A 288,358-nucleotide genomic window follows, 5' to 3' on the forward strand; every position below is an offset into this window, starting at 1 on the left:
TTCCCCTGCTCGAGATCGAGTATTTAATTAAGAAAAGACAGTGAAGATGTTAAGATTGGGTACACAAAAGACAGGGGATAGTGTGCCCTGAGCTTGCCCCAACCTCTGTCCCTTCCTATAGCCCCCCCACGCTAAACCGTGGGTCGACTATTTGAAGACTCGAAATACACTGGGTAAGTGTGGGAAGGGAAATACAAACAGACTGACAAACATAAAAGACAAAAGAATCGTAAACAAGCCGGAGTCACAACGGGAGGGTACGTCAATAGCAGAATCAGAAAGCAAAAAGTCAAAGTCAAAAACTAGCCGAGGTAACAACAATACAGATAAAGAAACTGAGCAATACAAAATAGCAGCAGCGAGTGGAGAAAGGGATTTTCAAACACTGGCACAGGTGACTAGTGAAGCTGCAATTTATGCAGCCAGAACTCCCCCTCCAGAACCTGATAGGAGCTGGACAGCTTCTGGGAATTAACCCCTCATGGTGCAGAACAACCAGGCACCAAGCAGAGCTTCAAAGTCCCAGCCACTCCTAGACAGCGCAAGATCTTAGCAGCCGCTGCCCAGGACGAGAGGTGGAGTTTGCGCGGATACGCGCCGGGGTACGGAGAACGCTGCTGGCACCACCAGAAGAACCAGAAGTCCCAGCTATCTCCCTAGCGAACCTGACAGTACCCCCCCCCCCTGACGGGGGGCCTTCGGACCCCTAGATCTTAAAGATGGCTTCTGAGGGTTGGCCTGATGGAATAACCTGAGTAACCGTGGAGCATGAACATCTCTAGCCGGAACCCAAGACCTATCCTCAGGACCAAAACCTTTTCAATGGACCAGGTACTGCAGGGAGTTACCTACCCATCTGGAATTCACCACTTTTTCCACCTCAAATTCCAGATTCCCCTCCACAATAGATGGAGAAGGAGGGTCAGAAAGAGGCAAAACAGGCTCAACATAGCGCTTCAGAAGACTCTTATGGAAGGTGTTATGGACCCGCCACCCTGCTGGAAGTGTAATCTTGAAGGAAACCGGGTTAACAATATGAGTAACAACAAACGGACCCACAAACCTGGGCGCAAACTTCAAAGAGGGGACCTTCAATTTAAGGTTTTTCGTGGATAACCGCACTTTATCCCCCACCCCAAACGTATCGGAGTTAGTGCGCCTTCTTTCAGTTTGTTGGACCATAGAATTTTGTGCCCTCTGAATATTCTCCCGAACTTGTGACCAGAGCGAGCGCAACTTGGATGTAATAGCTTCCGCTCGAGGAATATTAGAGACAGGCACAGATGAAAAAGAGAAACGAGGATGAAAACCATAATTGCAGAAAAACGGAGATACCTGTGTGGACGAACTACAGTGGTTATTAATAGCAAATTCTGCCAACGGAAGGAATTTCACCCACTGGTCCTGACTGTCCGAGACAAAGAGTCGCAGATATTAAATCATCTCCTTATTCATTCTCTCGGACTGACCATTAGACTCAGGGTGAAACGCCGATGAGAACGACAGATTAACTTCCAGTCTAGAACAAAATGCTCGCCAAAATTTGGAAACAAATTGTACGCCCCTATCTGACACAATATCATCTGGTATACCATGGAGACGTACAATATTCTGTATAAACAATTCAGCTAATTCTTCAGCTGAAGGTAACTTTTTTAATGGAACAAAGTGTCCCATTTTAGAGAAGCGGTCCACTACCACCCAAACCACTGAACAGCCTTGAGATGCTGGCAGATCAGTGACAAAATCCATAGACACTTTAGACCACGGCCTGGTGGGAGCTGGAAGCGGAAGAAGAGGCCCCTCAGGACGTCTCCTGGGAGTCTTTCCTCGCGCACAGACCTGACAGGCTTGGACAAATGCGTGCACATCCTTAGTCATGTGAGGCCACCAGTAACTTCTCTTTAAGAGAACCAATGTACTCCGCATACCCGGATGACCTGCCAATACCGAGCAATGTGTCTCCTCCAACACTCTCAAACGACAAGAAAGAGGAACAAATAATTTGCCTTCCGGAAGGTCTTTAGGTGCAGATCTTTGTCCTGCTAAAATTTGAGAGGAGAGGTGGGAGGAGACAGCTGCCAGCACAACCCCTGGAGACAAAATATTACTGTCAGTAGCCTCTGGAAGCTCAGGAGTCCCGAAGCTATGGGACAAGGCATCAGCCTTCACATTTTTTGACCCAGGTCGGTAGGTGACCACAAAATTGAAGCGAGAGAAAAACAAGGCCCACCTAGCCTGACGTGAGTTCAAGCGTTTAGCAGTATCCAAATATACTAAGTTCTTATGATCTGTGAGCACAGTTATCGGATGAAGAGCTCCCTCCAAAAAGTGTCGCCAGACTTCAAATGCCCACTTAATGGCAAGGAGCTCTCGATTACCAATATCATAATTCCTCTCACAGGAGGAAAACTTTCTAGAGAAATATGCACAGTCTGGTGAAAGTGGAAGACCCCTGAGACAACACTGCACCTACTCCTACCTCGGAGGCATCAACCTCCACAACAAACGGTAGAGAGAGGTCAGGTTGAACCAAAACTGGGGCTGACGAGAATGCCGCGTTTAAAGTTTCAAACGCTGAGCAAGCGGCAGGGGACCAATTGTTCGGATCAGCACCCTTACGGGTTAGATCCGTGAGGGGTTTTGGCGATCACGGAAAAGTTCTTTATAAAGTTCCGATAATAGTTAGCGAAACCTAAAAAACGTTGTAGGGCCTTAAGATTGGTAGGCCGAACCCAGTCCGTGAGCGCCTGAACCTTACTCGGATCCATCTGTACATCAGAGGGAGTCACAACATAACCTAAGAAGGAAACCTTCTGGACGCAAAAAACACACTTTTCCAGCTTAGCGAAGAGGTGGTTTTTGCGCAACCTGGTAAGTACTTGGCGGAGATGTTGCTGGTGAGAAACCATATTAGGAGAGAAAATCAAAATATCGTCTAGATACACCACCATAAACACACCGATGTAATCATGAAAGATGGAGTTCATAAACCCTTGAAAAACCGCTGGGGCATTACTCAAACCAAAGGGCATAACCAGGTATTCAAAGTGCCCCAAAGGTGTATTAAATGCGGTTTTCCACTCATCCCCTTCTCGGACCCGAATCAGGTTATAAGCCCCTCTGAGATCTAATTTAGAGAAAACTTGGGCCCCAGAAACCTGATTTAAGAGATCCGGGATCAAGGGGAGAGGACCTGAGTTTTTTACCGTTATCTTATTTAATTCTCGATAATCAATACACGGCCGTAAACCACCATCTTTTTTCTCAACAAAAAAGAACCCGGCCCCAGTGGGCGACTCAGAGGGACGGATATGTCCGATTGCCAAACTCTCATCAATATAACTCTTCAGTGCCTCCCGTTCTGGTACTGACAGGTTATATATACAACCCTTTGGCAATCTAGCATCAGGAAGAAGGTCAATTTTACAATCAAACTCCCTGTGAGGAGGAAGGACTTGGGACAAGGGTTTTAAAAACACATCTGAGTAATCAGAGAGAAAACCTGGAAGACTCTGATCTTCCGCCACCACTGTACATAATGAAACTCTGGTCAGGTGATCCTTACAGTGAGGACCCCAATGAACCAGCTCCAGAGTTTCCCAATTAATTACCGGATTATGGATCCGGAGCCAGGGTAGACCAAGAATGACATTTTCAGACAAGTTTTCCATAACTAGGAAAGAACACCATTCTTCATGCATTGCTCCTACCATAAGCTTTATCTGCGGGGTTCGGAATTTAATCAACCCTGCCTGTAGAGGGGTCAAATCCGCACCCGACATCTGGATAGGAGTGGACAATGGAATCAATGACATGCAAAACTGAGAGACAAAATTATAATCGATTAAATTAGTCGCAGCACCTGAATCCAAAAAGGCGCGACCAGTGCAGGAAACAGACTGAAACTTAACCGTACAAGGTAAATACATTCTAGACACAATAGGGAGTACCTGAGCTCCTAAGCAGTCCCCCCGACTACTGCTTAGGAGCGGAAGTTTTTCCTGCTGCTGCTTCTTGGAACAGGTGTTGACCTGATGATTAGGACTTCCACAGTTGAAACAAAGATGACGTCTCAGTCGATGTTGCTTCCGCTGTGCAGGAGAGATGCTATCCAGCTCCATGGATTCCAATTCTGGACTACCTGGAGACAGACTGGCCGCTGGCTGACACCCGAGGTGATCCCCTGGATCTTAGGCGACGATCAACTCGGATGACCAGAGTCATAGCATCATCTAATGTCTGAGGCTCGGCATAAGCTAAGACTAAGTTCTGTACTCGGTCTGACAGTCCGGACATAAATTGGTCTTTTAGGGCGCAGTCATTCCATTGCGAGTCAGTCACATACTGTCTGAACTGGGCACAATAATCTTCTGCTGTCCGTTTTCCCTGACACATAGACCTAAGGTGGGAAACTGCAAGTGCTCGGCGATCAGGTTTGTCATAAATCTGGCCTAAAGCAAAAAAAAAAGCGTCAAGAGAAGAGCGGGATGGAGAGTCAGGTGGGAGAGAAAAGGCCCAATTTTGCGGATCCCCACGCAACAGGGAAATTACCACGCCCACCCTTTGAATCTCTGTGCCCGATGAACGAGGACGTAAAGAAAAATAAAGTTTACAGCCCTCCCGAAATGAAAAAAATTTCTTACGGTCACCAAAAAACACGTCAGGGAGAGGAACCTTAGGTTCAGGCGTGGGTGGCAGTGGATCCTGCGGTGATGTCTGCCGTGGAACCTGCACAGATTCCTGAATTTGGAGACGGGAGGCTAGATCCTGAACAAAGTGAGTTAGGGTCTGGACCTGAGTGACCACAGCTGACAAAGGCTCCATGGGAGGAGAGAATGTCGCAGGTCGGATACAGGATGCAGACCTATGTGTGGCCAGTGTTTCTGTTAAGATTGGGTACACAAAAGACAGGGGATAGTGTGCCCTGAGCTTGCCCCAACCTCTGTCCCTTCCTATAGCCCCCCCACGCTAAACCGTGGGGCGACTACTTGAAGACTCGAAATACACTGGGTAAGTGTGGGAAGGGAAATACAAACAGACTGACAAACATAAAAAACAAAAGAATCGTAAACAAGCCGGAGTCACAACGGGAGGGTACGTCAATAGCAGAATCAGAAAGCAAAGAGTCAAAGTCAAAAACTAGCCGAGGTAACAACAATACAGATAAAGAAACTGAGCAATACAAACTAGCAGCAGCGAGTGGTGAAATGGATTTTCAAACACTGGCACAGGTGACTAGTGAAGCTGTAATTTATGCAGCCAGAACTCCACCTCCAGAACCTGATAGGAGCTGGACAGCTTCTGGGAATTAACCCCTCATGGTGCAGAACAACCAGGCATCAAGCAGAGGTTCAAAGTCCCAGCCACTCCTAGACAGCGCGAGATCTTAGCAGCCGCTGCCCAGGACGAGAGGTGGAGTGAAATAGGCATGGAGGATTGGAGCGGGCATGGAGGAACGGGCATCACGGAGCGGAGCAGGGCTGAAGCAGGCATGGAGGATCGGAGCGGGTATGGAGGAGCGGGCATGGAGGAGCGGAGAGGGGCTGGAGCGGGCATGGAGGATCGGAGCGGGCATGGAGGAGTAGAGCGGGCATGGAGGAGCGGGCATCACAGAGCAGAGCAGGGCAAGGAGGAAAAGGCATCGCGGAGCGGGCATGAAGGATCGGAGCGGGGCTGGAGCAGGCATGGAGGAGCGGGCATCACAGAGCGGAGCGGGGCTGGAGCTGGCATGGAGGATCGGAGCGGGCATGCAGGAGTGGGCATGCAGGAGCGGGGTTGGAGCGGGCATGGAGGAGCGGGCATCATGGAGCAGAGCAGGCGGAGTGGGGCTTCAGCGGGCATGGAGGATTGGAGAGGGGGCTGAAGTGGAGGCCAGACCGGGGCTGGAGCAGGACCAACAGCACAGAAAGAACACAGTTTGCAGATTGCAGATTTTCCGAACATCTGCTAACTTATCGGAAGACACGCGTGCCAAGGGTGTTCTTCACAATAGTATATGAAGAACAATATGTGTGAAGAACACATTGCAGATGTATGGAAACATCTGCAATGTGTTCTTCACACATATTGGGGGTCATTTACTAAGGGCCCGATTCGCGGTTTCCCGACGTGTTACCCGAATATTTCCGATTTGTGACGATTTTCCCTGAATTGCCCCAGGATTTTGGCGCACGCGATCGGATTTTGGTGCATTGGCGCCGGCATGCACAGAGTAGAAATCGGGGGGCGTGGCTGAACGAAACCCTGACTGATTCGGAAAAACTGCCGTATTTAAAACAAAAAATGTGTTGCGAAAATTACACTTACCTTCACTAGGTATTGGCGGGTGAATTTCAGGGCATTCCAGCGCGCCTCCTGGGAACTTCAGCGCAGCAGCGCCACCTGGTGGACGGCGGAGGAACTACCTTAGTGAATCCCGGCCGGACCCGAAGACACCGCAGAGAACGCGCCGCTGGATCGCGAACGGACCGGGTAAGTAAATCTGCCCCATTATTCTTCATATACTATTGTTAAGAACATCGTTCTGCATGCCTATCTTCCGATCAGTTAGCAGATGTACGGAACATCTGCAATGTGTTCTCCACTGTGTTCTTTCAATGTGTTCTTTCAGTGAAAACATCTGCAAATATCTGCAATGTGTTCTTCTTTAGTGTTCTTTCAGTGAAAAATGCTCGAGCATTGGGAAAAGTTTGTCTCGAATAACGAGCACTCGAGCATTTTAGTGCTCGCTCATCTCTACTTGTCATCAAAAATTGATGTAGACTAATACTCAGAGACCATATGTATCCTCGCTGGATATCCTTTGTCTATGGAAATGTGAAAATGTTATTCCTATAGGGTGTTTTTCACAAAATCTAATGGATTAAGAGTTTTAAGTAAAACATTTACAAAGTCAAATGAACATGAAGTAAGCAGAATTCAGAAATCAAAAAGTAACATAAATAAGTCAATATTTAACAAACGCTCAAAGAATATAAAATACATGGACTTGCATAATACTGAAAGGGATTGTAATTTGTAACGTAACAAAATAATAATATTGGAAAAAAATAATATTGATTTTATTTGTTTTAAATTTATCATCAGAGATTCACATTTGAAATGTAAAGTCAAATTTTGTTGTTGAGATGTCTCCACTACAACCTCATCGACAAATACTCTATATAAGTCCATAACATGTTTTTCTTAAAACCAAATAATCCTTTTAATATACTTTGCAGTGGGGCTTTTCAATTAGAATATAACTTGTTTTATTAAATATTAACCCCTTAAGGACGCAGGGTTTTTCCGCTCATTTCTCGCTCTCCAACTTCAAAAATCCATAACTTTTTCATTTTTACGTGTACAGACCTGTGTGAGGGCTTAGTTTGTGCGTAACAAATTTTACTTTCCCGTAATGCTATTTATTTTAACATGCTGTGTACTGCGAAGCTAAAAAAAAATTCCAAATGTAGAAAAATTGAAAAAACGTTCTTGTGCCCTCAGTTTTTTCGACTTTGACTGTGCACTCAAAATAACACCTCAGCTTTATTCTTTGGTTCGGTGCAATCACGGTGATACCAAATTTATATAGGTTTTATTGTGTTTTAATACATTTTCAAAAATTAAACGAATGTGTACAAAAAAGAAAAAAACATTTTTGCCATCTTCTGACGCCAATAACTTTTTCATACTTTAGTGCACGGAGATGTGTGAGGGGTCATTTTTTGAGAAATAAGGCGCTGCTTTCATTGCTACCATTTTGAGGTCTGTGCGACATTTTGATCATTTTTTATTTCATTTTTTATGTGATGTAAAAAGGTGTAAAAGTCGCATTTCGGATATTTGGGCGCCATTTCCTGGCTCGGAGGTCACCGCCGGCTGTAATTGTTTTCATATTTTGATAGATCGGGCATTTTGGGACGCGGCGATACCTAATATGTTTGTGATTTTTACTGTTTACTATGTTTTATATCCATTCTAAGGAAAGGGGGGTGATTTGAATTTTTAATATTTTATTATTATTTTTTTATTTTTTAAACTTTTTTTTCCCCACTATTTTTTAGACCATCTAGGGTACATTAACCCTAGATGGTCAGATCGCTCCTACCATATACTGAAATACTTCTGTATTGCAATATATGGCATTTTTGCAGCACATTCATTACAATGGGGCATATTTACTACGGCGCAGAGGTATAGGGAGTGTGTGAAGAGGGCTCAAGGGCTGAGTCCTCTTCCTACAAGGGTGGAAGTTGTTGCATATTGCAGCAAACCCCCACCACTAATAACCGTAGTCGGTGCTTAAACCGATCGCGGCTATCAACCCTTTCATTGCCGCCGGCAAAGTCGCCGGCGGCATTTAAAAGACAGTGGTGTGTGGGCGCCGCCATCTTTATTATGATCGCCGCGCCCCCGAACGTCATTGGGGGGCGGCGATCGGTTGCCATGGTAGCCTCGGGTCTTCGTTTGACCCGAGGCTATCTGGCTTCTGCAGATTTGTTACAATGAGCCAGTGGCTCATTATAATGAATGAGCTGCAAAAATGCCATATATTGCAATACAGAAGTTAGTACGTGCGTTTTTTAAAAAAAAATTTCCACATTTGGAATTTTTTTTCAGCTTCGCAGTACACGGCCTGTTAAAATAAATAACAATACAGGAAAGTAAAATGTGTTACACACAAAATAAGCCCTCACACAGGTCTGTACACATAAAAATGAAAAAGTTATGGATTTTTGAAGGTGGAAAGCGAGAAATGAGCGGAAAAACCCTGCGTCCTTAAGGGGTTAAAAATATTACCGTAGGAAATAAAAGTGCACATTAAGGGAATAAAAGTCAACATCACAGTCTCTGCACTATTTACCATGATAAACATTTTTGAGGTTGTACATGGGATCTGTGTTAGTGACTTGGCATCACAGAAGAACTGGTGGATGATGTTGGAGTGACAGGAGGACATGTGAAAGACTAAGGTTTCAAACAATAAAGAATTTAAAATTGTGACCACCCAAATCACAAAAGTTATCAAGCTGCAATTTCTATAATTCAAAATCTAATGATAATGTAAGGGATTACAGATTTCGACATCAATCAGTAATTTCCTCGGTTTAAGTAACTGAACTTCCAGACATATGACTGTGATAATGGAGGATTTAATAAGAACTCCGACCACATATATCAGGAAGAAGAAAGCGCTTTAATTATTTTAGAAAAAAATGAAAATTAGGACCATTATAATGTCGGATTTCTGAAATGTGACCCAGATGTCAATAACTTTATTACAAAATAAAGAAACTTTAACATTTAAAATGTGTATTCTTAACAGATTTAACCCCCTTACTTATTCATTCTCTACTGGACTGAAGACATGACTTTGTGCTCAAAAGCCAGCAATTGGGTTATTAAAAAAAGACCCTTCTCATTCACATCAAACAATGAAGAATTGAATTATATTATATATCTGACTTATCCTTTCAATTACATTAATACAATGTGACCTCACAAGTAAAATAAATATAAAATAGATACAAGAAATATCAGTTTTTGCTTTTTAAGAGAAAGGTTTAAATCTATATCCTCTGACTATCTCGTGGTATCTGGGCTGGTGTCTATTTTTCTTTTCTTTTGGGATATTTTTAGATCATCATTTTTCCAGTGTTACTGTTAAAGACTGATTTTCCCAGCATCACTCCTATCTAGAGATGAGCGAGTATACTCGTCCGAGCTTGATGCTCGAGTATTAACCCCTTAACGCTCTGCGCCGTAGCTCTACGGCGCAGAGGTATAAGGGATGTATGAAGAGGGCTCACGGGCTGAGTCCTCTTCATACAGAGGTGGGGGTTTTTGCATTTTGCACAAAACCCCCACCGCTAATAACCGCGGTCGGTGCTTGCACCGATCGCGGCTATTAACCCCCTAAACGCCGCCGGCAAAGTCGCCGGCGGCGTTTAAAAGACGGCGGCGCGCGGGCGCCGCCATCTTTTTTTCGATCGCCACGCCCCCGAACGTCATCGGGGGGCGGCGATCGGTTGCCATGGTAGCCTCGTGTCTTCTTTTGACACGAGGCTATCTGGCAGCTGCAGATTCGTTACAATGAGCCAGTGGCTCATTGTAATGAATGTGCTGCAAAAATGCCATATATTGCAATACAGAAGTATTGCAGTATATGGTAGCAGCGATCTGACCATCTAGGGTTAATGTACCCTAGATGGTCTAAAAGATAGTGAAAAAAAAAAGAAAAAAAAAAGTTTAAAAAATAAAAAAAATTAATAAAATATTAAAAGTTCAAATCACCCCCCTTTCCCTAGAACGGATATAAAACATAACAAACAGTAAAAATCACAGACATATTAGGTATCGCCACGTCCCAAAATGCCCGATCTATCAAAATATAAAAACGGTTACGGCCGACGGTGACCTCCGAGGCGGGAAATGGCGCCCAAATGTCCGAAATGCGACTTTTACACCTTTTTACATAACATAAAAAATGAAATAAAAAATGATCAAAATGTCGCACAGACCTCAAAATGGTAGCAATGAAAACGTCGCCTCATTTCGCAAAAAATGACTCCTCACACATCTCCGTGCGCCAAAGTATGAAAAAGTTATTAGCGTCAGAAGATGGCAAAAAATTTTTTTTCTTTTTTGTACACATTCGTTTAATTTTTGAAAATGTATTAAAACACAATAAAACCTATATAAATTTGGTATCACCGTGATCGCACCGAACCAAAGAATAAAGTAGGCGTGTTATTTGGAGCGAAGAGTGAAAGTCGTAAGAACTGAGCCCACAAGAACGTGACGCACGTGCGGTTTTTTTTCAATTTTTCCACATTTGGAATTTTTTTTCAGCTTCGCAGTACACGGCATGTTAAAATAAATAACATTACGGGAAAGTAAAATTTGTTACGCACAAAATAAGCCCTCACACAGGTCTGTACACGGAAAAATGAAAAAGTTATGGATTTTTGAAGTTGGAGAGCGAGAAATGAGGCAAAAAACCCTCCGTCCTTAAGGGGTTAAGGTACTCGAAATGGCTCGTTGCTCGGACGAGTGTTTCCCCTGCTCGAGATCGAGCATTTAATTAAAAAAACACAGTGAAGAACAATGAAGAATAGAATAAAAATAGTGAACACAGTGAACACAGGATCATTTAAGTGAAAAACACAGTGAAGAATAGATTACAGATGTTCGGCACATCTACTTACTTGTCGGAAGATACGCGCAAAACGGTGCAAACAAAATAGTATGTGAAGAACAATATATATGTGTGAAGAACACATTGAAGAACACGGTGAGCAGGACAGAGACACCAGGGAGCAGGACAGAGACATCAGGGAGCAGCGCAGAGACATCGGGGAGCAGCGCAGAGACATCGGGGAGCAGCGCAGAGACATCGGGGAGCAGCACAGAGACATCGGGGAGCAGCGCAGAGGCATCGGGGAGCAGCGCAGAGACATCGGGGAGCAGCGCAGAGGCATCGGGGAGCAGCGCAGAGGCATCGGGGAGCAGCGCAGAGACATCGGAGAGCAGCACAGAGAGATCGGGGAGACTTCAGTGGAAGAAGAGGAGCAGATCCCGGGACAGCGTATCTACCGACAAGTAAGCAGATGTGCCGAACATCTACAATATGTCCTTCACTGCGTTTTTCACTTAATTGATCCTGTGTTCACTGTTTTTATTCTATTCTTCACTGTTCTTCACATCTGCTCACTTGTCGGGAGATAATATACGCGCGGAACAGTGAAGAATAGATTGCAGATGTTTGCATACATCTGATCACTTATCAGAAGACATGCTTTTTCAATTAAATAACACATTTTATTCCCGAACCATGGTCCCTTTGAAAAATGCTCGAGTCTTCCATTGACTTCAATGGGGCTCGTTATTCGAGACGAGCACTCGAGCATCTGGAAAAGTTTGCCTCAAATAACGAGCACTCGAGCATTTTAGTGCTCGCTCATCTCTATTCCTATCCATTGTACAGATTTTATTACGCCTAGCTTTTAGCTTAACCATTCAATCCTATAGAGAAGATGCTCCGGAGAGACTGCGATGTATAAGTGGGATTTTACATTAGAAATAATTATTAGAAAAATAATAACCTGAATAACACGGCAATAAACATAGAATGTGCTTAACCCTCTAATATAAATATTTATAGAATTTTTTTATTTCGGTAGTATACATTTCCTAACCTATAGATCTAACCAGCCTTAAGTTTTATCAAATAACAGGGATTTAACACAAAGCAAAGCAATTGAAATCAATTGAAAAATCGGTTGACATTGACATCAAGCTTCATTCATAAAAAATCATTCACAAAAATCCCCTTCAGTGTCTTGTTTTCTTACCAGTGTAGTCTCACACGGCTTGTCCTAAGGCTAATGTCTTCTGGAAGGAGCAGGAGCTGTGTAGGGGGTTTATATTGTGTTGTGGATTGTTTTGGCCCCATGATCAGAAACAGAAAATTACCCATGAGGAAGGAAGATGTGAGCGTCTCCTGGGTCTTGACATATTGGGGGTCATTTACTAAGGGCCCGATTCGCGTTTTCCCGACGTGTTACCCGAATATTTCCGTTTTGCGCCGATTGTACCTGAATTGCCCCGGGTTTTTGGCGCACGCGACCGGAATTTGGCGCATCGGCGCCGGCATGCGCGCGACGGAAATCGGGGGGCGTGGCCGAACGAAAACCCGACGTATTCGGAAAAACCGCCGCATTTAAAAAAAAAATTGTGTCGCGAAAATTTCACTCACCTTCATCCTGGGTAGGCCGGTGTATTTCGAGGCATTCCAGCGGACTTCAGCGCAGCAGCGCCACCTGGTGGACGGCGGAGGAACTGCATTGATGAATCCCGGCCGGACCCGAATCCAGCGCAGAGAACGCGCCGCTGGATCGCGAACGGACCAGGTAAGTAAATGTGCCCCATTGTTTTAGTATGATCTGTATTCTAACATTTTCTTTTACCTTCCTTAAAAATTTTTTTTAACTCAACTATTTAATGTGGTGATTTAGCGGTGCGTGGACCATGTTTATTCAAAGTGCCACAAATCCACCCTGAAATAGGATCATGTTCTAGCTGCAATTTGTGGGGCTAGATCACAGCCCAAAATACAATTTTGTGAATGTTTACGAAGAGCAGACTGTATCCTGTCATAGTCATATATTTTAGGCACTAGGGAAAAGAGGAGAACATATTGTTGTAGTCAAATAGGTTCGAACCATGGTTAATCAAGAAGTGTGTTACAAATAGAGGTAAAGAAGGATGACAAAAGATACTGTTTTCGGCACATAGAAGATTGCTTTAAAAGTTTTGTTAATTTTAGCTATTTTTTGGGGGATAAGACCATTTTACATTCATAGTGGTGTCATGGTTGAGATCACCTAATACAAGAGTTTATAGAGCCAAAGATTCTGAACCAAATATTATAAGATCTACTGAACTCTAGGCATGGTCTACACACTCATCCACCTACAGGAGAGATGGTACATGGACTTACATTATTTAACACAAAAACATTGTCCTTAATTCACCAACCAGAAGATTGGTATATACCAAGATTCTTCAGTGATTGCTTGTGCTTACTTTTGGAAATTGTACAGTACATGCCATGTAAAACTTTCTTGTGTGGTATTTAAAACAATATATAATTATTACGGCTACAGATGTTTGTATGAGATATATTTTGGTTATCAAAAGTTGTCCAAAATTGGGGATTTACCCAGGACCATGTGACCAAGACAATCTATAGCTGTCATGGTCTTCTAAAGTTTACTTTTATTTTTTGAGTTTCTTGGTAATTTTAACAGCAAAACCCTTTTTTGTTTTTGCGTTTCCATTTTTCTTTCCCCACCTTCAAAAGTCTATAACTTTTTTGATTTTTCCATGTAGAGAGGGCTTGGTTTCTGGGTAACAATCTGCACCTCATAATGACGGTATTTAAAATCCCATGCTGTGTACTAGGAAATGCAGTGAAATTGGTGAAAAAAAACTATTAACTTTTTTATACCTCAGTGTAACGAGCTCATACCTCAGTTCTGGGGAAAGGGGGGGATTGTAATTTTTTGGGTTTTTTGCATTTATTAATATTTTCAACATTTTTTTATTTTACTTTTGAAACTATTTTTCAGACCTTTTAGCCTTAAGAGTTAAACTCTCCACAAAAGAGACATCTAGTCTGGAAGTAAATAAAAAGTGTGATTTGGCATTCTTACAAGAAACTCATTTATTGGACAAAGATAAAACTAGATCAGCCAATCCACAGTTCCCAAATATATACTATGGCTGTAACCCTATAAAAAAGGGAGGTGTCATGATAACTATCAAAAACTCCCTGAAACGTTGTGTCTAGTGATAGACAATAAGGGTGGCTATGTCATTTTACAGTGTGTAATACAAGATGAAGCATTCTCTATTGTACACATTTATGTGCCAAATGAAGGCCAAAAGAATTTTTTGAATAAAATATTAGAACGGGTTAGGAATATATCTTTATGGAAATTGATTATTCCTGGAGACTTAAATGCACTGATGAACATTACTAGAGATGAGCGAGTATACTCGTCCGAGCTTGATGCTCGTTCGAGTATTAAGGTACTCGAAACGGCTCGTTGCTCGGACGAGTATTTCCCCTGCTCGAGATCGAGCATTTAATTAAAAAAACACAGTGAAGAACAATGAAGAATAGAATAAAAACAGTGAACACAGTGACCACAGGATCATTTAAGTGAAAAACACAGTGAAGAATAGATTGCAGATGTTCGGCACATCTGCTTACTTGTCGGAAGATACGCGCGAAACGGTGCGAACAAAATAGTATGTGAAGAACAATATATATGTGTGAAGAACACATTGAAGAACACGGTGAGCAGGACAGAGACACCGGGGAACAGGACAGAGACACCGGGGAGCAGGACAGAGACATCGGGGAGCAGCGCAGAGACATCGGGGAGCAGCGCAGAGGCATCGGGGAGCAGCGCAAAGGCATCGGGGAGCAGCACAGAGAGATCGGGGAGACTTCAGTGGAAGAAGAGGAGCGGATCCCGGGACAGCGTATCTACCGACAAGTAAGCAGATGTGCCGAACATCTACAATCTATTCTTCACTGTGTTTTTCACTGTGTTTTTCACTTAAATGATCCTGTGTTCACTGTGTTCACTGTTTTTATTCTATTCTTCACTGTTCTTCACATCTGATAACTTGTCGGGAGATAATATAAGCGCGGAACAGTGAAGAATAGATTGCAGATGTTTGCATACATCTGATCACTTATCAGAAGACATTCTTTTTCAATTAAATAACACATTTTATTCCTGAACCATGGTCCCTTTGAAAAATGCTCGAGTCTCCCATTGACTTCAATGGGGCTCGTTATTCGAGACGAGCACTCGAGCATCAGGAAAAGTTTGCCTCAAATAACAAGCATGCGAGCATTTTAGTGCTCGCTCATCTCTATTCCTATCCATTGTACAGATTTTATTACGCCTAGCTTTTAGCTTAACCATTCAATCCTATAGAGAAGATGCTCCGGAGAGACTGTGATGTATAAGTGGGATTTTACATTAGAAATAATTATTAGAAAAATAATAACCTGAATAACACGGCAATAAACATAGAATGTGCTTAACCCTCTAATATAAATATTTATAGAATTTTTTTATTTCGGTAGTATACATTTCCTAACCTATAGATCTAACCAGCCTTAAGTTTTATCAAATAACAGGGATTTAACACAAAGCAAAGCAATTGAAATCAATTGAAAAATCGGTTGACATTGGCATCAAGCTTCATTCATAAAAAATCATTCACAAAAATCCCCTTCAGTGTCTTGTTTTCTTACCAGTGTAGTCTCACACGGCTTGTCCTAAGGCTAATGTCTTCTGGAAGGAGCGGAAGCTGTGTAGAGGGTTTATATTGTGTTGTGGATTGTTTTGGCCCCATGATCAGAGACAGAAAATTACCCATGAGGAAGGAAGATGTGAGCGTCTCCTGGGTCTTGACATATTGTTTTAGTATGATCTGTATTCTAACATTTTCTTTTACCTTCCTTAAAAAAATTTTTTAACTCAACTATTTAATGTGGTGATTTAGCGGTGCGTGGACCATGTTTATTCAAAGTGCCACAAATCCACCCTGAAATAGGATCATGTTCTAGCTGCAATTTGTGGGGCTAGATCACAGCCCAAAATACAATTTTGTGAATATTTTACGAAGAGCAGACTGTATCCTGTCATAGTCATATATTTTAGGCACTAGGGAAAAGAGGAGTCGAGAACATATTGCTGTAGTCAAATAGGTTTGAACCATGGTTAATCAAGAAGTGTGTTACAAATAGAGGTAAAGAAGGATGACAAAAGATACTGTTTTCGGCACATAGAAGATTGCTTTTGTTAATTTTAGCTATTTTTGGGGGGATAAGACCATTTTACATTCATAGTGGTGTCATGGTTGAGCTCACCTAATACAAGAGTTTATAGAGCCAAAGATTCTGAACCAAATATTATAAGATCTACTGAACTCTAGGCGTGGTCTACACACTCATCCACCTACAGGAGAGATGGTACATGGACTTACATTATTTAACACAAAAACATTGTCCTTAATTCACCAACCAGAAGATTGGTATATACCAAGATTCTTCAGTGATTGCTTGTGCTTACTTTTGGAAATTGTACAGTACATGCCATGTAAAACTTTCTTGTGTGGTATTTAAAACAATATATAATTATTACGGCTACAGATGTTTGTATGAGATATATTTTGGTTATCAAAAGTTGTCCAAAATTGGGGATTTACCCAGGACCAGGTGACCAAGACAATCTATAGCTGTCATGGTCTTCTGGAGTTTACTTTTATTTTTTGAGTTTCTTGGTAATTTTAACAGCAAAACCCTTTTTTGTTTTTGCGTTTCCATTTTTCTTTCCCCACCTTCAAAAGTCTATAACTTTTTTGATTTTTCCATGTAGAGAGGGCTTGGTTTCTGGGTAACAATCTGCACCTCATAATGACTGTATTTAAAATCCCATGCTGTGTACTAGGAAATGCAGTGAAATTGGTGAAAAAAAACTATTAACTTTTTTATACCTCAGTGTACAGAGCTCATCCCTCAGTTCTGGGGAAAGGGGGGGATTGTAATTTTTTGGGTTTTTTGCATTTATTAATATTTTCAACATTTTTTTATTTTACTTTTGAAACTATTTTTCAGACCTTTTAGCCTTAAGAGTTAAACTCTCCACAAAAGAGACATCTAGTCTGGAAGTAAATAAAAAGTGTGATTTGGCATTCTTACAAGAAACTCATTTATTGGACAAAGATAAAACTAGATCAGCCAATCCACAGTTCCCAAATATATACTATGGCTGTAACCCTATAAAAAAGGGAGGAGTCATGATAACTATCAAAAACTCCCTGAAACTTTGTGTCTAGTGATAGACAATAAGGGTGGCTATGTCATTTTACAGTGTGTAATACAAGATGAAGCATTCTCTATTGTACACATTTATGTGCCAAATGAAGGCCAAAAGAATTTTTTGAATAAAATATTAGAACGGGTTAGGAATATATCTTTATGGAAATTGATTATTCCTGGAGACTTAAATGCACTGATGAACATTACTAGAGATGAGCGAGTATACTCGTCCGAGCTTGATGCTCGTTCGAGTATTAAGGTACTCGAAACGGCTCGTTGCTCGGACGAGTATTTCCCCTGCTCGAGATTGAGCATTTAATTAAAAAAACACAGTGAAGAACAATGAAGAATAGAATAAAAATAGTGAACACAGTGAACACAGGATCATTTAAGTGAAAAACACAGTGAAGAATAGATTACAGATGTTCGGCACATCTGCTTACTTGTCGGAAGATACGCGCGGAACGGTGCGAACAAAATAGTATGTGAAGAACAATATATATGTGTGAAGAACACATTGAAGAACACGGTGAGCAGGACAGAGACACCGGGGAGCAGCACAGAGACACGGGGAGCAGCACGGAGACACCAGGGAGCAGCACAGCATGGAGACATGGGGCAGCGGCATCACAGAGACATGGGGCAGCGGCATCACGGAGACATGGGGCAGCACAGAGACATGGGGCAGCACGGAGACATGGGGCAGCACGGAGACATGAGACAGCACAGAGACATGGGGCAGCGGCAGCACGGAGACATGGGGCAGCACGAAGACATGGGGCAGCGGCAGCACGGAGACATGGGGCAGCACGGAGACATGGGGCAGCGGCAGCACGGAGTCATGGGGCAGCACAGAGACATAGGGCAGCACGGATACATGGGGCAGCGGCAGCACGGAGACATGGGGCAGCGGCAGCATGGAGACATGGGGCAGCGGCAGCACGGAGACATAGGGCAGCACGGATACATGGGGCAGCGGCAGCACGGAGACATGGGGCAGCGGCAGCACGAAGACATGGGGCAGCACGGAGACATGGGGCAGCACGGAGACATGGGGCAGCGGCAGCACGGAGACATGGGGCAGCACGGAGACATGGGGCAGCGGCAGCACGGAGACATGGGGCAGCACGGAGACATGGGGCAGCGGCAGCACGGAGACATAGGGCAGCACGGAGACATGGGGGAAGCACGGAGACATGGGGCAGCATGGAGACATGGGGCAGCTGCAGTAAGGAGACATGGGGCAGCACGGAGACATGGGGCAGCACGGAGACATAGGGCAGTAGGGAGACATGGGGCAGCACGGAGACATCGGGCAGCACGGAGACATGGGGCAGCAGGGAGACATGGGGCAGCACGGAGAGATCGGGGAGACTTCAGTGGAAGAAGAGGAGCGGATCCCGGGACAGCGTATCTCTCGACAAGTAAGCAGATGTGCCGAACATCTGCAATCTATTCTTCACTGTGTTTTTCACTTAAATGATCCTGTGTTCACTGTTTTTATTCTATTCTTCACTGTTCTTCACATCTGATAACTTGTCGGGAGATAATATACACGCGGAACAGTGAAGAATAGATTGCAGATGATTGCATACATCTGATAACTTATCAGAAGACATTCTTTTTCAATTAATTAACACATTTTATTCCCGAACCATGGTCCCTTTGAAAAATGCTCGGGTCTCCCATTGACTTTAATGGGGCTCGTTATTCGAGACGAGCACTCGAGCATCTGGAAAAGTTTGTCTCGATTAACGAGCACTCGAGCATTTTAGTGCTCGCTCAACTCAAACATTACCCATTATCGTTCAGCTACTAGTTCTACATGGTGCCTCAAGTTAAAAAAAAAAAGCGTAACCAGAGATGTGACCGTCATGATATATGGAATTATGCTCAGGGCAGTGATTGGAATTATACTTACTTCTCAAATGTTTACTAATTATGTTCAAGGATTTTTTTTTTCTTACAAAGGATCAATTGAGTAGGCTAAGATTCTTCAGGTCACCTGATATGACCATAAACCGATTAGTGTGGTGATCTTACTGTTTTCCACCAATCCAAATAAGTCTTTTTGCAGAATAAACTATCATTTGGTTAAAAAAATCTAAAAAACTATTTATAGATATTTTAAAGGAATATGTTTACTGTTTATACTTGAGTATAGGTCGACCTGAGTATAAGCCAAGGCCCCTAATTATACCACAAATAACTGGGAAAACTTAAACAAAGATTAAACAAAGGTAAAGTGCCCGGGCAAGATGGATTTATGAAAGAATGAATATTATATAGAAATACAAAAAATGTTGGCTCCTTTTCTCATCAAATTTTCAATGTATGAATAGAGAGAAAGATACCTGTTGAAATGTTGGAGGCGAAAATAGTGAGCATATCCAAAAACAATAAGGATTTAGATAAGGTAGAAAATTATCAAACTACCTCTTTGTTGAATAGGGATTTAAAAGTCTATTCATTTCTACTGGCCATAAGGTTTCTCTTGGCCAGGTTGGGTTTGTACCAAAAATGCAGACGTGAGATGCTACCAGGAGGATTCCAGAATTTATACAGTTGGTGAAGCTTCAGGGGACCCTGTGTGCAGTTTTGTGAATAGATGCTGAAAGAGCATTTAACAGGGTGCACTGGGGCTTCCTGGAGCTTACCGTATATACTCGTGTATAAGCTGAGTTTTTCAGCACAAAAAATGTTCTGAAAAACCTCACCTCGGCTTAAACATGAGTCAATAAAAAAAATAAATGGAAAAGAAGCCGTGCTGAGCATTGGGGAGCCGCACCAAGACCACCCAAAATTGAGTATTTGAGTTTTTTAGTTTCTTAAGTGCTGGGCAAACTGGGGCTGGCTGTATACTAAAGGGGGAAGGCTGGCTATTTAGGGGGTGGCTGGCTACTAAAGGGTGCTAGCTGGCTGTATATTACAGGAAGATGGCTGTATACTAAAGGGGGCTGTCTGGCTATATACTAAAGGGGGCTGGCTGGCTGTATAATACAAGGGGCTGGCTGGCTATATACTAAAAGGGGATGGCTGTATACTACTGGGGGCTACTGGTTATTTACTGGGGTCATGAGTTGGCAGGCTATATACTGGGAGGCTGTGACTAATGAATTTCTCACCCTCGGCCTAAACTCGAGTCAATAGGTTTTCCCAGGTTTAAAATTAGGGGCCTTGGCTTATACTAAGGTTGGCTAATACTCAAGAATATACAATATATCCAAATCTATCCAAATCTGGATAGTTTTGGGGTACCAAACAATGATCCTGTCATCATATCATATCCCTGAGGCTTATGTGACTGGTATGGGTTTTGACTCGAAAAAAAGTTTAATATTAAATGGGTAAAGGTAAAATTTATCACCCTTAATTTTAACCCCTTCTGGTCCAAGCCATTTTAGGGCCCTAGGACCAAGCAAGATTTTTTAAAATTTGCCTTGTTTCATTATAGGAGGTTACACATTCGGAACGCTTGGAAATATCCTATGTCCTAACATATCCTATCCTAACATATAATAACTTCAAAGTAATAGAAAAAAAATAATAATATCTTTTGTGTTTAGTTTAGAAAGAATAGAAATTTGGTAAAAATTTCTAAAACTTATTCATTGTCAAAGTTCTAAATTTCCAGCCTTTCAGGCAGATAGGGTTTTTATTAGAGATGAGCGAACATGCTCGTCCGAGCTTGATGCTTGGTCGAGCATTAGGGTACTCGAAACTGCTCGTTACTCGGACGAATACTTCGCCCGCTCGAGAAAATGGCAGCTCCCGCCGTTTTGCTTTTTGGCGGCCAGAAACAGAGCCAATCACAAGCCAGGAGACTCTGCACTCCACCCAGCATGACGTGGTACCCTTACACGTCGATAGCAGTGGTTGGCTGGCCAGATCAGGTGACCCTGGGATAGACTAGCCGCTGGCCGCGCTGCTCGGATCATTCTGTCTCTGGATGCCGCTAGGGAGAGAGCTGCTGCTGGTCAGGGAAAGCGTTAGGGTGTTCTATTAGCTTACTGTTAGGCAGGAGTGATTCTCAAAGAACCCAACAGCCCTTCTTAGGGCTACAATAACGTTCTACTTTTTTTATTTTAATTTGCATCTATTACCATTTTGTGAGGAATTAGCAGGGGGACTTGCTACCGTTGTGTTTAGCTCTTAGTGGCACACATATCCATAGCAAAGACCGAAGTGGGAAAATTCAGTAGGGGTTGGATTTCTATTAGGCAATAACTCAGTGTCATCTCATCTGGCATAGTAGTGTGCTTCCTTTGATACTTGGCTAGAAAATAGCCATAGGAGAATACAAACAGCTTCTTGAAGCCTACAGTAGCGTTCTATATATTTGATTTCTGGTTGATCTGCTGGTGGCTGTAGTTTCTGCAGTGCATGTACTTGCCAATTCTGAGCAATTTGTAGTGAGACTTGCGACCGCTGTGTTCTGCGCTTAGTGGCGCACATATCCATAGCAAAGGCCGAAGTGGCAAAATTCAGTAGGGGTTGGATTTCTATTAGGCAATAACTCAGTGTCATCTCATCTGGCATAGTAGTGTGCTTCCTTTGATACTTGGCTAGAAAATAGCCATAGGAGAATACAAACAGCTTCTTGAAGCCTACAGTAGCGTTCTATATATTTGATTTCTGGTTGATCTGCTGGTGGCTGTAGTTTCTGCAGTGCATGTACTTGCCAATTCTGAGCAATTTGTAGTGAGACTTGCGACCGCTGTGTTCTGCGCTTAGTGGCGCACATATCCATAGCAAAGGCCGAAGTGGCAAAATTCAGTAGGGGTTGGATTTCTATTAGGCAATAACTCAGTGTCATCTCATCTGGCATAGTAGTGTGCTTCCTTTGATACTTGGCTAGAAAATAGCCATAGGAGAATACAAACAGCTTCTTGAAGCCTACAGTAGCGTTCTATATATTTGATTTCTGGTTGATCTGCTGGTGGCTGTAGTTTCTGCAGTGCATGTACTTGCCAATTCTGAGCAATTTGTAGTGAGACTTGCGACCGCTGTGTTCTGCGCTTAGTGGCGCACATATCCATAGCAAAGGCCGAAGTGGCAAAATTCAGTAGGGGTTGGATTTCTATTAGGCAATAACTCAGTGTCATCTCATCTGGCATAGTAGTGTGCTTCCTTTGATACTTGGCTAGAAAATAGCCATAGGAGAATACAAACAGCTTCTTGAAGCCTACAGTAGCGTTCTATATATTTGATTTCTGGTTGATCTGCTGGTGGCTGTAGTTTCTGCAGTGCATGTACTTGCCAATTCTGAGCAATTTGTAGTGAGACTTGCGACCGCTGTGTTCTGCGCTTAGTGGCGCACATATCCATAGCAAAGGCCGAAGTGGCAAAATTCAGTAGGGGTTGGATTTCTATTAGGCAATAACTCAGTGTCATCTCATCTGGCATAGTAGTGTGCTTCCTTTGATACTTGGCTAGAAAATAGCCATAGGAGAATACAAACAGCTTCTTGAAGCCTACAGTAGCGTTCTATATATTTGATTTCTGGTTGATCTGCTGGTGGCTGTAGTTTCTGCAGTGCATGTACTTGCCAATTCTGAGCAATTTGTAGTGAGACTTGCGACCGCTGTGTTCTGCGCTTAGTGGCGCACATATCCATAGCAAAGGCCGAAGTGGCAAAATTCAGTAGGGGTTGGATTTCTATTAGGCAATAACTCAGTGTCATCTCATCTGGCATAGTAGTGTGCTTCCTTTGATACTTGGCTAGAAAATAGCCATAGGAGAATACAAACAGCTTCTTGAAGCCTACAGTAGCGTTCTATATATTTGATTTCTGGTTGATCTGCTGGTGGCTGTAGTTTCTGCAGTGCATGTACTTGCCAATTCTGAGCAATTTGTAGTGAGACTTGCGACCGCTGTGTTCTGCGCTTAGTGGCGCACATATCCATAGCAAAGGCCGAAGTGGCAAAATTCAGTAGGGGTTGGATTTCTATTAGGCAATAACTCAGTGTCATCTCATCTGGCATAGTAGTGTGCTTCCTTTGATACTTGGCTAGAAAATAGCCATAGGAGAATACAAACAGCTTCTTGAAGCCTACAGTAGCGTTCTATATATTTGATTTCTGGTTGATCTGCTGGTGGCTGTAGTTTCTGCAGTGCATGTACTTGCCAATTCTGAGCAATTTGTAGTGAGACTTGCGACCGCTGTGTTCTGCGCTTAGTGGCGCACATATCCATAGCAAAGGCCGAAGTGGCAAAATTCAGTAGGGGTTGGATTTCTATTAGGCAATAACTCAGTGTCATCTCATCTGGCATAGTAGTGTGCTTCCTTTGATACTTGGCTAGAAAATAGCCATAGCAATAGGATAGGATTGTTTGGTTTTAAAAACTCAAAAAAAAACAAAAAACACAAAAAAAAAAAAAAACACAAAAAAACACAAAAAAAAACAAAAAGAAGTAAAAAAAAAAAAAAAGTTATAACTCTCATTTTAAAAATGTTTAACCCGAGGGCTAGGGGTAGAGGACGAGGGCAGGGACGTGGGCGTCCAACTACTGCAGGGGTCAGAGGCCGTGGTCCTGGGCGGGGTGAGACACCACCTGCTGATGAGGGAGCAGGGGAACGCCGCAGAGCTACACTCCCTAGGTTCATGTCTGAAGTTACTGGGACTCGTGGTAGAGCACTGTTGAGGCCAGAACAGTGCGAACAGGTGATGTCGTGGATTGCTGACAATGCTTCGAGCAATTTGTCCACCACCAGTCAGTCTTCCACGCAGTCCACCCATGTCACCGAAATCCCCACTCCTCCAGCTCCTGCACCTCAGCCTCCTCCCCCCCAGTCTGCCCCCTCCCAGGAAAATTTGCCATTTGAACCGGCATACTCTGAGGAACTGTTTTCTGGACCCTTCCCACAGTCACAAACCACTTGTCCTGTTGCTGCTGAGCAATTTTCCGATGCCCAGGTTTTCCACCAGTCACAGTCTGTGGGTGATGATGACCTTCTTGACGTAGTGGAAGTGTGTAAAGAGGTGTCCGACGATGAGGAGACACGGTTGTCAGACAGTGGGGAAGTTGTTGTCAGGGCAGGAAGTCCGAGGGGGGAGCAGACTGAGGGATCGGAGGATGATGAGGTGACAGACCCAAGCTGGGTTGAGAGGCCGGGTGAACACAGTGCTTCTGAGACGGAGGAGAGTCCTCGACCTGAACAGGTTGGAAGAGGCAGTGGTGGGGCCAGACGGAGAGGCAGGGCCAGAGCTGGTGCATCAGCGCCACTGTCAACTAGTGAAGCTCCCGTGGTGAGGGCTCTTGCGGCGAGGGCTAGATCTTCAGAAGTGTGGAGGTTCTTTAAGGAAACACCGGATGACCGACGGACTGTGGTGTGCAACATTTGCCAAACCAGGCTCAGCAGGGGTTCCACCACTACTAGCTTAACTACCACCAGTATGCGCAGGCATATGAATGCTAAGCACCCCACTCAGTGGCAACAAGCCCGTTCACCTCCGGCCGTGCACACCACTGCTCCTTCTCCTGTGTCAGCTGCTAGTCAGCCCCCTGCCCAGGACCCTGGCACAAAAACCCCATCGTCGCCTCCACGATCCTCCACAGCATCCACCAGCGTTCAGCTCTCCATACCCCAGACGCTGGAGCGGAAACGCAAATATAGTGCAACCCACCCGCACGCCCAAGCCCTTAATGTGCACATCTCCAGATTGCTTAGCCTGGAGATGCTGCCCTATAGGCTAGTAGAGACCGAGGCCTTTCGCAACCTCATGGCGGCGGCCGCCCCTCGGTATTCGGTCCCCAGCCGCCACTACTTTTCCCGATGTGCCGTCCCAGCCCTGCACCAGCACGTGTCAGACAACATCATCCGTGCCCTGACCAACGCCGTTTCTGACAAGGTCCACCTGACCACAGACACGTGGACGAGTGCTGCCGGGCAGGGCCACTATATATCGCTGACGGCACATTGGGTTAACTTGGTGGAGGCTGGGACCGAGTCTGACCCTGGGGCTGCTCATATACTGCCGACGCCGAGGATTGCGGGGCCTACCTCGGTCCAGGTGTTTCAGGCCTACTATGCCTCCTCCTCCTCCCACCCCTCCTCCACCTCCTCCTCCGAACTACCATCCGTGGGCACGGCGCCATCAGTCGGTAGCTCTAGGCACAGCAGCAGTGCCGTCGCTAAGCGACAGCAGGCGGTGCTCAAACTGCTGAGCCTAGGCGACAAAAGGCACACCGCCCAAGAGCTATTACAGGGCATCACGGCGCAGACTGATCTGTGGCTGGCACCGCTGAACCTCAAGCCGGGAATGGTTGTGTGTGACAACGGCCGTAACCTGGTGGCGGCTCTGCAACTCGGCAGACTGACACATGTGCCATGCCTGGCCCATGTGTTAAATCTGATAGTGCAGCGTTTCCTCAAGACATACCCCAATCTGTCTGATTTGCTCACGAAGGTGCGCCGCATCTGTGCGCATTTCAGGAAGTCCAGCCCAGATGCTGCCACTCTCAGGGCAGCGCAGCGCCGCCTCCAACTGCCCGCTCACCGACTGTTGTGCGACGTGCCCACGAGGTGGAATTCAACACTGACAATGTTATCCAGAGTTTACCAGCAGCGCAGAGCGATTGTAGACTGCCAGATGTCAACTTCCACCAGAACTGGTAGTCAGGTCAGTCAGCTTCCTCAAGTCTACAATGAGGAGTGGACGTGGATGTCTGATATCTGTCAGGTGCTGAGTAACTTTGAGGAGTCAACACAGATGGTCAGTGGCGATGCCGCCATCATCAGCCTCACCATCCCGCTGCTTGGCCTGTTGAAAAACTCTCTGATCAGCATGAAGTCGGAAGCTTTGCGCTCGTCACAAGAGACGGGGGAAGAAGATTCCCTTGTTGATAGCCAAAGCACCCTTAGGTCTGTTTCTCAGCGCATATCGGAGGAGGTGGAGGTGGAGGAGGATGAGGAGGAAGAGGAGGAGAATGTTGGCGAGACACAAGAGGGGACCATTGTTGAGTCCTTCACTGTTCAGCGTGTATGGGCAGAAGAAGAGGAGTTGGAGGAGTTGGAGGAGGAGGAAATGGACAGTCAGGCCAGTGAGGGGAGTGAATTCTTACGCGTTGGTACTCTGGCGCATATGGCAGATTTCATGCTAGGCTGCCTATCCCGTGACCCTCGCGTTCAAAGAATTTATTCCAGCACCGATTACTGGGTGTTCACTCTCCTGGACCCACGGTACAAGCAAAATCTTCCCACTCTCATCCCTGCAGAGGAAAGGAGTGTGAGAATGCATGAATACCAGCAGGCCCTGGTGCACAAGCTGAAACAGTATTTCCCTTCTGACAGCGCTAGCGGCAGAGTGCGTAGTTCTGCGGGACAAGTAGCGAGGGAGAGTAGGCGAGCAGGCAGCTTGTCCAGCACTGGCAAGGGTACGCTTTACAAGGCTTTTGCCAGCTTTATGTCACCCCAGCAAGACACTGTCACCTGTCCCCAGTCTCGGCAGAGTAGGGCTGATCTTTACAGAAAGATGGTGAGGGAGTACGTAGCTGACCATACCATCGTCCTAAATGATCACACAGCTCCCTACAACTACTGGGTTTCAAAGCTGGACATGTGGCACGAACTGGCGCTGTACGCCTTGGAGGTTCTTGCCTGCCCTGCCGCTAGCGTCTTGTCCGAGCGGGTTTTCAGTGCAGCTGGTGGCATCATCACCGATAAGCGTACACGCCTGTCGACTGACAGCGCTGACAGGCTGACGCTTATTAAAATGAATAAAGGCTGGATTTCTCAGAATTTCCAATCTCCACCAGGTGAAGGAAGCTCAACCTGAATAATTGATCCACTCCTCCTCCTCCTCCTCATTTTCCTCCTTCTCCTCCTCTTTGTACAGTAAAGCAGAGGAAAATGGCTATTTTTTGACAGGGCCCACTGGCTCTTGCTATAGTACTTCATGCATTTAATTTTTCTGGAGGGCCACCTACCCGGTCCTCTGTTTGAAACAATTTTTGTGAGTGCCACATACAGGCACTCAATCTATTCCATTTTTCTGGAGGGCCACCTACCCGGTCCTCTGTTTTAAAAAATTTTTGGGACTGCCACATACAGGCACTCAATCTATTCCATTTTACTGGAGGGCCACCTACCTGCTCCTCTGGTTTGAAACATTTTTGGGACTGCCACATACAGGCACTCAATCTATTCCATTTTACTGCAGGGCCACCTACCTGCTCCTCTGGTTTGAAGAATTTTTGGGACTGCCACATACAGGCACTCAATCTATTCCATTTTACTGGAGGGCCACCTACCTGCTCCTCTGGTTTGAAGAATTTTTGGGACTGCCACATACAGGCACTCAATCTATTCCATTTTACTGGAGGGCCACCTACCTGCTCCTCTGGTTTGAAACATTTTTGGGACTGCCACATACAGGCACTCAATCTATTCCATTTTACTGGAGGGCCACCTACCTGCTCCTCTGGTTTGAAAAATGTTTGGGACTGCCACATACAGGCACTATCCAAATTAAATTGTCTCCATAGCAGCCTCCACACGTTGTCTCCATTGCTACCTCCAAAAGTCGTCCATATAGCTGCCTCCATACATCGTCCCTTTATCAAACGAGGTGTGTCAGGCAGAAATTTGGGTTGTTTTCATGGATTCCACATCAAAGTTGTTAACTTTGTCGCCACCCTGCTGTGTTATCCACAAAATATACTGGCAAACTTTTACCATTTAGGGATATTATTTCAGCGCTTCTTGCGCATCTGTTTACATTCCCCTCACCCGGCATATCCTAAACTTATAAGAACGCTACTACACTTGATCTTATACAAAAGGTTCTTAGAAGTGCTGTTTGGGGAGTAGCCTAGAGACAGGGGCTTGGATTGGCGAAAGCTCGCCTGGCAGCGGAGCGCCAGCTCCATGCGCATCATGCGCTTCTTGCGCATCTGTTTACATTCCCCTCACCCGCCATATCCCAAACTTATAAGAACGCTACTACACTTAACTTGGTGCAGGCTGGGACCGAGTCTGACCCTGGGGCTGCTCATATACTGGCGACGCAGAGAATTGCGGGGCCTACCTCGGTCCAGGTCTCAAAGGCCTACTATACCTCCTCCCACCCCTCCTCCACCTCCTCCTCCTCCGAATTACCATCCGTGGGCATGGCGCCATCAGTCGGTAGCTCTAGGCACAGCAGCAGTGCCGTCGCTAAGCGACAGCAGGCGGTGCTGAAACTGCTGAGCCTAGGCGATAAAAGGCACACCGCCCAAGAGCTATTACAGGGCATTCCACATCAAAGTTGTTAACTTTGTCGCCACCCTGCTGTGTAATCCACAAAATATACTGGCAAACTTTTACCATTTAGGGATATTATTTCAGCGCTTCTTGCGCATCTGTTTACATTCCCCTCACCCGGCATATCCTAAACTTATAAGAACGCTACTACACTTGATCTTATACAAAAGGTTCTTAGAAGTGCTGTTTGGGGAGTAGCCTAGAAACAGGGGCTTGGATTGGCGAAAGCTCGCCTGGCTGCAGAGCGCCAGCTCCATCACAAGATCCAACTAACATAGTTGCAGCACCTTTAATCTACTACTAGTTCACTGCCTCCATAATAATAATAATCTTTATTTATATAGCGTCATCATATTCTGCAGCGCTTTACAAATCATAGGAAACAAATACAAATGTAATGTAACAGAGCACAACATTTGTATGGAACAACAGGAGTGAGGTCCCTGCTCGCCAGAGCTTACGGTTTATGAAGATGATGGGGTAACACGAGGTAAAAGAATATTTAATGGTCAAGCCATTCTTCTTAGGGAATAGAAAAAAATATATTAAATGGAATTGCTGTCGCTTGAAACACTCAGCCGTCATCTTATATACCAGGTCCAGGGTGAATGGGACTGCAGAGAAGTCTGGTGCCTGTTGGTTGCTGGATAACAGATGGGAGGACGACACAGGACGGGTTAGTAGAAGAGTTAAAACTTCATGCAGTTAATGAGTGTTATAGGCTTGCCTAAAGAAATGGGTTTTAAGAGCACGTTTGAAACTTTGGAGGTTAGGTATTAGTCTGATAGTCCGGGGCAGAGCATTCCATAGAATTGGTGCAGCTCTAGAGAAGTCTTGGAGACGCGAGTGGGAGGTCCGCACTAGGGTAGAGGTTAATCTAAGATCACTGGCGGATCTAAGAGCACGGGTTGGGCGATAGACTGAGATAAGAGAGGAGAGGTAGGGGGGTGCAGCATTATACAGAGCTTTATGGATGAGGGTTATTATTATTTTAAACTATTCGAAAGGAGACTGGCAGCAAGTGCAGCGACTGGCATGAACTGTAAGCATACATGGTCCCCTTATCAAACGAGCTGTGTCAGGCAGAATTTGGGGTTGTTTTCATGGCTTCCATGTTAACTTTGTCGCCACCCTGCTGTGTAATCCACAAAATATACTGGCAAACTTTTATCATGTAGCGATATTATTTGAGCGCTTCTTGCTCACCTCCTTTGGTTCCTCTCTGCCACCCATTGGTTTGAAGCCTGAGTCCATTTAGGGTATGTCGCCATGCCACTCTCTAGCCTGCCGCTGCTGCCGCTGCCTCTGCATGCCGTCCCCTATAGTGTCAGGGTCAATTATTGGATGTTTTAGATGCTATCTAGCTTCATTCTGTCACTCTGTCATGGCCATGCTGTTGCCCATAATTTTGGCATAATGGTGCGATTAGGCAGCCTCAGAGGCATCCATGCATGCTGCCCCTGCTGTTTCCTGTCCATTTCCGTGGTGTTTCCATCCTTTTCTGAGGTTCCCAGGTGTTTGGCCAAGCTTCCCTGTGCGGAGCCTTGGTCCCCTTGGAAAATGCTCGAGTCTCCCATTGACTTCAATGGGGTTCGTTATTCGAGACGAGCACTCGAGCATCGGGAAAAGTTCGTCTCGAATAACGAGTACCCGAGCATTTTAGTGTTCGCTCATCTCTAGTTTTTATGCATCCACTCTTTTTTTAGGTTGTTAAGAATTTTGGGTACAATTTTATCATTTTTGTGAAAACCGCCAAAACCCTTTTTTAGAGGCACCTGCAGGGGTTCACAAAATGGAGGTGTAATTTACAAGTTGTAATTTTTTTTTTGACAATATGTAAATTGTGGCAGAAAATTAAACAGTCAAAAAGTATTAAATGATAAATAACTCCACAAAGTTTGATACCCAATTTCTCCCGAGTATGAGGATGCCACACGGCTCCGGCATAGAACAGAAGGAGCACCATTTTACAGCCGATCTGCATTTACAGGCTATAAAATGTTTACTTTTTTTTGTAATTTGGACATATGGGGGATTATTTTATTTGTAAATTTTTTTTGCTGATGAGATGTTCTTTTCAGGGACATCATTTACAGGTTCAATAGCTAACAATCAGATTTTATTAACTCGTTCTTGGTGGTGGTTGTTAAAAAAATCATTCATTTTTGTTTATGGCTTTTAGCATTTTTTGCTCCCGGAAGTTCACCGTACCATAAACATAATGGGGCTAATTTATTAAAGGTCCGAAGGCCGCATTTTCGTCGTTTCCCAAATATTTCCATTTTGCGCCGAATTGCCCCAGGGTTTTGGTGCACACGATCGGACTTTGGCGCATTGGAGTCAGCTTGCACGCGACAGAAAACGGGGGGCAGGCTGTCGGACAACCCTACGGATTCGCACAAACCGTGGAATTTAAAAAAGGAATTGTGTCGCAAGATCAAGCACTCACATGTACCAGGAAGAAGCAGGTGAACTCCGGTGGACCTCGGCGCAGCAGCGACACCTGCAGGAACTCCAAAGCCGGCGCGATTGTGCTGAAATCTGATCTTGTGCAACACAATGCCCATTTAAGTCCCTGTCCCCGGGGCACATTCCCCGAAAAGTTGGAAAACCCGATGGAAAAAGCGCCTGCGGGACCCCTAGTAAATAAGCCCCATTGTGTCTTTGTCTGTCATAACCATATGTTTTAGGTACAAATAAATAAAAGCATTTATAGTACATAAAAGTAAGGACACTGGTATTGGAATTGTCAAACAGGTTCCCACTATTGTTAATAGAGAAGCGTGTTGCAAACATGGGTAAAAAAGGATGACATTGCAAAACCTGCCCTACATAATCTACATATAATCTGCAGAAGATTGCTAGCAAAGTCCAGGGAATTTTAGGTATGTTTTAGCAATAGGACCATTTTACATACCTAGTAGTGTCATGGTTGACCCAACCTGATATAAGGGTTTATAGAGCCACAGATTCTATACCAAATGTTATCAGATGTCATTAACTCTAGCCAAGGTCTGCAAGCTCATCCAACTCCATCAAAGGTGTTCCATGGACTTAAGAAAGTTAGCATATAATCATTATAGAAAACTCACTGACCAAAAGAATGTTTACCAAGTTTCTTCTGTGATCTCTTGTGATTACTCTTGGACACTGTGCAGTACATGCCATGCAGAAATTTTTGTGTGGTAAAAACAACATAGTAGAAACTATTATGGCTACTATTATGGAGATCATGTTGGATTTATATCTGTTTTCAAAGTAGGCCAAGGACCTACTTCAGAAAATTTCAGAAAATTTAAAGGGCCAGTGCACCACGGATTGATGCTGGCCCCATCAGGAAATGGTTAAAAGCGGGTGTCCCTGCCGGATCTTCGTGCTCTATGCCTTCGAGAAAGCTTACTCCTTTGTCTCGTACCTGTGATTGGATTCCCTGTTGTGATCCCTGACCTGTTCCCATTTACCCTCTTCCGCTGCCCTGACCTTCTGCTCTGCCTCTGACCCTGAACCTCTGCTGCCCGTCTTAACCTCATGCCTGTCCCTGACCACGAACTTGCCTACTGACTCTGTACCTCGTCTTGGCAGCCACTGCAAACAAAATCGCATCTGTAGACTGGCCTGGTGGTACCACACAGCAGCAAGTCCAACCTGCTTTTTGGCGGGCTCTGGTAAAGACCGGGTGTCACTTAGACTCTGGTCCCAGGTGTTGGCTTGTCTCATTGTCTGCGGTGGTCTTTTGGGTCCACTGACCCTGAAGCCTGACAGTAAGACCCGTCCATGGACCCTGCCAAGGTCCGCCACTGTCGAAACTGGCTGATCTTACCACCATTGTCATCCAGTCCCAGAAGATTGCCATACAGGGAGAACTGATTGGTCAAGTCACTGCCATGTTGCAGTAACTGATGGCAAACTTATCAACAATGGCACATATTGGGGCTTATTTACTAAGGGTCCGCGGATCATATTTCCGTGTGACTGTTTTTTGTTTTTGGGGATTTGGGCTGCTGGGACAGGGATTTAGAAGTGGATTGTGTTGCACGCAATCGGATATTGGTGAAGCAGTGCAGGCTTTAATGTGACAGAAATTGGGGGGCGGGCTGTCGGACGATCCGACTGATTTGGACTGAGTGCAGGATTTAATATTCAAATTGTGTCGCAACCAATGCACTTACATACATTGGGAAGAAGATGGTGAACTCCGGCGGACCGGTAAGTAAATGTGCCCCAGTGTTGGAATTCTTTCAATATCAATAGCAAATAAAGGATGTAGGCCTACAATGGCTTCAGCAGCACTCCTCTGAGATTGGGGGTTGACTATTGATGCCATCATCAGTGACTTGCTGCAATGGGATGTCATCAATCTCGCCCATCAGCAAACACCAATGATAGGCAGCTGTGACTAGTAGAGATGAATACAAATGTTTCTATTAGATGCTTACTTGAAGCAATAAACTGAAAGAGGCTAAGTTTTTCCTAAAACAAGTAAATCTTGTATTTTAAATATGACGGGGCGAGGGTCTAATGTATAACTGGGATAAAACTGCTTGGAATCCATTTATAGAGAGAAGCACTAACTGCTATTTTGCAAAAAAACTATTACCTAAACATTTTAGGGACCATTTGCCTCCCATTTTGTGCTTTAAATTCTTCACCAAACTTGAATTTTCACATGGATATGGGCCTAAAGACTTTTTCAAAGATGAATATTCCCCTAACAAGCCTCAGCAATGCAGATTGTATGTTGGAATTCTGGAGACTGTATATGATCGGGTTTATCATGGGGATGATATTTGTATATATTGTATTGAAGATGATATCCAGAACTTCAGAGTAAAGTGGGATCAAATACCCCATTACACCTGCTACATAGTAAATAGTGATGATGGTGATGTGGGAGGAGCAGGTGGAGAAGGACTTTTTCCTGCTTTCTTTGGTCTTCATCTTGAAGATGACAGAGAATATTTGAAAATAAGAAATAAAAGTGCACATCAATGGAACAAAGGCGAACATCAGAAATTCAACTAAATTTACTACAATAAACAGTTGTGATGTTTTACAGATCGTCTTTGTTAGTGACTTGGCATCACAGAAGAACTGGTGGATGATGTTGGAGTGACAGGAGGACATGTTTAAAACTGAGATGATAAACAAAACAGAATTTAAAATTGGCACCATCCAAATCCCGATAGTTATCAGGGAGCAATTTCTATAGCTCAGGATACGATGATAATGTAAGGGGAGGCAGATAGCGACGTATCGGTCATAACCCATAATAAAGAGAAGGATGTCCTCTGTAGCCGCAACTGATGAAAAGAAGAATAACTGCGCATAACATTGTGCGGAGGAAACAATCTGATTCCCGGATAATAACATGTGCAGTAATTTTGGAACCGTGACGGATATATAAAATATATCTACAATGGATAAATTACAGATAAAGAGATACATTGGTTTATGTAACTGAACCTCCAGACATATGACTGTGATAATGGAGGAATTAATAAGAACTCCGACCACATATATCAGGAAGAAGAAAGCCGTGATGAAGGGTTTACTCCTCGTCTCTCCAGAAAATGGCAGAATGTAGAAATATGTTATGGAAGTCTCATTCTTCATTTTTCTAGAAACATATAGAACATTTAGAACATAGAATATAATAATATAAATATCACAGACTGTAGAATTAATACCATCACAATGAAGAAACCTTAATTCTTGGAGTTTTATTGGTTGCTAGATCCCATTACCATTAACATTCTATACTTTTCATGTGACTGTTCCTCCTCTGGTTTGATCATTTTACTTGTCATCAAAAATATTTTTACATTGATGTAGACTAATACTCGGAGACCATATGTATCCTCTCTGGATATCCTTTGTCTATGGAAATTTGAAAATGTTATTCCTGTAGGGTGTTTTTCACAAAATATAATGGACTAAGAGTTTTAAGGAAAACCTTTAGAAAGTCAATTGGACATGAACTAAGCAGAAACATCTGGATAGGGCTTTGAATGACCATCTCATCAGTGATCAAGAACATAGCTTTTTACTCCCGAAGTTTCCCACCACGGCAACATTCTATGGTCTTCCCAAAGTCCATAAAGGCTTCCCCCCCCTCAAAGGACGACCTATCGTCTCGGGGGTGAATAGTCTTACACAAAATATCAGTATCTATGTGGACCGTATCCTGAGACCCTTTGTTACGAGCTTGCCCTCATACGTTCGAGACACCACGGACGTCCTCAAACATCTTGAAGGGTTAGTCTTGGAGGAAAATACATACCTCGCCAGTTTGGACGTAGAGGCTCTCTACTCCTCAATCCCCCATAATAAGGGTTTAGAGGCGGTGGAGGCTTTTTTGAGTATGAGGGGTACCCAATGTTCCAACCACAACCGCTTTGTGGTGGAACTTCTCAGATTTACATTGGAAAAGAACTTTTTCCTGTTTGGGGATGAACTCTTCCACCAGCTGAGGGAGACCGCTATGGGGAGCCCAATGGCCCCCAGCTACGCGAATCTCTACCTCGGCTGGTGGGAGGATCGGGTGGTCTTCTCGGAGGAATATGCCAGATGGACATCCCATCTGTCCATCTGGCTTAGGTATATAGATGATATACTGATCCTCTGGTCATCTACCCCCAATGACTTTCATGATTTTGTTCAGGCACTTAATGTGAATGACCTGGGCTTAAAATTCACGAGTGAGATCAATGAGAGATCAATAGCATTCCTTGATCTACACATATCCAAAACTCCTGAGGGACAACTACAGACAAGAGTACATAGAAAGGAGACAGCTACAAACAGCTTGTTGCGGTGGGAGAGCTGTCACCCTATCCCCCTTAAGAGAGGTATACCTAAGGGACAGTTTCTCAGGCTCCGCCGTAACTGCAGCCATATGGAGGATTTTCTAATGCAAGCCAATGATTTGAGCGATAGATTTGCACAACGAGGTTTCCCGAAAAGAACGGTAACGAAGGCCTTTCAGCATGCATTGACTTCAAAAAGAGATGATCTCTTAAGTCCCAAAACTAGGAAAAATGAAGACATCATACGGCTGATCGGTACCTTCGATATGGAGGCTGGTGCAATTAGGCATATCCTCAGTAAATATTGGCGAATCCTGAGACAGGACCACGATCTGGAGAACTGCTTAGCACAATCTCCATCAGTCACTTTTCGTAGAGGGAAAAACCTCTGTGACAGACTTGTGCATAGCCATCTTGAACCTATTCGTTCCTCTCAAACTTGGCTACCAGCCGGAACCGGCACGTTCAAGTGCGGAAAGTGCAGTGTATGCCCACTGGTTCTTTTGGGGAGTAATTTCCAGGGAGCCAGTACTGGGGTGACATACTCCATCAGAGACTACAATAACTGTAGGACAGAGGGAGTGGTCTACATGTTGTCCTGTCCCTGCCCTAAGAACTATGTGGGCAAAACACTCCGCCAAATTAAGATACGGGTGCAAGAACACGTAGGTGACATTAGGAACCAAAGGGATACCACTGTGGCCAGACATTTTGCCACACATCATAACAGTAATCCCAATCTTCTACACTTCCAAATGATCGAAAAGGTGAGACCCCCTAAGCGAGGGGGAAATTGGGATAGACTTATCCAACAAAAGGAGGCAAGATGGATTTATACTCTGAACACAGTGGAACCGAGTGGTCTAAATGACAAGCTTTCTTTTGTGAGTTTCCTTTAAGGTTCTATAAGAGGTCCGTGTGCACCCTGTCTATCACCATCTAGCTAGCTTTATGTCTTTACATTCTTAGTGCAGTATATACACTGCACACATGATCGACCTCATCTTTTATCTTACCTATTTGATGCGAGTGTACCACTCACTAACCTGCCACGGATGTTATGTGACGAACATCCGTTTGTTCCCCTTTCTTTATTATCTTGTGTGAGATTTGGTACCCCTCACCTGGCTATCCTTGTATAGCAGGAGTGGCCCTTTATCTTTGTTTATCAACATCACCTCGTAGCGGTCCTATAGCCATGGCCTATCCGTGATCAAGGCGGTCCTGAGTGACGCGCCGATCACGTGACCAGGGGACTCCTCCCCCGGATCTGCTCTATGGCCGGGACAACTGATGACGTACCGGGGCGTGTCCAATGGAGAGGCTCGAGTGCTTTGGCCCATCCGATTGGACAGGACCACTCCATCTGCTTCCAGGTGGGAGGGGCCAAACCTTTATATACTCAGCGTTTTTCCCGCGGCCGCTGCCGCTTACATCAATGCGGGAATCCGCTGTATGAATGTGTGTTACATCAGTATGACCTACTACTTTACACTTATATACAGAATACCTGATCCCTGATGAACTATATAGGGAAACGCGTCGGATCTTAGATTTATGGAGTGCTAGTTTAGGAGTAGGGTGGTAGTGGCTATAGCAAAAGAGCCACTATTAATAGCCCATCTAGGCTGTAGTGCGGCTCATGAGCCCTCCCCTTCCCTGCATCTTAGTACGTTTAGCCTCCACTCTCTGTTAGTCAGACCTCGGTGCATGCTATTATCTAGGCTAATTGCCCGAGTTCAGATTTAGTATAATAGGCTTAGTATCCTAATTAATGGGGCTGGCTTCCTTGATCTAGCATCATACAGCACATTAACGGTGCTCACATTATCATTATCTAGCCAGTATATATCCCCTCTACTAGGACTGATTCCCATATAGACTGGTTACTATATACCAGCTTGGGTGATCAGACCTCAGTGTGTATCCACACTTTGCATTGGTGTTAGGTTTTATCCACTTCACCACATTCTTTGCTATTTTAACAAGTATTTTGAATAAAAGTTATATTTTAGTTTTGATACTCTCTACCCCCTCTTTCCTAAGCAGAATTCAGAAGTAAAAAGTAAAAGTAAAAATAAATAATTCAATATTTTACAAAAACTCAGGATATAAAATACATGGACTTGCATAGTACTGAAAGGGATTGTAATTTGTAAGATAACAAAATAATAATATTGTAAAAAAATAATATTGATTTTATTTGTTTTAAATTTATCATCAGAGATTCACATTTGAAATGTAAAGCCACATTTTGTTGTTGGGATGTCTCCATTACAGCCTTATCGACAGACACTCTATATTAGTCCATAACATGTTTTTCTTAAAACCAAATAATCCTTTTAATATACTTTGCAGTGGGGCTTTTCAATTAGAATATAACTTGTTTTATTAAATATTAAGGACCAGTAAAGCTACGGTGTGAATGTTCCAATTCTTCATACATTTTATTTCTGTGCTCCAACGCCTTGTATGTGTCTGGAGTCGTTGTTCTATGAAACACATTGCCCTTAATACATTGGAATTCTGTAGAATGTCTATTATAGGATTTGTCATGGGGAATATAGTTGTTTATACTATACCAAAAACAGTATCCAGAACCTTGGAGTTCGGTGGGATCAACTAAGCTTATCCCATATTAAAAAGTGATGATGGTGACATGGGAGGAGCAGGTGGAAAAGACTTTTTTCCCACTTTCTTTTGACTTCATCTTGAAGATGCCATTAAAAATATTACCGTAGGAAATAAAAGTGCACATTAAGGGAATAAAAGTCAACATCACAGTCTCCGCACTATTTACTATGATAAACTTTTTTTGAGGTTGTACATGGAATCTGTGTTAGTGACTTGGTGTCACAGTAGAACTGGTGGATGATGTTGGAGTGACAGGAGGACATGTGTAAGACTAAGGTTACAAACAATAAAAAATTTAAAATTGTGACCACCCAAATCGCAAAAGTTATCAAGCTGCAATTTCTATAATTCAAAATCTAACGATAATGTAAGGGATTACAGATTTCGACATTGATCAGTAATTTCCTCGGTTTAAGTAACTGAACTTCCAGACATATGACTGTAATAATGGAGGATTTAATAAGAACTCCGACCACATATATCAGGAAGAAGAAAGCGCTTTAATTATTTTAGAAAAAAAATGAAAATTAGGACCATTATAATGTCGGATTTCTGAAATGTGACCCAGATGGCAATAACTTTATTAAAAAATAAAGAAACTTTAACATTTAAAATGTGTATTCTTAACAGATTTAACCCGCTTACTTATACATTTTCTACTGGACTGAAGACATGACTTTGTGCTCAAAAACCAGCAATTGGGTTATTGAAAAAAAGACCCTTCTCATTCACATCAAACAATGAAGAATTGAATTATATTATATATCTGACTTATCCTTCCAATTACATTAATACAATGTGATCTCATTAGTAAAATAAATATAAAATAGATACAAGAAATATCAGTTTTTGCTTTTTAAGAGAAATGTTTAAATCTATATTCTCTGACTATCTTGTGGTATCTAGGCTTGTGTCTATTTTTCTTTTCTTTTGGGATATTTTTAGATCATAATTTTTCCAGTGTTACTGTTAAAGACTGATTTTCCCAACATCATTACTTTCCATTATACAGATTTTATTACGCCTAGCTTTCGGCTTAACCATTCAATCCCCTAGAGAATATGCTCCGGAGAGGCTGCGAAGTATAAGTGGGATTTTACATAATATTCCAACTAAATATTAAAAGAATAATAACCTGAATAACACGGCAGTAAACAAAGATTGTGCTTAACCCTCTTTAATATAAATATTTATAGAATTTTTTGATTTTGGTAATATACGTTTCTTAACTTATAGATCTAACCAGCCTTAAGTTTTATCAAATAACAGGGATTTAACACAAAACAAACTATTGAAATCAATTGAAAAATAGGCTGAAGTTGGCATCAAGCGTAGAGATGAGCGAGCACTAAAATGATCGGGTGCTCGTTATTCGAGACGAACTTTACCGATGCTCAAGTGCTCGTCTCGAATAACGAGCCCCATTGAAGTCAATGGGAGACTCGGGCATTTTTCAAGGGGACCAAGGCTCTGCACAGGGAAGCTTGGCCAAACACCTGGAAACCTCAGAAAATTATGGAAACAAAACGGAAATGGACAGGAAACAGCAGGGGCAACATGCATGGATGCCTCTGAGGCTGCTTAAATGCACCATTATGCCAAAATTCTGGGCAACAGCATGGCCATGACAGAGTGACAGAATGAGGCTAGATAGCATCTAAAACATGCAATAATTGACCCTGACACTATAAAGGACGGCATGCAGAGGCAGCGGCAGCAGTGGCAGGCTCGCGAGTGGCATGGTGACATACCCTAAATGGACTCAGGCTTCAAACCAATGTGTGGCAGAGAGGAACCAAAGGAGGTGAGCAAGAAGCGCTGAAATGATTTCCTCTGTGAACAAAAGGTTGACGGTATATTTAGTCGATAACACAGCATGGTGGCGACATAGTGACCAAGTTCCATAACGTATCTGGTGAAACACCCGAAAAATGCGCCTGACACAGCTTGTTTGATAAGGGGACGACATGTGGAGGCAGCCATGGAGACGACTTCCATGATTAAGAGTGACTACTGGGGCATCCATATTGCTTCTATGATTGAAACTTCAGGTCTCCAGCATGGCGGCGACAGATGGTTCGATTCCATTATGTATCTGGTGAAATACCTGAAAATCCTGCCTGACACAGCTCGTTTGATAAGGGGATGATGTGCTGCATATCCTCTCGTGTTCCAGCGTCTGGGGTACAGACAGTTGAAAGTTGCACATGGAGACATTGGTGGATGCTGTGGAGGATCGTGAAGGCGAAATGGACAGGAAACAGCAGGGGCAGCATGCATGGATGCCTCTGAGGCTGCCTAATCTTGGGATGGAGCTGGCGGTCCGCTGCCAGGCGAGCTTTCACCTGTCCAAGCCCCTGTCTCTCGGCTCCTCCCCACCCAAAATGGGCCTGGGGGCCAGAAGCGTTTACTTTGAAAAAATTATCATTTTCAAAGCAGGCGGGGTCGTTTGAATATTTCACCTAGGAATAATGGAATAGCATAGTGGTTCTATTTTTAATTGTTTTTCGGAAATGGTTCCATGATTAAGAGCGACAGTATGGGGCATCCATATTGTACTGCTATGATTGCAACTTCAGATCTACAGCATGGCGGCGACAGATGGGCCGAGTTCCATTATGTATCTGGGGAAACACCCGAAAATTCTGCCTGACACAGCTCGTTTGATAAGGGGACAATGTATGGAGGCAGTAAGATAGTAGTAGTAGATTAAAGGTGCTGCAGTTAAAACCATGTTAGTTGGATCTTGGGATTGAGCTGGTGGTCCGCTGCCAGGCGAGCTTTCGCCTGTCCAAACCCCTGTCTCTCGGCTCCTCCCCAAACAGCACCTTTAAGAACCTTTTGTATAAGATGAAGTTTAGTAGTGTTCTTATAAGTTTGGGTTATGGCGGGTGAGGGGAATGTAAACCGATGCGAAAGTAGCGCTGAAATAATATCGGTAAATGATAAAAATTTGGCAGTATATTTTGTGGATTACACAGCAGGGTGGCGACAAAGTTAACAAATTTGATGTGGAAGCCATGAAAACAACCCAAAATTCTGCCTGACACAGCTCGTTTGATAAGGGGACCATGTATGGAGGCAGTGAACTAGTAGTAGATTAAAGGTGCTGCAGTTAAAACTATGTTAGTTGGATCTTGGGATGGAGCTGGCGCTCCGCTGCCAGGTGAGCTTTCGCCTGTCCAAGCCCCTGTCTCTCGGCTCCTCCCCAAACAGCACTTCTAAGAAGCTTTTGTATAAGATCAAGTGTAGTAGTGTTCTTATAAGTTTGGGTTATGGCGGGTGAGGGGAATGTAAACAGATGCGCAAGAAGCGCTGAAATAATATCGGTAAATCATAAAAGTTTGCCAGTATATTTTGTGGATAACACAGCAGGGTGGCGACAAAGTTAACAAGTTTGATGTGGAAGCCTTGAAAACAACCCAAAATTCTGCCTGACACAGCTCGTTTGATAAGGGGACGATGTATGGAGGCAGCTATATGGACAACTTGTGGAGGCAGCTAAAAAGACAACGTGTAGAGGCTGCTATGGAGACAATTTTATTTGGATAGTGCCTGTATGTGGCAGTCCAAAAAAGTTTTCAAACCAGAGGAGCAGGTAGGTGGTCCTCCAGAAAAATTAAATAGATTGAGTGCCTGTATGTGGCAGTCCAAAAAAGTTTTCAAACCAGAGGAGCAGGTAGGTGGTCCTCCAGAAAAATTAAATAGATTGAGTGCCTGTATGTGGCAGTCCAAAAAACTTTTCAAACCAGAGGAGCAGGTAGGTGGTCCTCCAGAAAAATTAAATAGATTGAGTGCCTGTATGTGGCACTCCCAAAAATTGTTTAAAACAGAGGACTGGGTAGGTGGCCCTCCAGAAAAATTAAATACATAGAGTACTATAGCTAAAGCCAGTTGGCCCTGGCAAAAAATAGCCAGTTTCCTCTGCTTTAGTGTACAAAGAGGAGGAGAAGGAGGAAAATGAGGAGGAGTGCATAAATTATTAAGGTTGAGCTTCCTTCACCTGGTGGAGAATGGAAATCCTGAGAAATCCAGGCTTTATTCATCTTGATAAGCGTCAGCCTGTCAGCTCTGTCAGTTGACAGGCGTGTACGCTTATCGGTGATGATGCCACCAGCTGCACTGAAAACCCGCTCGAACAACACGCTAGCGGCAGGGCAGGCAAGAACCTCCAAGGCGTACAGCGCCAGTTCGTGCCACATGTCCAGCTTTGAAACCCAGTAGTTGTAGGGAGCTGTGTGATCATTTAGGACGATGGTATGGTCAGCTACGTACTCCCTCACCATCTTTCTGTAAAGATCAGCCCTACTCTGCCAAGACTGGGGACAGGTGACAGTGTCTTGCTGGGGTGACATAAAACTGGCAAAGGCCTTGTAAAGCGTACCCCTGCCAGTGCTGGACAAGCTGCCTGCTCGCCTACTCTCCCTCGCTACTTGTCCCGCACAAGTACGCCCTCTGCCGCTAGTGCTGTCAGAAGGGAAATACTGTTTCAGCTTGTGCACCAGGGCCTGCTGGTATTCATGCATTCTGACAATCCTTTCCTCTCCAGGGATGAGAGTGGAAAGATTTTGCTTGTACCGTGGGTCCAGGAGAGTGAGTACCCAGTAATCGGTGCTGGAATAAATTCTTTGAACATGAGGGTCACGGCATAGGCAGCCTAGCATGAAATCTGCCATATGCGCCAGAGTACCAACGCGCAAGAATTCACTCCCCTCACTGGCCAGACTCTCCATTTCCTCCTCCTCCTCCAATTCCTCTTCTTCTGCCCATACACGCTGAACAGTGAAGGACTGAACAATGGTCCCCTCTTCTGTCTCGCCAACATTCTCCTCCTCTTTCTCCTCCACCTCCTCCGATATGCGCTGAGAAACAGACCTGAGGTTGCTTTGGCTATCAACAAGGGAATCTTCTTCCCCCGTTTCTTATGACGAGCGCAAAGCTTCCGACTTCATGCTGACCAGAGAGTTTTTCAACAAGCCAAGCAGCGGGATGTTGAGGCTGATGATGGCGGCATCGCCACTGACCTTCTGTGTTGACTCCTCAAAGTTACTCAGCACCTGACAGATATCAGACATCCACGTCCACTCCTCAATGTAGACTTGAGGAAGCTGACTGACCTGACTACCAGTTCTGGTGGAAGTTGACATCTGGCAGTCTACAATCGCTCTGCGCTGCTGGTAAACTCTGGATAACATGGTTAATGTTGAATTCCACCTCGTGGGCACGTCGCACAACAGTCGGTGAGCGGGCAGTTGGAAGCGGCGCTGCGCTGCCCTGAGAGTGGCAGCATCTGTGCTGGATTTCCTGAAATGCGCACAGATGCGGCGCACCTTCGTGAGCAAATCAGACAGATTGGGGTATGTCTTGAGGAACCGCTGAACTATCAGATTTAACACATGGGCCAGGCATGGCACATGTGTCAGTCTGCCAAGTTGCAGAGCTGCCACCAGGTTACGACCGTTGTCACACACAACCATGCCTGGCTTCAGGTTCAGCGGTGCCAGCCACAGATCAGTCTGCGCCGTGATGCCCTGTAATAGCTCTTGGGCGGTGTGCCTTTTATCGCCTAGGCTCAGCAGTTTGAGCACCGCCTGCTGTCGCTTAGCGACGGCAATGCTGCTGTGCCTAGAGCTACCGACTGATGGCGCCATGCCCACGGATGGTAATTCGGAGGAGGAGGTGTAGGAGGGGTGGGAGGAGGAGGAGGCATAGTAGGCCTGAGAGACCTGGACCGAGGTAGGCCCCGCAATCCTCGGCGTCGGCAGTATTTGACCAGCGCTAGGGTCAGACTCGGTCCCAGCCTCCACCAAGTTAACCCAATGTGCCGATACATAGTGGCCCTGCCCGGCAGCACTCGTCCACGTGTCCGTGGTCAGGTGGACCTTTTCAGAAACGGCGTTGCTCAGGGCACGGATGATGTTGTCTGACACGTGCTGGTGCAGGGCTGGGACGGCACATCGGGAAAAGTAGTGGTGGCTGGGGACCGAATACCGAGGGGTGGCCGCCCGATGTTTCGAAAGGGCTCGGTCTCTACCAGCCTATAGTGCAGCATCTCCAGGCTAAGCAGTTTGGAGATGTGGACGTTGAGGGCTTGGGCGTGTGGGTGGGTTGCACTATACTTCGTATTGCGCTCCAGCGTCTGGGGTATGGAGAGCTGAACGCTGGTGGGTGCTGTGGAGGATCGTGGAGGCGAAGATGGGGTTTTCGCACGGGAGGTGTTTGGGCCGGGGTCCTGGGCAGGGGGCTGACTAGCAGATAACACAGGGGAAGGAGCAGTGGTGTGCCCGGCCGGAGGTGAACGGGCTTGGTGCCATTGAGTGGGGTGTTTAACATTCATATGCCTGCACATACTGGTGGTAGTTAAGCTGGTAGTGGTGGAACCCCTGCTGATCCTGTTTTGGCAGAGGTTGCACACCACAGTCCGTTGGTCATCCCGTGTTTCTTTAAAGAACCTCCAGACTCCAGAAAATCTAGCCCTCGCCACGGGAGCTTCACTACGTGAAACATTTGGCGCTGATGCTCCAGCTCTGGCCCTGCCTCTCCATCTGGCCCCACCACTGCCTCTTCCAACCTGTTCTGGTATAGGACTCACCTCTGTCTCAAAAGCACTGTGTTCACCCAGCTTGAGTCTGTCACCTCATCATCCTCCGATCCCTCAATCTGCTCCTCCCTCGGACTTCCTGCCCTGACAACAACTTCACCACTGTCTGACAACCGTGTCTCCTCATCGTCCGACACCTCTTTACAAACTTCTTCCACTACGTCAACAATGTCATCATCACCCACAATCTGCGACCTTAAACCTGGGCATCGGAAAAGAGCTCAGCAGCAACCGGACAAGTGGTTTGTGACTCTGGGAAGGGTCAAGAAAACAGTTTCTCAGAGTATGCCGGTTCAAATGCCAAATTTTCCTGGGAGGGGGCAGACTGGGGAGAAGGAGGCTGAGGTGGAGGAGCTGGAGGAGTGCCGATTTCGGTGACATGGGTGGACTGCGTGGAAGACTGACTGGTGGACAAATGGCTAGAAGCATTGTCCGCAATCCACGACATCACCTGTTCGCACTGTTCTGGCCTCAACAGTGCTCTACCACGAGTCCCAGTAACTTGAGACATGAACCTAGAGAGTGTAGCTCTGCGGCGTTCCCCTGCTCCCTCATCAGCAGGTGGTGTCTCACCCCGTCCAGGACCACGGCCTCTGACCCCTGCAGTAGTTGGACGCCCACGCCCTTGTCCTCTACCCCTAGCCCTCGGGTTAAACATTGTCAAAATTAAAGTTTAAACTGTACATTTTTTTGTTTTTGTTTATTTGTGCTTTTTGTGTTTTTTTTATTTTTAAAAAAAAATGATGCTATCCTATTGCTATGGCTATTTTCTAGCCTACACTGAAAGCACACTGCTATGCCAGCTGACGTTGAGTTATAAAAAAATAAATCAGCAGACTCTGCCTAATTCAAATCAAACCCCTAATAAATTGTCCTACTTCGGTCTTTGAGATGGATATGTGTGTCACTAAGAGCTAAACACAACGGTCGCAAGTCTCCCTGCAAATTCCTCACAATATGGTAATAGCTGCAGTACTAGTGCCAGCAAGGCCAGCCACAATCAAATCAAGCAAAAATAAAATATATAACGCTATTGTAGGCCTAAGTAAGCCGTTTGGATTCTCCTATGGCTATTTTCTAGCCTACAATGAAAGCACACTGCTATGCCAGATGACTTTCAGTTTTAAAAAAATAAATCAGCAGACTCTGCCTAATTCAAATCAAACCCCTAATAAATTTTCCCACTTCGGTGTTTGAGGTGGATATGTGTGTCACTAAGACCTAAACACAAGGGTCACAAGTCTCCCTGCAAATTCCTCACAATATGGTAATAGCTGCACTACTAATGCCAGCAAGCCCAGCCACAAGCAAACAAAAATAAATAAAATATAACGCTATTCTAGCCCTAACAAGGGCTGTTGGGTTCTTGTAGACTCACTCCTGCCTAACAGTAAGCTAATAGAACACCCTAACGCTTTCCCTGACCAGCAGCAGCTCTCTCCCTAGCGGCATTCAGACAGAGAGTGACGCGAGCAGCGCGGGCAGGGGCTAGTCTATTCCAGGGTCACCTGATCAGGCCAGCCAACCACTGCTATCGATGTGTAAGGGTACCACGTCATGCTGGGTGGAGTGCAGAGTCTCCTGGCTTGTGGTTGGCTCTGTTTCTGGCCACCAAAAAGCAAAACGGTGAGAGATTCCATTTTCTCGAGCTGGCGAAATACTCGTCCGAGCAACGAGCAGTTTCGAGTACGCTAATGCTCGAACGAGCATCAAGCTCGGACGAGTGTGTTCGCTCATCTCTAATCAAGCTTTATTTATAAAAAAACATTCACAAATATCCCCTTCAGTGTCTTGTTTTCTTACCAGTGTAGTCTCACACGGCTTGTCCGAGGGTTAATGTCCTCTGGATGGAGCGGTAGCTGTGTAGAGGGTTTATATTGTGTTGTGGATTGTCTTGGCTCTGTGATCAGAGATCGAAAATTACCCATGAGGCAGGTAGATGTGAGCGTCTCCTGGGTCTTCACATAATGATTTAGTATGATCTATATTCTTACATTTTCTTTTACCTTCCATAAAAAAATTTTTAATTCAACTATTTAATTTGGTGATTTGGAGGTGAGTACACCATGTCTATTCAAAGTTTTGCAAATCCACCCAGTAATAGGACCTGCTCTATATTTTGTTGCATGACATGTAAATTGTGACTATGCGTAATAGAAGTTAATGGGGACCATGTTCTAGCTGCAATTTGTGTGGCTAGATCCCAGCCTAAAATACAATTGTGTGCATGTGGACTAAGAGCAGACTGTATCCTTGTCTGTCATAGTCATATATTTTAGGCACAAGGAAAAAGAGCGGTTGAGGGTATGTAAAAGCAACAGCACTGGGATTGTAGTAGTCAAATAGGTTCCCACCATGGTTAATCGAGAAGTGTGTTACAAACAGGGGTAAAGAAGGATGAAAAAAGATACCGTAATCTGCACATAGACGGTTTCTTCAAAAGTTTAGGTTTAGTCTCACTGCTCGTACAGTAAAGAACCTTTGTCTATGTTGATGGTAGAATCGCCTCTCCTCCAGGCGCAGAGGATGCCCCCTTGTCCTGGTCACAGGCCGAGGTATAAAAAGATCTTTGGAGAGATCCTTGTACTGTCCGTTCAGGTATTTGTACATTGTAATGAGGTCTCCCCTCAGTCGTCTTTTTTCTAAACTGAATAATCCCAAATTTTAGAATCTGTCAGAGTATTCTAATCCCCCCATTCCCCTAATAATCCTGGTTGCTCTCCTCTGCACCCGTTCCAGCTCTACTATATCCTTTTTATACACTGTTGCCCAAAACTGTACACAATATTCCATGTGTGGTCTGACCAGGGATTTCTATAAGGGCAAAACTATGTCTTTATCATGAGAATCTATTCCTCTCTTGATACATCCCATAATTTTATTTGCTTCAGCAGCAGCCGCCTGGCTCTGGTCACTAAAATTAAGTTTAACATCCACCAATACCCCCAAGTCCTTTTCAGCTCCAGTTTTACCAAGTAATTGACTGTTTAGAACATAATTATACTTTTTGTTTCCCCGGCCCAAGTGCATAACTTTACATTTATCTACATTAAAACTCATCAACCATTTCTCTGCCGACTCCTCAAGCTTCCACAAATCCCTCTGTAATGCTAAACTATCTACCTCAGTATTTATTACTTTACACAGCTTAGTATCATCTGCAAATATTGAAACTTGACTGTGTAAACCCACTACAAGGTCATTAATAAAAATATTAAAAAGAAGTGGCCCCAATACTGACCCCTGTGGCACTCCACTGGTAACGTCAACCCAACCTGAGAATGTGCCATTAATGTTTTCTATCACTAAGCCAATTACTTACCCAAATACACAGATTTTCCCCTATTCCCAGAAGTCTCATTTTATATACCAACCTTTTTTGTGGCACGGTGTCAAATGCCTTTGAAAAGTCCAGATATACAACATCCACAGCGTCCCCCAGATCCAGTCTTGAACTTACCTCCTCGTAGAAACCAATCAGATTAGTCTAACAGGACCGATCTCTCATAAACCCATGCTGACGCTGGGTTATAAGGTTGTGCTCAATGAGATACTCCAGGATAGCATCCCTAACAAACCCCTCAAATATTTTCCCCACCACAGAAGTTAGACTCACGAGTCTGTAGTTTCCAGGATCGCTTTTTGATCCTTTTTTGTATATTGGTACCACATTTGCTATGCGCCAGTCCTGTGGAACATAACCAGTCCTCAGTGAATCTTCAAATATTAAAAATAACGGTCTGTCTATCACGGTACACCATAACCCCCAAGTTATTTCTAAGGGGACCCACACTCTTTGTTTTTAGTTTCTTATCATTTATATACTTGAAAAATAATTTTGGATTATTTTTACTCTCTCTGGCAATATTTCTCTCAGTCTCTATTTTTGCGGCCTTTATCTGCTTTTTACAGGATATATTTTTCTCTCTATAATCCTGTAATGCCTCATCACTACCTTCACGTTTTAGCAGCTTAAACGCCTTATCTTTCTCCCTTATTGCTTTCCTTACAAGACTAGTTAGCCACATTGGCTTTTTCTTGTTCCTCTTATGCTTTTTCCCATAAGGTATGTGTTTCTCACAGGACTTTTTCGGAATATATGAGATGCCTTTAAGGTCCTCCCTTAGTTGCTGAAAATTTGCCCTCCTGAAGTTTAGAGTGTTGGTTGCCCCTTCCCTAACGTTCTTAGTAAAGCGTAATACAAAATCAATGATATTATGATCACTATTCCCCAGGTTCCCCCCAACCTGTAGTTTTGATACCCTATCAGATCTGTTGGTAAGGATAAGGTCCAGCAGTGCCCCCCCCTCTTGTTGGCTCCAGGACTAGTTGCGACAGGTAATTGTCTTTTGTTGTTGACAAGAACCTGCTACCTTTGAAGGACCTGCAGGTTTCTGCCCCCCAGTCAATATCTGGGTAATTGAAGTCCCCCATGATAAGTACTTCACCTTGCTCTGAAGCCGCATCCATTTCACTTATCAGCATTTCCTCTGCTGCCTCCATTATATTTGGTGCCTTATAACAAACCCCTAGTAATATTTTATTATTCTTTTTCCCTCCTCTTATCTCCACCCATAGGGACTCCACATTTGCATTACTGATGTCATCTCGCAAGACAGGCTTGAGGCAAGAATTCACATATAAACAAATCCCTCCCCTTTTTTATTTATACGATCCTTTCTAAAAAGACTATAACCATCTATAGTAACAGCCCAGTCATAGCTACTGTCCAGCCATGTCTCACTGATACCCACTATATCATATTTCCGCTCCAACATCAAGAGTTCCAGTTCCTCCATTGTGTTTGTGAGGCTTCTGGCATTTGTGTACATACACTTTATATGGTTTTCCCTATCCCTGTCATTTTGTTCTTATTCCCCAATCTCATTCCAGCCCCCCTTCCTCCCCCATGGACTATGACTCTTCCCTGCTCTCTAACTACACTGTCTATTTGCACAAGTGTAGTTGCCCTCCCCCCAGGTCTCTAGTTTAAACACTCCTCCAACCTTCTATCCATTTTTTCCCCCAAAACAGCTACACCCTCCCCATTGAGATGCAGCTCATCACTACTGTAGAGCCTGTAGCCGACAGAAAGTCAGCCCAGTTCTCCATGAACCCAAAACCCTCCTTCCTACACAAACTTTTAAGGCGCTTATTTACCTCCTTGATCTCCCGCTGCCTTTCTGGTATGGCACGTGGTACAGGCAGTATTTCGGAGAAAATTACCTTTGAGGTCCTTGCCCTGAGCTTATGGCCTAAATCCCTGAAATCATTTTTAAGGACCTTCCACCTACCTCTTACTTTGTCATTAGTGCCAATGTGGACCATGACCGCTAGTTCCTCACCAGCCCCTCCAAGTAATCTGTCCACCCGATCCGCAACATGCCGAACCCGAGCACCCGGCAAACAACACACTGTTCGGTATGCACTGTCTTTGTGACAGATTGCCCTGTATGTTCCCCTAATAATCGAATCTCCCACTACCAGCACCTGTCTGACCTTGCCTGTGCTCCCATTACCCTTCTTACTGGAGCAGACAGTCCCCTGGTTGCTAGAGGCCACGTCTTGCTGCAGCATTGCTACCCCAGAGCTGATATCCCCCTCATCCGCCAGCCTGGCAAACTTATTGGGGTGCACCAGATCAGGACTAGACTCCCTACAACTCTTCCCTCTACCCCGCCTTCTACATGTTACCCAACTAGCTGCCCTCTCACTCTGCACCTCCATACTTCCCTCCCCACATCCATCTTCCCCAGAGAGTTTGTGCTCCAGGAGCAGCAAACTTCGCTCCATATTGTCAATTGTCCGCAGCCTTGAAACTTGCTCATTTAGATCCAGAATCTGGGCTTCCAGATGAGCAATTTTCACACATCCCACACAGCAGTATTCCCCCTCGAACGGCTGTTCAAGGAAAGCATACATGGCACAGGATGTACACTGTGTAGCAATGCCACTTATGGAGTCCATTGTTCTAATGGAGATTACAATAGAAATATGCACAAAAGAAGAATTTACAGTCAAAGTAACACAAAATACAGCAGTTACCTGCTAAAATCCCTCAAACTTAAGTCCCTTAAACATAAGTCCCACTTAGGACACTGCACACACTTCGGATCAATGCACACTCGCCACCAAGCTCCCACACTTGCTTTTCTGATGCTTTTTAAAAGGTTATGTGCCACAGAAATCTGCTGAGCTCACTGCAACAAAATCTGGCTCCTTACTCACAGACCAGAAGATTCTTCAGTGATTGCTTGTGCTTACTTTTGGAAATTGTACAGTACAAGCCATGTAAAACTTTCTTGTGTGGTATTTAAAAACAATATGGAGCCTGTTGCAATTATTACGGCTACAGATGTTTGTATTGGATATGTTTTGGTTATCAAAAGTTGTCCAAAATTGGGGATTTACCCAGGACCAGGTGACCAAGACAATCTATAGCTGTCATGGTCTTCTGAAGTTGAGTTACCACGATCAAGGGGAAGAAAAGTAACTAGAGATGAGCGAGCCCTAAAATGCTCGAGTGCTCGTTATTCGAGACAAACTTTTCCTGATGCTCGAATAACGAGTCCCATTGAAGTCAATGGGAGACCCGAGCATTTTTCAAAGGGACCATGGTTCGGGAATAAAATGTGTTATTTAATTGAAAAAGAATGTCTTCTGATAAGTGATCAGATGTATGCAAACATCTGCAATCTATTCTTCACTGTTCCGCGCGTATATTATCTCCCGACAAGTTAGCAGATGTGAAGAACAGCGAAGAATAGAATAAAAACAGTGAACACAGTGAACACAGGATCATTTAAGTGAAAAACACAGTGAAAAACACTGAAGAATAGATTGCAGATGTTCGGCACATCTGCTTACTTGTCGGGAGATACGCTGTCCCAGGATCCGCGCCTCTTCTTCCACTGAAGTCTCCGTGCTCCCCCGATGTCTCCGTGCTGCCCTGATGTCTCCATGCTGCCCCGATGTCTCCGTGCTTCCCCAATGTCTCTGTGCTGCTGCCGCTGCCCCGATGTCTCCGTGCTGCTGCCGCTGCCCCGATGTCTCCGTGCTGCTGCCGCTGCCCCGATGTTTCCGTGCTGCTGCCGCTGCCCCGATGTCTCCGTGCTGCTGCCGCTGCCCCGATGTCTCCGAGCTGCTGCCGCTGCCCCGATGTCTCCGTGCTGCTGCCGCTGCCCCGATGTCTCAGTGCTGCTGCCCTGGTGTAATCTATTCTTCACTGTGTTTTTCACTGTGTTTTTCACTTAAATGATCCTGTGTCCACTGTGTTCACTGTTTTTATTCTATTCTTCATTGTTCTTCACTGTGTTTTTTTAATTAAATGCTCGATCTCGAATAGGGGAAATATTCGTCCGAGCAACGAGTCGTTTCGGGTACCTTAATACTCGAACGAGCATCAAGCTCAGACGAGTATACTCGCTCATCTCTAATAGTAACACATGTAGTATTTTTCAGTATTAAATAAAATGGTTTTTTATGGTCATATGGGGAGGGTGTATGTAGAAAAAGTATTTTTTAACCTTTATTTTTAATCTTTACGTGTAATTTTTTTTAGTATTTTTTGAGTTTCTTGGTAATTTTAACAGCAAAACCTTTTTCATTTTTGCGTTTCCACTTTTCTCTCCCTGCCTTCAAAATTCTATAACTTTTTGGATTTTTCCATGTAGAGAGCTGTGTGAGGGCTTGTTTTCTGTGTAACAAATCGCACCTCATAATGACTGTATTTAAAATCCCATGCTGTGTACTGGGAAATGCAGTAAAATTGGTAAAAAAAACTATTAACTTTTTTATACCTCAGTGTAACGATCTCATACCTCAGTTCTGGGGAATGGGGGGGGGATTTTAATTTTTTGGGTTTTTAAAATGTATTTATTTATATTTTAAACACTTTTTTAATTTAATTTTTGAAACTGTTTTTCAGACCCTTTATCCTTAAGAGTTAAACTCTCCACAAAAGAGACATCTAGTCTGGAAGTAAATAAAAATTATGATTTTGCATTCTTACAGGAAACTCATTTATTAGGTCAGCCAATCCATAGTTCCCAAATATATATTATGCCTGTAACCCTATAAAAAAGGGTGTGGTCATGATAAGGGTCGCAATGTCATTTTACAGTGTGTAATACAAGATGAAGCATTCTCTATTGTACACATTTATGTGCCAAATGAAGACCAAAAGAAATTTGAGTAAAATATTAGAACGGGTTAGGAATATATCTTTATGGAAATTGATTATTCCTGGAGACTTAAACGCACTGATGAACACTACCTGTGATCGTTCAGCTACTAGTTCTACATGGCGGCTAAAGTTAAAAAAAAAACATATCCAGAGATGTGACCTCCATGATATATGGCATTATGCTCAGGGCAGTGATCAGAATTATACTTGCTTATCAAATGTTTACTAATTATGTTCAAGGATTTTTTTTTCTCACAAAGGATCTATTCAGTAGGCTCTGGGAATCTAAGATTCTTCCGGTCACCTGATATGACCATACTCCGATTAGTGTGGTGATCTCACTGTTTTCCACCGATCCAAATAAGTCTTTTTGCATAATTATCTATAATTTGGTTAAAAAATATAAAAACCAATTTATAGATAATCTAAAGGAACATGTTTACTGTATATACTTGAGTATAAGTCGACCTGCGTATAAGCCGAGGCCCCTAATTATACCACAAATAACTGGGTAAAGTTATTGACTCAAGTATAAGCCTAGGGTGGGAAATACATTGGTCACAACCTCCCCAAGTAATGTAATGTCCAGCAGCCACCATCAGAAATTCCGGTCTAAAAGCTCAAAAAGTTTTGTCTCAAAGACTTCAGAAACAACAGATTGATAAGGAAATCATTCATTTTAAAAGTTAGGAAATGTATGACCCACAGAAAATCTTGGATCATTTCAGTTATTACTATTACAAACTTTATCATCTCGAAGTAAGCGGTAACTAAACCTAATATTAGTTCAATTACATGTCTTGAATGATGCTCAAAGATGTAGACTAGATGCAGAGATCTCCGAGGCTGAAGTTAAATCAGTGATTGACATATGGATTTATGAATGAATATTATATAGAAATCAAATAAATTTTGGCTCCTTTTCTCACCAAATTATTCAATGTAAGAATAGAGAGAAAGATACCTTTTGAAAATGTTGGAGGCGAAAATAGTGAGCATATACAAAACCAATAAGGATCCAAATAAGGTAGAAAATTATCGACCTACCTCTTTGTTGAATAGGGATTTAAAACTCTATTCATTTCTATTGGCCTTAAGGTTAGTAACGGTTGCTCTTGACCAGGTTGGGTTTGCACCAAAAATGCAGACGTGAGAGGATTCTATAATTTATACAGTTGGTGAAGCAATTAAGCAGGGTGCACTGAGGCTCCCTGGAGCTTATCGTATATACTCGTTTATAAGATGAGTTTTTCAGTACAAAAAATGTGCTGGGGGCTGCTGGCTATATACTGGGGTCATGAGCTGGCAGGCTATGTACTGGAAGGCTGTGACCAATGAATTTCTCACCCTTGGCCTCTACTCAAGTCAATAGGTTTTCCCAGTTTTCGTTAGTAAAATTAGGGGCCTCGGCTTATACTTAGCTTGGCTTATACTCAGGAATATACAATATATCCAAATCTATCCAATTCTGGATAGTTTTAGGGTACCAAATAATGATCCTGTCATCATATCATATCCCTGTGGCTTATGTGACTGGTATGGGTTTTGACTCGAAAAAAAGTTTAATATTAAATGGGTTAAGGTAAAATTTATCACCCTTAATTTTAACCCCTTCTGGTCCAAGCCATTTTAGGGCCCTAGGACCAAGCCAGATTTTTTTTAAATTTGCCTTGTTTCATTATAGGAGGTTACACCTTCGGAACGCTTGAAAATATCCTATGTCCTAACATATCCTATCCTAACATATAATAACTTCAAAGTAATAGAAAAAAATTAATAATATCTTTTGTGTTTAGTTTAGAAAGAATAGAAATTTGGTAAAAATTTCAAAAAATTATTCATTGTCAAAGTTCTAAATTTCCTGCTTTTCATAGCACTAAAGTTAAGATATAATTAACATTTCCCAAATGTCTGCTTTATATTGGCATAGGGTTTTTATGCATCCACTCTTTTTTTAGGTTGTTAAGAATTTTGGGTGCAATTTTTCTCATTTTTGTGAAAATCGCCAAAACCCTTTTTTAAAGGCACCTGCTCAGGTTTAAGTGACTTTCAGAGGCAAAAATAGCATTAAAACCCCATAAATGATGCCATTTTAGAAACCGCACACTTCAATATGTGAAAAATGAACTAAACCTTTAGATGTTTTACAGGGGTTCACAAAATGGAGGTGTAATTTACAAGCTGTAATTTTTTTTGACAATACGTAAATTGTGGCAGAAAATTAAACCATCAAAAAGTATTAAATGATAAATAACTCCACAAAGTTTGATACCCAATTTCTCCCGAGTATGAGGATGCCACACGGCTCCGCATAGAACAGAAGGAGCGCCATTCACAGCCGATCTGCATTTACAGGCTATAAAATGTTTATTTTTTTTGTAATTTGGACATATGGGGGATTATTTTATTTGTAAATTTCTTTTGCTGATGAGATCTTCTTTTCAGGGACATCATTTACAGGTTCAATAGCTAACAATCAGATTTTATTAACTCGTTCTTGGTGGTGGTTTTTAAAAAAATCATTAATTTTTGTTTATGGCTTTTAGCATTTTTTGTTCCCGGAAGTTCACCGTACCATAAACATAATGGGGCTCATTTACTAAAGGTCCGAAAGCCGCACTTTTGTCGCTTCCCAAATATTTTAGTTTTGCGCCGAATTGTCCCAGGATTTTGGTGCACACGATCGGACTTTGATGCATTGGCGTCAGCTTGCACGCGACAGAAAACGGGGGGCAGGCTGTCGGACAACCCTACGGATTCGGACAAAACGTGGAATTTAAAAAAGGAATTGTGTCGCAAGATCAAGCACTCACATGTACCAGAAAGAAGCAGGTGAACTCCGGCGGACCTCGGCGCAGCAGCGAAACCTGCAGGAACTCCAAAGCCGGCGCGATTGTGCTGAAATCTGATCTTGTGCGACACAATGCCCATTTAAATTCCTCTCCCCGGGGCACATTCCCCGAAAAGTTGGAAAACCCGACGGAAATGCGCCCGCGTGACCCCTAGTAAATAAGCCCCATTGTGTCTTCATCTGTCATAACCATGTGTTTTAGGTACAAATAAAGAAAAGCATTTATAGTACATAAAAGTAAGGACACTGGTATTGGAATTGTCAAACAGGTTCCCACTATTGTTAATAGAGAAACATGTTGCAAACATGGGTAAAAAAGGATGACATTGCAAAACCTGCCCTACATAATCTATATATAATCTGCAGAAGATTGCTAGCAAAGTCCAGGGAATTTTAGGTATGTTTTAGCAATAGGACCGTTTTACATACCTAGTAGTGTCATGGTTGACCCAACCTGATATAAGGGTTTATAGAGCCACAGATTCTATACCAAATGTTATCAGATGTCATTAACTCTAGGCAAGGTCTGGAAACTCATCCAACTCCATCAAAGGTGTTCCATGGACTTAAGATAGTTAGCATATAATCATTATAGAAAACTCACTGACCAAAAGAATGTTTACCAAGTTTCTTCTGTGATCTCTTGTGATTACTCTTGGACACTGTGCAGTACATGACATGCAGAAATTTTTGTGTGGTAAAAACAACATAGTAGAAACTATTATGGCTACTATTATGGAGATCATGTTGGATTTATATCTGTTTTCAAAGTAGGCCAAGGACCTTGAGTCACCCTGGACGGGGTGATGCTCAGTTAGCCAAAGACAATCTACAGCTGTGAGCTGTCTACATGTACTTTCGAAGTTGTCTTACCCGGATACAAGGAAAGTATAATAATATTTTAAGCATTTTTAGTTTTTAATTAAATGGTTTATATGGGGAAGGGTGTCATTTTTTATTTCATATTTACTTGTTTTTTATGACTTGTCCTGCCTCCATCACCCAAGTTTCATCCCCCTGTCATTATGTCAGGAGACAAGGTGACATTAAATGTGAGTACAGTGTCGGTGACGTATATGTGTCATATGTCCCAGGTTCACCTAAGATCCTCCATGTGCCCTTGCATTCTGCCGCATGATCTTACCTCTGCCCGTTCCTGACTCCCGTCCGGTGGCCGTGCGTGCATCCCTGTCTCCTAGGGCGCGTGCTCGCCGGCTTCAGAAAATTTAAAGGGCCAGCGCACCACTGATGCTGGCCCTAACAGGAAATGATTAAAAGCTTACTCCTTTGCCTTGTACCTGTGATTGGATTCCCTGTGATTGGATTCCCTGTTGTGATGCCTGACCTGTTCCCGTTTACGCTCCTCCACTGCCAGCTTTGACCTTTTGCGCTACCTCTGACCCTGAACCTCTGCCGCTTTTCTTAACCTCATGCCTGTCCCCGACCACGAACTTGCCTACTGACTCTGTTGCCACCACGGACAAAATCTCATTTGTAGACTTGCCTGGTGGTACCACACAGCAACAAGTCCAACCCACTTTTTGGCGGGCTCTGGTGAAGACCGGGTGCCACTTAGACTCTGGTCCCAGGTATTGGCTTGTGTCATCACCTGCAGTGGTCTTTTGGGTCCACTACCCCTGAAGCCTGACAGTAAAACCAGCTATAGACCCTGCCAAGGTCCTCCGCTGTCTAAACTGGCTGAACTTACCACCGTTGTCATCCAGCAGTCCCAGAAGATTGTTGTACAGGGAGAAAAGCTTGGTCAAGTCACCGCCTTGTTGCAGCAACTGATGGCAAACTTATCAACAATGGCACATATTGGGGCTTATTTGCTAAGGATCCGCAAATCGTATTTCCGTAACTGTTCACGTTTTTTGGGATTTGCGCTGCTGGGAAAGGGATTTAGAAGTGGATTGTGTTGCACGTGATCGGATTTTAGTGAAGCGGCACAGGCTTTGATGTGGCAGAAATCAGGGGCGGGCTGTCGGACGATCCGACTGAGTGCAGGATTTAATATTCAAATTGTGTCGCAACCAATGCACTTACATACATTGAGAAGAAGATGGTGAATTCCAGTGGACCTTGGCGGGGAAGCGACACATGCAGGATATCGGGCGCACAATGTTAGCGAATCGCGACACAGTTTATTATCGTCGCACTTTGGGTGAACTCCGTCGGCCGGTAAGTTAATGGTATTAATTGGTATTCTTTCAATAGCAAATTAAGGCCTATAATGGCTTCAGCAGCACTCCTCTGAGATCGGAGCTTGACTATTGATGCCATCATCAGTGACTTGCTGCAATGTGATGTCATCAATCTCACCCATAAGCAAACACCAATTATAGGCAGCTGTGACTAGTACAGAGGAATACAAATGCTTCTATTAGATGCTTATTTGAAGCAATAAACTGAAAGTTTAAGTTTTTCCTAAAATAAGTAAATCTTGTATTTTAAAAATCTTATATGATGGGACGAGGGTCTACAGTATAACTGGGATGAAACTGCTTGGAAGCCATTTATAGAGAGGAGCACTAACTGCTATTTTGCAAAAAACTATTACCTTAACATTTTAGGGACCATTTGTCTCCCATTTTGTGCTTTACATTCTTCACTAGAGATGAGCGAACATGCTCGTCCGAGCTTGATGCTCGGTCGAGCATTAGGGTACTCGAAACTGCTCGTTGCTCGGACGAATACTTCGCCCGCTCGAGAAAATGGCAGCTCCCGCCGTTTTGCTTTTTGGCGGCCAGAAACAGAGCCAATCACAAGCCAGGAGACTCTGCACTCCACCCAGCATGACGTGGTACCCTTACACGTCGATAGCAGTGGTTGGCTGGCCAGATCAGGTGACCCTGGGATAGACTAGCCGCTGCCCGCGCTGCTCGGATCATTCTGTGTCTGGATGCCGCTAGGGAGAGAGCTGCTGCTGGTCAGGGAAAGCGTTAGGCTGTTCTATTAGCTTACTGTTAGGCAGGAGTGATTCTCAAAGAACCCAACAGCCCTTCTTAGGGCTACAATAACGTTCTACTTTTTTTATTTTAATTTGCATCTAGTACCATTTTGTGAGGAATTAGCAGGGGGACTTGCTACCGTTGTGTTTAGCTCTTAGTGGCACACATATCCATAGCAAAGACCGAAGTGGGAAAATTTAGTAGGGGTTGGATTTCAATTAGGCACTAACTCAGTGTCATCTCATCTGGCATAGTAGTGTGCTTTGATACTTGGCTAGAAAATAGCCAGAGGAGAATACAAAGAGCTTACTTACGCCTACAGTAGCGTTCTATATATTTGATTTCTGGTTGATCTGCTGGTGGCTGTACTTTCTGCAGTGCATGTACTAGCCAATTCTGAGCAATTTGTAGTGAGACTTGCGACCGCTGTGTTCTGCGCTTAGTGACGCACATATCCATAGCAAAGACCGAAGTTGGAAAATTTAGTAGGGGTTGGATTTCAATTAGGCACTAACTCAGTGTCATCTCATCTGGCATAGTAGTGTGCTTTGATACTTGGCTAGAAAATAGCCATAGGAGAATACAAAGAGCTTACTTACGCCTACAGTAGCGTTCTATATATTTGATTTCTGGTTGATCTGCTGGTGGCTGTACTTTCTGCAGTGCATGTACTAGCCAATTCTGAGCAATTTGTAGTGAGACTTGCGACCGCTGTGTTCTGCGCTTAGTGACGCACATATCCATAGCAAAGACCGAAGTGGGAAAATTTAGTAGGGGTTGGATTTCAATTAGGCACTAACTCAGTGTCATCTCATCTGGCATAGTAGTGTGCTTTGATACTTGGCTAGAAAATAGCCATAGGAGAATACAAAGAGCTTACTTACGCCTACAGTAGCGTTCTATATATTTGATTTCTGGTTGATCTGCTGGTGGCTGTACTTTCTGCAGTGCATGTACTAGCCAATTCTGAGCAATTTGTAGTGAGACTTGCGACCGCTGTGTTCTGCGCTTAGTGACGCACATATCCATAGCAAAGACCGAAGTGGGAAAATTTAGTAGGGGTTGGATTTCAATTAGTCACTAACTCAGTGTCATCTCATCTGGCATAGTAGTGTGCTTTGATACTTGGCTAGAAAATAGCCATAGGAGAATACAAAGAGCTTACTTACGCCTACAGTAGCATTCTATATATTTGATTTCTGGTTGATCTGCTGGTGGCTGTACTTTCTGCAGTGCATGTACTAGCCAATTCTGAGCAATTTGTAGTGAGACTTGCGACCGCTGTGTTCTACGCTTAGTGACGCACATATCCATAGCAAAGACCGAAGTGGGAAAATTTAGTAGGGGTTGGATTTCAATTAGGCACTAACTCAGTGTCATCTCATCTGGCATAGTAGTGTGCTTTGATACTTGGCTAGAAAATAGCCATAGCAATAGGATAGCATTGTTTGGTTTTAAAAACTCAAAAAAAAACAAAAAACACAAAAAAAAACAAAAAACCCAAAAAAAACCCAAAAAAAGTTAAAAAAAAAAAAAAGTTATAACTCTCATTTTAAAAATGTTTAACCCGAGGGCTAGGGGTAGAGGACGAGGGCGGGGACGTGGGCGTCCAACTACTGCAGGGGTCAGAGGCCGTGGTCCTGGGCGGGGTGAGACACCACCTGCTGATGAGGGAGCAGGGGAACGCCGCAGAGCTACACTCCCTAGGTTCATGTCTGAAGTTACTGGGACTCGTGGTAGAGCACTGTTGAGGCCAGAACAGTGCGAACAGGTGATGTCGTGGATTGCTGACAATGCTTCGAGCAATTTGTCCACCACCAGTCAGTCTTCCACGGAGTCCACCCATGTCACCGAAATCGCCACTCCTCCAGCTCCTGCACCTCAGCCTCCTCCCCCCCAGTCTGCCCCCTCCCAGGAAAATTTGGCATTTGAACCGGCATACTCTGAGGAACTGTTTTCTGGACCCTTCCCACAGTCACAAACCACTTGTCCGGTTGCTGCTGAGCAATTTTCCGATGCCCAGGTTTTCCACCAGTCACAGTCTGTGGGTGATGATGACCTTCTTGACGTAGTGGAAGTGTGTAAAGAGGTGTCCGACGATGAGGAGACACGGTTGTCAGACAGTGGGGAAGTTGTTGTCAGGGCAGGAAGTCCGAGGGGGGAGCAGACTGAGGGCTCGGAGGATGATGAGGTGACAGACCCAAGCTGGGTTGAGAGGCCGGGTGAACACAGTGCTTCTGAGACGGAGGAGAGTCCTCGACCAGAACAGGTTGGAAGAGGCAGTGGTGGGGCCAGACGGAGAGGCAGGGCCAGAGCTGGTGCATCAGCGCCAAATGTGTCAACTAGTGAAGCTCCCGTGGCGAGGGCTCTTGCGGCGAGGGCTAGATCTTCAGAAGTCTGGAGGTTCTTTAAGGAAACACCGGATGACCGACGGACTGTGGTGTGCAACATTTGCCAAACCAGGCTCAGCAGGGGTTCCACCACTACTAGCTTAACTACCACCAGTATGCGCAGGCATATGAATGCTAAACACCCCACTCAGTGGCAACAAGCCCGTTCACCTCCGGCCGTGCACACCACTGCTCCTTCCCCTGTGTCAGCTGCTAGTCAGCCCCCTGCCCAGGACCCTGCCACAAAAACCCCATCATCGCCTCCACGATCCTCCACAGCATCCACCAGCGTTCAGCTCTCCATACCCCAGACGCTGGAGCGGAAACGCAAATATAGTGCAACCCACCCGCACGCCCAAGCCCTTAATGTGCACATCTCCAGATTGCTTAGCCTGGAGATGCTGCCCTATAGGCTAGTAGAGACCGAGGCCTTTCGCAACCTCATGGCGGCGGCCGCCCCTCGGTATTCGGTCCCCAGCCGCCACTACTTTTCCCGATGTGCCGTCCCAGCCCTGCACCAGCACGTGTCAGACAACATCATCCGTGCCCTGACCAACGCCGTTTCTGACAAGGTCCACCTGACCACGGACACGTGGACGAGTGCTGCCGGGCAGGGCCACTATATATCGCTGACGGCACATTGGGTTAACTTGGTGGAGGCTGGGACCGAGTCTGACCCTGGGGCTGCTCATATACTGCCGACGCCGAGGATTGCGGGGCCTACCTCGGTCCAGGTGTTTCAGGCCTACTATGCCTCCTCCTCCTCCCACCCCTCCTCCACCTCCTCCTCCGAACTACCATCCGTGGGCACGGCGCCATCAGTCGGTAGCTCTAGGCACAGCAGCAGTGCCGTCGCTAAGCGACAGCAGGCGGTGCTCAAACTGCTGAGCCTAGGCGACAAAAGGCACACCGCCCAAGAGCTATTACAGGGCATCACGGCGCAGACTGATCTGTGGCTGGCACCGCTGAACCTCAAGCCGGGAATGGTTGTGTGTGACAACGGCCGTAACCTGGTTGCGGCTCTGCAACTCGGCAGACTGACACATGTGCCATGCCTGGCCCATGTGTTAAATCTGATAGTTCAGCGTTTCCTCAAGACATACCCCAATCTGTCTGATTTGCTCACGAAGGTGCGCCGCATCTGTGCGCATTTCAGGAAGTCCAGCCCAGATGCTGCCACTCTCAGGGCAGCGCAGCGCCGCCTCCAACTGCCCGCTCACCGACTGTTGTGCGACGTGCCCACGAGGTGGAATTCAACACTGACCATGTTATCCAGAGTTTACCAGCAGCGCAGAGCGATTGTAGACTGCCAGATGTCAACTTCCACCAGAACTGGTAGTCAGGTCAGTCAGCTTCCTCAAGTCTACAATGAGGAGTGGACGTGGATGTCTGATATCTGTCAGGTGCTGAGTAACTTTGAGGAGTCAACACAGATGGTCAGTGGCGATGCCGCCATCATCAGCCTCACCATCCCGCTGCTTGGCCTGTTGAAAAACTCTCTGGTCAGCATGAAGTCGGAAGCTTTGCGCTCGTCACAAGAGACAGGGGAAGAATATTCCCTTGTTGATAGCCAAAGCACCCTCAGGTCTGTTTCTCAGCGCATATCGGAGGAGGTGGAGGTGGAGGAGGATGAGGAGGAAGAGGAGGAGAATGTTGGCGAGACACAAGAGGGGACCATTGTTGAGTCCTTCACTGTTCAGCGTGTATGGGCAGAAGAAGAGGAGTTGGAGGAGTTGGAGGAGGAGGAAATGGACAGTCAGGCCAGTGAGGGGAGTGAATTCTTACGCGTTGGTACTCTGGCGCATATGGCAGATTTCATGCTAGGCTGCCTATCCCGTGACCCTCGCGTTCAAAGAATTTATTCCAGCACCGATTACTGGGTGTTCACTCTCCTGGACCCACGGTACAAGCAAAATCTTCCCACTCTCATCCCTGCAGAGGAAAGGAGTGTGAGAATGCATGAATACCAGCAGGCCCTGGTGCACAAGCTGAAACAGTATTTCCCTTCTGACAGCGCTAGCGGCAGAGTGCGTAGTTCTGCGGGACAAGTAGCGAGGGAGAGTAGGCGAGCAGGCAGCTTGTCCAGCACTGGCAAGGGTACGCTTTACAAGGCTTTTGCCAGCTTTATGTCACCCCAGCAAGACACTGTCACCTGTCCCCAGTCTCGGCAGAGTAGGGCTGATCTTTACAGAAAGATGGTGAGGGAGTACGTAGCTGACCATACCATCGTCCTAAATGATCACACAGCTCCCTACAACTACTGGGTTTCAAAGCTGGACATGTGGCACGAACTGGCGCTGTACGCCTTGGAGGTTCTTGCCTGCCCTGCCGCTAGCGTCTTGTCCGAGCGGGTTGTCAGTGCAGCTGGTGGCATCATCACCGATAAGCGTACACGCCTGTCGACTGACAGCGCTGACAGGCTGACGCTTATTAAAATGAATAAAGGCTGGATTTCTCAGAATTTCCAATCTCCACCAGGTGAAGGAAGCTCAACCTGAATAATTGATCCACTCCTCCTCCTCCTCATTTTCCTCCTTCTCCTCCTCTTTGTACAGTAAAGCAGAGGAAAATGGCTATTTTTTGACAGGGCCCACTGGCTCTTGCTATAGTACTTCATGCATTTAATTTTTCTGGAGGGCCACCTACCCGGTCCTCTGTTTGAAACAATTTTTGTGAGTGCCACATACAGGCACTCAATCTATTCCATTTTTCTGGAGGGCCACCTACCCGGTCCTCTGTTTTAAAAAATTTTTGGGACTGCCACATACAGGCACTCAATCTATTCCATTTTACTGCAGGGCCACCTACCTGCTCCTCTGGTTTGAAACATTTTTGGGACTGCCACATACAGGCACTCAATCTATTCCATTTTACTGGAGGGCCACCTACCTGCTCCTCTGGTTTGAAACATTTTTGGGACTGCCACATACAGGCACTCAATCTATTCCATTTTACTGGAGGGCCACCTACCTGCTCCTCTGGTTTGAAAAATGTTTGGGACTGCCACATACAGGCACTCAATCTATTCCATTTTACTGCAGGGCCACCTACCTGCTCCTCTGGTTTGAAACATTTTTGGGACTGCCACATACAGGCACTCAATCTATTCCATTTTACTGGAGGGCCACCTACCTGCTCCTCTGGTTTGAAAAATGTTTGGGACTGCCACATACAGGCACTCAATCTATTCCATTTTACTGCAGGGCCACCTACCTGCTCCTCTGGTTTGAAACATTTTTGGGACTGCCACATACAGGCACTCAATCTATTCCATTTTACTGGAGGGCCACCTACCTTCTCCTCTGGTTTGAAAAATGTTTGGGACTGCCACATACAGGCACTCAATCTATTCCATTTTACTGCAGGGCCACCTACCTGCTCCTCTGGTTTGAAACATTTTTGGGACTGCCACATACAGGCACTCAATCTATTCCATTTTACTGGAGGGCCACCTACCTTCTCCTCTGGTTTGAAAAATGTTTGGGACTGCCACATACAGGCACTCAATCTATTCCATTTTACTGCAGGGCCACCTACCTGCTCCTCTGGTTTGAAACATTTTTGGGACTGCCACATACAGGCACTCAATCTATTCCATTTTACTGGAGGGCCACCTACCTTCTCCTCTGGTTTGAAAAATGTTTGGGACTGCCACATACAGGCACTCAATCTATTCCATTTTACTGGAGGGCCACCTACCTGCTCCTCTGGTTTGAAAAATTTTTGGGACTGCCACATACAGGCACTCAATCTATTCCATTTTACTGCAGGGCCACCTACCTGCTCCTCTGGTTTGAAACATTTTTGGGACTGCCACATACAGGCACTCAATCTATTCCATTTTACTGGAGGGCCACCTACCTGCTCCTCTGGTTTGAAAAATGTTTGGGACTGCCACATACAGGCACTATCCAAATTAAATTGTCTCCATAGCAGCCTCCACACGTTGTCTCCATTGCTACCTCCAAAAGTCGTCCATATAGCTGCCTCCATACATCGTCCCTTTATCAAACGAGGTGTGTCAGGCAGAAATTTGGGTTGTTTTCATGGATTCCACATCAAAGTTGTTAACTTTGTCGCCACCCTGCTGTGTTATCCACAAAATATACTGGCAAACTTTTACCATTTAGGGATATTATTTCAGCGCTTCTTGCGCATCTGTTTACATTCCCCTCACCCGGCATATCCTAAACTTATAAGAACGCTACTACACTTGATCTTATACAAAAGGTTCTTAGAAGTGCTGTTTGGGGAGTAGCCTAGAGACAGGGGCTTGGATTGGCGAAAGCTCGCCTGGCAGCGGAGCGCCAGCTCCATGCGCATCATGCGCTTCTTGCGCATCTGTTTACATTCCCCTCACCCGGCATATCCTAAACTTATAAGAACGCTACTACACTTGATCTTATACAAAAGGTTCTTAGAAGTGCTGTTTGGGGAGTAGCCTAGAGACAGGGGCTTGGATTGGCGAAAGCTCGCCTGGCAGCGGAGCGCCAGCTCCATGCGCATCATGCGCTTCTTGCGCATCTGATTACATTCCCCTCACCCGCCATATCCTAAACTTATAAGAACGCTACTACACTTGATCTTATACAAAAGGTTCTTAGAAGTGCTGTTTGGGGAGTAGCCTAGAGACAGGGGCTTGGATTGGCGAAAGCTCGCCTGGCAGCGGAGCGCCAGCTCTATGCGCATCATGCGCTTCTTGCGCATCTGTTTACATTCCCCTCACCCGGCATATCCTAAACTTATAAGATTGCTACTACACTTGATCTTATACAAAAGGTTCTTAGAAGTGCTGTTTGGGGAGTAGCCTAGAGACAGGGGCTTGGATTGGCGAAAGCTCGCCTGGCAGTGGAGCGCCAGCTCCATGCGCATCATGCGCTTCTTGCGCATCTGTTTACATTCCCCTCACCCGGCATATCCTAAACTTATAAGAACGCTACTACACTTGATCTTATACAAAAGGTTCTTAGAAGTGCTGTTTGGGGAGTAGCCTAGAGACAGGGGCTTGGATTGGCGAAAGCTCGCCTGGCAGCGGAGCGCCAGCTCCATGCGCATCATGCGCTTCTTGCGCATCTGTTTACATTCCCCTCACCCGCCATATCCTAAACTTATAAGAACGCTACTACACTTGATCTTATACAAAAGGTTCTTAGAAGTGCTGTTTGGGGAGTAGCCTAGAGACAGGGGCTTGGATTGGCGAAAGCTCGCCTGGCAGCGGAGCGCCAGCTCCATGCGCATCATGCGCTTCTTGCGCATCTGTTTACATTCCCCTCACCCGCCATATCCTAAACTTATAAGAACGCTACTACACTTGATCTTATACAAAAGGTTCTTAGAAGTGCTGTTTGGGGAGTAGCCTAGAGACAGGGGCTTGGATTGGCGAAAGCTCGCCTGGCAGTGGAGCGCCAGCTCCATGCGCATCATGCGCTTCTTGCGCATCTGTTTACATTCCCCTCACCCGCCATATCCTAAACTTATAAGAACGCTACTACACTTGATCTTATACAAAAGGTTCTTAGAAGTGCTGTTTGGGGAGTAGCCTAGAGACAGGGGCTTGGATTGGCGAAAGCTCGCCTGGCTGCAGAGCGCCAGCTCCATCCCAAGATCCAACTAACATAGTTGCAGCACCTTTAATCTACTACTAGTTCACTGCCTCCATAATAATAATAATAATAATCTTTATTTATATAGCGTCATCATATTCTGTAGCGCTTTACAAATCATAGGAAACAAATACAAATGTAATGTAACAGAGCACAACATTTGTATGGAACAACAGGAGTGAGGTCCCTGCTCGCCAGAGCTTACGGTTTATGAAGATGATGGGGTAACACGAGGTAAAAGAATATTTAATGGTCAAGCCATTCTTTTTAGGGAATAGAAAAAAATATAATAAATGGAATTGCTGTCGCTTGAACCACTCAGCCGTCATCTTATATACCAGGTCCAGGGTGAATGGGACTGCAGAGAAGTCTGGTGCCTGTTGGTTGCTGGATAACAGATGGGAGGACGACACAGGACGGGTTAGTAGAAGAGTTAAAACTTCATGCAGTTAATGAGTGTTATAGGCTTGCCTAAAGAAATGGGTTTTAAGAGCACGTTTGAAACTTTGGAGGTTAGGTATTAGTCTGATAGTCCGGGGCAGAGCATTCCATAGAATTGGTGCAGCTCTAGAGAAGTCTTGGAGACGCGAGTGGGAGGTCCGCACTAGGGTAGAGGTTAATCTAAGATCACTGGCGGATCTAAGAGCACGGGTTGGGCGATAGACTGAGATAAGAGAGGAGAGGTAGGGGGTGCAGCATTATACAGAGCTTTATGGATGAGGGTTATTATTATTTTAAACTGTATTCGAAAGGAGACTGGCAGCCAGTGCAGCGACTGGCATGAACTGTAAGCATACATAGTCCCCTTATCAAACGAGCTGTGTCAGGCAGAATTTTGGGTTGTTTTCATGGCTTCCATGTTAACTTTGTCGCCACCCTGCTGTGTAATCCACAAAATATACTGGCAAACTTTTATCATGTACCGATATTATTTGAGCGCTTCTTGCTCACCTCCTTTGGTTCCTCTCTGACACCCATTGGTTTGAAGCCTGAGTCCAATTAGGGTATGTCGCCATGCCACTCTCTAGCCTGCTGCCGCTGCCTCTGCATGCCGTCCCCTATAGTGTCAGGGTCAATTATTGGATGTTTTAGATGCTATCTAGCTTCATTCTGTCACTCTGTCATGGCCATGCTGTTGCCCATAATTTTGGCATAATGGTGCGATTAGGCAGCCTCAGAGGCATCCATGCATGCTGCCCCTGCTGTTTCCTGTCCATTTCCGTGGTGTTTCCATCCTTTTCTGAGGTTCCCAGGTGTTTGGCCAAGCTTCCCTGTGCAGAGCCTTGGTCCCCTTGAAAAATGCTCGAGTCTCCCATTGACTTCAATGGGGTTCGTTATTCGAGACGAGCACTCGAGCATCGGGAAAAGTTCGTCTCGAATAACGAGTACCCGAGCATTTTAGTGTTCGCTCATCTCTATTCTTCACCAAACTTGAATTTTCACATGGATATGGGCCTAAAGACTTTTTCAAAGATGAATATTCCCCTAACTACTCTCAGTAATGCAGATTGTATATTGGAATTCTGGAGACTGTATATGATCGGGTTTATCATGGGGATGATATTTGAATATATTGTATTGAAGATGATATCCAGAACTTCAGAGTATGGTGGGATCAAATACCCTATTACCCCTGCTCCATAGTAAATAGCGATGATGGTGATGTGGGAGGAGCAGGTGGAGAAGGACTTTTTCCTGCTTTCTTTGGTCTTCATCTTGGAGATAACAGAGAAGATTTGAAAATAAGAAATAAAAGTGCACATCAATGGAACAAAGGCCAACATCAGAATTTCAATAAAAGTTACTACAATAAACAGTTGTGAGGTTGTACAGGTCGTCTTTGTTAGTGACTTGATATCACAGAAGAACTGGTGGATGACGTTGGAGTGACAGGAGGACATGTTCAAAACTGAGGTTACAAATATTACAGAATTTAAAAATGCCACCGTCCAAATCCCGATAGTTATCAGGGAGCAATTTCTATAACTCAGTATACGATGATAATGTAAGGGGAGGCAGATAGCGACATATCGGTCATAAGCCATAATGAAGAGGAGAATTTCTTCTGCAGCCCCAACTGTGACAAAGAAGTAAAACTGCGTATAACATTGTGCGGAGGAAACAATATGATTCCCGGATAATAACATGTGCAGTAATTTAGGAACCGTGACGGATGTAAATAATATATCTACAATGGATAAATTACAGATAAAGAGATACATTGGTTTATGTAACTGAACCTCCAGACATATGACTGTGATAATGGAGGAATTAATAAGAACTCCGACCACATATATCAGGAAGAAGAAAGCCGTGATGAAGGGTTTACTCCTCGTCTCTCCAGAAAATGGCAGAAGATAAAAATTTATTATAGACGTCTCATTCTTCATTAGGATTTCACTGATTTGTTACAAATAATTGTGTCAGAATATCGGACTGATTTCAAAACTTCAGACTTATTTATGGTATTTAAAAAAAAATTGCTAAAATTATTGCAGTCCCATCGTTTTGCAGGTGTGTCATAAAAAAGTAACACTACTACTGCCATCTAAAAGCTGAGCCAAATTACCCAAACTGTTTGTTAGTTTGGCAAATGTCTAAAACTGAAAATCCATGTTCAAAATTATTCAAAATAATAACATTGAAACATGGCTCCAGTTGACAGTTAATAAATGTGGAGCAAAGGATGAACCAGTTTTTGTATACACTGTGCTTCAAATCAATTGCATTACGCCTGGTGACTCTACTTTACTTCTCCGAGCTGTGGTGCCATTTTATGTTATTAATAGAGATGAGCGAGCACTGAAATGCTCGGGTGCTCGTTATTCGAGACAAACTTTTCTTGATGCCCGAGTGCTCGTCTCGAATAACGAGCCCCATTGAAGTCAATGGGAGATCCGAGCATTTTTTTGCTAAAACAGAACAGTGAAAGATCAGTGCTTAATTAAATATTCCAGATGTTTCCTGATGTTTTTGTTTGTTAGAACACATTGAAATAACACTATTCTTCACTTTGCAGGTGTTCCGAACATCTCCGAACCGGAAGACACGCACGAAGACACGCAACGTGAAGAATAGAATTAAAACATTAAAAACAGTGAATACAGGACCATTTAAGTGCAGAACACATTGAAAGAACAATATTCTTCACACTGCAGATGTTCCGAACATCTCCGAACCTATCCGGAGACACACGCGCACACCTGCAAAGTGAAGAATAGTGTTATTTCAATGTGTTCTTACAAGGAAAACATCAGGAAACATCTGGAATATTTTATTAAACAATAAAAACACTGTTCTTCACTTAATTTAATGCTCGATCGCGAGCAGGGGAAATACTCGTCCAAGTAACGGGCCGGTCCGAGTATGCTAATAGTCGACCGACTAGTACACTCGGACGAGTATACTCGCTCATCTCTAGTTATTAACTATTTTCTCTCAAACAGTAAAAAAAATAAGATTTAGAATGTTTTATATTTAAACTGTTCCATTTAATAAACTATTGCTGTACTCTTAAAGTAAGGTATTATGGGTGTTGAAAAATAACTCTGGTATCTATGAAACCTTTTGTTACTGAAAGTCAAGAGGAAATGTAAGGTGGAAATGACCTTCCTCTCCATACAGTCAAGAGGTCATTAAACAAGTTTACTCCAACTGCGCATACGAGAGAGCAATAGCATTGTAAAAATTTATGTCCCACTGGAGCTGCTGGACAGATACTTCAAAAAATAGATATAAAAAAATAAATTTAAGGCCTAAATGAATGCTTTTAGTTTTAGAACAGTTGGTAAACAGTTGGCAGTTATGTATTTGTGTTTGTTATTCTTTACGTGTGAATAATATGACATCTAAATGCTTACCCATTGAGTAGGCAAACTCCAGTACTTACCCTGGGGATAATTGTTAAAACAAAGACTCTTATACAAAGTACCAAACTAAACACCTTGAAGATGGGTAAGACGACTTTGTGAAGCTACTTAAGATAAAGCTCATAGCAGATATATACCAATGTTAACTGTGAGGAGACATGTCACAGAATGGTGGACATGCCTCCCTTTACTGTGACGTATATTATTCTTGGTTTGTTCAATAAAAAATTTAAAAATTAAAAAAAGAGGAATTGTAAGGAATGAAATATGGGTACCATACACTGGATAATAAGAATAGACTAAGACAGTCTCAGTTAAAGTTCTTCTGTATTTTTAAAGGGGTTTTCCAAAAACTGATGACAGCTCCCCATGACCGGTTGATGGGGGAGGCGATGATAGTACATGGAGCACATTTATTTTCAGACCTTTAGTAGCAGATGTTCCCAGTACGGCAGTTGAGTGGCCTGAGCTGCTCTGTGCTATAACAAAGGGAACATCAACCCTATGGTTTGGTTGGTGATGGGTTGAATAATATTTTTTTTCAGCTCATTTTCAAAATGACCAAAAACAAAGAAATATTAACATGTTATAAAAGATAACAGAAGCACAAAATCCACTTTGTATGTTTTACATCCTGAACTTATCCGACCCCCACAATAAAAGTTGCATTCCTATTAAAAGAGTAAAATTCAAATCTGAATGTGATATCAATACTGTCTCTTTCAACGTAGCTGATATTCATTTCTCCTTTCATTTGGGAAATTTTCAGATTGTAATTTTTGTACAGTTACCAGAGGGAGACCGGTTTCACATACAATATGGCAGTCAATGAAATATGTCAGAATAGAATTAATTTAAAAATTTGGAATAATGACCCCCTTGTGCCATAAAGACATTGGAGGTCATTTACTAAGGGCCCGATTCGCGTTTTCCCGACATGTTACCCGAATATTTCCGATCAGCGCCGATTTTACCTAAATTGCCCCGGGATTTTGGCGCACGCGATCGGATTGTGGCACATCAGCGCTGGCATGCACGCGACGAAAATCGTGGGGGCGTGGCCGAACGAAAACCTGACGGATTCAGAAAAACCGCCACATTTAAAAAAGAAAAATGTGTCGCGGAGCTTGCACTTACCTTCATCCAGGATAGGCCGGTGTACTTGAGTGCGTTCTGATGCTCTTCAGCACAGCAGCACCACCTGGTGGACGTCGGAGGAACTGCCTTAATAAATCCCGGCTGGACCCAAATCCACCGCAGAGAACGCGCCGCTGGATCGCGAACGGACCGGGTAAGTAAATATGCCCCATTGATCCAGACATGAGAGGTCATTCTGCTTATTATTATAAATACATGAAAGAAAACTAGTAAATTTCTACAACATTCTAAAATTTCAGACTTCAATATGTGCTAAGAGATGAAAGAATGGCACTCACCAAAATGCAGGTTATTGTTGTTGTCACTTTTTATTCCTTGTTTCTATAGAAATTCAGGGTAAGGGAGTGATGCAGCGGTGCTCTGTGATACAAGCGACGGCCGTTTCTCAGGTGTAGTGTTTCTTCCGGGTTGTTGATCAAGAAAACAACAACCTGCGTTTTGGTGAGTGCCTTTCTTTCATCTCCTTGTACATATCGAAGTTGGAACTTTCTATTGAATAGAGCACCTCCATAGCGGTCCGGACACGTGCTGTTCCTCTGTACAGCACTTGGGAGGCTTTCCCCATTTGGCGCTAATAATTTTTGGAATTCGTAGCAGAAGAAGCCATCTTATTAATATATTCTAACATTTTTGTGTTTCCCGAATCCTCAATAAGTAAATATATACATAAATAATTTGTAATATCTATCAGACGATTTTATAATAATTCACTAAATATTATTTACAATAGAAAATATCCACCATGTCTTGTTGACTTACATGTATAGTCAGGCCGGAATAAAGCTGAAATTTCCTTCCAGAAAGAGAGGGATCTTTGCAGAGGGTTTATATTGTGTTGGGATAGTCCTGGCTTGATGATCATTGGAAGAAAGTTACTCATAGGGAGAGAAGATATGAATAATTACCCCACTGAATTCATGTCCCGTGAGCGTTGATGTAATGTTTTACTAAGTTCTATCTTAAGATTTACTTTTCATTTACAGCAATGATAAAGAATTACTTTTTTAAGTGCAGAAATTTCTATAAGCAACTTCTAATATTGACAGCCACATCCCAGTCTTTTGTTGTCTGCTGTTGTCTGGGTTCATGGCAATACTAAAAATGGTGCTGGAAAAAAACGAAAAACTTTGAACTTTATTTTCTTGAAAACAAATTAGAGACAACTTGCTTGTCTTATATCAATATAGCTAAGGAAGTGAGACCTTTGTGAATAAGCCTTGTGCAATTTTTGTTTTCAGTTTCGCAGAATATTAAAGCTACCGATAGGACAAAACAGCAATTTTAACATAACATGACATTGTTTTAGGGGGAGTTGGTGAGAAATGTCAATCAATTGTGAAAACTTTCAACTTACAAAAATGTATATCTAAGATATTGGGGTGTCACCAATCAATACCCTTAATAAGAGATTTATGACACCAGGTTTTTTAGACTGAATTAAGCCACTTTCAAACACTTTAACAAACTCTGAAACACTTCAGCCGTGGGGATCTATACATGGACATGTCATTTTAATGGAGTTTCGAAAAAGGAATTGGATTTTAATTAAGCCCTTGAAATCCCGGGAAACTTTATAAAACTTTAAAAAGCTACAGTAAAAATAAATTTTTACTGTAGCTTTTTAAAGTTTTATAAAGTTTATGGAGATATCTCCGGGGAGGAGCATGGGCATGCTGTGTCGGAGGTGTGGCGTTGCAAGGAGAGGAGTCTTGTGCTTCCTTGAGAATGTCTGCCTGGGGGTGCCCTTGCTTCATGCTCCTCGCTTGTTTGTTTGAGCTGGCATTTGGATGCTTTAGCTGGAGATGGTGACTGAGTTCTCCATGAGACACTGGCAAGACGAGTCTGCTGCCCGATTCCTGGTCGTGGATAGTGAGCTGATGTCTGGATCCCGGTGAGCACACTAATACACAGTGGTGAAGCACAAGACAAGAAACACGAACAACTGGAGAGGACAGCGCCTCGCGTATAATTGACGGGGAAACAAAAGAGAAAAACAGGAAGATATTTTAACTGCTCATCTGGTATCCACTTGACACAAAGCAGATCAAACCCAGTCAGGGGTACGGTGGACTGAAGTGCTAGAGAGGTTTCTTCTTCAGGGTGAGAAAATGTTATATCTCTAGGTTTATTAAAAAACTCTAACAACTGGGTACCCACTGGGGGTCCGGAAACGCCATAAACCTGTCAATTCGGAGTATCTACACCAGAATAGCTGATTAGCTGATTCAACTCCGTCATAGAAAACACATCGGGGGTCATTTACTAAGGGCCCTATTCGCGGTTTCCCGACGTGTTACCCGAATATTTCCGATCTGCGCCGATTTTACCTGAATTGCCCCGGGATTTTGGCGCACGCGATCGGATTGTGGCGCATCGGCGCTGGCATGCAAGCGACGGAAATCGGGGGGCCGCACAAAAACCCGACGGATTCGGAAAAACCGCCGCATTTAAAAAAGAAAAAAGTGTTGCGGAGCTTGCACTTACCTTCATCCAGGATAGGCTGGTGTACTTGAATGCGTTCCGATGCTCTTCAGCGCAGCAGCGCCACCTGGTGGACGTCGGAGGGACTGCCTTGATGAATCCTGGCTGGACCCGAATCCACTGCAGAGAACACGCCGCTGGATCGCGAGCGGACCGGTTAAGTAAATCTGCCCCATGAAATTTATAATTACTAGTGTATAGTGATGGTAGGAGGCATATCCATCAATCAATACAAGCTATAAAAGCTGTAAAACATAAAAATGTACATATAAATATATAAAAAAAGAAATTATATTACAGGGTAGTCGGGAGTTTCGGGAGTCTCCCCATCATCAGACCAATTCATAGGTCAAACAAAAAGAAAGCGAAAATTTACTGTGACCGGAGCACCAAAAATCCATTGGCGGACATGTGAGACTGGCGTCCTGCTTGTACTTAGATATGTGCATTTTTACAAATATTTTGTGAGTATACTTTTAAATAAAATTTTAAATATTAAGAACATACTACATTATCCAAACACGTATTTCTTCTAGTGAAATTGTCTTAAAGAAAGATGGTAATGAAGGAGGATTAGAAAAGGCGATGGAGTTGGTCTTAATGGTGACCTATTCTCGTCTGTGGATACATACAAAATTCATTGGTTTATACACCAAGCATCGCATTTTCCTGGATGGTAAAAAACTTATAGAGGATTTTTGGAGCTCTGGTCAGAGCAAATTTTCTCTTTCTTTTTGTTTTATCTGTGGGACTTCTTGTGGACCGGTCCTGTGCCACAAAGTGTGCAACACATTAAGCTTTTTATACAATTCATAGGTCCTATGTGTCCTATTAATTGGTCCTTAAATTTGCATCATGAAATAAATTATTTATAGCGAGGGATTTGTCCTGTAACAAATGGCAATGCTTGAGTCTTGGTTTTAACATTGATTAGAGGTGTTTTTACTGGGTACTTTGTGTAGTAACTATCTCTGCCTTAGTGTTCATTTGATGTATTTGTAAAATTGTCGTTTATTTAACAAGGGTCGCCATATACCCATTGGTTGCCGCTTATCCAACAATGCTAATCATGTTTGTATGGTATTGTAGTAAAATTGATGTGTGCTGAGCTCTTATTCCAGACATACCGGCAATATGATTACTGGGCATGCTTCAATGTTTGCAGATAGAATGCGTCATCTAGAACATGATTAAAAACCAGTGTTTGATATTTAGATTTTTTGTTTTCCTGTTCTCGATAACATATCAGCGGATTATAATACGTTGTGTATAACATACTACTAGAAATGAGCGAGCACTAAAATGCTCGGGTATTCGTTATTCGAGACAAACTTTTCCCGATGCTCGAGTACTCGTCTCGAATAACGAGACCCATTGAAGTCAATGGGAGACTCGAGCATTTTTCAAGGGGACCAAGGCTCTGCACAGGGAAGCTTGGCCAAACACCTGGGAACCTCAGAAAAGGATGGAAACACCACGGAAATGGACAGGAAACAGCAGGGGCAGCATGCATGGATGCCTCTGAGGCTGCTTAATCGCACTATTATGCCAAAATTATGGGCAACAGCATGGCCATGACAGAGTGACCGAATGAGGCTAGATAGCATCTAAAACATGCAATAATTGAGCATGCAGAGGCAGCGGCAGCAATGGCAGGCTAGAGAGTGTGATGGCGACATACCCTAAATGGACTCAGGTTTCTCCAAAGGTGGTGAGCAAGAAGCACTGAAATGATTTCCTATGTGAACAAAAGGTTGACGGTATATTTAGTCGATAACACAGCATGGTGGTGACATAGTGACCAAGTTCCATAACGTATCTGGTGAAACATCCGAAAAATTAGCCTGACACAGCTCGTTTGATAAAGGGACGACATGTGGAGGCAGCCATGGAGGCGACTTCCATGATTAAGAGTGACTACTGGGGCATCCATATTGCTTCTATGATTGAAACTTCAGGTCTCCAGCATGGTGACAGATGGGCCGAGTTCCACTATGTATCTGGTGAAACACCTGAAAATTCTGCCTGACACAGCTCGTTTGATAAGGGGATGATGTGCTGCATATCCTCTCGTGCTCCAGCGTCTGGGGTATAGAGAGTTGAAAGTTGCGCATGGAGACCTTGGTGGACGCTGTGGAGGATCGTGGAGGCGAAATGGACAGGAAACAGCAGGGGCAGCATGCTCTGCATTAGGCTCTGAGGCTGCCTAATCTTGGGATGGAGCTGGCGGTCCGCTGCCAGGCGAGCTTTCGCATTTCCAAGCCCCTGTCTCTCGGCTCCTCCCCAGCCAAAATGGGCCTGGGGGCCAGAAGCGTTTACTTTGAAAAAATTATAATTTTCAAAGCAGGCCGCGTCGTTTGAATATTTCATCTAGGAATCCTCCACCACACAGATTCCCCAGGCCTCGCGCGCTCACGCCAGGCAGCCCATCCACACTGGATCAAGCAGCCAGCATACTCTGGACCAACTTACCCCTGTTGGACCACTAATTATCCCATCAGCTTCTCCTAACAACTTTACCCTACAGTAAATCTTACGGACCTGATGAAGGGGGTAGACCACCCCCGAAAAGCGTAGTCCTATTTTATAAACCGAATAAAAACCTCATCAAAACCAAGCAGTTGATATCGGATACTTTCTAATTTTGTGAAGCGCGTCTTACAACAAACCGGCACTTTCGCCACCCTACCTTTATACACTGTACCATCCGGCACCACCCAGTACCGGAACCCGGTTAGACGCTGCATACCCACCCTACCATATCTCCAACCTCTGCTCCAACGCACTAGACACAAGGTGTCACCAGGTGAGCAGATTTCACAAACTTCAATTATTCCTCTCTAAGTATCATATTGCACTAGGGGCGCCGCCCGTGTCTCTTTCTTTCTATTTTCCAAAAAAGTTTTCAAACCAGAGGAGCAGGTAGGTGGTCCTCCAGAAAAATTAAATAGATTGAGTGCCTGTATGTGGCACTCCCAAAAATTGTTTAAAATAGAGGAACGGGAAGGTGGTCCTCCAGAAAAATTAAATACATAGAGTACTATAGCTAGAGCCAGTTGGCCCTAGCAAAAAATAGCCAGTTTCCTCTGCTTTAGTGTAAAAAGAGGAGGAGAAGGAGGAAAATGAGGAGGAGGAGTGCATAAATTATTCAGGTTGAGCTTCCTTCACCTGGTGGAGAATGGAAATCATAAGAAATCCAGGCTTTATTCATCTTGATAAGCGTCAGCCTGTCAGCGCTGTCAGTCGACAGGCGTGTACGCTTATCGGTGATGATGCCACCAGCTGCACTGAAAACCCACTCGGACAACACGCTAGCGGCAGGGCAGGCAAGAACCTCCAAGGCGTACAGCACCAGTTCGTGCCACATATCCAGCTTTGAAACCCAGTAGTTGTAGGGAGCTGTGTGATCATTTAGGACGATGGTATGGTCAGCTACGTACTCCCTCACCATCTTTCTGTAAAGATCAGCTCTACTCTGCTGAGACTGGGGCAGGTGACAGTGTCTTGCTGGGGTTACATAAAACTGGCAAAGGCCTTGTAAAGCGTACCCCTGCCAGTGCTGGACAAGCTGCCTGCTCGCCTACTCTCCCTTGCTACTTGTCCCGCAGAACTACGCACTCTGCCGCTAGCGCTGTCAGAAGGGAAATACTGTTTCAGCTTGTGCACCAGGGCCTGCTGGTATTCATGCATTCTCACACTCCTTTCCTCTCCAGGGATGAGAGTGGAAAGATTTTGCTTGTACCGTGGGTCCAGGAGAGTGAATACCCAGTAATCGGTGCTGGAATAAATTCTTTGAACGCGAGGGTCACGGGATAGGCAGCCTAGCATGAAATCTGATATATGCGCCAGAATACCAACGCGCAAGAATTCACTCCCCTCACTGGCCTGGCTCTCCATTTCCTCCTCCTCCAACTCCTCCAACTCCTCTTCTTCTGCCCATACACGCTGAACGGTGAAGGACTGAACAATGGTCCCCTCTTTTGTCTCGCTAACATTCTCCTCCTCTTCCTCAGCATCCTCCTCCACCTCCTCCGATATTCGCTGAAACAGACCTGAGGGTGCTTTGGCTATCAACAAGGGAATCTTCTTCCCCCGTCTCTTGTGACGAGCGCAAAGCTTCCGACTTCATGCTGACCAGAGAGTTTTTCAACGGGCCAAGCAGCGGGATGGTGAGGCTGATGATGGCGGCATCGCCACTGACCATCTGTGTTGACTCCTCAAAGTTACTCAGCACCTGACAGATATCAGACATCCACGTCCACTCCTCATTGTAGACTTGAGGAAGCTGACTGACCTGACTACCAGTTCTGGTGGAAGTTGACATCTGGCAGTCTACAATCGCTCTGCGCTGCTGGTAAACTCTGGATAACATGGTTAATGTTGAATTTCACTTCGTGGGCACATCACACAACAGTCGGTGAGCGGGCAGTTGGAGACGGCGCTGTGCTGCCCTGAGAGTGGCAGCATCTGTGCTGGACTTCCTGAAATGCGCACAGATGCGGTGCACCTTCGTGATCAAATCAGACAGATTGGGGTATGTCTAGAGGAATTGCTGAACTATGAGATTTAACACATGGGCCAGGCATGGCACATGTGTCAGTCTGCCGAGTTGCAGAGCCGCCACCAGGTTACGGCCGTTGTCACACACAAACATGCCTGGCTTCAGGTTCAGCGCTGCCAGCCACAGATCAGTCTGCGCCATGATGCCCTGTAATAGCTCTTGGGCGGTGTGCCTTTTATCACCTTGGCTCAGCAGTTTGAGCACCGCCTGCTGTCGCTTAGTGACGGCACTGCTGCTGTGCCTAGCGCTACCGACTGATGGCGCAATGCCCACGGATGGTAATTCGGAGGAGGAGGTGGAGGAGGGGTGGGAGGAGGAGGAGGCATAGAAGGCCTTTGAGACCTGGACCGAGGTAGGCCCCGCAATCCTCGGCGTCGGCAGTATATGACCAGCCCCGGTGTCAGACTCGGTCCCAGCCTCCACCATGTTAACCCAATGTGCCGTCAGCGATATATAGTGGTCCTGCCCGGCAGAACTTGTCCACGTGTCCATGGTCAGGTGGACCTTGTCAGAAACGGCGTTGGTCAGGGCACGGATGATGTTGTCTGACACGTGCTTGTGCAGGGCTGTGACAGTACATCGGGAAAAGTAGTGGCGGCCGGGGACCGAATACCGAGGGGCGGCCGCCGGCATGAGGTTTCGAAAGGCCTTGGTCTCTACCAGCCTATAGGGCAGCATCTCCAGGCTAAGCAGTTTGCAGATGTGGACGTTGAGGGCTTGGGCGTGTAGGTGGGTTGCACTATACTTCCTTTTGCGCTCCAGCGTCTGGGGTATGGAGAGCTGAACGCTGGTGGATGCTGTGGAGGATCGTGGAGGCGAAGATGGGGTTTTCGCACGGGAGCTGTTTGGGCCAGGGTCCTGGGCAGGGGGCTGACTAGCAGATGACACAGGGGAAGGAGCAGTGTTGTGCCCGGCCGGAGGTGAAGAGGCTTGGTGCCATTGAGTGGGGTGTTTAGCATTCATATGCCTGCGCATACTGGTGGTAGTTAAGCTAGTAGTGGTGGAACCCCTGCTGATCCTGGTTTGGCATAGGTTGCACACCACAGTCCATCGGTCTTCCGGTGTTTCTTTAAAGAACCTCCAGACTTCTGAAAATCTAGCCCTCGCCACGTGAGCTTGACTATGGGAAACATTTGGCGCTGATGCACCAGCTCTGGCCCTGCCTCTCCGTCTGGCCCCACCACTGCCTTTTCCAACCTGTTCTGCTATAGGACTCGCCTCCATCTCAGAAGCACTGTGTTCACCCGGCCTATCAACCCAGCTTGGGTCTGTCACCTCATCATCCTCCGATCCCTCAATCTGCTCCCCCCTCGGACTTCCTGCCCTGACAACAACTTCACCACTGTCTGACAACCGTGTCTCCTCATCGTCCGACACCTCTTTACACACTTCTTCCACTACGTCAAGAAGGTCATCATCACCCACAGACTGCGACCGGTGTAAAACCTGGGCATCGGAAAAGAGCTCAGCAGCAACCGGACAAGTGGTTTGTGACTCTGGGAAGGGTCCAGAAAACAGTTCCTCAGAGTATGCTGGTTCAAATGCCAAATTTTTCTGGGAGGGGGCAGACTGGGGGGAAGGAGGCTGAGGTGCAGGAGCTGGAGGAGTGCCGATTTCGGTGACATGGGTGGACTGCGTGGAAGACTGACTGGTGGACAAATGGCTAGAAGCATTGTCCGCAATCCACGACATCACCTCTTCGCACTGTTCTGGCCTCAACAGTGCTCTACCACGAGTCCCAGTAACTTGAGACATGATGAACCTAGGGAGTGTAGCTCTGCGGCGTTCCCCTGCTCCCTCATCAGCAGGTGGTGTCTCACCCCGCCCAGGACCACGGCCTCTGACCCCTGCAGTAGTTGGACGCCCAACTTTAACTTTAATTTTTTTTTTTTTTTTTAAACAAAATGATGCTATCCTATTGCTATGGCTAGTTTCTAACCTACACTGACAGCACACAACTGGATTTTGTGCTGTGCCTGATGACTTTGAGTTCTAAAAAGAAATAAATGTAAAAAAAAATAAATCAGCAGACTCTGCCTAATTCAAATCAAACCCCTAATAAATTGTCCCACTTCGGTGTTTGAGGTGGATATGTGTGTCACTAAGAGCTAAACACAACGGTCGCAAGTCTCCCTGCAAATTACTCACAATATGGTACTAGCTGCACTACTAATTCCAGCGCGCCCAGCCAAAAGCAAACCAAAAAAAAAAGGAAAATGTAACGCTTTTGTAGGCCTAAATAAGCCATTGGGGATCTCCTATGGCTATTTTCTAGCCTACACTCAAAGCACACTGCTTTGCCAGATAACTTTGAGTTCTAAAAAGAAATAAACGTAAAAAAAAATAAATCAGCAGACTCTGCCTAATTCAAATCAAACCCCTAATAAATTGTCCCACTTAGGTGTTTGAGGTGGATATGTGTGTCACTAAGAGCTAAACACAACGGTTTAGTCTCCCTGCAAATTCCTCACAATATGGTACTAGCTGCACTACTAGTGGCAGCAAGCCCAGTCACAAGTAAACAAAAAAAATTAAATATATAACGCTATTGTAGCCCTAAGAAGGGCTGTTGGGTTCTTGTAGACTCACTCCTGCCTAACAGTAAGCTAATAGAACACCCTAACGCTATCCCTGCAGCAGCAGCAACTCTCTCCCTAACGGCATCCAGACATAGAATGATCCGAGCAGCGCGGGCAGGGGCTAGTCTATTCCAGGGTCACCTGATCTGGCCAGCCAACCACTGCTATCGACGTGTAAGGGTACCACGTCATGCTGGGTATAGTGCAGAGTCTCCTTGCTTGTAATTGGCTCTGTTTCTGGCCGCCAAAAAGCAAAACGGCGGGAGATGCCATTTTCTCGAGCTGGCGAAATACTCGTCCGAGCAACGAGCAGTTTTGAGTACGCTAATGCTCGAACGAGCATCAAGCTCGGACGAGTATGTTCGCTTATCTCTACATACTAGTGATATTCCATCTGATCAGGATGCACTAACGCACCAGTGGATCACGGTGTGTTAGTCGCGTCACTTCCTCACTGTCCATGGTGGAGACTGTTCTAGGTTGTGGCTTTGGAGAGAGTGATGCGGATGCATAAGTGGAAGAGACCATAATAGAAAACTTTTAAATCAGGAAAAAATTATGGATTTTTAAGCTGCGGACTAGCATTCCAGGTGGTCTTAACAAAAGGCAGGACATAAAATGTCAGTACTCACTCAAGAAATGTTTATGTGCCCTACTTGCTTTATATTAACCTCATACAGTGGGGGTCATTTACTAAGGGTCCGATTCGTGTTTTCCCAACGTGTTACCCGAATATTTCCGATTTGCGACTGTGGGAAGGGTCCAGAAAACAGTTCCTCAGAGTATGCCAGTTCAAATGCCAAATTTTGCTGGGAGGGGGCAGACTGGGGGGATGGAGGCTGAGGTGCAGGAGCTGGAGGAGTGCCGATTATGGTGACATGGGTGGACTGCATGGTCTCCAAGATTCGTGTTTTCCCGACGTGTTACCCGAATATTTCCGATTTGCGCCGATTTTCCCTGTATTGCCCCGGGTTTTTGGCGTACGCGATCGGATTGTGGCGCATCGGCGACGGAAATCAGGGTGCATGGCCGAACGGAAACCAGATGGATTCGGAAAAACCACCGCATTTTTTAAAAAAAATTGTCGCTCGGCACGCGCTTACCTTCACTCAGCCCGGCTCGGTGTACTCCAGTGCGTTCCGATGCTCTTCAGCACAGCAGCGACATCTGGTGGACGGCGGAGGAACTACCTTAGTGAATCATCGGAAGACCCGAATCCACCGCAGAGAAGGCGCCGCTGGATCGCGATTGGGCTGGGTAAGTAAATCTGCCCCACTATATTATAATACTTGGATATTGTTTTAGGCGAAAATAAGATGTCGAAATCAACATCCAACATCGTTTGATCAATCACATGACCTGTAGTGGGCGGGCTTATAAGCCTCTCACAAACAATTCACATTTATAAAGAAAGAGATTTCCGAAAAGTGTAGGCTTTCTCTAGACTACGCTATACATACTACATAATTGTTATAGATGTTTCAATAAAATTTAGCATTTTTTTATCTTCACGTGGATTTCGTTTGAAGCTGGATTTTTCTTTTCTTTAGTGGATCATAATGTGTTATCTAAATATGCCAGTGATTCGCCGTCTGATCATTGTATGCTATTTATAACATACCAGTGGTTTGTAGTCTAGCTATGTACTTATTCATAGTTGTCAGACTTGTTGTATTGTGACAAATCATTCGTCTGGCCATACCGCGGTGGGTGAGGAATACATCGTTTTTGTTTATTCACATATTAAAGGGTTAAAGAGAGGTAAACCAGGAGTAGATCGGAGGAGATTGCTGAGATTGCCTTCTCCCATGATGACATGTCGTGATGAGGCTAAGATGGGCGGAGTAGTCGCCTCTGTAAACCAATCATTAGATTACACATCACTGACGACATATGAGGATGTAAGAACCTCCTCTGTTTCCAAACACTGAGGAAATGTTTAAACTCCATGCTATGTGGCTGCACCGGCGGTAAACAGAAAAGACACAGCATATAAGAATAGGACCCCTGAGAAAGCCAGGCCGACCGACGTTATGTGTGGGACAGGGTGTAGTTTGTGGGATCTGCTCTTATCTCTTGGACCTTGTGTATTGGTATATGAGTATATTGTATATGTATTGCATATGTATGTTTAATGACTGTGTTCCTATAATTTTTCTATGATACTCCGGGACTGGTAGTCCTTGTTTTGTGATATATAACTGCATCTTGTTGTTTATGCATTGTATCTATATAACTGATGTATTATCCTGTATGCAGTTGACCCTTGATATATTACTATGTGAAGAGGAACCCCTATATGGCAGATAAGTCTTATCATGGACCATGGCAAGAACCTTTTTAATTGCATATTTGAATTTTAATGTGTTTGTGTGTGGCTATAAACCAATGAATGTAATTCAAGTCTATTGGTTGTGCAGAGTGGTGCTGTGTCCTTGTTCTTGTTGTTTATCTTAAAATGAAAAACATGTTTATTAGATTGTTAATTGAAGCAATTAACTCCAATGGCCAAGTTTTTCCAAAAAAGGGTTAATCTTTTATTTTTATGAACTCATATGATGGGACGAGGGTCTTCTACTGGTGTGAAACAGTTTGGAAAGCCATTTATAGTGAGAAGCACAAATACTTCATCTGATACATATTTTAGAGTTCATTTGTCTCTAATCTGGTACTTTCATTGTCCACCAAACTTGAAATTTCACTTGGATCCAGGTGTAGAGACTTTCTCTAAGAAACACATCTCCCTAATTAACCTCATCAATGCAGATTGTATGTTGGAATTCTGTAGACTGTATATGATAGGATTTATCATGGGGATGATATTTGAATATACTGTATCGAAGATGATATCCAGAACTTCAGAGTAAGGTGGGATCAAATACCCTATTACCCCTGCTCCATAGTAAATAGTGATGATGGTGATGTGGGAGGAGCAAGTGGAGAAGGACTTTTTCCTGCTTTCTTTGGTCTTCATCTTGGAAATGACAGAGAAGATTTGAAAATAAGAAATAAAAGTGCACACAAACGGAATGAAGGCCAAAATCAGAATTTCGAAAAAAGTTACTGCAATAAACAGTTGTGAGGTTCTGCAAGTCGTCTTTGTTAGTGACTTGGGATCACAGAAGAACTGGTGAATGACGTTGGAGTGACAGGAGGACATGTTCAAAATTGAGGTTACATACACTACAGAATTTAAAAATGCCACCGTCCAAATCCCGATAGTTATCAGGGAGCAATTTCTATAACTCAGGATACGATGATAATGTAAGGGATTACAGATAGCGACATATCGGTCATAAGCCATAACAAAGAGAAGAATTTCCTCTACCATTGTCGATGCCGAAAAGAAGTACAACTGCGTATAACATTGTGCGGAGGAAACAATATGATTCCCGGATAATAACATGTGCAGTAATTTAGGAACCGTGACCGATGTATAAAATATATCTACAATGGATAAATTACAGATAAAGAGATACATTGGTTTATGTAACTGAACCTCCAGACATATGACTGTGATAATGGAGGAATTAATAAGAACTCCCACCACATATATCAGGAAGAAGAAAGCCGTGATGAAGGGTTTACTCCTCGTCTCTCCAGAAAATGGCAGAAGGTAAAAATATTTTATAGAAGTCTCATTCTTCATTAGGAATTTTATTTTTTTTCCAGAAATAACTGTGTTATAATTTTAGAAAATAATATATACATTTCACTGAATAAATACCAGCACAATAAAGATAGATGAAGAGAAAGACAAACAATATGATAAAATCTAATCTTAACCTTCCTTGGTAATGTAAAGGTTATTCTGAGTGATCTGGGGATCTTGTGTGATTCCTTGAAGATTTATTGGTTACTGGATTCTATGCATTAACTGGTTAAGGACACAGTCTGTGACCGGGTGTTACATACAGTTTGCTGCGTCTACCCGGTAAGGAGATCTCTACTTGTTGGCAGTTGACCCTTTAACTATCTCTATAAAGCATGATCGGGCAGCTAGGGAGAGAGCAGAGCAAACAGTATTCCCTCTGTCACTCCCCAGGTCCACCCCAATGTGATCACAGGGTTCCAGGGGGCTTCCATGGCATCCAGAGGTTTGATGAAGACCTCAGTGTCTGCCATGTAAGGTGGTCTATTAGGCCCAGTCCAAAACTAGGTTTAATATGCAAACTCTCAGTAAAACAATGACAGATCCTATACATTACAGTACAGAAGTGTTGTGTTAAAAATCTAAAATAAAACTCCCCCCCCCCCCCCCCCCGCACACTAAGCTAGTTTACCGACTTGGTCAAAACAGATATAACATTATTGTTACAGGTATAAAAAAGAAAAATAAAATTAAAAAAATAGCAATTTAAGTGCTTCCTACCTCCCAAAAATATACAATAGAAAGTGATCGAAAAGTCATTTGTACCCTATAATAGAACCAATCTAACCCTTTCTCATTCCCACAATAAACAAGAAATAAAAATGTTACAGCGAATACAGAATATGGCGATACATAGGCAAAAGTGGTTTCCTTAAAAATGTTTTATGTGCTAAAGTCAAAAATTCTAAAATGAAATATTTCCATATTTGCCGTCTTAATCTTACAAACCTATGGCATCATTTTATCAGGTTTTTTATGCTCTATAGTGAACTTCATAAAAGTTTAATTAAAAAACAAGTGGCAAAACAGCAGTTTTATTCTATTTTGCTGCAAGAAAGAGTTAATGAATTTGAATCCTTCGAAAATACAAATCTTACCTCAAAAAACAAGCCCAATTTGGATAAAAAAAAGTGCTGTGGTTTGGAATTTGAGGAGGGAAAAACAAAATAAATGCTGTGTCCTGAAGGTTTTTTTTTAGCCTTGACCTTAGGGTATTAACATTCCATGGGCCACATTTATCACTTTTGTGCGCCTAAGTGTAGTATTTGCACCTAAATTCTTGCGCACTGTTTTGCCAGAATTATCACAAGCTACAACCATCTGAGATAAGGTAATTTCCTGCCTCTTATTAATCACTTTACTTTAACACAGTTTAGGCGCAATTTTGGCGCAGTTTAGGCGTAATGTTAGATTCAGGCACTTACATGTCATCCTGCTACAAGCTCCTTCTCCCACAGCCCAGAATGAAGATAACACTCACAGCAGCACCCAGGTGTGTGACACCCAGCACCCAGTGACCTCCTCAGCAGGGGCTTCTCCTGGAAGGGATCCCCCAGTGCTGGTCTCCTGCTGTACCCCTGTAATTCTGCACAGTATCCCCCTCAGACACCAGTGTAATCATCCTGCTACACGGGGGACACATGTCTCCACTATTTGCAACATTCTGCAAAGTTCTCTTCTCTCTTGCTCTGAGCTCAGGATTCTGCAGAATGTTTTGTAAATAGAAGGTGATGAACTGTAAATAGAGTCTGCAGCTCCTGTCTGTAATGTATCTAATGTCTGTATTATCTGTTCTAGTGTCTGCAGAGTAATGTCTGTATGATCTGTACTAGTGTCTGCAGTGTATGTAATGTCTGTATTATCTGTACTAGTGTCTGCAGAGTAATGTCTGTATTATCTGTACTAGTGTCTGCAGTGTATGTAATGTCTGTATTATCTGTACTAGTGTCTGCAGTGTATGTAATGTCTGTATTAGGGTACATTCACACAGCGGTATGCCCGCCGTGCGGACATACCGCCGTGTGCTGGAGAGGAGGAGGAGGTGACCCCTCCTCCCTCCATAGAGAATAGCGGCGCACGGCCGCACACACGCCAAAAGATAGAGCATGCTCTATCTTTTTGCGGTGTGCGGCCGGATCCCCACCATGCCGCTATTGCCGTCTATGGGGACGTACATGCGGCCGCAAATTTGCGGCCGCATGTACGTCCCCGCAGACGGCCGTGTGAATGAGCCCTTATCTGTACTAGTGTCTGCAGTGTATGTAGTGTGTCTATTATCTGTTCTAGTGTCTGCAGTGTATGCTATGTCTGTATTATCTGTACTAGTGTCTGCAGTGTATGTAATGTCTGTATTATCTGTACTAGTGTCTGCAGTGTATGTAATGTCTGTATTATCTGTACTAGTGTCTGCAGAGCATCTAATGTCTGTATTATATGTTCTAGTGTCTGCAGTGTATGTAGTGTCTGTATTATCTGTACTAGTGTCTGTAGTGTATGTAATGTCTGTATTATCTGTACTAATGTCTGCAGTGTATGTAGTGTGTCTGTATTATCTGTTCTAGTGTCTGCAGTGTATGTAATGTCTGTATTATCTGTACTAGTGTCTGCAGTGTATGTAATATCTGTATTATCTGTACTAGTTTCTGCAGTGTATGTAGTGTCTGCATTATGTGTACTAGTGTCTGCAGTGTATGTAATGTCTGTATTATCTGTACTAGTGTCTGCAGTGTATGTAATGTCTGTATGATCTGTTCTAGTGTCTGCAGTGTATGTAGTGTCTGTATTATGTGTTCTAGTATATGCAGTGTATGTAGTGTGTCTATGATCTGTTCTAGTGTCTGGCTGAGCTTTGCTGTTAGAAATGAGCTGTTCTGCAAAGGGGCTCAGTGTCACTTCTCAGTTTACGCCACCTTCGGGCTGGAGTGTTTTTGCGCCCGTTTTTGTGCCTAAATGAACAACTTGCTAATGATGAATATCATTAGGCGCAGCAAAACATCTGGATTGCTAGGATAAATGAGGGAAAGGTGGTTATGTTAGCTGCGCTGCTAGTTTGGCGTTTAATCGAAAAATGGCGCAAAAACAGTGTGCCAGTATAAAAAGGTGCAAAGGCAACAGAAAAAAAGAGTGATACATGTGGTCCCATGTTTTTTATGTGACTGTTTCTCCTCTGAGTATCCTGTTTTTCATTGATTTCACTTGACTTCTAATCAAAAATATATTTATGCTTATACTGTCTCAAATATCCAGGCTGGATATTATTTTTCTATAGGTATTTGAAAATATAAGCAATCCCCTACTTACGAATACCCAATTTACAGACGACCCCTAGTTACAAACGGACCCCTGGATGTTGGTAATTTACTGTACTTTAGCCCTAGGCTACAATATTCAGCTTTAACAGTTATCACAGGCGTCTGTAATTAAGATTTATTGTTTATCCTGGTTCTTATGACAATCCAACATTTTTAAAATCCAATTGTCACATAGACAAAACAAATGGGGCTCAGTTTACAATTATAAAATATACAGTTCAACTTATGAACAAGCCTACAGGACCTATCTTGAACGTAACTTGGGGACTGCCTGTATGTGTTTTTCCCCAAATCTAATAGATTAGGATTTTTACGGGTTTTTTTACTTTGCAAAAAGTCAGATGAATATAAATTTAGAAGAATTCAGAAATAGAAGGTAACATAAATAAACATAAAGTCAGTTTATTACCAACACTCAAAGACAACAAAACATATGGGGGGTCATTTGGTAATTTATCAATCTCACTTTTTCCTTGTGTTAAATGGTGAATCTTTTTTGAGACATTTGTTACAAATGTCGCAAAAATGTCACACATATGTCTCAAGTCAGTTTTTTCCATTTTCTAAATTTTCCTTATTATGGTTTAGTCTGGAGTTTTTTGCGCCAAAAAATGTCCCCAATATTAGACAATTTGAAATGCTAAATATCATTTACGACATTTAGCACATCTGGAATAGAAGATAAATAACTGACAAATAACAAATGTCCGGCGACATTTCAAAATGTCCCCAAAAAATTGCAATGCGCCAAAAAGTGTCTCAAAAAAGAAAGAAAAAGCTGGAAGGAAAATAAAGATAAATGACTTGCATAATACTTAGGGGAATGTAATTTGTAATATAATAAATATAGACACTAGTTAAATAATATTTATTTGTCTTTCTTTAATCATCAGAGGTCCACTGGTTTCCTTTGGAAATTTAAATTAAGCCGTAACACATTTGTAAAAAATTCAGGTTCAGGATTCAGGTTATAACTCACTGCAGAAAACAAGACAATGGTGAACTATAAAGGGAGACAGTTTTAGGCGCAAAAAAGTCGTAAATAAACACAACCATGAAAAGTCTCAAAAACTAAATAAAAAGGACAAGCCAAAATTTTCATACAAAGCAGTTGCATTAAAACTAGTGACTCTACTCCACTTCTCCGAGCTGTGGTGCTATTTTATGTTTTAAACTTCCTTCTCTCAAATAGTAAAAAAAAAATATTTTGTAATTTTTAATTTTTAAACTATTCCATTCATTTTCTCTTAGCTTGAGTTAATCTGAGATGAGATTTCTTTGAAACCTTTTGTTTCTGTTTCAAGAGTCAAGAGGAAATGGAAGGAATAAAATATTGGTACAAAACACTGGACTCAGCTAAGAAAGTCTCTATTAAAGCTGTTTAGTATTTTTCAAGGGGTTTTCCAATATTGAAAAACTGATGACAGCAGCACAAGATCGGCTAATGGCAGAGGCTACGATATTACATTGACCACATTTATTTTGAGACCATTGGTGGCAGATGTTCCCGGTACGGTAGCTGCTCTGAGCTATAATGAATGGAACAGCGACTGAATAAACTGGATGTTGAAGAACTGAATATTGTTTTTTGTTTTTGAACCTCTATGCCCTTTTATTCAATATCAAATTTATTAAAAACAAAAAATGTTGACATGTTATAAAAAATTACAGAAACACAAAATTAACTTTGTATGAAGCATAAGAAAAGTGTTTTGTATCATGAACTTATCCGACCCCCATAACAAAAGTAAACAGTGACCTTTTAGTATTTAAAAGGTCTGCTATTTTTGGATTTCTACTAAAAGAGTAAAGATCAAATCTAAATGTGATATCAATGCCACCTCCTCCATCTCGGCTAATATTCATTTCTCTATGCATTTGGGAACTTTTCAGATTATAATTTTGGCAAAGTTATTGAACGGAGACAAGCTTTACAAACATGAATACAGGCAGTCCCCTACTTTAGAACACCTGACTTACAGAAAACCTCTAGTTACAAATGGTCCTCTGGATGTTGGTTATTTACTGAACTTTAGACAGAGGTGTCTGTGATTAAGCTTTATTGTTCATTCTGGTTTTTATGACAATCCAACATTTTTAAAATCCAATTAATACAGAGACCAAAACAGATTTTGGCTGGGGTTACAATGATAGAATATACAGTTCCGACTTACATACAAATTCAACTTAAAAACAAACATACGGAACTTATCATATACTTAACACGGGGACTGCCTATACAGTCAATTGAATATCTTGGAATGACCCTGTACCATAAAGAAATTCATCCGAACATGAGAGGTTGTTCTGTTTACATAAGGATTTCTTTGATGGGCCAAAAATTGTCAATTATAAATACATGGAAGAAAGAGTAAATTTCTACAACATTTTAAGATTTCTGACTTCAATATGTGAAAGGAGTTGAAAGAATGGCACTCACCAAAATGCAGGTTGTTGTTGCCACTTTTTATTCCATGATTCTATAGAATTTCAGGGTAAGGGAGTGATGCAGCGGTGCTCTGTGATACAAGCGACGGCCGTTTCTCGGGTGGAGCGTTTCCTCTGGGTTGTTGATCAAGAAAACAACAACCTGCATTTTGGTGAGTGCCTTTCTTTCATCTCCTTGTACATATCGAAGTTGGAACTTTCTATTGAATAGAGCACCTCCATAGCGGTCCGGACATGTGATGTTCCTCTGTACAGCACTTGGAAGGCTTTCCCCATTTGGCGATAATAATTTTTGGGATTCATAGCAGAGGAAGCCATCTTATTAATATATTATAACATTTTTGTGTTTTGTTTTATAGTTTACTGAATCCTCAATAAGTAAATAAATAAATAATTTGTAATTTGTATTCCATTAAAAAAGGAATATCTATCAAAGGATTTTATAATAATTCACTAAATATTATTTACAATAAAATATATCCATGTCTTGTTGACTTACATGTATAGTCAGGCCGGAATAAAGCTGAAATTTCCTTCCAGAAAGAGAGGGATCTTTGCAGAGGGTTTATATTGTGTTGGGATAGTCCTGGCTTGATGATCATTGGAAGAAAGTTACTCATAGGGAGAGAAGATATGAATAATTACCCCACTGAATTCATGCCTCGTGAGCGTTGATGTAATGTTTGACTAAGTTCTATCTTAAGATTTACTTCTTATTTACAACAATGATAAAGAATTACTTTTTTAAGTGCAGAAATTTCTATAAGCAGCTTCCGACAGTAAAAATGGTGCTTAAAAAAACGATTTGCATATTTCCCTTAAAAAAAACCCTAGAGGTGCATGGCTATAAGTCTCCACACGCCTACAAGGCAGTTTTAATTAGTAGTGTACAGGCAGTCCCCGGGTTACATACAAGATAGGGTCTGTAGGTTTGTTCTTAAGTTGAAGTTGTATGTAAGTCGAAACTGTATACATTATCATTGTAACCCCCAGCCAATTTTTTTTTGGTCTCTGTGACAATTGGATTTTAAAAATGTTGGATTGTCATAAGAACCAGGATTAACACTAAAGCTTCATTGCAGACACCAGTGATAACTGTTATAGCTGTTTATTGTAGCCTAGGGCTAAAGTACAGTAAATTGCCAACATCCAGAGGTCTGTTTGTAACTAGGGGTCGTATATAAGTCAGGTGTTCTTAAGTAGGGGACTGCCTGTATTTGTAAGGAAAACTTAATTCCTGAACCTAGTCAATAACCTCTCACTATACTGAAGAGACGCAACCACATCAAAACAGTGCTATCTACAGTTGGAAATCTATTCTGTCTAGAGAGAATTTTTGCTAGAGGGGGCATCCTCTACTCCTAGAAGAGAGGCGGTTCTAACATCACCATAGACAGGGAGAATCCTCTATGCCTAGAGCAGAGGAGGTTCTACTATCCCCATAGACAGCGGGCTTCCTCTACACCTAGAGAAGAGGAGGTTCTACCATCACCATAGACAGCGGGGATCCTCTACACCTAGAGTAGAGGAGGTTCTACCATCACCATAGACAGGGGGCATCCTCTACACCTAGAGGAGAGGAGGTTCTACCATCACCATAGACAGGGGGCATCCTCTACACCTAGAGGAGAGGAGGTTCTACCGTCACCATAGACAGGGGACATCCTCTACACCTAGAGGAGAGGAGGTTCTGCAATCACCATAGACAGGGGGTTTCCTCTACACCTAGAGGAGAGGAGGTTCTACCATGACCATAGACAAGGGCCATCTTCTACACCTGGAGGGGAGGAGGTTCTACCATCACCATGGACAGCAGGCTTCCTCTACACCTAGAGAAGAGGAGGTTCTACCATCACCATAGACAGGAGGCATCCTCTACACCTAGAGGAGAGGAGGTTCTACCATCACCATAGACAGGAGGCATCCTCTACACCTAGAGGAGAGGAGGTTCTACCATCACCATAGACTGGGGGCAACCTCTACACCTAGAGGAGAGGAGGTTCTACCATGACCATAGAGAGGGGACATCCTCAACACCTAGAGGAGTGGCGATTCTACCATCACCATAGACAGGGGGCATCCTCTACACCTAGAGGAGAGAAGGTTCTACCATCACCATAGACAGGGGACATCCTCTACACATAGAGGAGAGGAGGTTCTACTATCCCCATAGACAGCGGGCTTCCTCTACACCTAGAGAAGAGGAGGTTTTACCATCACCATAGACAGCGGGGATCCTCTACACCTAGAGTAGAGGAGGTTCTACCATCACCATAGACAGGGGGCATCCTCTACACCTAGAGGAGAGGAGGTTCTACCATCACCATAGACAGGGGGCATCCTCTACACCTAGAGGAGAGGAGGTTCTACCATCACCATAGACTGGGGGCAACCTCTACACCTAGAGGAGAGGAGGTTCTACCATGACCATAGAGAGGGGACATCCTCAACACCTAGAGGAGTGGCGATTCTACCATCACCATAGACAGGGGGCATCCTCTACACCTAGAGGAGAGAAGGTTCTACCATCACCATAGACAGGGGGCATCCTCTACACATAGAGGAGAGGAGGTTCTACTATCCCCATAGACAGCGGGCTTACTCTACACCTAGAGAAGAGGAGGTTCTACCATCACCATAGACAGCGGGGATCCTCTACACCTAGAGTAGAGGAGGTTCTACCATCACCATAGACAGGGGGCATCCTCTACACCTAGAGGAGAGGAGGTTCTACCATCACCATAGACAGGGGGCATCCTCTACACCTAGAGGAGAGGAGGTTCTACCGTCACCATAGACAGGGGACATCCTCTACACCTAGAGGAGAGGAGGTTCTGCAATCACCATAGACAGGGGGTATCCTCTACACCTAGAGGAGAGGAGGTTCTACCATGACCATAGACAAGGGCCATCTTTTACACCTGGAGGGGAGGAGGTTCTACCATCACCATGGACAGCAGGCTTCCTCTACACCTAGAGAAGAGGAGGTTCTACCATCACCATAGACAGGAGGCATCCTCTACACCTAGAGGAGAGGAGGTTCTACCATCACCATAGACAGGAGGCATCCTCTACACCTAGAGGAGAGGAGGTTCTACCATCACCATAGACTGGGGGCAACCTCTACACCTAGAGGAGAGGAGGTTCTACCATGACCATAGAGAGGGGACATCCTCAACACCTAGAGGAGTGGCGATTCTACCATCACCATAGACAGGGGGCATCCTCTACACCTAGAGGAGAGAAGGTTCTACCATCACCATAGACAGGGGACATCCTCTACACCTAGAGGAGAGGAGGTTCTACCATCACCATAGACAGGGGACTTCCTTTACACCTTGAGAAGAGGAGGGACTACCATCGCCATAGAGAAAGGTTCTTTACTGTAAGAGCAGGGAGACTATGGCCTCAGGAGGTTGTTATGGTGGACTCTATGTACATGTTCAAGAGAGGCCTGGATGACTTTCTGGAGAGAAAAAAATATCACGTGTTATGGGGAAAAAACATTTGTTGGGCTAGCATCTTTTCCAGCCTTATATACTATGATACTCTGATACTAGAATAGATTTACTGGTTTGACTTTAATTCCACATCATGTTATTAGGCTTCTTGAAAGTCATTTAAATAAATCTAGAGTAAACTAGCTTTTCTAACTTTTTCTTTTCAATTTTATTGGTCTTCCAAGCAATTTTCACATGTTATCTTTTCAGAAGAATGTTCTTTATAGATTGTTCAGTTTTCCTTTCTAATGAAAATGCAACAACACTTTTGTTTGCTTTCTCCTGTCCTTGGAATATCTTGAAACTATATGCCACAAGTTCATCTCATTGCTTCTTTAGTTTGCCAAGTTCTACCCTTTCCAAGCTTCTTATAGAAACAAAGAGACTGAAAATGAGTCAGACTTCCTCCCAACATCATATCATCACAGATCCATCAGCAATGGGCTCAAGGTGTACATGTGTACTTCATGTATGTGCTAAATTTTGGTTGATATGTTTTGCATTGTTTTATATAAAAAAGGTAAACTTTGCAAAAATTCTCTGAAATTTGCAATTTTCTAATTCTCCTAATAACTAACATTTCCCATATGTCAGCTTTTTGTTTTCATCATTTTTAAATGACTTAAAAATAAAACATCGTTTTTTCTGTGTTTTCAGAATGGACTTTTTACTGATCATTTTTGTTTTTAATGAGCTTTGAAATATATATAATATTAAAAATAAAAATATTAAAAACCTCATTTTCAAATCTGCAACCCTTAAACTAATAAAGACAGCTCTTACAAAGCTTGTCAACCCTTCACAGTAACCAAAATAGAAATGGCAGTAGAATCTAGAAAAATCCATTTTTCTCAGTAATACATTCATTTAGCGCTACAATTTACACATTTACAAAAGTTAAAAGGAGAAAACCCATGTTAAAACTTTTTATGCAATTTCTCCCGAGTACGGAGACCCCCCACATGTGGATCTTTGCTGTTTGTTGTATGAGCACACAGCATCGCACAGAAGGGAAGGTGGGCCATGCAGTAGCCACCTTTTCCCTGTAGGATGTAAAAATATTTAGTAGGCTATAAAATATTTATGGCCGTTTGAGGGCTTATTTTTTGCAGGATGACCTGATGCTGTCCTGTTAAAAAATGCATCTCTTGATGCCCTATTGTTAAAAAATTATTAACTTTCTTGTGGATAGCTCGTAGAAAAATCTGAATTCTGTAATGACATTTTGGCTATTTTTTTTGGTGTTCAACGTACACCTTAATAAACCTGTTACCTTTATTCTATGGGTCAGTTTGATTACAGTAATTTCATATCTCTATATTTTTTTTACATTCTACAAAGACATGCTGTACTTTACTCTAGTACCATTCTGGAGTGGATATGTTATTTCATTGCTTTTTTATTGCATTTTTTTGTTCGATGAGATGGGTAAAAATCTTTTTTTTTTTTTTTACGGTGTTAATTATGTGTGTTCAAAAACGATAATGTTTTATTGTGTGGGGTTGTGTGATGATTTTTCAAATTTTTCACATTATACGTAACTTTGGTATGTTATAGGGATTTGGCACATCTCTATTCATTTATTAATTTATTTTATTTAAAATTTTATTTTTACTTTTTTAAAACTTTTTACTCCCACTACACAAACAAGCAATCATCCAATTGCATTATAATACCCTGCAAAACATGGGGTGGAGAATCCCCCGGATGGCATGGGAGCTCATTGTAACTGGGGTGTTAGCTGTTAGTTAAAGCTGACACTCAATGCTTCTTGATGCCAACTCAGCTCCGATAGATTTATCTGTTGCTGAGAGTGAATAGTTTTAAGCACAATTATCTATTTATGTCAGTCAGATTGACTTATGGTTAGTGATGAGCAGATCTGAACCGCAATGTTGGGGTTTGTGCTATATTTTGTGGGTTTGATTTTATATTTTCAGACAAAGTTATTTCATGCAGGGTACCTAATGTATCATTTAGAAAAAGTTGATCATTTGACGTTTTCTTTATAATTTATTATGTATTATAACATTTTCAAAAAATTTATATTCCCTTTTAAGCTCCCGATAAGGTACTTAGATTCTATAGGCGTTTGAAAGTTTATAAAATATACTGCAAAACTATTGTACATGCAGCCGTTCTGTGCCATCCTGCCAATGGCCTTGAGTAATAGAAGATATGTACTGGTGTCACGGGTGGTCCCGCGACCCACATCGCGGGTCGCGGGCTCACCCGTGCCGCCCCCCTGCCCCCGCCAGCGCGCTGCCAGCGCAACTCACCCGTCCCGGCTCCTAGCTCGCTCCCCTCCGCTGTGCGCGCGCGTCCCCGACTGCTAGGGCGCGTGCGCGGCACCTTCTCCAAATTTAAAGGGCCAGCGCGCCATTAATTGGCGCTGGCCATATTGCCCAATTCTTCATAAGCCTGCCTCTTCCTGTTACCCTTGCCGGATCTTTGTGCCTCATAGCCTTAGAGAAAGCTTACAAGTGATTATTCCTGCGTTCCTGTGTATTCCTGCGTTCCCGTGTATTCCTGTGTGTTCCCGCTCCTGTGTCCTGTGTTACCTGAGTTCCTCCGTGTTGCTGTGTTCCGTGTGCCTGTGTTCCCGTTCCCACCTGCCTGGACCTCCTGTTGCTGACCCCGGACTTGGACCTGACGTTGCATCTCTGCCGCCTGCCCTGACCCTGTGCCTGGACCTGTCTACGAGATTGTTATCCGCTAAGGTACCTCGACCTCGGCTGCCACCGTGGGCCAGTCACACCTGGGAACAACCTAGTGGTATCCTGCCGCAGCAAGTCCAACCCGCTTTGCGGCGGGCTCTGGTGAATACCAGGTGCCGCTGGGCTCCGGTTCCGGGTGTTGGCTAGTTACATCTCCCGCGGTGGTCCAGAGGATCCACTGATCCTAACAGTAAGATCCGGCCATGGATCCCGCCGAGGCTCCTTCTCCCAGTCAGCCTGATCTCGCCACCATCGTGATCCACCAGTCCCGGCAGATTGCTGCACAATGGAATCAACTGGAGCAAGTCACCGCCATGCTGCAACAGCTGCTAGCTACCCAGCATCAGCAACAGTCTCCTGAGGTGGCCGCTGCGACTCCTGCTACCCCGGCTTATCTTCCTGCTGCTGAACCCAGGCTACGTCTCTCTTTGCCCGGCAAGTATGACGGGGATCCCAAGATGTGCAGGGGCTTCATCACCCAGTGCTCCCTGCACATAGAACTTATGCCGTCGCAATTTTCCACAGAGCGGTCCAAGGTGGCATTTGTCCTCAGCCTCCTTTCCGGGAAGGCCCTGGCCTGGGCTACTCCTCTTTGGGACAGGGATGACCCGGTTGTCGCTACCCTCTCGGAATTTCTGGCAGAGTTCCGGTCAGTCTTCGAGGAACCGGCCCGAGCTTCCTCTGCGGAGTCTGCATTATTGAACCTGCGCCAGGGTAACTCATCTGTGGGAGAGTACGCAGTTCAGTTCCGCACCCTGGCTTCTGAACTTGCCTGGAACGATGCGGCCCTCATTGCTACCTTCAAGAAAGGACTTTCTGCGCAAGTCAAGGACGCGCTGGCAGCACGGGACCTGGCGTCACCTCTGAGTGGTCTAATCACCCTGGCCACTCGAATTGATGTGCGGTTTAAGGAGCGCGCTGAGGAACTACGCTCCGAGTACCCCCAAGGCCGTGTTAGACGTCTTCCTCGCCTGGCACCTGTATTCCAAAAGCCGCTTCAGCCCTCGGCTGAATCTTCTGCTGATGAACCTATGCAGGTGGACCGAGTCCGGCTTTCTCTACAAGAGCGTTCCAGGCGACGTCAGGAGAACCTGTGCATGTATTGTGCCAGCCCAGGGCACTTCGTCGGGGCTTGTCCTGTCCGCCCCCAACGTCCGGGAAACGCCAGCACCTAGGCTTCTCAGGAGAAGCGTCCCTAGGTGAGAATAAAGCTTCTCCACGCTTGACTCTCCCCGTACTCCTCAGCATTGGCACTGGCACCCAGATCCAAGTTTCCGCCTTCCTGGATTCAGGCTCTACAGCGAACTTTATGGATGATGCCCCGGTCAGTGGCCAAATTCTCTCCGTGCCCATCCGGTTTCACACAGAACCCCTGCTCCTGCAAGTTGGAGCATTACATAGAGAAAGACTGTCCTTTTTTGTGCTGCCCCAGTGCACTTCCACTCTCCTGCTGGGCCTCCCCTGGTTGCAACATCATGCCCCTGTTTTGGACTGGTCTTCTGGGGAGATTCTCCGCTGGGGTCCGGATTGTTCATCACACTGTATGAAGGTTCTACATCCGCTCCCTGTCAGGACTTCTACCTTGTCTCCTAAGCCTTTGGAAGGAAAAGGCTTGAAACACAGCGCAAGATCTATAGCATTGACTCAAAAACTAGGAATTAGCAATAATGCTTGACATAAACGCGTTGTCCATTATTATCCTGAAATAAAAAAAAAAACGAACATTGAGCAGCGCGGTCCAAGCCTGTTTTTTTCCCTTTTCCAAATCCTAAGCCTTTGGGGGGGCTTCCCGCTCCATACCAGGACTTCGCGGATGTGTTCTCCAAGAAACAAGCTGAGACCCTTCCTCCACATCGTCCCTACGATTGCCCCATCGACCTGCTGCCTGGATCTTCTCCTCCTCGGGGTCGGGTGTACCCGCTCTCGGTACCTGAAACAGCCGCCATGTCCGAGTATGTCCAGGAGAATCTGCAAAGAGGCTTCATTCGCAAATCCACCTCTCCGGCAGGCGCCGGCTTCTTTTTTGTCACCAAGAAAGATGGCTCTCTCCGCCCCTGTATTGACTATCGCGGTCTTAACAAAGTCACCGTTAAGAATCGCTATCCTCTGCCGCTGATCACGGAGCTGTTTGATCGCCTACGGGGTGCGAGAGTCTTTACCAAGCTGGATCTTCGTGGGGCCTACAATCTTATCCGCATCAGGAGGGGCGACGAGTGGAAGACCGCCTTTAACACCCGTGATGGGCATTTTGAATATTTAGTTATGCCTCTCGGACTCTGTAATGCGCCAGCCGTTTTCCAAGAGTTTGTCAACGATATCTTCAGGGACTTATTGTACCGCTGTGTTGTGGTTTACCTGGATGACATCCTTGTGTATTCTGCTGACCTCGAGTCCCACCATTCCCATGTACGGCAAGTGCTTAGCCGCCTCAGGGCCAACCATCTCTACGCCAAACTGGAGAAGTGCTTGTTTCATCAAAAAAGCCTTCCATTCCTCGGCTACATTATTTCCGATAAAGGCTTGCAAATGGATCCTGACAAGTTATCTGCGGTTCTTCAATGGCCACGCCCAGTGGGACTACGGGCTATTCAAAGATTCCTGGGCTTCGCAAATATTTATAGACAATTCATTCCTCACTTCTCGACTCTGGTAGCTCCTATGGTGGCGCTAACGAAGAAAGGTGTCAATTCTCGTGCCTGGCCCCCAGAGGCTGACCAGGCCTTCACGAGACTAAAGTCTGCTTTTTCTTCTGCATCAGTCCTTACCAGACCAGATACCGAGAAACCATTTTTTGTGGAGGTTGATGCCTCCTCCGTAGGAGCTGGAGCGGTCCTTACTCAGAAGGGGCCTAGGGTCCGTACTCTATCATGCGGCTTCTTCTCCAAAATTTTCTCCCCTGCAGAGAGGAATTATTCTATTGGAGATCGTGAGCTTCTGGCCATCAAGCTTGCCTTGGAGGAGTGGCGTCATCTGTTGGAGGGAGCCAGATTTCCAGTCAGCATCTACACTGACCACAAGAACCTCCAATACCTACAGTCGGCTCAGCGGTTGAACCCGCGTCAAGCCCGGTGGTCTCTCTTCTTTTCCCGTTTTGACTTCCAAATCCATTTTCGCCCTGCCGAGAAAAACATCAAGGCTGACGCCTTGTCCCGTGCTTCGGATGTTATGGGGGAGGACTGTGCCCCGAGATACATCGTTCCTCCTGAGAGACTTGTGCTGGCAGCGCCGGTGGACCTCCGGCAATTACCTCCCGGCAAGACTTATGTGCGACCTGGACTTCGAAAGAGGATCCTGACCTGGGGACATTCCTCTCGTGTGGCTGGGCACCCTGGGGTGCAGCGCTCTGTGGCCCTAATTTCCCGATTCTATTGGTGGCCTGATTTGGTCAAGGACGTTCGGGATTTTGTGCGGTCCTGTACCTCTTGTGCTCGTAATAAGCCCTCACGACAAAAACCATCTGGTCTTCTGTTGCCGTTACCCGTGCCTACCTGCCCGTGGTCTCACGTGGCTATGGACTTTATTACAGATCTGCCACCATCATCTGGCAATACCGTTATCTGGGTGGTAACCGACCGCTTTTCCAAAATGTCTCATTTTGTTCCTCTGCCAGGCCTGCTGTCTGCTCCACACCTTGGCAGCCAGTTCTTCACCCACATCTTTCGCCTACATGGACTTCCGTTGCACATCGTCTCGGACCGAGGGGTCCAGTTTGTCTCCCGCTTCTGGCGAGCCCTGTGTAATCAACTGCAGATAAAACTGGACTTCTCTTCTGCGTACCATCCTCAGTCTAATGGACAGGTTGAAAGAGTTAACCAGACTTTGGGCTGTTACCTGCGTCACTTTGTCTCTGCCCGTCAGGATAACTGGTCCACTTTGCTACCTTGGGCAGAGTTCTCATATAACTCCCTGGATTCGGAGTCTGCTGGTGCATCACCCTTCTTTGTTCTATATGGAAGACATCCACATCCGCCCCTACCTCTCTCCGTGTCTGCTGATGTTCCTGCTGTGGAAGAGTTGGTAACGGACCTTAAAGCTATTTGGGAACAGACTCGTCAGTCCCTGCTTCAGGCCTCTGCCCGCTCCAAGACTCAGGCCGATAAAAAACGCAGGCCTCCTCCCATCTTCTCTCCAGGGGATAAAGTGTGGCTGTCTTCAAAATATGTCCGGTTGAAGATTCCCAGCTACAAGCTTGGCCCTCGCTATCTGGGTCCATTTGAGGTGCTGAAGCGTATTAACCCTGTGGCCTATAAGCTGCGCCTTCCTCCCACCATGCGCATCCCGAACTCCTTTCATGTCTCCCTGCTCAAGCCTGTCATCTTGAATCGCTTCTCCCAGCAAGATCCTCCTCCTACTCCAGTGGCGGACTCTACCAACACCTATGAGGTAAAAGAGATCTTGGACATGAAGACGGTGAGGGGGAAGCGGTTCTTCTTGGTTGACTGGAGGGGGTTCGGGCCTGAAGAAAGGTCGTGGGAGCCAGAGGACAACATATTGGATCGTAGTCTTCTGCAGAGGTTCCTCCAGCCTAGGAGGAGGGGGAGGCCGAAGGGGGGGGGTACTGTCACGGGTGGTCCCGCGACCCACATCGCGGGTCGCGGGCTCACCCGTGCCGCCCTGCCCCCGCCAGCGCGCCACCAGCGCAACTCACGCGTCCCGGCTCCTGGCTCGCTCCCCTCCGCTGTGCGCGCGCGTCCCCGACTGCTAGGGCGCGCGCGCGGCACCTTCTCCAAATTTAAAGGGCCAGCGCGCCATTAATTGGCGCTGGCCATATTGCCCAATTCTTCATAAGCCTGCCTCTTCCTGTTACCCTTGCTGGATCTTTGTGCCTCATAGCCTTAGAGAAAGCTTACAAGCGATTATTCCTGCGTTCCTGTGTATTCCTGCTTTCCCGTGTATTCCTGTGTGTTCCCGCTCCTGTGTCCTGTGTTACCTGAGTTCCTCCGTGTTGCTGTGTTCCGTGTGCCTGTGTTACCGTTCCCACCTGCCTGGACCTCCTGTTGCTGACCCCGGACTTGGACCTGACGTTGCATCTCTGCCGCCTGCCCTGACCCTGTGCCTGGACCTGTCTACAAGATTGTCATCCGCTAAGGTACCTCGACTTCGGCTGCCACCGTGGGCTAGTCACACCTGGGAACGACCTAGTGGTATCCTGCCGCAGCAAGTCCAACCCGCTTTGCGGCGGGCTCTGGTGAATACCAGGTGCCGCTAGGCTCCGGTTCCGGGTGTTACATCTCCCGCGGTGGTCCAGAGGATCCACTGATCCTAACAACTGGTAAGGCTGGAAGATTTTGGTAAGTTTCTCTTGACAAGTAGATGGAGACTGGAGGACTTAAGGACTGACTCCATACAGTGGGGGTTACATTCTCATAAGCAGAATCTTTATGATGCAACTCTTTGTGGGAAGTCAGAGTAATGTGATTACCCAGAGTAGCTGTCAGGTCTTTACGGTCAAACTCTTTACGGTCTTATTACACAATTTTCAATATTGTGAAATATTGGGCTACCAGGGCTTTATCATTCATGCAGGGAAGATGAAGCTAAAAAATGACGATGTTTTTTTTCAAAGACCATTGACTGAACAATTGCAAGCCTCCAGGTCTCTCTTATAATGAATCAGCAAGGTCAAATATAATATGGAAGCAGTAGAGCACCAGACATACAATGTGGTGAGGGAGTAGTGACTTATGTTGTCTGTGGTATTAAAGAAGTCATAGCTTGTAGAATTTCTGTCTCAAGAAGAGTGAAGAAATCAGGTGATACCTTTTTGTGGCTACCTGAGTATATTTGATGGGGGGCTTGTGCCTCTTCAGGCTTTACTGTGACCCTCTGTAATTAGATTACGGCTGAGGATATGATGATAAGTGTCATATTGTTTCATTTCATTCTTGCTATTCTGAACACTGGATTACTCCCTTCCTACTCGTTCCCTGCATTAATTGAATTATGCCACACCTTTGTCTCCTGTGGACTTTTCTCTGGTGTGCAAATAGTTAATCTGATGTGATGAACAAGCCTTCTCCCCACCTTTCTAGATGTCAGAGAACTAATAGAATCATCTTTTAGAATAGAACTCTGACATCTCATTAAAGGTTTGGCTATTTTCTCTTTGCTTGCTCTAGGCTTATTGTTAGTTTTTTGCCATTTAGCTTGACTTTTGTATTCAGAAACATTTTGTTTAGTTTTTGATTATCTATTTGCCTATCGATTCTGTACTGCATTTGTCTTCTTGGTTCTGTCCTGTGTCTTGTTGACAACTCTTTGATACTTGTATCACCCTGTCTTTGTCTCTGCATTTGTACTTTGGTGCCAGAAGGGAATATCAATCAGTTAAACTAACGCTTAGGGTAGACTCAGCAATTTTACACTTGTAATCCAAGGTAATCCATCCAAGCTTTGTGGCGATCAATATACGACTAGGCACGTTTTCTAATCTCATATCTAATCTCTCTTTTCAGGTCGATTGCCCTGAATGATAAATGATTTACTGGGTTACTGGGTTAAACATATTGATAAAATCTTCATAGAATAGTTTCTTAGTATCAAACTGGTAACTGGTCAACACCAAGCACCCACACAGATCATCTGTTCCCTGATCGGCAGGCACATGGTCTGACCACTAAACTGGGAATGGAGCTGTCTGCTCCCGGTTTCATTCTCTGTTTCTCAACAGGGGAGACAAACTGATCTGTGGGGCTTCTGGGTGTTTTAACCCCAACAATTTGATATTTGGACCATATTCTTTGAATATTTTATCAAGTTTTGCAGACTGGAAGATGACTTAAAACTGTGGAAAGTTTTAGAAAAGTTTGACAAAGGGCATGACAAAAGGTAAAAATGACCAACTTATCAAGAATGACACATATTGTTGGTATTCCCTGATGGTCTTTCAATGTCAATAGCCCATGAAGGATGTGGCCCTTCAATGGCTTCAGCAGCACGTCTCTGAGATCGGTGGTGACTATTGATGCCATCAGTAGTGACTTTCTGCAATGTCATCACTCTAACCCATCAGCAAACACCAATAATATCCAGCTCCGAGTATTAAAAAGGAAAACACACACTTGTATTAAATTATTAAATGAAGCAATTACTTGCCAGAGGCTGAGCTTTTCCTAGAGCCGGTTAATCTTTTATTTGTATTAAACTCACAGAGGGTCTTCTACTGGGGGAAATTACCTTTTTTAATAACCACAATTACTTTATCTATAACATTTTAGGGGCAATTTGGCTCGAATTTTGTGCTTACATTCTTCACAAAACTTGAAATTTCACTTGGATGTAGGTCTGGAGACTTTCTCTAAAATACACATTCCCCTAAATAGCCTCTGGAACGCAGATTGTATATTAGAATTCTGGAGACTGTATATGATCGGGTTTATCAAGGGAATGATATTTGAATATACTATATTGAAAATAATATCTAGAACTTCAGAGTACGGTGGAATCAAATACCCTATTACCCCTGCTCCATTGTAAATAGTGATGATGGTGATGTGGGAGGAGCAGGTGGAGAAGGCCTTTTTCCTGCTTTCTTCGGTCTTCATCTTGGAGATGACAGAGAAGATTTGAAAATAAGAAATAAAAGTGCACATCAAGGGAACAAAGGCGAACATCAGAATTTCAATAATATTTACTACAATAAACAGTTGTGAGGTTGTACAGTTCGTCTTTGTTAGTGATTTGGGATCACAGAAGAACTGGTGGATGATGTTGGAGTGACAGGAGGACATGTTCAAAACTGAGATTATAAACATTACAGAATTTAAGAATGGCACCATCCAAATCCCAATAGTTATCAGGCAGCAATTTCTGGAGCTCAGGATACGATGATAATGTAAGGGGTCACAGATAGCGACATATCGGTCATAAGCCATGACAAAGAGGAGAATTTCTTCTGCAGTCGTCACTGATGAAAAAAAATACAACTGTGTATAACATTTTGAAATAGAAACAATATGATTCCCGGATAATAACATGTGCAGTAATTTAGGAACCGTGACCGATGTATAAAATATATCTACAATGGATAAATTACAGATAAAGAGATACATTGGTTTATGTAACTGAACCTCCAGACATATGACTGTGATAATGGAGGAATTAATAAGAACTCCGACCACATATATCAGGAAGAAGAAAGCCGTGATGAAGGGTTTACTCCTCGTTGCTCCAGAAAATGGCAGAAAGTAAAAATATTCAATAAAAGTCTCATTTGTCATTTGGAATTTTCTACAACAATGAAAAACCAAACAAACTGCATTACATAATTTCAGATAGAATGTAAAATTGTGTCACTCCCAAACAAGACCTATTTTCTAGACATTTTTAAAAGCCATTTACGAGAAAGAAATGATCTCTTATACACTTTTGCAAATCCGGTACAGCTTGTGAATAACATGTTTAGTTTGCAACTGAGTTAGAATTCAATTGTTTTCAGCCTAAGAAATTAATCCACTTCTCCTAGTTGGGACACCTCTCTACGTCCCCCACTTCTGTTTGTTCTGCTATCTAGTTAGCCTTTGGGGGTCATTTATCTTAGAGTTTTCTCTTTTTTTCCTCTTGTTTTGTGACTTTTATTTTGGCACATTTGATATATGTGTCTTTTATCTATCACAGAGGCTAGATGAAGTGAGACTGAAGCGCAAAACGGCCATCGCCTCATTAGGCTACCAGTGTCCTTAACTCCCTTATGTCTGTTCAATGTTTGGTGTGAGTTTTCATGCAATAAAGACAGAAGAGTTTAGAATATTGGTGAGTGCCATAGTCCATTTAATTTTTTCTATTTTTTTCTATTGAACAAGCTATTTGAATTCTATACATGTTCATGGTTACCTTTACTTGATATAACTTAGTGAGGTAAATTTTACCATTGTTAAAAAAAAAATTTGTGTACTTTTTTTTTTGTTTTTACTTTAAATCTATTCATCCTGGGCCACTCATTATGGGAAAAGGAAAGGAAAAAAAAAATAAAACACACCATGTATATAAGAAGCTAAAGCTAACATTTTAAACTACCACTATAAGTTTTTTAAGAAGCTTCCTTGAAATGAAAGAGAAAAAAAAACTGACGGCCTCTCCTATGGATGAAACGCTGCCACTAGACATCATATTAATCTGACATCATAAGTTCTCTAGTCCTGGAGATGACCTTAAAGCGTCACTAAATTTTTGAACAAATTTTTATTTTTTTAAAGTTTGAGTCCTAATAATAAAAATATGTGATATACCTTATACTTTATTTTGTGTTTTTTTCTGTTGTATACCTATAAAAGGGCACCTTGTTTGAATTTCTTACTTGACTGGTATCTAACTGTGACACAGAGTTAGGGCTCTGACAGGGTTTAAGGAGGCCCCTGGGCGACAGAGTCTCAGCGGGCCCCTGTGCTCCTTACCTCCCGAATTTTGCGGCAGAGAAATTCCTTCCTACATAATATACCCCCGTTAGTGCCTCCCCCTCACATTGTGATACCAGCTCTGTGTCTAGGCTCGCGTAGCATGTGAATTACACGTGCTGTACTGTGCAGGCTGCAGAGCCATGTCCTGCTTTCTGAGGCTGCTTTTAATCCACAAATAGTAGCATAACTGAGGTTGGGGTCTCCTACATTATAAAGGTTACACCTGCAGCTAAGTTTGTCAGCTTCTGTCATGCCAGCAGTCCGAGTTGTTTTTTCCACTATAAAATACAGAAGCTGCCCTGCATACAGCACATACCTATTTTGCACATATATAATATGTACTCACATACATAGATTACATACAGCATATACCTATTATACACGCATATAATATGTACTCACATACATACATTACATACAGCATATACCTAATATCCACACATATAATATATGCTCACATAAATACAGCATATACCTATTACACATGTACTAAACATACAAGTGCAGTCACATACTTACCTTTCCAGTTGATAAGCTGTAGGTGGACCTTTGCTTCCCAGGAGAACATAAGAGCAGATTCACAGCTACTCCAGCACCTGCTGCTTTCTCACCTCCAGACAGCTGGTTCGTGGTGTCCCATTGCAGGCACAGGGCCTGTCACAAGTTCTCCAGGCTTGTGGGGGCCTTATGCTGCCAGGAAGAGCAGAGTACAGGCCACTTCCTGGCAGCTGCACAGACGGCCCGGGCGGGTGGGCGGAGCCTCCACTGTGAAAGGAGGAAGCAGCTAATGGGAGGTAAAATCAGCAAATGGAACATTCCAACGCTGCATCACAGGCACTGCTCTCTGCAGAGTGATTTCATTTAACTCCCCCACCTCAAGTGGGCCCTCCCAGCAGCTGTGGGCCCCGGCACTTGCCCGTGTTTGCCGGGTGCTGGAGCCGGCCCTGGGCTCTGATGACAGATGGGCACCTGCCCTCCTCTGATATCAAGCAGGGAGATGCCTTAGAAGCTGTGTGCAGAGGAATCCTCCATGATGAGATGTCAGGCAGGGGAGAGGGTGGGAATCGTTTTGATAGATGCGGAGGGCTGTCTGGAGAGCAGGAAACATGTCATTGTAAATTCCCATCATCTGTCCATATATGGTATTTCTACATCTCCCAGGGCTTCCCCTGACACAAAGTTTTTAAATAATTATGCAATGTTATTCAAATAATATTTTTTGGGTCTGACAGGACTTGAACTCACAACCTCCACTCTCTACCATGCCATAGAGATACAGTACAGTTCAGATACTCACTAGACTATGGACTCGCTGGCTGTCAAATGCAGTATTTTATGTAACTAAAACCTTGCCAAAGACCTCCAATATAGTTGCTATGTTCCACAAGCTCAATGCACTGGAATATAGAGATGTATCTTCTCCGAGATCTCCCTATATACCACTACATTATCTTTTTTTTTTTTTTTTTTTAAATAAGTGTGTTTTTACAGATTTTTTTAACAGTGTAACAAAAAAGAAATATCCAACAATATTTAGCGTGAAATGCAGCATCCAAAGTTTTTGGTATACAAGTTGCAGTCGTAAACAATATTATAGCCTTTTCACAACTACTAGCGGTTGAATACAAGAACAGTCAAGAACAATTACAAAGGCAGTTCAGACACTTAAATCCCTACAACCCTAGTTCAATGTGACAGAAAAGAGTATACACACACAAGACAACACCGACATAGGGGGGAGACACTGGGACTGTGTGGACGGAGTTCAACTCCACTCTTAATCAAGTTCCTTCTCGTCTGAGCTCCTCCATCCAGAACCTGGTCCATGCTCTGCAGATGGCCCGCCACATCTATTAAAAGGATTCCCTCCCTCTCCTCTGCCTGACATCTCCTCATAGAGAATTCTCCTGTAAACAGCTACTATGGGATCTCCCTGCTCTCTCAGTTAGTAACAACAGAAACCAGTCAAGTAAGAAATTCACACTTACATAAAGCATAAGACAAAACACTCCAATATAAATAAAGTACATTACATCTGTTATTATTAGCTCTTATACTAAAAAATATAAAAATGTGTTTGAAGGTCACTGAAATCATCTACAATGGAGATTATTACAGTTAAAAATGATAGCTATACGATGACGGAGTTGTAAAATGTGACCCAGATGTCTCTGCACAATTACAAAACAATGAAACTTTAACATTTTGTAAGGTTTGTATTAAAAATATTTAGCCCTCACTGATACATTCTCTGATTGACAAAAACAATCAATTAATTTATTTTAAAAAAGACCCTTCTCATTCACATTGAAAAACATATATTTGAATTATATTATATATTTGACTTATCCACTAATTACATTACTACAAAGTGACCTCACTAGTAAATCAAATACAAGGTATACAAGAATTTATCAGTCTTTATAGTGTTACTAGAAAGGTTAAAAATCTAAATCTTCTGACTGTATCGTTGTATCTGGGCTGGTGTCCGTTTCTTTTGGGATATTTTCGGATCGTAATTTCTCCAGGGTTATGGTTGAAGACGGATTTTTCCACCATTATTACTATCCATTGTATAGATTTTAGTTAGCATAGCTTTTAGCATTACCATCCAATCCCATAGAGATTATGCTTATGAGAGGCTGCGGTGTATAAGTCTGATTTTACATCATTTTAAAACTAAATATTAGAAAAATAATAACCTGTGTAACACGGCAATACAATAAGCCTAGAATTTAGTGATTTTTTTATATATTTTTTTAAAAAATTTTTTCAGTAAAATACGTTTCTTAACCAATATATCTAAACAGCCGTAAATTCTATAAAATAACACAGATTTAACCCAAAAAACTATATAAATCATCTTCAAAATTAAGTTGAGGTCAACTTTAATCTTCATTCATAAAATGTAATTTACAAAAATACACTTCAGTGTCTTGTTTTCTTACCAGTACGGTCACACATGGCTTGTCCTAATGTAAAAATGTCTTCTGGAAGGAGCAGGAGCTGTGTGGAGGGTTTATATTGTGTTTTGGATTGTCTTGGGCCCATGATCAGAGATAGAAAATTACCCATGAGGAAAGATGATGTGAACGTCTCCTGGGTCTTCACATAATGATTTATCATGATCTATATTCTAAGATTTTTATTTACCTTTCATTGAAAAAAGTTTTCAATGAAACTATTTAACTTTCAGCTATATACTCTGCCTTTCAGTTCTTTCTCAGCCTCTGCAATGGTATTTATCTGTTAATTACTAATTACTGCCTATTTTTTTGGACTTATCTACAAAAGACCGTTTGCCACGGAACTTACGGCTTTGCACAACCTTACCACTTAAACCAGTAGTGCTACTCCGGATTTTTATTTTTTATTTTTTCTGTTAATTACTAGAGATGAGTGAGCACTAAAATGCTCGGGTGCTCGTTATTCGAGACAAACTTTTCCCGATGCTCGAGTGCTCGTCTCGAATAACGAACCCCATTGAAGTCAATGGGAGACTCAAGCATTTTTCAAGGGGACCAAGGGTCTGCACAGGGAAGCTTGGCCAAACACCTGGGAACCTCAGAAAAGGATGGAAACACCACGGAAATGGACAGGAAACAGCAGGGGCAGCATGCATGGATGCCTCTGAGGCTGCTTAATCACACCATTATGCCAAAATTATGGGCAACAGCATGGCGATGACAGAGTGACTGAATGAGGCTAGATAGCATGTAAAACATCCAATAATTGACCCTGACACTATAGGGGACGGCATGCAGGGGCAGCGGCAGCAGCGGCAGGCTAGAGAGTGGCATGGCGACATACCCCAAATGGACTCAGGCTTCAAACCAATTAAAAAAATTCCTTTTGGCGAGGATAACGTGTAGCACTGTATGTATCAGTATTTTGCCTGGTTAAGGCAGCAGAGAGGGATCAAAGGAGGTGAGCAAGAAGCGCTGAAATGATTTCCTATGTGAACAAAAGGTTGACGGTATATTTAGTCGATAACACAGCATGGTGGCGACAGAGTGACCAAGTTCCAAAACGTATCTGGTGAAACACCCGAAAAATGAGCCTGACACAGCTCGTTTGATAAGGGGTCGATGTGTGGAGGCAAACATGGAGACGACTTCCATGATTAAGAGTGACAGTATGGGGCATCCATATTGCGCTGCTATGATTGCAATTTCAGGTCTCCAGCATGCCGGCGACAGATGGGCCGAGTTCCATTATGTATCTGGTGAAACACACGAATATTCTTCCTGACACAGCTCGTTTGATAAGAGGACAATGTATGGAGGCAGCCATGGAGACGACTTCCATATTTAAGAGCGACAGTATGGGGCATCCATATTGCGCTGCTATGAATGCAACTTCAGGTCTCCAGCATGGCGGCGACAGATGGGCCGAGTTCCATTATGTATCTGGTGAAACACCCGAAAATTCTGCCTGACACAGCTAGTTTGATAAGGGGATGATGTTCTGTATTTCCTCTCGCGCTTCAGTGTCTGGGGTATAGACAGTTGAAAGTTGCGCATGGAGACATTGGAGGACGCTGTGGAGGATCGTGGAGGCGAAATGGACAGGAAAAAGCAGGGGCAGCATGCATGGATGCCTCTGAGGCTGCCTAATCTTGGGATGGAGCTGGCGGTCTGCTGCCAGGCGAGCTTTCGCCTGTCGAAGCCCCTGCCTCTCGGCTCCTCCCCTGGGGGCCAGAAGCGTTTACTTTGAAAAAATTATAATTTTCGAAGCAGGCGGGGGCTACAAACAGCACTTCTAAGAACTTTTGTATAAGATCAAGTGTAGTACTGTTCTTATAAGTAATTGCCTTGGTTATGGTGGGTGAGGGGAATGTAAACAGATGCGCAAGAAGCACTGAAATAATATCGGTAAATGATAAAAATTTGCCAGTATATTTTGTGGATAACACAGCACGGTGGCGACAAAGTTAACAAGTTTGATGGGGAAGTCATGAAAACAACCCAAAATTCTGCCTGACACAGACTTTTGGAGGCAGCTATGGAGATGACGTGTGGAGGTAGCAATGGAGACAACGTGTGGAGGCAGCTATAAAGACGACGTGTGGAGGCTGCTATGGAGACAATTAAATTTGGATAGTGACTGTATGTGGCAGTCCAAAAAAGTTTTCAAACCAGAGGAGCAGGTAGGTGGTCCTGCAGAAAAATTAAATAGATTGACTGCCTGTATGTGGCAGTCCAAAAAAGTTTTCAAACCAGAGGACTGGGTAGGGGGCCCTCCAGAAAAATTAAATACATAGATTACCTGTATGTGGCACTCCCAAAAATTGTTTAAAACAGAGGACCGGGTAGGTGGCCCTCCAGAAAAATTAAATACATAGAGTACTATAGCTAAAGCCAGTTGGCCCTGGCAAAAAATAGCCAGCTTCCTCTGCTTTAGTGTACAAAGAGGAGGAGAAGGAGGAAAATGAGGATGAGGAGTGCATACATTATTCAGGTTGAGCTTCTTTCACCTGGTGGAGAATGGAAATCCTGAGAAATCCAGGCTTTATTCATCTTGATAAGCGTCAGCCTGTCAGCGCTGTCAGTCGACAGGCGTGTACGCTTATCGGTGATGATGCCACCAGCTGCACTGAAAACCCGCTCAGACAACACGCTAGCGGCAGGGCAGGCAAGAACCTCCAAGGCGTACAGCGCCAGTTCGTGCCACATGTCCAGCTTTGAAACCCAGTAGTTGTAGGGAGCTGTGTGATCATTTAGGACGATGGTATGGTCAGCTACGTACTCCCTCACCATCTTTCTGTAAAGATCAGCCCTACTCTGCCGAGACTGGGGACAGGTGACAGTGTCTTGCTGGGGTGACATAAAACTGGCAAAGGCCTTGTAAAGCGTACCCCTGCCAGTGCTGGACAAGCTGCCTGCTCGCCTACTCTCCCTCGCTACTTGTCCCGCAGAAGTACGCCCTCTGCCGCTAGCACTGTCAGAAGGGAAATACTGTTTTAGCTTGTGCATCATAGCCTGCTGGTATTCATGCATTCTCACACTCCTTTCCTCTCCAGGGATGAGAGTGGAAAGATTTTGCTTCTTATTTTTTAAACGTGAGGGTCACGGTATAGGCAGCCTAGCATGAAATATGCCATATGCGCCAGAGTCCCAACGTGCAAGAATTCATTCCACTCACTGGCCTGACTGTCCATTTCCTCCTCCTCCAACTCCTCTTCTTCTGCCCATACACGCTGAACAGTGAAGGACTGAACAATGCTCCCCTCTTCTGTCTCAGCAACATTCTCCTCCTCTTCCTCCTCATCCTCCTCCACCTCCTCCGATATGCACTGAGAAAAAAAACCTGAGGGTGCATTGGCTATCAACAAGGGAATCTTCTTCCCTCATCTCTTGTGACGAGCGCAAAGCTTCCGACTTCATGCTGACCAGAGAGTTTTTCAACAGGCCAAGCAGAGGGATGGTGAGGCTGATGGTGAGGCATCGCCACTGACCATCTGTGTTGACTCCTCAAAGTTACTCAGCACCTGACAGATATCAGACAACCACGTCCACTCCTCATTGTAGACTTGAGGAAGCTGACTGACCTGACTACCAGTTCTGGTGGAAGTTGACATCTGGCAGCCTACAATCGCTCTGCGCTGCTGGTAAACTCTGGATAACATGGTTAATGTTGAATTTCACCTCGTGGGAACGTCGCACAACAGTCTTTGAGCGGGCAGTTGGAGGCGGCGTTGCGCTGCCCTGAGAGTAGCAGCATCTGTGCTGGACTTCCTGAAATGCGCACAGATGCGGCGCACCTTCGTGAGCAAATCAGACAGATTGGGATATGTCTTGAGGAACCGCTGAACTATGAGATTTAACACATGGGCCAGGCATGGCACATGTGTCAGTCTGCCGAGTTGCAGAGCCACCACCAGGTTACGGCCGTCGTCACACACAACCATGCCTGGCTTCAGGTTCAGCGTTGCCAGCCAAAGATCAGTCTGCACCGTGATGCCCTGTAATAGCTCTTGGACGGTGTGCCTTTTATCGCCTAGGCTCAGCAGTTTGAGCACCGCCTGCTGTCGCTTAGTGACGGCACTGCTGCTGTGCCTAGAGCTACCAACTGATGGTGCCATGCCCACAGATGGTAATTAAGAGGAGGAGGTGGAGGAGGGTGGGAGGAGGAGGAGGCATAGAAGGCCTGAGAGACCTGGACCAAGGTAGGCCCCGCAATCCTCGGCGTCGGCAGTATATGAGCAGCCCCAGGGTCAGACTCGGTCCCAGTCTCCACCAACTTAACCCAATGTGCCGTCAGCGATATATAGTGGCCCAGCCCGGCAGCACTCATCCACGTGTCCATGGTCAGGTGGACCTTGTCAGAAACGGCGTTGGTCAGGGCACAGATGATGTTGTCTGACACATGCTGGTGCAGGGCTGGGACGGCACATCGGGAAAAGTAGTGGCGGCTGGGGACCGAATACTGAGGGGTGGCCTCCCGCCAAGAGGTTGCGAAAGGCCTCGTTCTCTACCAGCCAATAGGGCAGCATCTCCAGGCTGAGTAATTTGGAAATGTAGACGTTGAGGGCTTGGGAGTGTGGGTGGGTTGCACTGTATTTCCTCTTGCACTCCATCGTCTGGGGTATGGAGAGCTGAAAGCTGTGCATGGAGACATTGGTGGATGCTGTGGAGGATCGTGGAGGCGAAGGTGTGTTTTTCGCATGGGAAGTGTTTGGGCCAGGGTCCTGGGCAGGGGGCTGACTAGCAGAGGCAGCAGATGACACAGGGGAAGGAGCAGGGTTCTTTAAAGGAGCAGGGTTCTTTAAAGAACCTCCAGACTTCCGAAAATCTAGCCCTCGCCACAGGAGCTTCACTACGTGAAACATTTGGCACTGATGCACCAGCTCTGGCCCTGCCTCTCCGTCTGGCCCCACCACTGCCTCTTCCAACCTGTTCTCGTCGAGGACTCGGCTCCGTCTCAGAAGCACTGTGTTCACCCGGCCTATCAACCCAGCTTGGGTCTGTCACCTCATCATCCTCTGATCCCTCAGTCTGCTCCCCCCTCGGACTTCCTGCCCTGACAACAACTTCACCACTGTCTGACAACCGTGTCTCCTCATTGTCCGACACCTCTTTACACACTTCTTCCACTACGTCAACAATGTCATCATCACCCACAGACTGCGACCAGTGGAAAACCTGGGCATCGGGAAAGAGCTCAGCAGCAACAAGGGGGTTTGTGACTCTGGGAAGGGTTCAGAAAACAGTTCCACAGAGTATGCCGGTTCAAATGCCAAATTTCCTGGGAGGGGGCAGACTGGGGGGAAGGAGGCTGAGGTGGAGGAGCTGGAGGAGTGCTGATTTCAGTGACATGGGTGGACTGCGTGGAAGACTGACTGGTGGACAAATGGCTAGAAGCATTGTCCGCAATCCACAACATCACCTGTTCGCACTGTTCTGGCCTCAACAGTGCTCTACCACGAGTCCCAGTAACTTCAGACATGAACCTAGGGAGTGTAGCTCTGCGGCGTTCCCCTGCTCCCTCATCAGCAGGTGGTGTCTCACCCCGCCCAGGACCACGGCCTATGACCCCTGCAGTAGTTGGACGCCCACGTCCCCACCCTCGTCCTCTACCCCTAGCCCTCGGGTTAAACATTTTGAAAATGAAAGTTATAACTGTAAATTTTATTTATTTTTTTTTTTGTGTTTTTTAAATTTTTTTTGCTTTTTTTTTAACAAAACGATTAGAAGAAATATCACACAGCAACCACAGAAGATGATGATGATTGCTATGGCTAGTTTCTAACCTTCACTGACAGCACACATCAGGATTTTGTGCTGTGCCTGTGATGACTTTTAGTTTTGAAAAAAAAAAAAAATCGTCAGACTGTGCCTAATTCAATCAAACCCCTAATAAATTGTCCTACTTAGGTGTTTGAGATGGATATGTGTGTCACTAAGAGCTAAATAGAACGTTCGCAAGTCTCCCTTCAAATTCGTCACAATATGGCACTAGCTGCACTACTAGTGCCAGCAAGCCCAGCCACAAGCAAATAAAAAAATAATAAAATATAACGCTGTTGTAGCCCTAAGAAGGGCTGTTGGGTTCTTGTAGATTCACTCCTGCCTAAGAGTAAGCTAATAAAACACCCTAACGCTATCCCTGACCAGCAGCAGCTCTCTCCCTAACGGCATCCAGACAGAGAATGACGCGAGCAGCGCGGGCAGGGGCTAGTCTATTCCAGGGTCACCTGATCTGGCCAGCCAACCACTGCTCTTGACGTGTAAGGGTACCACGTCATGCTGGGTGGAGTGCAGAGTCTCCTGGCTTGTGATTGGCTCTGTTTCTGGCCGCCAAAAATCAAAACGGTGGGAGATGCAATTTCTCGAGCTGGCAAAATACTCGTCCGAGCAACGAGCAGTTTCGAGAACGCTAATGCTCGCACGAGCATCAAGCTCGGATGACTATGTTTGCTCATCTCTACATTTGACCCTTTTTTGTTCTTGCTGATTTAATGTTGATCTATATCCTACAAATCAGTTTGTTTTTCTATATTTAGAACTTGATGCACATGTGTTAAGTCTCTTAGATTAGTTGTTTTATGAGCTAAATTAACCCCTACGGGACTCAGCCTCTTTTGGCCTTAAGTACGTGGCCCCATTTTTCAAATCTGGCCTGTGTCACTATAAGTGGTTATTAGAGATGAGCGAGTATACTCGTCCGAGCTTGATGCTCATTCGAGTATTGAGGTACTCGAAATGGCTCGTTGCTCAGACGAGTATTTCCCCTGCTCGAGATCGAGCATTTAATTAAAAAAACACAGTAAAGAACAATGAAGAATAGAATAAAAACAGTGAACACAGTGAACACAGGATCATTTAAGTGAAAAACACAGTAAAAAACACAGTGAAGAATAGATTACAGATGTTCCGAACATCTGCTTACTTGTCGGAAGATACGCGCAAAACGGTGCAAACAAAATAGTATGTGAAGAACAATATATATGTGTGAAGAACACATTGAAGAACACGGTGAGCAGCACAGAGACACCAGGGAGCAGCACAGAGACACCGGGGAGCAGCACAGAGACAACGGGGAGCCAGAACAGAGACATCGGGCAGCCAGAACGGAGACACCGGGGAGCAAGAATGGAGACATCGGGGAGCCAGAACGGAGACACCGGGGAGCAGCACAGAGACATCGGGGAGCCAGGACATAGACATCGGGGAGCCAGGACATAGACATCGGGGAGCCAGGACATAGACATCGGGGAGCCAGAACGGAGACACCGGGGAGCCAGAACAGAGACACCGGGGAGCCAGAACGGAGACATCGGGGAGCCAGGACATAGACATCGGGTAGCCAGGACATAGACATCGGGGATCCAGGACTTAGACATCGGGGAGCCAGAACGGAGACACCGGGGAGCCAGAACGGAGACACCGGGGAGCCAGAACGGAGACATCTGGGAGCCAGGACATAGACATCGGGTAGCCAGGACATAGACATCGGGGATCCAGGACATAGACATCGGGGAGCCAGAACGGAGACACCGGGGAGCCAGAACGGAGACACCGGGGAGCAAGAATGGAGACATCGGGGAGCCAGAACGGAGACACCGGGGAGCAGCACAGAGACATCGGGGAGCCAGGACATAGACATCGGGGAGCCAGGACATAGACATCGGGGAGCCAGGACATAGACATCGGGGAGCCAGAACGGAGACACCGGGGAGCCAGAACAGAGACACCGGGGAGCCAGAACGGAGACATCGGGGAGCCAGGACGTAGACATCGGGTAGCCAGGACATAGACATCGGGGATCCAGGACATAGACATCGGGGAGCCAGAACGGAGACACCGGGGAGCCAGAACAGAGACACCGGGGAGCCAGAACGGAGACATCGGGGAGCCAGGACATAGACATCGGGTAGCCAGGACATAGACATCGGGGATCCAGGACATAGACATCGGGGAGCCAGAACGGAGACACCGGGGAGCCAGAACGGAGACACCGGGGAGCAAGAATGGAGACATCGGGGAGCCAGAACGGAGACATCGGGGAGCCAGGACAGAGACATCGGGGAGCCAGGACATAGACATCGGGGAGCCAGGACATAGACATCGGGGAGCCAGGACATAGACATCGGGGAGCCAGAACGGAGACACCGGGGAGCCAGAACGGAGACACCGGGGAGCCAGAACGGAGACATCGGGGAGCCAGGACATAGACATCGGGGAGCCAGGACATAGACATCGGGGAGCCAGGACATAGACAACGGGGAGCCAGAACGGAGACACTGGGGAGCCAGAACGGAGACACCGGGGAGCCAGAACGGAGACACCGGGGAGCCAGAACGGAGACACCAGGGAGCCAGAACGGAGACATCGGGGAGCCAGGACATAGACATCGGGGAGCCAGGACATAGACATCGGGGAGCCAGGACATAGACATCGGGGAGCCAGAACGGAGACACCGGGGAGCCAGAACGGAGACACCGGGGAGCCAGAACGGAGACACCGGGGAGCCAGAACGGAGACACCGGGGAGCCAGAACGGAGACACCGGGGAGCCAGAATGGAGACATCGGGGAGCCAGGACATAGACACCGGGGAGCTAGAACGGAGACATCGGGGAGCCAGAACGGAGACATCGGGGAGCCAGGACATAGACATCGGGGAGCCAGGACATAGACACCGGGGAGCCAGAACGGAGACATCGGGGAGCCAGAACGGAGACATCGGGGAGCCAGAACATAGACATCGGGGAGCCAGGACATAGACATCGGGGAGCCAGGACATAGACATCGGGGAACCAGAACGGAGATAACGGGGAGCCAGGACATAGACATCGGGGAGCCAGAACGGAGACACCGGGGAGCCAGAACGGAGACATCGGGGATCCAAAACGGAGACATCAGGGAGCCAGGACATAGATATCGGGGAGCCAGGACATAGACATCAGGAAGGGCAGAGAGATCGGGGAGACTTCAGTGGAAGAAGAGGAGCGGATCCCGGGACAGCGTATCTCCCGACAATTAAGCAGAAGTGCCGAACATCTGCAATCTATTCTTCACTGTGTTTTTCACTGCGTTTTTCACTTTAATGAGCCTGTGTTCACTGTTTTTATTCTATTCTTCACTGTTCTTCACATCTGCTAATTTGTCGGGAGATAATATACGCGCGGAACAGTGAAGAATAGATTGCAGATGTTTGCATACATCTGCTAACTTATGAGAAGACATTCTTTTTCAATTAAATAACACATTTTATTCCCGCACCATGATCCCTTTGAAAAATGCTCGGGTCTCCCATTGACTTCAATGGGGCTCGTTATTCGAGACGAGCACTCGAGCATCAGGAAAAGTTTGTCTCGAATAACGAGCACTCGAGCATTTTAGTGCTCGCTCATCTCTAGTGGTTATAGCTTTGGAATGCTATGAGATATCCAGGGGATTTTGAGATTGTTTTCTCGTGACACATTGTACTTCAAATTAGTTTAAAAATTTGGATGAAATCTTTTGCGTTTTGTTATGAAAAAAAACAAAATTTGGCAAAATTTCTTTATTTTCAACGTTCTAAATTCTCTACTTTTGATGCAGATCGTCATAGCACACAAATAAATTTATAACTTACATTTCCCAAATGTCTGCTTTATGTTGGCATGGTTTTTTAAGATTCCACATATTTTACTAGAATGTTATGAGGCTCAGAATTAAGGTATCATTTTTCACATTTTTTGTAAAATCACCAAAACCCGTATTTAGATGGACTTGCTCAACATCTAATTGACATTGAGAGGCCTAAATAATAGCGAGACTCATAAATTACCCCATTATGGAAACTACACCCCTCAATGTATGAAAACCCACTTTTAAGAAGTTTGTTAACCCTTTAGGTGTTTTATAGGGGTTAAAACAAAATGGAGGTGCAGTCTGCAAATTGTAATATTTTTTCACAATACACTCATTTTGGGTGGAAAATTAAACATTTACAATGGTTTAAATGAAAAAAGACTCCACAAAGTTTGTTACCCAAATTCTCCCGAGTACAGCGATACTCTATATGTGGTGGTAACCTGCTGTATGGGCGCACGGCCGGGCATAGAAGGGAAGGAGGCGCCATCCAGATCAGATTTGCTATGTCACATTGAACAGGCTATAATTTTTTTATTTTTTTTATTGAGGACCTATAGGGGATTATTTCTTTTGCCACATAAGATTCACTTTTCTGGTATGTAATTTTGGGGCATCTATAGCTAATTGGTGAGATTTTATTAACTCTTTGTTGGTGGAGGAAATGAAAATCATCAATTTTTAGGAAAATTTTTATGTTTTTTTTTTTGCCCGTTTACCATACCATAAAAATAGTATATTATTTTTATTCTATGGGTTGCCACAATTACAAAAAGACCTCATTTATATAGATTTTTTTTATTTTTTCCCATTTTTACTGAATAAAAAGTAATTTGGCAAAAATGTTGTTAATTTTAGCATCACCGTCTTTCATATGCATAACTTTTTTATTTTTTGCCTCACAAATCTGTTTAAGTGCTTATTTTTTGTGAGAAGGACTGTTCTTTTTAGTGTTCTTATTTTAGAGTGCATAACATCTTTTAAATCACTTTTTAGAGCATTTTTTATAGGGTATTAATTGAAAATTATATATTTTTTTGGAGCTTTTTTTGGTTTTTTTTTTTCGGGGTTCACTTTGCGGATCTAATAACGATTCTTTATTATTATGCAGATTGTTATGGACGCAGGGATACCAAATATGTGGGGGTTTTGTGTATTTTATTCAATTGTACTGAATAAAAACCAATTTGGAGAAAATCTTGTTCAATTTAGCATCACCATCTTTTCATATGCATAACTTTTTTATTTTTCGGCTGACAAATCTAGTTAGGGGCTTATTTTTTGCGAGAAGAGTTGTTCTTTTTAGTGGGCTTATTTTGGAGTGCATAACATTTTTTAAATCCCTTTTTAGAGCATTTTTTTATAGGGTATTAATTAAAAATGATCTTTTTAGGAACGTTTTTGCGTTTTTTTTTTCTCCGACGTTTACCTTGCGGGTCCAGTAATGATTGTGTTTTATTATACAGATTGTTATGGACGCGGAAATACCAAATATGCTGTTTTTTTTTTTTGTGTTTTTGTGTTTTTTATACTTTATTAAGTGTTTTTATAAGAAAGTGACATTTTAGGGGCTTATATTTTAATGTATTTATTTTTTATTTATTCTAATGTATTAACTGTTTTTCACTTTTTATTACTTATACATACTTGAACTTGAACCAGCGATGCTCTGATCACTGGTTCAAGTTCAATACACTGCTCTACAATACTATTTTATTGTAGAGCAGTGTAAACTGTCTGAGTATGCAGGCGCATGCTCAGACAGTTTACAGTCAGACCCGGAAGGGGTCTGACTGCCAGGGAGATCGGGCAGCTCCGGGGCACATGCCAGTCCTCGGAGCTGCCCAGAAGAGGATCGGATCCCCTGGTAAGCGGCGCGGGGGATCCGATCCACAGCGCAAACACCCTTACACGCCGCGGTCATAATTGACCATGGCGTGTAAGGGGTTAACACCCCTGTGTTAGCGCAGGCTGTCAGCTGTGATAGATAGCTGCCAGCCGCTGCTTCTGGTGCCGGCTCTGTTCGTGAGCCAGTGCCAGAAGCAGGACATTATAGAATGTCCCCGTGCGCTTAGCATCTAGCCCCGGGGACATACTATAACGTCCTGGTGCGCCTAGGGGTTAAGGGCTGGTCTCTTGTCTTTTCTGGGTATAAATTTGGTAGTAATATAGGATGCTTGCACTCTTTTATTGTTTGTGCAGCATAATATTCTGCTTAGTGTGATATTCTAACAAGTATGCTGCAGTTACATATTGCAGTATAATATTCTGACAAGTATGTGACTGCAGGTATACATTGCAGTATGATATTTTGACAAGTATGCTGCTGCAGTTACACTTTGCAGTATGATATTCTGAAAAGTATGCTGCAGTTATACATTGCAGTATAATATTCTGACAAGTATGCGACTACAGTTAAACATTGCAGTATAATATTCTGATAAGTATGCTGCTGCAATTTTACATTGCAGTTAGGCAGGGGAGGAGACAGGTAAGCTGTAGAGATGAGCGAGTATACTTGTCCGAGCTTGATGCTCGTTCAAGTATTAGGGTACTTAAAACAGCTCGTTGCTCGGACGAGTATTTCGCCCGCTCGAGAACTGCTCGAGTTAATGCAAATTGTCTAAGTTAGTTGGAAACATCTGCAATGTGTTCTTCACTAACTTATCACAGTGTTCTGTTGTGAAGCAAGAAATAACTTCTTATTAATCATGCAGATCTGTCTTATGGTGTCTAACACTTTTCTAACTGCTCCAGACCTGAGAATAGGCAGGGAGGAGGGGTAGGCATACTACTCTGTCCAATTTTCACCTTCCAGGTCATTCCTTCTGTACCCTATCTCACTTCCCCATCTTTTGAGGTCCACACCCTCAGACATTTCCCCCCATTTTCTCTTTGTGTGGCTGTAGTATACCATCCCTCAGCTCTTGCTACCAGTTCCAGACCATTTTGTCTTTTGGCTCCCTCACTTTCTATCCTGTGAGATCAACCATCATCATAGGAGACTTTAACATCCCTATTAACCACCTGTTCATACTGGAACCATTGTGCCATTAATACCCACAAAGTCACAAGGATGGCTAAGGGTACAGGGAGCACAGATGGGACAGTGAGCCCTAAACTCAGCCTCCAAAGCTATCACATGCCTACTTGCCTCATATAACCTAGGCCAATATGGAACAACCACGAAGACGGTCCCTCTCAAAGCCCCTTGTGCAGAAACAAAAAAAGTCTTACAAACCACTGAACCCTTCAGGGGTGAGAACGGGTCCAGGTTCAACCCAGCTGTTCAGCAGGGAGGGACTGTGGACCTTTTCCGTATGCGGGTAGAAAAGGATGTAGAGGCAATTATCTACAAGAAAGCCGAGTATAATATGACTAGAGGGCAATATAGAGCTATCAGGAAACTGAAAGAGGATAAAGGGTGGTTGTGAAACCAGCGGATAAGGGGGGGAACGTGGTAATTATGGACAGTGAGTACTACACAGCAGAAGCTGATAGGCTACTAGGGGATAAAAAAACCTATGAAAAACTAACGTAAGACCCCACACCAACTATTGAGGACAAGACGCATTAACAACACTCAGGACAAATTTGAACGGCAAACCACAGAACTTAAGGAGAGGCTCTTGAAATGGGACTATCCCAAAGAAGTAATAACACAGGCCTATGATACAGTAAGAACTAAGAGCCAAGAGGAGCTCCTGAGTGGCAGAGACAGAAAAAGGGAAAAAGAGAGATTCTCATTCACCTTCGACTTCTCCCCAATGGCAGAAGTGGTAAAGAAAGCTATAAGGGATAATTGGCACATTATAGAGAGCGACAGGGATCTGTCAAAGATAGCGAAAGGAGGCCCCCTTATTAGCTTCAGGAGGGGTAAAACACTGATATCGGAATTAGTACACAGATCCTTTAAGTCCACTAAAAATGAGAGCTGGCTAGAGAATAATCCCCTACGAGGGAACTTTAAGCGTGGCAGCTGCAGATGCTGCCCTCACAACTTAGGGGGGAACACGGTGAGGCTTAGTGGTGTAGAGATAGAGGTGAAAAGCTTCATCAATTGTAAGACCACTTTCGTAGTATATGTTCTTATCTGCACCTGTAACAGATTCTATGTCGGGAAGACAATTAGGAACCTATACATAAGGATAAGAGAACAACTTAGTTCCATAAGGACAGGGACAGGAGCACCTAGACTCATTGAGCCTGGAGGGAAGCGCATGGGGGCAATATAGAAGCCCTCAAATTTGCAGGCATAGAGATCGTCCCTCCTCCTAAAAAAGGAGGGGGCAGACAACACCTGCTATTGCAGGCGGAAAGTAAATGTATCCTCCGTACAAATGCTATGGGACCTGTGGGTCTAAATGACAAGATAGATTTTGGAATGTTCTTTTGAAATTCTTCCTAGCCCCTAATGTGAGAGAGGGGTCATCTAGATGTAGTCAACATAAGCATTGTGTAAATGTGATTTATTAAGCAGGTAATTGTATTACCGTATTGTTTTTATTTATTTTATATATAATGGGGTTGTGCACCTCGGTACCATATATGTATACACTTTGTGAAAAAGTACTTACGGGACGACTCCTGTTTTTCCTTCTCCCTTCCATTTCTTCTCCCCCCCCCTCCCGTATGCATATGATTGGGCACGGCTTCGTATCACCATTTCGGATGCCATCTGTCTGCACCCCACCACTGTGTCGCCTTCTGGTGACGCTCACCTGACGAGGCAGTGAGGGGGTGTGGCTCCTGGTCACGTGACCCGCCCGGCGTTCTGGAGGCCGAGGTAGGCGGCACTGCTGCCTAAGATCAGAATGGTGTGGCGCAGCCCCAGGCAACCTCCTACTGGACGGGCTGAGATTTGGTGGGTGGAGCTGCTAGGCACCAGGTGAGTTTAGCAGCCCAGGCATAAGGATTGGTGGGTTATAGTTAGACTTCCTGGGGGCTGAGATTGATGGCCCTCATCACCTATCATGAGGCCTATTCACTCTGGAGGGCGTATCCTATTAGGTCTGATGGTGCATAAATACCCTTACATGTTTTAAATCACTGACATCGGAGGCCAGAAGAAGCGCGGGTCTGCGCGAAACGGCTGTTCACCCCCCCTCCCTTGCATGCACAGTTGTGAGTATGTCTTTGCTCCTGTAATGTGAAATAAAGAGCAAGAAGATTTTTTATTGAAGATTGGTGAGTGCCGTCCATTCCTTCTCTGAATTTGAATACTGTACCACTGACTGTTCAGGACTCGAGCACCACGTACTCGACATAAGTCACTACAGGCAGGACACTGCACAGGACATTATCTTGTGATGTATTTTTTTTTTTTTTTAATAAACTAGGTTGAGATATAGTAATTGTCACAGGTGTCGCTGTGATCCATGCCTCAGATCACAGGCACACCTGTGCCCCTCTACGTGGTGGCGCTGCTCCGGTCCCAGACCCGTTCTTATCCTGCTCTTCACCCGGCTAGGCCGTGCGCCCATCCTCGCTCTCTAGGCCGTGAGCGCTGCCACTCTGAAATTTAAAGTGCCAGCACCACTGACTGGCGCTGCCCACTTCCGGGGTTGCTATATAATCCCACAGTTCCCATCACTCCCTGCCAGATCTTCAAGCCATTTCCAGTGAAGTGAAAGCCCCTCTGTGTTCCAGCATTCCTGTGTTCCTGTATTAGGTTCCTGCATTCCTGTTCCGTGTTCCAGTCCTGTTCCTGTGTTCCCGTGTTCCAGTCTTTTCCAGTGTTCCTGTTCCCGTGTTCCAGTCCGTTCCTGCATATCTATTCCTGTGTTCCAGTGTTCCTGTTCTGTGTTCCTGTGTTCCTGTTCCCATCTGCCTGGATCTCCCGTTGCTGACCTCGGATTGGACTTTGATCTTGCATCTCTGCCGTCTGCCCTGAGCCTGAACTGTACTACAAGACTGTCATCTCCTAAGGTGTCTGGACCTTGGCTGCCACCGCGGGTCAGTTGCACCTGTGGAATGACCTGGTGGCACCCCGCCGCAGCAAGTACATCCCGCTTTGCGGTGGGCTCTGGTGAAGACCAGATGCACTTAGATTCCAGTCCCAGGTGTTGGCTAGTACCACCTCCCGTGGTGGTCCAGGGGGTCCACTGATCCCTAACCCTGACAGTAATATAACCAGCAGGATGTGTTGGAACTGGGCAAGTATATAAAGGAGTCGCTATACATGCCTCTAGCAGCAGAGTGGATCAGCTGACCATCACTACTGTAGCCCTTGCTGGTCTGAGCTGCAGAGAGCAGGGTGTGGCTCAATGAATCAAAACACAACAATATCCTAAGCAACATTTCACACACCGCAAACACAAAATGCCACCTAATCCACCATTCGCGGACATGATGTTTCTTATTCTTACTTTTGAAAACTGCACAATACATGAGTCAATGAAGTCAATGAAGCCTGGAGCCCCTCAGGTTCATTTGCATAATCTTTAAAATCTTTATTTCTTAAAAGCCAGGGCATAAGAAGCTTAAAGAATAGTGGATCCTGGTAGAGAGGGAACACACCAGTATGTAAGTGTGCTTGGTTTTCAATTCTTCATCCTGGTAATAGATGTTCTTTAAGGGGTACTGTGAGACACTGAAGGGGTTAACTGTGGATGGGCGGTATGTTTCCCCTAGGTTTTGCTTCTATGCAAGGCCTTAGTGCTGAGGTGGGTTTGTCCAGCACCTTGGACACAGGTGATGGGTGCAGACTAATCAACCTGCATAAAGTGACTCAGCAGAGTTGAGAGTGTGTTCTCTCTCTGGAAGGAGGCTGGGGAGCACGCAGCCTTGTTCTCTGGGCCTGGAGCAACAAAAGTGTTTTGTTAGCGGTGAGTCAGAGAACCAATGTTTAGTTAGCACCCTGACGGGTAGGATATTATTTTGTTTGGACGCCTGAATGTGAAGGCTGTTTTATTTTACTTTTGCTGCAATAAACGCAGGCAAGACCTGTTTTGGACTGTACCTTGGTGTCACTGTCTTGAACTGCATCACAGCACCCCGCTACCACGGTCTCTACTGGGCCAAATCTCCCACATATGGTGCTTCGGATTGCGGGCAGTTCAAAAGACACACACCTGAAAAGCTCGCTACATCCTGCAACATTGCATGGCCTGGGTGAAAGCAGCAGGCAAATTGCAGGATACAACCAAGATGGAGGACTTTATTAAATACCTGCAAGAGGAGGCCAGAGCTAATCGGCAGCAGCAGCAGGCCATGCTCCAGCAGCAGGAGGAGAGGTCCCGCCAGCAGCAGGAGGAGGCCCAGGCTAATCGGCAGCTGCAGCAAGCCATGCTCCAGCAGCAGGAGGAGAGGTCCCGCCGGCAGCAAGCCATGTTCCAGCAGCAGGAGGAGAGGTCCCGCCAGCAGCAGGAGGAGAGGTCCCGCCAGCAGCAGGAAGAGTCCCGGGCTGATCGGCAGCTGCAGCAAGCCATGCTCCAGCAACAGCGGGAAGAGTCCTGAGCCATGTTCCAGCTGATGATGGAAAAGTTTTCTGGCGTTATGGCAGCACCGCAAGCGACGACTTCTGAGGGGTCCCATACTGGTTTGCAAGGGTACCCGGTTGTCCAGCACTCCGTACGCGCTGCAGTGCAGAAGGCTTTACAAAAGATGACGGCGACCGACGATGTGGAGGCGTATCTCACTGTGTTCGAACGAGTAGCTGAGCGAGAGGAGTTACCAGCCGAGCAGTGTGCAGATGTCCTGGCACTGTTCCTGACAGGCGAGTCGCAGAAGGCTTACTACGACCTGAGTGAAACGGAGGCCCGTGAGTACCCCCAGCTAAAGGCGGAGATTCTGGCTCGTCTTGGGGTCACCGTTCAAGTTCGTTCCAGCCGGGTCCACCAGTGGGCTTACTCAGAAAAACTACCCCCACGCTCCCAAATGCATGACCTGATCCATCTTGTCCGGAAGTGGCTACAACCAGAGGACTGCACCCCAGCACAGATGGTGGAGAGAGTGGTTCTCGACAAATTCACCCGTTCTCTGCCCTCTCGGCTCCAGCGGTGGGTTGGACAGGCCGGTCCCACAAAAGCTGAGGAACTCGTGTCCCTAGTAGAGAGATATCGGGCTACGGAGGACTTTCTACTTACCTCTCCCACACGAAGCAGTGCCAGTGACAGGGTCACCAAACAGTCTGGTAAGACTACTACTGCGGAAAAGGGGAGACATGTCAGGTTGGGAGGGGGTTCATTGGGGGGCGTGGATACCCAGAAACCCAGTGAGGCTCGTGACCGAGGTCATAGCCGTATCCAGTGCTGGCGGTGCCATGAAATGGGCCATATTGCTGCCAACTGTCCACTGTCAGTGGAGCCAATGGACTGAACCAGACCCGGCGAGTGTCACTGTTTGCCCGGCCGGTTCTGGCGGCCGAGTCAGTCACGGATGCAGAACCCCAAGTGTGCATGGTCACAATCGGTGGCCACACAGTGGAAGCCTTGCTAGACTCAGGGAGTCTGGTCACCCTGGTACGGGGAACTTTGGTTGATCCGGGACTGTACAGTGGGCGGAGAGTGGGAGTGTTGTGTATACCTGGGGACACTCGCGAATATCCCACTGCTGTCATCAACCTACATACCCCTTGTGGTACTATTGCCCATGAAGTGGGGGTGGTGGGGACCCTGTTTCATGAGGCTATTATCGGCAGAGACTTACCGGTGTTTTGGGACCTCTGGAGACGAAGACCCACCTCAGGTGCTGTTGCAGATAATGGACATCACGTGTGTCCGGCCTTGGCCCCTGAAACCTTTGAGGCCGATGTACACACACCAGCAGTAGGGGTGACCCCATGTGATGAATTCTCTCCCCTGGAGGTCCTAGCTGGTGAGGTCGAGGGCCACGCGGAAGTGGCCGACATGCCGGACCTTGAGATTTCCCGTGAAAATTTTGGGGCTGCACAGCTACAGGACCCTACCTTGGTTAAAGCACGGGAGAATGTTAAGGTGATAAATGGGGTACTCCAAATACCAGGGGCTGATAAAATATACCCCCGAATGGTGATTATTGGGGAACTGTTGTACAGGGTAGACCAGATACGGGGTGAGGAGGTTGAGCAACTTGTAGTACCCCAATCTCACCGTAGGCTGGTGCTACAGTTGGCACACAAACATGTGCTGGGAGGGCACTTAGGTGCAGAGAAGACCCGAGAGAGGATCCTGCAGAGATTTTTCTGGCCCGGGGTGTGGGAGGAGGTAAACCGGTATTGTAGCTCCTGCCCTGAGTGTCAACTTACTGCCCCGGTGTCCCACTTCAGGAGTCCTTTGGTCCCACTACCAATTATAGAGGTGCCATTTGAACGGATTGCAATGGATCTGGTTGGCCCCATAGTCAAATCCTCAAGGGGGCACCAATACATCCTGGTTATCCTGGACTACGCTACGCGGTATCCCGAGGCGATTCCATTAAGGAACACCTCCTCCAAAAATATTGCTAGGGAGCTGTTCCAGGTATTCTCACGCACAGGCCTCCCCAAGGAAATCTTGACTGACCAGGGTACCCCATTCATGTCTAGGGTTATGAAGGAGATGTGTAAGTTACTGCAGGTAAAACAGCTCCGCACCTCTGTGTATCATCCTCAGACAGATGGCCTGGTCGAGAGGTTTAACAAGACCTTGAAGGGGATGCTAAAGAGGGTGGTCAGCAAAGATGGGAAGGACTGGGATTGTTTGTTGCCCTATTTGATGTTTGCCATACGTGAAGTTCCCCAGTCCTCTACGGGTTTCTCACCCTTTGAGCTGTTATATGGCCGTTCCCCACGTCGGCTGTTGGATGTAGCCAAGGAGACCTGGGAACAGGAGAGGACCCCCCACCGTAGTGTGATAGAACACGTCTCCCTTATGCAGGACCGCATAGCGGCGGTAATGCCCCTTGTAAAGGAGCACATGACAAGGGCACAAGAGGCCCAGTCTAGGGTCTACAATAGGTCAGCCAGACTCAGGACCTTTAACCCAGGCGACAGAGTGCTAGTTCTGGTGCCCACCGTTGAGAGCAAGTTCTTGGCAAAATGGCAAGGACCATATGAGGTCATGGAGAAAATGGGGGAGGTAACCTACAAGGTATCTCAACCGGGGAGGAGGAAACCCGAACAGATATACCACGTGAACCTCCTAAAGCCATGGAGGGAAATAGAGTCCCTGATGGCCGTGGGAGTAGAAAAGGCGTCTGTCCCCAAGAAGGGGACACCGGAGGTAGGTGTACCCGATGCCAAGGTGCCTGAAGTACGGATCTCGGAGTCCCTCTCCAGGGCCCAGATTCAGGAAGCGAAGGAGTTTGTGCTCCGAAATGTGGATGTGTTCTCTAAGTTACCGGGACGTACTTCAGTCATCAAGCATGACATCATAACCGAACCCCACATCCAGGTACACCAAAAACCCTACCGGGTCCCTGAAGCGCTCCGGCTTGCCATATCCGAAGAAGTCAGGCAGATGTTAGACCTGGGGGTTATCGAGGAATCTAAAAGTGACTGGTCGAGTCCTATTGTGTTGATTCCCAAACCTGATGGTTCCCTACGGTTCTGCAATGATTTTAGGAAGTTGAACGAGGTGTCCAAATTTGATTCTTATCCCATGCCCAGGGTTGACGAGTTGATAGAACGACTTGGACAGGCTAGGTTCTTCTCCACCCTTGACCTGACGAAAGGGTATTGGCAGGTACCCCTTACTGACAGGGCTAAAGAGAAGACCGCTTTTTTTACCCCTGATGGGCTTTTTCAGTACGTGGTACTCCCCTTTGGGCTACATGGGGCTCCCGCCACATTCCAGAGGTTAATGGATCTCGTGCTAAAATCTCACCGGAGTTATGCCTCGGCCTACTTGGATGACATCATAGTCTATAGTAACGACTGGGAAAGTCATCTAGCCAAAGTACAAGCAGTGGTAGACTCCCTGAGGGCAGCAGGGCTGACAGCGAACCCCCAAAAATGTGCACTGGGTCTGGAAGAGGCCCGTTACCTGGGGTACCGTATTGGGCGAGGGGTCATCAAACCCCAAGTAAATAAAGTAGAGGCGATCCAGCAGTGGCCACGACCTTTGAGCAAGAAGCAAGTGAGGGCCTTCCTGAGCATAGTGGGCTATTATCGCTGATTTATCCCCGATTTTGCGACAATCGCGGCACCCCTGACTGACCTGACCAAGGGTAGCAGGGCGGTGATGGTAAAGTGGAGTGAAGAGGCTGAGGGGGCGTTTCAGCGACTTAAGACGATTTTGTGTGAGGGACCGATACTGATCACCCCTAACTTCACCAAGACCTTTATTGTGCAGACTGACGCTTCTGACGTGGGCTTAGGGGCTGTCCTGTCCCAAGTATTGGAGGGTGAGGAACATCCTGTAACATTCCTGAGCCGCAAGCTCACACCTCCTGAAAAGAACTATAGTATAGTTGAGAGGGAGTGCTTGGCGATAAAATGGGCTCTGGAATCCCTGAGGTATTATTTGGTAGGGCGACAGTTTACACTAGTGACTGATCACTCTCCCCTCACCTGGATGAGTCAGGCCAAAGAGAGGAACGCCAGGGTCACAAGGTGGTTCCTAATGCTCCAGAATTTTAAATTCACAGTGGAACATCGAGCAGGAAAGCTGCATGGGAATGCCGATGCCCTATCCCGTACCCACTGTCTGATGGCCAAAAGTGTTCGTCCCCACAGGGTCAAACAGAGGGGGAGGGTATGTGAGACACTGAAGGGGTTAACTGTGGATGGGCGGTATGTTTCCCCTAGGTTTTGCTTCTATGCAAGGCCTTAGTGCTGAGGTGGGTTTGTCCAGCACCTTGGACACAGGTGTTGGGTGCAGACTAATCAACCTGCATAAAGTGACTCAGCAGAGTTGAGAGTGTGTTCTCTCTCTGGAAGGAGGCTGGGGAGCACGCAGCCTTGTTCTCTGGGCCTGGAGCAACAAAAGTGTTTTGTTAGCGGTGAGTCAGAGAACCAATGTTTAGTTAGCACTCTGACGGGTAGGATATTATTTTGTTTGGACGCCTGAATGTGAAGGCTGTTTTATTTTACTTTTGCTGCAATAAACGCAGGCAAGACCTGTTTTGGACTGTACCTTGGTGTCACTGTCTTGAACTGCATCACAGCACCCCGCTACCACGGTCTCTACTGGGCCAAATCTCCCACAGTACATTACAATCTAAAGTTCCACAGAAGTTGACATGGCTGATATAACGTAAAAAAATTAAATCATTTGAGGACATAAATACTGAGACTAAGGAATAGATATTTCAACAAGACACTATCGATGTTAAGAACAAAGTGTTGTACGTATCGAAAAGCAGATAAAACAGACGTTGTGAAAGCAATACTACACCCATAGCAGGCATTCTAACAATCCAAGAGTTTCTCATAAATGGAAGATTTCAATGACAGCTTTCAGCCCCCTGATGTATCGAGCTGCTGCAGCACGTGATAAATATGCCCCCATGATCCCATACACTGAAAAGAAAAAACATTGAATGTCCAAAAAGGGCACTTTTTTTGCAATTTAACCATTTACAATCACTTTACAATTTATGCATTTGTTACCTCAGAAACTCTCCTAATATCTGACTATATATGTCTAATGTCCATAATCCTCTCAATTCCGGAGATTGTGTATAATAGTATTTATCAAGGGGTTTATAGTTAGTTGCATATAGTAAAATAACGACAGTGGAGCACATTTACTTACCCAATCCGGAGGATTTCCCGAAAGTTCATTGTCCGACGACAATTAACTGTGCCGCGATTTCCTGAATGTGTCGTTTCCCCGCTCAGGTCCGCCAGAGTTCACCTTCTTCTTCCTGGTGCATGTAAGTGCATTGCCTTGTAACACAATTTTGAAGTTAAATCCGGCGGTTTGTCTGAATCAGTCTGATCATCCGATGGCCTGCCCCCCCTACCCCGATTTGTGTCACATGAAAGACTGTGCCGCTGCGCCAAATTCCGATTGTGTGTGCCAAAATCCCCTTCTAAATGCCTGTCCCAGTGGCGCAAATTCGACTAAAGTACGGTCCGTGGGACCCTTAGTAAATGAAACTAAAACTTTAGAGAAAGCTGATATGCAATAACCTATAATACTTGTTCCATATTGTTTCTTTGGTCTCTAAGATGTCAGAGAAAATTTAAACTTAAGAAATTAAAGTGCACATTATTGAAATAAATGCAAACACAGAAATCCAATACTATTTACTACATTGAGTTGATGCACAAGTGATCTTAGGGACATTAGGGTGACAGGAGGACATGTAGAGGTAATGAGCATTACAGAATTTTTTAAACAGTATCTAGTCATCAGGATACAATTCCTGGACCAATATCTGGTGATAATGTAAGGTGTCGCAGATACCGATATATCGATCATAAGCCGTAATGAAGAGAAGGATCTACTCTATAGTTATGGTAGCTAAGAAAAAATACAACTGCGTAAAGCATTGTGAGAAGGAAACCATATGACTCCCAGATGGTGACATCAGACATATGACGGTGATAATGGAGGAATTTATGACAACTCCGATCTAATATATCAAGAAAAACTAATTTAAGTCTTATTATTCATTAGAATTTGATGGTGGTAACTGTATCATACAATGCAGAATGTATTACCGTATATACTCGAGTATAAGCCGACCCAAGTATAAGCCGAGGCCCCTAATTTTACCACAAAAACCTGGTAAAACCTGTATTTTTTTTACTCAAGTATAAACCGAGTTTGGGTTTTCAGCACATTTTTTGTGCTGAAAAACTAGGCTTATACTTGAGTATACAAGTTCAGAGAAGGGTATAAACTCTCAGCACTGCTCAAACTTGGTGCAAGCCTACACAGGTGTTCTATATAGATTTGAAGGTGGCTGGAAGCAGAGGGGTACTACACTGATTCTGTGAGGTTCCGTAGCGGTGTTGCTCAACCTGAGCTCAAAGAGTCCACGGTACGTATATAGAGAGAAGAAGGCGGCACTCTCCAGACCTGTGGAACTACTTCTTTTATTCAGAGAACGGTGTGGTACAGGGAGAACACTGGAGCCAGACGGCGACGGGCCGTTTCGCGCTTACTAGCGCATCCTCAAGCCGTTGACGTCACCCGCCCGCGACGCACTGGATTTATGCGTCAGAGCCGGCAGGTGTCGTCAAGGGAACAGCGTAAACAAGGTAAGATCAAAGTCATATGCATGAACATACAATAAAATTCAATACAACATATAAATATTTAAAAACAAATACAAAACGTATCGAAAATACAGCTATAGATGAAAAAGCTAGTAGAAAGATCGTTGCAGGGATAACGCAAAATTTTCATTAGAGTACATAATGTGGCAGGGAGTAAAAGGGTGTGGGCGCATGCATTACAAGAAAACGCCAAAGTCATTTCTGTCGTTCATGCCCAAAGGCCCCATGGCATCAAACCTAATGATACATCGACTTTCGTGCTGCATTAGGGTTTTATTTCTATTGCCTCCTAACGGATCCGCTGTCACTACTTCAATACCTGCAAACTTTAAGATATTGGGATTACCATCATGGTGAGTCCTAACATGTTCAATCAATCGTGGGCAGCCATTCCCATTTTTAATAGACCTTTGATGTTCCTGAAATCGTACGTTAAGTTTACGTATAGTTTTGCCAATGTAGTAAAAATTACAGGGGCAATAAACAACGTATACCACGTAGGTGGATTTGCACAAAACAAAGGACGTGATCTTCTGGACTTGTCCCCCAAAATTGATCCATTTCAATTCACCACATCTAAAATTACCTACCGGTGTACCTTTATCTAACCATGTGGATTTGGGGGTATGAAAACGACTTTTAACAAGGGCCCTCCTGATTGTGGGGGAGCGTCTAAATGCGATATGGGGACGTGAAGCAGTGAAGCTCTGCAATTGTGGGTCCTCTTTCAAGATGCTCCAATTCTTAAGAATTGCGTCTCGGACTACTTTCTCACAGGGACTAAACTCGAAGGAGAACACCATTCTTTCCTTGTTACTCTCACTAGTGTGTGTATGTCTATTGGTACCATCCTTAGTGTCCCTCTTAGTTTGTTTTTTGGACCGTAATAACTCCTCCCGTGGTACTGCCAACACTTTATTGTATGCCTCGCTGATAAGCTGTTCGGGATAATCCCTGGCTCTTAACCGATCTTTAAGTTCCTCAGCCTGTACTATAAATTGGGGTACGTCCTTATTGATTCGTCTAAGTCGTAAAAACTGACTATAGGGAAGGCCTCTCTTAGTGTGAGATGGGTGGTGGCTGTGGCCTTGCCGTACTCAACTCGCCCCTCTCCTCTTTCACCTTGACGTCCAGGAAATCTAATTCTTTATCCCCATATGTAGCAGTGAAGTGCATATTCATAATGTTGTCAGAGTTAAAATAATCAACAAACTGGACAAATTGCGTGTGTGTGCCCTCCCACACGCTGAAAACATCGTCCACATATCTGTGGAACGCCCTCAGGTTCGAGAGGAATGGATTGTCCAGAGAAAAGATACGGCGGTTCTCGAAACATGCGAGAAATAAGAACCGTACCAGTTCTCTGGACAAACCACTCATCATCAAACATGAAGACGTTGTGGGAGAGCACGAACCTGAGCCCCTCGCATACGAAATCGATAAAATCAGAACTCTTGCAGGCATTAGTGAGGATATCACGAATACATTGTACCCCCAACTCCTGCGGGATACGGGCATATAGGCTTTCGACGTCAATAGACGCCAACGAATAGCCCTCTTTCCAATGTACATCTTTAATAATTCTGAAAAATGCATTCGTGTCCTTTAAATACGACAGAACGGTTAATGAACCGATGCCGGCCACAATGGGCCGGCCAGGGGGAGTAGAAAGTGATTTATGCACTTTTGGCAAAAAGTACCACACTGGGTATCTAGGGTACTCTGGTAATAGTTTTTTTGCCGTGTGCTCAGAAAGGATACCCCGCTCTACACTCTTCCTGAGAAAGGTACGCAACTGAGTCTGATATCTAAGAGTGGGATTAGACGGCAAGGGAGTATAGGTTTCAACGTCTCTCAGTTGTCTGTTGGCCTCTGTTTTATAATATTCCCTGGTCATAACCACCACGTTGCCCCCCTTATCTGCCGGCTTAAAAATAATATCTTCCTGAGACTTAAGCCAGCGTAGAGCGGATAATTGGACCGGGGTGAGGTTGCTTGGAGTTAGAGGGTATACCAAGGCCCTAACATCCTCTTTCACACCCTGGTAAAAAAAAGTCAAGGGGAGAGCCGACAGACAAGGGGGGGCAGAACATGGAGCCAACGCCTTTTTGAAAGTCTCGACTTCCACAACAGGAGACACAGGGGGCTCAGGAGAGGCACCATCCGTGCTGCAAACGTCTAGACTGAGTAAACAGTTAATGACTGACAAATCCATAGAGGTGGGGAGATCCGGGGGGGAAAACCCAAGTGGGCCGACCACAGCCGGTATATCCCCATCTCTAGACGGACCCAGGGTATGAGTTTTATCCGAAAATAATTTCTTTAAGTTAAGTTTACGGATACCCTTATACAAGTCGATCTCAAACTGAACTGCATCAAACACATTAGTAATTGCAAAATTCAAACCTTTGTTAAGCAGAGATAAACATTCAGTAGACAGCACAGTATTAGTGAGGTTAATTACATTGTCCCCGGGTATGTTGCTATTACCCTCCCCACCAATAAGATAAGGTATAGTGTTCTCAGTGGGTCCAAGATCATTAGTGGGTGGGATGTGATGGTAAGTTAATGGGTCAAGACTGTTAGTATCGTTATTACGTGGGGATGACAAGTTCACAGAAGCAAAGTCATCAGTTCGGGGGTTAATATAGTTAGTGGAGGATGGGTTTACACCGAATAAATCACCTGTGGGTCTCAGCTCCAAGAGACCTGTTTTCTCTTGCGGTTCCGGTGCCAATTTTTTCTTCCTCCTTCCAGGTATTGAAGTAGTGACAGCGCATCCGTTAGGAGGCAATAGAAATAAAACCCTAATGCAGCATGAAAGTAGATGTATCATTAGGTTAGATGCCATGGGGCCTTTGGGCATGAACCACAGAAATGACTTTAGCGTTTTCTTGTAATGCATGCGCCCATACCCTTTTACTCCCTGCCACATTATGTACTCTAATGAAAATTTTGCGTTATCCCCGCAACGATCTTTCTACTAGCTTTTTCATCTATAGCTGTAATTTCAATACGTTTTGTATTTGTTTTTAAATATTTATATGTTGTATTGAATTTTATTGTATGTTCATGCATATGACTTTGATCTTACCTTGTTTACGCTGTTCCCTTGACGACACCTGCCGGCTCTGACGCATAAATCCAGTGCGTCGCGGGCGGGTGACGTCAACGGCTTGAGGATGCGCTAGTAAGCGCGAAACGGCCCGTCGCCGTCTGGCTCCAGTGTTCCCCCTGTACCACACCATTCTCTGAATAAAAGAAGTAGTTCCACAGGTCCGGTGAGTGCCGCCTTCTTCTCTCTATATATTTATACTCGAGTATATATGGTATATGAAAACTGTCAACTTCAAATCATTGAAAATGGAGGAGAGAGTAAGAAGGTAATACTTCATCTAAAATGTCTGGTTATTCCTGATCAATCATTGGTTATTCCCAGCCAGATATCCAGGAATTTAAGTCAATCCTTTGTTAGTGAACTGTCTACTTACCTTGCTTGGATCACATAGATTTAAAGGTATATGTTTACAGTTATACTCATAATCATATGCGTTTGAAGATTTCTCATGAATATTTTTGCTTTTGAATAACGAGCACCCGAGCATTTTAGTGCTCGCTCATCTCTAATTAGGATATTTTACCTATGTAATACCTGTTGTTTTAATTTTGAAGTATGAGATTATTTATGTATTGACTGTACTCTAAAGTTTTTATTTCTAGATTGTATTCTAAAGTGTGCATGCCTCTCTTCCCGGAGATTTCTATTTGAGTGGCATAGATTACCGCATTTGGGATTACACTTTATTGTGCACATCCTTGCATTATATTAAGTTTGTCTCTATACTTGGACCATGGTTCCCAGATTCTGGAGAATTTATGGTGGGTCCTTGATTCCCAATGTGCTAGTTCCTCTAGCCGATATATGTTGTCTACCCTAGAGAGCCATTCCTTAACCGTGGGAGGGCTAGACTCAAGCCATTTGGGAGGTATTGTTAATTTAGCTGCCTGTATAAGGATGGTTGGCTGGTGATTTTTTCGTGGGCACCAGGATTTGTTGGGCATCCATAGTAGAACTGATTATGGTGTTAGGGATATATGCTCTTTGGATATTTTATATATAATATTTTCCACTTCTCTCCAAAATGGCTTCAATATTGGGCAGGACCCAATGTGTGTAAGTGAGGCTTTTGAGGATTGACATCTCCAACAAGTGTCTTGCTGTGAGAGCCCTTTCTCTTTCAGAGATACTGGGGTGTTGTACCATCTAGTCACAATTTTATATGAATTTTCTTGAATCCTTACGCATCTAGAAAATCCATGCTATTATGAATAGCCTTGATCTGCTTATCTGTAATGTTGATCCCTAGGTCTTTTTCCCAATGCCCTATGTAAGCTGGTTTAGCCTCAATACCGCTGGAGAGCAAGTAGTGATATATTATGGATATAGCTCCTTTCTGTAGTTTGGGTTTAAGTAGCCATTTCTCCAGCCATGAGGGATCATGCATGAGTGTGTCTTCTATGGAGGGTTGATTTTACTGCTCATATCTCCGCCTCATGTACAAAGTTCTTAGCACTTTTATTTTGTGTATGTGTGTTAATGAGTTCGGCTGTTGTAGTTCGGAAAAACTTTCATAAAGGGATATGTGCAAATTTGTCCCAATTTGTGGGGGGTATTTTTAATTTTGGATTTAGAAGGTAGGGGATCATGTCACTAGGCATGAGGGGGAGGGGGTTGGGTATGTTAGTATAATGTTCCTTGATCCATCTCAGAACCTGTATTGTTCCTGCTGTTAGAGGGTTCTTGCAAGTCCCTTGTGTGGGGATGTTCCATAGTTGTGCCTTAGTTATTTTTTATGTAACACATTGCCCTTAATACCCTCAGCAATGCGGATTGTACATTGGAGTTCTGTAGACTGTATATTAGAGGATTTGTCATGGGGACTATAGTTGTATATACTATATCAAAAACAGTATCCAGAACCTCAGAGTACGGTGGGATCAAATACCCAACTAAGCTTATCCCATAGTAAATAGTGATAATGGTGACATGGGAGGAGCAGGTGGAGAAGGCCTTTTTGCGACTTTCTTTTGACTTCATCTTGAAGATGACAGAAAAAATTTTACCGTAGGAAATAAAAGTGCACATTAAGGGAATAAAAGCCAACATCAGAATTTCCGCACTATTTACTATGAAAAACATTTCTGAGGTTGTACATGTGATCTGTGTTAGTGACTTGGCGTCACAGTAGAACTGGTGGATGATGTTGGAGTGACAGGAGGACATGTATAAGACTAAGGTTACAAACAATAGGGAATTTAAAAATGCGACCACCCAAATCGCAACAGTTATCAATGTACAGTTTTTATGGTTCAAAATCTCATTATAATGTAGGGGGTCACAGATAGCGACGTATCGATCGAAAGCCATAACGAAGAGGAGAATTTCCTCAGTTGTACCGACTACAAAAAAAAAGTACAACTGTGTATAACATTGTGCGGAGGAAACAATATGATTCCCGGATAATAACATGTGCAGTAATTTAGGAACCATGACCGATGTATAAAATATATCTACAATGGATAAATTACAGATAAAGAGATACATTGGTTTATGTAACTGAACCTCCAGACATATGACTGTGATAATGGAGGAATTAATAAGAACTCCGACCACATATATCAGGAAGAAGAAAGCCGTGATGAAGGGTTTACTCCTCGTCTCTCCAGAAAATGGCAGAAGGTAGAAATATTTAACAGAAGTCTCGTTCTTCATTGGGATTTGTATAGTTTCTACCAAAATAAACAACAAAAAAACTGCATTACATAATTTCAGATTATATTAGGTCATGTGTTCCTCCTAACCAAGCCCCAATTTCCTGACATTTTTGAAAACTGTTTAGAGAGAAATGTATGAGCTTTTTAAAACTTTCTAAATCGAGCCCAGTTTGAGAATATTGTGCCAGATGTATCCCTGTTCTGCGTCCAAGTCTCGCTGTTGCACAAGAATTATCACAAGCTATAACCATCTGTGATGAGTTGAGTTCCTATCTCTTATTAATCACATTACTTTTGGTGCAATTTAGGCACAATGTTAGATTCGGGTACTTACATGTGATCATCCTACAAAATCCTCTCTGCTTCTCTCCCGCATCCCAGCATGAGAATGACCCTCATAGCAGAGCCTAGGTGTGTGACAAGCTGCACCCAGTGATCGCCTCAGCAGTTGCTTTTCCTGGTGTGAATCCTCCAGGGCTGATCTTCTCCTGTAGAGGAACCCCTAGTGCTGATCTTCTGCTGCCCCCTTGTATTTCTGGCCAGTTTCCTCTTTGACACCAGTGTGGTCATCCTGCTACGTGGGACACTTCTCTGTCCTGTCTGCAGCTCCCACTCACTTCTCTTCTATCCTACTACACGGGGAACACTTCTCTCTCTTGTCTGCAGCTTCCACACACTTCTCTTCTATCCTGCTACACGGGGGACACTTCTCTGTCCTGTCTGCAGCTCCCATTCACTTCTCTTCTATCCTGCTACATGGGGGACACTTCTATGTGCTGTCTGCAGCTCTCACTCACTTCTCTTCTATCCTGCTACACAGGGGACACTTCTCTGTGCTGTCTGCAGCTCCTACTCACTTCTCTTCTCTCCTGCTACACGGGGGACACTTCTCTGTCCTGTCTGCAGCTCCCATTCACTTCTCTTCTATCCTGCTACATGGGGGACACTTCTCTGTGCTGTCTGCAGCTCTCACTCACTTCTCTTCTATCCTGCTACACAGGGGACACTTCTCTGTGCTGTCTGCAGCTCTCACTCACTTCTCTTCTATCCTGCTACACAGGGGACACTTCTCTGTGCTGTCTGCAGCTCCTACTCACTTCTCTTCTCTCCTGCTACACGGGGGACACTTCTCTGTCCTGTCTGCAGCTCCCACTCACTTCTTTTCTCTCCTGCTCTGAGCTGCTGCTTTTGCAGATTGTTTTGTAACTAAAAGGTCATGATGAACTGTAAACAGGGGCTGCATGTAGTGACTGTAGTGTCTGTAGTGTCTCCTAGCTCTGCTGCTGGAGATAAGCTGCTCTGCACAAAAGCACAGTGTTGCTTCTCAGTAAACGCCGCCATCAGGCTGGAGTGTTTTTGCTCCTAAATGAACCAGTTGCTAATGATGAATGATTATTAGGTGCAGCAAAACATCTGGATTGGTAAAATAAATGAGGAAAACATGGTTATTTTTGCTGTTTGGGAGTTTGGTGTTTAGTAGCAAAACTGGCACAAAAATGCTGTGACAATATGAACAGGTGCAAAAACAACACAAAAAACAAGTGATACATCTGCCCCAATATATTTTAAATTTGAAATAATTTAGCAAAGTAAAAATTTACTTTCCTTAAAAAAACAAACATTTGTGGAATATTTTTTTTGCTTTTTATTTTAAATTAGTTGGTCCTTCGCTACATTTTGGAAAAAGTACAGGAAAAAACATGGGTGAAATACATAATGTATAATAAAAGACATCAAAAGTTGAAAACTCGCACACTATTACTTTTTAATGCAGTTTCAAAGAAAAAACTTATGGCGTCTCCTAGGGATGAAATGTTGACATAAGACATCATATTAATACAGGCAGTCCCCGGGTTATGTATAGGATAGGTTCTGTAGGTTTGTTCTTAAGTTGAATTTCTATGTAAGTCAGAACTGTATATTTTATAATTGTAACCACAGCCAAAATTTTTTTGGTCTCTGTGATAATTGGTTTTTAAAAATGTTGGGTTGTCATAAGAACCAGGATTAATGATAAAGCTTCATTGCAGACACCCCTGATAACTATTATAGTTGTTTATAGTAGCTTAAAGGAAAGCTACCACTTGAAGTGGCAGGTTTAAGAAGAAAATACCGAGCACCAGCTGTAACGCGGTTTAAAACACTTTTTAAACTTTATGTCCGAAGCTGCCTGGGCGCATGGAGGTACGCGCTCGGCGCTTTACATGCGTGCGACCGTGCGTGCAGCTACATAGGAAATGAAGGAGAGCCGCGCGCATGGTAAGCGCCAAGCGCGTACCTCCCTGCGCCGAAGCAGCTTCGGACATAAAGTTTAAAAAGTGCTCGGTATTTTCTTCTTAAACCTGCCACTTCAAGTGGTAGGTTTCCTTTAAGGCTAAAGTACAATAAATTACCAAAATCCAGAGGTCCGCTTGTAACTAGGGGTCGTCTGTAGAGATGAGCGAGTATACTCGTCCGAGCTTGATGCTCGGTCGAGTATTAGCATACTCGGACCGGCTCGTTGCTCGGACGAGTATTTGCCCTGCTCGATAACGAGCATTTAATTAAAAAAAAAAAAAGTGAAGAACAGAAAAAAAATACAATTAAAACATTTAATTTAATCATTTAATTGAAGAACACAGTGAAAGAACACAGTGCAGAATAGATTGCAGATGTTCGGGAACATCTGCAATCTGTTCCGGAGACACGCGTGCAGAACGGTGTTCTCCGCAATAGTATTTGATGAACAATATGTGTGAAGAACAACTTGCAGATGTTTGGAAACATCTGCAAGTTGTTCTCTACACATATTGTTCTTCAAATACTATTGCGGAGAATACCGTTCTGCACGCGTGTCTCCGGAGCAGATCGCAGATGTTCGCGAACATCTGCAATCTGTTCTGCAGTGTTCTTTCACTGTGTTCTTTCAGTGAAAACATCTGCAAACATCTGGAAATTGTTCTTCTTCTGTGCTCGTTCAGTTTGTAATTTTACTGAAAAATGCTCGGGTCTCCCATTGACTTCAATGCGGCTCGTTACTCAAAACGAGCACTCCAGCATCGGGAAATGTTCGGCTCGAGTAACAAGCACCCGAGCATTTTAGTGCTCGCTCATCTCTAGTCGTCTGTAAGTCAGGTGTCTTTAAGTAGGGGACCATCTGTAAGCTATTTTCTAATTCTGGATATTACCTTAAACCAAATTACCTTAATACATTTCATTGTTTATGGTCAAAATTGCCACTGAATTGATTAAGAATGGGGATTTTTAGTTAAAAATAATAATAAGGACCAATATGATGTCTGAGTTGTAAACGGTGACCCAGATGTTAATAGCTTTCTTACAAAACAAGAAAACTTTGAAAATAAAAAAAAATTCTTTTGAAGAGATTAAGCCCTCACTAATATATTCTCCTATTGACTGAAGACGTGAACTTGTGCTAAGAAATCAGCTATTAGTTTATGCAAAAAAACCAACCCATCTCGTTTCCATCAAATAACGAATAATTGAATTATATTACATATGACATTCAATATTATATATTAGATTCAATATTATATATTACTTACAATATTATATATTACATTACTTCATTTTTGAAATAAGAGAATAGAATAGAATTTCTATTAGAATCATTCTTCAACCATAACATTGGAAAAAATATGATCTGAAAATATTCTGAAATAAAAAAAAGAAAAATTCTTTTTTTTTTCATAATATTTTCAGATCATATTTTTCCAATGTTATGGTTGAAGACTGATTTTCCAAACATCATTGCTATCCATTCTGTAAATTACATTCAGCATAGCTTTTAGCATTACCATCCAATTCCATAGAGAAGAGGCTCCTGAGAGGACGAGGTGTATATGTGTGATTTTAAATTATATTTAAACCAAATATTAGAAAAAATAATAAGCTGTGTAACACGGCAATACAGTAAACATTGAATGTGCTAAGCCCTATTTTTAACAATTTTTTTTTGGCTACAATAAAATACATTACCTAACCTATAAATTTAATTAGCCTTAAGTTCAATCAATAACACTGATTTAACAAAAAAAAAACTATTTAAATCAACAGAAAGATTAAGATAAAGTTAACTTCAAACTTAATTCATAATATACTTCAGTGTCTTGTTTTCTTACCAGTGTAGTCACACGGCTTGTCCTAGGGTAAAAATGTCCTCTGGAAGGAGCGGGAGCTGTGTAGAGGGTTTATATTGTGTTGTGGATTGTCTTGTTATGGATCAGATACAGAGAATTACCCATGAGGAAAGTTGATGTGAGCGTCTCCTGGGTCGTCACATAATGCTTTAAATTATAACATTTTCCTTTACCTGACTTAAAAACTTTTTAAACTCAAGTATTTCCTTTGGTGGTTTAGCATTGTTTTTATTGCATAGAATCTACTTCAGCGCGTCTGCACTTTACACTCAGTTGTATTGTGGTATTCTCTGCAGTCCCTACACTCCGGTTGTATTGTGGTACTCTCTGCAGTCTCTATACTCCAGCTGTATTGTGGTACTCTCTGCAATCCCTACACTCTGGTTGTATTGTGGTACTCTCTGCTGTCTCTACACTCCAGTTGTATTGTGGTACTCTCTGCAGTCTCTACACTCCGGTTGTATTGTGGTACTCTCTGCAGTCTCTACACTCCAGTTGTATTGTGGTTCTCTCTGCAGTCTCTTCACTCCGGGTGTATTGTGGTAATCTCTGCAGTCTCTACACTCCGGTTGTATTGTGGTACTCTCTGCAGTCTCTACACTCCGGTTGTATTGTGGTACTCTCTGCAGTCTCTACACTCCGGTTGTATTGTGGTAATCTCTGCAGTCTCTACACTCCGGTTGTATTGTGGTACTCTCTGCAGTCTCTACACTCTGGTTGTATTGTGGTACTCTCTGCAGTCTCTACACTCCGGTTGTATTGTGGTGCTCTCTGCAGTCTCTACACTCCGGTTGTATTGTGGTCCTCTCTGCAGTCTCTACACTCCAGCTGTATTGTGGTACTCTCTGCAGTCCCTACACTCTGGTTGTATTGTGGTACTCTCTGCAGTCTCTACACTCCAGTTGTATTGTGGTACTCTCTGCAGTCTCTACACTCTGGTTGTATTGTGGTACTCTCTGCAGTCTCTACACTCTGGTTGTATTGTGGTACTCTCTGCAGTCCCTACACTCTGGTTGTATTGTGGTACTCTCTGCAGTCTCTACACTCCAGTTGTATTGTGGTACTCTCTGCAGTCTCTACACTCTGGTTGTATTGTGGTACTCTCTGCAGTCTCTACACTCTGATTGCATTGTGGTAATCTCTGCAGTCTCTGCACTCTGGTTGTATTGTGGTACTCTCTGCAGTATCTACACTCCCATTGTATTGTGATACTCTCTGCAGTCTCTACACTCCGATTGTATTGTGGCACTCTCTGCAGTTTCCACCCTCTAGTTTTAGCTGGATACTCTCTGCAGACTGCATACCCTCATCTCAGTATTGTAATCGCTGTAGCATCTACACCTTGGTCCCAAAGTTGTACTCTCTTTTTTCTTAAGACTTGTGTTACAGTGCACTGCTCCCTGAACATTCTTTACACCGGTCTCAATGTGATTCTCTCAGAGGACAGTTCGGTATGAATGAAGTACTCTCTGTAGTCTCTAGCCTCTGGTCTCTCTGTTGTAGTCTCTCTATTGCCTACATTTCATTCTTAATGTGGTAGTCTCTGTCGTCCCTTCACCTCTAGTTTGAAGTATATGGAAAACTATGCTTGACATTCCCTAGTCTCTGCCCTAATCCTAGAGGTATTTCCAACTGCTTTCATATGAGGTAAGTACTGGGCCGATTCTACCATTTATGCTGCTGCGAAAATTAAAATTCCACTCCCCACTAACACCTCCACCAATCATAAGAAATCCTAACCAAAAATAAATAACTATATATCCCTAAGAATCACTAATTAGACAACTAATGTAACTTTTTGATGGGTGTAATATGTTTTTTGTGCTTTATATTAGCAGTCTGATTACTGAACCTCCTATAGTTCATAGGAACTTCAGTTAGAACACCACAACATAGATAGAGGAGGGACGGTGTAAAATAAAAAATGGCAGGTGACAATACAATTTTAAAATTAAAATTAGTTCCAACCTTTTTCCATTTAGTGCCATGTTTGCCCAGATGCGCACTCTCCAAAAGTACATTTTCATAAGATTTCCTGTTACACAAGAGTTTCTGTAGCGAATGAGGCTTCACTACTGGTAAACTACTGAAAAAGTTTGAAACCTAAACAAATCAGTACCCATAAATGTAACAGTCCCTAGGGCCCTTATTCACAATGCTGTGTGCAATATGTAAGCTACAAACAAAGGGCGGTGTGAAGTTATATCAAATGTATTCTCATCTGTCATCAGGGTCGGCTTTAGGGAGCAGCAAACTGGGCATTTGCCCAGGGCCCCCTCTCCTAAAGGAGCCCATGCATGTGGATTTTTGTGGGCAGAGCATGTATTTCTCCTACAGTAATCCTTGGCTGATGCCCGGGGAAAGATGCTGATCATCTATCAGTCTAGTTATCTACCTCTTATAATTTGTCTAATTTCCTATTTATATATCTGTATCTAAACATTTATATATCCAGCTCTTTTGTCTATCTATTATCTATCTATTATCTATTATCCATCAATCTTCTATCTCTCTTCACAATGATATAGTGTGGAGGTGGTGTCAGCAGCAGCAGGAGCCCACAGACTGGTACAATGATATAGTGTGGAGGTGCTGTCAGCAGCAGCAGGAGCCCACAGAGTGGCACAATGATAAAGTTTGGAGTTGGCATCAGCAGCAGTAGCAGCAGCAGGAGCCCACAGAGTGGCACAATGATTTAGTGCGGAGGTGGGGTCAGCAGCAGGAGCCCGCAGAGTGGCATAATGATATAGTGTGGAGGAGGCGTCAGCAGCAGCAGGAGCCCACAGAGTGGCACAATGATAAAGTGTGGAGATGGCATCAGCAGCAGCAGGACCCCACAGATTGGCACACTGATGTAGTGTGTAGGTGGCGTCAGCAGCGGCAGGAGCCCACAGAGGGGCACAATGATAAAGTTAGGAGTTGGCGTCAGCAGCAGCAGGAGCCCACAGATTTAGTGTGAAGGTGGTGGCAGCAATAGGAGCCCACAGAGTGGCACAATGCTTTGGTGTGGAGGTGGCATCAGCAGCAGCTGGAGCAGGAGCCCACAAAGCGGCACAATGAAATAGTGTGGAGGTGGGTCAGCAGCAGCAGGAGCAGGAGCCCACAGAGTGACACAATGATATAGGGTGGAGGTGGCATCAGCAGCAGCAGCAGGGGCCTGCAGAGTGGCACAATTATATATTTTGGAGTTGGCAGCAGCAGCAGCAGGAGCCCACAGAGTGGCACAATGATATAGTGTGAAGGTGGCATCAGCAACAGCAGCAGGAGCCCACAGAGTGGCACAATGATTTAGTGCGCAAGTGGCATCAGCAGCAGAAATGGCATGTGCTGGACCTCCACATCTGTTCCACGTTTCTCCCAGGCCATTGGATGGTGAAGCTGCATGTGTTAACACAGGGCCGTGGTGCCAACGTTAGTTCCCTGGCCACACTTCACTTTCTGCCTGCAGATTCTTCATATACACAAGCTCCTCTGGTGTCTTAACAAAAAACTGCCACACGCTGAGGTGGTAATTTTACTGCCAACACTCTGCACTGAGCGACTACTAATGATGCTGCCTCGCTGAGCCCCTGTACCACTGCTTACTTTTCACCACCAAAGTGGGGTTTGTAACCCATGCTCACACTGCTGCCACCCTGCTGACTCACGGCCACAGAAAGATTTGTTGCCTGCTCCGCTCCCTAACGTGCAAGCTGACACTCTCTTCACCCGATGATGATGAATCCCTTGCTACACCCAGCTCTCAAGTGCGATCGGTTACATCATCGTCAATTTGTGTTTCCCTGTCACTGCTACTCTCCTCAACAGTGTCAGTGTGTACAGATTGCCTACTGCACGAAGCAGCGGAAGTCTGCCCCACCTCTTAACTGCCATGCAGCTGTTGACTGTCCTCAAACACTTCATCCTCACTGAATAGTGGCACTGAGCCCAGACCACCTAGTAGCTCTCTGGCTGAGGGAAATGAACAGATCAAAGGCTGGTTGAGGACAGGTGAGGGCTGCTGACCTCCTGAGCCATGCCAACTTATTGTTGTATCTGACGAACCCACGGACTCTTGACTGGGGTTGTCAGATGTTATATTTGAGGAATTTGATGACCTAGTCAACCAATTAACAACCTTTGGGTTGTTGCTCAAAACACTGCCTCTAGATGACATCGGTAGTTCTGGCCTCACACAGCCACCCCTGCTGCGACGTCCCCTTACTGTGCTGCAACCTCTGCCTGCTCTACCAGCCACTTTTCTGTTTGACATTGTGGTAAATCAACTATGTGGATTTGACACTTATTTGTTGCTCTCAAATTTAGCAACAAAAAAGTATGGGAATTTGCATTATACAAATACCCCACAATAGACACCCTGTAATTGGAGCAAAAGTCACTCTATAAACTATGTGGATTTGACACTAAATCTTGCTCTGAACTTTAGCAACAAAAAGTATTGGAATTTGCATTATACAGATCCCCCAAAACGGACACCCTGGGATTGGAGAAATCACTACAGAAAGTATGTGAATTTCACACTGAATTCTTCTTATTCACTTTAGCAACAAAAAAGAACTGCTATTTGTGGTAAACAGAAGAACAAGAACAGACACCCTGGGATTGAAGCAGAAATCAGTACAGAAAGTATGTGGATTTCACACTGATTTCTTCCTATTCACTTCAGCAACAAAAAACAACTGCTTTTTGGGGTAAACAGATCCCCCAAAACGGACACCCTTGGAGCAAAAATCGCAACAGTACAGTAGAAGAAGGTGGACGCTACAGGCAGCACATGCAGTGTGAAGTGCCAAGATTAGAAAATTGCTGCCTGTTTTTATAGTCTGTGTGACAACACATAAGCCTGCCGGTTGCTGATAGGCTTACAGGTCTGCACATGTGATCAAGGGTGTTCCTTTCTCCTTCCCAGAGTTCTCTGCCCCATGTAGCAAGTTGTACTCACGCCCATTTTGGTAATAAGGGAGGAAAAAAAAACTTTGTTCCCACGAATCACCGTAAACTTCGGCTTCATGAAGAATCAAATTTTTCCTGAAATTCTAACTGGTTAGAATCATTAGAATTAACCCATCTCTAATTACAGCATTTTGAATTATATTTCCACTTCCCAGTACAAGGGATGGAATATAAAATACCGTCACTAGGAAGTGCAATTTGTGACACAGAAAACAAGCCCTCATGCAGCTCTGTACATGGAAAAATAAAGATATTTTAAAGTGGGGAGCGATAAACAGAAAGTAAAATGGAAAAACCCCATCAGTACATTGGATTGCGTTAGAAAACACAATCCAAAGGCTCCACTCGTGATCACATATTTTGGTAACTTTGGTAACCCATTAATAATAAATATTAGTGAATTTCAAATCAAAAGTTAATTTTGTTTGAATTTACGTAAAAAACTTAAAGGGTTAACAAGCTTCCTACCTGCTGTTCTGAATAGTTTGAGTTAATAGAACAGGGTGATATGTGGGGGGTTTCTATGAACAGAACTTCTAAAACAATTATATTGTTTACATTTACAATTGCATTTATTTCATAAATAAATGTAAAATATATCAACCAAAATTTCCCACTAACTTGAAGTACAAAATCAGGAAAAGAAAAAAATTAGGCTGGAACCGCGCTGCTCAAAGGTCACAATGTGTAATTCAAGATTTAAGTGGACAAAGCGTTTCGGAAGCGGAATGCCTCCTTCATCAGGTCCGAAAAACACAATTTCTATCATTATAACAGGAAATATATACAATAAAAATTCTAAAACATAATACCAGTCTTAAACATAGAGTTGATATTCAATTTGTACTGAATGATTACAAGGTTAAAAGAATGGATGGATAAAATTGTCAAAACATGTATAAAATATAAAATTTATATAGAAAAGGGGCAAAGAAAAGGAAAGAGTATACATTTACTGTGACGTCAGTACAAATTGTATGAAGTACAAAATGTCACATAAAACAAACTCAAAAACAAATGGAGGAATTAATTACAACTTCGATCTAATATATTAAGAAAAACAAAGTCCATTGTTCCTTTAGAACATGGAAAATGGTAAAATGATGTAATGGAGGTCTAATTATTCATTTGGTTTTGATGAAGTAAACTCTATCATACAATTCAGAATGTTTTTATATGAAAACCATCAACTTCAACTCAATAAAAAGTATTTTTATCAGATTACTGGCTTTTTTCTTTAAAACAATAACTTTTATCGAACTTTACCTGACTCCCTGCCTGCTCGTGTCCCTAGTTCCCTGGGCGTGGTCATCCTGGCTCAAAGTAAGTACACCTTACACCTCCACAAACAGCTCATACTCCTTGCTAATTGCCTCCACCTCCCTGCATCTCTCGTAGACCAGTAAGCGATTCTGGCGTTTGATTGGTCAGCAACAGATTGCGGACATTCACAGATAGGAGTGGAGAAGCACGGCAGTCTTCCCTCTATCTGCACATTTACATTTCCAGTAGAGAGTTGTTAGACAGTAAGACAGAAGAGGGTATGCAAACTCAGTAGCGAGTTACATAGCCATGCTACTACCTAGAAACCCTGGGCGGAGGCAAGAAGCAATGTAGCGGGCAAGGTGGGAGGGATTTTAAATTCAAAATTGAGGAGGACAGACAGTTTGTGGAGAAGACTTACTTACTTTGAGAAAGATTGACCACGCCCAGGGAACTAATTATTTAAGATACGCAGTGCCCTTAATAATTTTAGCAATGCGGATTGGACATTGGAGTTCTGTAGACTGTATATTAGAGGATTTGTCACGGGGACTATAGTTATATATACTATATCAAAAACAGTATCCAGAACCTCAGAGTACGGTGGGATCAAATACCCAACTAAACTTGTCCCATAGTAAATGGTGATGACAGTGACATGGGAGGAGCAGGTGGAGAAGGCTTTTCTTTTACTTTCTTTAGCCTTCATCTTGAAGATGACAGAAAAAATGTTACCATAGGAAACAAAAGTGCACATTAAGGGAATAAACGCAAACATCACAATCTCCGCACTATTTACTATGATAAAAATTTCTGAGGTTTTACATGTGATCTGTGTAAGTGACTTGGGATCACAGTAGAACTGGTGGATGATGTTGGAGTGACAGGAGGACATGTATAAAACTAAGGTTACAAACACTAAGGAATTTAAAAATGCGACCACCCAAATCGCAACAGTTATCAAGGTGCAATTTCTAGGATTCAAAATCTCATGATAATGTAAGGGATCACAGATAGCGACGTATCGATCGATAGCCATAACAAAAAGGAGAATGTCCTCTGCTGCACCGACTAAGAAAAAAAAGAAGAACTGCGTATAACATTGTGCGGAGGAAACAATATGATTCCCGGATAATAACATGTGCAGTAATTTAGGAACCGTGACGGATGTATATAATATATCTACAATGGATAAATTACAGATAAAGAGATACATTGGTTTATGTAACTGAACCTCCAGACATATGACTGTGATAATGGAGGAATTAATAAGAACTCCGACCACATATATCAGGAAGAAGAAAGCCGTGATGAAGGGTTTACTCCTCGTCTCTCCAGAAAATGGCAGAAGGTAAAAATATGTTATGGAAGTCTCATTCTTCATTGGGATTTGAATATTTTCTACAAAAAAAACAACAAAAACAAATTACATTATAGAATGTCAGATCGTATTACGTGAAAAAATGTGTTTCTCTTAACCAAGACATTTAAAAAATCTTTTCAGAGAGAAATAAATGATCTCTAAATCCAACCCAGTTTGCGAATTGTGTTTTGTGTTTTCTAGGAGGTCTTCAAATTCTACAGGTTTACCCTACAGTTTATCCTGGGCCACTTATTTTGGAAAATGTACAGAAATAAACATGACTGAAATACAAACTAAATACAACACGGCTAAATTTTAAGTCCAGCACACTATTACTATTTTAAAACGTTTCCTTGAAATTAAAAAAAAAATGCCCTCTCCTAGGGATTAAACATTGACATTAGACATCATTTTAATAAGATGTTTTCTAGTTCTAGAAATTACCTTAAACCAAATCTCCTTAATATATGGCATTTTATATGGGCAGGATCAGCACTGAAAAGATCTACAATGGGGATTATTTTAGTTAAAAATGAAAATTATGACCATGATAATGTCGGAGTTGCAAAATCTGACCCATATGTGTAGGGTCACAAACCTTATTACACAAACCAAGAAACTTTAAAAATAAAAAATTCTATTCATCAGATTTAGTCCTCACTAATAATTTCTCCTTTCGGCTGAAGGCGTGAACGTGTGCTTTGAAAAACAGCTATTAGTTTATTTTAAAAAAAGACCCTTCTCACTCACATCAAATAACAGATTATTGAATTATAGTTTATATTTGACTTATAAACTCCAATTACATTAATACTATGTGGCCTCATTAATATATTAACCCCTTCCCGAAATTTGATGTAATAGTACTGCATCGCGGGAGGTGCGTTCCCGCAATTTGCAGTACTATTATGTCAAACTTCTAGCCGACACCCGCCTCTAACACCTGCGATCTGAGATTTCTCAGATCGCGGGTGTTAACCCCTAACATGCTGCGGTTGCGCTGACCACGGCGTGCAAGGGGCATTTGACAAGAATCGGACCCTGCCGTGGCGCTTACTGGGGGGGTCCGCTGCTCCGATCGCAGCCCCGGGACTGCCAGTGTCCTGGGGCTGCGTGATCCTCTTCCGGGTGCCGGGTCACTGTCTTCTGGCAGGACCCGGCTGTAACACACTGAGCATGCACAGCAGTGGATTGCTTGTTCAAGCTAACCTGTAAAAGTGAATAAAAACTGTTAAAAAATTAGATAAAAACATTTTTTAATAAACAGAATTAATTAAATAAATTTAAAGTCCCCTAAACACAAACATTCCCTATACACATGTAATAAAGTAAAAAAAAAAACACAAAATCCCCCAAAACCCCCACATATTTGGTATCGCCGCTTCCATAACAATTCCTACAATAACTCCGAAACATTATGGGGCCTGCTTGGTGAATGCCGTAAAAACAAAACACGAAAAACAAGCCAAAAATGTACATTTTTCATAAAATCTCTTCACAAAAATGTTCTAAAAAGTGATCAAAAAAAGTTATGTGTGCCAAAATGGTACCTCTTGAAAGGTCAACTCAACATGTAAAAAATTAGCCCTAAGCTAGCTCTGTCGACCAAAAAATATTAAAGTTACGTCCCTGAAAAGATGGCGATGCAAAAACAAATGAGATTTCCTCTATATTAGTTTTTTCCAATAAAATTGTAAAAATAAATGAAAAACTATATAAATGAGATATCACCGTAATTGTAGTGATCTGTAGAATAAAGATAATATAGTATTTTTAGTGTACAGTGTACGACCCCCAAAAAATACGAAAAAGAAAGGAAACCAAAATTGTCAATTTTCTTTTCACCCAAACATTCAAGAGTTAATAAAATCTCATCAATAAGCTAATGACCCACTAAAATGAAGTATTTGTAAGGTGCATCTCATGTCGCAAAAAATAAGCCTTTATATGTCCAAAATGCCAAAAAAATAAAGATTGTATAGCTAATAAAAAGTGACAATGAATAATCTGCTCTGAATGGCGCAGCTCCCCCCTCCATGCCCTGGCGTGTGCACATACAGCAGGTTACCCCCACATATGGGGTATTGTTATACGCGGGAGGGATTGGGTATCAAATTTTGTGGAGCGTTTGGGTATTTTATCCACTGAGAATTTGTACATTTTTTGAAAAACACATTAATTTAGCCCAAAAAATTTTATAATTGTATCTGATTTTGTTTTAACCCCTGTAAAACAATTAAAGGGTTAACAAACTTAATAAAAGTTGTTTTACATACATTGAGGGGTGTAGTTTCTATAATGGGGTAATTTATGGGGTTTTACTTTTATTTAGGCCTCTCAAAGTGACTTGAAACCTGAGCAGGTCCCTCAATAGCAGGATTTTGCGTTTTTTAAGAAAATGTGAAAAATCGCACCTAACGTTCAAAGGCCCATAACATCCTACAAAAATAAGAGTATGCATAAATAACCATGTCCACATAAAGTAGACATTCGGTGAATGTTAGTTATTAAGTTTTTTTGCGGTTATGACTATGTGTAGAAAAAAGTAGAACAATTTGAAGTTCGAAAATCGAGAATTTTTCCAAATTTTCACCAAATATTTGATTTTCTCATAAATAAATGCAAAACATACCACCAAAATTTTTCAACTAACATGAAGTACAAAGTGTCACGAGAACATTTTTTTAAAATCACTTGGATATGTTAAAGCGTTTCAAACCATATAACCAATAGTGACACAGGGCAGATTTGAAAAAATGGGCCGTGTCAGAAAGGTGAAAAGTGGCTTCAGCGTTAAGGGGTTAAATAAAAGAGATACAAGAAATTATCAGTCTTTGTATTTTTAATAGAAGGGATAAAATCAAACTCTTCTGACTTTCTAGTTGTATCTTGGCTCGTGTCCATTTTTCTTTTCTTATGATTTTCCAATTTATAGATTTTATTTAGCATGACCATCCCGTAGAGACGTCGCTTCTGAGAGGTTGTTATGTATAACTGGGATTTAACATTATATTCAAATAAAATATTAGAAAAATAGGAATCTTTATAAGACGGCAACACAGGAAACATAGGATGTGCTGAGCCCATTTAAATACAAATATTTTTTATAGAATTTTTTTGGTTTCAGGAAAATGCATTTCTTAACCAATAGATAAAAAGTCTTAAATTCTATCAATCAACACTAAATTAACATAAAAATAAACTATATGAATCAACTGAAAAACTTAATTAGTAAGATATAATTTACAAAAATATACGTTAATGTTTTGTTTTCTTACCAGTGTAGTCACATGGCTTGTCCTAAGGTGAATGTCCTCTGGAAGGAGCGGTAGCTGTGTAGAGGGTTTATATTGTGTTGTGGATTGTCTTAGCTCTGTGATCAGAAATAGAAAATTACCCACGAGGAAGGAAGATGTGAGCGTCTCCTGGGTCTTCATATACTGATTTAGCATGATCTATATTCTTGCATTTTTTTAAAACTGTCTTTAAAACTTTTTTAACCCAACAATTTACTTTGGTGGTTTAGCATTGTTTTCAATTCAAAGCATCCAATTGAGAGCGTGCACTCTATACTCCGGTTGTATTGTGCTACTCTCTGCAGTCTCTACACCCCGGTTGTATTGTGCTACTCTCTGCAGTCTCTATACTCCGGTTGTATTGTGGTACTCTCTGCAGTCTCTATACTCCGGTTGTATTGTGGTAATCTCTGCAGTCTCTATACTCCGGTTGTATTGTGGTACTCTCTGCAGTCTCTATACTCCGGTTGTATTGTGGTACTCTCTGCAGTCTCTATACTCCGGTTGTATTGTGGTAATCTCTGCAGTCTCTATACTCTGGTTGTATTGTGGTACTCTCTGCAGTCTCTATACTCCGGTTGTATTGTGGTACTCTCTGCAGTCTCCACACTCCGGTTGTATTGTGGTACTCTCTACAGTCTCTACACTCTGGTTGTGTTGTGGTACTCTCTGCAGTCTCTACACTCCACCTGTATTGTGGTACTCTCTACAGTCTCTACACTCTGGTTGTATTGTGGTAATCTCTGCAGTCTCTATACTCCAGTTGTATTGTGGTATTCTCTGCAGTCTCTACACTCCAGTTGTATTGTGGTACTCTCTACAGTCTCTACACTCTGGTTGTGTTGTGGTCCTCTCTGCAGTCTCTACACTCTGGTTGTATTGTGTTACTCTCTGCAGTCTCTACACTCCAGCTGTATGGTGGTACTTTCAGCAGTCTCTACACTTCGGTTGTATTGTGGTCCTCTCTGCAGTCAATGCACTCTGGTTGTGTTGCGCTACTCCCTGCAGTCCCTACACTCCAGTATTATTTTGGTTCTCTCTGCACTCTCAACACTCCTTTTGTTTTGTGGTACTCACTGCAGTCTCTACACTCCAGTTGTATTGTGGTACTCTCAGCAGTTTCTACACTGCTTTGGTACTCTCTGCAGTTTGGTACTCTCTGCAGTTTCTAAACTCCGCTTGTATTGTGTTACTCTCAGCCTCTGGGCTCAGTGTTGTAGTCTCTATATTGCCTAGTCTCTGTAGTCCCTGCACCTCCAGCTTTAAGAATGGGGTGGCACCTTATGTGGACAACTACGCTTGACATTCCCTAATCTCTGCCCTAATCCTGGAGGTGCTTCATTCTGCTTTCATGTGACGTAAGTAGTGAACACATCATGTCAGCAGAGCGAGACCTGCACTCACTACCAAAATTTCACCTAATTGTGATGCATTTTTTAAATTAAAATTACTGCCAGCCTTTATCCATTAAGTGCCAGATGCGCTCTCTCCAAAAGTACATTTTTATAAGAGTTCCTGTTACACAAGAGTTTCTGTAGCGAGTTTACTACTTGTAAACTGCTAAAAAAAATTTACAAACCTAAAAAAGTCAGCACCCATAAATTTAACAGTCCCTGGGGCACTTATTAACACTGCTGTGTGCAATATGTAAGCCACAAACAAAGTTCAGTTTGAAACTGTATATCACATGATTTATCATCCGTCATCAGGGTTGGTTTTTGGGAGCAGCAAACTGGGCACTTGCCCAGGGCCCCCTGTCCTGAGGGGGCCCCCTGCATGTGGATTTTTGTGGGGATGTATTTCTCCTATAATATCCCTTGATGTTGATTCCTGGGAGAAGATGCTGATTATCTATCTGTCTAGTTATCTACCTCCAATAATTTTTCTAATTTCCAATCTATATCTCTGTATCTAAACATTTATCTCTCCAGCTTTTCGTCTATTTATCTAAATATCCTCTATCTCCTATCAATTATCTATCTATCCATTGATCTCTTATCTCTTTTGTACTGTATCTCTCATATCTATCCCTCTTCTATCATCTTTCTACTGTATATATAATCTACTTTATATTTCTTCATCTATATATCTCTATCATCTTTCATATGTATCTTCTATCATCCATCTCCCCATCACCTGTTTTCTCCTATAACTTTCTCCTACAGTCCCATACTACACAGAGTCACCTTGTCTTAGGAGGTGATATCCAAAGCTTTACTTTATTCATGTATTCATTCATCTATTGAACCATCAAACTATTTATTTTATTTATCAATCACCGTTTTATACCTATTATTCCTATTCCTTCACATCCATCCCCACCACCAAATACTGACTTATCATTATTATTAGAGATGAGCGAGGATACTCGTCTGAGCTTGATGCTCGTTCGAGTATTAAGGTACTCGAAACGGCTCGTTGCTCGGACGAGTATTTCCCCTGCTCGAGATCGAGCATTTAATTAAAAAAACACAGTGAAGAACAGTGAAGAATAGAATAAAAACAGTGATCACAGTGAACACAGGATCATTTAAGTGAAGAACACAGTGAAGAATAGATTACAGATGTTCGGCACATCTGCTTACTTGTCGGAAGATACGCGCGAAACGTTGCAAACAAAATAGTATGTGAAGAACAATATATATGTGTGAAGAACACATTGAAGAACACGGTGAGCAGGACAGAGACATCGGAGAGCAGGACAGAGACATCGGGGAGCAGCACAGAGACATCAGGGAGCAGCGCAGAGGCATTGGGGAGCAACGCAGAGGCATTGGGGAGCAGCGCAGAGACATCGGGGAGCAGCGCAGAGACATCGGGGAGCAGCGCAGAGACATCGGGGAGCAGCACAGAGAGATCGGGAAGGGCAGAGAGATCGGGGAGACTTCAGTGGAAGAAGAGGAGCGGATCCCGGGACAGCGTATCTCCCGACAAGTAAGCAGATGTGCCGAACATCTGCAATCTATTCTTCACTGTGTTTTTCACTTAAATGATCCTGTGTTCACTGTTTTTATTCTATTCTTCACTGTTCTTCACATCTGATAACTTGTCGGGAGATAATATACGTGCGGAACAGTGAAGAATAGATTGCAGATATTTGCATACATCTGATCACTTATCAGTAGACATTCTTTTTCAATTAAATAACACATTTTATTCCCGAACCATGGTCCCTTTGAAAAATGCTCGAGTTTCCCATTGACTTCAACGGGGCTCGTTATTCGAGACGAGCACTCGAGCATCAGGAAAAGTTTGTCTCGAATAACGAGCACCCGAGCATTTTAGTGCTCGCTCATCTCTAATTATTATTTATCCACCCCAACCCCGCTGTGTGCCAAATACTTCTCCATTTCCTCAACAATCTGATCTAATTACCCAACACTAATCCATTCACTCTCTATACATCCTATGGTATAACATAACAGAATGAATATATGATTACCTGTTTATGATTTGTATATACATTGTATTGTATTTTATTCTATTCTATTGCAATTAATCTTAGTACTAATCCTCATCTAATTATGTATTTACATATACAGGTGGTCCACTATTTAAAGACACCTGATTTACAGATGACCCCTAGTTAAAGACGGACTCCTCTGCCCACTGTGACCTCTGGTGATGTCTCTGGATGTTACTATAGCCCCAGACTGCAATGATCAGCTGTAAAGTGTCTGTAATGAACATTTATTGATAATCCTTGGTCCAATTACAGCAAAAAAATGTGAAATTCCAATTGTTACTGGGGCAAAAAATGGTTTTGTCTTGATCTACAATTGTGAAATCAGAAGGTGCTGACCTGGAATTGCTTTAAAAACCTAATAAAATAGTCATTGTCTCCCACCCACTGCCATCCTCCATTTTGAAGTAAGAAAAAGTTATTGGAGTCAGAATCTGGTAAAAGTAATCTTTTTTTTTTTGGTACAAAAGGTTTTAATTTTTGGTAAAATCTATTGACACCTAATAAAACCTATATAAATTTGGTATCCTTGTGATCGTACAGAACCAAAGAATACATTAGATCTGTAATTTGGAATGTACAGTGAAAGACGTAAAAACGGTGCCCACAAGAAAATTGTACAAATGCGTTTTTTTGCAAATATCACTGCATTTTTAATTATATTTCCTCTTCCTAGTACAATGGATGGAATATAAAATACAAAGTGCAATTTGTGACGCAGAAAACAAGCCCTCATACAGCTCTTTACATGGAAAAATAAAAAAAAGCTATTGAGCAATGGCTCCTTCCCTTCTGAGCCCCACCATGTGTCTTACAGTGGGTTACATTAAAATGTGGGGGTCCTCTTACTCCCAAATGCCCAATTTACTCCTAGATACATTTTCTACTTTTATTCAGTTAATGTGGGTACATTTTTCAGGTAAATTAGCGTATTAATAATAAATATTAGTGAATTCCAAATCAAAAGTTCATTTTGTTTGATTTTAAAATACTTAAAGGGTTAACAAGCTTCCTACCTACTGTTTCGAGTAGTTTGAGGGGTGACGTTAATAGAATGGTGGGAGATATGGGGGGTTTCTATTAACAGAACTTCCAAAACCCCCATAGAAATGAAATGGTCTCTAAAATAATTTGTTCTAAAAATTTCTTGAAAATCTGAGAGAGAGAAAGAATGCTGTGAGATTTTTGTGATCTTTAGCATCATAGTAACACAAAAGGACAACACAAAGCTGAGATATGTGAAATGTTAATAAATAATTTCGGCAGTAAGACACTGGGGGTCATTTACTAAGAGCCCGATTCGCGTTTTCCCGCCGTGTTACCCGAATATTTCCGATTTTCTCTGTATTGCCCCGGGATTTTGGTGCACGTCATCGGATTGTGGTGCAACGGAAATCGGGGGGCGTGGCCAAACGAAAACCCGATGGATTCTGAAAAACCGCCGCATTAAAAAAAAAAAAAGTGTTGCGGGACTCGCGCTTACCATCACTAGGAATAGGCCGGTGAACTTCAGTGCATTCCGGCGGGCCTCGGGGAACTTCAGCGCAGCAGCAACACCCGGTGGATGTCGGAGGAACTACCTTAGTGAATCCCGGCCGGACCCGAATCCTGTGTTTAAAAACATATTGGGGCAGATTTACTTACCCGGCCCATTCGCGATCCAGCGGCGCATTCTCTGCACAGGATTCGGGTCCGGCCGGGATTTATGAAGGTAGTTCCTCCGCCGTCCACCAGGTGGCGCTGCTGCGCTGAAAAGCATCTCAACGCGCCGGAATGCACCGAGCTGGACCAGGTGAAGGTAAGCGCTTCCCAAGCGACACTTTTTCGGTTTTTAAATGCGCCGGTTTTTCCGAATACGTCGGCTTTTCGTTCGGCCACGACCCCCCATTTCCGTCGCGTGCATGCCGGCGCTGATGCGCCACAATCCTGTCCTCAACCAGGCTCTGTCCTGTTCCTTTCCCGCAGCCAGAGAGCTACTAGGTGGTCTGGGCTTAGCACCACTATTCAGCGAGGACGAAGTGTTTGAGGACAGTCAGCAGCTGCTTTGCTGTGAAGAGGTGGGGCACACTTCCGCTGCTTCCTGCAGAAGGCAGGCTGTGCATACTGACACCGGTGAGGAGACTAGCAGTGACCGGGAAACGCAAATTGACGATGATGTAGCCGATCGCACTTGGGAGCCGGGTGTAGCAGGGGATTCCTCATTGTCGGGCGAAGAGAGTGTCAGCTTGTGGAGCAGGCAGCAAGTTGCTACTGTGGCTGTGAGTCAGCAGGGGGGCAGCAGTGCGAGGACGGGAGCCAAACATCTGTGGGGTACAAATCCCGATTCGCAGGCCCAAATAAGCAGTGGCCCAGGGGCTCAGCGAGGCAGCGGCAGTAGTAGTTGCTCAGTGCAGAGTAATGGCGGTAAAATTACCACCTCAGCGGTGTGGCAGTTTTTTGTTAAGGCACCAGAGGAGCCGAGCGTGGGTATATGTCGTATCTGCAGGCAGAAAGTGAAGCGTGGCCAGGGAGCTAACCTTGGCACCACGGCCCTGTGCCAACACATGCAGCGTCACCATCCAATGGCCTGGGAGAGACGGGTGTCAGATGCGGTCCATCCTGCAGGCGCAGCAACAGCAGCAGAACCTAGTGGCACACATGCTGTTTCAGCAAGTCAAGGCTCAAGCACCTTTGCCGAAGGGAGCTGTTTGTCTTTGAAATCATCTCCCGGTCCAGATGCTCCTGCTCCTCGCTACGCATGGCGCCAGCAGTTGTTGAGCGAGGCGATTACAACTCAATGGGGCAGATTTACTTACCCGGTCCGTTCGCGATCCAGCGGCGCGTTCTCTGCGGTGGATTCGGGTCCGGCCGGGATTCATTAAGGTAGTTCCTCCACCGTCCACCAGGTGGCGCTGCTGCGCTGAAGAGCATCGGAGCGCACTGGATTACACCGGCCTAACCTGGATGAAGGTAAGTGCAAGCTCCGCGACACTTTCGGTTTTTTAAATGCAGCGGTTTTTCCGAATCCGTCGGGTTTTCGTTCGGCCACGCCCCCGATTTCCGTCGTGTGCATGCCAGCGCCGATGCGTCAAAATCCGATCGCATGCGCCAAAAACCCGGGGCAATACAGGGAAAATTGGTGCAAATCGGAAATATTCGGGTAACACGTCGGGAAAACGCGAATCGTGCCCTTAGTAAATTTTCCCCAATGCGCCCAGCCATCCTAAGGTGCAGAAGCTGACCGTGCTCTTGTCGAAGTTGTTGGTACTGCAGTCTCTCCCTTTCCAAGTCGGGGACTCTGCACCCTTCAGAGAACTAATGGCTTGTGCCGAACCGAGGTGGAGAGTTCCAAGCCGCAATTTTTTTTCCAAAAAGGCTGTGCCAGCCTTTCACCAATATGTACAGCAGAAGGTGGGCCAGTCCTTGAGCTTATCAGTTTCTTCCAAGGTGCATGGCAGCGCGGATGTGTGGAGCTGTAATTATGGTTAGGGCCAGTATATGTCCTTTACGGCCCACTGGGTGAATGTGCTTCCCGCCCAGGCACACCAACAACTTCCACAAGAGACGGTGCTTTCTCCTCCACGTTGTCAAACTGCTGCTCCTGCGCCAGTGTCCGCCTCCTCCTTCTCCACCACCACCTCAGCCTCCACAAGTGCTGCTCCATCATACCACAGCGGTGTCACGCAGTTCTACACCTGGTTTGCCTGGGCGAATGAAGTCACACAGGGGAGGAACTGCTCCCCGTCATGCAAGAAGAAATCAATGTGTGGCTTTCTCCGCAACAACTAAAAATCGGAACAATGGTGACAGACAATGGGAGGAACATGGTGTCCGCGCTGCACCGAGGAGGGATGGTCCATGCGCCCTGCATGGCGCACGTGTTCAATCTGGTAGTCAACAAGTTCCTGAAGTCTTACACCCATCTGCAAGACATTCTAAACATGGCCTGGACACTGTGCACGCACTTCAGCCATTCTTACAAAACCAAGCACACGCTCCTCGAGTTGCAGCGCCAGAACGGCCTACCCCAACATAGTCTGATATGTGACGTTTCCACCCGTTGGAATTCCAGCCTCCATATGTTAGACCGCCTGTATGAACAGAGAAAAGCCATTATTGATTTTTTTGATGATGCAAGCGGACCGTAGTACTCCCCTGTGTAACTTTGATGTCAGCCACTGGCAGCTCATGCGTGACACCTGCCGTTTGCTCAGGCCTTTTGAAGAGGCCATGTTATTTGTCAGTAGCCAGGACTGCGAGATGAATAACGTCATTCCACTGCTTCATGTCCTGGAACTCATGCTGCAAAATCTGTCTGGTCAGGGCACTGGAGAAGTGGAGACTACATCTCATGGCCACATGAGTCTGGTGGGGGCTGAACTGGAGGAGGAGAAGGAGGACATTAAAGCACAAGCAGAGTCTGGTGCAATTTGTGGTTTTTCTACTCAGGTGACAGGAGAGGAGGAGCAGGAGCATCCGGAGGAGGTAGAAGACGAGGCAGATGACCCAGAAGCCCCGTGGCAGTATACTGTGGATATGGAGGCCGGGAGTCCCTCAGAGTCACTTGCGCAGATGGCCCGCAGCATGCTGCTTTGCCTAACTAGTGACAGCCAAATAGTCAAAATCCGGCATAGGGATGACTTTTGGCTCTCCACCCTCTTGGACCCCCGCTACCGGTCCAAAATGGGTGACTTTTTTCCTGCTGCTGAGAGGAAGGAACAAGTGGCATACTATAGAGAAATACTGAGCACACAGTTGGCTGCTGCCTATGTACGCCATTGTCCATCCTCTGTCAGGTCTGACCAGGGGATTCCTGGCAGTCATTGGTCACGTACTACTACCACAGCTGCTGTGGGGAGCTGGGGGTGTAGTAGCAGTTCCATCAACAGTCGCTTAAGTCTGGATTATTTAATGAGCAATTTCCTTCACCCGCCTAGTGAGGAGGGTAGCCGCCACCAGCAGCCTACTTGGATAGCACTTTACCACCTGAGGAAGAGGATTGTGCCACTCTGCGGGCTCCTGCTGCTGCTGCTTCTTATGCCACCAACACACTATATCATTGTGCCACTCTGCCGCTCTTACTGCTTCTGATGCCACCTTCACACTATATCATTGTGCCACTCTGAGGGCTCCTGCTGCTGCTTCTGATGCCGCCTTCATACTATATCAGTGTGCCACTCTGCGGGCTCCTGCTGCTGCTGCTTCTGATGCCACCTTCACACTATATGATTGTGCCACTCTGCGGGCTCCTGCTGTTGCTGCTTCTGATGCCAACTTCACACTATACCATTGTGCCACTCTGAGGGCTCCTGCCGCTGCTGCTGCTTCTGATGCCACCTTCACACTATATGATTGTGCCACTCTGCGGGCTCCTGCTGCTGCTGCTTCTGATGCCACCTTCACACTATATGATTGTGCCACTCTGCGGGCTCCTGCTGCTGCTGCTTCTTATGCCACCAACACACTATATCAGTGATGGCGAACCTTTTAGAGCCTGAGTGCCCAAACTTCAACCAAAAGCCACTTATTTATTGCAAAGTGCCAGCACAGCAATTTTTAGCAGTAATTTATTTCTCCTTGTTCTTTGACAACTTTCAATCGTTCAGCCTCCTAAAGACACCAAAGCAGTTGAAAAGAGGAGGGCAAATTCGCCTATCATTGTAGGAAGATTCTGTAGGAAGATTCTTTGAGTCCTGTTTGGTGAACTTCATGCTGGGTTGATGGCCTGGGTGCCCACAGAGAGGGCTCCGAGTGCCGCCTCTGGCACCAGTGCCATAGGTTCGCCACCACTGCACTATATCATTGTGCCACTCTGCCGCTCTTGCTGCTTCTGATGCCACCTTCACACTATATCATTGTGCCACTCTGCGGGCTCCTGCTGCTGCTGCTTCTGATGCCGCCTTCACACTATATCATTGTGCCACTCTGTAAGCTCCTCCTGCTGCTGCTGCTACTGATGCCACCTTCACACTATATCATTGTGCCACTCTGCGGGCTTCTGCTGCTTCTGATGCCACCAACACACTATATCATTGTGCCACTCTGCCGCTCTTGCTGCTTCTGATGCCACCTTCACACTATATCATTGTGCCACTCTGCGGGCTCCTGCTGCTTCTGATGCCACCAACACACTATATCATTGTGCCACTCGGTGGGCTCCTCCTGCTTCTGCTGCTACTGATTCCACCTTCACACTATATCATTGTGCCACTCTGTGGGCTCCTGCTGCTTCTGATGCCACCAACACACTATATCATTGTGCCACTCTGTGGGCTCCTCCTGCTTCTGCTGCTACTGATTCCACCTTCACACTATATCATTGTGCCACTCTGCAGGCTCCTGCTGCTTCTGATGCCACCTTCACACTATATCATTGTGCCACTCTGCAGGCTCCTGCTGCTTCTGATGCCACCAAGACACTATATCATTGTGCCACTCTGTGGGCTCCTCCTGCTTCTGCTGCTACTGATGCCACCAACAAACTATATCATTGTGCCACTCTGCAGCCTACTCATGCTGCTGCCAACTGACCGCTGTCTCCCTGGAACACCCGACGTGTTACCCAAATATTTCCGATTTGCGCAGATTTTCCCATTATTGCCCCGGGTTTTTGACGCACGCGATCGGATTTTGGCGCATCGGCGCCGGCATGCACGCGACGGAAATCGGGGGGCGTGGCCGAACGAAAACCCGACGGATTCGTAAAAACCGCCGCATTTAAAAAAAAAATTGTGTTGCGAAAATTTCACTCGCCTTCATCCAGGATAGGCCGGTGAATTTCTGGGCATTCCAGCGGACTTAAGCGCAGCAGCACCACCTGGTGGATGGCGGAGGAACTACCTTAATGAATCCCGGCCGGACCCGAATCCATCGCAGCGAATGCGCCGCTGGATCGCGAATGGACCGGGTATGTAAATCTGCCGCAATATGTTTTCAGCCTCGGAAATGAATCTACTTCTCCAAGTAGTGACACTTTCTGTTTGTCTTCCACTTATGTTTTTTTCTGTTTTCTAGGTAGTCTTTAACCCCTTACCGACATGTGACGTAATAGTACGTCACATGCCGGGTCCTGGTGCATGGAGAGGGCTCGCGGGCCAAGCCCTCTCCATAGCCAGTAAGTCTTTGCTGCATGTTGCAGCGAAGGCTTACCGGTAACACGCGCGATCGGTGTCGGCACCGATCGCGGGTGTTTTCCTGCTGATCGCCGCCATCTTTCTGAGGATCGTCGCTCCCCATGACACAGTCCTAAAAATTATAACCTTGTAAACGTCATCAAAATCCACAAAAAATGACACCACCCACAGCTCCATAAACCAAAGTATAAAAAATTTATTAGCGCCAGGAGATGGCAAAATCCCCCCAAAAATTTTTGTACAGGAGGTTTTATTTTTTTATGTAAATGTATGAAAACATTATAAAACCTATATAAATTTGTTATCCCCGTAATCGTACCGACCCCAAGAATAAAGTAGACATGTCATTTGGGGCGTACAGTTAAATCCGTAAAATCCAAGCCCACAACAATATGGCACAAATGCGTTTTCTTACCAATTTCACTGCATTTGGAATTTTTTTCCCGCTTGCCAGTACACGGCATGGAATATTAAACACCACCATTTTGAAGTGTAATTTATTACGCAGAAAATAAGCTGTCATACAGCTCTGTACATAGAAAAATAAAAAAGTTACAGATTTTTGAATGTGGGGAGTGAAAAATGAAAATGCAAAAACGAAAAAGGGCTGTGGCGGGAAGGGGTTAAATTCTTCATTTTTCCCCTACAGTTTATCCTGACCCTTACTTGATATAATTTAGCAAGGTACAAATTTAACATCTAATGTCTATGTTTGTTTGTTTTTTATTTTAAATCTTAATCCTGGGCCACTTATTTTGGATGTGCAGAAAAAAAACATGTCTGAAATACAAACTGTATAATAGAACATGGCTACATTTTAAGACTAGAAAACTTTACATTTTTAAAAAAGTTTCCTTGAAATTAAAAAAAAAGATGCCCTTTCCTAGGGATGAGACATCGACATTAGACATCATTTTAATAAGATGTTTTCCTAGAAATTACCCATTTTATATGGGCAGGATCAGCACTGAAATGATCTACAATGGGGATTATTTTAGTTAAAAATGATAATTACGACCATTATAATATCGGAGTTGTAAAATCTGACCCACATGTGTCTATGCTCACAAATCTTAATACACAAACAAAGAAACTTTAAAAATAAAACAAATTCTATTCAACATAATGGGGCACATTTACTTACCTGTTCCATTCGCGTTCCAGTGGCGGCTTCTCCGACGAGCGTTCGGGTCTGCCGGCGATTCATGAAGGTCCTGCACCCGATGTCCACCAGGTGTCGCTGCTGTGCCGAGGTCTGCCGAGTTGCGTCGGAGTTCACTGATCTCTTCCTGGTGCATGTAAGAATGGCGCGTGACCAATTTTTTTTTTTAAATGCAGTGTTTTTTCCGAATCCGTCGGGTTTTCGCTTGGCCACGCCCCCCGATTTCCGTTGCGTGCATGCCAGCGCCGATGCGCCACAATCCGATCGTGTGCGCCAAAATCCCGGGGCAATTCAGGGAAAATCGGCGCAAATCGGAAATATTCGGGTAACACGTCGGGAAAACGCGAATCGGGCCTTAGTAAATGACCCCCGTTAAGTCCTCACTAATAATTTCTCCTATCGGCTGAAGGCGTGAGCTTGTGCTTTAAAAAACAGCAATTAAGTTATTTAAAAAAAGACCCTTCTCACTCACATCTAATAACAGATTATTGAATTATAGTTTATATTTGACTTTAAACCCCAATTACGTTAATACTAAGTGATCTCATTAATATATTCAATAAAAGAGATACAAGAAATTCTCAGTCTTTGCATTTTTAATAGAAGGGATAAAATCAAACTCTTCTGACTGTCTCGTTGTATCTTGGCTCGTGTCCATATATATTTTTAGATCATAATTTTTCCAGTGTTACGGTTAAAAGCTGATTTTCCAAACATCATTTTATAGATTTTATTTAGCATAGCTTTTAGCTTGACTGTCCCATAGAGACGTTGCTACTAAGAGACAGTGGTGTATAGGTGGGATTTAACCTTATATTCAAACAAAATATTATGAAAATAAAAGCCTGTATAACACGGCATTACAGGAAACATAGAATGTGCTGAGCCCTTTTTAATACAAATAATTTCAAGAAAATACCGTTCTCAACCAATAGATACCCAGCCTTAAATTCTACCAAATAACAATAAATTAACATAAAAAAAAACTATATAAATCCACAGAAAAAATTAATTTGTAAGATATCATTTTCAAAAATAAATGTAAATGTCTTGTTTTCTTACCAGTGTAGTTACACGGCTTGTCCTAAGATTAATGTCTTCTGGAAGGAGCGGGAGCTGTGTAGGGGGTTTATATTGTGTTGTGGATTGCTTTGGTCCCTTGATCAGAGACAGAAAATTACCCATGAGGAAGGAAGATGTGAGCGTCTCCTGGGTCTTCACATAATGATTTACCATGATCTGTATTCTAACATTTTTTTAAACCTTTCTTAAAAACTTTTTTAGCACAACTATTTACTTTGGTGGTTTAGCATTGTTTTCAATTCAAAGCATCCAATTGAGAGCGTGCACTCTACACTCCGATTGGGGATAATTTAGCTTTCAAGGTTGGGAGGGATACCGGTGGGATATTGATGGGGGAATTTGTGAATTCTGTATGTTCAGCTTATAGTAGGACAGCGACTCAAAGTAAGCTATTGCTGCCAACGTAGAGTTTAGAGACCTTTCAGGGCTAGAAAATGTCAGGACTACATCATCCACGTATAATGAATTCAGGTGTTCTCTATCTCCTATGTCTATGCCAGAAACCTGATTATTGTTTCTGAGACATTGGGCTAAGGGTTCATTGGATAGGATAAATGGTAACAGGGTAAGGGGGGCAACCTTGTCTTATGCCATTAAAGAAGGAAAATCATCTGTTTGTTAATACCCTTGCTAAGGGTGATGAATATAGAGCTCTGATAGCCTGTAAGATTGTTCTGGAGAAGCCCATTTTTTCCTGTGCCGAGAAGGGGAACGATCAGTTAATGCGGTCGAAAGCATACTTGGCTTCTAATGTCACAACCACTGCCTCCTCACCCGATCTATTTAAGTGGTCTATTATATTTATCGATCTCCAAGTGTTATCAGATAGTTGTCTGGTCTGGACAAAGCCTGTTTGGTCTGAGGAAATTAATGTAGGTATCATGGAGGCAAGTCAGAGGGCAAATAATTTGGTATAGGTCTTAAAATTTAGGGGAATAGTAGGGGATTATTCTGGTTTTGGAATTGTAACAACAGTGGCAGAAAGACGTTTGAGAGACATTTTCTGAAAGGTCACTACCATATGGGAAAGCAGAACAGATTGGAAGGTTTTATAATAACAGTTTGTAAATCCATAAGGCCCTGGTGATTTTCTGGCTGTCAGAGCCGTTATTATTTACCGTATATACTCGAGTATAAGCTGACCCGAGTATAAGCCGAGACCCCTAATTTTACCACCCAAAACTGGGAAAAACTATTGACTCGAGTATAAGCCAAGGGTGGGAAATGCATTGTTCAAACCCCCCCAGTATAAAGCCAGCAAGCCCCAGTAGTATATAGTCAGGCAGCTCCCAGTAGTATACAGCCTCCCAGCCCCTATTAGTATACAGCCACCAGAACCCTGTAGTATACAGCTAGCCAGCCCCTAGCAGCATACAGCCAGCAAGTCCCCAGTAGTATACAGCCAGCCTGCCCCCATCTAGTATACAGCCAGCCTGCCCCATGTAGCATACAGCCAGCCAGCCCCTAGTAGTATACAGCCTGCCAGCCCCTAGTAGTATACAGCCTGCCAGCCCCTAGTAGTATACAGCCTGCCAGCCCCCATGTAGTATACAGCCAGCCCTAACTACTATACAGCCTGCCCCCATAGCACTTAAAAAAAAATAAACTTCTTGCTTCTGTCATGGACGAGGCCATGTTTTCTTCCAGCTGGAGCATCTATGACGCGGCCACTGCTGACATCATAGTATGCGCGGCCAGGAAGAAAACATGGCAGAGTCCATGACAGAAGCAAGAAGACAAAAGAAGAAGCTGACATCGGGAGCCGCGCCGACATCGGAGGGTGAGTATATAAGTTTATTTTTTTTTAAGTGACTAATTTTTTTTGTAATAGACTCGTGTATAAGCCGATGGGACGTTTTTCAGCATATTTTTTGGGCTGAAAACTTGGCTTATACACAAGTATATACGGTACTGGATTTCTTCCTGGGTGGGTTGGGAGTTTAAGTAGGTCAGTAGGGAGGTTAATGGAAGCTAAGAAGGTGTTCATCTCTGTTAGTGAAGGTTGGTGAGTGTGGGTAGCTATGACTTTAGGGTCTAATATTTATGAATTGTTATTTGTTGGATTAATTAGAAATGGGATTTTTGATGTGGCTGCTAATCTTTTCACTCTATATGAAGTCTGGAAAAAGGCCACAGAGTTTTTGATGGCGATAAGAATACCATGCTGTTTTTAGTGAAAATGTGATTGGAAAACAAAGGTGGCACTGGGCTGGATGCTTCACATGGAAGGTAAGGGCTAAGCATAAACCATGAATGAAAAGGGGAAAAGGATATGGCGAAGCCGACCACTTCCGTTTGGTTCCTTCTAGAGATGAGCGAGTATACTCATCCGAGCTTGATGCTCGTTCGAGTATTAGAGTACTCGGAACGGCTCGTTGCTCGGACAAGTATTTCCCCTGCTCGAGATCGAGCATTTAATTAAGAAAAGACAGTGAAGAACAGTGAAGAATACAATTAAAACAGTGAACACAGTGAACACAGGATCATTTAAGTGAAGAACACAGTGAAGAACAGATTGCAGATGTTCCGAACATCTGCTCACTTAGCCGAAGACACGGGCACCGACGCTGGATCAGGCATGCAGGAGTGGAGGCTGAAGTGGAGCGGGGCTGGAGCGGGCATGGAGGAGCGGAGCAGGCATCACCGAGCAGGTATGGAGGAGCGGAGCGGGGGCTGGAGTGGGCATGGAGGAGCAGAGTGGGACTGGAGCAGCCATGGAGGATCGGAGCGGGCATGGAGAAGCGGGTATCACGGAGCGGGCATCACGGAGCGGAGCGGGGCTCGAGCGGGCATCACGGAGTGGAGCGGGGCTGGAGTGGAGCGAGGCTGGAGTGGGCATGGAGGATCGGAGCGGGCATGGAGGAGCTGGCATCATGGAGTGGAGCGGTGCTGGAGCAGGCATGGAGGATCGGAGCAGGCATGGAGGAGCGGGCATCACAGAGTGGAGCGGGGCTCGAGCGGGGATGGAGGATCGGAGTGGGGCTTGAGCGGGCATGGAGCAGAGCAGGGCTGGAGCGGGCATGGAGGAGCAGATTGGGGCTGGAGCGGGCATGGAAGATCAAAGCGGGCATGGAGGAGCGGGCATCACGGAGTGGAGAGGGGCTCGAGCGGGCATGGAGCAGAGCGGGGCTGGAATGGGCATGGAGGAGCAGATTGGGGCTGGAGCGGGCATGGAAGATCGAAGCGGGCATGGAGGAGCGTGCATGGAGCAAAACCAACACCACAGAAAGAAAACAGTGAAGAACAGATTGCAGATGTTCCGAACATCTGCTAACTTTTCGGAAGACATGCGTGCCAACGGTGTTCTTCACAATAGTATATGAAGAGCGTTATGTGTGAAGAACACATTGCAGATGTATGGAAGCATCTGCAATGTGTTCTTCACTGCCCCAAACATATTGGGGCACATTTACTTACCCGGGTATTTACTTACCCGGTCCATTCGCGTTCCAGCGGCGGCTTCTACGACGAGCGTTCGGGTCTTCCGGCGATTCATGAAGGTCCTGCACCCGATGTCCACCAGGTGGCCCTGCTGCGCCGAGGTCCGCCGAGATGCCCCGGAGTTCATCGTCTTCATCGTGGTGCATGTGAGCATGGCCAATTTTTTTTTTAAAAATGCGGCGGTTTTTCCGAATCCGTCGGGTTACCGTTCGGCCGCCCCCCCCCCAATTTCCGTCGCATGCATGCCAGCGCTGATGCGCCACAATCCGATCGCGTGCGCCAAAATCCCGGGGCAATTCAGGAAAAATCGGCGCAAATCGGAAATATTCGGGTAACACGTCGGGAAAACGTGAATCGGGCCCTTAGTAAATGACCCCCATTGTTCTTCATATACTATTGTGAAGAACATCGTTCTGCACGCGTGTCTTCCGATCAGTTAGCAGATATACGGAACATCTGCAATGTGTTCTTCAATGTGTTCTTTCAATGTGTTCTTTCAGTGAAAACATCTGCAAACATCTGCAATGTGTTCTTTTTTAGCGTTCTTTCAATCTGTTCTTTCAGTGAAAAATGCTCGAGTCTCCCATTGACTACAATTGGGTTCGTTATTCGAGACGAGCACTCGAGCATCGGGAAAAGTTCGTCTCGAATAACGAGCACTCGAGCATTTTAGTGCTCGCTCATCTCTAGGTATTTACAAATAATATGGATCCTGTTGCCACTATTAAGACTACACAAGTTTATATTTGATTTATATTGGTTACTTAAAGTAGGTCAAGGACCTCGAGTCACCGTGGACCAGGTGATGCTCAGCTAGCCAAAGACAATCTACATCTGTCATGATCTTCTGAAGTTGAATTACCAGGATCCAGAGGAATAATAATAACACATTTAGTATTTCTTAGCTTTAAATCATGTGGCTAATTATTTCAAAAAGTATTTTTTAACTTTATCTTTACTTTACTTTGGTGATTTTCCATGCGACAAATTGCACTGTAAAAATAAGATCGGGACTAAGGGTTAGCCTGTATAAAGTTACCCGAGGGCAGGGCAGTCAGAAGGGCAGGGTACAGGGGCAGCCTAGTATATTAAGGTTTGGTACTATGCTTTTTCCATTCAGATAATTTCAGGCTGCAGAATTGTTGTATCTGACTAGTTGTTAAAAACTGAGAGAATCTGAGGGAAAAGCAAATTTTGTTTTTTTGCAGCATAGTATCCTGTGGTCAACCCAGGACTACCGGCAATGGATGTCACTTACTGGACCGCACCAGGTTACCCTCAGTGACCCAAGGGCAGAGTGCACAGGTTAACCGTAACGGAGTTACTACAGTAACCATTGACAACTTGATATAAAGAAGCCAAGTTGTAAGAAAATCAGGTCATAGAGCCACTGTGCCATGTAACTGTTTTGACTTTTGGCTACTCCTAAGGGCGTTTTATAAGTGACCCTGTCATCTTGTACAACGATCTGGAATACAACCACCTTAAGTCCCCCGGGCTCTACGTCTTGGTGTAGGTAATAATTTACCCTTGGCAGGTTAAGAGACACTAGTTAGCAGCACAGACTCAAGAGCACAGTATATATATATATATATATATATATATATATATATATATATATATACACACACCAGCCACTTTATTAGGTACACAATGCTAGTAATGGGTTGGACCCCCTTTTGCCTTCAGAACTGCCTCAATTCTTCATGGCATAGATTCAACTAGGTGCTGGAAGCATTCCTCAGAGATTTTGGTCCATATTGACATGATGGCATCACACAGTTGCCGCAGATTTGTCGGCTGCACATCCATGATACGAATCTCCCGTTCCACCACATCCCAAAGATGCTCTATTGGATTGAGATCTGGTGACTGTGGAGGCCATTTGAGTACAGTGAACTCATTGTCATGTTCAAGAAACCAATCTGTGATGATTCCAGCTTTATGACATGGCGCATTATCCTGCTGAAAGTAGCCATCAGATGTTGGGTACATTGTGGTCATAAAGGGATGGACATGTCAGCATCAATACTTTGGTAGGCTGTGGCGTTGCAACGATGCTCAATTGGTACCAAGGGGCCCAAAGAGTGCCAAGAAAATATTCCCCACACCATGACACCACCACCACCAGCCTTAACCGTTGATACAAGGCAGGATGGATCCATGCTTTCATGTTGTTGACGCCAAATTCTGACCCTACCATTCGAATATCGCAGCAGAAATCGAGACTCATCAGACCAGGCAACGTTTTTCCAATCTTCTACTGTCCAATTTCGATGAGCTTGTGCAAATTGTAGCCTCAGTTTCCTGTTCTTAGCTGAAAGGAGTGGCACCCGGTGTGGTCTTCTGCTGCTGAAGCCCATCTGCCTCAAAGTTCGACGTTTTGTGCGTTCAGAGATGCTCTTCTGCCTACCTTGGTTGTAACGGGTGGCGATTTGAGTCACTGTTGCCTTTCTATCAGCTCGAACCAGTCTGCCCATTGTCCTCTGACCTCTGGCATCAACAAGACATTTCCGCCCACAGAACTGCCGCTCACTGGATGTTTTTTCTTTTTCAGACCATTCTCTGTAAACCCTAGTGATGGTTGTGCGTGAAAATCCCAGTAGATCAGCAGTTTCTAAAATATTCAGACCAGCCCTTCTGGCACCAACAACCATGCCACGTTCAAAGACACTCAAATCACCTTTCTTCCCCATACTGATGCTTGGTTTGAACTGCAGGAGATTGTCTTGACCATGTCTACATGCCTAAATGCACTGAGTTGCCGCCATGTGATTGGCTGACATGGTCAAGACAATCTCCTGCAGTTCAAACCGAGCATCAGTATGGGGAAGAAAGGTGATTTGAGTGCCTTTGAACGTGGCATGGTTGTTGGTGCCAGAAGGGCTGGTCTGAGTATTTCAGAAACTGCTGATCTACTGGGATTTTCACGCACAACCATCTCTAGGGTTTACAGAGAATGGTCCGAAAAAGAAAAAAACATCCAGTGAGTGGCAGTTCTGTGGGCGGAAATGTCTTGTTGATGCCAGAGGTCAGAGGACAATGGGCAGACTGGTTCGAGCTGATAGAAAGGCAACAGTGACTCAAATCGCCACCCGTTACAACCAAGGTAGGCAGAAGAGCATCTCTGAATGCACAGTACGTCGAACTTTGAGGCAGATGGGCTACAGCAGCAGAAGACCACACCGGTTGCCACTTCTTTCAGCTAAGAACAGGAAACTGAGGCTACAATTTGCACAAGCTCATCGAAATTGGACAGTAGAAGATTGGAAAAACGTTGCCTGGTCTGATGAGTCTCGATTTCTCCTGCGACATTCGGATGGTAGGGTCAGAATTTGGCGTCAACAACATGAAAGCATGTATATATGTATACATACAGAATAACAAATTTTAGCATAATCATGATAGAGCAAGAGAGAGAATACAAATATAAATCCTAAACTACATGATCGACTGGTTCCTAGTGATCGGAGCATTCAGCCAAATTTCTTGAAGCTTTACCAATGACTTAGTGGTGATTCCATTTACATTAAGGTTCTTAAGGTTTTTTATTACAACATGACAAGACATAGAGGAGCAATAACTACTTTGCCAGCAATAGTCTTCTGAGGGGAGATCCACAGTTCAGCAGCTGGGGCAAATGTGACAAAGATTTTTTTTTTGTAAATTACAATTTTAGTTTTATTATTTTTGATGTGTGTTTTACATAAAAATGTGATTTTTTCTTTCTAGATAATGCAAAGATAAAACCCAACATGCAATAAAAAAATCAACCAAAGCACCAAATTATTCACTTTAAATTTTGCATAATGTAATGGTATAACATGGGCCTATACACTCTGATAACATTGTGACTAGAGATGAGCGAGCACTAAAATGCTCGGGTACTCGTTATTCGAGACGAACTTTTCCCGATGCTCGAGTGCTCGTCTCGAATAACGAACCCCATTGAAGTCAATGGGAGACTCGAGCATTTTTCAAGGGGACCAAGGCTCTGCACAGGGAAGCTTGGCCAAACACCTGGGAACCTCAGAAAAGGATGGAAACACCACGGAAATGGACAGGAAACAGCAGGGGCAGCATGCATGGATGCCTCTGAGGCTGCATAATCGCACCATTATGCCAAAATTATGGGCAACAGCATGGCCATGACAGAGTGACAGAATGAAGCTAGATAGCATCTAAAACATGCAATAATTGACCCTGACACTATAGGGGACGGCATGCAGAGGCAGCGGCAGCAGGCTAGAGAGTAGCATGGCGACATACCCTAAATGGACTCAGGCTTCAAACCAATGGGTGGCAGAGAGGAACCAAAGGAGGTGAGCAAGAAGCGCTCAAATAATATCGGTACATGATAAAAGTTTGCCAGTATATTTTGTGGATTACACAGCAGGGTGGCGACAAAGTTAACATGGAAGCCATGAAAACAACCCAAAATTCTGCCTGACACAGCTCGTTTGATAAGGGGACCATGTATGGAGGCAGTGAACTAGTAGTAGATTAAAGGTGCTGCAGTTAAAACTATGTTAGTTGGATCTTGGCATGGAGCTGGCGCTCCGCTGCCAGGCGAGCTTTCGCCAATCCAAGCCCCTGTCTCTAGGCTACTCCCCAAACAGCACTTCTAAGAACCTTTTGTATAAGATCAAGTGTAGTAGCGTTCTTATAAGTTTAGGATATGCCGGGTGAGGGGAATGTAAACAGATGCGCAAGAAGCGCTGAAATAATATTGGTAAATGATAAAAGTTTGCAAGTATATTTTGTGGATTACACAGCCGGGTGGCGACAAAGTTAACAAGTTTGATGTGGAATGCCCTGTAATAGCTCTTGGGCGGTGTGCCTTTTATCGCCTAGGCTCAGCAGTTTGAGCACCGCCTGCTGTCGCTTAGCGACGGCACTGCTGCTGTGCCTAGAGCTACCGACTGATGGCGCCATGCCCACGGATGGTAATTCGGAGGAGGAGGAGGGTTGGGAGGAGGTATAGTAGGCCTTTGAGACCTGGACCGAGGTAGGCCCCGCAATTCTCTGCGTCGGCAGTATATGACCAGCCCCAGGGTCAGACTCGGTCCCAGCCTGCACCAAGTTAAGTGTAGTAGCGTTCTTATAAGTTTGGGATATGGCGGGTGAGGGGAATGTAAACAGATGCGCAAGAAGCGGCTGATGCGCATGGAGCTGGCGCTCCGCTGCCAGGCGAGCTTTCGCCAATCCAAGCCCCTGTCTCTAGGCTACTCCCCAAACAGCACTTCTAAGAACCTTTTGTATAAGATCAAGTGTAGTAGCGTTCTTATAAGTTTAGGATATGCCAGGTGAGGGGAATGTAAACAGATGCGCAAGAAGCGCTGAAATAATATTGGTAAATGATAAAAGTTTGCCAGTATATTTTGTGGATAACACAGCAGGGTGGCGACAAAGTTAACAACTTTGATGTGGAATCCATGAAAACAACCCAAATTTCTGCCTGACACACCTCGTTTGATAAAGGGACGATGTATGGAGGCAGCTATATGGACGACTTTTGGAGGTAGCAATGGAGACAACGTGTGGAGGCTGCTATGGAGGCAATTTAATTTGGATAGTGCCTGTATGTGGCAGTCCCAAAAATTTTTCAAACCAGAGGAGCAGGTAGGTGGCCCTCCAGTAAAATGGAATAGATTGCGTGCCTGTATGTGGCAGTCCAAAAAAATTTTCAAACCAGAGGAGCAGGTAGGTGGCCCTCCAGAAAAATGGAATAGATTGAGTGCCTGTATGTGGCACTCCCCAAAATTGTTTAAAACAGAGGACCGGGTAGGTGGCCCTCCAGAAAAATTGAATAGATTGAGTGCCTGTATGTGGCACTCCCAAAAATTGTTTAAACAGAGGACCGGGTAGGTGGCCCTCCAGAAAAATTAAATGCATAAAGTACTATAGCTAGAGCCAGTGGGCCCTGTCAAAAAATAGCCAGTTTCCTCTGCTTTACTGTACAAAGAGGAGGAGAAGGAGGAAAATGAGGAGGAGGAGGAGTGGATAAATTATTCAGGTTGAGCTTCCTTCACCTGGTGGAGATTGGAAATTATGAGAAATCCAGGCTTTATTCATCTTAATAAGCGTCAGCCTGTCAGCGCTGTCAGTCGACAGGCGTGTACGCTTATCGGTGATGATGCCACCAGCTGCACTGAAAACCCGCTCGGACAAGACGCTAGCGGCAGGGCAGGCAAGAACCTCCAAGGCGTACAGCGCCAGTTCATGCCACATGTCCAGCTTTGAAACCCAGTAGTTGTAGGGAGCTGTGTGATCATTTAGGACGATGGTATGGTCAGCTACGTACTCCCTCACCATCTTTCTGTAAAGATCAGCCCTACTCTGCCGAGACTGGGGACAGGTGACAGTGTCTTGCTGGGGTGACATAAAGCTGGCAAAAGCCTTGTAAAGCGTACCCTTGCCAGTGCTGGACAAGCTGCCTGCTCGCCTACTCTCCCTCGCTACTTGTCCCGCTGAACTACGCACTCTGCCGCTAGCGCTGTCAGAAGGGAAATACTGTTTCAGCTTGTGCACCAGGGCCTGCTGGTATTCATGCATTCTCACACTCCTTTCCTCTGCAGGGATGAGAGTGGAAAGATTTTGCTTGTACCGTGGGTCCAGGAGAGTGAACACCCAGTAATCGGTGCTGGAATAAATTCTTTGAACGCGAGGGTCACGGGATAGGCAGCCTAGCATGAAATCTGCCATATGCGCCAGAGTACCAACGCGTAAGAATTCACTCCCCTCACTGGCCTGACTGTCCATTTCCTCCTCCTCCAACTCCTCCAACTCCTCTTCTTCTGCCCATACACGCTGAACAGTGAAGGACTCAACAATGGTCCCCTCTTGTGTCTCGCCAACATTCTCCTCCTCTTCCTCCTCATCCTCCTCCACCTCCACCTCCTCCGATATGCGCTGAGAAACAGACCTGAGGGTGCTTTGGCTATCAACAAGGGAATCTTCTTCCCCCGTCTCTTGTGACGAGCGCAAAGCTTCCGACTTCATGCTGATCAAAGAGTTTTTCAACAGGCCAAGCAGCGGGATGGTGAGGCTGATGATGGCGGCATCGCCACTGACCATCTGTGTTGACTCCTCAAAGTTACTCAGCACCTGACAGATATCAGACATCCACGTCCACTCCTCATTGTAGACTTGAGGAAGCTGACTGACCTGACTACCAGTTCTGGTGGAAGTTGACATCTGGCAGTCTACAATCGCTCGGCGCTGCTGGTAAACTCTGGATAACATGGTCAGTGTTGAATTCCACCTCGTGGGCACGTCGCACAACAGTCGGTGAGCGGGCAGTTGGAGGCGGCGCTGCGCTGCCCTGAGAGTGGCAGCATCTGTGCTGGACTTCCTGAAATGCGCACAGATGCGGCGCACCTTCGTGAGCAAATCAGACAGATTGGGGTATGTCTTGAGGAAACGCTGAACTATCAGATTTAACACATGGGCCAGGCATGGCACATGTGTCAGTCTGCCGAGTTGCAGAGCCGCCACCAGGTTACGGCCGTTGTCACACACAACCATGCCTGGCTTCAGGTTCAGCGGTGCCAACCACAGATCAGTCTGCGCCGTGATGCCCTGTAATAGCTCTTGGGCGGTGTGCCTTTTATCGCCTAGGCTCAGCAGTTTGAGCACCGCCTGCTGTCGCTTAGCGACGGCACTGCTGCTGTGCCTAGAGCTACCGACTGATGGCGCCGTGCCCACGGATGGTAGTTCGGAGGAGGAGGTGGAGGAGGGGTGGGAGGAGGAGGAGGCATAGTAGGCCTGAAACACCTGGACCGAGGTAGGCCCCGCAATCCTCGGCGTCGGCAGTATATGACCAGCCGCAGGGTCAGACTCGCTCCCAGCCTCCACCAAGTTAACCCAATGTGCCGTCAGCGATATATAGTGGCCCTGCCCGGCAGCACTCGTCCACGTGTCCGTGGTCAGGTGGACCTTGTCAGAAACGGCGTTGGTCAGGGCACGGATGATGTTGTCTGACACGTGCTGGTGCAGGGCTGGGACGGCACATCGGGAAAAGTAGTGGCGGCTGGGGACCGAATACCGAGGGGCGGCCGCCGCCATGAGGTTGCGAAAGGCCTCGGTCTCTACTAGCCTATAGGGCAGCATCTCCAGGCTAAGCATTCTGGAGATGTGCACATTAAGGGCTTGGGCGTGCGGGTGGGTTGCACTATATTTGCGTTTCCGCTCCAGCGTCTGGGGTATGGAGAGCTGAACGCTGGTGGATGCTCTGGAGGATCGTGGAGGCGACGATGGGGTTTTTGTGGCAGGGTCCTGGGCAGGGGGCTGACTATCAGCTGACACAGGGGAAGGAGCAGTGGTGTGCACGGCCGGAGGTGAACGGGCTTGTTGCCACTGAGTGGGGTGTTTAGCATTCATATGCCTGCGCATACTGGTGGTAGTTAAGCTAGTAGTGGTGGAACCCCTGCTGAGCCTGGTTTGGCAAATGTTGCACACCACAGTCCGTCGGTCATCCGGTGTTTCCTTAAAGAACCTCCAGACTTCTGAAGATCTAGCCCTCGCCGCAAGAGCCCTCGCCACGGGAGCTTCACTAATTGACACATTTGGCGCTGATGCACCAGCTCTGGCCCTGCCTCTCCGTCTGGCCCCACCACTGCCTCTTCCAACCTGTTGTGGTCGAGGACTCTCCTCCGTCTCAGAAGCACTGTGTTCACCCGGCCTCTCAACCCAGCTTGGGTCTGTCACCTCATCATCCTCCGATCCCTCAGTCTGCTCCCCCCTCGGACTTCCTGCCCTGACAACAACTTCCCCACTGTCTGACAACCGTGTCTCCTCATCGTCGGACACCTCTTTACACACTTCCACTACGTCAAGAAGGTCATCATCACCCACAGACTGTGACTGGTGGAAAACCTGGGCATCGGAAAATTGCTCAGCAGCAACCGGACAAGTGGTTTGTGACTGTGGGAAGGGTCCAGAAAACAGTTCCTCAGAGTATGCCGGTTCAAATGTCAAATTTTCCTGGGAGGGGGCAGACTGGGGGGGAGGAGGCTGAGGTGCAGGAGCTGGAGGAGTGGCGATTTCGGTGACATGGGTGGACTGCATGGAAGACTGACTGGTGGACAAATTGCTCAAAGCATTGTCAGCAATCCACGACATCACCTGTTCGCACTGTTCTGGCCTCAACAGTGCTCTACCACGAGTCCCAGTAACTTCAGACATGAACCTAGGGAGTGTAGCTCTGCGGCGTTCCCCTGCTCCCTCATAAGCAGGTGGTGTCTCACCCCGGCCAGGACCACGGCCTCTGACCCCTGCAGTAGTTGGACGCCCACGTCCCCGCCCTCGTCCTCTACCCCTAGCCCTCGGGTTAAACATTTTTAAAATGAGAGTTATAGCTTTAATTTTTTTTTAACTTTTTTTTGTGTTTTTTTTTTTTTTTGTGTTTTTGAGTTTTTAAAACCAAACAATGCTATCCTATTGCTATGGCTATTTTCTAGCCAAGTATGAAAGCACACTACTATGCCAGATGAGATGACACTGAGTTATTAAACAAAATAAACGTAAAATAAAAAAGGACAAATGGCAGACTGTGCCTAATTGAAATCCAACCCCTACTAAATTTTCCCACTTCGGTCTTTGCAATGGATATGTGCGTCACTAAGCGCAAAACACAGCGGTCGCAAGTCTCACTACAAATTGCTCACAATTGGCTAGTAGATGCACTGCAGCAAGTACAGCCACCAGCAGATCAACCAGAAATCAAATATATAACGCTACTGTAGGCGTAAGTAAGCCGTTTGGATTCTCCTATGGCTATTTTCTAGCCAAGTATGAAAGCACACTACTATGCCAGATGAGATGACACTGAGTTATTAAACAAAATAAACGTAAAATAAAAAAGGAAAAATTGCAGACTGTGCCTAATTGAAATCCAACCCCTACTAAATTTTCCCACTTCGGTCTTTGCAATGGATATGTGCGTCACTAAGCGCAAAACACAGCGGTCGCAAGTCTCACTACAAATTGCTCACAATTGGCTAGTAGATGCACTGCAGCAAGTACAGCCACCAGCAGATCAACCAGAAATCAAATATATAACGCTACTGTAGGCGTAAGTAAGCCGTTTGGATTCTCCTATGGCTATTTTCTAGCCAAGTATGAAAGCACACTACTATGCCAGATGAGATGACACTGAGTTATTAAACAAAATAAACGTAAAATAAAAAAGGAAAAATGGCAGACTGTGCCTAATTGAAATCCAACCCCTACTAAATTTTCCCACTTCGGTCTTTGCAATGGATATGTGCGTCACTAAGCGCAAAACACAGCAGTCGCAAGTCTCACTACAAATTGCTCACAATTGGCTAGTAGATGCACTGCAGCAAGTACAGCCACCAGCAGATCAACCAGAAATCAAATATATAACGCTACTGTAGGCGTAAGTAAGCCGTTTGGATTCTCCTATGGCTATTTTCTAGCCAAGTATGAAAGCACACTACTATGCCAGATGAGATGACACTGAGTTATTAAACAAAATAAACGTAAAATAAAAAAGGAAAAATGGCAGACTGTGCCTAATTGAAATCCAACCCCTACTAAATTTTCCCACTTCGGTCTTTGCAATGGATATGTGCGTCACTAAGCGCAAAACACAGCGGTCGCAAGTCTCACTACAAATTGCTCACAATTGGCTAGTAGATGCACTGCAGCAAGTACAGCCACCAGCAGATCAACCAGAAATCAAATATATAACGCTACTGTAGGCGTAAGTAAGCCGTTTGGATTCTCCTATGGCTATTTTCTAGCCAAGTATGAAAGCACACTACTATGCCAGATGAGATGACACTGAGTTATTAAACAAAATAAACGTAAAATAAAAAAGGAAAAATGGCAGACTGTGCCTAATTGAAATCCAACCCCTACTAAATTTTCCCACTTCGGTCTTTGCAATGGATATGTGCGTCACTAAGCGCAAAACACAGCGGTCGCAAGTCTCACTACAAATTGCTCACAATTGGCTAGTAGATGCACTGCAGCAAGTACAGCCACCAGCAGATCAACCAGAAATCAAATATATAACGCTACTGTAGGCGTAAGTAAGCCGTTTGGATTCTCCTATGGCTATTTTCTAGCCAAGTATGAAAGCACACTACTATGCCAGATGAGATGACACTGAGTTATTAAACAAAATAAACGTAAAATAAAAAAGGAAAAATGGCAGACTGTGCCTAATTGAAATCCAACCCCTACTAAATTTTCCCACTTCGGTCTTTGCAATGGATATGTGCGTCACTAAGCGCAAAACACAGCGGTCGCAAGTCTCACTACAAATTGCTCACAATTGGCTAGTAGATGCACTGCAGCAAGTACAGCCACCAGCAGATCAACCAGAAATCAAATATATAACGCTACTGTAGGCGTAAGTAAGCCGTTTGGATTCTCCTATGGCTATTTTCTAGCCAAGTATGAAAGCACACTACTATGCCAGATGAGATGACACTGAGTTATTAAACAAAATAAACGTAAAATAAAAAAGGAAAAATGGCGGACTGTGCCTAATTGAAATCCAACCCCTACTAAATTTTCCCACTTCGGTCTTTGCAATGGATATGTGCGTCACTAAGCGTAAAACACAGCGGTCGCAAGTCTCACTACAAATTGCTCACAATTGGCTAGTAGATGCACTGCAGCAAGTACAGCCACCAGCAGATCAACCAGAAATCAAATATATAATGCTACTGTAGGCGTAAGTAAGCCGTTTGGATTCTCCTATGGCTATTTTCTAGCCAAGTATGAAAGCACACTACTATGCCAGATGAGATGACACTGAGTTATTAAACAAAATAAACGTAAAATAAAAAAGGAAAAATGGCAGACTGTGCCTAATTGAAATCCAACCCCTACTAAATTTTCCCACTTCGGTCTTTGCAATGGATATGTGCGTCACTAAGCGCAAAACACAGCGGTCGCAAGTCTCACTACAAATTGCTCACAATTGGCTAGTAGATGCACTGCAGCAAGTACAGCCACCAGCAGATCAACCAGAAATCAAATATATAACGCTACTGTAGGCGTAAGTAAGCCGTTTGGATTCTCCTATGGCTATTTTCTAGCCAAGTATGAAAGCACACTACTATGCCAGATGAGATGACACTGAGTTATTAAACAAAATAAACGTAAAATAAAAAAGGAAAAATGGCAGACTGTGCCTAATTGAAATCCAACCCCTACTAAATTTTCCCACTTCGGTCTTTGCAATGGATATGTGCGTCACTAAGCGCAAAACACAGCGGTCGCAAGTCTCACTACAAATTGCTCACAATTGGCTAGTAGATGCACTGCAGCAAGTACAGCCACCAGCAGATCAACCAGAAATCAAATATATAACGCTACTGTAGGCGTAAGTAAGCCGTTTGGATTCTCCTATGGCTATTTTCTAGCCAAGTATGAAAGCACACTACTATGCCAGATGAGATGACACTGAGTTATTAAACAAAATAAACGTAAAATAAAAAAGGAAAAATGGCAGACTGTGCCTAATTGAAATCCAACCCCTACTAAATTTTCCCACTTCGGTCTTTGCAATGGATATGTGCGTCACTAAGCGCAAAACACAGCAGTCGCAAGTCTCACTACAAATTGCTCACAATTGGCTAGTAGATGCACTGCAGCAAGTACAGCCACCAGCAGATCAACCAGAAATCAAATATATAACGCTACTGTAGGCGTAAGTAAGCCGTTTGGATTCTCCTATGGCTATTTTCTAGCCAAGTATGAAAGCACACTACTATGCCAGATGAGATGACACTGAGTTATTAAACAAAATAAACGTAAAATAAAAAAGGAAAAATGGCAGACTGTGCCTAATTGAAATCCAACCCCTACTAAATTTTCCCACTTCGGTCTTTGCAATGGATATGTGCGTCACTAAGCGCAAAACACAGCGGTCGCAAGTCTCACTACAAATTGCTCACAATTGGCTAGTAGATGCACTGCAGCAAGTACAGCCACCAGCAGATCAACCAGAAATCAAATATATAACGCTACTGTAGGCGTAAGTAAGCCGTTTGGATTCTCCTATGGCTATTTTCTAGCCAAGTATGAAAGCACACTACTATGCCAGATGAGATGACACTGAGTTATTAAACAAAATAAACGTAAAATAAAAAAGGAAAAATGGCAGACTGTGCCTAATTGAAATCCAACCCCTACTAAATTTTCCCACTTCGGTCTTTGCAATGGATATGTGCGTCACTAAGCGCAAAACACAGCGGTCGCAAGTCTCACTACAAATTGCTCACAATTGGCTAGTAGATGCACTGCAGCAAGTACAGCCACCAGCAGATCAACCAGAAATCAAATATATAACGCTACTGTAGGCGTAAGTAAGCCGTTTGGATTCTCCTATGGCTATTTTCTAGCCAAGTATGAAAGCACACTACTATGCCAGATGAGATGACACTGAGTTATTAAACAAAATAAACGTAAAATAAAAAAGGAAAAATGGCAGACTGTGCCTAATTGAAATCCAACCCCTACTAAATTTTCCCACTTCGGTCTTTGCAATGGATATGTGCGTCACTAAGCGCAAAACACAGCGGTCGCAAGTCTCACTACAAATTGCTCACAATTGGCTAGTAGATGCACTGCAGCAAGTACAGCCACCAGCAGATCAACCAGAAATCAAATATATAACGCTACTGTAGGCGTAAGTAAGCCGTTTGGATTCTCCTATGGCTATTTTCTAGCCAAGTATGAAAGCACACTACTATGCCAGATGAGATGACACTGAGTTATTAAACAAAATAAACGTAAAATAAAAAAGGAAAAATGGCGGACTGTGCCTAATTGAAATCCAACCCCTACTAAATTTTCCCACTTCGGTCTTTGCAATGGATATGTGCGTCACTAAGCGTAAAACACAGCGGTCGCAAGTCTCACTACAAATTGCTCACAATTGGCTAGTAGATGCACTGCAGCAAGTACAGCCACCAGCAGATCAACCAGAAATCAAATATATAATGCTACTGTAGGCGTAAGTAAGCCGTTTGGATTCTCCTATGGCTATTTTCTAGCCAAGTATGAAAGCACACTACTATGCCAGATGAGATGACACTGAGTTATTAAACAAAATAAACGTAAAATAAAAAAGGAAAAATGGCAGACTGTGCCTAATTGAAATCCAACCCCTACTAAATTTTCCCACTTCGGTCTTTGCAATGGATATGTGCGTCACTAAGCGCAAAACACAGCGGTCGCAAGTCTCACTACAAATTGCTCACAATTGGCTAGTAGATGCACTGCAGCAAGTACAGCCACCAGCAGATCAACCAGAAATCAAATATATAACGCTACTGTAGGCGTAAGTAAGCCGTTTGGATTCTCCTATGGCTATTTTCTAGCCAAGTATGAAAGCACACTACTATGCCAGATGAGATGACACTGAGTTATTAAACAAAATAAACGTAAAATAAAAAAGGAAAAATGGCAGACTGTGCCTAATTGAAATCCAACCCCTACTAAATTTTCCCACTTCGGTCTTTGCAATGGATATGTGCGTCACTAAGCGCAAAACACAGCAGTCGCAAGTCTCACTACAAATTGCTCACAATTGGCTAGTAGATGCACTGCAGCAAGTACAGCCACCAGCAGATCAACCAGAAATCAAATATATAACGCTACTGTAGGCGTAAGTAAGCCGTTTGGATTCTCCTATGGCTATTTTCTAGCCAAGTATGAAAGCACACTACTATGCCAGATGAGATGACACTGAGTTATTAAACAAAATAAACGTAAAATAAAAAAGGAAAAATGGCAGACTGTGCCTAATTGAAATCCAACCCCTACTAAATTTTCCCACTTCGGTCTTTGCAATGGATATGTGCGTCACTAAGCGCAAAACACAGCGGTCGCAAGTCTCACTACAAATTGCTCACAATTGGCTAGTAGATGCACTGCAGCAAGTACAGCCACCAGCAGATCAACCAGAAATCAAATATATAACGCTACTGTAGGCGTAAGTAAGCCGTTTGGATTCTCCTATGGCTATTTTCTAGCCAAGTATGAAAGCACACTACTATGCCAGATGAGATGACACTGAGTTATTAAACAAAATAAACGTAAAATAAAAAAGGAAAAATGGCAGACTGTGCCTAATTGAAATCCAACCCCTACTAAATTTTCCCACTTCGGTCTTTGCAATGGATATGTGCGTCACTAAGCGCAAAACACAGCGGTCGCAAGTCTCACTACAAATTGCTCACAATTGGCTAGTAGATGCACTGCAGCAAGTACAGCCACCAGCAGATCAACCAGAAATCAAATATATAACGCTACTGTAGGCATAAGTAAGCCGTTTGGATTCTCCTATGGCTATTTTCTAGCCAAGTATGAAAGCACACTACTATGCCAGATGAGATGACACTGAGTTATTAAACAAAATAAACGTAAAATAAAAAAGGAAAAATGGCGGACTGTGCCTAATTGAAATCCAACCCCTACTAAATTTTCCCACTTCGGTCTTTGCAATGGATATGTGCGTCACTAAGCGCAAAACACAGCGGTCGCAAGTCTCACTACAAATTGCTCACAATTGGCTAGTAGATGCACTGCAGCAAGTACAGCCACCAGCAGATCAACCAGAAATCAAATATATAATGCTACTGTAGGCGTAAGTAAGCCGTTTGGATTCTCCTATGGCTATTTTCTAGCCAAGTATGAAAGCACACTACTATGCCAGATGAGATGACACTGAGTTATTAAACAAAATAAACGTAAAATAAAAAAGGAAAAATGGCAGACTGTGCCTAATTGAAATCCAACCCCTACTAAATTTTCCCACTTCGGTCTTTGCAATGGATATGTGCGTCACTAAGCGCAAAACACAGCGGTCGCAAGTCTCACTACAAATTGCTCACAATTGGCTAGTAGATGCACTGCAGCAAGTACAGCCACCAGCAGATCAACCAGAAATCAAATATATAACGCTACTGTAGGCGTAAGTAAGCCGTTTGGATTCTCCTATGGCTATTTTCTAGCCAAGTATGAAAGCACACTACTATGCCAGATGAGATGACGCTGAGTTATTAAACAAAATAAACGTAAAATAAAAAAGGACAAATGGCAGACTGTGCCTAATTGAAATCCAACCCCTACTAAATTTTCCCACTTCGGTCTAAGCGCAAAACACAGCGGTCGCAAGTCTCACTACAAATTGCTCACAATTGGCTAGTAGATGCACTGCAGCAAGTACAGCCACCAGCAGATCAACCAGAAATCAAATATATAACGCTACTGTAGGCGTAAGTAAGCCGTTTGGATTCTCCTATGGCTATTTTCTAGCCAAGTATGAAAGCACACTACTATGCCAGATGAGATGACACTGAGTTATTAAACAAAATAAACGTAAAATAAAAAAGGAAAAATGGCAGACTGTGCCTAATTGAAATCCAACCCCTACTAAATTTTCCCACTTTGGTGTTTGAGGTGGATATGTGTGCCACTAAGAGCTAAACACAACGGTAGCAAGTCCCCCTGCTAATTCCTCACAAAATGGTACTAGATTTAAATAAAAAAAAAAAAAAAGTAGAACGTTATTGTAGCCCTAAGAAGGGCTGTTGGGTTCTTGGAGAATCACTCCTGCCTAACAGTAAGCTAATAGAACACCCTAATGCTTTCCCTGACCAGCAGCAGCTCTCTCCCTAGCGGCATCAAGACACAGAATGATCCGAGCAGCGCGGGCAGCGGCTAGTCTATCCCAGGGTCACCTGATCTGGCCAGCCAACCACTGCTATCGACGTGTAAGGGTACCACGTCATGCTGGGTGGAGTGCAGAGTCTCCTGGCTTGTGATTGGCTCTGTTTCTGGCCGCCAAAAAGCAAATCGGCGGGAGCTGCCATTTTCTCGAGCGGGCGAAGTATTCGTCAGAGCAACGAGCAGTTTCGAGTACGCTAATGCTCGACCGAGCATCAAGCTCGGACGAGCATGTTCGCTCATCTCTAATTGTGACTTAAAGGAAACCTACCACTACAGATCTACCTATTAAGCTAGATACGGTGGTAGGTGCATCTAACGTATGTAAGGATAGCCCTTTTTAGGGCTAATCCTTTACTCCCCTCTATCTTTTCTAATCTAATCTAATCTAGCTGAGGCTACACGATGGGTCTACTCCATGCCCCAGTAGCCTCTTTGATCCTCCTATGCAGAAATCTACAAGGAGCTGCGTGCACTTGTCCCCTAAGCTGGAGTTCTGCACATGCGCAGTAGCTCCAGCGTTGGATTCGAGATTGTGCAGCCACTGTGCAAGCGCAGAACTCCGGTTTCATGGACAAGTGCGCAAAGCTCCTCGTAGCTGTACGCTGAAGATGTCTGTGTAGGAGGATCAAAGAGGCTACTGGGGCGTGGAGTAGCCGCACTGTGTAGCCTAATCTCCGGCTCCTCCACACCCCAGTAGCCTCTTTATTTTTTTAATAAAAAGGAAAGATTAAAATCTGAGTTTGCTGACAATCTCCTGCATCTTGGCTGATATCAATTTCTCTATTCATTTGGGAGTCTTTCATCTAATAATTTTTGGGATTTAGAAGAAACAGGACAAATACGCTACAAGCAGCTACATGGACATGAATTGTCATTTAAGGAAAGTGCTATTACTAAACATGAGAGATTGGGGCCAAAAATTCCAATAGTTCAGAGTTTGGAGAGTCATAAGGATGTTTTAGAAGTTGATTTTTTTTGTTCACCAATAAATGTAAATTCTTGTTCATGGCAAAATAAGACATCCCCTGAAAATAAGACCTAGTGCCCCTTAAGGAGCAAAAATTAATATAAGAGACTGTCTTATTTTCGGGGAAACAGGGTATTAGTGGCCCAGATTTAAGAATTTTTAAATTCTAGTATCCCATACATTGAATACATTTAATTTTTGTTAGTTTTAATTAAAGCATTTCTGACTGCATTTGTTTATTTTGGCGGAAAAAATTTCTGTAGTATAATAAAATGTAAAATATAATTTATTTAAAATATAAAAGTAAGATTTTTTATATAAAAGGTCAGTAACATAGGGTGCATGGAACTTGGAACTGTAATAGATCAGCCCCATGATCAATTTACATATAGGTCAATGACCTGTAGAAACCTTATACTATTAAGCTGACATTCATAGCTGTAATCTATGATTGGCTGCTATACATCACATGATCTTGGGGACTATTGCAAATCAAAGAAAGTCAATGCCCTAAAGTAACCGTGGTCATTACAGGGCTGATTCTTTTATATAGTGTCAGATTAATAAAGTTATAAAGTTTTTGAACCTTATGATAAAATAGTTAATATGGGTAATTTGGAGACATTTTAAATTAAAAACACTTTTCTTTAAAGCTTTGGATTCTTTGCATGGTACCCAAACCAGTGACAACAGTCAACTTTGTAATTTACTTTATTAAAGGGGTTATCCGGGTATTAAAAATTAGTGAGGGCCGAGCTGGGGTGGGCTAGTTAAACATAATAAACATCGACTTACCTCATCCAGCGCTGCCAATGTCCTGCGCCGCGGTCCGTCTCCTCTGTGCGCACAGGGAGCTTCCGGCCGACCTCTCTTATTTCTGCAACTTTTATTGCCAAATTTCAAATATTTGTGCCTAAATTTGCAACTTTTCCACTCACCTCGCCAAGATAACCACACAAAAATTCTTCAGAGTTGCGTCTAATATATCTTTAAAATCCAAATGTGATCTTAGGAAAAAGTCACAATTTTGGAGCAAATTGAGGTTAAAAAGTCGCAAATACTCCAGTCCTGACCAGACACAGGAAAAACTTAAGACATTTCCGAAAAGTTTGAGACTTTGTGCTACCTTTGTGTGACTCTCTTAACCCCCATAGACCCATCTGCCTGATAGATCAATCTTAGATAAATCAAACAAATCCAAAAGTCAGAAAAAACAAGAAAAGACACACACAAATGTCCTGACTAAAGATAAATGACCCCCTTTTTCTTTCTTCTGCTCTTCCTCCTGCATAACTAGAAAATATTTCCTTTGATTATTCAACTGGCAATGAAGATTTGACAGTCTATGAAGAGATAACATTATCAGGTTGCGATCTGATCTGCTGTCAGTGGTTTATGGAGAGACAGAGCCAATTTACACAAACTGCTTGAATAAGGAAGAAAGGCAGGGGAAAAAGACAGGACATGAGCATATTTATTTAATAAAGTATATTGCAGAGTTTACTATTATTATTTATGATTTATGCAATTTTGTTAAAACATTCTCTACCATTTAAATAATTTCCTGCTGTCTTTTTTAATGGTTTATTTATTTTTCTAAGAAATCTGACATCCTCTTTGTCCCATGCGAATAACCAGCATGTGAGAAATCTCATAGTTTTTGTACACTTTCACATCCTTAGAACATTAACTTGCATCCTTATCGCACCTTATTATTACTAGACTATACCTTTATCTTCCTGCTAACATTGCTCAGCCTTAGTCAGAAAAGTTAGCAGCAAGAGGCGGGACCAATGGTGATGTTAAAGGGGATTGGGATAGCTTTTTTATCGGCCAAGACCTTCCCTTAGTTTCTGATGCAACTAACATAAATAAGTGAAATAACCGTATACACTCAAGTATAAGCTCACCCAAGTATTAGCGGAGGCCCTAATATTACTGCAAAAAACTGGGAAAACCTATTGACTCGAGTATAAGCCAAGGGTGGGAAATGCATTGGTCATAGCCTCCCCAGTATATAGCCTGCTGGACACTGCCCCATAGTATATAGCAAGCACCTGCCCCCCAGTTTATAGCCTACCAGCCCATATCCCCCAGTATATAGCCAGCCCCCTGCCCCAGTATATAGCCAGCCCCCTGTTCCAGTATATAGCCAGCAGCAGGAGAAGCCAGAAAGGTGAGTTTTTTTTATTTATTTTTTTTTACTCGAGTATAAGCCAAGTTTGGGTTTTCAGCACATTTTTTTGTGCTGAAAAACTAGGCTTATGCTCGGGTATATATGGTATTAAACATTCTGCAGCTCAACATGGCTCTTATAGAACAAACTCTACTAACAAATGTTACTCTAGACTGGTTGTATGAGGTTGCTAGCAACTTAGTACTAGTCTATATCAGATGGTTGGAGAATGGATTGGACCCATCTCTTTTCTGTACCTTTGGTGGCATTAGATGCCAAGAAAATGATCAGAGGAATAATGGACATTCATAAAAATAACAAACAATATGTTGAAAAATATAAAAAGCCGGTCCGCCATCATAAAACACATTCATACAAGACAGCGGTAGCCGAAGTGCCGTAGAGAAGTGGGGATAACTGCAGTGACATTGACCCAATCACAGCCGTGTAAGGTGTTTTACCAGATGTAGGTCATATTGGTCAGTGAGCTACAGTACTTTCTTCATGGTATCAGAATGGCATCCTAACACCTTTTTCCAGGCTTGTTTACTCACCTGAAAAACCAGTTCCTGTTATACATCAATGTAGTTTCATTCTGAACACTTATCTTCAAAAATTATACAAATTTGCATATTAGAATAATTAGAATGCGGACGTATGAAAAAGTCACAATTTTGGCACAAATCGTGGTTAAAAAGTTACGAACAAACTCCAGTCCTGATCAACCATAGAAAAAAACTTTAGAAAGAACTATAGAAATGTGTTTCATTTTTTTTATCAGACACCAATTTTCACTGGTGGACGTTTCTGGAGTCAATCTTTATAAAACCCATTCCCTTAACTAACACCAGCAACGCAGATTGGACATTGGAATTCTGCAGACTGTATATAATAGGATTCATCATGGGGACGATAGTTGTGTATATTATGTTAAAGATCAAGTCTAGAAGGTCAGAGTAAGGTGGGATCAAATACCCAGTGAGTAGTGCCCCATAATAAATAGTTATAATAGTGACATGGGAGGAGCAGGTGGAGAAGGATTTTTTTCGACTTTCTTTTGTCTTCAGCTTGAAGATGTCAGATAAAATTTTATTATAGGAGACTACAGTGCCCATCAATGGAATAAACCCAAATACCAGAATCTCAACACCATTTACTACAATAAACATTTCTGAGGTTGTACATGTGGTCTGTGTAAGTGACTTGGCATCACAGTAGAACTGGTGGATGACGTTGGAGTGACAGAAGGACATGTATAATGCTAAGGTTACAAACATTGAAGAGTTTATAAACGCCACTGCCCAAATTCCAATAATTATCAGGGTACAATTTCTGACACTCATGATACGATAATAATGTAAGGGGTTACAGATAGCGAAATATCGATCATAAGCCATAACGAAGAGAAGAATTTCTTCTGCACCCCCAACTGTGACAAAGAAGGACAACTGCGTATAACATTGTGTGGAGGAAACAATATGATTCCCGGATAATAACATGTGCAGTAATTTAGGGACCATGACGGATGTATAAAATATATCTACAATGGATAAATTACAGATAAAGAGATACATTGGTTTATGTAACTGAACCTCCAGACATATGACTGTGATAATGGAGGAATTAATAAGAACTCCGACCACATATATCAGGAAGAAGAAAGCCGTGATGAAGGGTTTACTCCTCGTCTCTCCAGAAAATGGCAGAAGGTAAAAATATGTTATGGAAGTCTCATTCTTCATTAGGATTTGATTACTCTCTGCAACAAAAAAACAAGACAAAGCGAACTACATTATAGAATTTCAGACCAAGGTCACTCTCAAACAAGGCCCATTTTCTAAACATTTTTAAAAATTGTTTAGAGAGAAATAAATAATTACTTTAACACTTTTTAAATCTGGGCAAGTTTTGAACAAGAGGTTTAGTTTCTAACCGAGCTAGAATTTCATTATTTCCAGGCTGTAAGGAAATAAATCAACTTCTCTTAGTTATGATGCTACTCTATGGGGGACATGTATCTTATTAAAGTAATTCATTTTATCTAGTTAATTAAAGTTAATAGAGAATTAGTTAAGGCTTCATTAGTTGTATATGCAATGAACTTATCAACTTCTTCACTACATGTGAAAATGCTCTGAATACACGGTGGAAGCATAGGATACAGGAATTTGGTATCTAATTAGTTGAACAATGGTTGACCTTGAGTATGGCTAGACTATTCCTGTGAGAGAGGATCCAGATGGATCTTGTGATGAACTTTAGCTCATTTCTCATATCGAGACATTTCATTTATTTGACAGATATGTTGTTAATATTGTATTTCAAGATTATACAATGTTCTTTTCTATTTTTATGTAATAGACCACACAAACCTATTAACGCACAACCTATGAGTTCTCCTATATTGAAAAGGGTATAAAATAGAGCTCCAGATCAGATCTCCATGGATACAACAAGATTTGTTCGGGTCTATGTTATCGGCCGATACATTTACTTAATGAATAACTTTCTTCCTGGTTATATATGGATTACTCTAACAATTTGGAGGCCCCAGCGAGATCCTGAACCCTGGTCTGAAGACAGAGCAGGAAGAAATAAAACCTTCCCGTGATAAAAAGCTATAGTAATAAAGCTCTAATAGAGTGCTATAAAGGAGCGCTAGTGTAGATTAATACATTTGAAGTTGCAGGCATCTAAACTTCAAATAGTATAGTACTTTAGAAAACAGATTGCACTGTATGCCAAATTCATCCATTAGGCTTACTTAAATGTATATATGGTAACATCCTTTGGAAAATCCCTTATGGTCTGCTAACACAAAGAGACCTTTATATGGTAAAGGCTAACTCTTGCCATATGGATGTTGTTTCCTTCCATTATTTTTGGTATGTGTCAAGATTGTGCATACATCTGCAGTGCTGCCCATATATGATCCTGATTAGAGATGAGCGAACATGCTCGTCCGAGCTTGATGCTCGGTCGAGCATTAGGGTACTCGAGACGGCTCGTTGCTCGGACGAGTATTTCCCCTGCTCGAGATCGAGCATTTAATTAAAAAAAACACAGTGAAGAACAATGAAGAATAGAATAAATACAGTGAACACAGGATCATTTAAGATAAAAACACAGTGCAGAACACAGTGCAGAATAGATTACAGATGTTCGGCACATCTGCTTACTTGTTGGGAGATACGCGCGGAACGGCGCGAACAAAATAGCATGTGAAGAACAATATATATGTGTGAAGAACACATTGCAGATGTATTTAAACATCTGCAATGTGTTCTTCACACACATATATATTGTTCTTCACATGCTATTTTGTTCGCGCCGTTCCGCGCGTATCTCCCGACAAGTAAGCAGATGTGCCGAACATCTGTAATCTATTCTGCACTGTGTTCTGCACTGTGTTTTTATCTTAAATGATCCTGTGTTCACTGTGTTCACTGTGTTCACTGTTTTTATTCTATTCTTCACTGTTCTTTACATCTGCTAACTTGTCGGGAGATAATATACGCGCGGAACAGTGAAGAATAGATCGCAGATGTTTGCAAATTATCAGAAGACATTATTTTTCAATTAAATAACACATTTTATTCCTGAACCATGGTCCCTTTGAAAAATGCTCGGGTCTCCCATTGACTTCAATGGGGCTCGTTACTCGAAACGAGCACTCGAGCATCTGGAAATGTTCGGCTCGAGTAACGAGCACCCGAGCATTTTAGTGCTCGCTCATCTCTAATCCTGATCTTTCACTCAATTTATGTGACTAGTATTTTAAAAATTAGTATATTGGGGCAGATTTACTTACCCGGTCCATTCGCGATCCAGCGGCGCGCTCTGTGTGGAGGATTCGTGTCTTCCGGTGATTCACTAAGGTAGTTCCCCCAATGTCCACTAGGTGTCGCTACTGCGCTGAATTCCGTCGGAGTGCACTGAAGTTCACCAAGCCAGGTCGGGTGCAGGTAAGAGCGTGTCAAGCGGCACGTTTTTTTTAAAAAAATGCAGCGTTTTTTCCGAATCCATCAGGTTTTCGTACGGCCACGCACCCCCCCCCCCCCCCGATTTCCGTTGCATGCACACCGGCTCTGATGCGCCACAATCCGATCCCGTGCGCCAAAATCCCGGGGCAATTCAGGGAAAATCAGCGCAAAACAGAAAAATTCAGGTATCCCACCAGAAAGACGCAATTCGGGACCTTATTAAATGACCCCCATTATTTAACAAACTCCAATTAACATGTTAAAACAGGGTCCATGAAAAAAATGCTTCCTCTGCACCTTTCTTCACCAGGTGCAGATTGCATAAAATTGCAAAAATAGAGAAATAAAATGATAAATGACTGAAAAGTTGCACGCAACATCTGAAAATAAACATCCATAAGGCACGAGTTGCAGACAAAAGGTCACTACTTGAAAAAAGTCACTAAAATACAAAAAAGTCTCAAAATAGAAAGAAAAAACAGGCAGAAATAATGATACATGTCCCCTTTTGTCTACCACTAATGTTTGTTCTGCTACCTAGGTAGTCTTTGAACTCTACAAATCTTCATTCCCTCCTTTACATGCGATAATAGAAAAATATTGTGTCTATTTTTGTTTTGTATTTTAATTTTGTTCATCCCGGGCCATTATTTTGTAAAACGTAAAGGAAAAACATGTCTGAAATTCACACTGTACAATAAAACACAGCTAAAGTTTCAAACTAGCACAGTACTATTTTTTTAAAAAAAGTTTCCTTGAACTTAAAACAAACTCATGGCCTCTCCTAGGGATGAAGTGTTGACTTTAAAAAGTTTTCTAGGCCTGGAAATTACCTTAAACAACATTTTCTTAATACAGAACATTCTATATGGGAAAGATTGTCCCTGAATTGATCTAGAATGGGGATTATTTTTGTTAAAAATGATAGTTAGGACCAATTTAATGCCTGAGTTAAACATAATATGTGACCATAAAGTTTCAATTGTAACAGATTTAGTCCTCACTTATACTTTCTCTTTTGTACTTAAGACTTGAACTTCAACCAACATTTACCAACATTTATGTTATTTAAAATAAGACTACTAAGAAACTGAGGATGTAAATATTGTAATTGTAACTACCACGCAACAGAGTGAATTATATGTTGTTTTATTTGTAAAAATCAAATAAAAATTATTTTAAAAAAATATATAAAAAAATAAGAATCTTCTCCTTAAACAAATAATTGAATTATATTTTAGATTTGACTTATCCTCCCATTTACATTACTACAAAGTGACCTCATTAGTAACTCAAATAAAAGAGATACAAGAGATTATCAGTCTTCGTAGTTTTACTAGAAAGGGTGAAATCTAAATCCTCTGACTGTCTCGTTGTATCTTAAAACTTGAAGAACACATCTCCCCTCTGCCCCTGACGGGCCTTCCCTGGTCCTCTGGCTCTGTTTTTCTTCCACATCGGTTAAACAACCTCCCATTTATCGCTGCCCAAACATTGAAAATATTGATTAAATCACCTGAAACCACAAGACTCTTGGAAAACAATGGTCCCCTCACCCCAATCTCTGACAATCCAGACTTTCCACCAGGGACTAATGCAAACTATCTTAACATATTTAGAGATCAACACAAACCTTTGAGGTTCATCACCTTTCTAGAAACCGCCTCACTGATACCCTACGACACACTCAGCAAGAACATCAACTGCCCCCCCAAAAACACATTGGGAATACAGACAATTGTCCAACTTCTACTTTAAGCACAAAATTAAACTAAAACTACACAGAAAATTATCTCCATTTGAGGAAATTTGTCTCTCATCTGCTCCAACCCCCCACATGATCTCAGCCATTTACAATCTCCTACTCGATAAATGGGCTGATCTACCTCCGCAATTCTCCAAAACATGGGAAGAGGAGCTAAATAGAACACACACTAAAGAAGTGTGGCTGAGAGCATATCAATGCACTCATAAAATATCAACCTCATCAAAGTCCCAAGAAACAAATTACAAAATACTATCCAGGTGGTATTGGGTCCCCGCAAAACTACACAAAATTTTCCCCACATCCCCAATTGAATGCTGGCGATGTAAAGGTTCAATAGGGACAATGAAACACATATGGTGGGAGTGCCCCATTATTCAACCTTTTTGGAAAAATGTCTGTAAAATAATCACAAAAATCACAAGTTGTGTGATCAGTAATGATCCGTCAATGTTGCTACTATCTATATATCCCACACAAATAGAAAGAAGCAAATTACTATTAATAGGTTTCATGCTAACAGCACGCACGCACGCTTATCCCTAGGCTATGGAAGACCACCGAAGTTCCCTCTATTACCGACTGGTTTAACGAAGTCCTCCATTTACAAAAAATGGAAGAACTCACTGCAGAGAACAAGAGAGCACATGACAAATATCTAAAGTCATGGGAGCTGTGGATGACTTTCAAATCGTCTCCAACATACCTTTCTATAGCAGAATAGTCAAGAATTAAAAATCATTCTATAACATAACTATCAAGATGACCAAATAACTCGGACCAGGTCCCCCACTCTCCCCCCAACTTACCCAACTTTCCCTCCCATATCTCCCAACTCCCCTGTTACCTCTCATTTATTCTACCATCTTTCATAACCTTTACCAAATGTTATCAAGGTTAATAGTATTTTAATATATATGTTACAGCATCCAAGACAAAGTTTTCACTATCTCATCACCATCTTCCCACAATATACGAAATACAAACAATGTATAACCTGTAATTGTGAACTATGTCATATAAACTGCAAACTGGATGTTATCTGTTTTACTTTAATTCAATAAAGCAAGAATGATAAAGAAAACACATTTCTTTATGTAAAGATGTAACTAATTCTAAATGTTATCAAAAAACTGAATTAAAACAAAAAATGATTGAAATCCATTGAAAATGAATTTGAGTATGGATTCAAGATTCATTCATAAAATATCATCTACATAAAAGCACTTCAATGTCTTGTTTCTTACCAGTGTACTCACACATGGCTTGCCCTACGGTAAACATATGCTGGAAGGAGCGGGAGCTGTGTGGAGGGTTTATATTGTGTTTTGCATTGTCTTGGCCCGTGATCAGAGATAGAAAATTACCCAGGAGGAAAGAAGATGTGAGCATTTGCTGGGTCTTCACATCATTTACTTTTACTTTTACCTTTTAAAACTTTTTAACTCAACTTTTTAATTTGGTGGTTTTGCATTGTTTTCATTGCAAAGCATCAACTTAAGCTCTACACTCTGGTTGTATTGTGGTAATCTTTACACTCCGGTTGTACTGTGGTACTCTCTGCAGTCTCTACACTCTGGTTGTATTGTGGTACTCTATGCAGTCTCTACACTCTGGTTGTATTGTGGTACTCTCTGCAGTCTTTACACTCTGGTTGTATTGTGGTCCTCTCTGCAGTCTTTACACTCTGATTTTAGTTTGATACTCTCTGCTGTCTGTACACCCTGGTCTCAGTATGGTGGTGTCCATAGTCCCTATACCCTTGTCCCAATGTAGTGCCCTCTCCAGACTTTGGTCATAGTGCTGTACTCTCTGTAGATTCTATACTCCGGTCTCAATGTGATATTGTCTGAAGACTCTGCACTCCTGTCTGAATGTAATCTTTTTTGTCTCCAAACTTTGATCTTTCTTTCCCAATGTGGTGCTCCCTGTAGCCCCTACACTTTGGTCTCAATGTGATACTCTCTGAAGTCTCTTCACTGTGATCTGGGTGTGGTAGTCTATCCTCAGCATGGTAGTCTCTATAGTGACTACAATTCCAGCTTAAAGGGAGAAATGGTGCCCTACGTGGACTACAATGCTCAAAATCCCCTAATCCCTACCATAATCCTGGTCCTGCTTCCTACTGGTCTTTAATGTGTTGAAAGTTCTGGAAACATGACATAGGCAGTGGGAGACCTGTATTCACTAAAAAAATCACCATACCCAGCCTAGGATCACCCTAGTTATAAAAAATATGAACACCAGCCCACCTTCTCCTAGGACGCCAATTGGATGGATGATTCACAGATCCAACAAGGCACAATATCAACTATCAAGAAGAAAAATCCAGCTTCACATATATCTTGGCAAACTTTATTCAAGTGTGTAGCTCTTAGTAATATTGGGTAAAAACAATATAAGATCGACACATTTCAGCATCAGCTTTAGTCTTGATCTATATCTGGTTACAAATACATACTATTTAAAATGTGCCGCCTCCATCACATTATGTTAAGGAGGAGGGGAGGACCGTGTATCACATGGAAGCAGCGCAGCTGCGCCAAAAAGCAATTGCATGGGCCAAAATCCCAACACAAGCACCTGTTAAATACCTGTTCAAGCCGTGTAATCTCCAAAAACGGTTCAAAGTCCGACATTCTGCAGCACGTTCTGCCCATGGTAAATGACATTAAGGAATACCCCTCATAATGGGGCACATTTACTTACCCGGTCCATTCGCGTTCCAGCGGCGGCTTCTCTGATGAGCGTTCGGGTCTTCCGGCGATTCATGAAGGTCCTGCGCCCGATGTCCACCAGGTGTCGCTGCTGCGCTGAGGTACGTCGAGTTGCGTCGAAGTTCACTGAGCTCTTCCTGGTGCATGTAAGTATGGCGCGTGCGACCAGTTTTTAAAAAAAAATGTGGCGGTTTTTCCGAATCCGTCGGGTTTTCGTTCGGCCATGCCCCCCCATTCCCGTCGCGTGCATGCCAGCGCCGATTCGCCACAATCCGATCGCGTGCTCCAAAATCCCGGGGCAATTCAGGGAAAATCGGCGCAAATCGGAAATATTCGGGTAACGCGAATCGGGTCCTTAGTAAATGACCCCCAATGTGTTTGCACACGTTACGACATTTCTGACCGCATTCGTGACAACCAGGATGATTGTTATTTTTACAACTAAGGAGACCGGAAGACAGTGTCGATCCGATGGTTTGAGCTCATAGTTTTTTATATAATATATTTACATTGACAGATTTATTCTAGTCTAAGATAGGACATATTGCTTCCATCCACAGTATTTTTTGATCTGCTTTGATCTGCTCATATACTACATTACCTGGGTTGTTATTCCCCTTCTGCATATTCACATGCAGTTTTGTCTTGATGTTGATAAAGTTGTTGCTGTTCTTATCGTGTGGGATAGAGTCCCCGCTCCCTCAACATCATGTGATGGAGGCGACACATTTCAAATAGTATGTGTTTGTAACAAGATAAAGATCAGGACTAAGGCTTACGCCAAAATGCGCCGATCTTATATTGTTTTTACTAAATGTTAATATGAGCTGCGCACTCACATTACATCAAGATTTTTCTTTTTAATAGTTGACCTTTATTATGACTACTTTTTAAAAATAAAAGCAGTCTTAACCTTGAATAATTTAGTGCCAAGATATGAAAAAAGTACAAAACAAGAAACCAAACAAATCAGCACTCATATAAGAACCCTTAAAAGGGGTTTTCCCCATAAAAGAAAATTCTCAAATCTCAATCCCCTTGTAATGTTAACACAATAAAAATACATTTTAACCTTACTTTACAATTTTACTCGGTATTATTGCTGTTTTAGCTCCTATCACTCATTGATGGTCAGTGTAAAATTCCAGAGTGTGGGTGGGGACTCTCTAATCAGACTCTTCATGATCCATCAAGCCTTTGATCTGACAGTGGTTACATTATCAGGGTACAGGTTTATATACACTTTTATTTACCTTCTGAGTATAGTACTAACACATAGAAAGAGGGACAGATCAGAGATGATGAGATCCATGACATGCCTATAGCACACAATGACACTCTTAGCTCTTGCTACATGTCAGCTACACACATACTATCAGACCTGGTGTGCCTGTCTTCCCCTCCCCAAATAAAGAACTTACCTGCCTGTAGCTTGTAGTTCTGCTCACACTATTTACATGCTGACAAACAGTCAATGTGTGAATCAGTGTGAGCTCCATCCTGGACCACAGTGGGGGTTAGAGTGCAGAGAGAGAGACAAGCTCCCTGAAGCCTCAGGCAAGATGGCAGCTGACTCTAAAGTCAGGCATCCAGGTTTGGGTCCAGAAGCAAAAGAAATTGTGTACACCAGGATTGATAGAGACATGTTGGACGTATCTCTGTGAAATCCTGTATTTTTGTTAATAACAGTGAATAAGAGAATGTGTTATTTTGTTATCCTGAGTTCATTTAAGAAACTTGTCTTCGTGGGACAACCCCCTTAAGGCCTCTTTCACACTACACAAAGGGCCATATTTAATTTTTGCCGACCCAGCTGACATGAGTGGGGAAAGTGTCCAATCAAAGTTCCTGTCTGTGCCGGAAATCTAGCCCACATTAGGACCTGCTTTTTTTTTGCTTGGTCATATGTACATGTACACCGTGGCCTCACCAAACTGTGACCATGCATAATAGATGTCACTGGAGCCCTTGACTTAACTACAATTTGTGTGGCTAGATCCAAGCCCGAAATAAAGATGTGTGCACTTTTGAATACAGAAAATACATTAAATGATATCAGTAAAATAAGTTACAATTTTTTTGACATCCAGCAGAGTATTGTGGTAGTTTTGGGTATCAATATACCCCTCTTTATAATTCAGACATTATAAAGTATTTTTCTTAATATATTGCTGGGTGTTACATTAAATTTCTGTAGCAGTAAGAACTTCTATTATCACTAAATGGACAAAAAATATGTGCCCCTCAAGTAGCAATGTATTAAGTATGGTTATGGTTAATGGTAATAAATATTGGAGACTTGTACAATGCATTTCGGTAAATGAGGTTCTAAGAGTTTGGACAAAAAATGTGAATGCCGGCCAGCCTATATAAAAGTATAAAAAGTATGCCGGTAGAATTTTTACATGCACTTTCTTACAGTAGAAAGTTTTCCAAGATGGAATAAGGAAAACTACACCTCTTTTGCTCCTTGTAAGGCAGCTCCCTTAACATCACGCATGACTTTCAGGAAGCCTAATGACATGATGCGGGATTAAAACCAAACCAGTATATATATATATATATATATATATATATATATATATATATATACCAGAAGGAACAGAATCCCAAATATAGACAGTGCTGTTTCGACCTGGTCAGGACAGTGTAGAGAACCGGTTTAGCTTCCTTCGGGAATAGCTATACTGGTTTGGTTTTAATCCTGCATCATTTCATAATGCTTCCTAAAGGCCATACTTGATGTGAAGGGGGCTGCATTACAAGGTAGCTAAAGGAGCTGTGGTTTTCCTTATCCCATCCTGGGAAACTTATTTGAATATTTTCCCAGAATCCCTGAGTAGAGCATCAATGGATATAAGTCTCCACACACCTCCAAGGTTGCATTAATTGGCAAACTCTCCATAAGGAGATCTCTTACTTCCTTTCTTACTTTTTTCTTAAAAAATATAAACTTTGTAATATACTTTGTCAAGGTCAAAATAATGATTATGTGTCCATAATAATTAGATGCTTTATGATTGTATACATGTGCCCTTTGCCCTATATTTTTGTACACTGTTTGTTATGAAATACAGAGCTTTTCCCTTTGACCAATTTTAACCAGACATGCAACTGTCAGCGAAACTCAAGTCTTATGATCAAAAAGCAGATGTTTGTTAAGAATAGCACCAGCATCCAGACTAGCGGTCGATTTCCTAACCAACGGTGACTGGAAATTCCCCTAGCCTAGCAACTAAGGTCTAATTTTGAGGACCAATCAGCAAGGGTCGGAGGCCAGATATATATGCTTAACTATAACCAATTATGATGATTTTAATGTATGTAACCACGCCTTTTTGTATGAATATAAAGAGCTATGTATCAGGAAATAAAGACAGAGTTCAGTTCTCTTTTCTGCATGGCGAGTTAAGAGCATGGGCTAAGACTAAAACGGAGTTTGAGTTTCTGTCTTATTCTTACTAAAGTGCACGCATGCTCAAATAATTTGGGGTGTCTGAGAGAAGAGGGTAAGGCGGTCTTACGCTGCCCCGACAACTGGCGCCCGAACAGGGACCATCCCCGCTGATACCGTACACCCGAGGACCCGAGCCAGAGGACGGAGGATGAACGCTTGTCCACACCAATAGAGGACCGCGGCCTCACTGAGTCACGGTAAGTTAATACATATTCTATATGTGTTGGACTTCCCTGTGATCATTGGTGTGGAATAAGTTAGTAGCCTCTGATACTCTTCGGGTCTAAGGGCTGATTGTCTGAGTGGTGAGACTCATTTTCTTTACGGTGATCGCTGGGGTGGTTCAGAACTGATGTATGTATAGTGACACTTCCCTACGGTGTGTCACTGGAATTCACCACACCTCATTCTCTCAGGCACTGAGTCAGACCTCTGGGAGAAAAGTGAAAGTAAAAAGGTTTCATTGTGACTAGAGATGAGCGAACATGCTCGTCCGAGCTTGATGCTCGGTCGAGCATTAGGGTACTCGAAACTGCTCGTTGCTCGGACGAATACTTTGCCCGCTCGAGAAAATGGCAGCTCCCGCCGTTTTGCTTTTTGGCGGCCAGAAACAGAGCCAATCACAAGCCAGGAGACTCTGCACTCCACCCAGCATGACGTGGTACCCTTACACGTCGATAGCAGTGGTTGGCTGGCCAGATCAGGTGACCCTGGGATAGACTAGCCGCTGGCCGCGCTGCTCGGATCATTCTGTCTCTGGATGCCGCTAGGGAGAGAGCTGCTGCTGGTCAGGGAAAGCGTTAGGGTGTTCTATTAGCTTACTGTTAGGCAGGAGTGATTCTCAAAGAACCCAACAGCCCTTCTTAGGGCTACAATAACGTTCTACTTTTTTTATTTTAATTTGCATCTTTTACCATTTTGTGAGGAATTAGCAGGGGGACTTGCTACCGTTGTGTTTAGCTCTTAGTGGCACACATATCCATAGCAAAGACCGAAGTGGGAAAATTCAGTAGGGGTTGGATTTCTATTAGGCAATAACTCAGTGTCATCTCATCTGGCATAGTAGTGTGCTTCCTTTGATACTTGGCTAGAAAATAGCCATAGGAGAATACAAACAGCTTCTTGAAGCCTACAGTAGCGTTCTATATATTTGATTTCTGGTTGATCTGCTGGTGGCTTTAGTTTCTGCAGTGCATGTACTTGCCAATTCTGAGCAATTTGTAGTGAGACTTGCGACCGCTGTGTTCTGCGCTTAGTGGCGCACATATCCATAGCAAAGGCTGAAGTGGGAAAATTCAGTAGGGGTTGGATTTCTATTAGGCACTAACTCAGTGTCATCTCATCTGGCATAGTAGTGTGCTTCCTTTGATACTTGGCTAGAAAATAGCCATAGGAGAATACAAACAGCTTCTTGAAGCCTACAGTAGCGTTCTATATATTTGATTTCTGGTTGATCTGCTGGTGGCTTTAGTTTATGCAGTGCATGTACTTGCCAATTCTGAGCAATTTGTAGTGAGACTTGCGACCGCTGTGTTCTGCGCTTAGTGGCGCACATATCCATAGCAAAGGCTGAAGTGGGAAAATTCAGTAGGGGTTGGATTTCTATTAGGCACTAACTCAGTGTCATCTCATCTGGCATAGTAGTGTGCTTCCTTTGATACTTGGCTAGAAAATAGCCATAGGAGAATACAAATAGCTTCTTGAAGCCTACAGTAGCGTTCTATATATTTGATTTCTGGTTGATCTGCTGGTGGCTGTAGTTTCTGCAGTGCATGTACTTGCCAATTCTGAGCAATTTGTAGTGAGACTTGCGACCGCTGTGTTCTGCGCTTAGTGGCGCACATATCCATAGCAAAGGCTGAAGTGGGAAAATTCAGTAGGGGTTGGATTTCTATTAGGCACTAACTCAGTGTCATCTCATCTGGCATAGTAGTGTGCTTCCTTTGATACTTGGCTAGAAAATAGCCATAGCAATAGGATAGGATTGTTTGGTTCTAAAAACTCAAAAAAAAAACAAAAAACACAAAAAAAAACAAAAAACACAAAAAAACACAAAAAAAAAAAAAAAAAAAGTAAAAAAAAAAAAAAGTTATAACTCTCATTTTAAAAATGTTTAACCCCAGGGCTAGGGGTAGAGGACGAGGGCGGGGACGTGGGCGTCCAACTACTGCAGGGGTCAGAGGCCGTGGTCCTGGGCGGGGTGAGACACCACCTGCTGATGAGGGAGCAGGGGAACGCCGCAGAGCTACACTCCCTAGGTTCATGTCTGAAGTTACTGGGACTCGTGGTAGAGCACTGTTGAGGCCAGAACAGTGCGAACAGGTGATGTTGTGGATTGCTGACAATGCTTCGAGCAATTTGTCCACCACCAGTCAGTCTTCCACGCAGTCCACCCATGTCACCGAAATCCCCACTCCTCCAGCTCCTGCACCTCAGCCTCCTCCCCCCCAGTCTGCCCCCTCCCAGGAAAATTTGCCATTTGAACCGGCATACTCTGAGGAACTGTTTTCTGGACCCTTCCCACAGTCACAAACCACTTGTCCGGTTGCTGCTGAGCAATTTTCCGATGCCCAGGTTTTCCACCAGTCACAGTCTGTGGGTGATGATGACCTTCTTGACGTAGTGGAAGTGTGTAAAGAGGTGTCCGACGATGAGGAGACACGGTTGTCAGACAGTGGGGAAGTTGTTGTCAGGGCAGGAAGTCCGAGGGGGGAGCAGACTGAGGGATCGGAGGATGATGAGGTGACAGACCCAAGCTGGGTTGAGAGGCCGGGTGAACACAGTGCTTCTGAGACGGAGGAGAGTCCTCGACCTGAACAGGTTGGAAGAGGCAGTGGTGGGGCCAGACGGAGAGGCAGGGCCAGAGCTGGTGCATCAGCGCCACTGTCAACTAGTGAAGCTCCCGTGGTGAGGGCTCTTGCGGCGAGGGCTAGATCTTCAGAAGTGTGGAGGTTCTTTAAGGAAACACCGGATGACCGACGGACTGTGGTGTGCAACATTTGCCAAACCAGGCTCAGCAGGGGTTCCACCACTACTAGCTTAACTACCACCAGTATGCGCAGGCATATGAATGCTAAGCACCCCACTCAGTGGCAACAAGCCCGTTCACCTCCGGCCGTGCACACCACTGCTCCTTCCCCTGTGTCAGCTGCTAGTCAGCCCCCTGCCCAGGACCCTGCCACAAAAACCCCATCGTCGCCTCCACGATCCTCCACAGCATCCACCAGCGTTCAGCTCTCCATACCCCAGACGCTGGAGCGGAAACGCAAATATAGTGCAACCCACCCGCACGCCCAAGCCCTTAATGTGCACATCTCCAGATTGCTTAGCCTGGAGATGCTGCCCTATAGGCTAGTAGAGACCGAGGCCTTTCGCAACCTCATGGCGGCGGCCGCCCCTCGGTATTCGGTCCCCAGCCGCCACTACTTTTCCCGATGTGCCGTCCCAGCCCTGCACCAGCACGTGTCAGACAACATCATCCGTGCCCTGACCAACGCCGTTTCTGACAAGGTCCACCTGACCACGGACACGTGGACGAGTGCTGCCGGGCAGGGCCACTATATATCGCTGACGGCACATTGGGTTAACTTGGTGGAGGCTGGGACCGAGACTGACCCTGGGGCTGCTCATATACTGCCGACGCCGAGGATTGCGGGGCCTACCTCGGTCCAGGTGTTTCAGGCCTACTATGCCTCCTCCTCCTCCCACCCCTCCTCCACCTCCTCCTCCGAACTACCATCCGTGGGCACGGCGCCATCAGTCGGTAGCTCTAGGCACAGCAGCAGTGCCGTCGCTAAGCGACAGCAGGCGGTGCTCAAACTGCTGAGCCTAGGCGACAAAAGGCACATCGCCCAAGAGCTATTACAGGGCATCACGGCGCAGACTGATCTGTGGCTGGCACCGCTGAACCTCAAGCCGGGAATGGTTGTGTGTGACAACGGCCGTAACCTGGTGGCGGCTCTGCAACTCGGCAGACTGACACATGTGCCATGCCTGGCCCATGTGTTAAATCTGATAGTGCAGCGTTTCCTCAAGACATACCCCAATCTGTCTGATTTGCTCACGAAGGTGCGCCGCATCTGTGCGCATTTCAGGAAGTCCAGCCCAGATGCTGCCACTCTCAGGGCAGCGCAGCGCCGCCTCCAACTGCCCGCTCACCGACTGTTGTGCGACGTGCCCACGAGGTGGAATTCAACACTGACCATGTTATCCAGAGTTTACCAGCAGCGCAGAGCGATTGTAGACTGCCAGATGTCAACTTCCACCAGAACTGGTAGTCAGGTCAGTCAGCTTCCTCAAGTCTACAATGAGGAGTGGACGTGGATGTCTGATATCTGTCAGGTGCTGAGTAACTTTGAGGAGTCAACACAGATGGTCAGTGGCGATGCCGCCATCATCAGCCTCACCATCCCGCTGCTTGGCCTGTTGAAAAACTCTCTGGTCAGCATGAAGTCGGAAGCTTTGCGCTCGTCACAAGAGACGGGGGAAGAATATTCCCTTGTTGATAGCCAAAGCACCCTGAGGTCTGTTTCTCAGCGCATATCGGAGGAGGTGGAGGTGGAGGAGGATGAGGAGGAAGAGGAGGAGAATGTTGGCGAGACACAAGAGGGGACCATTGTTGAGTCCTTCACTGTTCAGCGTGTATGGGCAGAAGAAGAGGAGTTGGAGGAGTTGGAGGAGGAGGAAATGGACAGTCAGGCCAGTGAGGGGAGTGAATTCTTACGCGTTGGTACTCTGGCGCATATGGCAGATTTCATGCTAGGCTGCCTATCCCGTGACCCTCGCGTTCAAAGAATTTATTCCAGCACCGATTACTGGGTGTTCACTCTCCTGGACCCACGGTACAAGCAAAATCTTGCCACTCTCATCCCTGCAGAGGAAAGGAGTGTGAGAATGCATGAATACCAGCAGGCCCTGGTGCACAAGCTGAAACAGTATTTCCCTTCTGACAGCGCTAGCGGCAGAGTGCGTAGTTCTGCGGGACAAGTAGCGAGGGAGAGTAGGCGAGCAGGCAGCTTGTCCAGCACTGGCAAGGGTACGCTTTACAAGGCTTTTGCCAGCTTTATGTCACCCCAGCAAGACACTGTCACCTGTCCCCAGTCTCGGCAGAGTAGGGCTGATCTTTACAGAAAGATGGTGAGGGAGTACGTAGCTGACCATACCATCGTCCTAAATGATCACACAGCTCCCTACAACTACTGGGTTTCAAAGCTGGACATGTGGCACGAACTGGCGCTGTACGCCTTGGAGGTTCTTGCCTGCCCTGCCGCTAGCGTCTTGTCCGAGCGGGTTTTCAGTGCAGCTGGTGGCATCATCACCGATAAGCGCACACGCCTGTCGACTGACAGCGCTGACAGGCTGACGCTTATTAAAATGAATAAAGGCTGGATTTCTCAGAATTTCCAATCTCCACCAGGTGAAGGAAGCTCAACCTGAATAATTGATCCACTCCTCCTCCTCCTCCTCATTTTCCTCCTTCTCCTCCTCTTTGTACAGTAAAGCAGAGGAAAATGGCTATTTTTTGACAGGGCCCACTGGCTCTTGCTATACTTCATGCATTTAATTTTTCTGGAGGGCCACCTACCCGGTCCTCTGTTTGAAACAATTTTTGTGAGTGCCACATACAGGCACTCAATCTATTCCATTTTTCTGGAGGGCCACCTACCCGGTCCTCTGGTTTGAACAATTTTTGGGACTGCCACATACAGGCACTCAATCTATTCCATTTTACTGGAGGGCCACCTACCTGCTCCTCTGGTTTGAAGAATTTTTGGGACTGCCACATACAGGCACTCAATCTATTCCATTTTACTGGAGGGCCACCTACCTGCTCCTCTGGTTTGAAGAATTTTTGGGACTGCCACATACAGGCACTCAATCTATTCCATTTTACTGGAGGGCCACCTACCTGCTCCTCTGGTTTGAAGAATTTTTGGGACTGCCACATACAGGCACTCAATCTATTCCATTTTACTGGAGGGCCACCTACCTGCTCCTCTGGTTTGAACAATTTTTGGGACTGCCACATACAGGCACTCAATCTATTCCATTTTACTGGAGGGCCACCTACCTGCTCCTCTGGTTTGAAGAATTTTTGGGACTGCCACATACAGGCACTCAATCTATTCCATTTTACTGGAGGGCCACCTACCTGCTCCTCTGGTTTGAACAATTTTTGGGACTGCCACATACAGGCACTCAATCTATTCCATTTTACTGGAGGGCCACCTACCTGCTCCTCTGGTTTGAACAATTTTTGGGACTGCCACATACAGGCACTCAATCTATTCCATTTTACTGGAGGGCCACCTACCTGCTCCTCTGGTTTGAAAAATGTTTGGGACTGCCACATACAGGCACTATCCAAATTAAATTGTCTCCATAGCAGCCTCCACACGTTGTCTCCATTGCTACCTCCAAAAGTCGTCCATATAGCTGCCTCCATACATCGTCCCTTTATCAAACGAGGTGTGTCAGGCAGAAATTTGGGTTGTTTTCATGGATTCCACATCAAAGTTGTTAACTTTGTCGCCACCCTGCTGTGTTATCCACAAAATATACTGGCAAACTTTTACCATTTAGGGATATTATTTCAGCGCTTCTTGCACATCTGTTTACATTCCCCTCACCCGGCATATCCTAAACTTATAAGAACGCTACTACACTTGATCTTATACAAAAGGTTCTTAGAAGTGCTGTTTGGGGAGTAGCCTAGAGACAGGGGCTTGGATTGGCGAAAGCTCGCCTGGCAGCGGAACGCCAGCTCCATGCGCATCATGCGCTTCTTGCGCATCTGTTTACATTCCCCTAACCCGCCATATCCCAAACTTATAAGAACGCTACTACACTTAACTTGGTGCAGGCTGGGACCGAGTCTGACCCTGGGGCTGGTCATATACTGCCGACGCAGAGAATTGCGGGGCCTACCTCGGTCCAGGTGTTTCAGGCCTACTATGCCTCCTCCCACCCCTCCTCCACCTCCTCCTCCTCCGAATTACCATCCGTGGGCATGGCGCCATCAGTCGGTAGCTCTAGGCACAGCAGCAGTGCCGTCGCTAAGCGACAGCAGGCGGTGCTGAAACTGCTGAGCCTAGGCGATAAAAGGCACACCGCCCAAGAGCTATTACAGGGCATTCCACATCAAAGTTGTTAACTTTGTCGCCACCCTGCTGTGTAATCCACAAAATATACTTGCAAACTTTTACCATTTAGGGATATTATTTCAGCGCTTCTTGCGCATCTGTTTACATTCCCCTCACCCGCCATATCCTAAACTTATAAGAACGCTACTACACTTGATCTTATACAAAAGTGCTGTTTGGGGAGTAGCCTAGAGACAGGGGCTTGGATTTGCGAAAGCTCGCCTGGCAGCGGAGCGCCAGCTCCATGCGCATCATGCGCTTCTTGCGCATCTGTTTACATTCCCCTCACCCGGCATATCCTAAACTTATAAGAACGCTACTACACTTGATCTTATACAAAAGTGCTGTTTGGGGAGTAGCCTAGAGACAGGGGCTTGGATTGGCGAAAGCTCGTCTGGCAGCGGAGCGCCAGCTCCATGCCAAGATCCAACTAACATAGTTTTAACTGCAGCACCTTTAATCTACTACTAGTTCACTGCCTCCATACATGGTCCCCTTATCAAACGAGCTGTGTCAGGCAGAATTTTGGGTTGTTTTCATGGCTTCCATGTTAACTTTGTCGCCACCCTGCTGTGTAATCCACAAAATATACTGGCAAACTTTTATCATGTACCGATATTATTTGAGCACTTCTTGCTCACCTCCTTTGGTTCCTCTCTGCCACCCATTGGTTTGAAGCCTGAGTCCATTTAGGGTATGTCGCCATGACACTCTCTAGCCTGCTGCCGCTGCCTCTGCATGCCGTCCCCTATAGTGTCAGGGTCAATTATTGCATGTTTTAGATACTATCTAGCTTCATTCTGTCACTCTGTCATGGCCATGCTGTTGCCCATAATTTTGGCATAATGGTGCGTTTAAGCAGCCTCAGAGGCATCCATGCATGCTGCCCCTGCTGTTTCCTGTCCATTTCCGTGGTGTTTCCATCCTTTTCTGAGGTTCCCAGGTGTTTGGCCAAGCTTCCCTGTGCAGAGCCTTGGTCCCCTTGAAAAATGCTCGAGTCTCCCATTGACTTCAATGGGGTTCGTTATTCGAGACGAGCACTCGAGCATCGGGAAAAGTTCGTCTCGAATAACGAGTACCCGAGCATTTTAGTGTTCGCTCATCTCTAATTGTGACATATAGCGTCTCTGCCCCCTTCTGTAGAAGCTTGGGAGGAAGTTTGCAGACTAAGAATAGTACAGATTGACATCCTCTGTTCTGGGGGGACGCTGGGCACTAGCCATTAGCTACGTGTCCGGGGTTGTTTTTATTATTTTATACAGGGGGGAGAAAAAAAAAAAAAAAAAAAGGGGGAATTAAGGTGGTCTAGGTTAGAGACCGGGGAAAATAGCATTGGCTCATTAGGAGACCGGCTGGCTAAGGTACCGAGGGAAGCACGGTTTGTGGGCTTTAAGAGGCCCTAACGGGTGTGTGATCAGGGTGTTGGTAGCGTAGGGATTTTGTTATTTTGCTGACACACAACGGTGAGCCGGGGCCTTGTTTGGAACATGATGTTGGGTGTGTTTAAGAAAGCGCACACACTCCCAGAGGGGGCAGAGACAGCAGTCAGGCTTGTTGAAAGACGAGAAGGAAAAAAGTATGTTAATAATCGTGTGAGGTTGTACAAGTATGTTGATATGCCCTCAAAGGGAAGGCTGCAGCCTTCAGTGTGGAAACAAATTCTGACCACAAGTAGAGGTGAGTTAGAAGATAAGGGCATATTGGAAGCCGCTCAGGCTCACTACAGAGTGGCCAGAGCATTGCAAGATGAAGGATGGTTAGAAGTGCAGGGAGATGGTGGCTCAACAAAAGCAGAAGTGCTATATGGATATGTGAAGCCTTTAGACAGAGATGTGAAATGCGGAACCAAAATGGCGACAGCGCCATGTGCCCAGCCACAGCCCTATAATGGCGGCCAACACGGTCCGGAAGGGTGGACCTGTAGAGTGTGTGGTTTACAAAACCCGGAATGGGCAGAGTCATGATGAGAATTAGAAGAATTAGAATTAAAAGAACGTTCTCCTAGAGGGAGCCACTGGTGCGCTAGCGATAGTTCAGTGCAGATAAGGGAAAGATGTAAGTAGACAGAAGGTTGTTGAGTTAAGTAGGACTGATGGAAAAGTGCAAGTTAATATAATGAAACAAAAGGGCTGGTAGCATTGTGCTGAAAAGAAAAGTAAGTGAAGGTTTGAGAGTTTTGGAATGTGTTAGAGGACTTGATGATTGTACAAGTGAAAAAAAAAAAAAAACTTGATCAGATTTGCAAATAGACACTTAGAGCCTCTGACTTTGACAGACGGACACCAGGACAGAGTGACAGCAATCCCTCAGAGTGCCTGTTGAGAAAGGGACATTTCAAAGATTTTGATGTGGAGAGAAAAAAAGATTTTATTCCTTGAAGGCTAAATTTCTCCATAGCTGCTTGTAATTTGTGTTTGAGAACTGGTCTTGAAGCGATCTGTGCTGTGCTTAGAAGAGAAAAGACAGTGACTTTGCAAGTGCAAGTTTACAAAAAGGGAGACGACAGAGGGAACTTGCTTGTGATACAAGAATACAGTATGATGTGATGTCCTCCTGTGTACCCCACGGACAGACTAAGCAAGAACGAGCCCCCCAACTATATGACAGAGCCTATGACTGACTTTTATTCCTTTTATGACTAAAAACCAACATAAGTGTACCTGGATTTTGTTGAGACATTGGAGTCTGGCCAGAAGTTTATAGATGGTTTAGATGGTTAAGAGAATCCTATATTTCTGGATGCATACACAGGGACTGATAAGACTGTGACTGAAAGACAGAGGGAAACAGAGATCAGGGTTGGTAGGTTCACAGACCACACCAAAGTATGACTGACAAAAGTTTCGATCCCGGACGAGCCCAGCTCAAGGGGGTGTGCTTCCACTTGCTAGGAGGAGACATTACTGAGGTGACTAAAGTGAGTGGCCATATTTTAATAGAGGGGCGGTAACTAACGAGGACGTCAGCAAGTACATCCCCCCAGACTGCTTCTCTCATTGTCAAACCCTCCCTTGCAAGCCCAGTGATGATTTTAACCCATTCACAGTCAAGAAAAAGACCCAGAAAGAACAGCTGGATACATGTAGGATGGTCCATGAACTCCAAGCTGCCAAGGAGTGTCCCACACTGGCAGCAGTCCCCAGGGTGATATATTATTCACTGTTATTGATTTGGCAAATGTTTTCCTTTCTGTGCCCCTGCATGAAGATTGCCAGTACCTATTTGCCTTTACCAGTGTAGTATTCCAGTACATCTGATGCAGATTCCCACAAGGGGGGTAAAATTCACCCAGCCAATACCCCACGGCCCTACAGGGAGTAGACTGGCAGACTAGCCCCTTACTGGATGTTCTCCTTATCAGTATGTGGAGGACCTACTGTTTGTGTTTGCCAGGATGCATTTATTGACCTTATGTGTTTTCTGTTCCAGAAGGGTTGCAAAGTTTCCAGAGACAAACTCCGGTACTGCCAGGAGAAGGTGGTCTTCCTAGGCCACTGCTTCTCAGCCACAGGCAGACACCTGACAGAGGAAAGAAAGCTGGCAGTCCAGAATATACCCCTGCCCTGAGGCCCTAAGCCTCTTCACATGTTTCTAGGACTGGCCAGCTCCTACAGGCCTAGGATAAGGTCTGCTGCCTCCAGCCTGATGTTGCCCCTTGATAAACTGAATTGCCTCTTCCCCATTTGCCCTAAGTCAGGAGGCAATTGATGCATTCCAGAGCCTTAAGGTGGCAAATCCTATCTGCCCCGGCCCTAGGCACACCACACTGAACCAAACCTTTTATTTTATTTTTGCACCGAGTATCTAGGCCACAGGTGTCCTAGGTGTGGCCTCCCCAGTGGCCCATTATTAGGCCCGGTTAGATTCAGTCGTGAGGGGAGCCCCGCATGTGTTGGTAGCTGCAGTCAGCAATCTGCTCAGCAAGGCCAGTAAGCTGATCCTAGATCCCAGATCACTCAGTTGTAGTGCAAACCCCACATACCTTGCACAGTGTCCTCACCCAAGTACAGCCCAAGCATCTGAGCAAAGGCCAGACAGTTCAGACTCCAGTGTGCACTCCTGATGCCCCAGGACACACTCATAAGGTGCACAGCTCTGAATCCTTCATTCTATTGCCAGTCTTCCAGGATTCAGAGAGGGGGGGGGAAAGAAGGGTGATTAACCCAGATGTTAACTGTTTTTCTCATAGATGGCTCCAGGTCTGCAGGAGAAGACAGACGGTTCTACACTGGATATGCAGTGGTCAGTGGCGCACATGAGGTAGTACAAGCAGAACCGCTCCCTCCACACAGGTCAGCGCAGGAGGTGAAGTGATGGCACTCAGCTGGTGGAAGGTAAAAGGGCAAACACCTATACTCAAGGTATAGTCCTGGGGTCTAAACACGACTATGAACCCATATGGAAGGTTAGAGATTTCCTCACCTCTGCAGGGACCCCCTTTAAGCATGGCACGCTGGTTAAAGAGCTCATGGATGCTCTCTTACTTCCACAAGAGGTGGGGATGGTAAAAGTAAAACCACACACAATTTGGTAACTCCACAAGCCAAGGGCAAGTATGTGACCGACGGGATGGCGAAGGCAGCTGCACAGATGGAACCCAGAGACTGTCCTGAAGTCTCAGCGGTGAGTTCTGAGCTAAAAGTTTGATCCACAGGTGTTCCAGTCCCTGGTGGCCCGAGAGTCATCAGAAGTGAAGGGAGTGTGGAGGAAAGCTGGGGCCCAGATGCCGATGGGATCTGGATGCTGGGAGAGAGGGTGTGCCTGCCCAGAGCCCTGCACCCGACAGTAAGTCAAGTAGCCCACGGACACACACACACATATCCAAAATGGCCATGCTAGTGCTCATAAACCGCAAGTGGTTTGCCCGGGAATTACTACCCCTCTCACTAGACTAGTGAAAGCCTGTATAGTCTGTGCCCGCCACAACCCGGGTAAGGTGGTAAAGACCCCACAGAAGGTGACACCCAAGCTGCTGTATCCCTTCCAAAGACTGCAGATGGATTTTATCCAGCTACCAAACAGTGGTACGTAGGAATACGTGCCTGTGTGCATTGATCTCTTTCCAGGGTGTCCAGAAGCTTCTGCCATGACCAAGGCTATTGCCAGAGCTGCACCCAAGAAGTTGGTGAATGAGACTTTTCTGCAGGTTTGGACTTCCAGAGACCAAAGAGTCCGGTCGCAGAACCCACTTCACTGGACAGATCCAGACAGAGACCTCAGGACGCATAACCTGAAGCCTGGAGACTACGTGGTGGTAAAGAAACACCAGAGAGAGAGTCTGGAGCCTCGCTACGACGGTCCTTTCCAAGTCCTGCTGACCAGTGCCATGCCTGTGAAGCTAGAGGGAAGTCAGCATGCTTCCACACTTTCTATTGCAAATTTACTTATTCTTCCTGCTAGCTGGTCTCCTCTGACTGACTGTATGCTCAGGGACACCCCAAACATGAGTATTATTGTATCTATAGGGCTGACCAGGATGCCCCCAGGGTAGGGGACTTTACCTACGGTCGGTGCAAGAAGACAATGACCTTCTTTAACATTGACAGCACAGGTAGCCCTGTATTAGCAGTGTCTGATGTGTACTGTATTTGTGGGGATAGGAGAGTCAGGCCAAGCCTGCCTAGAGGCTGGGAAGGTGAGTGTACTGTGATAACATTTGTGCATTCCTTCCTCGTGATCCCCAGGGATAAGGTTGATCAGACACATAAAGGAAAGGTAGAGAATTCCAAAGGATTCTAAAGGTCCGAGAGAAGCACCTAGATTACAACATTTATATAGATAGTGGGAGCACCAAGGGGGGTTCCAGATGAGTACAACGCTCACAATCATATATGGGCAGGACTAGAGTCCATTATTCCCCAGATAGCTATGAGCAAAGATGTTGATTGTGGGTTAACTGTTTTTATTGTAATCAACAGAGATTTGTGAATTATATCCGAGATGCTTCCCAGAACCGCATGACTCTGGACATGATCTTTGCTGAGAAGGGAGGAGTCTGTAAGATGGTGGGAGTGGCTTGTTGTATATACATCCAGGATGACATCGCCCCCTATGGATCCATTACCCATGCTCGTGAAAAGATTTAAGGACTGTCCAGGGAACCAAAGAGAAACTCTGGGGTGGACACTTTGTCATTTACTTTGTGGTTGGGGGATTGGAAGGGTTTCCTTTAAGTGGGGGTGATATTGGGTATTGTGATTTTTCTCTCGTCACTTATTGCGTGTTGTGTGGTCCCCCTCATCAAATCCACCATGTCCCAGATGTCCATCCAGGCGGTAAGAACCACGACAGGAGAAGTGCCCGAAGCGGAGGATGATGCTGCCTGTTTACAAACCTATGAACTATGGGAACTAAGTGATGTGATTTGAGTGTGCAGGTCTGTAACCCCTGAGTGACTGGCCTCCAGGGGATCTGGTGAAGAGTTAACAAGTCCAGCAGGTAAGGGCTTAGCCTACCTGTGGGTACCTGGAGTTTGAGGAGGTCACACAGGATGGAATTACAGGCCAGCAAAGCTCAAAAGGGGGGAATTGTTGGTGATATATTCCTTTACGGTGGCCATCTTGAGCAAGAGAACTAAAACGCCATTAGAGCTCCGTCCTGGGGTGTGTGTGTGTGGGGGGGTTTATGTTGCCCACTCAGCAGCTATAGAGCTAAATGTTATAATTCAGCTATTTTTCTTATTTAAACTATTGTTTGCCTTTTACATTATCCTTGGCATCCCTACTGTCCTTCGGCCTCTGTTATTTGTTTTGGTTATGAAGAAGCTTCTGGGGACATTCTGTAGATAGACAAGTCTGTGAACAAGGTCTATTAGCCTTTTCTGAGAAATGTACTGGTAAATTCATTATGGCCAATAGCATTACAGTATTCTATTCACACCTTTTTGATGACCCTACAAACTAGAATGGCTCTGGTCACTAAAATTAAGTTTACCATCCACCAATACCCCCAAGTCCTTTCCAGCTCCAGTTTTACCAAGTAATTGACTGTTTAGAACATAATTATACTTTTTGTTTCCCTGGTCCAAGTGCATAACTTTACATTTATCTACATTAAACCTCATCAACCATTTCTCTGCCCACTCCTCAAGTTTCCACAAATCCCTCTGTAATGCTAAACTATCGACCTCAGTATTTATTACTTTACACAGCTTAGTATCATCTGCAAATATTGAAACTTGACTGGCCCTAATACTGAGCCCTGTGACACTCCACTGGTAACGTCAACCCAGAGAATGTGCCATTAATGACGACCCTCTGTCTTCTATCACTAAGCCAATTACTTACCCAAATACACAGATTTTCCCCTATTCCCAGCAGTCTCATTTTATATACCAACCTTTTATGTGGCACTGTGTCAAATGCCTTTGAAAAGTCCAGATAAACAACATCCACAGCGTCCCCCAGATCAAGTCTGGAACTTACCTCCTCGTAGAAACCAATCAGATTAGTCTGACAGGACCGATCTCTCCTAAACCCATGCTGACGCTGGGTTATAAGGTTGTGCACAGTAAGATACTCCAGGATAGCATCTCTAGCAAACCCCTCAAATATTTTCCCCACCACAGAGGTTAGACTCATGGGTCTGTAGTTTCAGGATCGATTTTTGATTAGGTTAGTTAGGTTAGTGCTGGGAAGTTAACCTGAGTGCCACAAGGGCCTGTTGGGTTGACGACTCAGTGAAGCAATCCACTCCCCTCTCCTATCACATGGACAGCCTACAGGAAAAACGAATCGAAGCGAAGTGTAGGGAAAAGCTCAGTATTTAGGGGGGAATTGTCAAGGTCAAAATAATGATTATGTGTCCATAATAATTATATGCTTTATGATTGTATACATGTGCCCTTTGCCCTATATTTTTGTACACTGTTTGTTATGAAATACAGAGCTTTTCCCTTTGACCAATTTTAACCAGACATGCAACTGTCAGCGAAACTCAAGTCTTATGATCAAAAAGCAGATGTTTGTTAAGAATAGCACCAGCATCCAGACTAGCGGTCGATTTCCTAACCAACGGTGACTGGAAATTCCCCTAGCATAGCAACTAAGGTCTAATTTTGAGGACCAATCAGCAAGGGTCGGAGGCCAGATATATATGCTTAACTATAACCAATTATGATGATTTTAATGTATGTAACCACGCCTTTTTGTATGAATACAAAGAGCTATGTATCAGGAAATAAAGACAGAGTTCAGTTCTCTTTTCTGCATGGCGAGTTAAGAGCATGGGCTAAGACTAAAACGGAGTTTGAGTTTCTGTCTTATTCTTACTAAATTGCACGCATGCTCAAATAATTTGGGGTGTCTGAGAGAAGAGGGTAAGGCGGTCTTACGCTGCCCCGACAACTTAATTAAGTAAAGCATCGTCTGTGTTTTTTTTCTGCTTATGATCCTGCAGTGAGCATTGTACATGTAAGACTTCTGTCCACTTCAAACGGTCTTTCTGTAACTTGAAAATGTTTCTCTTGATTATTATTCAGAGAAGATTTGACTATCCAATGAATCTCTGTAATGAGTTTTTTTCATTAGGCACATTATCAGGTTTCTATCTGATCTGCTTTCAGTGGTGTATGGAGAGACAGAGCAGAATTACACAAACTGTTTGAATATGGAAGAAAGGCAGGGGAGAAAGAAGACACAGAAACATATATGTCTTTTATAACAAATATAGCAGAGTTTACTTTTATCAGCGGCAGTCTTGATTTATGCAATATTTTCAAAATTTTTGTAGCCCCTTAGTAATGGAGCTGCCTGATAGTGATTTCCATTCATAAGGCTGTGGCATAGAGGCAATACATAAAAAAGCTAACACCAACTCCAGTAGCATTAGCAAGAGGAACCAAGGGTACTAGGAGAGTCAGATAGAATTAAGGACCTCAACATTGGGTTAGTCAACATTAATAGGCTGGGAAAGTTTAAAAACTGTTAGTTGTCTCGGCTTGACTGCTGATGATTTCTTGTATCTGCATGGGTTTAATATTTGTAGTCTCCCCTTCCCCCTCTATAAAGTAATAGAAGAAGGCAGCACGAGGAAAAGAAAGTTCATGAGTTTTGTGCTTTTCTAGACTGGTTGTATATTGTTGCTGGCAACTCAGTACTGAAGCATGACAGATGGTTGGTTTGTAAATGGATTGGACCCATCTATTTTCTGCACCTCTGATGGCATTTGATGCCAAGACAATGATTAGGGGAATAGTGGACATCACCAATTAAATCAGTAACAAACAATTGTTGAGAAAATAAAAAAGCTGGCCCACCATAATCTGAAGAAATTAACTTTGTGCAAAGAATCATGGAAGCGAAAAAATAAAGACAAAAAAACAATCAAAATATTAACGCAAGACAATGGAATATGAGAAAAAAAACATAACCAACATCTCACTGGCTCACTACCCAAGTGCTGCAAGGCTGGAGTGCTTACCGCTAAGCCGCCATGCTGTCCATACCTTTGTTCATTCACCTGTTATTCATAAATGTAGTTTCAATATGAGCACAAACTACTGGACAATACAGTCCAGCACTATTTGTGGCCAGATGTTATGTTCATTTAAGAGTTAGAAGCCATTTATAATCAGAAGTACAAAGCACTAACATGTAACCCCTGAAATGCTTCACCATTTTTCAATAGTCTTGTTTTTCAGTTTCTCATCAGACACCAATTTTCACCCGCGGATGTGTCTGGAGTTAAACTTTATGAAACCTGTTCCCTTCACTAGCCCCAGCAATGCAGATTGTACATTGGAGTTCTGTAGACTGTATATAATAGGATTCATCATGGGGACGATAGTTGTATATGTTATATTAAAGACAGAATATAGAAGGTCAGAGTACGGTGGGATCAAATATCCTATCAACCCTGCCCCATAATAAATAGAGATGACAGTGACATGGGAGGAGCAGGTGGAGAAGGATTTTTTTCGATTTTCTTTTGTCTTCATCTTGAAGATGTCAGAAAAAATTTTAACATAGGAGACTACAGTGCCCATCAATGGAATAAACCCAAATACCAGAGTCTCCACACAATTTACTACATTAAACAGTTGTGTGGTTGTACACGTGATCTGCGTTAGTGACTTGGCATCACAGAAGAACTGGTGGATGATGTTGGAGTGACAGGAGGACATATATAAAACAAATGTTAAAAACAATGAAGAGTTTATAAACGCCACTGCCCAAATCCCGATAATTATCAGGGTACAATTTCTGACACTCATGATACGATAATAATGTAAAGGGTTACAGATAGCGAAAAATCGGTCATAAGCCATAACGAAGAGAAGAATTTCTTCTGCACCCCCAACTGTGACAAAGAAGGACAACTGCGTATAACATTGTGCGGAGGAAACAATATGATTCCCGGATAATAACATGTGCAGTAATTTAGGAACCGTGACGGATGTATAAAATATATCTACAATGGATAAATTACAGATAAAGAGATACATTGGTTTATGTAACTGAACCTCCAGACATATGACTGTGATAATGGAGGAATTAATAAGAACTCCGACCACATATATCAGGAAGAAGAAAGCCGTGATGAAGGGTTTACTCCTCGTCTCTCCAGAAAATGGCAGAATGTAAAAATATTTAACAGAAGTCTCGTTCTTCATTACTTTGCGATAATTTTCCTTAAAGAATAAGTAAAAAGCTAACTGTATTATTAATATCACAATATATATTACAAGGACTATCAATAAGCATGAGATGTTTTTGCCAAATTATGAAAGAAGGAAGAGAGTCTAAGAATGAAAAACTTATTCTAGGGGATCATTGGGTCATTCTTAAAATGTAAGTCACCTGGTTGGATTTTCCCATGATACTGCAGATCCCATCCCTGCCCACACCCAGTGGTGAGGAGTAGGTTCTCTTTAAAAAAGTTTAAAAGTAGCCTGTTGAGGGAAACCGAGAAGTCCAAAATGTGTATCACACTGCATTCGGGGCTAATATAGTTTATTTTTTAAGTCGGTTTTCAAAGAGTTGCAAATTTAGACTTGGATTCACTCCATTCTCTTCCTCTTGTAGCCCCCAGGTCTAAAAAAAACTGGTGCAAGAATCCTGAGTAACGATAGATACTCCCCCTTCCCAATTGATTTAAACTTAAACTCCTCTGTACATCTAAGTATTCTAGGGTCAAATGTTAATGGCTGTTGATTCATAACAGAGGTCTTGCCCAATGATCAAAGCAGTGAAAAGGAAAAATTCATACCCCAAACTAATTAAAATGGTGAAGCAGGATCATGTAAAAAAAACACAGTAACGGAGGGCTATAAGGACTCCTGAGATTTTTTTTTTTCTCTAAATCCTATCTCGTTTGCTAGACGCTGTCTAGAGATGTTAAGTAGAGATGAGCGAACACTAAAATGCTCGGGTACTCGTTATTCGAGACGAACTTTTCCCGATGCTCGAGTGCTCGTCTCGAATAACGAACCCCATTGAAGTCAATGGGAGACTCGAGCATTTTTCAAGGGGACCAAGGCTCTGCACAGGGAAGCTTGGCCAAACACCTGGGAACCTCAGAAAAGGATGGAAACACCACGGAAATGGACAGGAAACAGCAGGGGCAGCATGCATGGATGCCTCTGAGGCTGCTTAATCGCACCATTATGCCAAAATTATGGGCAACAGCATGGCCATGACAGAGTGACAGAATGAAGCTAGATAGCATCTAAAACATCTAATAATTGACCCTGACACTATAGGGGACGGCATGCAGAGGCAGCGGCAGCAGGCTAGAGAGTGTCATGGCGACATACCCTAAATGGACTCAGGCTTCAAACCAATGGGTGGCAGAGAGGAACCAAAGGAGGTGAGCAAGAAGCGCTCAAATAATATCGGTACATGATAAAAGTTTGCCAGTATATTTTGTGGATTACACAGCAGGGTGGCGACAAAGTTAACAAGTTTGTTGTGGAAGCCATGAAAACAACCCAAAATTCTGCCTGACACAGCTCGTTTGATAAGGGGACCATGTATGCTTACAGTTCATGCCAGTCGCTGCACTGGCTGCCAGTCTCCTTTCGAATACAGTTTAAAATAATAATAACCCTCATCCATAAAGCTCTGTATAATGCTGCACCCCCCTACCTCTCCTCTCTTATCTCAGTCTATCGCCCAACCCGTGCTCTTAGATCCGCCAGTGATCTTAGATTAACCTCTACCCTAGTGCGGACCTCCCACTCGCGTCTCCAAGACTTCTCTAGAGCTGCACCAATTCTATGGAATGCTCTGCCCCGGACTATCAGACTAATACCTAACCTCCAAAGTTTCAAACGTGCTCTTAAAACCCATTTCTTTAGGCAAGCCTATAACACTCATTAACTGCATGAAGTTTTAACTCTTCTACTAACCCGTCCTGTGTCGTCCTCCCATCTGTTATCCAGCAACCAACAGGCACCAGACTTCTCTGCAGTCCCATTCACCCTGGACCTGGTATATAAGATGACGGCTGAGTGGTTCAAGCGACAGCAAATCCATTTATTATGTTTTGTTCTATTCCCTAAGAAGAATGGCTTGACCATTAAATATTCTTTTACCTCGTGTTACCCCATCATCTTCATAAACCGTAAGCTCTGGCGAGCAGGGACCTCACTCCTGTTGTTCCATACAAATGTTGTGCTCTGTTACATTACATTTGTATTTGTTTCCTATGATTTGTAAAGCGCTGCAGAATATGATGACGCTATATAAATAAAGATTATTATTATTATGGAGGCAGTGAACTAGTAGTAGATTAAAGGTGCTGCAACTATGTTAGTTGGATCTTGTGATGGAGCTGGCGCTCTGCAGCCAGGCGAGCTTTCGCCAATCCAAGCCCCTGTTTCTAGGCTACTCCCCAAACAGCACTTCTAAGAACCTTTTGTATAAGATCAAGTGTAGTAGCGTTCTTATAAGTTTAGGATATGCCGGGTGAGGGGAATGTAAACAGATGCGCAAGAAGCGCTGAAATAATATCCCTAAATGGTAAAATTTTGCCAGTATATTTTGTGGATAACACAGCAGGGTGGCGACAAAGTTAACAACTTTGATGTGGAATCCATGAAAACAACCCAAATTTCTGCCTGACACACCTCGTTTGATAAAGGGACGATGTATGGAGGCAGCTATATGGACGACTTTTGGAGGTAGCAATGGAGACAACGTGTGGAGGCTGCTATGGAGACAATTTAATTTGGATAGTGCCTGTATGTGGCAGTCCCAAACATTTTTCAAACCAGAGGAGCAGGTAGGTGGCCCTCCAGTAAAATGGAATAGATTGAGTGCCTGTATGTGGCAGTCCCAAAAATGTTTCAAACCAGAGGAGCAGGTAGGTGGCCCTCCAGTAAAATGGAATAGATTGAGTGCCTGTATGTGGCAGTCCCAAAAATTCTTCAAACCAGAGGAGCAGGTAGGTGGCCCTGCAGTAAAATGGAATAGATTGAGTGCCTGTATGTGGCAGTCCCAAAAATGTTTCAAACCAGAGGAGCAGGTAGGTGGCCCTCCAGTAAAATGGAATAGATTGAGTGCCTGTATGTGGCAGTCCCAAAAATTGTTCAAACCAGAGGAGCAGGTAGGTGGCCCTGCAGTAAAATGGAATAGATTGAGTGCCTGTATGTGGCAGTCCCAAAAATGTTTCAAACCAGAGGAGCAGGTAGGTGGCCCTCCAGTAAAATGGAATAGATTGAGTGCCTGTATGTGGCAGTCCCAAAAATGTTTCAAACCAGAGGAGCAGGTAGGTGGCCCTCCAGTAAAATGGAATAGATTGAGTGCCTGTATGTGGCAGTCCCAAAAATTCTTCAAACCAGAGGAGCAGGTAGGTGGCCCTGCAGTAAAATGGAATAGATTGAGTGCCTGTATGTGGCAGTCCCAAAAATGTTTCAAACCAGAGGAGCAGGTAGGTGGCCCTCCAGTAAAATGGAATAGATTGAGTGCCTGTATGTGGCAGTCCCAAAAATGTTTCAAACCAGAGGAGCAGGTAGGTGGCCCTCCAGTAAAATGGAATAGATTGAGTGCCTGTATGTGGCAGTCCCAAAAATTCTTCAAACCAGAGGAGCAGGTAGGTGGCCCTGCAGTAAAATGGAATAGATTGAGTGCCTGTATGTGGCAGTCCCAAAAATGTTTCAAACCAGAGGAGCAGGTAGGTGGCCCTCCAGTAAAATGGAATAGATTGAGTGCCTGTATGTGGCAGTCCCAAAAATTCTTCAAACCAGAGGAGCAGGTAGGTGGCCCTCCAGTAAAATGGAATAGATTGAGTGCCTGTATGTGGCAGTCCCAAAAATTTTTTAAAACAGAGGACCGGGTAGGTGGCCCTCCAGAAAAATGGAATAGATTGAGTGCCTGTATGTGGCACTCACAAAAATTGTTTCAAACAGAGGACCGGGTAGGTGGCCCTCCAGAAAAATTAAATGCATGAAGTACTATAGCAAGAGCCAGTGGGCCCTGTCAAAAAATAGCCATTTTCCTCTGCTTTACTGTACAAAGAGGAGGAGAAGGAGGAAAATGAGGAGGAGGAGGAGGAGTGGATCAATTATTCAGGTTGAGCTTCCTTCACCTGGTGGAGATTGGAAATTCTGAGAAATCCAGCCTTTATTCATTTTAATAAGCGTCAGCCTGTCAGCGCTGTCAGTCGACAGGCGTGTACGCTTATCGGTGATGATGCCACCAGCTGCACTGAAAACCCGCTCGGACAAGACGCTAGCGGCAGGGCAGGCAAGAACCTCCAAGGCGTACAGCGCCAGTTCGTGCCACATGTCCAGCTTTGAAACCCAGTAGTTGTAGGGAGCTGTGTGATCATTTAGGACGATGGTATGGTCAGCTACGTACTCCCTCACCATCTTTCTGTAAAGATCAGCCCTACTCTGCCGAGACTGGGGACAGGTGACAGTGTCTTGCTGGGGTGACATAAAGCTGGCAAAAGCCTTGTAAAGCGTACCCTTGCCAGTGCTGGACAAGCTGCCTGCTCGCCTACTCTCCCTCGCTACTTGTCCCGCAGAACTACGCACTCTGCCGCTAGCGCTGTCAGAAGGGAAATACTGTTTCAGCTTGTGCACCAGGGCCTGCTGGTATTCATGCATTCTCACACTCCTTTCCTCTGCAGGGATGAGAGTGGGAAGATTTTGCTTGTACCGTGGGTCCAGGAGAGTGAACACCCAGTAATCGGTGCTGGAATAAATTCTTTGAACGCGAGGGTCACGGGATAGGCAGCCTAGCATGAAATCTGCCATATGCGCCAGAGTACCAACGCGTAAGAATTCACTCCCCTCACTGGCCTGACTGTCCATTTCCTCCTCCTCCAACTCCTCCAACTCCTCTTCTTCTGCCCATACACGCTGAACAGTGAAGGACTCAACAATGGTCCCCTCTTGTGTCTCGCCAACATTCTCCTCCTCTTCCTCCTCATCCTCCTCCACCTCCACCTCCTCCGATATGCGCTGAGAAACAGACCTCAGGGTGCTTTGGCTATCAACAAGGGAATATTCTTCCCCCGTCTCTTGTGACGAGCGCAAAGCTTCCGACTTCATGCTGACCAGAGAGTTTTTCAACAGGCCAAGCAGCGGGATGGTGAGGCTGATGATGGCGGCATCGCCACTGACCATCTGTGTTGACTCCTCAAAGTTACTCAGCACCTGACAGATATCAGACATCCACGTCCACTCCTCATTGTAGACTTGAGGAAGCTGACTGACCTGACTACCAGTTCTGGTGGAAGTTGACATCTGGCAGTCTACAATCGCTCTGCGCTGCTGGTAAACTCTGGATAACATGGTCAGTGTTGAATTCCACCTCGTGGGCACGTCGCACAACAGTCGGTGAGCGGGCAGTTGGAGGCGGCGCTGCGCTGCCCTGAGAGTGGCAGCATCTGGGCTGGACTTCCTGAAATGCGCACAGATGCGGCGCACCTTCGTGAGCAAATCAGACAGATTGGGGTATGTCTTGAGGAAACGCTGCACTATCAGATTTAACACATGGGCCAGGCATGGCACATGTGTCAGTCTGCCGAGTTGCAGAGCCGCCACCAGGTTACGGCCGTTGTCACACACAACCATTCCCGGCTTAAGGTTCAGCGGTGCCAGCCACAGATCAGTCTGCGCCGTGATGCCCTGTAATAGCTCTTGGGCGGTGTGCCTTTTGTCGCCTAGGCTCAGCAGTTTGAGCACCGCCTGCTGTCGCTTAGCGACGGCACTGCTGCTGTGCCTAGAGCTACCGACTGATGGCGCCGTGCCCACGGATGGTAGTTCGGAGGAGGAGGTGGAGGAGGGGTGGGAGGAGGAGGAGGCATAGTAGGCCTGAAACACCTGGACCGAGGTAGGCCCCGCAATCCTCGGCGTCGGCAGTATATGAGCAGCCCCAGGGTCAGACTCGGTCCCAGCCTCCACCAAGTTAACCCAATGTGCCGTCAGCGATATATAGTGGCCCTGCCCGGCAGCACTCGTCCACGTGTCCGTGGTCAGGTGGACCTTGTCAGAAACGGCGTTGGTCAGGGCACGGATGATGTTGTCTGACACGTGCTGGTGCAGGGCTGGGACGGCACATCGGGAAAAGTAGTGGCGGCTGGGGACCGAATACCGAGGGGCAGCCGCCGCCATGAGGTTGCGAAAGGCCTCGGTCTCTACTAGCCTATAGGGCAGCATCTCCAGGCTAAGCAATCTGGAGATGTGCACATTAAGGGCTTGGGCGTGCGGGTGGGTTGCACTATATTTGCGTTTCCGCTCCAGCGTCTGGGGTATGGAGAGCTGAACGCTGGTGGATGCTGTGGAGGATCGTGGAGGCGACGATGGGGTTTTTGTGGCAGGGTCCTGGGCAGGGGGCTGACTAGCAGCTGACACAGGGGAAGGAGCAGTGGTGTGCACGGCCGGAGGTGAACGGGCTTGTTGCCACTGAGTGGGGTGCTTAGCATTCATATGCCTGCGCATACTGGTGGTAGTTAAGCTAGTAGTGGTGGAACCCCTGCTGAGCCTGGTTTGGCAAATGTTGCACACCACAGTCCGTCGGTCATCCGGTGTTTCCTTAAAGAACCTCCACACTTCTGAAGATCTAGCCCTCGCCGCAAGAGCCCTCACCACGGGAGCTTCACTAGTTGACAGTGGCGCTGATGCACCAGCTCTGGCCCTGCCTCTCCGTCTGGCCCCACCACTGCCTCTTCCAACCTGTTCAGGTCGAGGACTCTCCTCCGTCTCAGAAGCACTGTGTTCACCCGGCCTCTCAACCCAGCTTGGGTCTGTCACCTCATCATCCTCCGATCCCTCAGTCTGCTCCCCCCTCGGACTTCCTGCCCTGACAACAACTTCCCCACTGTCTGACAACCGTGTCTCCTCATCGTCGGACACCTCTTTACACACTTCCACTACGTCAAGAAGGTCATCATCACCCACAGACTGTGACTGGTGGAAAACCTGGGCATCGGAAAATTGCTCAGCAGCAACCGGACAAGTGGTTTGTGACTGTGGGAAGGGTCCAGAAAACAGCTCCTCAGAGTATGCCGGTTCAAAAGGCAAATTTTCCTGGGAGGGGGCAGACTGGGGGGGAGGAGGCTGAGGTGCAGGAGCTGGAGGAGTGGGGATTTCGGTGACATGGGTGGACTGCGTGGAAGACTGACTGGTGGTGGACAAATTGCTCGAAGCATTGTCAGCAATCCACGACATCACCTGTTCGCACTGTTCTGGCCTCAACAGTGCTCTACCACGAGTCCCAGTAACTTCAGACATGAACCTAGGGAGTGTAGCTCTGCGGCGTTCCCCTGCTCCCTCATCAGCAGGTGGTGTCTCACCCCGCCCAGGACCACGGCCTCTGACCCCTGCAGTAGTTGGACGCCCACGTCCCCGCCCTCGTCCTCTACCCCTAGCCCTGGGGTTAAACATTTTTAAAATGAGAGTTGTAACTTTTTTTTTTTTTTACTTTTTTTTGTTTTTTTTTGTGTTTTTTTGTGTTTTTTGTTTTTTTTTGAGTTTTTAGAACCAAACAATCCTATCCTATTGCTATGGCTATTTTCTAGCCAAGTATCAAAGGAAGCACACTACTATGCCAGATGAGATGACACTGAGTTAGTGCCTAATAGAAATCCAACCCCTACTGAATTTTCCCACTTCAGCCTTTGCTATGGATATGTGCGCCACTAAGCGCAGAACACAGCGGTCGCAAGTCTCACTACAAATTGCTCAGAATTGGCAAGTACATGCACTGCAGAAACTACAGCCACCAGCAGATCAACCAGAAATCAAATATATAGAACGCTACTGTAGGCTTCAAGAAGCTATTTGTATTCTCCTATGGCTATTTTCTAGCCAAGTATCAAAGGAAGCACACTACTATGCCAGATGAGATGACACTGAGTTAGTGCCTAATAGAAATCCAACCCCTACTGAATTTTCCCACTTCGGCCTTTGCTATGGATATGTGCGCCACTAAGCGCAGAACACAGCGGTCGCAAGTCTCACTACAAATTGCTCAGAATTGGCAAGTACATGCACTGCAGAAACTACAGCCACCAGCAGATCAACCAGAAATCAAATATATAGAACGCTACTGTAGGCTTCAAGAAGCTATTTGTATTCTCCTATGGCTATTTTCTAGCCAAGTATCAAAGGAAGCACACTACTATGCCAGATGAGATGACACTGAGTTAGTGCCTAATAGAAATCCAACCCCTACTGAATTTTCCCACTTCGGCCTTTGCTATGGATATGTGCGCCACTAAGCGCAGAACACAGCGGTCGCAAGTCTCACTACAAATTGCTCAGAATTGGCAAGTACATGCACTGCAGAAACTACAGCCACCAGCAGATCAACCAGAAATCAAATATATAGAACGCTACTGTAGGCTTCAAGAAGCTATTTGTATTCTCCTATGGCTATTTTCTAGCCAAGTATCAAAGGAAGCACACTACTATGCCAGATGAGATGACACTGAGTTAGTGCCTAATAGAAATCCAACCCCTACTGAATTTTCCCACTTCGGCCTTTGCTATGGATATGTGCGCCACTAAGCGCAGAACACAGCGGTCGCAAGTCTCACTACAAATTGCTCAGAATTGGCAAGTACATGCACTGCAGAAACTACAGCCACCAGCAGATCAACCAGAAATCAAATATATAGAACGCTACTGTAGGCTTCAAGAAGCTATTTGTATTCTCCTATGGCTATTTTCTAGCCAAGTATCAAAGGAAGCACACTACTATGCCAGATGAGATGACACTGAGTTAGTGCCTAATAGAAATCCAACCCCTACTGAATTTTCCCACTTCAGCCTTTGCTATGGATATGTGCGCCACTAAGCGCAGAACACAGCGGTCGCAAGTCTCACTACAAATTGCTCAGAATTGGCAAGTACATGCACTGCAGAAACTACAGCCACCAGCAGATCAACCAGAAATCAAATATATAGAACGCTACTGTAGGCTTCAAGAAGCTATTTGTATTCTCCTATGGCTATTTTCTAGCCAAGTATCAAAGGAAGCACACTACTATGCCAGATGAGATGACACTGAGTTAGTGCCTAATAGAAATCCAACCCCTACTGAATTTTCCCACTTCAGCCTTTGCTATGGATATGTGCGCCACTAAGCGCAGAACACAGCGGTCGCAAGTCTCACTACAAATTGCTCAGAATTGGCAAGTACATGCACTGCAGAAACTACAGCCACCAGCAGATCAACCAGAAATCAAATATATAGAACGCTACTGTAGGCTTCAAGAAGCTATTTGTATTCTCCTATGGCTATTTTCTAGCCAAGTATCAAAGGAAGCACACTACTATGCCAGATGAGATGACACTGAGTTAGTGCCTAATAGAAATCCAACCCCTACTGAATTTTCCCACTTCAGCCTTTGCTATGGATATGTGCGCCACTAAGCGCAGAACACAGCGGTCGCAAGTCTCACTACAAATTGCTCAGAATTGGCAAGTACATGCACTGCAGAAACTAAAGCCACCAGCAGATCAACCAGAAATCAAATATATAGAACGCTACTGTAGGCTTCAAGAAGCTATTTGTATTCTCCTATGGCTATTTTCTAGCCAAGTATCAAAGGAAGCACACTACTATGCCAGATGAGATGACACTGAGTTAGTGCCTAATAGAAATCCAACCCCTACTGAATTTTCCCACTTCGGCCTTTGCTATGGATATGTGTGCCACTAAGAGCTAAACACAACGGTAGCAAGTCCCCCTGCTAATTCCTCACAAAATGGTAATAGATGCAAATTAAAATAAAAAAAGTAGAACGTTATTGTAGCCCTAAGAAGGGCTGTTGGGTTCTTTGAGAATCACTCCTGCCTAACAGTAAGCTAATAGAACACCCTAACGCTTTCCCTGACCAGCAGCAGCTCTCTCCCTAGCGGCATCCAGAGACAGAATGATCCGAGCAGCGCGGCCAGCGGCTAGTCTATCCCAGGGTCACCTGATCTGGCCAGCCAACCACTGCTATCGACGTGTAAGGGTACCACGTCATGCTGGGTGGAGTGCAGAGTCTCCTGGCTTGTGATTGGCTCTGTTTCTGGCCGCCAAAAAGCAAAACGGCGGGAGCTGCCATTTTCTCGAGCGGGCGAAGTATTCGTCCGAGTAACGAGCAGTTTCGAGTACCCTAATGCTCGACCGAGCATCAAGCTCGGACGAGCATGTTCGCTCATCTCTAATGTTAAGCAATGTTAGAAACACAAGATGAGTGCACTGGTGTGGATGCACATTGATAGAGGTTTCTTGACCATTTAGTCAAGTAGACTCCATTGAATTCAGTAAAATAAATCACATAAATTATACTCAAAATTCTGATCCACATGTGTTTAAAGGAAACGGTTAAAAAAAATCGTCAGCACTTGCGTTTTTTCTAGAAAGGTGGGATTTCTGACTATTCCATGTGAGTTTTCCTCCGAGGTTGATGTCTTTATACATTTGTGATTTAGTTGATCATTTTTGGAGTAATGTTATCAATTACAGATGTTGACTCACATTTTATAGAGTAACATTTTTGAAATTCTCATATTATAACATATTATTGCTTTTTGAGATCCGGTTCTGTTGTCCATACCTTTAGTTTTTTCTTTATATTAAAAAAATGGAAACTATAAAACAAGGAAGTAATTGTCATTGTACAACTGAAGAAGGGTCCTTACCGGACCTGAAACGTGTCTTGCAATATTTGTATGGAATTCTTAGATTTAGGAATTAAAATCAAGGTTTTTATACTGAAGACATCAAATTGCCCGGCACCAAAGAATAAAAGGGGAACCATTACCCAACAATGTAAAATCTGCTTCTTGAATAACGGATTGTAGCAATCACCACAGAGGTTCATCGCACTGGCCATGGATTATACACTACAGGTTATAACCACAAGTTGTCCTGGCATCACATTATAAGGTGAGAACCCATCCCACCGGTTTACACCTATTTTAGCTAAAAGATCTGCACATGAAGTGATGTTTTGTTTCTTCTTTCTTCAAATTTTTTTATGATTTATGAAGAATATTTTGCGATTAATAGAACTGATATGAATCTTGTGGACTTACTGTTATGGTAACACAAGGTTCGCCTTGATGTAGAAATCTCTTCTGGGAAGTGAGGGAGCACTGTAGAGGGCTTATATTGTGTTGGAACAGTCATGGTCTGATGATCAGAGATAGAGACTTACCCATTGGGAGAAGAGGTGTTTATGATCACAGGTCTCTGGGGTCCCATCATAATGTTTCCTAAAAATACATCTTCGAAAGACTATATCTCTTTCCAGAAATGATAAATGTTTAAAATAAATACATTTACTTGGTCACTGACCATCGATGTTACAATAAATCATTCAATAGAATTTATTTTTTCCAGTGCCGAAACTTGTGATGCTGGCGCTACTAGATTTGGGAACACCTTCAGTACCTTTCATCAAGGGAACCCACATTTGGATGTGCTGTGGCCCTGCACATTCCCTAATCATGGCTTCCCTAAGACCTCATGCAGATAACCATAATTCTAGGTGGCATAGTAACCGTTTCATTCATGGCTAGCACACGACCCGTTTGATTTTGATGGGAAATACAGTACATTGGCTGACCCAGCTGCTATGGATGGGAAAAGTGTCCAATCAAAGTTCCTGTCTGTGCCGAGAATCCAGCTCACAGTAGGACCTGCTTTATATTTTGGTCTGCCATATGTACATGTACACCGTGGCCTCACCAAGCTGTGACCATGCATAATAGATGTCAATGGAGCCCTTGACTTAGCTACAATATGTGTGGCTAGATACAAGCCCAATAATACAGTTGTGTGCATGAGGACTAAGCACAGATTGTCTCCTCATCTATCATAGCCATATGTTTTAGGTAAAAGAGGGGTTGGGTACATGTAAAAGCAAGGACACTGGTATAGTAGTAGTAAAATCGGTTCCCACCATTGTGAAAAGAGAAGCTTGTTACAAATGGAGGTAAAGAAGGATGACAATGGGACACCTTTCCAACGTAATCAGCACTTAGTAAAACTGCTTGAAAAATCTAAGGAAGGTCATATGGGGGAGGGTGAATTTATTTTTTAACTTTATATTTAGTTGTGTCTTTAGTGTCTAGGTAATTTCTCAGTGAACCAGGGGCACAGGGTAATAAGGGAGTTGGTGTTACCCCAAACTGCTTTAACCATAGGCAACTTGATATAAAGAAGTTGTAAGAATAAGCGGGTAATAAACCCAATGTTCCGCCTAACTGTTTTGGCTACCCCCAAGCAGGGCAGCCATCAGGAAATTCGGGGCCCCATACAGCAAAAGTGTCTGGGCCCCAACACACCCCAAAACCGAACAAGCCTCCTGCCCCCCGCAGTGACCTTTCACAAACAGGGTTTGAGGCCTGTTGCTACGACAAGGCACACTCTTCTGGTAGATTGCCAATAGGAGTCATACTTTTGGTCAAGTATATTTATTATAGTGCAAATATGGCATCAAAAACTAAAGCATGGTGAACAGTAAACATATAAAAGTGTTTAACAGACAACATATAACAAATATAACATTATAAAGTGCAATTGCTAGGGCCGCCACTATCTTTTAATGTTTTAATAAAGAATTGTGTTAATTACCAGTGGGGGTGCTCCAGTGCACCTAAGGGCTCTTTACGTCACCCTGCCACCAGTCCTGAGGTAATCTGAAGTCCTGGTACCTGTGCCTGCTCAGCAACCTCTGTGAATCACTGCATAAGGGTCAGGACTTCATATTTCCTCAGAACCAATGGGAAGGAAAAGAAGGAGCGTTCATTGCATGCCCCAAGGAAACCTAAAGTCCCTGCACCTGCACACTGATTCACAGAGGCTGCTGAGCAGGCACAGGTATCGGGATTTCGGATCACCGCAGTCCGCAGGACTGGCCGCTGGGTGACATAAGGAGCCCTTAGGTGCACTGGAGCACTCCCACTGCTCCTAAGCTGGTAATTAACATAATTCTTTATAAAAGCATTAAAGGATAACCATAGAGGCCATTTTGATGGAACTTACAGTGCTGAAGTCAGGGTCATCAGGTGCATAGCATGATACCTTCAGGTACTATGCTGTGCACCTGGTGCTCGATTCCCTTTAAACAAGGGATATATATAAAGACAAAATACTCATGTACCACACTATAAAAATAACTTTATTAGATGCATGCATCTATAAGTGTGTAGTCACAAGAATGCCAATAAATAAGCATCAGCATTCAATGGATAAAGTAAATGCAACAATGTTTATAAATATATGTAAACTTCACCATAGGTGTAAACAAAAAATTAAACCAACTCAAATCACTTTGAGCCTCTATTGCAACAAACAGTTGGTCCCAGCAGCTCCAAAAAAGTGTACAGTTGGTGCAACATGGTCCTTGTGCTGACTGCATCACAAGGACTGCACTTCTCACATCTTAACCCATATATGATGCAGGGAGCTCTGAGCACTTGGAGCTGCAGTGAACTGTAATGACATCGTTTGTCTTTACAGTGCACTGCCACTCCATGCACTGTGGAATTCCTTGCATTATAACTGGCTTAGGGTGCAGTCCTTGTGACGCGGTCAGCAAGGACCATGTTCTACAAACTATACTCTGGCCTGAAGCCACATCAGCTAGATCTTGGCAAAGTAACCGCAAATTCAGATTCACGGAGCAATCAGTCTTCTTACTTTCAGATTTGCAAAATCTTTTATCAAATTCCGCTACCTGTTCAGAAAATGCTGAAAACTTTACTAACAATTAACATCCCTACAGACAGCTCCCTGACACTGTGTGACTGACTACAGGATCTGGGAGTCATTAGTGGCATCTAGTACCTTATAGATGACAATCTCTTCCATCAGGAGGACTTTATTCCGGGTTCTCCAATCCATGACGTATCACTGCTGAATTCACAGCTGGATATCTTCAGCTCCGTGCAGCATCTCCACCCGGCGTCCCTAAAAATACCACAGTCACTTACAGTATAAAGTCTCCTGGATAACAACACTGCGCTCCTAAATAACCCTCACAACACAAGTGACCGCACGCTACCCCACATAGAACACATCCCCTCATTATTGATATGCTGCTCCCCCCCCCCAATGATTAATTTGATATGCTGCCCCCCACAAGGAATGAAATGATATGCTGCCCCCCCACAATGAATAAAATGATATGCCGCCCCCTCCCCCACAAGGAATGAAATGATATGCCGCCCCCCACAATAAATTAAATGATATGCCGCCCCCCACAATGAATTAATTGATATGCCGTCCCCCCCCACAATGGATTAAATGATATGCTGCCCCCCCACAATGGATTAAATGATATGCTGCCCCCCCCACAATGAATTAAATGATATGCTGCCCCCCCCCCACAATGGATTAAATGATATGCTGCCCCCCCCCCCACAATGGATTAAATGATATGCTGCCCCCCCCCACAATGAATTAAATGATATGCCGCCCCCCACAATGGATTAAATGATATGCTGCCCCCCCCCACAATGGATTAAATGATATGCTGCCCCCCCCCCCACAATGAATTAAATGATATGCTGCCCCCCCACAATGGAATAAATGATATGCTGCCCCCCCCACAATGGAATAAATGATATGCTGCCCCCCCCCACAATAGAATAAATGATATGCTGCCCCCCCCCCAATGGAATAAAATGATGTGCTGCCCCTCCACACTGAATTATTTAATATGCTGCCTCCTCCCCCACCATGAATTATATAATGTTCTGCCCCCATATTTTAATAAGCCCCCACCATGTTTTTACTGCTATTTGATTTAAAAAAAAAAAAACTCGTACTCACCTCAGGCTCCCACATCTTCTTTCTTCAGCCCGCGGCCAGGCAGGAAAGGGTGCGCGGCCGCGTGATGACGTCATTGCGCGGCCGCGCATCCTAATTCATGGAGCGATGTGGCCGGAAGACAACCCCGGCGCACATCGCTCCAGTAATAGTGCTCGAGCGGCCGTTTCCGGCCGCATCGAGCACTATACAGTGACGGGCAGGAGCTTCCGGTCTGGACGGACGGAGGTCCCTGCCCGTCTACCGTGGAGAGTGTCGGGGCCTGCCGGGGCCCCAGCAGGAGCATGAATATCGGCGCTATTGGAGCGCCAGGACGGGGGCCCCCAACCAATAAATCCGGATCCGGGGGCCCGGCGCTAGCGCTCCAATAGCGCCAATGATGATCCGGCTCTGCTCATGGCAGATGCGGCCCTGCGGGCCCCCCCCCTAGTGTCTTAGAGTCCGGGCCCCATAGGGCAGTACCAGTTGTACTGCCCTATCGGCGGCCCTGCCCCCAAGGTTGCTGTCTAAGTGACCCTGTCATCTACACAGATCTGTAACACAACTACCACAAGTTATCAAGTTTCAAACTCTTGGGGTAGTTCTGGTGTAGGTCATAGTTCACCCTTGGCAGGTTAAGAGACACTAATTAACAGCACAGAGTCAAAAGCACAGTATATATAATATACACAGAATAACACATTTTAACATAATGATAATAAAGGAAGAAAAAGAGTACAAGTATAAATAATAAACTACACGATCGACTGGTTATTCCTGGCGATCGCAGCATCCAGTCAAATTACTTGATGATTTTATAGTGTTTCGTCTGATATATTTTTAAAATCCAGTTGGGAACATATGAGCCGGAGGCGCTCGGGCTTATGTCACCTGAGCACCTCCTAGCTCCGATGGCCAAATATTTATTTGCACCCTGTATATTTTAATTGTAGCCCCAATATCATTCAGACTGCCGGTGACATCACCCAGCAGTCTGTAAGTCTCGGGAACACACCAGGAGACTTTCCGGAGTACATTGCATGATTTATAACATTGCGGCAGATTTACTTACCCGGTCCATTCGCGATCCAGCGGCGCGTTCTCTGCGGTGGATTCGGGTCCGGCCGGGATTCATTAAGGTAGTTCCTCCGCCGTCCACCAGGTGGCGCTGCTGCGCTGAAAAGCATATGAACTCACTCAAGTTCACCGAGCTGGACCAAGTGAAGGTAAGCGCGTCCCAAGCAGCACATTTTCCGTTTTTAAATGCGGCGGTTTTTCCGAATACGTTGGGTTTTCATTCGGCCACGCCCCCCGATTTCCGTTGCGTGCATGCCGGCGCCAATGCGCCACAATCCGATCGAGTGCGCCAAAATCCCGGGGCAATACAGGGAAAATCGGCGCAAATCGGAAATATTCGGGTAACACGTCGCGAATCGGGCCCTTAGTAAATGACCCCCATTATTATAACATTTTCAAACTTAAGAAAACATTTTCCATCTGGGCAATTTGGAAACATTTTTTTTTTCGTTTTGGGTTCTTTAAACCTTAAAAGTACCCAAACTTTTGAATAAATTTTTTGATATCAGAAAATACATTAAATGGGTAATATCAGTAAAATCAGTTACACGCTAATTTTTGGAGATCCAGCAGAGTATTGTGGTAATTCAGACATTATAAATTATTTTTCTTAATATATTGCTGGTGAGGCCTGCTAAAATTTTATGTGTGTTACATAAAATTTCTGCAGCAGTAAGAACAACTGTTATTAATGGACAGAAAATGTGCCCCTCAAGTAGCCATGTATTATGTATGGTTATGGTAATGGATATTGGAGACTTTTGCAATGCATTTGGGTAGATGAGGTTCTAAGAGTTTTTACAAAAATGTGAATGCTGGCCAGCCTATATAAAAGTATAAAAAGTGGGGACATAGGAAAATGCCGGAAGAATTTTTACATGCAAGATGAAATAAGAAAAACTACACCTCTTTTGCTTCTTGTAAGGAAGCTCCCTTGTCATCACGCATGACCTTCAGAAAGCCTTTTGACATATTGATTTTTCTGCTTATGCTCCTGCAGTGAGCATTGTGCATGTAAGACTACTGAGGTCTGTCCACTTCAAACGGTCTTTCCGTAACTTGAAAATATTTCTCTTGACTACCATTCAGCTGTAAGAGAATATTTGACTATCCAATGACTCTCTGTAATGAGTTATCTCATTAGGCACATTACCAGGTTTCTATCTGATTTGCTTTCAGTGGTGTATGGAGAGCAGAATTACACAAACTGCTTGAATATGGAAGAAAGGCAAGGGAGAAAGAAGACACAGAAACATATATATCTTTTATAACAAATATGAGTTTACTCAGCTGCAGTCTTGATTTATGCAATATTGTCAAAATAAAAAAGCCAACACCAACTCCAGTAGCATTAGCAAGAGGAACCAAGGGTACTAGGAGAGTCAGATAGAATTAAGGACCTCAACATTGGGTTAGTCAACATTAATAGGCTGGGAAAGTTTAAAAACTGTTAGTTGTCTCGGCTTGACTGCTGAAGATTTCTTGTATCTGCATTGTTTTAATATTTAGGTTCTCCCCTTCCCTCTCTATAAAGTGACAGAGTCAGGCAACACGAGGAAAAGAAAGTACATGAGTTTTGTGCTTTTCTAGACTGGTTATATATTGTTGCTAGCAACTCAGTCCTGGACCATACCAGATGGTTGGAGAATGGATTGGACCCATCTCTTTTTTGCACCTCTGGTGGCATTTGATGCCACGAATATCATTAGGGGAATAGTGGACATCACCAATTAAATCAGTAACAAACAATTGATTGCAAAAAACAAAAAGCTGGCCCACCATAATCTGAGGAAATTAACTTTGTGCAAAGAATCATGGAAGAGTAAAAATAAAAACAAAAAACAATCAACATAATAACACAAGACACTAAAATTGTCAAGGTTCGAGGGCAGTGGACTCCCTAGACCACCACGGGAGATGGTACTAGCTGACACCTGGGACCAGAGTCTAAGTGGCACCTGGTCTTCACCAGAGCCTGCCGCAAAGTGGGATGGACTTGCTGCTGCAGGGTGCCAACAGATGGCTCCAAAGGTGGTAGTGGCAGCCAAGTTCAAGGTGCAGATTCCACCGGCAGTCTCGGTGTCCTAACCTTCTTTCTGTCGCTGGTAGACAAGTCGGGTGACTGGAGTAGTTGCAGTAACTGCCGCAGGAGTGGTCGCTGGAGCATGATGCTGGTGCTGAGAGGCACGTAGCTGTTGCAGTGCAGAGGTGTCTTGGCCAAGTGGTTCTCTTTGAGAAGCAATCTGCTGGGACTGCTGGGTGACAACACTGGAAGGATCAGCTAGTATCGGAAGCGGCACCTCAGCCAAGTTTGAGGTACCAATTCAGGAGACAGTCTCATAGTCAGGAACAGGCTGGGTGTTAGGGCTTGCGGCAGAGATGCAGAGGTCAGAGTTCAGGTCCAGGGTCCACAACAGGAGATAAAGGCAGAAAAAGGAATGGCACGGAAACGGGGACCAGGGAATGGCAAAGGCAGCTTTCTCTGTGGCATATAGCTTAAAGATTCGTCCATGGACCCCGCATCATGCGGCAGTTCCTGCGACTTCTCCAGTAACACTGTCTTGTCTACCAGCAGCAGAACCAAGGCTCAGACTTCGAGATTGCAGCTAAATCTGTACCTCGACCTTGGCTGCCACCGTGGGCTAGTCGCACCTGTGGAACGACCAGGTGACACCCTTCCATAGCAAGTCCATCCCGCTTTGCGGTGGGCTCTGGTAAAGACCAGGTGCTGCTTAGACTCCAGTCCCAGGTGTCGGCTAACACCATCTCCCGTGGTGGTCAAGGGGGTGCAGGGGGTCCACTGACTGACCCCAAACCCTGACAGTAAGATCCAGCAGGGAATGATAGGAACAGCCAGCCTTTATGGAAATGCAGAAGTTACTAGTACCCATCTGTTGGCCCTTTAAACCTTCGAGTGACAGTGCAGGCAGGCGCCCTAGGTAGCGGTGGCACGCCCGCATCCTAGCCGGCATGGGAGCAACATTTCACTTGCTCACTACCCCAGTGCTGCAAGGCTGGAGTGCTTACCATTAAGCCGCCGTGTCGCCCAGACCTTTGTTCATTCACCTGTTATAGTTATTCATCAATGTAGTGCCAATAGGAGCACAGATTTTTCTTGGAAGTTATGTAAATTTAGTGGAACAAGGCCTTTCTGTTTTTGTGATTTACAGTCCAGCACTATTTGTGGCCAGATGTTATGTTGATTTAAGAGTTAGAAGCCATTGCTAATCAGAAGTACAAAGCACTAACATGTTACTCCTGTAAGCACCTGACAACATTTTTAGGTGCCAAAAGTCTTGTTTTTCAGTGTCTCATCAGACACCAATTTTCACTGGCGGACGTGTCTGGAGTCAATCTTTATGAAACCCATTCCCTTCACTAGCCCCAGCAATGCAGATTGAACTTTTGAATTCTGTAGACTGTATGTAATAGGATTCATCATGGGGACGATAGTTGTGTATATTATGTTAAAGACAGAATCTAGAAGGTCAGAGTACGGTGGGATCAAATATCCTATAAACCCTGCCCCATAATAAATAGAGATGACAGTGACATGGGAGGAGCAGGTGGAGAAGGATTTTTTTCGACTTTCTTTTGTCTTCATCTTGAAGATGTCAGATAAAATTTTAACATAGGAGACTACAGTGCCCATCAATGGAATAAACGCAAATACCAGAATCTCAACACAATTTACTAAAATAAACATTTCTGAGGTTGTACATGTGATCTGGGTTAGTGACTTGGCATCACAGAAGAACTGGTGGATGATGTTGGAGTGACAGGAGGACATGTATAAAACAAATGTTAAAAACAATGAAGAGTTTATAAACGCCACTGCCCAAATCCCGATAATTATCAGGATACAATTTCTGACACTCATGATACGATGGTAATGTAAAGGGTTACAGATAGCGAAATATCGGTCATAAGCCATAACGAAGAGAAGAATTTCTTCTGCACCCCCAACTGTGACAAAGAAGGACAACTGCGTATAACATTGTGCGGAGGAAACAATATGATTCCCGAATAATAACATGTTCAGTAATTTAGGAACCGTGACGGATGTATAAAATATATCTACAATGGATAAATTACAGATAAAGAGATACATTGGTTTATGTAACTGAACCTCCAGACATATGACTGTGATAATGGAGGCATTAATAAGAACTCCCACCACATATATCAGGAAGAAGAAAGCCGTGATGAAGGGTTTACTCCTCGTCTCTCCAGAAAATGGCAGAATGTAGAAATATTTAACAGAAGTCTCGTTCTTCATTACTTTGTGATAATTTTCCTTAAAGAATATGTAAAAAGCTAACTGTATTATTAATATCACAATATATATTACAAGGACTGTCAATAAGCATGAGATGTTTTTGGCAAATTATGAAAGAAGGAAGAGAGTCTAAGAATGAATAAAATGCATTGGGGGCTAATACTGTTAATTTTTTAAGTTGGTTTTCAAAGAGTTGCAAATTTAGACTTGGATTCACTCCATTCTCTTCCTCTTGTAGCAAATAATTTTTTGACCTTTTACCACAAAGTCTAAAATGAAATGTGGACATTAACAACTCATAGACCACATTTACGGAGCTGCTCAAGCCACATTGATAGATCCGACATACAAAAGCCCCCAGGTCTAAAATAATTGGTGCAAGAAGCCGAAATAATGATAGTTACTCCCCCATCCCTATTGAGTTAAACATAAACTCCTCTGTATATTTAAGTATTTTAGGGTCAAATGTTAGACTGTGGATCCATAACAGAGGTCTTGCCCAATGATCAATCAAAGATTTTTACTGAAGACATATATTAAATTGCTCTGCACCAAAGAATAAAAGGGGAACTATTATCTTTGTCTGCACCAAGGTAAGATCTGTTTCTTGAATAACGGATTGTAGCAATCTCCACAGAGGTTCCCCTCACTGGCCATGGATTACATGCTACAGGTTATAACCATCCCACCGGTTTCCACCTATTTTAGCTAAGAGATGAAGTGATGTTTCGTTTCTCCTTTCCTCTAATAATTTATGATTTATGAAGAATATTTTACAATTAATAGAACTAATATGAATTCTGTGGACTTACTGTTATGGTAACACAAGGTTCGCCTTGATGTAGAAATCTCTTCTGGGAAGTGAGGGAGCACTGTAGAGGGCTTATATTGTGTTGGAACAGTCATGGTCTGATGATTAGAGATAGAGAATTACGCATTGGGAGAAGAGGTGTTTATGATCACAGATCTCTGGGGTCTTCATCATAATATTTCCTAAAAATACCTCTTTCAAAGACTATTTTTTCTTTCCATAAATGATAAATGTTTAAAATATATATTTACTTGGTCACTGACCATCGATGTTACAACAAATCTTTCAATAATATGTTTTTTTCCAGTGCCAAAACTTGTGATGTTGGTGCTACTACATTTGGGAACACCTTCAGTACCTTTCATCTCCTGCCACCTGCAAAAATTTTTGGATGACTCAGTTATTGTCCGTTCCATCAACGAGGGCAATGATGAGGAGTACAGAAATACTATAAGCGCCTTTGTTAAATGGAGTGAAAGCAACAATCTAGTGATCAATGTTGAAAAAACAAAGGAGATGGTCATCGACCTAAAGAGGAACAAAATGATTGCAGTACAATTAGGATAAATGGGCAAGAAATAGATCAAGTCAACACCTACAAGTACCTGGGGGTGCACATTCATGACAGGCTTGAATGGAGGACCAATATCGACTGGTTATGTGGAAAGGCCATGACCTTGTTGAGGAAATTAAGGTCATTCCAAATCTTCACCCTAATAATAAAAATATTTTACCAAACAATAATGGCGAGCGTATTGTTCTATGCAGTAGTCTTTTGGGGAGGAGGCTTAAACAGTAGAGAAAAGAACTGACTCAACAAGGTCATTCGGAGAGCCCAGAGCACTACTGGGAAGATGCTGCATCCGCTAGAGGAAGTCTGGCAAACCAGATGCCTTAGGAAATTTTATGCCATTGTGAAAAACGGCAGCCACCCACTACACGAAACATTACTACAGCAACGGAGCAACAGAAGTTATCGCTACTGCCAGGTGTATTGCCGTACCACGAGGTTCCACAACTCCTTCATGTGTAACGCTGGTCATGCCTTGCCTGGAGTAATGATGCACATAACAATTTCGCAACTGGATTAATAAAGTTTTATTCTATTCTATTCATCAAGGGATCCCACTTTTGGATGTGCTGGGGCTCTGCATAACCGTTTTTTCATGGCTAGAACACGCCCCAATTGAGTTTGATGGGAAATACATTATTTGAATGGCCGCATTTCCCACCACATCGTATTTGAGCCCTTAGACTGTGCCGCAATTATAAAGCATGTCATTGCCAATAGCAGTCAATTATGGTGGCATATGGGTGACATACGGGTGTCACTGTATTTGTACCCAATAAATGGCTACAAATATAGAACTGAAAAATGCATATGGTCCTAAATGTTTTCGTTTGCAGCTCACACAGCTTATGCTTGTTCTTTCCATAACTAGTCCTCCTTGGAGGGATCAATATCTCCTCTAAAAATATAAAAGCCTTAATCTGACTTTCACTGAAAATAACCTTGTTTTGTTATTAAAATCCTGGACATTGTCATAGGTGCCCCCGTGTTCTCTGTCTTGGATCGCGGGTGCACCCATGGTCCTCTATGTGCCCCCACTACAGCCCCTGCGCTGGACTCACCTATTTTGGCTCCTGCTAGGGTGCGCCCATGCCGGCTGCCGAAGATATGAAGGGCCATAGCAGCGCTGATTGGTGCGCTGGCTGAAAACCTCCACCTTATAGTCCGGCACCTCCCTTTCTACTCTGCTGGATCTTTGTGCCTCACAGCCTTCCAAGAAAGCTTCCAAGCGATATTCCTGGGTTCCTGTGTATTCCTATGTTCCTGTCTATTCCTGTGTATTCCTGCATTCCTTTGTGTTCCTGCATGTTCCTGCTCCTGAGTCCTGTCTTACCGTGAGTCCCACCGTGTTGCTGTGTTCCTGTGTTCCCGTTCCCATCTGCCTGGACCTCCCGTTGCTGACCATGGATTGGACTTGACCCTGCATCTCTGCAGCCTGCCTTGACCCTGTTCCTGGACCCGACCACGAGACCGTCTTCTGTTAAGGTACCTCGACCTCGGCTGCCACCTCGGGCTAGTCGCACCTGTGGAACGACCTGGTGGTACCCTACCACTTAGACTCCAGTCCCAGGTGTCTGTTAGTTCCATCTACCGGGGTGGTCCAGAGGATCCACTGATCCTGACAGACATCATAGTATATCATAGTATACATGAGGAACAATACGCCCATCTGCTTTTCAACATTCCACACAATCATTTAGTACCACTAACTATAGGCATCGAACCGCCACTTCTATCAACAGGAAAAACTTTTTATTTATGCAAAACTTTCATACTAAAACTATACCATGTGATAAGCATAAGAAGCAGAGGTCTTTTTGTACTCTCTTTTTGTACTCTCTTTTTGTATTATCTTAGTCCATAAGTCCATGGATCCATTGGTCCGTTAATTTCCCGGAAAATGTTCGTAAGCCATACCAAACACACTCACGGGTTGTTCACTGAGGGCTCAGCATACTGTGTGATATTTCGGAGGCCACGCCTCCTTCCTCAGGCATGTGACTTTTTGGAGACATGTCTTTGGAACCTTATACTTAGTGCTGTAACGAATGGTGTTAAAGCCATGTAATGTCATAGTATGATCTGTAACCTCATACAAATTAGATACTAAAAGAGTTTTGAAACTTCTTGGTGCCAAAACAAAATTCAACCAAACCTGTAAAATATAATGTATCATCTATAGTTTCCTGATGTTGGGACAGATAAAGGCGCTCCTAATGCTCCTGCACCAGCATGCACCCCACTGTACCTCAGGTTACAAACTTGGAACTAAAAATTGTGTCAAATAAATAAAATTTTTACAAATTTCTATATACAAAATCTGTGCTAGAAACTGGGCTTTCTAAACTCAAACTGTCATTATAAAGCTAGGATGTATTTTGGATATATAAAATGGGTGCAGTGAGGCTACAGGGTCTACCTGAAGTCACTGACAGGGCCGGCTCCAGCGTGCAATAGAGCCTCAATGGGCTTTCCCATGTATTTTCTCGTTTCTTGCAGATTTTTCGCTAGTTCCCAGGATGATTTGGACTGTGTCAGAGTAAGATAATTTCAATGGCTTTATTTATTTTTAAATATAAAATATTAAAAATGCAAAATGATATTCATTAAGCTTTATTATCTGTATTACTTTTGTCTTAGCTATGTTTCATTGACAGTATCTATCACTTCAATGCAGGTTTAGCATCAGCTAGTTGAAGGGTAATACATCCACTTATTACTACCCTTGGTAAACCCTACAATCAGATATAACAGGAAGAGCAGGTATTATTAAATATCTAACAATCAGGAGATGGTCACCAATGGGGCTGCCAAAGGTAATACAGGGGTTTATACTATTGATGCAGAGGCAGGATCAAAAATATTTATAGAAAGATTTTAGGAACACATGGAGGCCAAAAATGGTCTTGATTAGGGATAAACATAACCGGACTACAATGCAAAAAATTTGGCTTCTCGATTTGGTACCTCAGGCTGCATCTAACATTCCGGCACAGCAAGGGCCAGGCGATATTCCCTTGAATTGTCACTCCCTCAGCACGTCACAGGAAATTATGATGCTAGGGAAAATGGTGGTGTGCACAGGCCACCAGCATATAAAATAAAATACCACTGGCAGCCTTGAGGATTAACAGTGATTGCAGGTGTTAAATAGGGATGAGAGGATCCATGCCATTAAATGGCGCCATCAAAGCTGACGGCAGCATTTAAGAGGTTAACACCTGTGATTGGTACCGGCATTGTTCATGGGTGTTATCGACAGGTCAACATGGGGAGAGAAAAAGAACTGAACCACACATCCACTCATCACACAGTGATCTACTGCCGCTACATCTACATCATATAACAAACTTGGGGTTCCTAGTTACATTTTGATCAAATTGTATAAGCCTCTAACCACGTCACGGTGACCTCGTTGTGGTGGGTCCCTACGCTATTGTGTGCGGCATCACATGGCATCCACTGCCACCGCAGCACAGCACAGGCAGGGACCAAGACCTGGTTGCCCCCTGGCACCTGTACTGCTGGGCATAGCCCCCATGACTCCAGGCCCTGGGTCCCCACCAGCATGCACCGCAGAAGCAGCGGATGCCATGCAATACCACACCATGTGAACAGGAAAAAAAAAGCTCACCATGTGTGAACAGGTGTTGAATCCTCACTGTTCTATGTGGTCTCAGACACTAGCTGAGAGGAAGTAGGCGGCCTCTGTATGCAGTCTCGTGGTAATTTAAAAGCACCTGGTTCGAATGGGGCAGAGTGTTGGTACCAGGCAAAAAACAAAATAAATGAAGGGATAGAATATACTAAACCAACATGGGGAGAGAAAAAGAACTGGATAGCACATGCACACATCATACAATGATCTACTGCCTCTAGACTACATCATTTAACAAACTCGAGGTTCTTAGTTACATTTTGATCAAATTGTATAAGCCTGTATCCACGTCACGGTGACCTCATTGTAGTGGGTCGCTTACATTACAGACAGGTATTTGGGTTCAGGTACCCAAACCAAACTTTTGTTTGAGGTTCAGCCGAATTATTCAAACCTGAACCTGAGAGTATTCGCTTATTACTAATCTTGATGAGTCTTTAAGGTGCAGGAAGCCCGAAAAATAGCCCCTTTTTTTCTAAGATTGACCAATATTACCTTATTAACTTAATTTTGGGGATAGGTATATAAAATATAACTTTTAATAAATACAAGTTAAAAAGTTTCAAAACATAAACCAACAAATTATCTCATATCACACTTCATCTCAGTACAGTATATAAAATGTTTAGATCTCACCCATCCTTTGAGCAGCTTAGAGGGAGACTAGTAGTGGTTTGTAGTAGGTCCATCTAGGTCACAATAAAGATGTAGACACTGCCCCTAGTATGCCCTAACTAAACTCACCCTCACGCCCCAAGCATAGCTCCCAGGTTATCTCTAATTGCTAGAATACCCTCGTACACCCTGCCAATCCAAATAGACAAACGTTCCCGATGCGTTTCCAGTACCACATATAATGGGGGTCATTTACTAAGGGCCCGATTCGCGGTTTCCCGACGTGTTACCCGAATATTTAAGATTTGCGCCGATTTTCCCTGAATTGCCCGGGATTTTGGCGCATGCGATCGGTTTGTGGCGCATCGGCGCTGGCATGCACGCGATGAAATCGGGGGGCGTGGCCGAACGGTAACCCAACGGATTCGGAAAAACCGCCGCATTTAAAAAAAAAAAAATTGGTCGCACGGGCCATACTCACATGCACCACGATGAAGACGATGAAGTCCGGGGGATCTCGGCGGACCTCGGCGCAGCAGCGCCTCCTGGTGGACATCGGGCGCAGGACCTTCATGAATCACCGGAAGACCCGAATGCTCGCCAGAGAAGCCGCCGCTGGAACGTGAATGGACCGGGTAAGTAAATGTGCCCCAAAGGGTCTTTAATCAGGAGAATCAAACAAACAAAATTCTGTAGATATCGGACAGTGGTCAATGGGATGGATAAACACCGTGACCCCCACTCCTACAGATATCCACCCCATTGACCACTGTCAGATAGCTGCAACATTTTGTTTGTTTCATTCTCCTAATGAAAGAACCACTATATGTAGTACCAGAAAATGCATTGGGGAACGTCTGTCTATTTGGTATTCCCACAATTAGGGGTGACCTGGGACCGTCCTACTTAGGACGGGAGCTATGCTTGGGGCGTGAGGGTGAGTTTAGTTAGGGCATACTAGGGGGGCTATGTCTACATCTTTATTCTAGATGGACCTATTACACACCGCTACTCGCCTCCCTCTAAGCTGCTCACAGGATGGGTGAGATCTAAACATTTGATATACTACAATGTCTTATCTGATCGAATCCCCATCCTATTGTGAGTTCTGATTTTTGCACCCTTCCACTTTGTCATGCTGTACTGAGATGAAGTATGAAATAATATAATTTGTTGGTTTATGTTATGGAACTTTTTGACTTGTATTTATTAAAAGTTATATTTTATATGCCTTTCACTGAAATTAATAGTTGTATCTAAATGGGCTGATGAGTTTGAAGCAACTTTTTGTGCTTTTGGCAGTCATTTTTCAGACAGCAACGTAAATGACTAAACCCTGGATAAAATATATAATCTATAATAACTCAAATAAGAGACTATGCACACTGGATGGATTTTCCACTGGATGGACCATGGATTTTCCCCGTCATCGCTTAGTTAGAGAGTTGGTGGAACTTCAGAAGTTGTTTTGTACAAATACAGAAATATTTATAAATTAATAAATATATTACAAAAATACTTGTGACATATATAACTTAAAAAAATAAAAACATATTTATTTGACAGTTATGCAACTGCCTTCCCATTCCATTACAGGGACCCATATTTTGTGTTTGTGTCTTTGTATTCACTAGTTCATGTGTCTGGGGTCTTCCTTTATAAGACACATTTAAGTGTGCCTCAGCAATGCCGATTTTACATTGGAATTCTGTAGACTGTATATGATAGGATTGATCATGGGGGTGATCGTTGTGTAGATTATATTAAAGACTGTGTCTAGAACTTCTGAGAAAGGTGGGATCAAATAATCTACAACGCTGGTTCCATAGTAAATACAGATGACAGTGATATGGGAGGAGCAGGTGGAGAAGGCCTTTTTACGACTTTCTTTGGTTTTCATCCTAAAGATGACAGAGAAGATTTTGACGTAAGAAATAAAAGTGCAGATCAATGGAATCAACGCAAACACCAAAATATCAGAATAATTTACTAAAACAAACATTTCTGTGGTTGTACAGGTCGTCTTTGTTAGTGACTTGACATCACAGAAGAACTGGTGGATGACGTTGGAGTGACAGGAGGACATGTGTAATGTGGCGGTTAGAAATATTGTAGAATTTAAAAATGCCGCTACAAAAATCCCAAAAGATATCAGGATGCAATTTCTCTGACTCAAGATGAGTGGATAATGTAAGGGGTCACAGATAGCGACATATCGGTCAAATGCCATGATGAAGAGAAGGATGTCCTCTGCCGTTGCAACAGTAAAAAAAAAGAACAACTGTGTATAACATTGTGCGGAGGAAACAATATGATTCCCGGATAATAACATATGCAGTAATTTAGGGACCATGACGGATGTATAAAATATATCTACAATGGATAAATTACAGATAAAGAGATACATTGGTTTATGTAACTGATCCTCCAGACATATGATAATGGAGGAATTAATAAGAACTCCGACCACATATATCAGGAAGAAGAAAGCCGTGATGAAGGGTTTACTCCTCGTCTGTCCAGAAAATGGCAAAAGGTGAAAATATTGAACAAACGTCTCGTTCTTCATTACTATTTAAAAAAATTTCTACAGCAAAAAGAAATCGCATCACACATTTTAGAATGTGATATATGAAATAGCGAAGACTTCATGACTTGAGAAGGAGACAGAAGACATATGAACAGGTTACTAAAAAATGGCCGAACAATTTACACCACTGGTCTTTTTACCGGATCGTATGTCCATTATAATAAGAAGTAGAGCCCGTCATAGTCATTTTTACAATCAATTAGAGACAATAGGTTTTAACAGCTGATAATCAGTTGGTTGTGTAACTATAAGCTTAAGGCTACATTCACACTAACGTATGGAGGACGTATATACGGCCGACGTATATACGGCCGATATACGTCCTCCACAGACGTCAATGGGCGCACGGCGCCCTACGGGAGCGGTACCGTGCAGCACACGTGCGGCACCGTACCGCTCAGTACCCGGAAAAAGATAGGACCTGTCCTATCTTTTACCGTAATACGGTGCCGTGCGCCATTACTTCCTATGGAGAGGGGCGGGGGTGAGCTGCACTCACCTCCTCCTCCTCTCCCCGTACACTGCCGTTGCCCGCTACGGTACGGTACGGGCGGGCAACGGCAGTGTGAATATAGCCTAAGATTGTAAAATCTTCTGTAGAGCATCAATTGGACATTCTCTTGAAATGCAGTCATGGGTTACTTTTTTTAGCGATCCATAAATTTGGTGGCCTTTCCTTTTTTCCCAGTATTTTCATAACATTTCACACCTACTCAAGTGAACTTCTCATCCATAATATATTTATGTTTTTGAAAATATGATAAAATCTATGTGAAAGAGACTCTATAGAAGCCCATTAGAGGTCAATATTGTCTATCAGGTGCCAGTGTGATCTGACAATACAGGTATAAATATAGGAGAAACATAAATGAATACTGGGTGTAAATATGATATTTTTCCTAACAACGTAGGGCTACATGGCAATGCATTTTGGGGAATCAAGAATAAGTATGTGATCTAACTCCTCGTAATCTTCATTTTGAAATACATTTCGGATAAAACTAAATAACATTTGGAAGCAACATTCCTAAATAAAACACTGAATACTTTTATTTTACTGAAAAAGATCAATATTTAGTGTTTATGCAAAAAAATATTTATAAATAGTCAAGATCCGGTTCCCAGTTGTTCTCTAGTGGATGTGGCACCTTCATACGTTCTCCAAAATAAAGGCAAAGCAGTTCCAGAGATTTCAAAGTGTAAGACGTCAACTCTCCCACCTTTACTAAGGGCCCGATTCACGTTTTCCCGACGTGTTACCCGAATATTTCCGATTTGCACCGATTGTACCTGAATTGGCCCGGGATTGTGGCGCACGCGATCGGATTGTGGCGCATCGGCGCCGGCATGCGCGCGACGGAAATCGGGGGCCGTGGCCGAACAAAAACCCGACGGATTCGGAAAAACCGCCGCATAAAAAAAAAAAAAAATGGTCGCACGGCCCATACTCACATGCACCACGATGAAGACGATGAACTCCCGGGCATCTCGGCGGACATCGGTGCAGCAGCGCCACCTGGTGGACATCGGGCGCAGGACCTTGATGAATCGCCGGAAGACCCGAACGCTCTTCAGAGAAGCCGTCGCTGGAACGCGAATGGACCGGGTAAGTAAATTTGCCCCACTGTCTCATGGTTTGGATTGGAAATAGAGATATTTACCCAAACAACATTCCTGAATTGTGACCCATGTCTGTTTATAATAAAATAATGAAAGTAAAGTTGTGTAAAGATGATGCTAATATCCCAAATGCCAGCACAACGGTGTCACAGGTAGAAAAACTATCCCAGGGGCCATTGATCTCAGCTAAACTTTCTAACAAAAAATTATTGCAAAAATAGAAGTACAGGCGGTCCCCTACTTAAGAACACTCAACTTACACACGATCCCTAGTTACAAACGGACCTCTGGATATTGGTAATTTATTGTACTTTAGTCCTAGGCTACAATAATCAGCTGAAACAGTTATCAAATGTGTCTGTAATGAAGCTTTAGTGTTAATATTGATTCTTATGACAACCCAACATTTTTAAAATCCAATTGTCACAGAGACCAAAAAAGTTCTGGCTGGGATTACAATGATAAAATATACAGTTCCGACTTACATACAAACTCAACTTAAGAACAAACCTACAGACCCTATCTTGTATGTAACCCGGGGACTGCCTGTACAGTAAAGGTCCACAACATACCAATGATATACATTGATGGTCATTTACCTTCATTTTTCTTTCTGTTTTTTTTCTGTCTTTTTTGAGACATTTTTGGGTGCATTGCAATTCTTTAGCCTTTTTGGGGACAATTTGAAATGTCCGTCGGTCATTTGTTTATCGCCAGTAAAAATATTAATTTTCTACTCCAGATGTGCTATATGTCGCAAATGACATTTATCATTTCAAATTGTCTCAAATTTGCAACATTTTTGGGCAAAAAAAACTCCAGACTACGCTATACTCAAGGAAAACTTCGAAAATGGAGTGAACTGGCTTGAGACATTTGTGCAACATTTTTGAGACATTGTTAAACGTCTCAAAACCAGGAAAAAGAAACCCACGTAACACAAGGAAAAAGTGAGATTACTAAATTACCAAAGTAGCAGACGGACAAAAACAACAGGCAAAAACTAGCCAAAACAGAGATAAGATAAATGACCCCCTTTGTGTGTTAGAATTTGCCAATTTAATCAAAATCATTACAAGAATTTTCAGCTTCAGCAAAATCATTATCCTAAACATTCACTGGAAGTGTTATCTTTATTAAGTACGATTTTAAGTAAAATGTTATTGTCTGACTGACCTACCGGTACAGTAGCACAAGGCTTGTCCTGATGTAATGTTCACTTCTGGAAGGAGAGGGATCTGTGTAGGGGGTTTATATTGTTTTGGGAGAGTCACAGCCTGATGATTATAGATAGAAAATTACCCATGAGGATCTAACATGTGAGATTACATCATTGGCTTCATGTCTCATGGCTCCTCAAGTAGAGATTTGTCTTCTAGGAGTTTGTTTAACTTTTCATGAAGAAACTTTTTTTCAATCAGCTCCTGAATTTGGATACTGAGCATTCCTCTCATAGCAAATAATTCACATCACAAAACCCATCTTTTATTTATGCGACTTGTGAATTGATACTAGATACTTAAAGAGGACCTGTCACCCATAAAAAAGGCACTAAAGTGAGCAACTCCAAGCGCTACCCCATATTAACAGTGATAAACTGCTAACTGTATCGGAACCCTCCGATAAAACAAGCAGGCACTGCCGCAAAGTACAATAGGAACGCCGGACCGTGCTCAAAGGTTTGCAGTCACTGCCTATGGAGTGGAAGGGGCGGTCCAGAGAAGAAGCAACGCATCGGACCGCCCCCTCATGAATACGCCGGACCACTTTGAGAACAGTCAATGTTCCTATTGCGCTGCCCAGCAGTGCCTTCTAGCTTTATCGGTGAGTTTCAATAATGTTAGAAGTTTATCACTGCTAAAAATGCCTTTTTTATAAGTGACAGGTCCTTTTTAAATTTCTCATCTCTGGTCAATACCTTCTGTTATGGCACAAGAAAGGGGTATGGGTGAGAGTGACATGAAGTTTTACGTGTAGGCTGTGTGGGGTGCAGTCACAGATAAACCTCAAAAACGGGTACAACTACAAATGAAATTTTAATTCCATGGATTTGTGTTATATTTCAAATAGGTGTATCACGGCTGCTCCCGCGACCCATGACTCCGGTTGCAGGCACACCCATGCTCCTCTGTGTGCTCCCAGTCCCCAGCCACGGCTCTTACCTCTCCGTAATCCAGTGCTGGCTCCGGCAGACTGGTACGTGCGTCCCCGCCTCCTAGGGTGCGTGCGCACCACTTCTGGAGATTTTAAGGGCCAGCTGATAATTGGCGTTGGCTGTCTGACAATTCTGATAAATTTTCAACCCCTTCCTGTCTTTCTTGCCGGATCTTTGTGCTCAATGCCTAAGAGAAAGTTGTTCCCTGCAAGTTATTTCCATGTATTGACCTCTCCTTGTGACCTCCTGTTCCGTCTCTGACCTTGAACTGTTGCCACCTATCTTGACCTCCTACCCGTCCCCGACCATGAGATTTCCTTCCGTTCCTGTACCTCGACCTTGGCTGCCACCGTGGACAAGTCACGCCTGTGCAACAACCTGGTGGTACTTGGCCTCAGCAAGACCTTGGCTTGACAAGGTGGAACATGTTCCAAAAGAGAAAATACCCCCTTCTTATCCACCTTTTGCTATTAACCCTGGATAACAATTACTTCCTTTCTACATAACTGAAGGCTGATTTCTCTGATATGTTTCCTTCCTGATGTGTAAATTGTTTGGCCCAGATGACTACATCTTTAAACTCCAGTTCGTCTGTGCCATATCTATTTGTGTAAGACATTTGCTCTCAATATCATGTGCATGGCTAGCCTTCTGTAACGTCCCCCCATTTTGCTTACATAGCCTCAACATTGATGCCTGTCATGTTGCACCATTGTAGATCAGGATTTAGTCTGGCTTGGAATCTTCTGAGCTCTGAATTTGTACTGGGATTCATCATCTTTATTGTTCTTTTGGCACACAATGGGCCACATTTATTAAGCAATCAGCCGCAAAATACTTCCTGGTTGCACCTGTATTTATATAGTGTTTCCAACAGTATTGTGTTCCGGCTGCACAGGGCAAGTTGCAACACTAAACTATGCATAGAAAGGGGCCTTGTAATGTGTATTCGCACCTCCTGCCACATTTATGTCGGAAGTCCAACATAGATGTGTCGCATGTCCATTAAACTGACTGCACCAGGAAAAAACGGGTGCACTCAGTTCATACATTTTGGGCCTCTGCAGGGTGCATCAAAATCATGAAGATGCTCCGGTCTTCAAGAATCTGGTGTATTTTGCAGGATAGTGGATAGTAGTAGTATTAATAAATGCGGCCCAATATGTTGTCTCTGTATAGTATGAATCGGATGAAAGTCAAAAAAAGTTATGCAACGTGAAACTGAGAAGTTCAATCCAGGAAGATGGATCATAGAAGTCTTGTATATCAATGTCCTTAAGATTAGTTCAGCTTTCCATAGAATATCACGTATCCGTAAGTCAAGTGAAGCTTCCATCATATGGCCCTTGAAATCAAGAGGAAAACAAGAAGAACTACAATGAGTTGAAGGGGGAAGGAAAGGAAAAGGTGACCATGAGGAAGGGAAAGACTGGAGTTCCACAGTTCATTGTGTGCTTTTAAGGGGAACCTGTCATCAGGAGCCCTTTTTCTGGCTTCTCCATGTACCAAAAGAGAATAGTGTACACATTGCCTAATAGTTTTTATAAGAAAGTTAAATGAAAGTCTAACTTTTTGTATGCAGAGCAGTGATTCTTGTCCCATGAGAGTGGTCAGTGAGGAATGTAGCAGACATATTTGATATCCTGAGGGGAAAGCAACAGGGGGTGGGGGAGAACATGGGAGTTTTTATTAAATTTGAAATTGATGCATGATGAAGTGGCTTCCTGGGGGGGGGGGGGTAACCACTCCTCACTGGCCACTCCTGGGGGACTAGGGGCACAGCACTGCTTACATTAAGGTAAACTTTCATCTAACTTATATTTTTTCAGAAACAGACAGTTTTGCTATAAAACTCTGTGCACAATATTTTATATGGGGACATGAGGGAGCCAGGAAAAAGAGCTCCTGATGATAAGTTCCCTTTAATAAAGCCATATAAATGGGCAGGGGAACTGTTGTGGGTAAGGGCCATCAGTGATCTCCAGATACACCAGATCTTATCAAATTTGTCTGTAGTGCCAGCAAGTAGGTGACTCAGGTGGTCTTATATCATGATCCATATGGATCTAAAGTTTTGATCAAGATGGGAAGACTTCTCAATATTTTTACTTGTGAGGCACTCGATTTGTAGAGTACTAGTATAAACATAATCCAAGTAAAAATATGGAAAAATATGTCCTTGGGGGAGTAAATCTGGGAGAGTCCCTTGTTGAGAAGGACCAGGGTTACTAGTAAATCATAAATTGAATAACAGCATGCAATGTCAATCAGCTGCCTCTAAAGCTAGTAGGATCTTGTCATGTATCAGTAGTGATCTGGACTCTCGTGATAGGGATGTAATATTACCACTATACAAGGCACTGGTTCGGCCACACCTGGAATATGCTGTCCAGTTCTGGGCACCGGTCCATAAAAAGGATGCCCTGGAGCTGTAGAGGGTTCAACGTAGAGCCACAAAAATGATAAGGGGTATGGAGGGTCTTAGTTATGAGGAAAGATTAAAACAACTAGATTTATTTAGTCTGGAAAAGAGACGACTACGAGGGGACATGATTAATTTATTTAAATATATGAATGGTCCATACAAAAAATATGGTGGTAAGTTGTTTCAGATTAGATCAAATCAAAAGACGAGGGGGCACTGTCTCCGTCTGGAGAAAACAAGGTTTAATCACCGGAGGCGACAGGGCTTTTTTACTATGAGAACTGTCACTCTGTGGAATAGCCTGCCTCAGGCGCTGGTCACAGCAGGGACAGCAGAGAGCTCAGGCGCTGGTCACAGCAGGGACAGCAGAGAGCTCAGGCGCAGGTCACAGCAGGGACAGCAGAGAGCTCAGGCGCTGGTCACAGCAGGGACAGCAGAGAGCTCAGGCGCTGGTCACAGCAGGGACAGCAGAGAGCTTTAAGAAGGGTCTAGATGCCTTTTTACACCTAAATAACATTGATGGTTATGTTATATAGAATTGTTTCCCCTAAATCCCTTCCTCATCCAATCCCTTCCCTTCCTTGGTTGAACTTGATGGACAAGTGTCTTTTTTCAACCGTATAAACTATGAAACTATGAAGTAGAGGTAGTAACCATGACAAGTTTTCCCACAAATCAAAGTTAGGCCCTATCCACAGGATCACAAAAACGAGGGGTCCGATGGGGTCCTAATTACCTCAGTTGGACCCCTCGTCACTCTTGGAGAGTAATGGAGCAGACAGCCACACATGACCATTACGCTCCATTCATCTCTAGGGAGTTGAAAGAGATCGCTGAGCGCATGCAGCATTTAGGGTTTTAGTACAGTCATACATAAAAAACAAGTATATGGCCTTGCGGCAAAAACTGTTTCTGTTTATCTTCGACCCTTCAACATTTGCTTCCTGTGTCGTTCCACAGAAAAGCTGGGTCAGAGCAAAGAAATATCAGTGACAGGAGAAGAGGGTAATCCAGGATATGGTCAGAAAATATATGCAAGACGTAGGGAAGAAAAGGAAAGCAACAGAGGACGGCGCCTTGGGTGATATCGTAAAATAACCGGCAGACGTAATGAGATGATCAGGGGTGCTCACCTTGGTCATTCTTGGTATCAAAGCGTATAAGTGTAAAGTAGGTCCACACCCAAGGTGCGATGGTCCCCAAGTCCAGACTTGTGGTGTCTTTTAACCCCTTCACGCTTCGTGACGGATATATCCGCCACGGAGCTGTGAAGGTTGTATGAAGAAGGCTCATGGGCTGAGCCTTCTTCATACAGAGATGGGCTTTGCTGCATATCGCAGCAAAGACCATCGCTACAACCTTTTCTTTGCCGCCGGCAAATTCGCCGGCGGCACTTTAAATTTGGCGGCGCATGGGCGTTTGACCCGAGGATACATGGCTTCTGCCTATTCATTACAATGAGCCTGTGGCTCATTGTAATGTATAGTGTGCAGAAATGCCATATACTGCGATACAGTAGTATTACAGTATATGGCAGGAGCGATCAGACCATCTAGGGTTAATGTACCCTAGATGGTCTAAGAAATAGTGGGAAAAAAAAGAAAAAAAAAAGTTTAAAAAATGTAAAAAAATAATAAAATATTAAAAGTTCAAATCACCCCCCTTTCCCTAGAACTGATATAAAATATAATAAATAGTAAAAATCACAGACACATTAGGTATCGCCGCGTCCCAAAATGCCTGATCTATCAAAATATAAAAACGGTTATTGACGGCGGTGACCTCCGGAACGGCAAATGGTGCCCAAATGTCCCAAACGCGACTTTTACAGCTTTTTAGATGACATAAAAAATGTAATAAAAAATGATCCAAATGTCGCACAGTCCTCAAAATGGAAGCAATGAGAACGTCGGCTCATTTCACAAAAAAATGACACCTCACACAGCTTCATGCGTCAAAGTATGAAAAAGTTATTAGCGTCAGAAGATGGCAAAAAATATTTTTTCTTTTTTGTGCACATTCGTTTAATTTTTGAAAATGTATTAAAACACAATAGAACCTATATAAATTTGGTATCACCGCGATCGTACCGAACCAAAGAATAAAGTAGATGTGATATTTGGAGCACAGAGTGAAAGTCGTAAAAACTGAGCCCACAAGAACGTGACGCACGTGCGGTTTTTTTCAATTTTTCCACATTTGGAATTTTTTTGCGGCTTCCCACTACACGGCATGGAATAATAAATAACATCATGGGAAAGTAAAATTTGTTACGCACAAAATAAGCCCTCACACAGCTCTGTACACGGAAAAATGAAAGAGTTATGGATTTTTGAAGATGGAGAGCGAGAAATTAGCGAAAATACCCTGCGTCCTTAAGGGGTTAAAGGTAGGGTAGGCAACTATACTGAGCAGCTCTCACAACTCCAAAGACCGGACACCCAAGGGGTCGGTAGTGGCAATGTATACAGAAATGTGAAAAAGACCGGAGTACACGTGGAGCGCTTACAGTGCCAATGCCCCAAAAAAAATCCAAAATACCAATCAAGTTATAATCCTTAAGCAGCAACGTTTTAATATTTAAAAAAATTAGTTACAAACACGACACTTTTAACCGTGTTTGTAACTGTAATTTTTTAAAATATTAAAACGTTGCTGCTTAAGGATTATAACTTTATTGGTATTTTGGATTTTTTGGGGCATTGGCACTGTAACCGCTCCACGTGTACTCCGGTCTTTTTCACATTTTTGTATACATGGTCAGAAAATGTTTTTCTAAGGTTGTCTGTTAAAACTCCATTTTATTGGTTCTTATCCCTCCAATGGGAATCAGGGGCATCAGTGTCACCTATTGTAGCCCCCTGTTGTACACCACCGATCCTGTGATCCCAGCACTACTTCTCAAGTTGGCAGTGCCGGACAACTGTAAACTGCAGAAGCACTTAATTCAGTAGCCAGAGCTCAAAATTTCTTGTTTCCCCTTGCACCTGCCCTAACCCCAGGTGATTCGTGGACAACATGTTTTAATAGTATTTAAAGTACAATTGCCAAGTATAAAAACTTTTGCTTTGCTCTACACAAATCCAAAATAAGCAATTCTCTACTTTACACTCATTAATTATCTTCAGCCATTTGTCAGCTTGTAAAGTTACCTAGTCCCTCTGGGATCCTCTGAGAGAGGTAGTCTTCTGGAGAGGTTTTAGGCTACATTCACAGTAACACATGCATTTTCAAATACATCAGAATTGGCGGAGAAGATGAGATTTGCCTGATTAGATAGTTATCGTGTTTGTTAATGCATGTGTTAACACTATGTTAACAAAACACTTGTGTTGACACACAGGTTTATTATCACTCATTTTTGGGATTATTAGAAAAGAGATGACTGAGGAAAAACATTACAATGTACACATTGTATACGGGCAGTATAAGACCTGTGACCAGGACAAGGGGCATCCTATACGCCTAGAAGAGAGGTGATTCTACCATCACAATAGAATGGGGACATCCTATACGCCTAGAGGAAAAGCAGTTCTACCATCCCCATAGACAGGCGCATCCTATACACTTAGAGGAGAGGAGGTTCAACCATCACCATAGACAGGAACATCCTCTACACCTAGAGGAGAGGAGGTTCTACCATCACCATAGACAGGGGGCATCCTCTACACCTAGAGGAGAGGAGGTTCTACCATCACCATAGACAGGGGGCATCCTCTACACCTAGAGGAGAGGAGGTTCTACCATCACCATAGACAGGGGACCTCCTCTACACCTAGAGAAAAGGCGGTTCTACCATCACCATAGACAGGGGACATCCTCTACACCTAGAGGAGAGGTGGGTCTACCATCACCATAGACAGGCGCATCCTATACACTTAGAGGAGAGGAGGTTCAACCATCACCATAGACAGGAACATCCTCTACACCTAGAGGAGAGGAGGTTCTACCATCACCATAGACAGGGGACCTCCTCTACACCTAGAGAAAAGGCGGTTCTACCATCACCATAGACAGGGGACATCCTCTACACCTAGAGGAGAGGTGGGTCTACCATCACCATAGACAGGGGACATTGTCTACACCTAGAGGAGTGGCGATTCTACCATCACCATAGACAGGGAACATCCTCTACACCTAGAGAAAAGACGGTTCTACCATCACTATAGACAGGGGCATCCTCTACACCTAGAGGAGAGGAGGGTCTACCATCACCATATACAGGGGACATCGTCTACACCTCGAGGAGTGGCGATTCTACCATCATCATAGACAGGGGGCATCCTCTACATCTAAAGGAGAGGAGGTTCTACCATCGCAATAGACAGGGGCATCCTCTACACCTAGAGGAGAGGAGGTTCTATCATCACCATAGACAGGGGGCATCCTCTACACCTAGAGGAGAAGGGGTTCTATCATCACCATAGACAGGAAGCATCCACTACACCTAGAGGAGAGGAGGTTCTACCATCACCATAGACAGGAGGCATCCTCTACACCTAGAGGAGAGGGGGTTCTATCATCACCATAGACAGGGGGCATCCTCTAAATCTAATGGAGAGGAGCTTTTACCATCACCATAGACATGGTATGTCCCCTACTCCTAGAGGAGAGTGGATTTTACCACCACCATAGACAGGAGGCACCCTCTACACCTAGAGGAGAGAAGGTCCTACCATCACCATTGACAGGGGGCATCCTCTACACCTAGAGGAGAGGGGGTTCTATCATCACCATAGACAGGGGGCATCCTCTAAATCTAATGGAGAGGAGCTTTTACCATCACCATAGACATGGTATATCCCCTACTCCTAGAGGAGAGTGGATTTTACCACCACCATAGACAGGAGGCACCCTCTACACCTAGAGGAGAGAAGGTCCTACCATCACCATTGACAGGGGGCATTCTCTACACCTTGAGGAGGGGGGGTTCTATCATCACCATAGAAAGGGGACCTCCTCTACACCTAGAGGAGTGGAGGTTCTACCATCACCATAGACAGGGGACATCCTCTACACCTAGAGGAGAGGAGGGGTCTACCATCACCATAGACATGGGGCATCCTCTACACCTAGAGGAGTGGCGATTCTACCATCACCATAGACAGGGGACATCCTCTACACCTAGAGAAAAGGTGGTTCTACCATCAGCATAGACAGGGGCATCCTCTACACCTAGAGGAGAGGAGGGTCTACCATCACCATAGACCGGGGACATCGTCTACACCTAGAGGAGTGGCAATTCTACCATCATCATAGACAGGGGGCATCCTCTACACCTAAAGGAGAGGAGGTTCTACCATCACCATAGACAGGGGCATCCTTTACACCTAGAGGAGAGGAGGTTCTATCATCACCATAGAAAGGGGGCATCCTCTACACCTAGAGGAGAGGAGGTTCTACCATCACCATAGACAGGAGGCATCCTCTACACCTAGAGGAGAGGGGGTTCTGTCATCACCATAGACAGGGGGCATCCTCTAAATCTAATGGAGAGGAGCTTTTACCATCACCATAGACATGGTATATCCCCTAGTCAGGGAGCATCCTCTACACCTAGAGAAAAGGCGGTTCTACCATCACCATAGACAGGGGCATCCTCTACACCTAGAGGAGAGGTGGGTCTAACAACACCATAGACAGGGGACATCATCTACACCTAGAGGAGTGGTGATTCTACCATCATCATAGACAGTGGGCATTCACTACACCTAGAGGAGAGAAGGTCCTACCATCACCATTGACAGGGGGCATTCTCTACACCTTGAGGAGAGGGGGTTCTATCATCACCATAGACAGGGGGCATCCTCTACACCTAGAGGAGTGGAGGTTCTACCATCACCATAGACAGGGGACATCCTCTACACCTAGAGGAGAGGAGGGTCTACCATCACCATAGACAGGGAACATCCTCTACACCTAGAGGAGAGGAGGGTCTACCATCACCATAGACAGGGAACATCCTCTACACCTAGAGGAGAGGAGGGTCTACCATCACCATAGACAGGGAACATCCTCTACACCTAGAGAAAAGGCGGTTCTACCATCACCATAGACAGGGGCATCCTCTACACCTAGAGGAGAGGAGGGTCTACCAACACCATAGACAGGGGACATCATCTACACCTAGAGGAGTGGCGATACCATCACCATAGACATGGTATATCCACTACTCCTAGAGGAGAGTGGATTTTACCACCACCATAGACAGGAGGCACCCTCTACACCTAGAGGAGAGAAGGTCCTACCATCACCATTGACAGGGGGCATTCTCTACACCTTGAGGAGAGGGGGTTCTATCATCACCATAGAAAGGGGACCTCCTCTACACCTAGAGGAGTCGAGGTTCTACCATCACCATAGACAGGGGACATCCTCTACACCTAGAGGAGAGGAGGGGTCTACCATCACCATAGACATGGGGCATCCTCTACAACTAGAGGAGTGGTGATTCTACCATCACCATAGACAGGGGACATCCTCTACACCTAGAGAAAAGGTGGTTCTACCATCAGCATAGACAGGGGCATCCTCTACACCTAGAGGAGAGGAGGGTCTACCATCACCATAGACCGGGGACATCGTCTACACCTAAAGGAGAGGAGGTTCTACCATCACCATAGACAGGGGCATCCTTTACACCTAGAGGAGAGGAGGTTCTACCATCACCATAGACAGGAGGCATCCTCTACACCTAGAGGAGAGGGGGTTCTGTCATCACCATAGACAGGGGGCATCCTCTAAATCTAATGGAGAGGAGCTTTTACCATCACTATAGACATGGTATATCCCATAGACAGGGAGCATCCTCTACACCTAGAGAAAAGGCGGTTATACCATCACCATAGACAGGGGCATCCTCTACACCTAGAGGAGAGGAGGGTCTAACAACACCATAGACAGGGGACATCATCTACACCTAGAGGAGTGGCGATTCTACCATCATCATAGACAGTGGGCATTCACTACACCTAGAGGAGAGAAGGTCCTACCATCACCATTGACAGGGGGCATTCTCTACACCTTGAGGAGAGGGGGTTCTATCATCACCATAGACAGGGGGCATCCTCTACACCTAGAGGAGTGGAGGTTCTACCATCACCATAGACAGGGGACATCCTCTACACCTAGAGGAGAGGAGGGTCTACCATCACCATAGACAGGGAACATCCTCTACACCTAGAGAAAAGGCGGTTCTACCATCACCATAGACAGGGGCATCCTCTACACCTAGAGGAGAGGAGGGTCTAACAACACCATAGACAGTTGGCATCCTTTACACCTAGAGGACAAGGGGTTCTATCATCACCATAGACAGGAGGCATCCTCTAAACCTAATGGAGTGGAGCTTTTACCATCAGCATAGACATGGTACATCCCCTACTCCTAGAGGAGAATGGATTCTACCACCACCATAGACAGGGAGCACCCTTTACACCTGGAGGAGAGAAGTTCCGACCATCACCATAGACTGGGGGCATTCTCTACACCTAGAGGAGAGGGGGTTCTATCATCACCATAGACAGGGGGCATCCTGATGTTATATAGTGTAGAGAAATAAAGTTGGAAAGCTTTTTTAAAGGAAACCTACCATTTAGAATGGCAGGGGTAAGCTGTAAGTACCGAGCACCAGCTCAGGGTGAGCTGGTGCCGGTACTTACTTTCGTTAGTGTTATAAACCGCGGTATCGCGGTTTTAACACTTTTTAAACTCTAGACCAGAACAGGCTTCGGCGCTGCGTGCGCGCGCCTCCATAGGAAATAGCAGAGATGTTGCGCGCGCACGGTCGCACGCAGCGCCGAAGCCTGTTCTGGTCTAGAGTTTAAAAAGTGTTAAAACCGCGATACCGCGGTTTATAACACTAACGAAAGTAAGTACCGGCACCAGCTCACCCTGAGCTGGTGCTCAGTACTTACAGCTTACCCCTGCCATTCTAAATGGTAGGTTTCCTTTAAGCAGTAAGGACACAGTTAAAAACACAGAGACAAATATAAAATAAAACGGCACCACACAACTCTGGTTGACCATTTTATCAAGACAAAATCCATTGGTCATTTATGTTGTCTTCCAAATCTGACACAATGGGGCAGATTTACTTTCCCGGTCCGTTCGTGATCCAGAGGCGCGTTCTCTGCGGTGGATTCGGGTCCGGCCGGGATTCACTAAGGTAGTTCCTCCAACATCCACCAGGTGGCGCTGCTGCGCTGAAGTTCCCAGGAGGCCCGCTGGAATGCACTGAAATTCACCGGCCAATACCTAGTGAAGGTAAACGTAATTTTCGCGACACATTTTTTTTTTTTAAATGCGGCGGTTATTCCGAATCCGTCAGGTTTTCGTTCGGCCACACCCCCCGATTTCTGTCACGAGCATGCCGGTGCCGATGCGCCAAAATCCGATTGCGTGCGCCAAAAACCCGGGGCAGTACAGGGAAAATCGGCGCAAATCGGAAATATTCGGATAACACGTGGGGAAAAAGCGAATCGGGCTCATTTACTAAGGGTCCGACTGCCGCACTTTTGTCGGGTTTCCTGAATATTTCCAATTTGTGCCGAATTGCCAAGGGATTTTGGCGCAGGCGATCGTATTGTGGCCTATCGGCGCCGGCCTTCACGGGACAGAAATCGTGGGGGGGGCATGGCCGTCGGACAACCTGGCAGATTCGGAAAAACCGCAGAATTTAAAAACCGATTTGTGTCGCAAGATCAAGCACTTACATGCACCGGGAAGAAGAAGGTGAACTCCGGCGGACCTCGGCGCTGCAGCGCACGATCTTAGTGAATGCCGGCAGACCCGAATCCTTGTAAGACAACGCGCCACAAGGACTGGACCGGGTAAGTAAATGTGCCCCAATAAAGTTATGTAAAAAATGCAGAAACATGTCTCATCGACTACACACGTTTTCTGGAATCCCTATGTAAAATAATCATTTCCCTGACTATCCCCAGCAATGCGGATTGTATACTGGAATTCTGGAGACTGTATATGATTGGATTTAGCATGGGAACGACAGTGGTATACAAAATATTAAACACAGTATAGAGCACTTTGTAGTAATCAGGTATGAAGTATCCGATTGTAATTGCTCCATAATATATAGAGATGACGGTGATGTGGGAGGAGCAGGTGGAGGAGGCCTTTTTCCGACTTTCTTTTGACTTCATCTTAAAGATGGCAGAGAAAATCTTAGCATAAGAAAAAAAAGTGCACATCACAGGTATAAAGGCAAACAGGATAATTTCTGTAGCATTTACTAGATAAAACAGTTGTGAGGTTGTACATGTGATCTGTGTTAGTGACTTGGCATCACAGAAGAACTGGTGGATGATATTGGAGTGACAGGAGGACATGTGTAACGCTGATTGTACAAACATTACAGAATTTAAAACGGCCATTGCCCAAATCCCAACAGTTATCAGGATACAATTCCTCCTACTCAAGATCTGATGATAATGTAAGGGGTCACAAATAGCGACGTATCGGTCATAAGCCATAATAAATAAGAGAACTTCTTCTGCAGTCACATTCACTGAAAAAAGGAACAACTGTGTATAACATTGTGCGGAGGAGACAATATGATTCCCGGATAATAACATGTGCAGTAATTTAGGAACCGTGACCGATGTGAAAAATATATCTACAATGGATAAATTACAGATAAAGAGATACATTGGTTTATGTAACTGAACCTCCAGACATATGACTGTGATAATGGAGGAATTAATAAGAACTCCGACCACATATATCAGGAAGAAGAAAGCCGTGATGAAGGGTTTACTCCTCGTCTCTCCAGAAAATGGCAGAAGGTAAAAATATTTAACAGTCTCATTCTTCATTGGGATTCGCTAATTTTCTAGAAAGAAAAAAAATTGTGTCATATACTTCAGAATATAATATTGTGACAAGGAAATCTACCATTTTAAATTGGCCATTCTGACCTAAACATACCATTACACAGCACTAGGTAAGCCGATGCTGGAGGTGGTCGTGATATGGCACGGAAATCTGCAGTTTTGATGAAAAATCGATTTATCAATAGGCATATGACCCCATTCGGCGCTCCTGGGCCCCTCACACAGGGCACTTGGCACTCGGGCACATTTATAACATGCATGTATCCTGCATGCTTGAAACTTCTCCCCCCCCCCTCGCTCCCGAGAGCCGGTGACGTCACCGAGCTCTCGGGGGCATTGACACATGTGCACTGTATCTTCATTATGTACGGCCATGCGAACTGAAGATACATTGCGCATGCGCCAGTGCTTCCGAGAGCTCGGTGACGTCACCATCTCTCAGGATCGAGCGAGGGAGGGTAGGGGGGTGAAGTTTCAAGCACACAAGGAGGGTGCATTGTTATGATCGGGACCAAGCACCAAGCACCCTGTGTCAAAAGCCCAGGAGCGCCGAATGGGGTCATATGCCTATTGATAAATCGGTTTCTGATCCAAACTACGGATTTTCATGCCTAGCGCTTTGCAACGGTATGTTTCAGTCGGAATTACCTATTTAAAGTGGTAGATTTCCTTTAATGATAGATTTCAGCAAAACAGAAACTCCAGGAGAGATAAACAAAAGGAAAACCTTATCCATAACCTGATCCAGTGGTTATTACTAGAGATGAGCGAGCACTAAAATGCTCGGGTACTCGTTATTCGAGACAAACTTTTCCCGATGCTCGAGTGCTCGTCTCGAATAACGAGCCCCATTGAAGTCAATGGGAGACTCGAGCATTTTTCAAGGGGACCAAGGCTCTGCACAGGGAAGCTTGGCCAAACACCTGGGAACCTCAGAAAAGGATGGAAACACCACGGAAATGGACAGGAAACAGCAGGGGCAGCATGCATGGATGCCTCTGAGGCTGCTTAATCGCACCATTATGCCAAAACTATGGGCAACAGCATGGCCATGACAGAGTGACAGAATGAAGCTAGATAGCATCTAAAACATCCAATAATTGACCCTGACACTATAGGGGACGGCATGCAGAGGCAGCGGCAGCAGCGGCAGGCTAGAGAGTGGCATGGCGACATACCCTAAATGGACTCAGGCTTCAAACCAATGGGTGGCAGAGAGGAACCAAAGGAGGTGAGCAAGAAGCGCTCAAATGATATCGGTACATGATAAAAGTTTGCCAGTATATTTTGTGGATTACACAGCAGGGTGGCGACAAAGTTAACATGGAAGCCATGAAAACAACCCAAAATTCTGCCTGACACAGCTCGTTTGATAAGGGGACCATGTATGGAGGCAGTGAACTAGTAGTAGATTAAAGGTGCTGCAGTTAAAACTATGTTAGTTGGATCTTGGCATGGAGCTGGCGCTCCGCTGCCAGGCGAGCTTTCGCCAATCCAAGCCCCTGTCTCTAGGCTACTCCCCAAACAGCACTTCTAAGAACCTTTTGTATAAGATCAAGTGTAGTAGCGTTCTTATAAGTTTAGGATATGGCGGGTGAGGGGAATGTAAACAGAAGCGCAAGAAGCGCTGAAATAATATTGGTAAATGATAAAAGTTTGCCAGTATATTTTGTGGATAACACAGCTGGGTGGCGACAAAGTTAACAACTTTGATGTGGAATCCATGAAAACAACCCAAATTTCTGCCTGACACACCTCGTTTGATAAAGGGACGATGTATGGAGGCAGCTATATGGACGACTTTTGGAGGTAGCAATGGAGACAACGTGTGGAGGCTGCTATGGAGACAATTTAATTTGGATAGTGCCTGTATGTGGCAGTCCAAAAAAGTTTTCAAACCAGAGGAGCAGGTAGATGGCCCTCCAGAAAAATGGAATAGATTGAGTGCCTGTATGTGGCAGTCCAAAAAAGTTTTCAAACCAGAGGAGCAGGTAGGTGGCCCTCCAGAAAATGGAATAGATTGAGTGCCTGTATGTGGCAGTCCAAAAAACTTTTCAAACCAGAGGAGCAGGTAGGTGGCCCTCCAGAAAATGGAATAGATTGAGTGCCTGTATGTGGTAGTCCAAAAAACTTTTCAAACCAGAGGAGCAGGTAGGTGGCCCTCCAGAAAAATTGAATAGATTGAGTGCCTGTATGTGGCACTCCCAAAAATTGTTTAAAACAGAGGACCGGGTCGGTGGCCCTCCAGAAAAATTAAATGCATAAAGTACTATAGCTAGAGCCAGTGGGCCCTGTCAAAAAATAGCCAGTTTCCTCTGCTTTACTGTACAAAGAGGAGGAGAAGGAGGAAAATGAGGAGGAGGAGGAGTGGATAAATTATTCAGGTTGAGCTTCCTTCACCTGGTGGAGATTGGAAATTATGAGAAATCCAGGCTTTATTCATCTTAATAAGCGTCAGCCTGTCAGCGCTGTCAGTCGACAGGCGTGTACGCTTATCGGTGATGATGCCACCAGCTGCACTGAAAACCCGCTCGGACAAGACGCTAGCGGCAGGGCAGGCAAGAACCTCCAAGGCGTACAGCGCCAGTTCGTGCCACATGTCCAGCTTTGAAACCCAGTAGTTGTAGGGAGCTGTGTGATCATTTAGGACGATGGTATGGTCAGCTACGTACTCCCTCACCATCTTTCTGTAAAGATCAGCCCTACTCTGCCGAGACTGGGGACAGGTGACAGTGTCTTGCTGGGGTGAAATAAAGCTGGCAAAAGCCTTGTAAAGCGTACCCTTGCCAGTGCTGGACAAGCTGCCTGCTCGCCTACTCTCCCTCGCTACTTGTCCCACAGAACTACGCACTCTGCCGCTAGCGCTGTCAGAAGGGAAATACTGTTTCAGCTTGTGCACCAGGGCCTGCTGGTATTCATGCATTCTCACACTCCTTTCCTCTCCAGGGATGAGAGTGGAAAGATTTTGCTTGTACCGTGGGTCCAGGAGAGTGAACACCCAGTAATCGGTGCTGGAATAAATTCTTTGAACGCGAGGGTCACGGGATAGGCAGCCTAGCATGAAATCTGCCATATGCGCCAGAGTACCAACGCGTAAGAATTCACTCCCCTCACTGGCCTGACTGTCCATTTCCTCCTCCTCCAACTCCTCTTCTTCTGCCCATACACGCTGAACAGTGAAGGACTCAACAATGGTCCCCTCTTGTGTCTCGCCAACATTCTCCTCCTCTTCCTCCTCATCCTCCTCCACCTCCACCTCCTCCGATATGCGCTGAGAAACAGACCTAAGGGTGCTTTGGCTATCAACAAGGGAATCTTCTTCCCCCGTCTCTTGTGACGAGCGCAAAGCTTCCGACTTCATGCTGATCAGAGAGTTTTTCAACAGGCCAAGCAGCGGGATGGTGAGGCTGATGATGGCGGCATCGCCACTGACCATCTGTGTTGACTCCTCAAAGTTACTCAGCACCTGACAGATATCAGACATCCACGTCCACTCCTCATTGTAGACTTGAGGAAGCTGACTGACCTGACTACCAGTTCTGGTGGAAGTTGACATCTGGCAGTCTACAATCGCTCGGCGCTGCTGGTAAACTCAACTCTGGATAACATGGTCAGTGTTGAATTCCACCTCGTGGGCACGTCGCACAACAGTCGGTGAGCGGGCAGTTGGAGGCGGCGCTGCGCTGCCCTGAGAGTGGCAGCATCTGTGCTGGACTTCCTGAAATGCGCACAGATGCGGCGCACCTTCGTGAGCAAATCAGGCAGATTGGGGTATGTCTTGAGAAAACGCTGAACTATCAGATTTAACACATGGGCCAGGCATGGCACATGTGTCAGTCTGCCGAGTTGCAGAGCCGCCACCAGGTTACGGCCGTTATCACACACAACCATGCCTGGCTTCAGGTTCAGCGGTGCCAGCCACAGATCAGTCTGCGCCGTGATGCCCTGTAATAGCTCTTGGGCGGTGTGCCTTTTATCGCCTAGGCTCAGCAGTTTGAGCACCGCCTGCTGTCGCTTAGCGACGGCACTGCTGCTGTGCCTAGAGCTACCGACTGATGGCGCCATGCCCACGGATGGTAGTTCGGAGGAGGAGGTGGAGGAGGGGTGGGAGGAGGAGGAGGCATAGTAGGCCTGAAACACCTGGACCGAGGTAGGCCCCGCAATCCTCGGCGTCGGCAGTATATGACCAGCCGCAGGGTCAGACTCGCTCCCAGCCTCCACCAAGTTAACCCAATGTGCCGTCAGTGATATATAGTGGCCCTGCCCGGCAGCACTCGTCCACGTGTCCGTGGTCAGGTGGACCTTGTCAGAAACGGCGTTGGTCAGGGCACGGATGATGTTGTCTGACACGTGCTGGTGCAGGGCTGGGACGGCACATCGGGAAAAGTAGTGGCGGCTGGGGACCGAATACCGAGGGGCGTCCGCCGCCATGAGGTTGCGAAAGGCCTCGGTCTCTACTAGCCTATAGGGCAGCATCTCCAGGCTAAGCAATCTGGAGATGTGGACATTAAGGGCTTGGGCGTGCGGTTGGGTTGCACTATATTTGCGTTTCCGCTCCAGCGTCTGGGGTATGGAGAGCTGAACGCTGGTGGATGCTGTGGAGGATCGTGGAGGCGACGATGGGGTTTTTGTGGCAGGGTCCTGGGCAGGGGGCTGACTATCAGCTGACACAGGGGAAGGAGCAGTGGTGTGCACGGCCGGAGGTGAACGGGCTTGTTGCCACTGAGTGGGGTGTTTAGCATTCATATGCCTGCGCATACTGGTGGTAGTTAAGCTATTAGTGGTGGAACCCCTGCTGATCCTGGTTTGGCAAATGTTGCACACCACAGTCCGTCGGTCATCCGGTGTTTCCTTAAAGAACCTCCAGACTTCTGAAAATCTAGCCCTCGCCGCAGGAGCCCTCGCCACGGGAGCTTCACTAGTTGACACATTTGGCGCTGATGCACCAGCTCTGGCCCTGCCTCTCCGTCTGGCCCCACCACTGCCTCTTCCAACCTGTTCTGGTCGAGGACTCTCCTCCGTCTCAGAAGCACTGTGTTCACCCGGCCTATCAACCCAGCTTGGGTCTGTCACCTCATCATCCTCCGATCCCTCAGTCTGCTCCCCCCTCGGACTTCCTGCCCTGACAACAACTTCCCCACTGTCTGACAACCGTGTCTCCTCATCGTCGGACACCTCTTTACACACTTCTTCCACTACGTCAAGAAGGTCATCATCACCCACAGACTGTGACTGGTGGAAAACCTGGGCATCGGAAAATTGCTCAGCAGCAACCGGACAAGTGGTTTGTGAGTGTGGGAAGGGTCCAGAAAACAGTTCCTCAGAGTATGCCGGTTCAAATGCCAAATTTTCCTGGGAGGGGGCAGACTGGGGGGAGGAGGCTGAGGTGCAGGAGCTGGAGGAGTGGCGATTTCGGTGACATGGGTGGACTGCGTGGAAGACTGACTGGTGGACAAATTGCTCGAAGCATTGTCTGCAATCCACGACATCACCTGTTCGCACTGTTCTGGCCTCAACAGTGCTCTACCACGAGTCCCAGTAACTTCAGACATGAACCTAGGGAGTGTAGCTCTGCGGCGTTCCCCTGCTCCCTCATAAGCAGGTGGTGTCTCACCCCGCCCAGGACCACGGCCTCTGACCCCTGCAGTAGTTGGACGCCCACGTCCCCGCCCTCGTCCTCTACCCCTAGCCCTCGGGTTAAAAATTTTGAAAATGAGTTATAACTTTAAATTTTTTTTAACTTTTTTTTGTGTTTTTTGTTTTTTTTTGTGTTTTTTAGTTTTTAAAACCAAACGATGCTATCCTATTGCTATGGCTATTTTCTAGCCAAGTATGAAAGCACACTGCTATGCCAGATGAGATGACGCTGAGTTATTAAAAAAATAAACGTAAAATAAAAAAGGTAATGGCAGACTGTGCCTAATTGAAATCCAACCCCTAATAAATTTTCCCACTTCGGTCTTTGCGATGGATATGTGCGTCACTAAGCGCAAAACACAGCGGTCGCAAGTCTCACTACAAATTGCTCACAATTTGCTAGTAGATGCACTGCAGCAAGTACAGCCACCAGCAGATCAACCAGAAATCAAATATATATAACGCTACTGTAGGCGTAAGTAAGCCGTTTGGATTCTCCTATGGCTATTTTCTAGCCAAGTATGAAAGCACACTACTATGCCAGATGAGATGACGCTGAGTTATTAAAAAAATAAACGTAAAATAAAAAAGGAAATGGCAGACTGTGCCTAATTGAAATCCAACCCCTAATAAATTTTCCCACTTCGGTCTTTGCGATGGATATGTGCGTCACTAAGCGCAAAACACAGCGGTCGCAAGTCTCACTACAAATTGCTCACAATTTGCTAGTAGATGCACTGCAGCAAGTACAGCCACCAGCAGATCAACCAGAAATCAAATATATATAACGCTACTGTAGGCGTAAGTAAGCCGTTTGGATTCTCCTATGGCTATTTTCTAGCCAAGTATGAAAGCACACTACTATGCCAGATGAGATGACGCTGAGTTATTAAAAAAATAAACGTAAAATAAAAAAGGAAATGGCAGACTGTGCCTAATTGAAATCCAACCCCTAATAAATTTTCCCACTTCGGTCTTTGCGATGGATATGTGCGTCACTAAGCGCAAAACACAGCGGTCACAAGTCTCACTACAAATTGCTCACAATTGGCTAGAAGATGCACTGCAGCAAGTACAGCCACCAGCAGATCAACCAGAAATCAAATATATATAACGCTACTGTAGGCGTAAGTAAGCCGTTTGGATTCTCCTATGGCTATTTTCTAGCCAAGTATGAAAGCACACTACTATGCAAGATGAGATGACACTGAGTTATTAAAAAAATAAACATAAAATCAAAAGTAAATGGCAGAGTGTGCCTAATTGAAATCAAACCCCTAATAAATTTTCCCACTTTGGTGTTTGAGGTGGATATGTGCGTCACTAAGAGCTAAACACAACGGTAGCAAGTCCCCCTGCAAATTCCTCACAATATGGTACTAGCTGCAAATAAAAAAAAAAAAGTATAACGTTATTGTAGCCCTAAGAAGGGCTGTTGGGTTCTTGTAGAATCACTCCTGCCTAACAGTAAGCTAATAGAACACCCTAACGCTTTCTCTGACCAGCAGCAGCTCTCTCCCTAGCGGCATCCAGACACAGAATGATCCGAGCAGCGCGGGCAGCGGCTAGTCTATCCCAGGGTCACCTGATCTGGCCAGCCAACCACTGCTATTGACGTGTAAGGGTACCACGTCATGCTGGGTGGAGTGCAGAGTCTCCTGGCTTGTGATTGGCTCTGTTTCTGGCCGCCAAAAAGCAAAACGGCGGGAGCTGCCATTTTCTCGAGCGGGCGAAGTATTCGTCCGAGCAACGAGCAGTTTCGAGTACGCTAATGCTCGACCGAGCATCAAGCTCGGACTAGTATGTTCGCTCATCTCTAGTTATTACCCTAGTAGCAAAGACTTATTAGCATCTATTAGAATTTAAGTTCTTTTTTCATGTGTTTTACACTTAATCTCAGGAAAAAAACTAGTTTCTAAGTTTTTCTTCAATGTGATAACGTGATATTTACGTTTTTTTTTTTAGGATAATTGTTTCCTGTTTAGAAAGCACAAATTATGGAACAACAAATGAGAAGCACGTGTGATCCTTCTTTGACTAATAGAAGAATGAACCATAGACTTTTTTCCACCTGAAGCTAAAAATATTTTAAGTTAGAGGTTTTTTTTGTTACAGTGTGAGAGTCTACTTGTGATGTTACGACTGGCTCTTCAATCTTGGCTCATTCACAAATCATTTGGATCAATCTGAACTAGACATCAGAATTTATTCCTCGACTTCTATTATGATCTCTAGAAAGGTTTTTCATACTTTCTATAATTTGTGTATTCTCATCCAGATCTTTGCTGTTTATCTACCTGCTGTATACATTTATTATGATAACATTTTCCAATTTTTCATCTAACCCCATGGAGACATTGCTCCTTATGTAAAAAGTCTGTTCATTCTCATTTTGCTTTCTGTAAAATAATTAAAATTCATGGAATATAAAATGCCCAACATAAGATACCAATAGCTGTAGCATCCACCACAGATATATATTCCTGGTTACAATTTACAAAACAGTTTTAAATACAAATATTTCATCATAGGTTTTAAATAACCTATAAGTAAAAAAAAATCCATGAAAAAACATCTACTAAAAATGTCACTTGTTCACCTACCAGTATAGTCACACAAGGCTTATCCTCATGGCAAATTCTTTACTGGGAGGAGAGGGAGTGTTTTATAGGGTTTTTATTGTGTTGGGACAGTCCCAGTCTGATGATTAGAAACATAATTATAATCCATTGGGGAAGTGATATGTAAGCGATTGCATCACAGAATTCGTGTCTCATGGTTCCTCAGATTAAATCTTACTATGTTCCGAGTTATAAGAGTTGGTTTACATTTCCATTAGAAAAACTTTTGAATGAGAGTCTGAAATTTGTTACAGAACATTGGGGGGGGGAATTATTAGGCAGCCTCCTAATGGCAGGTTTCCGATTGCCCTAGTAGCTCAACCAGATGTATCATATTGTCCTAGACTGCTCGATACATTTGGTGTAACATCTGCATTGGCTCATGGTTAGAGATGAGCGAGTAAACTCGTCCGAGTATACTGCTCGGTCGAGTATTAGCATACTCGGACCGGCTCGTTACTCGAAAGTGAAGAACAGTGTTTTATTGCGGAATAAAATATTCCAGATGTTTCCTCATGTTTTGCTTGTAAGAACACATTGAAATAACACTATTCTTCACTTTGCAGGTGTGCGCACGTGTCTCCCGCTAGGTTCGGAGATGTTCGGAACATTTGCAGTGTAAAGAATATTGTTCAATGTGTTCACTGTTTTTAATGTTTTAATTCTATTCTTCACATTGCAGGTGTTCATGCGTGTCTTCCGATAGGTTCGGAGATCTGCGCACATCTGCAAAGTGAAGTATAGTGTTATTTCAATGTGTTCCAACAAGCAAAACATCAGGAAACATCTGGAATATGTAATTAAGCACTGTGTTCTTTTACTGTTTAAGCAAAAAAATGCTCGGGTCTCCCATTGACTTCAATGGGGCTCGTTATTCGAGACGAGCACTCGAGCATCTGGAAAAGTTTGTCTCAAATAAGGAGCACCCGAGCATTTTAGTGGTCGCTCATCTCTAGTCATGGTCTCTCCATAGTCTGTAGCTAAGGATTAGCTGATTAGGTTATTATATTTCACTCTGAAATTGCTAGCGTGGACAGTAGTTTATGTCTGCTAAGTACCTGGATTGATTTTCACCACATCAGTCACTCTCCTACAGCTCTACTTCCATAGTTAACCTGTTGTTACCGATAGATTCTCCGTCCACTCACAGCACGTGTTGTTCTCTTTGGTCCCGAATGTCAAGCACTAATCATTCCTCGGGTCAGGACTCTGGCATCCCATAAATCATCTGACTGCATTCAGTTCTCTCCTTGCTATCAGTTGTGGATTATAATATAGGTGGTTTGGTAGGTAGTCTTGGGCTCAAGAATTCTATGGGGCCTATAGCCACCCAAACCAACCACCAAATTATTGTAAAGGATTGATACCCATGAAATCCTCACACATAAGTTCCTCCTCTTAATACACATGTACACAAAAGGTGTACCCAAAAGGGCCTGAATTTGCAATGTGAAAGCAGGCAAGGGGGGGGGGGTGTCCTCTGTTCCCCAAGAAGCTTGATCCTAGTTCCATATGTAATAAGTGAATTCAAGACTTGTAGGGGCCAAAATATACTCAAACATCCCTGGGCCCATGGCATCTTAATCCACCACAGCTTGTAATCTTCTCATATCTAGGTGTTATTACTGATCTCTGTATTGCCCAGTCTGTACTCTTGTGATTTTGTACTGCATTTGCCCTTTTTGTTGTTTGCCGCCTCTGGAGACTATTATACGGGAAGGGGATAAGTCTCAGAACCTACTGTCTCTGTCTGTGTTTTTAGTCTGTTCCCATATCTTACGTAACATTATAGCAGGCCATAAAGTTGCTACCACATCTCCTCCTGATCCAGTTCAGGATAAATTCCATTCTGGATCTTGTGAATCTCATGAAGGAATCGGTGGCCCTGGGTTCTCAGTTGTCTAAACTTACCCATGTTATTTTGGAACACGCGGTCCAAGCTGCTGCTGTACATCTTTCAGCTCAGCAGTGTAAGATTAAGATATTGCTTTTAAATCATTTCTGAGATGACAGTGAGAAGTTTGAAATTTTGTGGAAGACGTCTCTACTATTTTTCCAAGTATATCTGCTTGTCACCAAATCCTTGCCTTTTGCCCTTAAACATCCACCTGGAGTCGAAAAATGGTCACCCCTAATTTGATTTTTTTCTATCGGTGTACTATTTATGCTGAGCCAGATCATAATGGACTTGAAAGTCTCAAGTCCTCTCCTTCCAACAAGGCCAATGCTCTTAAGGTGATAGAATTTGTGTTAAGACTCCTCAGATCTCCACCTTATTTGGCTCAATTTACATTGAGCTGATCATTTTTTTTGTCCAGAATAATTTGTCCCCTGATGTCATTTTGGATCTTCCATGGTTAACTTTACATAATCCTGTCTTTGAATGGGTACAGGGGACTTAGTTAAGTGAGGCTCAAAGTGTTCATCTCACTGCACTTCATTTCTTGTATCTGAATGTCAGACCGAGGAGAATAACCTACCTCAGGTTACGACCATGGAATTTATCTAATCCTGGTGTCTAGGTATTCAAATAGGAGGATCTTCAATGTTCAATTTCAATATTTTGAAATGCAGTTACATTTTTTTATGTTTATTTAAAAGAGGTTGGGTAGAGATTCATGTGACTAATATGCTTTATTTTAAAAAATGTCTGCAAATGGCCATGAATGTTTTTACATGGGGCTAATTTGACCCTTAGTTACAGGTCATGTTGTCCCTAGATACAACCAGCGCCGCAAGGCAGCAGAGGTGGCCGCGCAGGCGCTTGGTATATGGCTTTCCAACAGTGAAATAAAGATAAGAATATATGAGCGCACATAACTTGCGCATGCGCCATTCACATACATCAGGCCGCTTTATTGAATAGCGGAAGACAGCTGAGGGATGCACTGAAGCCACGGTCATTGCGTATCAGCGGCAGCTTTAGAACCTCGAAGCCTTCAACTCTTCAATTCAACTGTGGGGTAAAGCAGCAAGAAATATAAAAACTATACATATGCACATGTGTGTATTTATATATATACCGGTATATATAATTACCCTGAAGTAAAACAGGTTACTTCGAAGTGCTGGAGCTGCCACTGAAAGCCATATACCAAGCGCGTCCGCCTCTGCTGTGTCGTGGCGCTGGGCGTATCTATGACCTGTAACTAAGGGTCAAGTTAGCCACATGTAAAAACATTTATGGCCATTTGCGCACATTTTTTTTTAAATAAAGCATATTAGTCACATGAATCTCTACTAGAGATGAGCCAGCACTAAAATGCTTGTTTGCTCGTTACTCGAGTCAAACTTTTCCCGATGCTCGAGTGCTCGTCTCGAATAATGAACCCCAATGGGAGACTCGAGCATTTTTCACTGAAAGAACACATTGAAAGAACACTGAAGAAGAACACATTGCAGATGTTTCCGTACATCTGCTAACTTATCCGAAGACACGAGTGCAGAACGGTGTTCTTCACAATAGTATGTGAAGAACAATGGGGCATATTTATTTACCCGGTCCATTTGCGTTCCAGTGGCGGCTTTTCTGACGAGCGTTCGGGTCTTCTGGAAATTCATGAAGGTCCTGCGCCTGATGTCCACCAGGTGGCGCTGCTGCGCCGATGTCCGCCGAGATGCCCAGGAGTTCATCGTCTTCATCGTGGTGCATGTAAGCATGGGCCGTGCGACCATTTTTTATTTTTTTCCGAATGCGGTGTTTTTTCCGAATCCGTCGGGTTACCGTTCGCCCACGCCCCCCGATTTCCGTCACATGCATGCCAGCACCGATGCGCCACAATCCAATCGCGTGCGCCAAAATCCCGGGGCAAATCAGAAATATTTGGGTAACACGTCGGGAAAACGCGAATCGGGCCCTTAGTAAATGACCCCCAATGTGCGTGAAGAACACATTGCAGATGTTTGCAGATGCTTTCACTGAAAGAACACATTGAAAGAACACTGGAGAACACATTGCAGATGTTTCCGTACATATGCTAACTTATCTGAAGATATGAGTGCAGAACGGTGTTCTTCACAATAGTATGTGAAGAACACATTGCAGATGTTCGAATTGCGTTTTTCCGACGGGTTTTCCGAATTTTTCCAATTTGCGCCAAGTTGCCCTGGGAGTTTGGCGCTTGCGATTGGATTGTAACTAGAGATGAGCGAACATGCTCGTCCGAGCTTGATGCTCGGTCGAGCATTAGCGTACTCGAAACTGCTCGTTGCTCGGACGAATACTTCGCCCGCTCGAGAAAATGGCAGCTCCCGCCGTTTTGCTTTTTGGCGGCCAGAAACAGAGCCAATCACAAGCCAGGAGACTCTGCACTCCACCCAGCATGACGTGGTACCCTTACACGTCGATAGCAGTGGTTGGCTGGCCAGATCAGGTGACCCTGGGATAGACTAGCCGCTGCCCGCGCTGCTCGGATCGTTCTGTGTCTGGATGCCGCTAGGGAGAGAGCTGCTGCTGGTCAGGGAAAGCGTTAGGGTGTTCTATTAGCTTACTGTTAGGCAGGAGTGATTCTCCAAGAACCCAACAGCCCATTTTAGGGCTACAATAACGTTATACTTTTTTTTTTTTATTTGCAGCTAGTACCATATTGTGAGGAATTTGCAGGGGGACTTGCTACCGTTGTGTTTAGCTCTTAGTGACACACATATCCACCTCAAACACCAAAGTGGGAAAATTTATTAGGGGTTTGATTTCAATTAGGCACAGTCTGCCATTTACTTTTTATTTTACGTTTATTTTTTTAATAACTCAGTGTCATCTCATCTTGCATAGTAGTGTGCTTTCATACTTGGCTAGAAAATAGCCATAGGAGAATCCAAACGGCTTACTTACGCCTACAGTAGCGTTATATATATTTGATTTCTGGTTGATCTGCTGGTGGCTGTACTTGCTGCAGTGCATCTACTAGCAAATTGTGAGCAATTTGTAGTGAGACTTGCGACCGCTGTGTTTTGCGCTTAGTGACGCACATATCCATTGCAAAGACCAAAGTGGGAAAATTTATTAGGGGTTGGATTTCAATTAGGCACAGTCTGCCATTTCCTTTTTTATTTTACGTTTATTTTGTTTAATAACTCAGCGTCATCTCATCTGGCATAGTAGTGTGCTTTCATACTTGGCTAGAAAATAGCCATAGCAATAGGATAGCATCGTTTGGTTTTAAAAACTAAAAAACACAAAAAAAACAAAAAAACACAAAAAAAAACAAAAAAACACAAAAAAAAGTAAAAAAAAAATTAAAGTTATAACTCTCATTTTAAAAATGTTTAACCCGAGGGCTAGGGGTAGAGGACGAGGGCGGGGACGTGGGCGTCCAACTACTGCAGGGGTCAGAGGCCGTGGTCCTGGGCGGGGTGAGACACCACCTGCTTATGAGGGAGCAGGGGAACGCCGCAGAGCTACACTCCCTAGGTTCATGTCTGAAGTTACTGGGACTCGTGGTAGAGCACTGTTGAGGCCAGAACAGTGCGAACAGGTGATGTCGTGGATTGCCGACAATGCTTCGAGCAATTTGTCCACCAGTCAGTCTTCCACGCAGTCCACCCATGTCACCGAAATCGGCACTCCTCCAGCTCCTGCACCTCAGCCTCCTCCCCCCCAGTCTGCCCCCTCCCAGGAAAATTTGGCATTTGAACCGGCATACTCTGAGGAACTGTTTTCGGGACCCTTCCCACAGTCACAAACCACTTGTCCGGTTGCTGCTGAGCAATTTTCCGATGCCCAGGTTTTCCACCAGTCGCAGTCTGTGGGTGATGATGACCTTCTTGACATAGTGGAAGAAGTGTCTAAAGAGGTGTCCGACGATGAGGAGACACGGTTGTCAGACAGTGGGGAAGTTGTTGTCAGGGCAGGAAGTCCGAGGGGGGAGCAGACTGAGGGATCAGAGGATGATGAGGTGACAGACCCAAGCTGGGTTGATAGGCCGGGTGAACACAGTGCTTCTGAGACAGAGGAGAGTCCTCGACCAGAACAGGTTGGAAGAGGCAGTGGTGGGGCCAGACGGAGAGGCAGGGCCAGAGCTGGTGCATCAGCGCCAAATGTGTCAACTAGTGAAGCTCCCGTGGCGAGGGCTCCTGCGGCGAGGGCTAGATTTTCAGAAGTCTGGAGGTTCTTTAAGGAAACACCGGATGACCGACGGACTGTGGTGTGCAACATTTGCCAAACCAGGATCAGCAGGGGTTCCACCACTACTAGCTTAACTACCACCAGTATGCGCAGGCATATGAATGCTAAACACCCCACTCAGTGGCAACAAGCCCGTTCACCTCCGGCCGTGCACACCACTGCTTTTTCCCCTGTGTCAGCTGATAGTCAGCCCCCTGCCCAGGACCCTGCCACAAAAACCCCATCGTCGCCTCCACGATCCTCCACAGCATCCACCAGCGTTCAGCTCTCCATACCCCAGACGCTGGAGCGAAACGCAAATATAGTGCAACCCACCCGCACGCCCAAGCCCTTAATGTCCACATCTCCAGATTGCTTAGCCTGGAGATGCTGCCCTATAGGCTAGTAGAGACCGAGGCCTTTCGCAACCTCAAGGCGGCGGCCGCCCCTCGGTATTCGGTCCCCAGCCGCCACTACTTTTCCCGATGTGCCGTCCCAGCCCTGCACCAGCACCTGTCAGACAACATCATCCGTGCCCTGACCAACGCCGTTTCTGACAAGGTCCACCTGACGAAGGCGTGAGCCGAAACGTACGTCGGGGACGCGACCCTCTCTGGACAGGGGAACTCTAAACACCTACATCGCCTGGTAAGATGAAACACTACTTTTATGCCAATTACCACTCAGTTTTTTCTACAAATATTATTGACCAATAGCCATCCCATATACATTGGGCTTATTTCATACCCAGGCTGTTCTTTACTCTAACTTACATCACTCCATCCTGTCCAGATTGGATCGCTCCGCATTTTTCTGTACACCACCACTTTATGTTTTTTATTGTAACTTTTAATGTAAAATATTACAAATAAAGATTTCGTGTTTTACATGCATTCTCTTAGTTGGTCCTTTCTCTCCCCTCCTTTTGAGGGGTAAAAGTTTTCTTCGATATTGTTCATTTAGGACCACTGTGTTATTAGTGAGGGGTGACCGTACAGAGTGCCCTACAATTGGCCACGGTATATACATTTTGGGGACTATTTCCCCAAAACCCCACTACCTGTATCCAACTCCCTATCAAGGTCCACCTGACCACGGACACGAGGACGAGTGCTGCCGGGCAGGGCCACTATATATCGCTGACGGCACATTGGGTTAACTTGGTGGAGGCTGGGACCGAGTCTGACCCTGCGGCTGGTCATATACTGCCGACGCCGAGGATTGCGGGGCCTACCTCGGTCCAGGTGTTTCAGGCCTACTATGCCTCCTCCTCCTCCCACCCCTCCTCCACCTCCTCCTCCTCCGAATTACCATCCGTGGACATGGCGCCAACAGTCGGTAGCTCTAGGCACAGCAGCAGTGGCGTCGCTAAGCGACAGCAGGCGGTGCTCAAACTGCTGAGCCTAGGCGATAAAAGGCACACCGCCCAAGAGCTATTACAGGGCATCACGGCGCAGACTGATCTGTGGCTGGCACCGCTGAACCTGAAGCCAGGCATGGTTGTGTGTGACAACGGCCGTAACCTGGTGGCGGCTCTGCAACTCGGCAGACTGACACATGTGCCATGCCTGGCCCATGTGTTAAATCTGATAGTTCAGCGTTTCCTCAAGACATACCCCAATCTGTCTGATTTGCTCACGAAGGTGCGCCGCATCTGTGCGCATTTCAGGAAGTCCAGCACAGATGCTGCCACTCTCAGGGCAGCGCAGCGCCGCCTCCAACTGCCCGCTCACCGACTGTTGTGCGACGTGCCCACGAGGTGGAATTCAACACTGACCATGTCATCCAGAGTTTACCAGCAGCGCCGAGCGATCGTAGACTGCCAGATGTCAACTTCCAACAGAACTGGTAGTCAGGTCAGTCAGCTTCCTCAAGTCTACAATGAGGAGTGGACGTGGATGTCTGATATCTGTCAGGTGCTGAGTAACTTTGAGGAGTCAACACAGATGGTCAGTGGCGATGCCGCCATCATCAGCCTCACCATCCCGCTGCTTGGCCTGTTGAAAAACTCTCTGATCAGCATGAAGTCGGAAGCTTTGTGCTCGTCACAAGAGACGGGGGAAGAAGATTCCCTTGTTGATAGCCAAAGCACCCTTAGGTCTGTTTCTCAGCGCATATCGGAGGAGGTGGAGGTGGAGGAGGATGAGGAGGAAGAGGAGGAGAATGTTGGCGAGACACAAGAGGGGACCATTGTTGAGTCCTTCACTGTTCAGCGTGTATGGGCAGAAGAAGAGGAGTTGGAGGAGGAGGAAATGGACAGTCAGGCCAGTGAGGGGAGTGAATTCTTACGCGTTGGTACTCTGGCGGATATGGCAGATTTCATGCTAGGCTGCCTATCCCGTGACCCTCGCGTTCAAAGAATTTATTCCAGCACCAATTACTGGGTGTTCACTCTCCTGGACCCACGGTACAAGCAAAATCTTTCCACTCTCATCCCTGGAGAGGAAAGGAGTGTGAGAATGCATGAATACCAGCAGGCCCTGGTTCACAAGCTGAAACAGTATTTCCCTTCTGACAGCGCTAGCGGCAGAGTGCGTAGTTCTGCGGGACAAGTAGCGAGGGAGAGTAGGCGAGCAGGCAGCTTGTCCAGCACTGGCAAGGGTACGCTTTACAAGGCTTTTGCCAGCTTTATGTCACCCCAGCAAGACACTGTCACCTGTCCCCAGTCTCGGCAGAGTAGGGCTGATCTTTACAGAAAGATGGTGAGGGAGTACGTAGCTGACCATACCATCGTCCTAAATGATCACACAGCTCCCTACAACTACTGGGTTTCAAAGCTGGACATGTGGCACGAACTGGCGCTGTACGCCTTGGAGGTTCTTGCCTGCCCTGCCGCTAGCGTCTTGTCCGAGCGGGTTTTCAGTGCAGCTGGTGGCATCATCACCGATAAGCGTACACGCCTGTCGACTGACAGCGCTGACAGGCTGACGCTTATTAAGATGAATAAAGCCTGGATTTCTCATAATTTCCAATCTCCACCAGGTGAAGGAAGCTCAACCTGAATAATTTATCCACTCCTCCTCCTCCTCATTTTCCTCCTTCTCCTCCTCCTTGTACAGTAAAGCAGAGGAAACTGGCTATTTTTTGACAGGGCCCACTGGCTCTAGCTATAGTACTTTATGCATTTAATTTTTCTGGAGGGCCACCTACCCGGTCCTCTGTTTTAAACAATTTTTGGGAGTGCCACATACAGGCACTCAATCTATTCAATTTTTCTGGAGGGCCACCTACCCGGTCCTCTGTTTTAAACAATTTTTGGGAGTGCCACATACAGGCACTCAATCTATTCAATTTTTCTGGAGGGCCACCTACCTGCTCCTCTGGTTTGAAAACTTTTTTGGACTGCCACATACAGGCACTCAATGTATTCCATTTTACTGGAGGGCCACCTACCTGCTCCTCTGGTTTGAAAAGTGTTTTGGACTGCCACATACAGGCACTCAATCTATTCAATTTTTCTGGAGGGCCACCTACCCGCTCCTCTGGTTTGAAAACTTTTTTGGACTGCCACATACAGGCACTCAATCTATTTCATTTTTCTGGAGGGCCACCTACCCGCTCCTCTGGTTTGAAAACTTTTTTGGACTGCCACATACAGGCACTCAATATATTTCATTTTTCTGGAGGGCCACCTACCTGCTCCTCTGGTTTGAAAACTTTTTTGGACTGCCACATACAGGCACTATCCAAATTAAATTGTCTCCATAGCAGCCTCCACACGTTGTCTCCATTGCTACCTCCAAAAGTCGTCCATATAGCTGCCTCCATACATCGTCCCCTTATCAAACGAGGTGTGTCAGGCAGAAATTTGGGTTGTTTTCATGGATTCCACATCAAAGTTGTTAACTTTGTCGCCACCCTGCTGTGTTATCCACAAAATATACTGGCAAACTTTTATCATTTACCAATATTATTTCAGCGCTTCTTGCGCATCTGTTTACATTCCCCTCACCCGGCATATCCTAAACTTATAAGAACGCTACTACACTTGATCTTATACAAAAGGTTCTTAGAAGTGCTGTTTGGGGAGTAGCCTAGAGACAGGGGCTTGGATTGGCGAAAGCTCGCCTGGCAGCGGAGCGCCAGCTCCATGCGCATCATGCGCTTCTTGCGCATCTGTTTACATTCCCCTCACCCGCCATATCCCAAACTTATAAGAACGCTACTACACTTAACTTGGTGCAGGCTGGGACCGAGTCTGACCCTGGGGCTGGTCATATACTGCCGACGCAGAGAATTGCGGGGCCTACCTCGGTCCAGGTCTCAAAGGTCTAGTATACTTCCTCCTCCTCCCACCCCTCCTCCACCTCCTCCTCCTCCGAATTACCATCCGTGGCCATGGCGCCATCAGTCGGTAGCTCTAGGCACAGCAGCAGTGCCGTCGCTAAGCGACAGCAGGCGGTGCTCAAACTGCTGAGCCTAGGCGATAAAAGGCACACCGCCCAAGAGCTATTACAGGGCATTCCACATCAAACTTGTTAACTTTGTCGCCACCCTGCTGTGTAATCCACAAAATATACTTGCAAACTTTTATCATTTACCGATATTATTTCAGCGCTTCTTGCGCATCTGTTTACATTCCCCTCACCCGCCATATCCTAAACTTATAAGAACGCTACTACACTTGATCTTATACAAAAGGTTCTTAGAAGTGCTGTTTGGGGAGTAGCCTAGAGACAGGGGCTTGGATTGGCGAAAGCTCACCTGGCAGCGGAGCGCCAGCTCCATGCGCATCATGCGCTTCTTGCGCATCTGTTTACATTCCCCTCACCCGCCATATCCCAAACTTATAAGAACGCTACTACACTTAACTTGGTGCAGGCTGGGACCGAGTCTGACCCTGGGGCTGGTCATATACTGCCGACGCAGAGAATTGCGGGGCCTACCTCGGTCCAGGTCTCAAAGGTCTAGTATACCTCCTCCTCCTCCCACCCCTCCTCCACCTCCTCCTCCTCCAAATTACCATCCGTGGCCATGGCGCCATCAGTCGGTAGCTCTAGGCACAGCAGCAGTACCGTCGCTAAGCGACAGCAGGCGGTGCTCAAACTGCTGAGCCTAGGCGATAAAAGGCACACCGCCCAAGAGCTATTACAGGGCATTCCACATCAAACTTGTTAACTTCGTCGCCACCCTGCTGTGTAATCCACAAAATATACTTGCAAACTTTTATCATTTACCGATATTATTTCAGCGCTTCTTGCGCATCTGTTTACATTCCCCTCACCCGCCATATCCTAAACTTATAAGAACGCTACTACACTTGATCTTATACAAAAGGTTCTTAGAAGTGCTGTTTGGGGAGTAGCCTAGAGACAGGGGCTTGGATTGGCGAAAGCTCACCTGGCAGCGGAGCGCCAGCTCCATGCGCATCATGCGCTTCTTGCGCATCTGTTTACATTCCCCTCACCCGCCATATCCCAAACTTATAAGAACGCTACTACACTTGATCTTATACAAAGGGGCAGATTTACTTACCCGGCCCATTCGCGATCCAGCGGCGCGTTCTCTGCTCTGGATTCGGGTCCGGCCGGGATTCATGAAGGCAGTTCCTCTGCCGTCCACCAGGTGGCGCTGCTGCGCTGAAAATCATCTCCACGCGCCGGAATGCACCACCTCGGACCAGGTGAAGGTAAGCGGTCCCCAAGCGACACTTTTTCGGTTTTTAAATGCGGCGTTTTTTCCGAATACGTCGGGTTTTCGTTCGGCCACGCCCCCCGATTTCCGTCGCGCGCATGCCGGCGCCGATGCGCCACAATCCGATCGCGTGCGACACAATCCCGGGGCAATTCAGGTACAATCGGCGCAAATCGGAAATATTCGGGTAACACGTCGGGAAAACGCGATTCGGGCCCTTAGTAAATGACCCCCAAAAGGTTCTTAGAAGTGCTGTTTGGGGAGTAGCCTAGAGACAGGGGCTTGGATTGGCGAAAGCTCGCCTGGCAGCGGAGCGCCAGCTCCATGCCAAGATCCAACTAACATAGTTTTAACTGCAGCACCTTTAATCTACTACTAGTTCACTGCCTCCATACATGGTCCCCTTATCAAACGAGCTGTGTCAGGCAGAATTTTGGGTTGTTTTCATGGCTTCCATGTTAACTTTGTCGCCACCCTGCTGTGTAATCCACAAAATATACTGGCAAACTTTTATCATGTACCGATATTATTTGAGCGCTTCTTGCTCACCTCCTTTGGTTCCTCTCTGCCACCCATTGGTTTGAAGCCTGAGTCCATTTAGGGTATGTCGCCATGACACTCTCTAGCCTGCTGCCGCTGCCTCTGCATGCCGTCCCCTATAGTGTCAGGGTCAATTATTGGATGTTTTAGATGCTATCTAGCTTCATTCTGTCACTCTTTCATGGCCATGCTGTTGCCCATAATTTTGGCATAATGGTGCGATTAAGCAGCCTCAGAGGCATCCATGCATGCTGCCCCTGCTGTTTCCTGTCCATTTCCGTGGTGTTTCCATCCTTTTCTGAGGTTCCCAGGTGTTTGGCCAAGCTTCCCTGTGCAGAGCCTTGGTCCCCTTGAAAAATGCTCGAGTCTCTCATTGACTTCAATGGGGCTCGTTATTCGAGACGAGCACTCGAGCATCGGGAAAAGTTCGTCTCGAATAACGAGTACCCGAGCATTTTAGTGCTCGCTCATCTCTAATTGTGACGCATCGGCGCTGGCTTTCACGCAACAGATATCAGGGGGCATGGCCGCCGGAAAACCCGAAGGATTCTGAAAAACCGAGGAATTTTTAAAAAAAATTGTGTCGCAAGAACAGCACTCACATACACCGGGACGAATAAGGTGAACTCCGGCGGACCTCGGCGCAGCAGCGACACCTAGTGGATATCGGGTGCACGGACCTTAGTGAATCCTGGCAGAACCGGAATCAGCGTCAGAGAACGCGCCGCTGGATCGTGACTGGACCGGGTAAGTAAATTTGCCCCATTTTGTTTGTTTATACTCCATCTTCTTCCAATTTGGAATTTTGGAAACATTTTAATACTTTCAAACATGGATTTAGCCGAAGCTATGAATGTCAGTGTCACTCTGATTTCTACTTTTCTTAGAAGTCATTTTCTCTGTTTGGTTTAGTTCTGCACCCGAAGATTTTTTCTAGACTCTTTATTTAAAATAAAAATGTCCCTCCCTAATCCAAGCAATGCAGATTGTATACTGGAATTCTGGAGACTGTATATGATCGGATTTATCATAGGAATGACATTTGTATATAATACATTAAACACAATATTCAGAACTTTGTAGAAATCTGGAATGAAATATCCAATTATAGCTGCTCCATAATAAATACTGATGACAATGATGTGGGAGGAGCAGGTGGAGAAGGCTTTTTTCCGACTTTCCGACTTCATCTTAAAGATGTCTGAGAAAATCTTAGCGTAAGAAATAAAAGTGCATGTCAGAGGAGTAAAAGCTAGCAGCAGAATCTCAACAGCATTTACTAGATAAAACAGTTGTGAGGTTGTACATGTGACCTGTGTAAGTGACTTGGCGTCACAGTAGAACTGGTGGATGACGTTGGAGTGACAGGAGGACATGTGTAACGCTGATTGTACAAACATTACAGAATTTAAAACGGCCATTGCCCAAATCCCGATAGTTATCAGGATACAATTTCTTCTACTCATGATCTGATTATAATGTAAGGGGTCACAGATCGCGACATATCGGTCATAAGCCATAACAAAGAGAAGAGTTTCCTCTGCAACTCCGACTATAACAACAAAGTAAAACTGCGTATAACATTGAAGGAATGAAAAAACATAATTCCCAGACAATAACATGTGCAATAATTTAGGAACCGTGACGGATGTATAAAATATATCTACAATGGATAAATTACAGATAAAGAGATACATTGGTTTATGTAACTGAACCTCCAGACATATGACTGTGATAATGGAGGAATTAATAAGAACTCCGACCACATATATCAGGAAGAAGAAAGCCGTGATGAAGGGTTTACCCCTCGTCTTTTCGGAAAATGGTAACATGTAAAAATACTTTCCATAACTCTCATTATTCATGAAGAATTGACAACTTTTCTAGAAAAAAAGAGCAAAATGTATCATACATTCCAGCGTGCAATATATGAAATAGCGATGATGAAAATTAGAGGTAGAGAATAGATATCAGTGGGTATGTTAAGGTGCATCGGATATGACAGCATGGTGTGCCTCCCAATCCCACTTGCAGCATCAGAGATGTCGGGATGGTATACATCCTGCTCCTACTTGAAGAATTGGAGATGACATTATGGTGTGCCTCCTGATCCTACTCCTAGCATCAGAGATGGCAGCATGGTGTGCCTCCTGCTCCTACTCCTAGCATCAGAGATGGCAGCATGGTGTGCCTCCTGCTCCTACTCCTAGCATCAGAGATGACAGCATGGTGTGCCTCCTGCTCCTACTCCTAGCATCAGAGATGGCAGCATGGTGTGCCTCCTGCTCCTACTCCTAGCATCAGAGATGACAGCACGGTGTGCCTCCTGCTCCTACTCCTAGCATCAGAGATGGCAGCATGGTGTGCCTCCTGCTCCTACTCCTAGCATCAGAGATGACAGCACGGTGTGCCTCCTGCTCCTACTCCTAGCATCAGAGATGACAGCATGGTGTGCCTCCTGCTCCTACTCCTAGCATCAGAGATGGCAGCATGGTGTGCCTCCTGCTCCTACTCCTAGCATCAGAGATGACAGCATGGTGAGCCTCCTGCTCCTACTCCTAGCATCAGAGATGGCAGCATGGTGTGCCTCCTGCTCCTACTCCTAGCATCAGAGATGACAGCACGGTGTGCCTCCTGCTCCTACTCCTAGCATCAGAGATGGCAGCATGGTGTGCCTCCTGCTCCTACTCCTAGCATCAGAGATGACAGCACGGTGTGCCTCCTGCTCCTACTCCTAGCATCAGAGATGGCAGCATGGTGTGCCTCCTGCTCCTACTCCTAGCATCAGAGATGACAGCACGGTGTGCCTCCTGCTCCTACTCCTAGCATCAGAGATGACAGCATGATGTGCCTCCTGCTCCTACTCCTAGCATCAGAGATGGCAGCACGGTGTGCCCCCTGCTCCTACTCCTAGCATTAGAGATAACAGCATGGTGTGCCTCTTGCTCCTACTCCTAGCATCGGAGATGTCAGCAGAATGGGCCACATTTATTAATAGTGAGGCAAACTACACAGTCTTCAATAATCCGGTACAACCTGTGTGAGACGACCACATTTAAATTGAGGGAACTAGTCTTTTTGTTTATGGGCATGCACCACATTTCTGTTGGACTTTTGTACACACCTGTAGGTGCAAAGTTTTCAATGCATTCACAACAAACAACTGGCCCAAAAACTTCATAAATAGGTGCAAGAAGTTTGGGACAGCCAGTGTGATAACTGTGCCCATTGTGACTCCTGCTCCCACTCTCAGCATCGAATGTCAGCACTGCGGTTAATGGCAGATGAGAGAATGGACATGGAAGAAAGACAAATAACATAAATAATAAAATCTTTGCATGATTTAAACACAATGGGGGTCATTTACTAAGGGCCCGATTCGCGTTTTCCCGACGTGTTACCCGAATATTTCCGATTTGCGCCGATTTTCCCTGTATTGCCACGGGATTTTGGCGCACGCGATCGGATTGTGGCGCATCGCCGCTGGCATGCACGCGACGGAAATCGGGGGGCGTGGTCGAATGAAAACTCGACGGATTCTGAAAAACTGCCGCATTTTTTTAAAAAAAGTGTCTATTACCTTCACTAGGAATAGGCGGGTGTACTTCAGTGCATTCCAGCTGGCCTCGGGGAACTTCAGCGCAGCAGCGCCACATGGTGGACGTCGGATGAACTACCTTAGTGAATCCCGTCCGAACCCGAATCCACCGCAGAGAACGCGCCGCTGGATCGCGAATGGACCGGGTAAGTAAATCTGCCCCATTGGGAGAGATTTCTCAAAAGTGTCTGAGTGCACAACTGTTCTAGTTGCCCCTGGCAACCAATCAGAGCTCAGCTTTTATTTTCACACAGCTATTTATAAAATGTTATAAATATATATATATATGTTGCACACTTTACATATACAGAGCTACAACAGTCCAGGACCGATCCAAATACAAAGCCCAA

This window comes from Engystomops pustulosus, chromosome 8, assembly GCF_040894005.1.
Source record: "Engystomops pustulosus chromosome 8, aEngPut4.maternal, whole genome shotgun sequence".
Classification (NCBI taxonomy): Eukaryota; Metazoa; Chordata; class Amphibia; order Anura; family Leptodactylidae; genus Engystomops; species Engystomops pustulosus.